Source organism: Strix aluco, chromosome 1 (genome assembly GCF_031877795.1).
Source record: "Strix aluco isolate bStrAlu1 chromosome 1, bStrAlu1.hap1, whole genome shotgun sequence".
Taxonomy (NCBI): Eukaryota; Metazoa; Chordata; class Aves; order Strigiformes; family Strigidae; genus Strix; species Strix aluco.
The window spans coordinates 162,055,786-162,344,143 of NC_133931.1; the positions used below are offsets into that span (position 1 = coordinate 162,055,786).

At 42.6% G+C, this 288,358-nt stretch overlaps 1 protein-coding gene and 1 long non-coding RNA gene across 2 annotated transcripts; one reads left to right on the forward strand and one right to left on the reverse strand.

Annotated features, from left to right (window-relative positions):
• Positions 1 to 13,960: 13,960 nt before the first annotated feature.
• LOC141931292 (uncharacterized) lies at positions 13,961 to 33,451 on the reverse strand. The gene is made up of 3 exons (XR_012625539.1): positions 33,265 to 33,451; positions 16,675 to 16,987; positions 13,961 to 14,523 (listed from the first exon to the last, which is right to left on the reverse strand). It is a non-coding gene; the product is annotated as an uncharacterized LOC141931292 (long non-coding RNA).
• On the forward strand, positions 32,550 to 241,348 carry GLI3 (GLI family zinc finger 3). Its single transcript, XM_074843243.1, has 15 exons — positions 32,550 to 32,631; positions 46,870 to 47,032; positions 99,274 to 99,516; positions 147,880 to 147,985; positions 171,588 to 171,793; positions 176,732 to 176,878; positions 184,896 to 185,097; positions 200,828 to 201,044; positions 202,506 to 202,619; positions 203,881 to 204,021; positions 229,559 to 229,708; positions 230,288 to 230,452; positions 233,255 to 233,545; positions 236,797 to 237,124; positions 238,267 to 241,348. The coding sequence occupies exons 2-15, from the start codon at positions 46,909 to 46,911 to the stop codon at positions 240,555 to 240,557; spliced, it is 4,725 nt and encodes a 1,574-aa protein (XP_074699344.1). The 5' UTR covers positions 32,550 to 32,631; positions 46,870 to 46,908; the 3' UTR covers positions 240,558 to 241,348.
• The last annotated feature ends 47,010 nt before the right edge of the window (positions 241,349 to 288,358 follow it).

Consider the following 288,358-nt stretch of genomic DNA (forward strand, 5'->3'; position numbering starts at 1 on the left):
TTCCTGGTTCCACGGGTCTCTGGAATGCTCTTCTGATTGTGCAGGCTCTCACATGGTTTGAAATCCTGTAGGCCCAAGCAAGAATGGACATTTTTTATCCCAATTTGCAAAGTTTCATACTGGTAAAAATGAGATAGGTAGATATGATAACAATTTTAGACTTTTAAGAACACTAAAGGGATTTAAGATGTGGGGGTTTTTAATGACATTCTTTACAGTATTTTATAAAAGAAGTATGTATTTCTAAAGCAAACAGTCCAAGAGCCTATTGTTTTTTGCATCACAAACTCCAATGACATAGAAACACTTCCTTGAGGTCAGTTGAGTTCCCAAAATGCTTGACAGCATCTGCAAGACAAAGTTGTCTGAATCTCAACTCAAATAAAAATGAGAAAGTGCCTGTGGGTCCAGAGAAGCTGCACCGAACATCACTGAAGGGGTTTAAGAGACAGGTCTGTGATATACATATTACTGCTGCCACTGCCCTGAAGATGACAGCCTTCTCTCACATAACTGTGACAACAGACATTCACACCTTTGTCACCATTATGCTGGATAATTAGGACTTCAAGCTAGGGTGCTACTGCAACAGTGAAACATGGATAGCCGGTTCTCTTTGGAATCAGAGCAGTGGATTCAACAATTTCTTTCCTCTAATATCAGTCCAGTTGATCAATAAGTCAAGATTAATTCAATGAAATGTCTGTAGCAGCTTGGCCATGCAGGCCCTGAGCAACAGCGCAGCCCCTCGAGGCAGCTGTCACGGGGCTGGCTGGCTCAGTCACCACTCTCTGCTCAGGTTTCCATCTGAATTCAGCGCTGCTCTGAGACACGGTGCTGTGAAATGAGGATGCTGAGTCTACCCAGTCAGTCTACGGTACGGACACCAGTCAGCTGGTGTGTACGCAGGGAGGCTGCTCTGGGATGGTACGCGGGGCCGCAGGCACCGAGACCAGAACTGAGACCAGTTCTAGCCTTGCCTGCATGACTCAGATCTTACTGTGTGGCTGACGCGGGTGTACCGCATGTGCCTGCACTCAGATGCCTGAGGTCATCTCGTCTGAGCTAGCTGGGCTGCAGGGCCACCTCTGTTGGCAAATCCTATTTTAGGGAGGCACTTTTGAAAGCATCCTTTGGAGATACTTGTCTCCATTATTTAAATTCATGCTTGACCATCTTATCCTTCTTCTCACATGCTCTTCCGTTTCTATTCCCTGTTTCCATTGCTGATGGGAGGACTGAGTCTTTTCATGCTGGCCATTTTGGCCCCACTCAATTTCATGAGTTTTGTAAGTGTACTGTGGTTAGAGCTACAGGAGCCAGTGAATGCTATTACATGATTATAATGCACAGAGTTACCAGTATCTAACGGAATGCTTTTTAAACTATTGGGATAAAATTTGGTTGCCAAAAGCGATATATTTACTATCAACTTCTCTTCCTTTTGTCAGTGGTATGGAACAAATGTAAAGACTGAACAGGGGAAAGTGTAGTAGCATCAATACCGATTCCAGATGTTCTGCTAAAAGGTGCTATTTATGAGAGGATATTATTGGGAACAGTCCTGACCTAATACCTAAAGGATTACACTAACTGTGCATTACACACACACACACACTCACATATATGCATATATATTCCCACCAGCAATGTGAGAATTCTACAAGTCTGGAGGGGAAAAAGTGAAAAACACGGGATCAGTGAAAATGGAACTGTAAACATATCTCAAGTTTCAAGCAGAAATGTAAAGGTTTAGATTCCCTAGGAAAGTGCCTCAAATTTCCAAAAGAACACTTGACTTTTCTTAGTTCTTACCAGAATTCATGGAGAGAAGATCTGAACCTCAACTTCAGTTCTGTTCAGTCTACAGATTAGAAAAGCTGAGGGTTTATCTGCAAAACCATGTTGGATATTACAAAACTTCTGAGGTTGCTTCTAGGGCTTGAAAGAGAATTATCTTGAGAACAGATGTGATGGTGCTTGAACACTCGAATTCTAATCTGAAGTTAAACACAGACCAAAAATGGAGAGGAAAAAAAAATGAAAGTGAAGATAAACATTTCCAAACCCTGAATGAGATTTGCTCAACTTCTAGGCAAGTTCAGGACTGACTGGAATCTGCAGAATTCAAATACAATTAAAACTGCATCATCCATTTTTAATAGATAAGGAGCAAATGAAAACTATTTAAAGATTATAGGTGAGAAAGTTAAAGAAAACCCTGACAAAACAGCCAGAGCCAGGTGGCCTCTTCACTTTCATATTACACACTTCCATCTCCTTATTAGATATATGAGAACAAAAGTGTGCCTGATGCCTTACAGCCATGTAGGAGGATGCTGAAGCTAACTAAAATTTCTCTTAGACTCCTCGAGGGTAACGGGACTCCATGTGTGTCTGGACTGCCTGCACAGTACTCATTAAAGATTGCATTTTTTCCTGAGCAGCTTGTACCTATTCACATGCCATAGGATAATCTTCCAATTACCCTGGAATGAAAGAGTGAAATCATGTTGGGAGATGCACAGTTTCAAACTAAATCACAGAGGATTTGGAGATTGGATAGAGAAACTGAGGGATATGTGTTTCAGATAAATCCTCATGTATTAAAGAGTGTGTTTGTTTTAATGGCAACTTGAATACTGCATCACCTTCTCTAATAGGGAAGCAATTAAACCTTCAGATATGTCAATTAGCTACTGATGGGCTGATTTCCTGTTTGTTAGTGTACCATTAGAGAGTCATATGGCTCTGGAAAGTTTCAAGACTGCTGTCTGGGGCTTTTTACACTTCAGGGATATTTCTTCCAGACATTAAAACCCTGCTTGATTCCTAATCATTAAATATCAGCTAAAGTCTGGGAGCAGAGGAGAACTTCAGGCTTGAAACCAGCAAAACTGCAGAAAGTGAGCTGCTACCTCATTATGATCATAGAGTCAATAAAGTCACCTGATGGCAGATTTAGAGGAACTCATTAGGAGATGGAATTTGGTTGTGCAGACAAGCTGCTGTGATTCTGGAACCAGGCCCTTTCATTAAGGTCTTCAAATAGGATACAAGGGAGAGGGAGGGGGAGCCTGCAGGGCATTGCAGCTTAAAAGCACAGCAATAAGGATTCTATATGCATACAGCACTCTGAGTTGCAAGGCAAAGGAGGTAAGATCTTAGGTGAAATTTAAAAGAAAATAAATGAAAAAGGAATTTAAGACACCTATATCCCCTTAAAAGTGATATTTTGTAATTCTGACTTGGAGTGCAAGCTATGACATCCAATGAGAATACAGTGCAACAGACCTTTTATTACCTAATCTCTATGTAAATTTACTTATTTCTCCTCCTTGGAACTTAACTTTTTTTAAGCATAATTGAATTAATCTAAGTCAAAACAAAACCAAAGCTTTTCATGTGGCCAATCCATTTTTCCTTTGTTTTTCCAGTCTGGTTGCTGCTAAAGGCGAACATCTAGCACCCAGCTTCATTCCTGCAGCACTTGGCCTTACCTCAGAAAGGTGAAAAGATGAAGATCCTACAAAGCAAGGGTCTAAGGTACAGAAGGCAGAGAGACATCCTATAAAGCCAGCCCAGAGCAGGAGAAATGCTGTCTTGTAAGCAGCGTGCACCCTGGTGAGCTGTGCGTACAGAAGTAGAAATAGGTGCTACAATTCTAAGCCAGAGAGAAAACCACCACTAACAATCCTCCTTTTGAGAATCACCAGTGTAGCGCAAATCTTGCTATAATGAAAGAGAATAAAGCTCCTGAATTCCTTCACTGTGGACACTGCAATTTTGGTTACAGCGAACTTAGAAAGAAAGTGAATGGAGGGGAGTGGTTTAATTATAAGAGGGCTTGCTGTGGTTACTTTAAGATCTTGGAAACGGTGTAGGGTACTTTTTCTCCCATCCATCTCTTTAAAATTAGGAAGGCCAGGAGTGTTCTGGACAGTTACCCAGAAAGCACACAGTTAGTGTAGTGTGTACTTGAGTTGCTATATTTTTCGCTATCTTATGTCTGCCTTCAAAAAATTTAGCATAAAACTTTGTTCAACAGCATTGAAATGGAAAGAAACACTGAACAATTTAGCTCTGCTAGTAAGATGGGTGCTTGAAAACAGCAGGCAAATAACAGATTATTACTGTACCACTGACTAGTTTGAAATAATTATCAATCTCAGCCCTGTTTGAAAAAATAAATGAGAAACTCGGAGAAAGAAAGTATGCATCTTTTTATGTGCTGGAAGCTCAAACCAACTTAAACTGTCTGATACTCTGTTTGCTGTAACTGACCTGGCTCTGTCAGCATTTCCAAAACCATGTTTCTAGAAAATACAGTCTGTGTTTAGCTTATAGGCATGAATATGTAAAGGGCTTTACTTGTGTGTTATTTGTCTGCCATGCTCCTGTGCCTGGCTTTTCAGACCAGAACAGGCAGTCTAGTCTTCCTTTCTGCACCGAGTGAAGCCAGCAGGAAGTTTCTTGCAAACGTTCGTACAAAATGTTAAAAGAAATCACTCTGCGCTGGTCGTTTGCTTCTCGGAGGTAGCCTTGCAAACGAGTCTGCCCCTTTTCTTTATACTGACTTTTTTTCTCATTTGTGTTACCACAGCACCTTGCAGTCCAAATTGTGGTCTAGAACCACTGTGCACTAAGTGCTGCAGAAACATAAACCAGCCAGCTTCTGTCCCAAAGGTCTTATAGTAAAATAATCAAAATATAAAACCAGTGACCACAGGTGGATAAGAATAAGGGAATAACGAGATCGTACCAGGGGATGCTTACCATGTGCCTGTGAGCTAACCATTTTCAAGTTTTTGGCAAAGGAGAATTTTAATAAGGGATTCAAAGGAGGATAACAGTTGGTTTTATGAATGCACATGCAGGCTCTTCTCAAGCCTGAGGGGCAGCAAGGGAGAAAGCACAAAAGATGCTTGTTGGAAAATTTAACAAATTGATCAATTGAAGCTGGCATCTGGGGCTGACTGATGCTGGGCATTTATATTTTGATAGTGAATAAAAAGTGACAAGTTGGGAGTAAGCCATGAAGGGCTTTGAAAGTTAAGAGAGTCACAATAAGCTTGATGTCCCAGAGGAAAAAGGAATCATTGAAAGGGTTCAAAGATAATGGGTATAGTCAGAACAACAGACCAGGAAAATGATTTATATAGCTGGGCTCTGAAATGAGCAGGGCAAGAGTGCTTTTGTGAAGGCCAGAGAAGAGGGCATTGCGCTAATCGAGATGAGTGGCAGGACAAGAACTTCAGCAGCAAGTAGAGACAATAAAGACAATTGTTTAGAGGGAGCGTGTGGAAACACGATGCGGACTGAATCAGAACACAGATGGGAGACTCAGCGAGAAGACAGGATCTTGTGTTTCTGCATGTGAACATCCATGGCTGGAAGTGGTGTTGCTCACCACGACCAAAGGTGAAGATAAGGGGAAGGACTTAGGAACATTCAGGGCCTTTAGTCACCCCAAGTGTGATATCCAGAGACTGGCCAAGACTCCCATTTGGATAGAAGGAGACATGCCTGGAATAAAGTGATATGGAACAGAGCTCTGAATCTGTGTTATGGAAATTGTGATTTGTTTGCATGGGTGTATGAGATTATCCACAGACAATGTATAGAAGAGAAGGGAAACTTGTGGAATGCCTACAGAAAGCAGGAGAAGGGAAGATACTTTGAGGAAAAGGAGAGGGGGAATATTTGGAATCAAGAAAGGAGAGGTGGTCAAGAGGACTCTGTTTGATAGTGTTAGTGATAGTGACAGGACCAGGAAGGTGAAGATGGAGTAGGAATGCTGAGATTTAGCTAAGAAATAGCATTATGGTTTCTGCAAGGTGAAAGGGGAAGAGAGCACATGGGGAATATAAGGTTGAACCAGAAAGGAGGAATTCAGGGAGTTATTGTAAAAAGCATCTTCAGTCTGCTTACAGGGAAAAGAGAGATGGGGTGGAAATTATAGAAGTGGGGTGAAAGGTGGGAGATTTTAGATAGGAGAAGAAACAAGGCATTTTTGTAGTGTGAGGAAAGAGAAGAACAAAATGAGAATGAGAGGTGAAGGAAAGAGGAAGGGAGCAGATAAGAGGAAACACTGAGACTTGGAAGAGAGGGTAGGATGAGGTCACTGTGACAAGCAAAAGGTCAGCTAGAAAGAATGTTAAACAAAATATCTGATTTTTAAATATATCTTACAGGCTATTTGTGGGAAATGCATTTGGGAATAGATATCCACAAGAATTTGCCCTGAAGATCTGCTTTGAAGACCTAAGCACATGCAGTCAAGAAACAGAAACACAGACAAATGCTAATTGAAGCAGCTCAGTTTTCAGTGCAGGTTTCCAAAGCAGGACATTTGTAAAGAAAAACACAACATCTTTTGACAGTGGAAGACTATAGGAAAAAAAAGTTTTGAAGGCATATGGGTTTCTGGGTTGGTATTGACCTATTTCAAAGGTAGAAGACCACTGGAGAGTACAGAACCAGGAATAAGTGGGTTCATTTTTCATCAGAATAGTACTGAAGACCACATTCTGTTCACGGCGATATTCTTCACTAATATATGTCTTCATGGTTTGGACTTTAAAATCTCAAGCACATCATGATCTCATCCTTGCTTAAAGTGACATCCCACTGAACTGCTTCTACAACTTGCTTTAGCAGAAAATTCCTCAAAATCCATCGTAAAAAGCTAATGTTTTTAAAATAGCATATTTTCCAGAAGCCTACCCATTTCAAAGACCTCTGACAAAGCGCTAATGACATCCTGATGAAATCTTGCTTGTTTTCCAAACATCTTGCCTGAGTGCCAGCTCAGGAAGCCCGGTCTCCAGGACCTCTTGCTCTGTGAGAGCAATTCTTTGCTGAAAGTGGGAGGCAGGAGACTCGGGGTTTAACCTTCCAAGTCTCATCTAGGTTTGAAGGCGACAGTTTAAAATACCTTCAAATAGTTTTCTTTTCCTTCTTTAGGAGACTTCTGATGTTTATTCAAAAGTGAAATTAATTATTTTTCCTCGGCACTTCTAAACATGCTGTGGAACGCAAATACCAGCTTTCGAACAGCATAAATGCTAAACACTGAACTGAAAAATCAACACATGCCTTTCAGTCATTAAGAAACAGTATGAAATGAGACAAGTCTTTCTTGCACATTGTCAAATGTGTGCATTTTGGGGAAAATTTCAGTAAATTAATGAATGTGTTGAATTCACATTAAAACTTCCATTGAATAGTGCCTGTATTGCGATACTTAACAAATGTTGCCTGTGTTATATGGAGCAGAAGAAAATTAGCTGCAGTTTGGGGTGAGGGGAATGTATAATTTGGTATTGGTAGTGCTTTTCAGGGAACGGCACAGACATCTGACTTCTTGATTTTATAGTTGGATTTGTGGATGAATCAACTGATCAGGACAAGTAGCCCTATTAAAATTGCAACTTAATATTTTTTATCTTTGCAGATTGCATTTTGTTACATACTCTTAGAAACACGTGATATTTTAAAGAGAATGCTTTCTGACTAAACTGCATGAGCTAGGTTATAGAAAGATATGGAGAAAAGGCTTACTGACAACAAAGTAAATTACACTGAAATAGGTGAATTAGGGGAATTTTAAGAACAGAGATTGAAATCAATCCTGTAAACAGGTAGGTCAGGCAGCTGTGTTGGGCTTCTAATGCAGGGTAACAGCTTCACGTGGCAGTCACTGTTCGTAAGTTGATCTGTATTTCAAGGGACAAAAGCACGCTGTAAGAATAAGCGATTGGGACAACATCCTACTGTTACTATAGTAAAGGTATCCTGCACTATACAAAATCATAATATTGTGTGTTTGCATATGAATGAAGTGCACACAGGACAAAAAGGTTGAGCGATCACAGTAACTTCTAGTTTAGAAACTGGAGTGGAACAAATAGATGACAATCATTGTACAAATTTCTATTAATTTTATTTATTTTAAGGTAAACTAATCCTAAAGTAAACTAATTTCAGAGTAGCCTGGAAAGGCTATTTTAGTTTTTGAAGTAAATTCTGAAGAAAGGAGGTCACTGGAAGGGCAACATCATGGAGATGGAAACAGCTTGAGAACCACTGAGAGCATGCAGCATCTCTTCCCAGCACCCCCATTTGCTGCATGGAAATCACAGTGTACTACCTATTATCCATCTGCAACCAACTTCGAATGAGTTGGCACCTAACGTAATAGGACCTTGCCCCAAATCCTCACTTCTGCTTCCTTCATGATAGTCTCTGCCATGGCTGAACATCTTTAAGTTCCCTCGTAAAGTCAGTGTGTATATTTGTGAAGGGATATATTCCTTAACGTTGAAACGAATTGGAAAGGGAACTGGGAAATGCTTCTAGTAGTTGGATGATTAGAATACTGTGATGTTTAGCATGGCATGTGTGTATTTTTGTGACATTGCTCAGCTTTTATTGAAGTGTATAATAATTATTTTGTATTTAAATAAAATAGCAGAACTGCACAAGCATAGTATTTATTGCAGGTTGATGCCACTGTGCAACAAAGGTCTTTTTCCTTTCTCGCACCACGTCAAATCTTCCAAAGTTGCAGTACAGACAATTTTCTTAATATACTTTGCTTCCTTTCACAAAAATCACAGCATTTGATTCTTCAGGAAATGTAAAGATAGAGCGTTTTTCTCAGATATACACACTGGGGTAAGGTTTGCTTATCTGTTTCTTTTCAGGTTGTTTTTTTCTGTATATTTGACATAATTAACTAACTCATTTTATTTCTCCAAATAGGATTGCAGTTTGTAAATGGATTCAGAAAGTCAGAAAAGAAGCCAAAAAAGATGAGGAAATGAAGTGGGGAAAAAAATCAAGATGGAAATATAGACGTGGAGTGGAAAAAAAAAAAAAAAAGGATCCTTCTTCTGGCATCAAAATCCCATCAGCTGATATATTTTTAATGGGGAAAATGGTAGGAATAATATACCTATATATAATGTTAAAGTAAATCATACATAAGTTAAATGAAAACAAAATTTACTGGGCAAAACTGCGTACTACACTGTGCCATCTAACTGTTCCCAATGATCTCAAAGAAATGTTGCCTCTTTAGTATGAGTTAAACTTATTTTTATTTCTAGGAAGTTGCTGCTAACCATTAAAACTGGTGGATGCTTCAAACAGCGTAAGGCCAAACATAAAATGGCATATTTGCATTTTGTAGTTGCAAGTGTAATGTAACCTATAGCAAAAGACCAAGTGCCAATATGTCGCAAAGTGATGCAGACTCTACAGAGTGAAATTGGTGAAATTCCATAACACCTGCAATAACACCTGAATAGCATAGTCATAGCGATTCATTACATTATATGTGCACATTTTTGGCTTTATGCAAAAGCTTCCATAATGTCAACAGTATTAAGCTGCTGCATGTATGGAATAAAATGTGAACTATTTAGTATGGACAGTTCTGACACTATGGAAAGAAAGATACCTTGATAAGAAGAGATAAGAGATTTGGCTTTCACAGTTTATGCAGACCTAAAGATTTCTTGGGACAGAAGGAAACACAGAAGTAAAACCTCCTTTGAGATCAGTATGACCACCTCTTCTGTTTGTTAATCTTCACCTTTTACTTCTAAGACTGACTGTGACAAACGCAGTTCTGTCTTCAACAGAAATAGCATTATTTTACTCTAGCTATATAAAAACTTCTAGTGGTTTCTGACATGTAGCTAGCAGAGTTCGTTGGCAGTCAGTGTGGGACCTTATTTAGTATTTTTCTTAATGAATGCCACAATTAGATTTGTATTAACGAAGTTTTCCAGACCTTCCAAATTGGAAGGCATTGCTGATATCTGGAAGGATCAGAACACCCTACAGAAAGAATTGCGTGAATGATTTTGAAAAGGGAGGTAGTAGTAATGGGATGATAGTTAACAGTAGAAAATGTTCATTTGGGGTCCAATAACTAGCATTTCTGCCCTAGGCCAGGAGCTCTTGACTTGCCAACAACTGTGGAAAAAGGCTGATGGCCACATCATGTAACACATGGCCACAGCAGTAACACACCATTCTAATTGCATTGGTGAGGCATTTCCAGTAGAGATAGGGAACTTGTAATAGTGTTGTGTAAGGTATGAGTAAGAGCCAGCTAGAATTACTGTGTGTGTAGTTGTGTCCTCACATATTAGGAAACATTAACTGAATCTAGAACAGATACAAAAAAGAACTGGTAGGATGATCTGGGAGTGGCAAGTTCGATGGTTGAGATGAAAGCAGGATGGCTTGGCAAAGCAAAGTCTGGGAGGAGAAGTATGTAATTCTCTGGAGGTAGGGAGGATAAAGAGCACGTAGGGAAAGCAGTATTTCAGCATTATTCAGGTCAATGTTGATACAAAACCAAAAGAACACTGCTGGCCACAAATATATCTGTATTTAAAACTAGAAGCTTTTGAACCATTAGAGTGGTGAAGATCTAGAGTAGCTCTCCTGCAAGATTTTTTGAAGGCAAGTAACCCAGCTAGTTTTACAGTAAGTTCAGGGTAAGTTCTGAGAAGTTTGGAAAGCGGGCTTAGGGAGAATACTCCGTTGGTTTTGTTTTGACGCTAATCAAAATGTTCTTAACATATCGCTGGTTGGTTGACACAACAAGGATTTGGACTTACATCACCAGGAGATGTCTGTCAATTTATGTTTCTATATAAAATGATATAAATGTTACGTTTGTGTAATGTCAACACAACCGTGAGGTATTCACTCCTCATGGGAAAAGACATGGTCCTGGAAACCTAGTCAGCATACCAGAAGCGAAGAATGATAGGAAAACACTATCTACACTGGGAGGAGTTACTTTTATGTTAGTGTTAGGAATTATTTTACCGTCCCAGACAATTCAGTAGGATAAAATTTGGCCCTCCAAGCACACATATATAAATGGGCACTTTTTTTTTTTTTTTTTCCCCCTTCATTATGATCTTACCCGGAAGACACCCTGAGTATCTCCCAAGGATTGCAACAGCAGAACACTAAACACTAAACTTAGGTGGTGGTATTTTGATCCCTCTCTTTCCTACAGTATTGCTGACAGGCCAGGTCATCAGATTATCCTAAAGAGCACGAGGCATCCTTTCCAAGGTGCTTCTGTATAATGTTCCTTGGTGCATCCATCTTGGACTGCCACAGGCCTCTTCCACTAGTATAATGTGTAATGAAAGCCAATATAGCAGTGTCTGTAAATTATAGTCTCTGGTGTGGGAATTGTAACAATGTGAGAGAAGTTGTTCAATTCCTTCTTTTTCTGCCCCCCTTAATGGTCACCGAAATGTGCTTAAAATTTGTAAAGCTGTTGCTGTTATGATAATATTTCATGAAACCTCTTTTCTTTTCCTTTTCTCTAAACCTAAATTTTGGGTCTATTCTAAATTAACAGTGTCCCTTTGACATTCATGGGATTTATGGGCATGCATGGAGGGAAAATACATCCCTTTGCTGGATTTGAGTCAGGAGGATCCCAGAGGCATATACTGTACTTCTGAATTTCCTTCCGCTTTTCATGACTGTAATTCTTGTGTCCTCTTTTGCATACATAATTGATTAATCTGTAGTTTTAAAGGTTTAATACATTTCCTCTTTTTAATCTGGAGGCACGTGATTTCATTTTCATTATACTCCCAAGGTATCTGACTTCGGTTTTTGCTTTCCTTACCCTGCCATCTGTGGGAACAAATTAGAGAGAAAATAACACTTTTGGATTATTGGGATAAGGAGAGAATAATACATCAGCAAAGGAAAAAGGAGTATTCAATGAAAAATCAAAGATACAGACATGGATTCCCTGAAACAGGAGCAGGGAAATTTAAATTACACGTTGTTGTGCCAGCATCTCTCTTGAACTGCGAGGGAAGACAATCCATATTACTGTTGGTGCCCTATTGTCACAATTCCCACTGGGACAGCTGAGTCCAGGATCCCACAAAATTCCCACTGATGGAAGTCACTTAATCAACAAATTCCTCAGATTCCCTGGCTCTACCTCCCTACCTTTTTAAAGCTTAAGAGAAGATCCATTAAGAGACTTAAGGGCTTTTCAGATGCCTAAGTGTTGCTGGGCCTGTGCTAATCTGTGTAGATGTTGTGGTGTCCTGAGCATCCTCTGCTTTCACCCCTAGGACACGTTTTGCAGGAAAGCATGACAACTTTGCCCTGGATCATGACCCACAAAGCCTCTCTCAGCAGGCTGCCTGACTTGTGTATTGTATGGCTGAGCACCAAAACCCAAAACATCTTTACAGAATATGCCCTTGGCAACTCCTGACACCCTCGGTATGGAGAAAAGCCTATTTTTGTGCCTTGACATGGCACACTCTCTTCTGGTGAATTCTCACTGGGCTTCTGCTCTTGCAAATCACCATGAACTCAGAGTGAGTCTAGCCTGTTCAACAGATCTGACCTAATATTCTCCCAGGTTTCAGCCCCACTATTCAAAGGAAAATAAATGGAATGAGGTGTAAGAGAGCAGAGACTGGTGAGGTTTCCTGTTTTCCCCGTGAGTGCACCCTGAGTCAGATTGCTAAGAATCAACTCCATCACTAGCCAAGATGCATTTTTACTTATAATTCAAAGTAAGAATTGAAAATGTCAATTTACAGTAATGTAAAATTACATTAATTTAAAAGAACAAAAATGGATTTAGCAGGACTACACGTAGTCTTAATAAACATCTAACAATAATGTTAAGTCATCACAACGTTTCAGCTGACTTACATGGCTGGCTATATGGACTCCATAACCCGTTCAAGGACTAGCCTGCCTCGGACAGTCCTTCAGCCTACATCTTTCCTCACCTCTTAAGAGCAGTAGCTGCTCCAAACAACTGCCCTGAAAGCTTCTCTAGCCAAAGGTGTAATGACCTCCTCCTTCCTCTCTTTTCCTGTTTACCTGCCCTCGGTCTCCATGACTGGGCACTGAGCATTTGGAAATTAGCTCACTTCCTTCCCCCACTGCTTAAGGTTGCTTGATTATTATTTCTATTGTATTTGCACCTTCCTTCTACCTTCTGAAAACATGCTGGTACGGCTTTATGTGGGATGTCATGAGGCATATTGAATACATGATCTTCTTACCAGAACTGTAACTATCCTCAGTCCATGAATGTCATATAAAAACTAGATGCAATACAGGAACGGTGATGGTGGAACAGGGAGCCTTGAACATCTGTTCCCAGTGGGAATTTGGAGCAGGGGTAGAGAGGGAAGGAGGGTGACTGTGGACTTGCCTGATTTGTTAAGGAGCTGATAGAGTAAATTTCTTTCCAATACCAAGTAGTAAACTGCTCTTATGGCTGATACCGTTGAGTCTGATTAGCATTTTTCAGGATTGAGATAGTAAAGGTGTTGGAGGGGACTTGCCTCAACACAGGAGTAGTGAATCCTGCTTCCTGCCCCAAGGATGAATTAAAGATTTTCCATTTGGATCATTGAATGATGTGACAGGGTTGGGAGCTGAAAGAGTCCCCCTTTTCCTGTTTCAGGGAGGAAATCCTTTTGTTTAGCTTTGTTCCTCTCCCTGTCCCTGTCCAACTCATATTCCTTCACCACCATGGCCCACCCTCAGCAGGAGAAAAGAGGGATCCACCTTTCACTGTTTCATAGTCTGAGCAATATTACTGTGTGTGAGGAGTGGTCATCCTCCCCTCCTGCCCCCGGTATCCTCAGCCAATGACTTCTAAATACAGATGTATTGGTAGTGCTTGGCAGATGAGCAGAGCAGGACATGGTATGATCAAGGATACCAAGGGGTCACACCAGTGTAAACACCTGTAGTGTGTCTGGTTTTATCTTATCTCCTTATCAAGGTGTGTGAAAGGAATTAGTCACTAATTTGTATTGTCAACGATGCTGTCTGGCCTGTTAGCCAAAAGGCTGAGCTTGAGAGGAGAGACAGGCTTTGTCTTATGCATCAAGCTCAACTAATGAAGACATTGGTGTTTTGCTGACACGAATTTATTTTAACTGTTCAGCTGCAAATACACATGCAGGCTCCAAGGCAGTTTAAAATAGTTCCAGGAACAACTTCTTCATCACATTTCTCAAGCAGATTATCAAGTTACAAATACTACATCTTCAACAAAAAGTCTCTTTGGCTGACCACTCTGTAAAACCCAGTCCTTTAGGTTTCGCTATGTAGGCATTTCAGAGTGTCATGCACACTCCGCTAGCTCATGTTCTCAGAGACTTTGTAATTCTCCATTGCACAACTGGAGGAGGGGGGTGAATTCTGGAAAAGCTCTTTTCAGTAGTTTTCCCAAGTCCACCTAAGCAAGTCTCCTTCAGTGCTGGCATCCGTCTGACTTCTGTGGTCTGCTGGAGGATGGCTAGTGTTTTTTGCTGGATGTGTTCCATTTCCTTTATCAAATGTAAAAGGAATATGATTCCTGCTTTACAAGAAAGACAAATGATTACCTAGTCACTTCAGAGGTGAAAGCAGGAGGTCATTTCCCCATCCATCTTTTAGCTGACTTGTTGTCTTCACCAGAAGGAGATGTCATTCCTGATGATTAAGAAAATTATTTTTTTGAAGGAGATACTATAACTCACACGATATAATAATAATAAATAATATATATAATAATATAATAATGTAATTAATAAGAACTGGCAACAGATCCTGCATTTCCTACATGCCCCTCCTTGGTGGCATCAGTGGGAGGTTTGGTCATGAATCATGAGACAGGCAGGGCCTGCCTTTTAAGCCATTTACAGCTTAAGGTTGAGCAGTGTCCACTGGAGAAATGCAGCATGAAAGGGGCTACACACTGGTTTTGTTCTGCGTGTCAGTCCCATAAGCCAGTATCAGTGGGATCCCGTGCACGCAGATGAATGGCGTATGACTCAAAGCCTTAACAAAGAACAGATTTTCCTGGGTTTGGGGGCTCCAGCAGGGACTGTATAAGCCTGCACTTAAAAAGAGACTGGTTTTGAACATGGCAAGTAGAGTTACTGTTTCTTGCTGGTTTCAGAGTAACGTTATCTCACTCCTAATGAGGAAGAGAGGATAATTTTTGGGTCCCATAAAACAGTGTTGCTGCTCTTGTAAACAATTAAAGTGGGTAGGGGCTTTAAAGCTGGGAGGTGTTAGTCCTGGGCTCTTCCAGACCTCAGAGTCCTCAGCTTGCACTGCCCAAGCTGGCTGGGTCTCCTCATGCTGGTCCTGATGTGAAGTCACTGTCCATCCTCACACACAAGAGGAGCAGTGCTTTTCCTGCTGTGTTTGCGGAGCAGGAGGGTGAGGAGGGATGTGAAAGGAGTGTCAGCATGACTGTCCAGTTACTGGTGGCAGTAGGTCACCTCGCATAGGTGCTGCCTATCTCAGATGGTCACTGGGCAGATTGGCAGCGTGTTATCGTCCCCCTACAACAAAGGAGGCCCTGAGGAACAAAACTTTGTAGGAAGGTGGCCTAACACTATTTTCTGTTCAAGGCATAATGCAGCCCTAAACATTTTATACTCCAGTCACATCAGTTCTCTATTGCAAGAATTCCTCTTGATTTTGCACCCTTAAAGAGTTCATCAGGTATTTTTTAGAAAAATGTTTTGTTTGCTGTTTTTGACAAAATTGGGGCTGCCTATGGGGGGAAAAAAGTGTCTTTATATTAAAATAAATAAAGTCTTTTAAAATTGCCATGGGAAATAAAATATTTTTGCAAACAGCTCAGCTCCAGAGTGATTCTACTAGGACCCGTTCTCATTTTATTGATGAAACTCAGCTGATTTAAAATGGGCTGCTTTGCTCTCACAGGGAAGTCACACAAGATCCTTCAACTAACTTTGAAAAACGTTTCTTCTGCATCTCACTATTTCCATTGAAAAGTTATCCTAATTGAATCAGTTTACCTTTTGAAACATTAATTAAATTAAAAAGATCTGGAGCTGCCAACAAAACAGAAAAATGCTTTTTTAATGTACAGCGGAAATCAATTAGTCAGTATCTGTGGATATAACTGAAAGAATATTATTGTAGTTTCATTTTGTTTTCTTGGAGGGAAGAAAGACTAATTGTTTTTTAAATGAAATGTTAAGTAGTATAGTTTACCAAGAAGTATAACCACAGACTGGTTTGATGTGTGTTGCACAGCTGGAATTAGAAACACACACAAAAAGAAAAAAAAAGTAGAAACCACAGAGCTATTAAGCTGAGACAGTAAAGAAGCAGCAAAATTGGCCTGGCTTTTCTTTTTCCACTTAAAGATACTATTCACTTGGATAAACAGTATAGTCTTTGCAAATAAATAAACCTAAATTTTTCAACAACAACAAAACAAAAAAAAGAAACAGAAGAAGGAAATAGGAAAAACCTAAACCAAACAAAAGAGTGAGAACATAGGGATCATTAAGTATGTGATTTCAAACAAAAATGCTGTTAATTAAGGGCAACGCCCAGCAGCAGGAATCTGGGAAAGAGGTTGAAACAAGAAACAAATATCATGTCCTTCAAGTTTAATTAATTTCTTTGGACAATCTCCAAACATGTAGGGGGAAAAAAAGGAACAGAAAATAGCCAAAGGAAGAAAAATATTAAAAGCGAGAGTTCCTGAAATTTGAAATTGTAGCATTTACAGAAATGAAGAAGTCATTATGCTTTCCTCCCAAGAAGCTGTAACTAGAACCTGAAAGGTTAGGAAAATTAAGTTTAAACTCTTACGTGTCTAAACAGACAGGGTCTTTCGAAGTGTTTGTAGCAGCTGGGTGCCACCGCAGCCTCTTCGTGCAGCACGAAGTTGTGGCAGAACACTCATAAAAGTGGTTCCTGCTTGTAGAAAATACATGCTTCTTCCGTGCATTTTAATTGCCTGGGTCATCACTGTCTGCAGTCCTGACCATACCCCCAGCAGAGCTCTTCCTGTTGGTTCAGCAATGCCCCCAAGTCAGTCCGTAGCTGGAAATGGGACCAGTGCAACCAGTGAGGAGTAGCACAGTGAAGTGCCCCTGGCAGAGCAAATCCCTGCCAGGTCTTACTGAAAAAAAAACAAAGGCAAAAGAAATGAGTCAAAGCAAAAGAATATGTATTCCTTTCCCACTGCATTTGCTTTTTTTTTTTTTTTCTTTAAATATCAAAGTCTTCCTGTTCTTCACCTATTAGCCAGCTCCTTCATCCCAAATTCATCCCACTGCTGTAACTAACTCATGTAAGCGTGCCAGTCATGGACTAATGTATTTCTAACCTCCTTTTTTTTTTTTTTTCTTTAACATTTCCTGAGTTTTCCAGTCAGATATCTGACTCCCTTCCACTCCTATGCCTTCTCTCCTCCTAACACTTCCCATCACTGCCTAAAGAATCCTTCCCATCACCAGTCACTTCCCCATCTCTGAGCTTGGAGCTGAATTTCCTTGCCTGGCCCCAGCTATTCCGCACAAGGTTTTAAGAGCCTTTCCCACTGTAAGTGATGGGGCAAAGCCTGCCAGGGCAGTAAGTACCCAGAGGGTGGAAAATAAATGGATTCAGAAGCTCCAGGTATATCAGTGGTGCTGCAAATTGCAGGAGGAAGGCAAGAGATAGGCAGTGTGAACAGATACAGTGAACTTGTTTATGGTAAGCACTCATGGGACTGACAAAGATCAGCTGCTTAATGGAAGTGGGTTTCCTATAAACACTGAACAGATTCCTACTGAGTGTCCTGTGTGGATATTTTGGGCAGAATTGCATTATGCCTATTAAAATATCCATAAATAAGCAAAAATCTTTTCAAAAGATGTCTTGTAAAGACGTAAAAAGAGTGACTTGGAGAATTTATGTCACTGTATTCCGTCTATTTGTGTACAACCCATCCCTTGGATAAATGATGGCTGAATCTGCAAATAGCTGAGGATGCTAAATGAGTGGCCAGCTTGGTCACCAGCCCTCCAAGGTGCTCCCTGTCTCCTGTGGGACTTGAGGATACTCAGCTTTGAGGATCATTTGACCAAAAATATAAAGTGTGTGGTAATGAAGAAGCGGGAATGCAAATAGAATTTCCTTGCCTTGAAAAAATAATAGTTTGATAAGCTCCTCTGAAGAATGTTAGCCAGATTTTTTTAAAAGTGTTTATCTGTATTTATTACTGTGCATTCTAAGAGGGGAATTAAACATCTGGATAATGGCGTGTTTATAGTTTAAAGAACATCCGAACGGTCATATTCCCTCCTCTGTAGAAATGCTTGTACACTTCTAAAGAAGATACTTGTTTATCTGTGTTGTTTATTGATCTACTGTCTGGCTAATACACCACTTGAAAAGATTCTGAGCCAAATGTACCGCTAATGTAAGCAGATGCAATGACATTGAAACTGGTTACAAGTCTGGCCCTCTGAGTTTGCTCATCAAAAACATTAACTTGACAATGACCACTAAAAAATACCTATTTGTTTTAGTTTGAGTCTGTCTCATTGAAACCAGATTTACACAGAGATAATTTCAATGAGTTCAGCAGAATTGCTCTGACGTGCTCGAGTATGATGAAAACCAAGCGTACTTGTTTTTAAAGAATCCCTTCCCAATGCCAACATTTTAGAGAATTAAAAATGTTCTTTTTTTATGTCACTCACGTTGGAAAGCAAAATGAGAGCAGCCTATTTATACTGAGGTTCTCCTGGTTTGTATGCAGTAACACAATTACTCAAGGAAAAGTTCTGAGCACTATAAAGGACTATAAAGAAGGAAATTTAGAAACTTATTCACAAAGAGATTAAGGCTGACATTCTCAAAGCCAGCTTGGGTATTTAGATACTCATCTTGCATTAAAATTAAAAAGATTTGTTTGTCTAAATAGTCTATCTTTGAAAATACTAACTTTTTAAGCACTCTCCCCCCACCAAATTTGGACCCTGGCTTAGCCACAAATAAATCTGGAGTCTTCCTAGTATTAGACTAGAAATACTGTATATCTGTGTGTGCGAAAATGTGAGTCTCTATACCGTTGTATGTTTGAATCTTCAGTAACAGATGTAACACTTCTATATGATAAGAAAAACCTTAGCAAATGATGTGAGAAGGTGGGTGTCAGTCAGGTGGTTTACTCTACCTGCATTTCAAAGGCAATCCATTTGAAATATGATGAAAGGTGGACCATGTCCAGCCTGACACTGTTTGAAAAGCTTTTCCCTACCCCCATCTTTAAATAGCATGAGGGAGATGATGCTTTCAAAGCAATCCTTGTCTCAGAGGTCAGTATTGTGGGGAAGGATAACGTTGTTTCAGAGAAATACATTTTTATTTTATTTTTCTTGGCAGGCCATTGGTTGTCATCAGGGGTGCCTTGGTGGAAATATTTTTTTTCTTTTAGTTAAGAAAAACAAATTGTGAAATCTTCAGCTTTTTGAAAGGTGAGGCAAAGTGAGAATAGTATTGAAATAGATTCAATGGTATAAGCTTCAGCTTCCTAAGTATTGTCTAGCAGAGTGGTACTCTGGTTTCAGTTGTACACTAAAGAACTCCAGAAGTAACAAAGATTGAGATTTTGTTGTATGAATCCCGTAATTCCTTCAACAGGAAAACGTTGCTGTTTAATATCTTTTATCCAGGATGATGAAAATCACTATGAGTCTGTCGTACAAACCAGAACATGTTTGGCCAACTTTGATGTTCTGGGGGAAAAAAAAAAAAGAAAAAGAAAAGAAAAGAAAAATAAAAGAAAAAGAAAAAATAAAAAGAAAAAAAAGAAGAGGCATATTATCCTCCATAGAAAGAAGGGATTTCTCAGCCCATGAAATGGAGTCAAAGTAGAATTAGCTTCACAACTGACCTGCCCTGGAAATAAGTGCAGAGGAACCTGCTCAAGGCAGAGCAGCCCACACGTGTGCCCATCAGCTCACCACAAGCTTCTCTGTGGGAAGGACCTTGAGGTCCTTTATCTGCCTGACCCTAAACTCAAGAGAGTTTCTCCTTCACTCACTGGAGCTGCCAGACCCACTTTAGGGAGCAGGTTGTTTTACGTGCAGATCAGGCAGGTAGTGAGGATGCACGGGTGGCTGTGTGTCTTTGGTTTTGCAGATAAAACGCGGCTCTGTTTTTTGTCTTTACTGATTTGGTTAGAAGGGCTGGTTGATTGTCTCCCCTGGCATGCAAGGTTGGGGCATGGGGAAGGGCCAGCTGGCTGCGGTGCCATCCAGATAAGAGCGCGTTGCTGTTAATAACACCGAGAAAACAATCAGGAGTTATGGTAGGGATAATATCTGCCCCTTTGGGAGGGTGTGTACCTGCCACTTACTATTACTCATGTTCCCAGTTCTGGTTAGCATTCAATTTCTTGCTGGGTAACTGGGATCCAAGACTAATTGAGAAGGACATTCTTCTTCGCATTTATCTCCAGTTACCTTTTCTCCAAAGCAGACCTCATTCCTGTGATTCATGCCTTTTCCACCTGCAAACTCACCACTGCCTCACCCACCCCCACCAAGGCCCCGTCTCAGGCATATTTGGAAGCTGGCTCAGAAGGCTTGTGGCTGGGCTGCCTTGCTCTGAGCATGTGGTGCTGGCATTGGCTTTGATTTGTAAAGCCCCACCACGTCCTGAGGCCGACCTACCTGCAAGGACGGCTCTCATCCTCTGCCAAGCGGCTGCTCAGCATCAGGAGCAGCATTCCTGCTGACACTCCCTCCCTGGAGGAGAGGGAACCTCTGGCAGAGCCCTAGGGAGGAAGGCATCTCAGTAACTCCCTTAGCTTCTTCCAGCCCTGAGGGGCTCATGTTTGCTGCTTGCAGGCCACGCTGCAAAGTTCATTTCTTTACATGGTCAGCAAGAGGCAGGGAGTCCTCGTCCTTCTCTGCAGAACAGGCTCCTGTATGGTTTTTTGCTATCTGGGACGTGGAAGGAGTTGCCGCTGATTTGGCTCTGTGTTTCAGTCTGTGCTGTGCAAAACTCAGGGTCTGGAGAAGCTACGGCCTCATTTTGTTACCACAAGTCTCAGCAGATTTTTCAAAAGATAGCAGACCAAATACAGGACCAGTTTTTGAAGTTTTTATTCAGCTGTTCTTGCTGAAGACAGCTTTCTCACTGATGTCTCCCAGACTGAGGCAGTAAAAAAACATGAGAGGCAACTGGATAAGGACTGCAGAATATGGCCCACTGACCTTAGCAGACAGAAGGAGCAGAGCACACCAATCAATCACAGTTTGATACCTGGGCTTATAAAAAGCTTACCGGAATAGTATGTATAAATGTATAATGCATCTGTGACGCTAAAGCCAACACATTTTCTCCCTGCTCCATGGAAATTGCCTGGCTTAGGCCATAAAGCTACGCTGCACGTTGTGTGGTGTATATATAGAATATCAATACCAAAAGAATTTATGCATGATCCAAGAATTTTTTAATAAAATCTGTGTTCTCTGGCCATTGCTTCTGTTCTTTATGAAGAGATAAAAGGAGTGATACAATTTCACCTAAGATTGTACACCAAAGGTAGATTGCTAGCTGTCTGTAACCTCCTTGAGTAGGCTGAGCTCTCAAAGAAGGAGTTGTAGTGGTTTGATATAGTGAGTGATATTAGACTGCTCATATATTAGGGCTCAGCACATCCTTTTACACAACCCAACATGGTAGAACAAATTCATCACGCTTTGGCCTGTTAAATGGGATTTGGGGGCTATAACTGTAAATTAAACTTGCTTCTACGCCACCTCAGAACGATTTGTCCCCCATATTGCTCACGAGTCGTACCTTTTCCAGGCTCCATGGAGCTGAGTAAACCCTGTTCATTGTCTTACTGCACACAGACTTTGGAGGTCTACCTTGACGGTTGGAGGTTTTCTATTTGTTTTTAATTGTTTGTGCTTCTCTTCCCTGTATGGAGATGGCAGGTAGAAGCTCGCAGATTTGTGTTGGAACAGAAGACAGGAGGGATTGTTTCTCAGGATTGCCTTACCCCAGTTTCCTATACAAACAAGGTTCACTCTAGTAGGCTCCAGTGTGTCTGAGGAATGATGTTATTATTGTGGTTATCACCTTGAAGCATTAGGCATGTTTTTAGCTACAGTAAGCTCAGGAATCTCACCTGCCTTGGGATTCTTTGGGAAGCCAGTACAGAGGACAAAGGACAGGCTTGATTTGCTAGCAGTAGTCTATGCTGTTGAGAAGGCTTCTTGAGCAGGGTTCTTTTTATGTTATTATAGTAGAAGCATTGTATGGGTCGCTTTTATCAGGCAAAGGTGAAGAAGGCAAATGCAGAAGTCGGAGGTGAGGTCACTGGCTGCCACGAAGGAACCACGGGTGGAAGAAGGCACTGCTCAGGGAGCTGGAAGGTCAGAGTCCAGGTGGGATTTGTCTCACCAGGCAGCGCTGGGGCAGCTGGATGCCTGTGCCTAACCTTCTCCTGTGACTTCCTTGCAGACGGCAAGATCAATTGGCCCTGGATTTCCAAAGACTGATTCATCCACCCTGTCTTAGTTGCCTGTTTTAGGAGGGATGAATCGCAACGCAGGGACTGTCAAGGATGTCCAAATGGGAAGTTCAAACTGGAGGATGAGCTTTTAGCCCATTAAAGTGGAGTTGACATGACGTTTGCTCACAAGTGTGAGTGAGGATTAACTCTTGTGAACAGTGGAGTGCACTGACCAAGTGCTTTTATATACATTCAGGTGAAGGAGACAGTATCATGGCTGCACGTTCTCCATAAAGCTCTTGTCTGCTCACCAGCATTGTTTCTATCTTGTTTCTTTACTTCTCTGTTTTCCATCCATTGGCTGATCTTATCTAAGTCTGGGCTATGGTATGAGTAGTCATGAAGTTGTATATGGTCAAGGACGAGTAGAGCCCTCTGTCATCTTTTGATCACATTACTGTCTTCTGCTTATGAATTTCCTGTGGTTTATCTCCTTAGGAAGATCAAAAATACCTTCCCTCGATTCCTGTCAGCCTTGTTAAATTCCCATGTGCAGTGTCCTCAGATTTCCATTTCTTAGCTCAGGTATCCAGCTATATCGTGTGGAGTTTTGTGAGTACTTATTTCTCTCTCTTCAAACTCCAGATCCCAGAATCATGTGAGCATCAGCTATCATTCTGCTTTAACTGTGTCTTCCCCACCTTCGTAGTTGCAAAGCAAAACTTGCAAGTCTAATGCAGTTTCAATTTTTACAGCGTACCCTTCACTAACTGAATAACCAGAGGAACTGAGGAGATTTCAGTAGTATTTCAGTTGTAGTTTAATCTTCTTTTTTAAGCACATCTCATGACGTATGAGAGCCAAATTCACTGATTTCAAATACTTTGATGTCTCTATTGTGATTATGTACTGTGTGGTACCATGTGCATCATTCACACAATATATTCAGAAAGCTATATAAAAATGAAAATGGTTTAGACCCTATTTGTGCTCCTATTAACTAATGTGTTGAAAGGTAAGAAGAATCTGATTTCTAAATCTAGTTTAATAGCTCAACAAGCTAAACAAAAAAAAACCCAAGGGCAGAATAAAATTGAGAGGGTAAAACAACTCCAGGAAAAAAGAAAGGACTCATCCATCTGCATGACGGCTATGCTTTTGGAAAGGGAGAAGTTGAAAGCTTACAATGAATAGAGGATAGATGCACATTTATGGTATTTGGCATTCTTCCTTTGGATTGTGCTTCACCCTAAATGCATGTAAAATGAATACCTAGTACGATTCTTTGTGGCTTGGGATTTTTTCTAGCTTGTCTTATTTTTAATAGCTTATTTTTTCACTTTGAGATATTCTGCAAGCTTGCTTTTTCTCTGTAGCTATTTGTGGTGGTTACTTGAACTGATGATGATAATCATAAAACCATGGTTGGTCTCCATTGTAAAATGTTCTAGTGCCTTTGATGAAGCATTGGTCTAGCTGTGCTGGGTAAATGTAAAGACCGTGAAGTGATATTTCCTGCCTAAAAACTCTGGTGATTTTTTTCAAAACTTGTGTTTGGTTTTGTCTTACTGGCTCAAAACGCAGGACTATATATTATAGCACCTCTCACATTGTTTTCCTTGTCTGGTGTTTTCTTGGTTGGCCAATTGCTGGGCTGTGTCAGTACCAATAACAAGTTAGCACCAGCCTGCAATGTTTATTCAAGTAAAATTTCACAGACTTTTTGTTTGCTTGAGCACTGCAGGACTGAAACCTTTTGGGTTCAAGCAAAATAACATGCAGCTCTTCCAATTTGTTAAGTATTTTTTAGATATTTCTGCCAGCTGTTGACAGATTTGAGGCATGTTGACAAAGGATCCTAATTTCATAAGGAAAAGGCTCTTCTATTCCTTATTTTCCAAATAGCTTCCTTAGGATGAAATCCTGCAAACATACAAAAAATTACCGTTTACTTTAAGTGTGCAGGTAACTCCAGGAAATTTAACGGAATTCACTGTTGAAATTATGTCCCTCATGCCCATCAAAGCCTATGGCAAAAATTCCACCGACTTCAGTCAAACCTGGGAGCCTTGATACTGAATTGGGAGGTAAGGTTCATATTTGACACAAATGGTCAAAATGTGACATCTGCTTTCACTTAAGACTTGCAGGTCCCTGGATGCCCGGGCTTGCTGAAGGACATTGAAAAAAGCCAGAAAGTTCAGTTACTGTTAGCTACCAGCTGGCATTGTATTCCACTTCAGACTGCTAGCGGGGGGGATTGCAGCCAGACCGGTGCTGGGGGTGGCTGGTTTTGATCCATGGGGCTCCTCCCCAAACTTCCACTTTGTCTAACTAACTAGGTGTAATTTTGAGAACTATTTGCTTAGTCTTTCAGTCCAGGACCTCAAATCTGGATGGAGGGACCTCAACTTTACTGTATTTTATCTTTCTCAGTTTTGCGACTGAGAAATTTAAAAAGTAGTACCAAAGAACTAAATATGAGGATATTTTCAGAAAAGAGGGGCATGCTGTGGGATCAGTTGTGATCCTGGGATCCCACGTTTGGTTGGCTTGTTTTGCCAAAGGTACTTAGGCAAGGGTGTATCATTAAGCCCCGGTAAAAGGAACAGGGCACATCAATGTATGTATTTTTTCATTTCTAAAGTGTCAGGTCTTTGCTTCCCTTTGAACAACACTGCATGAACTTAAGCTGCAGATTTCTTCTTGTCTCCCAGTGAGGCGTTACCCAAACCTCCAATCTGAGGAACAGAGAGGTGTAATTCAGGTTACTTCCTTGTGAAACAGTGCAAGTCTTCTGCTAATCAGTTCCTCCCAGGCTCTCGTGAATGTTCTTCATTACAGAAGCGGAGAAGGGAGAATTCAAATAGTCTGATATAAATGACATGCAAGGAAAAATAACTATAGGGAAAATGAAAGGCTGTGTTTTTGTATATGTGCGTGTATGCGTAGGTGTACATGGGACAGTTATCCTCTGTCGTTAATGAGAGCTGTGCATGCTGCTGGCTCACACCTGACCACCTTCCTGCTAAGTTAACCAGAGCGAGCTTGTGTTGGTTTTATGCTGGCTGCAGGGGAACAGAAAATATCACACCTGGTATAAATCCTGACTGTTCAAGCTCGTTAGTAATTTTTGATGTCCTGACTCTCTACCAACAGAATAGCTTTATATTGAAGTGGTGTGGCATTTGAGATCCAGTACTAGAAGCTATGAAGTGAGATTTAGTGTCTTTCTGAAATGTAGCCTGATACGGGGCATGATGCCAGGGGTAAAGGTGGGGGCAAAGTCACCACAGTCCCTTCAAAGTATCATCTGGTGAAGTATTTGCATTTTATTTGATCCATTTGGTGGGTGCACAGCTTAGTGTCCCATTCACAATGAGACTAAGCCAGCAACTGGTATAAACGGATAGATGCGAGACAGAGCTTGAGAGAGGTAGATATAGATAGATTTATCACATGAGATCTTGGTGGATGAGAAATTCATGCCTTAGATTCACTAATCTCAGATGTCTCCTGCCTAAATACCGTCAAATATGTTGCGCTGTATCTTTCTGTAAGGACAAATGTCCAGCAAGGACAGATTAAGGCCAGTAAACCGGCTGGATTCCTGACTAGATTGGAGTTTGCACCCAGGTGGCTGAAGGATAAACTAGCAGTTCTCAGGGGCTCCTTAATGCCCATGGAATGCTACCTGATTTACAAAGGTTATTGTCACACTTTACTGAGGACAACTTTAACTGGGGATGCTCTGCTAGTAGTGTAGTAGTAGAGCATTAACACTTCATGGATGAGACATTGGCAAATGCTCACTAAGCAGTCTCGTTAGAGATATGTAAGGCCAAGATGAAATTACTTAGATGCTGTTTACCTGGTTTTCCTTTTGCCATTAAAAAAAGTAAACAAAGCCCTTCTCTGTGCATTTGAACTATGACAATGGGCATCCACCAGCTATTGAAAAAATTATTTAAGAGGCTGACGAAAAGTCTGAAAACTGCAAGCTTTCCATGGTATTTGAGAATGCTTTAACTTTAAAATGTTGGCTAGTAGATTTAAGGCTTAGGGAAAAACCTAGTCATTTCCTAGGGGAGGGTCTGAATGCTGTGTTTCACCTCAGAATATGTGTTTCCAAATCACTGCATCAACAACTGAAAAAAAAAAAAGACATTTTGACGGATCCTTTATATATGCGATATTTCCCACCCATGACTGACACAACTGTACTAGGCAATGTTAAAGTAGGATTGGATATGCTAGGAAAAACTGTCTTTTTTCTGATAAAGATTATTTCATTCGAGGAACTGGTTTAAATTCTGCTAGAAGAGTCTATATAAAGTGCATCTCCTGGAGTAGGACTTGTGACTACCCACTGCAAAATACTGCTAAATCCTTTCACATGTAGTTTGACGGCTCAGTCGGGAGAGAAGCTGAGACAATTCTCTAGAGAGGGGTTGAAAGTATCCCAGATCATTTAAAGGGGATGTTAATGATGATCTATCTAATTATAATAACCTAAATATCAGCACCGTCAGCAATTCATTTCTTATTATAGCATGGCAAAAAGGAGATAAACAGATTATTTATGCTTATTCTGCATGGAATGTTATGATTTTGGTGTCTTTATTGGATGTAGCCTGTTAGAGAGACCGTGCTTTTCCCTGTATGCTCCCTGCCTGGTAATTAACATGTAGGGGTGCTTTTAAACAGCAAACAAAGGAAACTCCCTCTGCTTGTTTGTTTGGTATGTTTATGGTCATATACAAGAATATCTCACACCAAAGAGCAGCAGTTCAAATTTCTTGGAAGAAGAAAACATTCTTCTTATGAAAATGATGTTCATAATAATGAAGTGTCTTAATGCAACCATACACCTGAAGTCAAAGTGGGTAAAAGTATCTTGAAGAAAGGTTTATATTTAAGAGCTGGAGAGCTCAGACCTTCTACGTAGCCAGCCCAAAATACAGAAATTTCTGCAGAAACTAATGCTTTTTTTGTCCATGTGTAAAACCCAGCTCTTTGCCTTAGTTTCCCTCCAGCAATAACAGCAGAGTTAAAAAATATTTTTTTTTAAAAAATATATCCTTATATATTTAAGATGGAAGGAGATTAAAAAAAATATCACTGGGCCTTGACCCATTTAATTTTTTTGTACAGCATTCAAAAAACCTAGTGATGAATATGGTATAAATAGCTAGCTAGGTTAGTTAGATTAGACATTCAGAGAAAGACGATGGTGGATAAGAGATGATCTGCTAGAGTAGAAAGATAATCCTGATCACTAGGGATCAGTCCTTCTTCCACTGAAATCTAGCAAGATCCCCAGTGTTAACAGAAGAAGTAGAAAGACGCAGAGGCTCCTTGCTAAGGACCACCAGAAGAAATGATGTATGTCCAAGTCTGTGAAGGGCTACAGTGAGCATCCTTAGAAAATTCGGACTCTTGAATGAGGGTTGTTGTTTTGAAAAATCTGGATATTGGCTGACAATTTTCCATTCTTTCCAATGGCACTAATAACAATCAAAAATACAAATAATGAAAGAATCTAAAGCAAAACAAAAATTCTCTGTGAGGCTGGAAACTGAAATGTGTCTGCAAAATAAAACCTGAATGGCAAACCGATAGTGAAATTCATAAGACCATAAATGAAATGCAAAGAATTACAATACAGTAACAAAATTCCCTGACTAATAATTCAGGTCTGCAATATTTATCTAAGTTGAAGTATGTTCCACGACATGATAATGTTACGTTATATTGCCATTAATCAAGCAGACTGCAAGAAAAATCTTGATATTGGCTCCAAATTTTTATTAGAGCTCAGTAGCCCATTTCGCAGTCTTCCTCTGGGAATATAGCAGGTACTATACTGCCTTTCTCACAGAAAAGTAAAAGAAATTTGGCTTCTGCTGGAGACCTAAATTAGTCTAGTGTGCAGTGATACATCAGTATATAATTTCTTTCAAAACTAAGAGATTCCAACTAATTAGTTCTTTCCCTACTCAGGACGCATCCCATTTGCCTTCCCCACATCTTCCCTACAGTTAGTACTGCAGGTAAGATTTTTGCCCTGACCTTTACATCCCTCCCAACTGTGGTCACCTCCACACCCCACTTCTGCATCCCACCTTAGGCCATGCACCTTTCCCTGTACCCCCAGCTGCTCCTTCTGCAGACTGAAGATTTTGACGTGGTACCACCTCATATCCCTCATATCTGTACCAGGCAGCCAGGCATCAAGGGGGTTGCATGGGTGGGAGTAAGATGCACTGGCCAAGTTCTCTGGTGATGGATATTGCACAAATGATCAGAAATTGGTGCTATTGCTCTATATTCTAGCGCTCCAGCTGAGGCTGCCCCTGGGAAAGCACGGCAGATGTGCCCATTTCATAGAATTTATTCCAATAAGGTATTTGCCTCTTGGCAAAAACGTGACAATCTTGATAGCTTTGTCTGCTAGTGGGTGGCACCTGGATAACCAGCAACAGTTAAGGTCCTTGAATGCGTCCAGAGGAGTATTCACTGGGATTGGAGAGAAAGTGGAGGGTGGTGCAACTGGGAGTGGTGAGGAGACCAGCTCTTGGTGTGACTTAGTATCAGGTCTTTTGCATTGCAGCTTATGTCAGCAGAGCGCCTGGCTCCTTCTGATTGTGCTTTCCTGGAACAACGGGTGCAGCAAAAAGGGAATATAAGCCCACAGCCTGAAGGCCTGTAATTTTCAAGGCATAGGCTGAGAAGAAGTGGGGACATAAGGTAGGCTGAAGAAATGCAGAAGTATTGTGTGTGATATAACTTATGGTGGAAACGTCCTGTGGTTGTGGTATCTTCTGTCAGAGAAATGGGTTTTGGCACCGGTCAACAGGTCTTCTGCAAGAGCCAATTCCTATTTGCAGGGAAACATCACAGACAAGTCTCAGAGGTCAGCTTCTCTTGGAGGGGCTATCCAGATGTGTGGAAAAATCATTACATTATGTTAATATATAGTTTTTGTCTTGCGACTTTCAAGTATGATTCCTCTGAAGCAGACATGAAAGATGTTAAGAAAGGCACCTCCCTAAACAGAGCTGCCCATTTTCATTTTGTTTAGCTGAAGGGTCTTGGATGCTCTAAGCTTCTGTTATGCGCTTCATTGTCAAGGTGTTGAAACATTTACAATACATTTCAAATGGCAAATGTCACCCACTCTCCGTCGGTTTTTATTTTCTGCTTGGCCTGGCCATTCAGACAGGCACGGGCAGAAACCTTGGTTGTTGTTTCTGTGTTTCCCTTCTCTCAAGACTTTCACTGCTCAGAAATGCACCAGGAGTATTTTTTTTTTTTTTTTTTGTAAGCAGAGCTCAAAGCATTCTATCTGCTCTTTAGTTTTTAAAATTTCTTGAATGTCTTGATTTTGGTGTGAGTTGAGTGTAGTGAAAGGTTTGGGGTTTTTTCCTTAAATCAGAAATATGTGCCTTGAAAAGAGTTGGTGTGAATCACAATTGAAAAAAAAAAAAAAAAGGAGGATGAAATATAGTTTTATGATGTGACAAGATGTCCAAACTCTCAGGAAATAGGAATTCTTTTTTTCAAAAGTCTAAGAGGAATACTGATTTGAAGGGCCATGCTCAATTTAAAATGATGCCCCTGTTTGAACATCTTTTCTACCTATTTTTAAAAGCAGTATCTTAAGATCACCAATACTGAATTATAAATGGTTAGACAAACAGGATCTTCCACATTAATTTGTTTCTTTTATGAAGTAACACTTTGTATGTTGGTTGATTTCCCCTGTTACTTTTAAGGGCTTTAATTATGCAAAGACGAAAAAATAGTTTGAGGAAAAAATAGTTTAAGAAAAAAATTGATTGCAAAAATACAAAGGAATAGTCAATAGGCAGAAAAAGAGAGAAGGGAACGATGAGCTGAAGGTATCATATTGCTCTAAACGGATCTCTAAAGGGACCAGAGGTTTGCCTAAAAATTCGGTACACCCCCCCCCCCCCCCCCCCCCCAGTATATATACATCTATCTAAAACAAAACATCCGTAGTACCATAGTACTATTATCATAATATCATGAAACAGCCAACATCTTAGCAGAAAAATGGGACCGGAAAATGAAGTTCTATGAGACGAAAAAAGGTGGAAGAGAATATCAGCTCTTGATATCTGTGTTCAGATCCTGCTGTTGCACATGCCTCCTCCCCACGTAGCGCTACGCCTGTCAGCAGTATCGGTTGGGCAACCAAGGGCTGCTCCTTCTGCCTGTTGGCACAGGGTGAAATCGCCTGTTAGGCAGCCGTGGCACCAGGTCACAGCCTGCCGTCCTTCCCACCGTGTCCCTGTGCTGGCCTTTAACTCCCCGCGGCACACGGGAGTCTGGTGTTGGGGATCTTGCCGGCCCGGGCGCGAGTGGCAGGTTGGATGATGTGCGCCTCTTACTCGCCGTGAAAGCATCCGAGTACCGTGTCTGTTCGGAAAGTCAGGGTGGACGGGCCTGGTGCTGTGAAAGGTGCACACAAATCAGCATCCCTGGGATTGCCCGTGCCATTGGTCTGACCACGCCTGTGACATCCATAAATTAGAGGCATCTCTCCAAAGCTATCCTTTTGCACCCAGAGATTTCCCAGTCAGAAAAAAAACCCAACACTGAGTCCAAAGGAATTTGGATGTGCAGTGGTGTGATATAGTCAGATAAGACCGCTTTTCCTTGTTTTTAAAAAAACTCATGAACCAAGTCGCCCCAAACCACAGAATACCCGCAGCTTTATTTTGTTGTAAAATTATGAACACTTTCAGTGGCAAAATTAAGGGAAGGTTTACGAAATGCACAGCATCAAAGGCTAGTCTCTCATTTCCACCAGCAAACACGCCTTTCTTCAAAAACCATTGTTTTTTGTGGGACTTCCTCAACGCTCAGGGTAGCTCGAGCTTAGGTACCTTGTTAAATCATTTCCATCAGTAACAAATCTTTCTTTGGCTCTGTTGTGAGCCAGGTTAGGAACAAAGGTGCATATGAAGTATTTGACATTGTGATGGCAACAACTTAAATATAAATGCTTTTTCCAAGAGCCAGCCCCACCTTTGGACTTGATGGAAAATGCTTGTGATAACGTTCATTTATGGTTTCTCCGACTGTTTTAGTATCAGGGGAGCAATCTGCGGGACTAGGAAAAGGCAAGGTGTCTTGTGGGGATATATCATGTCCCCAAGGATGGACACGCTGGAACAAATAAGTTTTGGCATCCCGGCTGCTGCTATTTGTGACCTGCACTGCTGTGGGGGAGCACTGGGGGAGCCGGGGGGGGCTGGCCATGGGGCAGGGGCGATGGGCAGCCTGAGGTGAAGGCCGGAGGAGCCCGGCAGAGCGCCGGGGAGGGCTGGCACAGGAGGAGCAGGCGAAGGCGCCACTGGCACCCTTCCCCTCGCCCAAGCGCTTGCCTTTTTTCCCCGAAAGTGCTATTTTTCAGCGTCACATGGCTTAGGTGAAACTTTCCTTGAAGTCCGTCATTCAAGGCAGCCTGCGGCGCCAGAGCAAAGGCGAACCCAGAAGCCGCAGCGCACACTGAAAACCCACCCGGAGGACACGTTTTCCCCTCAAAAGCCCCGATTTTTTAGGGGGTGGGGAAGGCCCCGGCCCCTCAGGGCGGGAGAAAGCGGCGTCCAGCGCACCGGTGCGCGGGGAAACGGGGCTGCAGATGCAGGCTGAGCTGAAGGATGGAGCGGGAGAGGAGGACGAGGACGGGGGGGAGAGGGAGGAAGCAGACCCGCGGCGGAGGGGGGCCGCTCCGGGGGGGGCCGCCGTCGCCCCGCGCTGCCTCCCGGCTGTGGGCGGGGTGTCGCCGCCTTCGGGCCGCCGCCGGGGCGGGCCGGGCCGGGCCGGGGGGATGGCGAGGGGGGGGTGGGAGGAGGAGGAGGAAGGGGGGAGCGGGGGTGTCATGCCGAGAGCCCGCGTCGCAGCCCGCCAGGCCGCGGCCCGACCCGCACCCCGGGGCGCAGCCCTCCGCCGCTCCCCCAGGCAGGCGGCCCCGCTTCCCGCCGGGCCCGGGCAGCAGCGGCCGCGTCCCGAGCGGGCGGGGGGAAGGGGGGGAAGGAGAGCGGAGCCCTCTCCGCCGCTGAAAGGAAGGGGAGGGAGGGGGGAAAGTTTAGCGGAGGGTGTTTGAATTAGGAGTTATCCCTAAAGAGCCTTTCCCCTGCTCTGATCCAGAGGGCAGCGCCGGGAAGAGGGGGCGGCGGCGAGGAGCCCTGCAACATCTGTAAAACTTGCAGGAGGCGGCGGAGAGGAGTGTGCGAGAGGGAGGAAAGCAAAAGGGACAACTTTTCCGACACGTGAGTATCTCGGCGCGATGTGTTTATTCCCCTCCTTCGGTGGCCGCACCGGAGCAAAACAATGCCGGGCGGCGGCGGCGGGGCTGGCCGGGGACGGGACGGGACGGAGGGGTCCCCCCTTCCCTCCCAAAACTGCTTCATATCAGGCGGCGGACTCGTTTTTTTTTTTTTTTTTTTTTTCTTTTGCTCCCCCTCTTCTTGTTTTTCTCCTCCCCCCCGCTCTTTTTGTTGAACCAAATCAGAAATGTCAGTCAGTGCGAGTGAGTCAGAAGGGATCAGATTACAAGATCACTGAAACTGATGTCGGATCCGCGCACCCCCCCCCACTCCCCCCCCTCCCCACCGCGGCAGAGGCGCGGGCTGCTCCCCGCGGGAGGCGGGCAGGGATAAAGCAACCACCGCCAACACCCGCCGGCCCTCGCTGCCGCCCCCGTCCCGCCTGTGTCCCGTGTCGGGGTGTGTGTCCCCGTCCCCCCCCGCCTCCCCGCCCCGGAGCATGCCCGCCGGCCGCGGCGGGGGCCGGCCCCGCTAGCCGGGGGAGCGGCGCGGGGGCGAGCCGCGGCGGCCCCGGCCCTCGCCCATGGGCAGCGCGGGGGCTCGGCGGCGGCAGCGGCGGCGGCGGCAGGTACGTACCCACTTGGGCGAGAAGTTCTTTGTTCCCCGGGCTCTGCTCCGGGCCACTTTCTTCTCGTCTCCCAGCGCTCCTTCCCCGCTCCCGGCCCCCTGCCCGCTGCCTTAACTTGGAGGCGGGGTGGGGGGGGAGCGAGGTCTCTAACCCCCAAAATGGCTGTCACAGAGCGCGGGAGGGAGCGGGGGGTGCGGGCAGAGGCGGGGGCAGTCGCCGCTCCGGGCCGGGCCGCGCCGCCCGGGCTCGGCCGGTCACGTCCCGCGGCGGAGCTGCCGATTTGCGAGCGGCAGCTGTTTTTTTATTCCCCCCCCCGCCCGCTTCCCCGAGCAACTCCAGGCCGTTTTCACGCCCGTGAGGCGGGCGGGCGGGCGCAAACTTTGCAGGGGGAAAGGCGAGAGGCGCGGGGGAGAAGGCGCTGTCACCCCTGGAGGGGCGCCCGGGGCCGACCGCTCGCTCCCTGCTGGCCGCTCCCTGAGGGGAAAGTTGCGTCCGGGCCGGGGGTGGGTGCGAGGGGGCGCGGGCGCCTTTCGGTGTGGGGGGCGGGCGCGGTGTGGGGCGCCGCTGCTCGCCGCTGGCAGGGGGTCAGGCCGGGGCCGGGCGGGAGGAGCGGGGCGGCTGCCGCCGGGCGGGAGGGCGGGGGTGGGGTGGGGGGGCGCCCGGGGAAGCTCCTCGGAGCCGCCCCGGGCCGGCACCGCGGCCCGGCCCCTCGCATCGCGCAACTTCGAAGGGTTTTTGAGGAGAAAGGATCCTCCGCGGTTTTAATTAAGCCCGCGAAGCCGGGGCGCTGGCACGGCTCCTGCGCCTCCGGACGGGCTCGCCGGCGCTCCGGCGCCCGCTCCCAAATCCTCGCACCACGTGAAGAGAAAAGGTAAAAGGAAATACCCACCCCCCACCTCACCCCCGAGATTTTCTTTTTAACCCTCTGGTGCGTAGTTTTGATCCGGTCCTGTGGGTAGGGTGTCCGTGGCCTTCTGCCAGTTTGTATGTAGATATATTTATGTAAAACATTTTCTCTCAGCTCCTTGCCAGCTGTTCCACATTTTCCAGCTGCCACTTCAGTTTGAAATGATGGACTGTACGGATCTCAAAGAGCCTTTTAGTCCAAGGTACGGATAGCTGTCCGTTTGATATACAGTGTCACGTTTTAGAGGCTACTTCACTAAAGGAGTATTAGGTAGCAACCCACAGCAAAATACTCATCGCCGTCGCGCCCCTGCTACTTCCCGCTTGATTTTTCAAGGCTCAGTAGACGTGATTTTTTAAGCTTCAGTGTGCAGACTTCATGTCTTTTGTGTGGGCTACAGAAAAACTTGAAAGCGAAATTTTTTCAGAGGCCTTGAGATATGTGGCTGGTTAAATCAACAAACATTTTTAAGAGGGCACGGCTGCCCCTCTTTCTGTGCGTGATGTAGGTGTCTGTTTTGAAAACCGTTTAAAAGTCGGTGGAACAGTGAGAAGCCACGAAGTTTCTCAGTGTTACAAAATTGGTTTTGATGTGGTGTTCAGCGAGATACCTGCAAGAAATGGCCTTAAGTAGTTTGAATATTTGTGCAATTGCATTGTAATTTGGAAAGGTGCCTCACTGATTGATTCCTATAATTATTTCATTTACGTCCTTTATTAAAAATTAATAATGATCTGACAGTTTCTTAATTACATATGTCACGATTATTTTGAAGGAAGACAAATGCAGTGTTTTAAAAGTAAAGTAACCTTAAAATGTAAAAATTGCCGTGTCCACACCACTGTATTTCAGTTGAGGAAATATATATTAAAAGTAATGGTGAATGAGTTTAGCAATGTAAACTGTAGGCAGCCTCCTGAGAGTTTGTTTATATAATGAATGTTTGGGTTTAACTAGCTAGTATGTAAATACTTTCAGTTTGGTGTGTAGCCCAGTTCTAAAACCATAAATAATAGTAACTATGAGAGAAGGCTGTTTTAAGGGGGAGGATTATTTCTTTAAAAGCAGGATTATGTGATTTTGAATGAGTAAGAAGAATGAGTAAGAAAAGGACTCCCTCAGTGTATATATATTCTTTTAAGGAGCAGTGGAAGTAAAACTGTGGCTTAAGGTGCCTAAATGAATGCACTCTTGCATTCCGATGATTGCACATGGTTTTCAGCAGGACATGCTGTTTTACCAAAGCATTTCTGCGGAAGTACTACGAAACAAAGACATCACCTGCATTTTCCTGCTTAAGTGGAGTAATGTTTTTGTCTTTAGAAGGCGTGCAGTGGCCAAGACAGCATCTACTGCTATAAGTATTCTTCAGTTGTGAAAGATACATTGTGCATTTTCAAACACAAAAACGTTTTGTAACTAAGAAATTAAAGTATTGATGGTTATAAATCAGTTCTGTTTATTCTGGATTCGGGGTTGGAGAAACCAAAATACTCAAGTTTTGAGATATCATTATGGTTTGTTCATCTTGCAGGTTACTTAATTTTTTAACGAGATAAATGTGTGCATTTGATACTGACCCATAAAAGTTTCAGTTACACTTCCTGCCCCGTTTTGGGGAAAGCTGTTCCATTACCTGCACTCCGCAGCGTGTCTGAATTTCATCCTGCGCATTCAAGGAAGGAATGGCATATTTTTGTGCTGCAGAGTGTTAGAGAAAAGTTAGTCATCTTTGCCTGATAAATAAGGAATCTGATGGTTATTAAAGCAGGATTTATTTGGAGTTATGGAAGGAAGCAGTTTAATGATCAGTGTTGCATGCACTCAACTATATGGAGATAGTAATGTACAAAGAAAAAGCAGACTTGAAGGAAAAGTGAATCAATGAGTCATGAAATCCTCAGGAAAACCTTAGTAATGGAATGTTAATGCTTTTAGACTATAGTAGATTATCTTAAAAGTCAGACTTTTCTTCTTTATGCAATTGTTGTAAATCCCTAGCTAAAGAATACTTTGAAGAAGGCTTTAGTTTTTCTGGCACTCATATTCTGTAGTCACTCTGATTGTTTTGGAAGATTCAAGAAATTTTCTGCCAACTTGCAGTTAGGCAATTAAAATGCTAAAATGGCTACAGAGGAAGCTTTTTATTCAACAAAAGGTTCAGCTGTAATAATGATTTCAAGTTGTCTTTTAACCATAGGTTTTATAGACGTCCTCCCTTTAGACTTTGTCATTTTTATAAGGGAATTGATTTGTTATACTTTAAAATCAAATAAAATGAGACAGAATAAACAAAAATAGGGCATGGGTGCTGCTGCAAACTTTTCAAGTTCTTTCAGTGCATTTTTCATCTTTACTTTTATTTGATAGGTCTGTGAAATAGAGCTGTAGACTGGCAAAGACTTTAAATGAAATTTCACACTTTGATGATTTTTTTTAAACTTTGATATATTGACAGCAAAAGGAGCTGCAAAGCTTTTATATAACTTGAGCAGTAACGCCAAGCAGCAGTCAAACGTCTCTATGCATTTGTGTTTAACTGCAGAAGAAAAACATGTCCATGGGCAGTAGAGGGTTCTTATCAACTCCCTAATCCCAGATCCCAGCAAACCTTGAGGGCATGCCTCAGATCTTGCTGAAATCATTGTAGACTCTCACAGTTTGCAGATTAAATATGCTATGTGTTCCTGGCTCCAACAACAGTTTTATGAGCTCACTAAGCTTCCTGTTTTAAGATCCTTTTCTGAAGTTTTTAGGAGCTGCTAAAGGCGATGCTGTCTATGGCAAGTGGTACTTGTTAATTTAGAGACACTTTAGCTATTTCATTCTGTCTGTAAAAATGGCCAGAATTGCTATTTTCAAATTGGAAGTCGAGTTGCACTGAAAAAAAGAGCTCCTTTAAAGAGGGATTCTGTTGTTTTAATGTGTTTGTCAGTACACAAGGTTACAAAGTTTATAGGAGGCTTGATTTGTTTTATGGGGGCTTGACTTTGACCGGGCTCTTTAAAACGAGACTTTTTCAGTTGTAATTCTGAGCACAATGCAGCTTTTAGTACATAATTTCTGAGCCTCTTTTAACCAATTGTATTTGTAGCAGCTCATTAAACATACCTTTGAAGTTCTCATTCTCCTTTAAGTGTCAAAGAAGGGAAAATGTACTCTGTCAAGGGTGAATTTCAGTGAATCAGGTAGTTAACCCCGGGATTTGTTGACCCTTCTGAACGAATGGTGTTGCACCTCAAATTCAGGTCTTCTTTTCTAGCTGCTAAATAGTTAACTCTTATGTTTTATTCACTGTAATCATGTTTATGTATTTGGTGTAATAGTTTTAATTAAAAAGGAAAATACTTATTGTCCAACAACATGTGTCATGTTATTCCCGAGAGAACTTGAGCCAATTTTGTGCTTAAAGGTTATTCAATGAATGAAATTTTGAAAGCCCATTTGTCAAGGTACTGCATGGTTTCTGTTAGTTTTCAACCCCCAAATTCATTGTCTGCATGGCCCAGTCATTAGTCATCAGTGTATTAGTGCTGCCTTCAGGCAATGCTGCCCAGCACTTCTTCACACCATTATAGCTCTAAAAGTGTACTCTGCCGACTTGTAGAATTACTGCTCTGATTTCCGCTTGGCTGGGTTTGAGGTAAGTCCCCTCCCTACCTTCCAGCTCTCTCTAATCCCTGCTTTCTTTTAAGGCTGCTTTCTGCAGAGATTGAGGGGAAAACTTTCTTAAAGATTGTGCTGGCATCATACTGTGGTTTTGTTGTGGTATACGCTGTACATATTACCTTGAAAGTGTATTAAATTGGCTGCTGATCTGAGGAGTTGGTTTCTCTCTTTTTTAAGAACAAAACAAGAAACGAGAATACATAGATGTTAAAAATGCCTGCAAGATTATTTAGATTACAACAAGGGACGGACTAATTGGGATAGAATGCGTTTGTCTCTGAATAGTTGCTGGGTGTCAGAACTGATAATATCAGAATCCACTACCAAGAGATCTGATTGAATAATTTTCTTAGCTGAAGTTTCCACTCTAATGTCAAGTTATTTTTTGCACTGATTACCAAGCAAGACAATTAATTTTTTTTTTTTTTTTTTTTTTTTAACGATGCTGAAAATGCTGCTGTATTTTTTTGGCATCTGATATTTAGGTCAGGGCTAAAGGACCCAACTAACCATTTGGTGGTTTATAGCTGAACATCCCCCCCAACTATGTTTGCTGCTTTGTATGCCACTCTGTTTTCTTTACGTACAAATCTGTTAATGTCAAGAAAATCAACTGCATGTAAAGAATACTTCATCCAGCTGCCGGGAGAATGAAGCCTTCATTAGATAAGAAGTATGAATACCTGAAACCGAATAGTCAGAAACACAGATCAAGTTAGTGTCACTTCAGTACAATGTCTGCTGTTCTGAACCGCGTATATTAAAATGAAATCCTAGCACCACTGATTCTTAACTAACAGGACATGTGGTTTGGTGTGGTTTTGCTTGGCTCTTCAATTCACTGTGGATGTTTTTTCTGGGAAAATAAGACAGCTGTACAATTCTATGATTACACCATTTGAACAGGGGTAGTGGATTGCAAGGTAATTTATACGGCAGCAGTTCAGAGTTGTGCTGTTGTATTTTGTCAAGTTACAAAAACGTGAAGGAATCATGATGCAGTTTTACTGCTACTATGAGACAGGTGTAAAACCTAAAGTAAACTGTAAAAGCTGAAGATAAAGTTTTATAAAGTACCTTTCACACTTGAAGTTCTTCCTGGATATATGGAGCTCTTTTACGTGTTAAAACATCTGTGTTGGGTTAGAACGTGAAATTCTGGATGAGGGCATCCCTTAACCTGAGAGTATGCTGAGGAGATAAACAGGCTTCCAGGAACGGGACTGGTGATCAAAACATGGCACTTTCAGAAACATTATACTTGATTCCTTTAATCTTGTTTTAAAATGCTAATTGTAAAACATGGAATACAGTCTTTTCTTCTTTCATTTGCATATCATAAGTTGGAAACAGAAGGCACATCTTTGCAATGGATGTACATTAAATATATTCTTCCTTGAGCTCAGTTCCTGTATAGATTGACATTGATATATAGATCTAGTTTTGATTCTAAGGAAACTTTCATCTCTTGGGATTGATGAGATCAAGCAAAAAGTGTGAAGAAAATGTTCATGCCATTGGAATTCACATTTAGCTCTGATGCTCTAACTTAGAATATTTCTGCATTTTTCTGTGGCAGTTGTAGTGACTTCTTATTTGATGAACTAAATAAATCGTGATGCAAAGCACACCCGTTGCAGATGTTTGTAATTTGCTTTACCAAGCTGTTTGTCGACAAACTGGCAAGAAGGGAAAGAAGAAAACATCCTATATCGTCACCATAATTGTTCCTAGTGCTCATAACAGTATCAGCAGAGGAAGTCATAGGGTATGTTATCAACACAGCAAGTCTTGCTGGTTGTCCTCCTCTCTGCATATTCCCGTCCTTTCAAATCTTGAGCATGTATAGAATGCTCCAGGTTTCATAAAATAAGTGTTTTACAGAAGGAAGTCACTGTGCTATTATTGAAGTTTGTTTTGAATTTAGTGCTGCTGAATTCCTGAAGAAAGATAGGGGCAAAAACTGAGTGTAGGCTTGGTAGGGAAGTTTGAAGTGTCACCACTCATTTTTACCTATTGCTACAAGCAGTAAAGTCCACAGGAGATTTTTTTTTCCCCCTCCCTGTGCTAATTCTTTTACAGCTAATCTTACTTTGACATAATTATTAGAGTTTTTGCTGCTGCGGACTTGGAAGCACAAGGACATGTAGGATTGCAAAGCAAACAATAACGCACTGCTCTGAATTTTCTAGCAATATTAGGCAGTTTAACTGGCAGGAGTTCCGATTTCTGAAGGGTAAGTGCGTTACCGTTTTTAAACCCGCTCCCCTCCCCAAATATATTTACAGATTTGAAGACTGGAAAAATATGTGGCACTTTCTGTTTTTAAAGAAATAACCTTTGTTCTTTCCGTTGTCTGTATTTAGATAGTTTGTAAGAAGAGTCAAAATGAGGAATAAAGAAACCCAAGACCATGTGATTAAAATAGCAAATGCTTAGATGCAGAGTTAATGACCTGGTTTATTTATCTGGTTGTGGTTGTGGGGTTGAGGTTTTTTTGGTTTTTTTGGTTTGTTGTTTTTTTTTTTTTTTTCATTTTAAAGTTCAGTTGTTTAATCTAAAGACTTGGATGATGAATGGATTACGAATTTTTACCTCAGAGGATACATCATATCTGAAGTGTAAAGCCACTAAGATGTGTTGTAAGTTCTGGTTCTGTATCCCTCAGCTTTGTGTTGTGTGTCCCTAAACAGTAACTTCTGTGAGGGATGGACTGGTTGGATATAGACAGTTTGACCCAAATCCTTCAGTGTTTTTATCCATTACATTCTGTTTACTGGGTAAGAAACTACGAATCACTTCTTTCCTGGCGGAAAGCTGTGTTATTTAGGTACAGTTTAATCTGTTGAAGTAATAGTAAAAACATTTAATTGGGGTTATACTTAACAGCTTTCTAAATCCCGTAACAAAAGTAGAGATAATCTACTTGTAAGAGTATGTGGGTGATGTGTATTAAAAGCAACTGAGGTGCTGCCTCAGTAGAAAGTGTCACTTATTGATCCTACTGTATGTGTAGGTTTTAAATATTTTCAGAACTGTTGGTAATCCAGTTTATCTGTAGCAGAAAGATGTAAGCAAATGTAATTCCTCTGGAGTTGAGCAATTATTACAGTTGATCAGTAGTTCCGTGTATGCCATAGAATAGTTTCTTACTTAGGATCTTAATCACGAGGATGCTAATAGCACTGCTTCGCCTAGCTGATTGCCTTTGTGTTTGTGATCCTGCATTATTGTTGCCACAAGCTATTTAACCTATCAGGAACAGATCAGATCATCATTAACCAGGCTTTAGGTCTAGTTGTTTTTCAGTCTTTATGGGGGGAAGAAATCAAAGGAATGCAACACAGGAAAAGACAGCAGATAGTAATGAATTTGGAAAGATTGTATTAATAAATGTGGTGCGCTATAACTTGGGGTATTTTTTAATTTCAAGCAACAGATCCTCCTATCTGATTCTGTTGGGTTTTTTTTTTGTTTGTTTTTTCTTTCTAATTTTACTTTGCATTTCAAAACAGATTTAGGAGAAGTAAGCAATTAGCAACTAGTGCATTTGTAGTTTATGCTTGTAATTTAAACAGAGATAAGTACTGCAAAGTATAAGATACCTTTTTTCCCCAACTTACTAATGGTTTGTTGTGATTTTATATATAGAGGATATAAGACTATTATTTGTACTGTTTATGGCAGTGTTAGTCTTACTGTGCCCAGTTGTCTCAACAGGGAAGAATCCGAACAAAATTTGCCCAGGAGTAGTTAATGGGGGTTGCAGAATTCTGGTTTAGCATACAAAAAACTGGGAAAAGATAAAACTATTTAAAAGATGTATAGTAATTAGATTAGTTCCTATAGCTATTATAAAAATGGTGAAGGGTACCAAGAGGTTAATGTTGCAGCTAGAAGAGACTTCATAAAATGTCTGAGCGCTTGTGTATTTTTCAGCAAGTACTGTCAGGGGTAACTTTGTCAGTGCAGCTTTGCAAGCAGGTTTGATGGAAAGCACTGCTGAAATCTAGGTGGGTTTTGGAAGTTAAATGTACCTGAATCAAGCCTGTATAAATCAGTGTGAAATAGCTCTCATATAATAGCGTAAGATTGTCTCATGTAAAGTTTGCATTTGAATGTATCTGAACAAGACAGATTTTTTTTTTTATCCTTAAATAATCCCAAGGAACGGTGTAACTGGTTTTGATAAAACTGATAAAGGGTCCTTTATGGTTGAGAGAGACTGTAATTTCCTGATTGTTCTTCATGCCTCCCCTTGTGTTTTTCACTTTCATACAGTTGTGCTGTTCAAGATGTATTGTATCCCCAAAGACTGCTTCCAGTAGTGTGGATCAAAGTAGTACCTATGAGCACCCTAACTACCCAGTCATTTCTGAAAAATTAAACATGCTATGTTTGCTTGCACGCTGATTGGGGCACTCTGGTTGCTGATAGCAATCAGTATGAACTTCCCTACTGCTGATGTAATGATGATGAATGCTGTGACACTGCTATTTCAGACAGCTCTTCTCAGCGGATGCAAACCACTTGTTAATGAATTGAATACAACTACAGCAGCATCGAATAAAACAGGGAAACGATTTTTTTTTTTTAACCCAACACATTAAAGGATACCCCCTCAAAAAATATAACAAATAAAGGCAGAAGAAGGTTTAAGTTCGCAAGAAACATAAACCAATCTAACATGCAAATTCTAGATGCTGATTCCTGCCCAAGCACTTAGACTGAAGCAAGTAGTACTGTTGAAGTCAGTGAGCCTATTCCTATGAATAAAAATTTGCATGATCTGGTCTTTAAAACTAACATATGCAATATAAATGCAATGATTTAAAAAGTAATTCAGAGAGGAATTGGAAAATTGAAGTGTATGTTCAGAAGGGGTCACGTTTCCTGCTCTTCCAGGCGGAGGGCTGCTCCACTGGTTTCGGTTAGTTGGCACTGTGAGTAAATGAACAAAAAGATTTTTTTTTTCTCCCCAGTATATTAATATGATTATTTTTACTACTGTGAGGCAGTTTTATGACCAGCATACATAAGGACCGGAAATTATATCATTTCAAATTGCTTGAAAGATTTTTTTTGTTTGAAATGCATTTCCAACATACTGTTATTTGTTGACACTCCTTTTAAAAGAGACAGTTTTCCTCATTTAACTAGTTCATTGCAGTAGCTACTTCCTGAAATTCCTCCAATTTAATATGCAATTGGTGAAAGTTTACATTTATGGTTTAAAAAGAAGAGACACACCTGCAGGCAGGTTGCTGTTTTGAGAGGGATTAGGTTTAAAATGGGGATCTGGAATTAATTGTGCAGTGGGTTCAGGCTTTAGGAACATTACAAAAGGTTCAAGCATGGTTGAATGGGAAAAAGCCATGAATGTTTGCTTTCAAGAAGGAATGTTTATCCCCCTATTTACCTATGAAAGTTCAGGCTTTTGCCCATATACTGTTATAGCATTTTCTTGCCATTCATATGCACATGGAGATGCTGGGTAGCCACAGAAACTAGCTTTCTGGTGTTTTGAAAGCAGAGCTCCTTGCTGCAGAATTGATACATATTGTCTCAGGCCTGGGGGCAGGAACAGGGAAGTCACTGACCCCCACGCTGGGGAGAGCCGTGTACACCATAATATAAACCACTTCGTATTTTAATGTGAAGGTGATGTCAGGCTGGCTGATTTTCAGAATGCTTTTCGTTAGGGATTAGCAGCCAGTGGAAAGAAATCTTTACATCATCCTGGATGGGTGTTTTTTGGTAGACTGCAATTCTCCATCTTTCAGTATGATTTCTGAGAGAAAATAAAAATCACAGCCAAAATTAAGGAGAATGATTCTAGAAGACGTGTGTGTCTGGTTTGTGTTTTCAACTTGGGCTTAAGTTCGTCTTCAGGAAAAAAGTTTTGTGGGGCACCATATTGATTTCCAGTTGGCTGCTTCCCTATCGGGCATGCTTGGCAGAAGGTACCAAAACACATACCTCTGCTTGTTAGTCCTGCCACCTCTCCTGGCTTTCCGTGCTTTCCCAGCCATGCATACCACCATGTAGTTGATGAAGCACTGGGGTGTAACTGGAGCTGCTGGAATTCTTGCAGACACCCTTGCCACACGGGCGTGCGTGGGTTGGGAGTGGAGGAAAGAAGGCACGGGAGGAAGCGTCAGCAGCGCCGGGGCCATTGGCTCGTGGTGCAGGGTGTAGAGCTGAGTAAGAAAGTTTACTCTTGCGGTCTTCCTTCTTCCATGCTGAATAAAAGCATGAATAAAAGCAGCCTTCTGGATGTAAACTAAACAGACATGAACCAGAACAGGTACCAAGAGCAGGTGTTTATGTTAGCTTGTGGCCAGTTCTGCAATTTTCTGACCAAAAATTCACTTTAAGCTGCTACTTTAGGCCTCTGTTCTGTCCCATTGTCCACACTAGGTAGTGTAAAACAGGAAAGTGATAGAGAGTGGTGGGAAGCGTGGAATCATGTCTGCTAGTCTTCCCTCCATTACAGAAAACAACCCCAAAGCACCAGAAAAATCTCATTGGTAGGCTGCTGGGGAAAGAAAAAAATAGCCAAGAGAATGGATGGATGCCAGTCTGAGCAGCCACGTGTTGCTCTTGAATTGCAGATGATCCAGAGATGCTTTTTAGGAGATTAAAGCTGTGTTAACTCCTTACAGTACCTTCATCTCCAGATTGTAAGGGAGGTCCTGTCCTGCCATGGTGAAGAGGGGAAGGAAGTGGAGATAAATGAGGGCTCCTTGCTCATATCTGCGCAGACATCTCTGTGGCAGGAGGTGGTGGAACCACTGTAGATACCTGTCATCTTTTTTGTGACCTTTGCCCAAATGTTTCATGCCACTCCAGTGGCCTTTTGAAACTGGGGCCATGTGGCTTCTTCCTTTCTAGTGGAGTAGGGAGCGTAATTGTTTCCTTCCATGACTTTTAGCCAAAAGAAACAGGCTTGTGAACCAAGGACAGAAGAAAATGTTCTGCAGCTTCTCCCTCCAAGCTCTCAAAGTCAGACTCTTTGATGTAAATGAAGATGCTGCCTGAATGGCAGACTTGGCCCTTAGAAGGCAAAAGAGAAGAAACATAACCACAGCTGAAAATGTATTGCTTTTTAAATTCCTTCAGAGATAGTGTAGAATGTTATTCTTTTTAAAGACTGTTAAATAACTCAAAGCCTGATATATGTGATAAGTGACCAAAGTTGTGGACGCTCTTGCATGAGGTGCACAAGGGAAAAGGGGGAGAAAGCATATGAGAAATTTGGAAAGGGGCTGTTTAGCAAGCTTGTATGAGATCTCTTCTCAAGGAGATTTGTGCATTGCTGGCTACACGCGAGGGCTGTTGCAAGTTGAGTATTGTTAGATCTCTCCTGCATCCTGTTTGAAGACACCTGACGTTCCCCTTCATGTTCTGGTAGGAAGTTGTTTCACAGGTCATAATAATATTTATAGCACTTTCACGAGTAGATCTTGGAAGTACTCTGCCATGGCAGGCAGAGCTTTGTTATTCTTGTCTTTAGCAAGAAAGAAACTCAAGGGAGTTGGCCTTCCCAAAGGTTAGACCAGTAGGTCAGTGGCAGAGAGTCTCTGATATCTAATTCAGTTCCCTGGCTGTGCTGCCTAGCTAAATAATGATTCATTTAGTCATTGGGCTCTTCTTTGATCCTTACTGTATAACAATGAGGCTTTGGAGTGTTTTATTGTGCTATTAAAAAGAACTCCTACTAGGGAGGTGGGAAAGGGAAGGTTTACTAGACAGCTGTGTTTGTGATGAATTGGCTTTGTAGCCTTTTTTGGGGTTTGTTGTTTTGGTTGGTGGTTTTTTTTTGACTGTCAGAATTGGGGAAACAGGTTGCTGATGTAATTACACTTCATTATAGTTCACTTTGTGGCTTGTTTTGAAGCCTTTGGTTTTTTATTTCATTTAAATGATGTTTTAGAACAGTGTGACTTCCTTCCGTTTCAGACCCCTTTAGCTAATGACTGCAGTCCTGCTCAGAGCTGAAAACACTCTCTTTATTACAATTTTTTGTTGTTGCATAGGATCATGTTCAAACTACTGAAGTACCCAGGTACTTCAGTTCTAAGCATGGTGTGTGCTGAATATTGATGGTTAATGTAACGTTTACTTGGACAGACTGGCATGCATCAAGTTAAGCTGCAGACCAGTGCTTGGAAATGCTTGTGTTCTTCACAGCCCAGGATCCCAGCAGTCTTGGGGCCTGGTGGGGATATGCTGCTGCACAAGCAGTATTACCCTTTTGGAAGCTTATGGGCTTCTTGGGTTTATGTCAGGAATGTAAAAGCTCTGGGAATAAGGAGAAGTGATCCGCAGGGTATAAAAGTAATGTATCACTGGGGATGACACTGAGAACAGCCAGGAAAGGCAGAATAACCAGACACACACCTCTGCAGGGTTTTCCATTTTCAGTGTTTTCATGCAAAAGAAAGTGATCTCATTATCTGCCACTAGCAATAATATTTGCCTTTCCCTGTGGTTTTTAGGGTGTTGCTCCAATGCACTTTTGTTTGAGTTAGATTTCTGAACAAAGTGAGAGATGTTTACACGAGTAGGACAAGGTGTAGAGATAGACAGGATAATTCTTGCTGCAGTGTGTTCGGATAGTGTGAATGTTGGAATTTAAATATTTGACTTCTATAGTCAACATGAAGGTCTGTCTTGATTTCTTTAGTGTTGTTCCAAAGTGCTCTGGACATAGGAGGAAAATGCTGGCTTTTTTCCCCTGGGTCCATTAAAACCCTACAGGCTTGAAAAACATGGACCTACCTGTCAAGCAGCGTAGTGGTTTGTGATGCTGATTCTCTTTAAAGGCAAACATACTTATTTTTGGTGTTAGTGCTTCCTTAAGTCCTTCAGGAATTCATGCATGCACACATGATTTGATGGGCATCCAGAAGTGGCCTGTGGGACTGCTAATTCAGTTGTGCTGCGGGCTCTTCTTCAGGGTGAGAGGTGTGAGAGGTTTTAGTCTAAGCTTTCAAATAGTATTTCAAGTTTATGACTCTCTTGTTTCATTCAGGTATTAGTACAAGGAGAGCTGAAGTAATGAGAAGTCATCATGGAGGCGCAGTCCCATAGCTCTACCACGACGGAGAAGAAAAAAGTGGAGAATTCCATCGTGAAATGCTCCAGTCGAACAGATGTCAGTGAGAAAGCTGTTGCCTCCAGCACAACTTCCAATGGTGAGTAACAGCAGGGATTTACTAGCAGCCAAACCTACAGTAATTTTATGTTCACTGCATTCCTTGTGAATTGAGCGTTTGCACCTGGATCAGTGTTTGTTCTAAGGAAAGGCTAAAGAAAACGAACAAGGCGGGGGGGTGATGGTGATGGAAAGTGGTAGGATACAATAAGGCCTGTTTTGGCATCAGGCGTAGTCTTTTTCTTCCAGATGTTCTAATTTGAGATGTAAATGTGCTAAGTTATTTATTATAGGAAGTTCCTGTTTTTGGCGTTTTGGAAATTGTCTTGATTAGCCTGGCAGGGCTTGTGAGTGCTTTGCATTTGGCCATTGAAATCACTTACGCTAGTTAGATAATTAGTTATTACAAAAGAGACAGAAGTAGCTCTGTGGAAATTAATGGCAAAGTTTTCTTTTCTTCTCTTCTTTTACAAATAAACTTGCTCCTCCCAAAGGGCTGCCCCCACCTCCCCAAAGTTCTTTAATGGCCAGAGACAAAACATCAAGCTAAGAGTGTATCCTCCCATGAATTCATTTCAAAGTTGTGAATATACAGCTTGTAGATTTGCAAAACTGGAGTAGTTTGCTTAATTCTCCCCAGAGATTACCTCACTGACAATTTTACATATTCTCTGCCTCTCTGGAGAGTGTGTAATCCCAGCCCTGGCCCTTTCATTGTTCAGTGTAAGAGGGCTGAGTGTGTTGGTCCCTACTAATGCAAAACTCCCTTTGCATTAGGAAAGAAAATTGCTTGAAAAGGTGTGAACAGAGTTTAGACCTGTGGAATTTGGATAGCTGCAGATTAACTGTTGGTTTTTGCAAATCAGTGTAATAATGGCTAAAACCGGAAGATGTCTTTCTGCGTATTTTGGAGACCTGGTGTGTTTCTGGCAAAGCATTTTCTGTTCACCCTTTCTGCTTCCATCATGCTTACTCATGGGGGCTTGTGGTCCAGGTCAAGTTCTCACTTTGAAATCTTGAAGAACGGTTTCTGCTTTCTCAAAGAAACATGTATCTCCCACTAGACTAAAGCAGAAAATACATGAATCCCACAGCCGTACTAGAGGGGAATCTCTGTGGGTCAGTAAAAATTAGATGGCTCATATCCCAGTATCCTTCTGGACTTCAGATTCAAAGCAAACTCAGCACCTGCTGACCTACTAGTTGGAGTTGATCCTCACGGGAGTATAGAAACTCTTGAGCAGCTATGGAAAAAGTTGCATCAGTTTTCTAAAGCATATGAAATTAGATCCTCAGCTGGTGTAAGTCAGCACAGATCTGTTGCTGTCAATAGAATTACAGAGGTTCACATTAGCTGAAGAGCTCCCCATTGTATTTTTTTTGATAATAGGATTTTCCACTTTGGCCCAACTTTTCAAACAGATGCAGTCTCAAACACATATGTGTATTCTTTGATGTGTCAAGGGTTTGTACTCAAACTCGATAGTGGCGCATACCTCGGACTGTTTGGGCTAGCTCTAACATTATCGTTAAACATTTAGTTTGAGAGGGCTAAAAATAAAGCCTTCAAGACGTTTTTGGCTTATTCCGACATGATTTACTCCATGGTCAAATTCTCTCTCTATTCTACCGATCGGCTTTAACGGTAATATTAGTTCTTATCTACCTGCTTCATCTAGGTGGTGTATTAACTGCATGTCAGGGGCATCAAACTCCCAAGAGCTGGAATGATTCTAAGTCTAATGAATGACTAGACATTTTTGTCACTGGAATTGTCTCCTATTAATGGAATGAGATACTAATGCAGTACACATCCTGGGGCCTGAGGCTGCATTTGGTTGAGGTGATGACAGTTACCTTTGTTTTCAGTGAGTAAGGGTTGGTCTTGTTAATCTTTGTATTTAGGGAAATCACCAGGATCTCCAAGGTTTGGGTTTCTAACTACCTTCATGTATAACCAAGCAAACGACTTTCCAGAGATACAGGGTTGGGCTTCAGAGGGATAAAAAATTCCATTCCTTCCTGTATATGAAAAATTTTATCTTAGTGTGGAGACTCCATGAAGCATGTACCAAAACAAATACTAATATCAAAACTTTAGGAACTTACTTAAACATGACTTTTACTGTTGCAGTGTTTTAAAGTTTTGCTTCTTGCAGATGTGATTGTCATGATAATGAATTTTGGTTACAAGGACCAATTTGCATGAAAGCTGGAGCTTGCATTGCATTTGCATCTTTTCTTCTTTAATGCTGGAATGAGTATTACTACAGGAACATCATCAGTTGATATAAGACACCACTCCTACAAAACATGCAGCTTTTGTTGATTCAGTGCCGCTTTTTTTGCAGAGGGCTGTGGTAATGTTAAACGGTTGTGATTTGCATTTGAATGCTCTGTTAAACAAGGTAAGGTACCCTTAAAAATAACAAAAAGACAGAATGATCCTTGCTGCTTTTGTCAGAAGACTGCTGTCATTGCAGAGCAACATCTGCCTATCATACCAGTGTCACCTCGTAAGCATGTCTAATGTCACCGCTTCTCTCCTTCAGAACAACACATTAATTAGAAAAGTTTGCAGGGTAATGTGTACTTGAGTGACAGCTGTCTGAGGTGTGATGGAGAAACTAGTATTTTCTCAATAGCTCTCCTGTCTTCTGAAGGAGTCAGAACTTGGATCATAAATAGATTGAAAGCTGTTAGTTACAGGTTTTATGCAAAGCTTACAGTCATGAAGAAACAAAGAAAATGCCATTATTTCAACAGCTCCCAAAAGTGACTAACACCCAGTAGCAGAATCTATGTTAAAATGAGTATTGAGTGTAGAAAACTTTTAAACCATATGGTGTGCAAACTGTTTATTGAAAAGCCTGGTGTAAATCTAGGTGCAAGGGAAAGAAAGTGGGGAAGGTGACCTGGAAGGGCAGCTCTTGTGTTAACCCTAACTATGCCGTACAAGTTATGAGACCCAGACTTGTGGGCACCCCTTGGAAGGTACCAGCTGCACTGTAGACTTGAACAATAGACTTGAACACTGTAGTTTACACGTTAGCCACTTCTGCTGAGTTCCTGTCACTACTTAACACAAAAAAGATTTCTGCTGCACTCACCTAACTACAAACCCTGACTGTATTGCTAAGATGCTTGCACTGTGTTAGATAAGGGCCTGCCAGCGTTTCCATTATAAACCCCTAATTTCAGGGATTTATAACTAAGCCATTAAAATGTGCTCCAGGCCGAAACATGTGGGGAAGGTCTTAGGGCTGGAGAAAATTAAAACTTCTTTTAAAATACATGTGATCAAAAAAAGTAAAAAAAAAAAATCATAATTTGTAATAACTAACAAAAATCTTTGGTGTACTTTGATCCCCAGTGGGACTTTGTAATTTGGGACCTCTCTTGCTTTGTTTTGAATTCATTTTTGCAAGCTTTTGATTTTTTTCTTCTTTGTGTATCTCAACCAAACTGCATGCAGTTTACTAGGATACATTTCTTTTCAAATTGTTCCTTTTACTCCTTTGTTTGACTGCTGTATTTACTGCTAGGCTAATATCCAAGGAGGGGGAAACTGCTAAAGAAAACTGCCAACGGAAATGTTGATTTACAAAACGCTGTATGAATAAGAAGTTTGTGCTAGGGTGTAAAGTAAGCTTACTTTTGTGTATTGTGTGATTTGATAGCCTCTGACTGATCTGCTTTGGCAAAGTAATAACAGCAACAAATAAATACAGTGTTTATGTCATGACTATGGAGTCATGACATTGGAGTAATGAGGCCAGTGTCCCGGACCACCTTGCTACCACGGTGCCGTGTTGTCAAGCCTTGTCTTCTCACACATGCATCCCTGCCACTTTTCTGGAGACAAAGCAGTGAGACCCTATTCCCTACCATGTCCATGCATGGATTTAGGTCATCTCCTGAAAGTTGCTGCATGCAGACACAGATTTCTATCAAATTGTGCAAGGGACAGCTTTCTGAAGAGAGGTATCCATTGATAAGCTCATTAAAATTAGTTCTGTGCTCCCCTTGGAAAGCCTTTGCCTGGTATTGCAGGTCATGAAACCTGCCTTGCTAGACCGCCATTGGATAATATGGTACCTCCTGTAATTTCAAGTAATCCCAGGATTAAGAAGAAACCTTCAGGTGAAGGCTGTAAACGTTGCAGGCGTCGGCGTGGTGACGTGCCTTGCTGAAGTGTGACGAACACTGATGTGAAGGCTTGTTCTCGGCTACTCCTCCACGCCGCTCTGCGGGCCAGCGCCAGGGCTGGCAGGGCGAGCAGGGTGCCTGCTCCTGGGCTGCCATGCCTCGCAGCCTGGCATAGGAGCTGTCGCTGAGATCAGCAGCACGCCAAGTCGATATGTCAGGCTGAGCACTGCAGTGCCGGAGCAGAAAACTCGGCTCGCTCCCCTGCCTGCGCAGCTGTGCTGCCTGCGCTGGTGCAGTGCCCTCCTGCATGGGGAATCACCAGCCCTCCCGAGTCCCAGCATTGCAGTCAAGGCTTGAACGCCAGTCCAGCAAGTACTCAAGCGAACGCCTCGCTTTAGGCGCAGGAATAGCTCTGTTGGCCCTAACGTGGGTATTTGCATGCTTAAAATTAGGCAGTTGCTTTAATGCTTTACCAGGCTGGCCGCTTCGACTCTCCGTGCTGCTTTGTAGGTGAATCAGATTTATTGTTAGTGTACTTCCTGAGAGGTGTTGGCTAAAAAACCCCACGCTAACCTAACACAGCCCTCAGCTATATGCAGTTTATTTTTTACACTTAATGTGTAGCATGGATATAATTAATTTTTTGCTTTATTTTCGAAAAAGTACAGGGAATTTCTGTGAGGGCTGAATTAATACTTCTACAAGGCAAAGCTGCACTTTGCAGCGTTGCTTGGAGAACGTTAGGAGATTGTAATACTGCATTCAACCCTGATTTATTTACTATTTGGCTTGTGAATTTTGTCGGTGACTAAAATGCTTTCCTCTTTTGTACATTTTGGCTCTAAACCGACGTTTTTAACGTTGCTTTAAAACAATGCAGTTATTGTATAGGGACTCCTTCAGTGTCTGACAGGCAAGCACTTATTTTCAGTTTGATGTGTTTTGTCTAGTTTTTGACCCATGAGCTTGTTCCAGTGTAATTTGATATTTCTTATTAACCTATTACTCTGCCTTAAAAAAAAGCTAATTATAAACGTATGTAGGTTGTGGACTTGACTACCTTTATCAGAATCAGATAGTTATTGAGAACATACTTTAAAGTGATAGAAAGCAGAAATTATTATCTTAATGATGATGTAACTTAAAACCAAGCTTGATGGATGAATAAATGAGAGGAAGGGCATGCGTCCACTTTGAGTCTTTCAGAAGAAGAGCCAGCTTCATCTAGGTCTCCTTTTTTCTTTTTTTCTTCCTAGTAGTTCTTTCAGGGTTGAATGAGGGAAGTATTCAGCAGTCTGCAACCCCGTAAGAATCACATTTCCTGTTTAAACTTTCAGCTGGTTACTTGTCCTGCTGCTTGCTTTCAAGCTCACCATAAAATAAGTGTTAATCATAATACCCATTCTCGGCCCCCTCGTCGGACTGATGTGCTCAGGGTCCCATTGAGAGGTCGGGGTTCAAAAGAGGTTGTTAGGTATCGAGAAACATTGCCTGTACTATTTTAGTGGCCTGGAAATTGAGTCCCGAATTGATTATATGAGACCTGATTCTACAAAGTGATCAGGAGATGTCCTCCTCCTCTCCTGAAATCAAAGGGGATGGAGGGGCCCTCTTCACTTCTCATTTTCAGGTCAACGAGGAAACAGCATCCTGTAGTATTAGATATTGGAAGTGCTGACTTCAATGTATAGGTTTTTCTGAGGGTTTTGTTTTTCAGCAAGACAAATATTGCAAGTATTCCCTATCTGTAACGGTGGCATACAGCAGCATGAAAAGTAAGGGTAGAATGGTCATGTGTCGTAGCATAGAAAAGTAAGGGCAAAGACCTGAACTTGCAAGATTTTGTGTACCCTTCTGTTCTAATAATTGTGGCCAGGTCCTAAGAGGATAAACTAAAAGGAGGTACCTATCCTTGGGGAGGACAGGCTCTCCAGATGCTTGGAAATATTGGAAGCAAAAGTATTGGAGGTTGTAATTAGGTGGGGACTGCATGTCTTGGTATATTGTGATCTGATGCGAGTAGCTGATTAAATACGTGTTCATTCGGAGTAATGCACCCATGGTCCTTTATGCTTACTTATAAAATTCCAGTCATCAGGTTAGGGTTTATTGTAGACTGTAATAACTCATTCTGCCTGATACTATTTTCTAGTGTTGTCCCGCAGTGAGCCAGCCCTACCCTTACCCTGCTCTAAAGCCAATGATCTGCAAGTGCAATACAGTATTGCTTCATTAATTCTGCGGAGATTTCCCTGCTTTTTCCCCCCCTTCTCTCCCCTCCCTGCAGTGGTTAATAGCATAAGGGATATTAAATGTCAATCCTCCTGTATCCCTTTGCAAGTTCCAGAAAGAGATGATTGAGTGGCTTATCCCTGCAATCACTGTAATCAGTAAGTAATGACTTAACATCCTGCTGGATAACATGAGGTGGAATCGGGAGAAAACATTAGTTAGCAGCAGAAGCTTGCCACCTGGACAAGGTGGAGGTTAAATTTAGGGAATTATACACTAGGGATTCTTTTTTCCTGAAAAACAAATAAAAAAACCCACCCCACAAAACACTCAAGCAACCATATTACAGTTGTACCTGCGTGTTGAAATAGAGTAAGAAGTGATAATAATAAAAAGGTTTAAAGTGGGTCTCTACTGTACAACAACGGTACCGTGCTCTGTAGCTTGTGCTTTGCAGGAACCCAGTATCAATCAGAGCTCAAAAACTTCAGGCATTACAGCCCACAGTACTGGGGAGGGGGGAGCAACAAGAGGTTTGATTTTTAGTAGGAAAAAGGCTGTGGGCAGCTGAAGCTTCAGTGATATTGTTAGCCTTCCAGAAAAGGGCTCACTCACTGCTGCAAAGTGCTGGTCTCTGGGGAGGATACCCTAAAAGAGAAAGGGCCTCCTCATGACCTTGCACCGCAGCAGACTGCTGCTCCAAGCGATGGCACCTTTCTCCCAACTGCTGGAAACGGGTGTCAACAAACATATGGGTGCCAGGTAGCTGGGGAGAATTGGAAGGGCACTAAAAAATAAAGGTAGAAAGCTCCTGGGTCCTGAAAAGAGATCAGACTTGGGAATCTGCAAGTGAAGGAGCTACATGGAGCAGATCTTCTTCTTAAAGTAAATAAAAAGAATTTTTAAAAATCCTTCTAATTGACTTAAAACCAGGCAACCCCTCTGGCAGGCATAGTATTTGGCTTTAGAATTAGGGCTGTGTAAATTAAGGCAGTTGAAATAATTAAATTACTTAACAGGTTTTCAAATGCCATTCAGCTTTTCTCTTCTAGATGTTTCCTATTTCATGTCTGTCTCCAGTTAAAATGACATAATCAGGTATCAGTGTTGCATTTGATTATATCCCTGCTTTGTATGTTTCTATTTACTTTTTTCCTTTTTTTTTTTTTTTATTTTCTTATTCTTTTCTGGCAGATATAAAACCTCAGCTTCTGCTTACACAGAAATTTTACTAAATACATATGCCAATAAGTGAGAGAAGTGGGCTTAGGGTATGGTATGTGATTGTGTAAAGAATGTACTGTATTAAAACGACATTGTCTGTATTCTTTCCAAGCCATATCTCATTATTTTGGGGTGAGGGTGGGAGGGGAGGGAGGTGCATTCTTTTGCCATCCCAACTAAGAGGGAATGAGGTACATTTTATTCTATGTTATTATCGTATTTCCTATTAAAAGTCTTTGCCTTTGATGTATACTGCAAGGGGTCACAATTTAATTTGCAGATTCTATTTTTGTTCGTAAGGCTGACGATTCAGAAAAATGTTGATTTACTTGTAAATGTGATCTGGACCTCCTGATGAATGTGTATTTCAAGTGCGCAGATGCGCTTCGGAAATACACGGGAAATACTGGGTTTTGTTCAGATGATTTTAGAATTTGGGTTGTAAGGCTTTATGGGTCAGGTTATCAAAAGACAGTTCCTAATCTGGTGCCTGCAATCAGCTGGAGTCTTGCTACACGGGAGCTGTGTGTGCACATTCTTTGCACATGCCAACCGCTTAAAATACGCTGGTTTCCATTCATTTAGTACGACTTTCCGTGCAGGTTCCACATGCAGCCAAGTGGAAATGTGAAAACTTAAGTCCCACACGTGCAATAGCTTGCAAATACACCCAGATATCCCACACTAAGGGGATTCTTTTGTTCTGCTTAATAGAACAGATTTGTACTGATGGAGTTTTTCCTAAGATGTGATGATAAATTGCTGAAACTTAAGTTAGTAATTACAAACTGTGCTCTCTCTCTTGTTCTCTCCCTGTCCCCGTCGTACACTTGCTTTTCTCTTCTTTTCCAGCACAGGGGTTCATACATAACAACAGAGGATTTTGTAGAAGAGTTCTTTCTGGGCCTGACTGGTAGTGTTTTCCCCTCCTCCTAGTCTCTCTCTTTTCTTTCCCTCTTTCTCCCCTTTCTCTCTCTTTTCTTTTCCTTTTTTTTTTTTTTTTTTGGTTTTTGTTTTTTTTTTTTTTTTTGTTCTTCCTTTTAGTTTTCAGAAAGTTGAGTTCCATCCCAATTATTAAATCTTCGGAGACCATTCCCACATGGTTCTGTAAATGGTAGCTTCATCCTGAGTTCTTTCATCTCTTTTCCTGCTCTCCTGGCTTGACAGTTGAAAAGGTCTGACTGTGCCACACAATGGTTTGATTGGTTTCTCTAGGGGAGGCTTTACCCTGCCTCATCATTCGCCAGGCAGGTGGACCAGAAAGTCTCTTGATTCTTTTGTTGCCTCTCAAAGTCCGAGGTCTTTGACTGAATAAATCCTCCGTCATGGGATAATTTGCTAAAAGGAGACTGAAAGATGTGAGAGAAAAGCCTCACTACTTGGGTGCTGAATTAATGAAATAACTGGGCCTTGGAGTTTGCAATTGAAAAATCACCAGGAATGCAATGGGTGGAGACAGGCTTCAGAATGCAAGCCCGTTACTTCCTCGTAATAAACTATGAGAGCTTTAAATGATATTACTAAATACGCTGGCTCGCCTGGCCGCCTCCGGTTATTTGCATTTGCAGCCCCGTTCGGCGGGGGAAGCCCGAGCAGAATAAAAGCCGTTTTGGTGCAGCGCCTAGTTAGTCATTAGATTATTACGAGGGGCTGGAAAGAATTCCATATGACAGAACTAGGGTTGAGTTAACACAGGACGAAAAGTAATTTACAGATAGGCTGTCCTCAGCCATCTTCGTAGCCCCTGATAAGGTTTCATTTCAGAATGGATAGGCGACATTTCCACTTACGGGCCCATTCTGCGACACCTGTGATAACAGCTTCTGGATCCTAATTGAAATTGGTTTCAAAATGGATTTTCACTTTTCTCTGTCTGTGGAAAATATTGAATGGACTCAGAGCTGCCACAGAGAATCCCAGACCTTGGAAAATGGAGCAAGAAGCCAGGATCATCTTTCATAACTGTGTCGATGATATGACAGTTTTGTTATCTGTCTTATTAATGAAATCATTGATCACCTGATGAGGGAGATAATAAACTACATTTTTGCTGCTGTTCAGGAAGCTCAATTAGATTTTTTAAAAATACAGATGGGAGAAAACCAAGCCAAAACAATGAAGTGAACGTTTTCAGGTCTATTTTCAACTTTGCTTTTCTTGAAGATTTTTTGATGGAAGAAGTCTCTGAGACTGTAAAATGCTGACTGCATCTCGAGCTTATCGAAAGTAAAAAGGAAAAAAAAAAAAGCAAACCTGATGCTTGTGTTAAGACTTAGTTATTGGTTTTTGTTTTTAACAAACTGCACTAAGTAAATAACACTTAAGTCCTAGTAAGTGCCATGGAAACTCAGATGAACTGAGAAACAATGGGGCTCAATTTTAGCTGAAGTGGGATTAGTGATCCCAACTCTCTGAATGCCCTGACATGGACAAAGGCTGGTGCTAAGTGTAGCAAATGCTTGCCGTGATGCTGATTCTCCTGAAAATTATTTCTTTTTTAAAAATGGGCGTCAGCCTTTAGTTGTTAAAGCTGCTCAGGCATTTTTGAAAAATAAGTTCCTTTTTTTTTTTCTTTTTTTTGGTGTACTAATGGACTTGAGAAGATTTTTAAACGCAAGCAAACATAATAAATCGCTTGCTCAGGATAAAATGCGTGCGCAGGCTTTGAAAATAAAACCTGAAAGGATTTTGTGATGTGTTGTTTCCCTGGCTGTTTTCTAATTATTGGGGAAAGAGATAAATCTGTTGTTTGTGCTTGGTTGCTCTGGAATGCGTGCTGTATTCCTTGAGGAAGGTGGGAAGGGATAGTTTTTTCTGAAGAGGGATGCCGGTGACTTCTCATATTTCACTGTGAATTGTATCCTAGGTGTTTCTTCAGTCCCTCTGCTGGTGTGGGTCAATCTATCCCCCTTTTTAAGCTTGAAAGGGGAGCTCTGATCAAAGGCTTGAATGATGTCACTGATCTCTGGTGATTGATTAGGAACAGAAGTTCTGGAGCATTTTGCATGTCCGCCTTTTCCTTATCACTTCAAATCCATTAGTGCCTACCCATTAGGATAGCTTTCAATCAGGGGAAAAATAACCCATGCACATACACACATACATATATATATATATGCCCCCCATGTGTATGCATATATAAAGAAAAGGAATAGGAGAGTGTACAAAGCTTTGTGGTCTGAGTTATGTAAAATAAAGTAAATGTGTTTTTCTTTAATGTAAAAGAGAACAATTTTTATTGGTCTGCATTGATACAGAGGATATTTATTAATTGCTAAACTCTTGGGTGTAATTCTCCTCCGTTCTTCTGCAGCTGCTCTCACAGATGTAAATCCACGTAGGTCTCTGTTGTCCGTGGTTTTTGGCTGCTTTATCTTCATTTGCTGTAGTTTACTCAGAGAGGAACCATGCCCCACCTTGTTTCTTTGCTGTGCCTGTGATGCACGTTAAGATCCGCTGTGTGTGTCAGTGGCTTAGAGATATTTTTTAATTAGACATTGAAAAATCAGTATTTTAAATGTATGTCTCTTGGAAGTTCAGAGTTAGCCGGAATAAGCTGTTAAGAGAAAAGATATTTCGTTTGTAAAGGAGGAGCAGTCCTCTGACTCTCGGTGGTGTGGGAGCTGGGACAGCGGGGTTTAGTCGTGTACATAAGGGCAGTGTGCGTGAGCAAGTGGTACAGGACTCGAGTCTGGCTTCACTGTGGTATACATGAGGAAGCTGGGTGGTGTGAAGCTGGAGTCCATTCCTAAATATCCCCCTTGTAACAGCATATTGTGATTTAAATGAGGAATTAAAAAACTCTGTACAGGCTTTAAAAATCTTAAGTTAATTAATTATTCTGGTAAATGGAAGCTTTCAATATGTAGGATAATTCAAAAATGTTAATGTTATTTTTGTGTATCTCTTTTCCCCTTTCTTTTCAGTAGGTTGGCTCATTTCTCTCTTTCTCTCTCTCTCGAATCTCCTTCGCTCTCTCTTCTACTGTTGTGCATTTCACACCAGGAGATGACAAGTCTTGTGATTGCAGCAGAGGCAATTGAAAGAAAATAAAAAGAGAGTTCTTTTTCTCTGGTGCTGGCCCATGAACATACCGTAAAAATTGGATTAGACACACCTAGAGTTGGGATTGATTGCATCTTGAATGGGAAATTAGAACATCTGAAAAATTCCTTTTTGGATGGAACAGAAGCACAAGAAGGAAAAGTTGGATGGAAACCAGAGAAGAACTGTAAATCACTATTAAAGTTACTTCCTATGGTTTACCATTGGCTGTCAAAGAAAATTGCCTTGGGCTTGTTTATAGCTAATTCCCTCTATAGAAAACTTCAATTTGTGGACTGGCCTCTGAACGGGATTGATAACTCTGTTTATAGACCAGGATGGGTATCTAAAGATAACAGATAATGCAAATGAGCCTTTTTTTGATAAGCCAGGGAAGCAATTATGGATACAACTTGGTTGATGGATTTCAGAGTGCCTTTTCACAGATTATAGATTTTTTTTTTTTTTTGCATTATAGTTTTCTTAGTGTTGTTAGAAAAACAAAATCAAAGTCATTCGAATAGAACTAAAAAGATGGAGTGGCTGATATAACCAGCTTTTCTACCACTTGTAAACATAGCAAATCAGATTAAAAAAATAAACAGGCAGTCCTCAGCCTTCTCTGGGAGAAATATCATTTGATAAAAATGTGTGTTTAATATTCAATTTACAGTTTCATCCGAAGTGTGTAAACCTAGATGTCCCATGGGAGTTTACAGCCCGCTCCAACTTTAACTCAGATAAAATGCTCCTCATAAACTGTCTTCCTGCTTTTATTTTCAAATTTGTATTTCTGCTGGAGAGGAGGAGGGCAGAGGCTGGACCCCGCGAGTTGTTTGAGGCTCCCCGGGGTGCTCAGCACCTGTGATGCTTCAGCCCTCAACCCTGGGCTGATCTCAGTGCTGACCGCAAGGCGTAGCCATGCAGAGTGGGCTCAGGAGGTGTCTGGCACGTTTCTCTCTCGACTCCATGGATTTTCCCATTGGAAGTGCCCGGAAAGCTGCGGCTTCTCACGGCCAGGAGGAGACCTCGGTGGAGATGGTGGCTGCGGGTCGGGAGAGGGGAGGCTTGGCTTCCCCACCTCAGCTTAGCTTGCCTGTAGTCCAGCCCGCTGCTTACGGGCAGCGTCCCCACACAACGAGCGGAGCGCGTGCTTGCCGTACCCCGGGGTGTTTGTGGGGTTGCCCTGAGGAGGCAGAGCTGCCTGCTCCCTGGGGTTAGGGCTTGGAACAGGAGCACGACCTGCGGGATCCATAATGAGACAGGGATGAGACAAAATTAACCCCATAAAAGGTGTGTGGTAAAGTGCGTTCGTAGTCATAATTTCATATTGTTCTTTAGTGATAAGGCTGAGCTTTATTTCATTTAAGACCCCAGTCCGCAACTCATTGAAATACTGAAAGGATTTTTAGCAACTTGAACTATTCCAGGCTTTAAATATTTAATCTTACGTGTTGCTTTCCTGTCTCCTGACTCAAGCCATTGTCTTTTAGTTGGTTCCCCTCAGTGGGACATCTGGGCTCCTGACACCCTTGATCACTGAATTACAAGCTTCGTCTCAGAAACTTGAGATAACTTCTCATGAAGCTATCTCAGGACCTAATCCTGGAAGTGTGCTTTCTTTTGCAAATGTCCTATTTAAATGCTCTTCTGTAAGGTCAGAAAAAAAGAAAAAAAAAATTATGACCTAGTTCCCATGCAGTTGTAATAATTAGAGTGACTCTTTGTAGTTTGAACTACTCCAGGTTTCAGGGATTTGGTAAGACACAAACTTTGCTTCTGACATGAAGCCAGTGGCACAACTGCTGTTGACTTCCACAGCAGCTGCACGGGAATCCTTTTATTTTAATTGATATTTAAATATTTAGTCACAAACTGCAGAAAAACTCTTCCGTTTTTCACAGGTGTTTTCAGTGCCTTCACAACAGGTCACAGCTCTCCCTAGAAAGCAAAACTGAAAACGGCACAATTTTGCTTAGAGAAATGCCAGGCTTCTAAGCTGTTATCTGAACATTATTTTAAACTTCATTTTCTGAGTGTGTATATGATGAATTATTTCTTACCTTCAGAGACTTTTGGCTGAAGAGTTAGAGTGAATGGACATTGGCATCTTTCAGACACCAGGACGGGTACAGGTTCACAGTGCCTCTGCCAAAAAAAGCATGCATCTGGAACCCCTCAAGGGATTTCTCCCAACTTCACTCCCAACATTCATCCCAGTCTAAGTCATTGCCATGTTTTCTAAGTACTGGCTGAGGAAAAATATTTATGGTAGGTTGTATTTAATATTTTCAATTTGATATGCGTCAGCATCTTCTTCTGACAGTCTCCCTGAGCTTAAAGTATCTGTTCCAAGACACCTTTTTGTTTGCTGACATGGTAGAGGTTAATGTTGCATATATAAGAGCAGAAACAATCTCAGCTTTGAACACTTTCTTTTGATTGTTCAGAGGATAGGAAAAGACGTTTTTCTTCAGCCATCTAACTTAAAGCAGAATTAAAGCCTTGCATGCATTTTCTTTGGCACCACAAAATTATTTATTTTTTTTCTGAGAAATAACCTCAGTATGAAGGATACCGAAACATCTCAAGTAATAAAAATATTTCAAGGGACTGTGATTTATTGCTACATTTATCTTCAAGGCTCCAAACAGGTACTAAAAATAAGCCTACTCTTAAAAAAAATTAATAATTATATCTGTAAGTGAGTAAGAACCTTGAGCAAAGATATCAAAAATTCCACCAGGTATTTACAAGAGAGGGAGAGAGAGAGAAAGAGTGAAAGAAAGGAAGAAAGGCAGGACCTAAAGGAAAAGGAAGAAAAGGAAGAAGGGAAGGAAGGAAGGAAAGAAAAAAAGAGCCCTGTGCTCCTCTGTGGTTCTCACATTTAAACAGATTTTTTGGTTGCCATAGTTGGACTGAGAACCTGTCAAAAATCAGTATTTTAGCATTGTTAGGTGGAAGTCGTTGTTATGGGACCAGTACTTTAACTGCAGAGGTGTAAGAGCGTGCACGTAGGCACAGAGTAGTTGATATAGAATAACTTCACATGAATTTTCATAATAGGTGAAAATTGTATTTTGGACTCTGTAATTATGGGGAAGAATGTGTGTTAGACACAAAGGGAGAGTGACAGAAGTTTTTTGTTCGAGTGTCTGAACATACTTTGGGTGCTGGTTTTGTGTCTGCGTTTGGCCAGACGTACTATGTTGGATTTACATCGCTTACCCTCTGAGATGTGTAGGTTCTTTGGGAAGCGAAGGCAGAAACTCAGCCCAACGCAAGAGGAGAGCAGGATGTGGGCACAGTGTTGACTGCTGGCTTTTTGCAGTCCCAGATAAGTCAGACTTACTGGCCAGGCCTCTGTGTAAGTGGGGTTGCCTTGAGCATGTGCTCGGCAGGGATGTGACGGGCATCCCTTGTATCTGCAGGTCTCAGGTGTGGTCTGGCTGTATGCAGTGTTGCCTTGTACAGATGCTTCTGGATTTCCAGGAATCTTGGCTACTGTGGAAACCAAATCCTTGGCAGTCTGGTTGTGAGAGCCACCTCTCTTGCAGGATTAAACCTATTTTAACATGGAACATACCTAAACAGTGAGAAATTCAGAGGAATCTAAGGAAAAGCCTTTATTTTTATTTTATTTTAGCAATGAAGAGAGCAGTGAAATTGCTTTTCCTTGGTTCTGCTGGAGGAGTTGCAGAAGGCAACAGTGCGTATATCTCAGGCTATCAAACTGTAATTGAAATGGAGAACATTCAGAATTTAGCGACAGTTAATTCTTCTTCAAAATGTGAAGAGTCCTTGAGGCTAGGTGGATGTTAACTACAGTAAACACAACCTATGAAGAGGTATGAAATGATCTCACTGAAAATCTGTTTCCCAGCTTTCTGTCCCTTCAGGTTGTAGACTTTTCTTTCGCTCGTTCTGGAGGTCAGGCAGAATCAGTTTCCAACCCTAAAAGTGAGACGTAAAAATAAAAATGTGCAGATGTCGCGAACAGCATGGTAACATTGCTCCTTCGTCTGTTCCCTTCTCCTAGATGGGTCCATCCAGTCTAAACTTTCTCTTAAGAGGTCAGTAAAGAGTGTGAAGTTGGCTTATGTGACTACTACCAGCTGATCCCAGTGATCCCAGTTTATTTCAAGGAATGGAATTTAAAGGGAGGGATGGAAGGAGCTGGAAAGGGAAAAGGAGACCACTTGAGTTTACAGTGCTTTCGTTAAACTTTTTTTTTTTTTAATTGGTATCTGATACAACATTTTTTTTTAAAAAACACTCAGGCTTCTGTTCATAAACACTTTTTTTTTTTTTTTTTAATTTCCGTACTGAAGATGCCTACGAGTGACTTAAAACTAAAAGGGACTGTGTAGGCAAGGGAAAAGAGGAGGATGTTTTACATTTCAGCGTGTTAGGAAATAAAAATTAGCAAACACTAATAGGTGCCTGTTCTTTCCCATTCTTTATTAAAATGCATGGGATGTGGATCAAATGAGTTTATGCAGCGCTCAGCGTTTCAGCTACCTTGAAATGGGAGACTGCAGGCAGTTGGATAAATTTGCTGGAAAGTTGCCCAGTTTCACTGCTGCTTATATAAGCTTGCCTGTATCCTCTGGGGAATATGATTTTGTAACATGTTGTATCAGGATGAGTATCCCTATGTTCCCTTCAGCTCTGGATTGCCAGAAGTGGATGAATGGTGGTGATGATGATGGCTGTCTCTCCTTTCTGGGGTTAAGACAGTCATTAGGAACCTTTGCCAAATCAGGGTGCTACCTCTCTCTGCTTTGCTATCAGCTGAAAAGAACATGCAGTGTACATTACTCACAATAAGCGGTTATGGTTGAGGTATAAATTATTTTGCAATTGCCATGTTTTTGGAATTGCCTAAATGCTAGTTAAACTTGTGGAGCCAGCATAATTAAAGATGTGTAAGTGACTCCCTTATTAGACCGCCTTCTTGTTGGGTTTCAAGAAACAAGCCATCACAGCTTGTTTATATGCTGGTATTTGATCTCTGCAGATATATGTTCAGCTCTTGGCTGTGCTACATTTAAGATGGGATTTGAGGTCCTGTCCTTACCTCTGTTGGATAGCTGTTCATGTGAAAAGGAAATTCCTGAGAGTTTCACGCTTTTGAGACCAGTACTGTAAATTCACCGTTGGGGCAGATGAGATGGCTCTGAATCTGTAAGCACTGCAGACTGGACCTTCTTGTCTTGTCGTGGTGGTAGTGCTGGGAAACATCTGTTTGTGGAGACAGACCCTTTCTCTTATGAACGCACATGCACATTCCTCACTGGACCCTGCAAACAAGCACATGTCAGGTGCACCTACATGAGCTCCAGTTTACCACTCCATCCTTCTGCTTGGGTTACTTAATGCAGAACCATGAAGTCATGCCCTCAAAAGTCCGTACCAATAGGTAGCAGTCTAGCTTCGTTATCTACTGGCCTAATTTTATGTCAAGAATTGCCCTCAGCTTAGCAATAAACCCTTGCAATTGGGTACTAAGTCTGATGATGCTAGTTATTTGCATTTTACAGTGCTTGTTGAGGGTTGGAATGCCCTGAGGGCTCCTGTGAGGCTTGGAGTGGCAAGGACAATTCATCTTATGGTACATTTCAGAGTGAAAAAGTGGAGGAAATTTCATTGCATAGCACTTTCCAAACTGACACTAATCCAACCTTTTACTGTAAAATTAACTTGAAACAGTGGTTGGTCGAAGATAAGGACCTGACCTAAAAATCCCAGATCCGCACAGTGTAAAATGGTCTTTGGGTGCTGATGGGTGTTATTTACACAGGCTGCTACCCTGGAATCATTGTCAGGTACGTGCGTTGGCAGGACTGGGATGTTGTGTGTAAAATGCCCATTTAAGAGTAGAGTTATAGGTTGGATGAAATTAGAGGAGAATCTCTTGGCTTCTTTTCATCACAGATGTAAGAGGAGATTTCTCTCTCATGCTTTACATGGTTGAACGAGTAAGAATAAAGCGGCAGGCGTCGTTCTGAACGCGTGAGTCTGCACTGGCGGAAGCAATCGTTCATATGGCTTTGCATATGCTCTGGGAGTTGCTGTTAAGTCAATATTTACTTCTCGGGGAGTAAATGCCAGAGTTGCGTCTGAGAGCTGCTACTGCTGCATCAGTGAAAGAGTTATTTGCTATGTCATCAAGTATCCTATAGTGCAGATTCAGGGAGTTTTAGAAGTGCTGTGATTATGAGCTTGTGGTAAGTATCTGGAAACACAAAAGGTGTTTTTCAGCAACTCTGTAAAACTTTTCATATCATCTATTTACAAAACATTGCACTGTAGCTCTCTAATGCTTCACAAACAGTTTGTCGAGTGTTTCTCCTTTAGGATCTTCAGCACCATCAAGGAAGGCATATGTCGGTGGCATCACTGAACTTTTGGTTAGAAGTTTTATTTTGCTGCATGAGGACGATGGGGAGAGAATTTGGTTGGTGACTTCTGGAGCTGTTTTAATTAGTAGCCTTTACATATAGACTACATTTGGTCTGGGTAGGACTCCCTCCCAGCAGAAGAGCAGTGGGCTTCACTGAAAATAGCAAAGGTGTGATATGAGGTAGGATGTGTAAGACATTGCAACATGGTTTTAAAGTCAGAATGCTGAAGAATGCTTTATAAATGCTGTTTTTTTAACCAGATCACCATTACCTTCCGGGAGACCCACCTGTACAGCATTTATGTAGACAGTTTCTCTGTCAAGGGCAGGAGCAGGCAATCTGCAGGTGCAGACGTGTGCTGCAGTCGCACATCGATGCTGGGCATACCTGCCATGCCTTGGAGTTCAGGCATAATTGCATTACTCCTCCCTCCCTCGCTCGTTTTCTGCAGAAGGTGGCCACCACTTTTCAAGTCTGTGGGAGGTAAGCTGGCGGTAATGCAGTGTTTAACCTCTGCCTGTGTTTCATAGGAAGCTTAATAGTCTTCTGGGAAAGAGGCTGTAGTGTGAGGCTGCCCATGTCTTCTCTCTCTGACTATAAAGCCAGGTGGAGCATAACCTTCCTGGAAGCGGGAGTTCAGGGCCTGATCCACAGTGTGTTGAGGTCAGTGACTTCTGAAGGGGCTTTGGCTGAGTCCCTGTGGGAACAAGAGCAATTGGCCCACAGAAAGGTTGCTAACCAATTTTTCACACTTGCCTCCTCTCTACTGAAGGAATCAGTGGGGAGAAATGTGACTCTTAATGATTGCTGATTATAAATAATTAGGAGTCATTCAACATTTAGGCTAACATATTTAGGTTGTGATGTTTTGCATTTATTAAGTGTTGGCTGCTCTCTTGTGGCTTGGTGTCTTTGCTTAGTATCTCTCATTGGTTCCTTGTGTAAACACTGGGGGTTAGATGAGAAGATGGGTCCCCAGTTTGAATGCTTTGGCATCCCATGGAGGCTGGTTGCCGTGCAAGCCCCTTCTGTGCTGTGTTTTGCTATGGAACAACTGATTAGAAAGTGTTGAATTTTATCTTTTGTGTTTATGTTTAGCTTAGTTGGATTTTGCACAGAGTGAGAATTATTGGTCTATAGGTGATACACAGCAGAGAGCTTGGATAATTCAAACAACATTGCTTGTGTGAACACTTAACACACTGAAATGTAGTAAAGCCAAGGATTTTTCATTTGTGGTGTAGGGTCCAGTAAAGATCAACCAGTCTGTATTACAGTCATGGTGCACCAACTATGCTCTTTTGCATAACTGTGAGTATATTTTTTTCTTCTTTGCAGATCATGTAACAAAACGATAATTGATGAATCTAATAAATATTCCAGCAAGTGCTTTCATGTGCTGTTTATTGTAAAATAAAATTAAAACCTGTAGCATGTTAGTTTTTCAGGGAAATGGGTAAAAAAACAAAAAGAGAAATACCTCAAAGGCTGGATGTTAGCATTTATATGTGCTAAAGAGAATTTTTAACAGACAAAAAAAAAAAGTCTGGATTTGCACTTCAGAAATGGTATTGTCTTCATCCAGTTCATAAATGTGAAGCTGAGGTGAAACTACACAGTTAAACTGTGATGTGACAAAGGCAATGTATAACCTCTTTAAAGTCTATATAAATCAAACCTTTAACCTACTGCTTTTAAAAGGGAATGCCTAGAGGATGCTTTTGTATAACATTTTTTTTGTATTTCATTTAAATGTAGATTTTTAAGGCCTTTACTATAGTGGTGCATCTTTTGCAATGAAATGTTAATCAGGACTCTTTTGTAGCAATTTGGTTGGAAGATAAAATATTTAGTGCTGTTGTATATTGAGCCCACATTCCTTGCGTACACACACAGGCTCTCTCTTCCTCCCCCTTTCCCTCTCCTCCTTTTTTTTTTTCCTTCCCCTGCCCCCCAACCCTTCCGCCATCAGACTTGTAAGGAAATATTATGGTTAATATTTGAAGAGCTGATCTGTGCTTTCCGTTACTGATAACCTGACCCTCTTATATTTCTGGCAGACTGCTAGTAGAGAAGTGTAGTACTTGGGTGACTGAATGTAGTTAATGTCCAGGATCGGTCTCTTCCCCATTTGTCCTGTGTTTGTGAGTAGAAAAAAACAATTTTAGCTAGGTAAGTTTTGCTGAGCAAATTTGTGATATTATTGGAGATCTGGCCTTCTATTTCCGTTGACTACAGTAATTCTCAACCAGTAGATACAACTGCATTGTACAGTCAGATAGATTCCTTGGGTTTTGGTTTGTAATGCTATAACCAAAATGCTGTAACATTCAAGGTAACGTGTCCTGAAAAACACACACCTACTACTAGGAAATGTTAGGTTTTTAAGTGTGTAAATCTAAGTGTATGTATAGACTGCTCACAGGTTGAGGGCTTAAATAATCAGTTCAGTTACTTGCTAAATAGCTTTTTTCAAAGTTTATATCTTTTGAATAAAGAAGCATAGAAAGTAAATTTTGTTCTTACTAACATCCCATCATTATGAGCCTAAGCAGATTTCCTCTGGTGTAATGGGTCAGAGCTTGGTCCAAGATTAATACTTGTTTCACCAAAGTCCTATTTCATTTAAAGTACGCTTATTAATTTTTGTCAGATTTTTCTTGTTGAATTCTCGCCCTTTCTGGATTATTGTTATGTGTACTTTGATTTTGTGTGGCTTGGTAAAAGCCATAATGATAAGGATATTGTAACATTAGACTAGGTTAAACTGAGATTTCCAAAAACCCTTAGACTTCCCAGTACAGGAATGATCTTCTTTGACGTAAGATTTTACTTCAGCCGTGTCTCTTGTGTATTATTTTCATTTTTTAAAGAAACATGGTAATAAAAGAGGTCAGGAGTCAGTCTGTCACAGAATGGCCATGTGGGATTAAGGACGTAGGCGCTTTCAGTGAAGTCCAGAGCACAGATTTGGACTGTAAGGATGAGAGAAGCAAGGGAGGTTGTCCAGTATTCATGCATTGGCAGGCATTTAGTGTGGGATTATACTCTTCCTTGTCTAAACTCTGCTCCCACAGAAATCAGTGAGAGTTTTCCACAACACAAACAGAGCTGCATCAGTGGACTCAGCCTGATGATCATTCTCTTCAAACTTGGCAATGGCCACTGCCCTGGAAATACTCATCACGTGTTTATTTGTATCTCCTTTTTAACACAGGGGAAAAAAACCCCACCAAAACCCAAGGGGACTCAATAACGAACACTTTGACACCTCAAACTTTATGTTAGGCTCTTATCCTGAACACAGTGTGGTCTCCCGAACTTCCCTGAACTGTTTGCTGCTGGCGGATGGTACCATGCAAATGCAAACCAAGCTGAATGTTTGAAATCAGAAGGCAGATTGCATCATTATACTTCGTGTGTAACACACCCCAAACTACTCCAAGATACCTCCTGTGGGGATGGTGGTATTAAAGTATTTTGTTTCGGGAAACTGTGCCAGCCACGTTCAGCTGATCTCATAATATCACTATATTACACTGGCAAATTAAAAGCAAAATAATGCCAGGTGTTTCATTTTTGTATTTAACAGGAAGCTAGTATAAATATTTTCTGATCTTTTTTTTTTTTTTTTTCTTGCCGGTCTCTTCCAGTTCTGCAGGAATCACCAGAGCATCAGGAAAAACAAGTCCCTGGCTGTTGTATATGTGGACTATATTTCCCCCCAAAAAATCACTTTGGTGTGGAATGAACAGGCTGAACAGCCCATTGCTGTGTAGGCTTCAGATTTTATTTTGTCCTGATGAGTCCTGAGATTTTGGAAGAATCTGTGCTCCACAGCTCTCAGAGGAGGAGGTGTTGTTTCTTGCTCCATTTCACTGAGAATTTTACTGGGAAGCATGGACTGAACTTCTTCCGTCTGGTTTATTACAGTGCAGCTACAGCTCCATTTGTCAGTAACAGCATTTTTAATGATATTGTCTTAGTTTTGTAACAAGGAGTCTTGGATTCCAGACCTGAAAACAAAACAGGGAGCAGTAACCTGTGAAACTAAGCAGGCAGTGCTGTTATATCAGGGTACGGTAAGAGCCATTGTGCTGGAACACGGGCAAGGTCAGCTTGGATACCAATAGGGAGCTACTGGCATTAGCAGCCTAGCTAAGTTTGGCTTAGCATCTAAATAAGTGATAGCATGCCCTAGGAAGGCTTTATTATACAGAGGGTAATTTTGTTCATGAAACTTTGAGATAAGAGCCGCTGAAGTCACAAGTCAGCAGTGAGAACAATGACACTCATTGATCATGAGCCAGCCCAGGCAAGGGGGAAACTCTCCCAGGACCATGCTCCTTCAGATGCTTGGATCAGTTTTATCTCAGTGTTGCTTCACTGAGTGGCTCCTCTTGGTTTACATTGGTTTTGAGTGAGAGTGGAAACAAGTTTTCAATGTTTAGCTGATAGCACTTGGAGTCATGTGCCCTTTGGAAGTGCTTTCTGAGACCTTCCCCAGGGCTATTTGAGCATGAGGTGGGATCCTTAAATTTTTTAAAAGCAACTGGGATTTGCTCTGGCTGTAATCAGCTCCACCTGGCCTTTTAGTCACTGAGCACAGTGTTACAGAGCCTGTAAATGCTGTTCCTTAATTGCTTCTGAGGAATAAAAGGAATTCTTACACTAGCCAGATCTTTTTAAAAAAATCACTATTAAATATTAAGCTGTCTCTTATGGTTTAAATGAGGCAGCCTTGTTTTGTAGGGAGCAAGAGCTGGGGACCAAACCAATTGCAATCTGAGTCTGATCAACTTGCTGTGTGACTCAGGTCTTTAATCTTTCAAGGCGTGTTATTTTCCTCTGTAAATGGAAGATTATATATCTAACTCTAATCTTCTTTTGTTTAGGGAGACTTTGACATACAGAGGGTTGTTTGACATACATGTTTATGATGGTACCTTGATGGGCATGTGGCCTGTTGTCCTGCTTCCCAGAGGCCTTTGCTTTTACTCTGAAGCCAGGTATCACACTGCTTTCCTTCACCAGAAAAATGAGATCTTTTCGCTTTCCTTACCCACCCTCGCAAAAGGAGGAGAGGAGTTGGGACAATAAAACAATTTGCAGTGGTTTCCACTAGCTGCCTACAGGAGGGGGGATCTCTTTAGGCTCTCGCTCCTCCCTGCCTGGAAGTGGAGGAATGGGAAGCACAGGGTGGTGTGTGGGCTTCATTCCCAGCCGCTCTGAGCTCCTGCCACTCTCCCCTCCCAGGCCTTTTGCCTCCTTGGTGTGTTGTCTCTGTGGTAACGGGCAGCAGGTATTACAGCTGGAGGTGTTGGCAGAGGCAGCAGCGTAGGTCAAACGCCTTGTTCAGAGCAGGGCTAAGGCTGTAGATGTTCCTTCTGCTAGGGCAGGGGAGGAGAAATGAGGAGGGAGCTACTGTGTGGTAAGAGTGGTGCAGGAGGTAGATCCTGTGCTCTCCTAAGACAGCAAAAGTAGCAAGGGCTCCCAAGCTCAGGTGCCTTTGCAGCTGCTCCCCTGTTTCAGAAAAGGGAGAGGACTCCCACCAGCTGGTGGTGGCACCAGCCCAGTTCTGACCCGGGGGATTCGGGTCGGGGCTGTATTCGCTACCTATGTTGGTTCATCTTCCCCCGCCTGCACTTTGCAGTCCCTGCTGGAGGCATGGCTCAGTCCTGGACTGGGAGGACTGGGCTGAGGGGTGTTGGAAAATGAAGTGGTGGTGGAAGATGGCAGATGAAGAACCAAGGAGACTTTCCTGCAGGGTAAGGGAAATGACATCTGGATCCATAAAAAAAAAAAAAAAGAGGTAGAAATTAATTTAAAAATGGTGATGGGTAGAAGGTAAAACAGCCAAAAGAAAGCTAAAAATAAGTCATAGATGAGATGCCTAGGAGAAAGCGAGACAATGGGTGGAGGAAGACAGCCATAAGCTTACAAGGAATAGAAAGATGAGCACGTGAGCATTTTTTGGGAAAAAACATCTGTGATGAATCACAAGCAAAATAGAAAAGAGAACAGAGTAACAGAACTGAGGTTAGAGAGAAACAAACAGAAAATCCCCAAGTAGGTAAAAACATAGAGGAGAGACCTGTGTCTGAAGAAAAAAGGAGTCAATTTAATGAAAACCCAACATATTGTTGGTTTAACATACTGAACTCCAGCTTCTAGCCCTACTCGTCCTGCTTCTCAAACTCAGAGTTTCTTTCTGTCTGATTAATGAAGTAATTCAATACTGTGTGTGGAAAAGAGAGACAGCATTTTTACACCTATAGAAAGAGTGATGTCACATGTTTTGGTTAGGATGGTGAGAGTTACAAAAATAGTCTGTATGAGTGTTTTTAAATTGGAGAAGATGGTGAGATCACAGCTTGAGCTGAAATGCAGACATTCTGCTGAAGCAACTTCATGAATAAGAAGTGGCCTGTAGAAATTTTTTTTTTCCTTAAGGAAGCCAAACAAACCTAAATCAAAAATAACTTCTCCCACAGATTTCTTTTTTTTTTCATGGCAATCTTCAGGCAGGCCCCTGATGACTCTCATGACAGGAAACCTCAGTTTGCAAGTATTTTGAGAGTCACTAGAGTTCTCATTATCCTAAGTCTACAAGTGATGAGTGGTGTAAACCACTCATCCATGATGATGGTAAACAAGGATGTACAGCAGGATTTACAAAACCAGCATAAATCAACTGGCGTTGGCTTTTTGGTGGCAGAGGTCCCAGTAGAGTTGCCCAGCAGCGGATGACAGGCGCTGTTACTAGTACAGGATGATGCCCTGCTGCAGGGAGGGGAGATAGGGCTGCAGAAGTGGAAGAGAAGGAAAAAATAACACGAGGAGTTGCTGAATTTGCCAGAATTTGGAACCCTGACTTACTGAGGGGCATAATGTGGACTCTGTGCTGAAGATAATGTGCTGCTCTTCCCTCTTTTCTTAGTGTAGTTCTATAGATTTCTTTTTTTGCATTGCACTTCAGATCTGGTACTTCTGGTTCTTCTCGCTAGCCATTTCTGTTTGTGTATGCTGTGGTAAGTCTGGCCTTTTCTATTTCTTCTCCTGCCTTTACCTCCTCTTCCATTTTCTTCCCTTCCTTGCTCAGTTTTCTCAAGTTACTCTTCTGTTCATCATCTTCTGGTCTAGCGAAGTATTTCTCTTTGCCAGGTTCCTGTTGTTTCCACCTCTTGTTTGTTCTCTTAATTATTGGTGTTCTCATGTGCTCATTGTGATTTTTCCATTCCCTCTCATTTCCCTTTCCATTTCTTCAGTTTACCCTGTTTAAGATTACCCTGCACTTCTGAGGCCAGTGTCTGCTTTGCCTCCTTCCCTGTCTTCACTAGAGCCCTCCCCACTGTTCTCTTTCTCGTGGAGTTGTCCTGTGTGATTTTCCTTACATCTGTCAACTTGGTTGCTTATCTTGGGTTGTTGCTTTAGCAGCATAACCTTACTTGGTTTCAGTAGTACCTGTCTCTGATGTGTTACTCACTGCTTGATATAATTGGAGCAGAATTTCCTACCTTCTGTGTTCCTAGAGCTTTCCAGAGCTGTTCTTCAGCTACATCTTATTTATGGAAATAGCAATTCTAGTTTTCTTCAGGTGGGTTAGAGATCTATCAAAGATTCCCTTCTGCTACCTCAATAATGGTATTTTAGTTTCCAGTGAGAATATTGAGAACTGGATTAATGAAGTGACTCCAGTCACTGGGCAGGGTGGAGAGACAGAAATGGGCAACACTGCTATGATATTAAAAAAAAAGGTGGAAGTATGTATATCAGATTTTCCTTCTGTTCATTCACCATCCCGAAATCCTTTATGCAATTGGCAAAAGGAGAACTCCTTTATTATATGTCTCTGTTCAAAAATTGGTTGGGACAAGATAAGGTGATGAATGGATGCCTCAGGGCTCTGATGAAAAGCTATATTTATTTTTTTTAAAAAGTCTTCCCATTTAATGAAAAACAGGCACCACACTAGACTGAGCATGCCCTCAAGATATGCCAACGTACACAAAACACAGAAAAGTCTGTGAATCACGTTACATAAATGGTTGCGGATACTGGCACTGCAGTTCTTCATAGACACATGATGGTGATGTTTGCAAGCTGTAGGCACTGTGCGACTTCAAACTTGGTTTAGAAATGAATATGATATAGATTCTCTTGTTGCAAGGTTTGCAGTAAGCAAACAGTATGTGTTGGTGTTTTGTGTTCATTTATTGATAATGTGTATGCCCAAATAAAACTGTTTCTCTGTTACAAACATTTACTTCAATGCCAAATGTTGATATTAAGATAAGTGGAAGTTCTGCCAGGGCTTGTTAAACTTTGATTAGTCCTGTAAATACTGGTCAGCAGTTCTGAGGTATGGCTCTCATGACTGTGAAGGGGCTGCACTCTGATGTGTGGTAAAGATGCTACAAAGTTTGGCACATGCGCAGAATGTGTTTAAAGGTGCAATGAAAGATTATTTTGTGATTATCATTTCCCTCACCTGTACTCTGCCTGCTGCTCTGTTCTCATTGTCATATATTTTGATGTGCTAATCAGCTGCTATTTTGCAGATGAAGCTGACAGGCAGATTATTTCCTTTCCCAAAAGTGTAAGCATTGTGAAACCTGTTGTAAGCCTGTAAGCATTGTGAAAAGCTAACAGAAATAGTCCCCAAATAAAATAAGCGTATCCTTTAAGACCACATCCAGGTGTGGAACAGCTTTTCTCTCTTGTTCTGCTGCCGTCCTGGAGGCTGGTTTTGAGCTGAATCAGCAGGGAAGCTGTTAGCTCTGAGGATCTCGGATAGGAATATGACCTCTTGAACGGGTCATCTTATTGACGTGTCAGTATGGCAGGCGTTGTCTGCAGGTACAGCAGTGCTGCGGGGCACAGCAAAGAGCTACCTGAAAGCCAGAATGACTGAACTGCCTGCTGCCGAACAGGGCTGGTGGTGCCGAGCGCCTTCTGCGTGGGACCAGTAGCAATGATGGGGTCTGTGTGGTTTATAAGCAGAAATGATACAGAACAAATGTGTCATGGTTTATAAACTGTTACCACCAGATTCCTTGAACGTGATGATGAACACAGTATAATTAACTAAAATGTACATGAGTCTAAATGTGTTTTATTCTGTGGTATAAAGCTGCAAGAGAAAGTCCTCTATGATTTCTGTGTTCTCACATTTCTAGGAATGATACAACTCAGCAGTAAACGATCAGCCCTTACTCTGACATGCAAAACAAAACATGGAAACAGTTTCTCCAAACTGAAATTGGAATATTTTTGGAGAGGTCATGCTGTAGTGTCTGGACTAGTTTCAGAGGCAGAGCAGTTGTTCCTCTTTCAGCTTGCTGAGACTGATCATAAATTCAGGGAATAGCAGAGAAACCAGTTCCCTTTATTTTTAAATTTCAAGTTCTTCCCACAGCTACCCTCTGCAACCTGGATGAGGTGAGCGTGGGGAAGAGCAGCCTTGGGTTTTCATTGCAAAAAGGGGAGTAATGACATGTGTGTAGCACGATGAGTTACTAGTGAGGATTTGATATTTGGCTCCTTGTGCTTGTTAGTATGCCTTTGGGAGGCAGGGAAGCTGAAGACATGACTTCTGTGGAATCCATTGAAATCCTTTAACTTAATATTTCATAACATTTCATTAACTTGCATAGACAGAATCGTATTTATAGTTTGCATTGCGTATGCTGCCTACCTGTACTCATAACGTTATAATACAGATGCTAATGACTTTTTTCTGTGCTGAAGTCTGTAAAAGATGTGGGATTATTCACCGTCCTCTACGAACCTCTAATGGTCTGGAGAAAGTGGTACCTGTGTGTGTGTGTGGCAACTTGAGTGTGACTAGTCATCTGCATTTAAATGGATGGGTTCATAAATATTTTGTTAGTCCATACCAGATTATTTCCAGGAAAAACTGGTGCACTCCTGCTGATCAGCTGTGTCCTTGCTGCTGCTCTGCTAACTGCTCACATAATGACGGCTCCTTGTTTGCTTGAAGCTGCTAAAATGAGTTAGGCATGGCTAGAAGATGCATGTAGTTACTCTTTTTGTACAGGTAATTTTTGTAGTTGCTGTCACGATATTTTATGTAAATACTAAGAATGTTAGATTAAGCCAATCTAATGACTAAATTCTGAGCAACCTCCTAAGAAGTTTGAGGCACCCTGCTGTATTTTCCTTTGACATGAATGATTTCTGGGATGAATGATTTCTGGGCATGTGAGTACTTTTTTAATACTGAGGCAACTCTTTGGCCTGTATAAATCAAATATACATTCTTTGGCTGTCACGTAGATGGTGCTTACTGTATCAAGCACAAGACTTGCTGAAAACTTCCTCTTTTAAAGGATCAGGCTGCACATTTTGTCTTCACCTGAGAAGGTGGGAAAGTTCTGTAAGTGGAAGAATAACAGCACAGATGTTAAATGAAGAGGTATAATATTGAACAGATAAAGATATGTGTTTTCTTCTTGTCTTTCAATGTTTAAGATGTTCTTTCAAATGGAGATCTCACTGGATGATGCTGTTTTACCTTGGCATATGTTAATAGCTGCCCTGAACCCACTTATGCTCTTGTGCAAGAAGAGATTTAATGGTGCATAATCAACTTTTGCCAGATGCTTAACAGTGCAAAGCCTTTAACAATTTGTGCAGGAAAGGTATAAAACAAAACATTTGGATTTTGGATACAACAACTCCATCTGACTTGATAAAAATTGATGCAAGAGCAGTTGGCATAAAATGTAGACTGTTCTGAACTAATATTGACCCAGTATTTCAAGCTAGTCTGTGTTAGAGAATCACACAAGGTCACACAGAGTAAACGTTGATCTTAAAAGCATTGCATTTGGACCAGGGTTTCTTTTGCTTTTTAGCTTGCTGAAAGGTGTGGGACTTTGTGGCAGTAAAAATTGTTATTGAACTGAGAGGAGGATTTTTTTGACCGCATGGGCTCTAGTAGTTCAAAGATGATGTTGGGTGTTTCAAGTGGGGTTCTGACGAACTGCACCTGCCGGGGCGTGATTCCATCTCTGCCACTGATGGCACAGCCTCTCTGCCTTGGTGGGCACTGCTCCAAACTCTGGGCTCTGGGGACCGGCTGATGCTGCTGATGTCCTTCAAAGGCATCCCTGGAGCTGACTGTCACCGTCTTACTGGCAAGACCCAGAGGTCTTGCAGAACGTGGTGCTCTTGTTTGAGGGATCCTCAGTGCTGAGACTGCGGTAGAGAGGATGGAGCTTTATCCCTCACCATTAAAGTGAGCTTTAATAATATGAGAACTTTCTGTATCCATGACCAGGTGATTTATTGTCCCGAGAAGCTGGTCCTGGCAGTTGACGTGACACTAAAAGCATATTCTCTAGTTTGCTGTTTTGCTTTCCTTCTTTTCATGCTGGGAAGGAAAAGGACATAAAGGAGAAAGAAGAGGAAGTAAAAAGGGGGAGTTTATGGGGTAGTTAAAACTTCATCTCTAAGTCTTGTTCTTGTGTTGGTCCAGGTACTGCGGTATCATGAGCGGGAGTATATTTCTTCTAGCCTAGCTGTGTCTTTTTTGCTTATTGGCCTGCTTCAGGAATGTTAGGATTATTTTGCCTTTTTTCCTTGTGGCTCAGTTTCATTCACAAGAATCTCACATTTCTGCAGTTACTACTCATACTTCAAAGAAGCAACACTTCAAAGTTATGTCCTTATGGATACTGTGAAACCAAACTTGCTCTTCCTTTAGCCTCAAATTTTGTCTTTTTGATTCCAAGAAATGTTCATCTCTGCTAATGAGGGATAGCTGTCAGGCTTTAAAGCAGTCCTCTGTTGAACCCTGCCTCCCTCCTCTCTTGCCATCGGTGTTACAACTTCTTAGAAGAGTTTATAAGCAATGATGTGGTTTGGATCCTGAGAGCTAATGAAGGTCAGCAGCCTAGGAACTGCACAGATCTATCTTCTGTTACTGCATAGTCATGCCTTTATTTCAGTGGGCTGCTGTAACCGTCCTTCTAGATCTGATTTGGGCAGTTCTTCTCTCACCCCGTTTCTTGCAGTGGGATGTTGTAGTGTATGTTGTCACTGGTCTGCTTGCACTCTGCTTTCTGCTAATGACCTCAGGGGTAGCTGGCCAGATATTTCCAGAGATGAGTTCAAGAAAAACACAAGTCTTTTAACCAAGACCCTTGCAAATGGTGTGTGGATACAGCTCAGTTGCTCTTGTTACCATCACAGATACATTGGTGATCATTTATTTTGAAAGAAATATTAAATGGACAAGACCTCTAACTTAAAGGCCGGAAGTGAACTATCAATGATGATAATGTCTGTGGTATACAGTTGTGTGCAAGCCTTGTAAGACAGCGACCTTGTTTATTTGTATCTATTCTGAGAGGGAAGAAACATTGTTTGGTTTGTAGTTCTGCCAGGAGATGTGTGGTACCCATGAAAACAAGGATGCTGTTGTGACGCTTTTTTGTGCAGTGATGTCTGGGCCGCTTGGCCATGGGAAGAGGAAGTATGGGCAAATGTTGGAACAATGTGCTGCATGCTCTTATTTTGGATGGATGGACAGATGAAAAAGGTTGTTAATGAGAGAGCTTCAGGCTTGTCATTATTTAGTATGTGCCTTTTGCTGGGAAAATTGGATGCTTCAGAGAAAGTCATTGTGATTGGTATAGTAGCAGCTCTGGAAATACCAGAGTGAGAGGCTTTCAGAGGACAGTACAATATTGATGCCAAGCTGCGATAACAAAGGTCTATGTTAAGATTAGATAAATGACTGCTGTCCGTAGCCCCACAGTACAGCCTCTTCTTGCTGTGCTGTTAGCAGAGACCAATTAGTATCAAATAACTAGGCTGTCAGAGTTGGGTGGATACATCAGACTTTTTTGTTCAGAATTACTGGCTTGTAGTTGTTGTTTTGGCCACTTCCAAGCTTGTTGCGCTGTATGCAGTTGTCACCAAGATAATGCTGGATGCCATAACTGTGCCATATTTTTCGCTTGTGTACATAGTTTTTGGAGTTTATTTGTAGAGCATTTCAACATCAGCTCCTTTATAGACTTGTCGTCCCCAGTACCCTTCTCATTTTCCACCACAGGCTTGCGCTGCTGGCGAAGGCCAGTGCCACGTAGAGAGCTCGGTAGCCCGTGTGATTAGCTAGGATTTCCCCTTTGCTGTGTGTCACCCCACTCCCAGTGCACTGTTTTCATACAGCAGAGAGCATTTTTTTGCCTATATTTGCATAAGCTGCCCCCAGATCCTGTTATCTACATCTCTGTTACGCTTGTTCACTATTGGGTTTCTGCCAGCCGGGTTTATCCTTAATATTAGCAAGATGTAACTGCTGAACCAGTTTTTAGACATTTTTCTATGCAGATTTCTTGCCTTTTTTTCACCCTCTGTGTGCAAAATGGACAAATAGCATTACTAGTAATCTGAACTTTTGCATTGCGGCTTACATATGCGGTCAAAATCACTATTGTACTTGAAACCAAGCTGAGAAGGCTGGGGAGGAAATGAAATCCTTCCGAGCCAGTTGTCGGAGCGGGTGGATAGTGCCGTGTTATTTTGGAAGAGCGAAGCATGAAAACCTACAATATTTCATTTGTTAGCTTTGCCTGAAGTCGCTACCAACTTTTCTTTCTGAGTGACTGTATTGCCTTCAGGATGGCAGAGGAAGGGGTGATAGGGCAGAGGGAAGGAATTATTTGCTCACATACTAGCATTTTATATTTTACTCAGCAGTGACTTTTCGGTAAGGAAAAAGGGCAGATAAGAAAGGGGTGGCAAAAGAAAAAAGTGGAATAAGGAGAAAGGTGGGAAAATAAGCTTGGAGGGGAAAAGGTAACGCAGGTATTCTTGTCAAGTTGAATTCAGTCTTTGTCAAAGTACTTTTGTGCTAGACAGAGCTCCTCAAATGCTGGTTGTGTAAAAATGAACAAATTTTCACAGGTTTATGTAAGGCTATATCTTTACCTGTTAGTTAGCTCTTACGAAGCCATTCTGTTTATGCGTATAGTCAGAGAAATGGTTTCTTATTTAAAATACCCACATTCAATCCACTTTAAAAGCAGGAAAAGTTTTGTTGTTGTTAGTTCTCATAGAAGCCTTGATATGTTTACTAACAGGAAGAAATGTAACTCTGTTTTAAAGAAAAAATAGATGCAATCCATATGTACTGTGCACGGAAGGAAGCATCTAAAATCTGGTTTGAGTAAAGAACTGTTCTGTGATCTCTTTGTAGAGCTGAAGGGAGAAGTATTTTTCTTGTTAATAATTCCCTTGTCCCAATTTTGTTCTGTGGTTGATTTTCTCTCCAGATTTGTTAGCTGTTAAGAGATGGCAACAGTGTTTTAAAGCTTATTGTCTCTCCATGGTAAATACAGCCTCTCCCGAGTTTGAAACGAAACATTTTGGCAACGCAAGTTAAAATTCAGAAGATGAAATCTAAACCTATACCAGCTATGCACAAATGCTTGAGAATTTTTCATGAATTGCAAAGGTTTCTCTTTGCCTTATTGACAAACACCCATGCTTACTCACAACAGTTATTCCATGATTTTGTCTCCCAGCAGTGGGCTGTCTCAAAGCTGTCTTAAGTCAAGCTCTGCAAGTAAAGAAATCTAGAGTTTTTTCCTGCTTCTTATTTCTACCTGTGTTTCTTTAACATGGAGATTGTCTTGACTGTAAGAAGAAAGACGGGATGTGATTTAATTACTCCACAGCTTTAATAACTCATCTGGGAACAATGACAATTAATTGTACTGTACAGTTCATCAATCTTCACTGGATCCTGGATTGTTTTAAAAAAAGGCGTTCTCAGCAAGATAGGGTACATGTGCTTTTCCTTCTCCATGGGATCAGGAGACCAGTGGTACCAGGCAGCCCCCAACTCAAGTGATGTTCCCAAATCATTACTGGAGGTAACAGAGATGGAGGTAGAGGGGAACACTTCAAAGTTTGCAGCCTTTTCCTGTCCAGCCAAACTACCTCTGCAGCAGTGAGGGAAGGCACATTCAAATGAAAATCAGAAGGGAAGGGTGAGTATGCCAAGTGTTGCATTCAAGAGATTGCTTTGTTAAAACATTAGTGGTGCCAGTTAAAGACAACAACAAAGGGGGAATTTCTGGCACTTGCTTTGTGAGACTCAATCATGACTGAGACCTCTCCGTGTTTACACTTAGTGGGCAGCACACCATTTTTGCAAAGGTAACTGTATGCACATTGGGTAAACTGATGCTTAAATATAGCCTCTGAGAGACACAAATGGTGCAGCCTGAAAAACATTTCTGTGGTGCCCTTGAAGGACCCATTTTGAGAGGCATCACTTTGCTCAGTTGTGGATATGTATCTGATAACAGACAGTTCTTGCTGTGGGGAGTTTATACTCTGAACAGTCAAAACAGATACAGGCAGACCGATGGAGGAGTCAGAGAAGTAACTGGCTACGCAACACTCATGGAGATCTTGGTCTCTTGCATCTCCAGTCTTCTGTGCAGGCACAGACTGATACCAGATGTTCACTAGGACACACAGGGTTTTGAAATTGAGTTGCTAAAGACAGTGTAGATCAGTCAATCATGACTGCAATTGCTTAGCAATGCTACAGTCTGTATTGTTTTAGACCTTGACTTTCAGATGCCCAGTTTGAGGAGACTCTGAAAGTTTCTGAATGATTCACTGATGTAAATGGTCTTGTGAGCATTCATTACCTTTGTGTCTCAGGCACCCAGATGTCTGTAGTCTCTGAAGTGAGACATCTGACTCAGAGAATGTTTTTTGGGAATGGGGCCATCTACCAGTCTTAAAAAATGCCTATTGTAGTCTTACTGGTTGTAAGGCTGAAAGTGTTAGATGTTTTCTGTAGACTTCAGAAAAATATGACTGTGTTACCTTACTTTTGTGTTTGTAGCTGATAGCCCCTTATTACAAAATGGTAGACTCTATATTTGATTGAAATAAGCAATCGAGATGAGAAGGCATTATTCACGTGTAGGAGTGATACTGTTTGGTTGGTGTTTCAGTGTTGCTGTTCCAGTTTTGGTACTGTTTGGCCTGGCTTCCTTATCTAGCCAGTGAGAGGGTTAGATGAATCATTTGAAAGCGATAATTATTCACTGCTCCTTAAAAGTCCCCTGCAATATTTGGTTGCTGTAATGAAAATCGAGAATGAAATTTATTAGCTTCAGATCAACTGCTTATGTTATTGAAAGATTAAATCGGACTAAACAGTTGCAGAAGTAAATAGAAGATTGGATGCATGTATGACAAAACAGTACCTTCTACAAAAAACTATGAAAAAACTCTTTGCATTCCCCGTATTTCTGAAAGTTGGGAAGTGGATTCACCTTACCTGCCTTAATCTTTCTGAAGGGTAGATGTCTAACTGGCATTAATCAGCCGGGTGATCTGTAGTCAGTGATGTATGTCCAAAGGATAAGTCCTTCCATGTTGAGATAGGCCGAATCACTGTCTGGAGGTGTCTTTTTCTCAGCTAATGATAGAAGGAGCCAAGACAACTAGATTACATAAGATTAGGTGAGATGGATCCTATTTTATTGGTCTGATTGTATGAACTGGCATTTCTCAGCTTCCGTAGACTTAACTGCAACTGTGAAAGTTGCAGGGACAATTGTTCCTCAGGTATTATCTTCCTCCTGCAAAGCATGCAAGTGGACCTTAGGTCTGTGGTTTTTATCTGTCACTATGAGCCAGCTGCATCCGAGAAAAGTCAATGCTAACAATGTGAAGGAAGAATGAGAGGAAACTGAAGAAGATCGTACAGGATCTCCACTGTTCTGAATATCATGTGAAAGATACCCCCACCTCTGTTTTCCTGTGTTAGTTCAGGGTTTGATGCTGAGAATGGTGGGGGAAAGTTTAATTGAATGTGGGTTGGAGAGTGGGTGTCCTGTCAGAAGGGAGAAAGGGGCGAGAGAAAAGATCCTGTGAAAAGAAGCTGAAGAAAGGAGCCCAAGCTCAGCATGCTGAGATTGGATGGGGAACTGGAGGGAGAGGCAGGAGATCATCAGGAATGGGGCACACTTACTGGTATGCATGACTGAAGATGAAGAAAAAGACAGATGGAGACAGAAGATGGAAACAGCTGAGCAAGGAGATTCTTCCCACAAGGAACAGGACGAAAAGCTTAGATTTCACAGCTGACGTACATTGGCTGAAGAGAGTGGGTCTGAGATAAGAGGTTTGTGGAGAACAGGGTTGACACAGCAAATAGGACTGGGAGGAGGAGATAGTAGTGGGAAAGATGCAGCATTTTAAAAATAACAAGGTGAAAGATGGAACAGCAGAAGCACATGTCAGTGGAAGAAGCAGAAAGTTTGTTCTCACTAGAGCAACCTTCCTCTTCAAAGCCTGTGGTGGGATTCAACATGCAAAATTTGCCATTAGCAACTCTGTGAACCCTTGACAAGCTGTCCATCTTCTTCTGTCCAGGATGTCTTGGGGAACAATAACTTACTAAGGTTATAAGGTGATTTTGTTTGCTTGAGGTTTTGAAAGCATCAGTGGTTTGAATCAAAAGCATTGGTTTCTCATGGCTGTCATATTCGGCTTTCCATTCCGCTTTTTTCTTTTTTTTATACTATATGAAGCTACATGCAAGTCATTAAATTAAGGAACTATTATTTATATCACAATATCAGGAATGCCAACATGGAATTCTCTGTGCCTGTGCATTATAATGCAGTCTTTAATTATGTGATCACATGCATTCCTAGTGTGGTGGCCTCAAGAAACAGGGTATGTGCCTACTATTTCTCTCTCTCTCCCCCTCTTTCTCCTCTTATAATAGCCTGTCGCCCCCTTGGCCAACTTTTGCTGCATTAACAGTGAGGTGGAGTCTTGACGATATACATTCCTAGATTTTCATTAAAATACATAACCAAGTAGAAGAGAGAGTATCTCTCTGCTACCATAGGAGGTGTTACAGACTGAAATCACCTTTTAGACAATAAAATACCTGCTCAGGAGAGAAACTTTTCATAAATGCCCCAGAAGCAAGGAAATCTTCAGTCACTCCTGTCTTTTTAAACACTGCAAAGGTGCAAATATGTAGGAACTTTTATGGTGTCATTAATTAGAGCACACCTAGAACTCTCATTACTTGGGGTAAGTCAACACCACCAATATATGGTTTTCTTGGTTTTCTTGCAGCAGATTTTCAAAAAGGTGAGCAGTTGTGCATGCTAACAAATGCAGTCATAGATATAAAGTAGGTCTGATGGTAAATACTCTGAAAACTTGGGTTCTCAGACTCTTTAGATTGGGCACCTACAGCTAGGGATGCTTAAATAGGTAATCTCTATAGGTAGTGGATAATACATCTCTTCACCTTGCAGAACTGTTGTAAAATACATTTTGTTAATATTCATGAAGCACTCGGAAATTATTGTGATGAGTGCCAAGGAAAGCCCAGGAGGAAATGAATAATTCTGTCTGGAGAGCTGGGCTTCAGTGAAGCGCAGCACATGGATCAGAAGGGCCACACGTTGAACTTGGAGAGGAGAACCAGGTAGTCACAAGCTGCTTATTAGAGACACGCTGTCCACCCCATGCACTGGCTGAAGCAGGACAAAAATGGGATGTTACTTTGTACGCATCTTGAAGCAGATGGTAGTTACACGTGTGAGGTCATACTGGTGGTGCACAGGAAACCTTAATTTTGCCATGTCTTTCTTTTGGGGGCTTGATGTTACATTCAAATTATCCTCTTGTTGTCTTATTTATGTTCTAATAGCACTGTGCGTGTGCATAAATGTGTAATGCTTCATAAATGGTATATTACACGGGTGGCAAAAATGCACACCTGCTCTTAAGTCCTTAAGTAAAATGTTACAATTTGGGAAGAGGGAGGGTAAATTAATGACCTCTTGCTACAGAGTAGGCAGTTGCAATCAGACTTTCCCGACTGGTGCTGCTCAGATGGGTGGCTGCAGGATGGAGTACTAGGTGATTAAGCAGTGCTGGTTGATTTTTCTCTATCCCCTCGCCCCATTCAGCCATATTGTTGACACTCTTGTGTTCTGTTGCCTAATGATTTAGAAGCCTGCTCCGGTTCCATTAAAATTTTAATTACTGACTCCTTCTCAGTAATGAGACAGCTTGCTGGGCCATAGGTATTTTATTGGTTTAAGGTGCAGTTTGTTCCCAGCTTCCTTTGGGCCCACTCCTGCCATCGTTTCCTGCTTGTAACTCCTACTGAAGTGAATAGTGGTCTTGTCTTGTGGAGAAGTTGAGGAGAAGGCCCTTTTACCAGTAAATCCAGCTTCCGATATAAAAGTCTGACATTTCTACAACCATGCTCCTGTTCTGTGATGATGACTATGATCACTCCGGGGCCACACTTTTAATTGCTAGCCTTCATTAAGACTATGCATGTATAGTTTTCCTAATTTCCAGTTTGTGACAGGTTTTATGGTCAGCCTGGCAAAACAGACTCTATAGTCTCCATCTTCATGTCTGCATATAGTTTTGCAAGCGGTTGACAAGCCCATTGGGTATATGAAAGCATTCCTGTGTATTCTCTTCCTCAGTGGTTGAGGGGGACTGTGGAAGACAACTGCGTGCTCCTCAGCAGAATACTCAACAACTTGCAAACACTATGGACATCTTAGTCATCCGGATACTGCTGTAGCGCACAGAACTGCATGTGAATCTGTTGCATTATGATGCCGTAAGTTGTAAGAGTTATCCTGGAAACCTGCTCTGAGTCACATCCCTAATCAGCAGCTCTGTTCAAAACACAAAGCTGCTTGGAGTAGGAATGGACCTTCCTGAGAATTTCCTCCAGGGCATGGCTGCCTGACTTGATTCTCTCATGTCTAATAAGATGCTGGCTCTGATCAAAGATTTGGCTTATGGTGGGATGCTTATTGCACCTTGCTCCTTAAATACTTTCTTGTATGATAAAGAGAAATCACTCTGTGACCTTGGCATTAGAGGGACTGGTGATAGAGCCTCTCCTCCACCTGACTGCTTTTTTTTGGTAGAGATCTAGTATAGAAACTCCTGGCTCAGACAAAAATGATCAGTGGGTTTGAAAGCTATGGAGAGTAGATACCAGACACCTTTCTGCCTTCTGTTGATAGTTATTATTTAGCCTTGTTTCCTTTGGAAATGAGGTGAAAGAAGGATGTGGCATGGAAGGAGAGTAGTTCCTCTGATACAGTTATATACTACAGTGTGTTTCTCAAGTGTTTTACTGCTGCATCACAGCAGGCATCCTGGGTTTTGTCCTATTAATGTAAAACATTAATAGGGTACCAAAAATGTTAGGAATCCAGACTGGAGTGTCTCTTTTTTTTTTTTCTTTTTCCTTCTTACCATTTACCCTGAAGTTTATACTTGTAACTTGAGGTGCATAAGCTATGCTAGTTGTCCTATGTGTGGTCCTAGCTAAAGTTGTATGACATTTTATGAGGTAACATATTCTGAATCTTGCATAGATTTCAGTATGAATTAAGCTGGTAAGTTAAAACGTAAGGGAAAGTTAAAAATCAAAGTGTTGTCCAGCTGTCTACCTGCATGTTTTGCATTGCGTTTTCTGGAGGAGCCACACTGTCTTGAGTGTGTTAGCTAGCCTGCTGTAAGGTCATGTCTTTAAATTCAGGCCCAGACAAATCTGAATCCAAGTTAGGAAGATGGCATTGAACTGTCTTGAAGGGCAGGGGAGAGTGTGTGAGAATGCTGATGAAAATCTGGGTTTTCGTGGGAAATGGTGAAGTTTAGGAGAGAATAAATATTCTTTCTTACTAAACTTTTTTGGTGAGAGAATTTGAAGCTCTGTTGGAATATGCAGACTCAGACATAAAAGTGGTGGGTGTGGGGGGTTGTGTTTGATACGTTATCTGTTTACATAATTTCTTTATGCACTTGCATATTATTTTTTTTCCACTTAACTTGAGGTATACAGTATTTTTTATGTAAACAAAAGGGCAGTGATGTGATACAGGCCATGATTTGCCCCCGTGCGAGGGAATTGCTCTGGGATGTTAAAATTTTAAAAATGTATTAAAGGAAAAGAAACAAATAGAAGGCTTCACGTGTTCTGAAATGTGGAGAGATGAACTGTGAAGATGCCAAGAGGTGAATTTGGATTCCTGCTGCTTGCTTGACTGGCAGCTAGTTGTAAAAACATACAATGATACTGTGCTTTCAAAAGTTAGTGAGCAAATGCAGGCCACGGCGGAGAGCTCAGTTCAGCTGTTCCTGAAATTACATAGACACCCCTGATTTGTGCCAGTTAGATTGCTGGTTCAAGGCTTTGGTTAATATCAAAAGTAGTGCATATACTTTGATGTTAACACTCTTTAATGTCCAAGTTTACATCTTTGTTTCCGTGATTTTTGAAGATAAGACCCGAAAGAGATGGAAGTACGTAGTTCAGTGCAGCTGACAGTGGTAGCCTTACTGCTCTGGAAAAGGTTTTTTTTCTAGCCTTTAGAAAGGAGTTGCAACAAGCAAGCCCAATATGCATTCTGCTTTGAGAAGGCTGTGGACTGTCAGTCTTTTTGCCATGAAAAACCATCATTTTCTAATGGGAATTTCTTCTTTACATCTAGCTGGTTTTGATGTTACAATTCTGGTGCGTCTAAAAACGCTAATTGAATTTTATAGCACAAATGTGTTTAAATCTCATATCCTCTGCAAGAAGGACATGTTAATACAACAAATGATTGTGGCACAGTTGAAAATGTTGTCATGAATAACTGTAGAAGTACCTTAATGTGTTTAAGCTACAGGTTATCTTCTGCTCTTTTTCATGTTTACAAGACTCGTGGTAAAACTGGTCCAAACAATGAGATTAGCATAAAAGCATCTTAATCTGAAAGATTTAGCAGTATGATGTGAGAGATATCTGTATTATAGTTCCAAGAGACTATGCTTTCTCTCTAAAGGAAAAAGGTGAATTTGTGTTGGTGCTGGCAAGATGGACCTTCTGTCCTGCAGTGGGGAAGAAATAACATCACCACTATTTGGAAAAAAGCTTCTTCAACTATTTAGCAGTCTGTAGAGGAGACTGGTAAATCAAGTCCACTGCTATTATTCAGTTTGCTCAGGAAACTTATTAAAAGCCATCATTCAGAAGTTAAGGTAGTTTATTATGAAGGGGGGGAGGCAGTGTGTTTTGGGTGAGATTTCTCTGCTAATGATACAGTAGACAAGAGGGCTGGATGGAGTAGGCATCATAAATATCATAAATTCATAGAATTTAGGGCAATAACTTTAAAGGTTGATTTGTTTGTTTTCTTCTGATTTTATGGTTTTTATATTTTTTTTCCTTCCCTGTGGAGGGACATGGTATATAGTTATTAGTCAATAGTTATGTATTTGTAGACAAGTTGTGCAAGTTGTGGACAAATGTTTTATGTAATAGAAATGAGAGGCATGCTGCATTTCGCAGAATTGAAACATTTAATGTACAGGGTGATTTGTAGGGCAGCTTTGGGCTGACTGTTCAACAGATTCTGCCTTCAGATCTAGCTGGATGTTTCTGTATGTAAATCAAATGGACCTTGAATCCTTCCATCATTACTGTGCTTATTTGCTACATAAAAATACTTTTTCTCTTATGAAATCAGTTAGCAGTATCTTAACGATTTGGTGAGTGAAGAAGTTGTGAGAAGTGAAGCGGCTTTATGGAAGACCAGGGTGAGATTTGAGCAGCAGAAAGATCTTCAAGTCCAGAGTCCACTGTGAATTCTCCCTTAACAATTTTGCTTGTGCAAGAACTTGGAGGTTCAGTCCCTCGTGACAGCTGTATGTGAAATGCTTGTAGAGGTTGTGTTTTCCTTTAAAAAATGTTCTGATTATTTGTTTTTCAAGAGGAAGCATGCTTTCTGACATTAGTTTTCTTTTTGTCTGACTTTTGTTCAGTGCCACAGTGCTGCACCTTTTTATCACACAACTTCTTAACAATAATGGAGGAAAATGGTTTTTAGTTTTGATTCTGCCGTGATGGGAAAAAGTCTGTGGCATGCTTAGAAATAGTTAGAATTCTTACTGGTACATTTAAGAGGCAGTCCTACTTTCTTTTTTAAAAACAGGCTCTTTTCAGTAAAATTTGGTAACTCTCTTTTGTTGTTGGAATACTTTCTGGTTCAGAATGGATCCTTCTTTACTGGCTACAGTTTTATATTCTTTCTCAGCACACAGAAATGATTATACTCCTGGGCAATGTGCAGTAATTTTTTTTTTTTTTTTTTTATTTTGCTTGTCTGTATACAGCCAAGTGAACTTTTTGAGGTGGTTCCCTTTTTCTTCCCCAAACTCCTTCCCAATGCTTATTTAGCTTGGGGAGGGGTGGGGAGATGAGACTTAGTTTATTTTTCTATGAAATGGATGTTGCCTGAAAAATCTAGGTAGCCAAAAATAATAAGGAAAAAATAATAAGGAAACATTGAAATTTCCTTTTGCTAGATTGTGCATGGATGAAGCCACCAAAACACGATTAACAAGTTAAGAATGCTCTTTTTGAGCTGCCATGGCTAATGTAGTAGGAAGAGAAGGTGCTGTTTTAATAAAATTGTTCTGACACTTTCTTTTTGAATGTATGAGTGTTTTTCTAACTTGGCTGTCTTTATGATCTCAGGTGTCCATTGCGTAATGATAAATGGAAATATGTAATATTGCTTAAGACAGTTATAAGCACTTAAGTACCTGCATGTGGTTGGATTGTTAAAGGCTTGCAGTAATATTCCAGTGTCTTTTAAAATCTGTTATACAGCATTCACATTAGAAAGAGAAATGCAGAAGTAGTTAAAAAAGTAAAGTCTTGAAACCAGTTTTGCTCATCCCTAGAACTTAACAGAAAACATTAACCATTGACTTGTTTTGATCCATAAAAGTGGTCTGTTTGGTGTGCAGTTCCTCCTGGTGTGGGGTTGTGTTGAGAAGTTGGAAAAATGTGGTGTGTCTCAGGCTTTCTTGCCTCTTCTCAAATGTAGCAGGCAAGGCTGGCGGACCCAGCCAGAGGCTGGAAAGCCTGGCCAGAAATGTGCAGTGGAAGTGAAGAAGGGGGGAGAGAGGCACTGGCAAGGAAGGACCCACTGCCCTGGGAAGGGGACCCCACAAGCTAGTGAAATGTAGTCAGTTTTCTTAATTCTCCAACTCCATGCATCACAAGCCTTGTCTCCAAAGCTTTTTGGAGTATTCCTTCCCCTAGGCGAGGGGAGCAGAGACCATGGTATGAAGAATTTCCTCCTTCCTTTTCTTCCAGGCTCTCCACTCTCTATCCCTCTTTGCCCACCCACGTGCACCTGTCCTTGGACCCAGTCTGCTGCTTGCTTGTGTCTGGCAGTAGTATTGTTGATGATTAGAACGTGAAGACGGTAACTATGTGAGGTAGTATGGCAGTGTGCATCTCTGCCAGAGCTCATGCATCCTCCTTAGTGGAGAAAACTGAAAAGAAAGTGGACGGGGGGAGCGGGGGGGAAACAGGTTGCTTTTTGGGAAGGTTGAACACCTTTTAAGACCTAAGTAGAGATTTTTTATTTTCTTTTGTAAGGAGGTGTCTCCCATCAGGGAAGACAGCCTCTGAACTTCTAACACTTACTGTGTCTACTTGATAGGTAAACAGATGTCATCAGATTTGGGGCTCTCAGAAATCAAATTCTTGGGGGAGAAGCAGTGTTGCTAAAAGGAATATTTGACAATATCTGTGGATTAGTAGCTCTGCAGTTTTTAACTAAGACACTGATGTGCAGAAGATCATTCAAAGAATCAAACCATTTGGTGTACAGGACTTGAGTTTTCTGGGGAGGTTTTTTCTTTACTTGAAAACATCCTTTGTTGTAAGTCTTGCATTTGTTTTGCAGCATTCTTCTCCTGAATTATTTAGACTACCGATGAGGAATGTGAAAAGTCTTATTTCTGTGTTCAGGTATCCACCATGCCTGTGTGGACACTTACGCACAGACATCCATGTATCATGCAGAGCCTCATCTGCAGTTGTTTGGATTTTATATAATGTAAGGTGGAGCTGAATTTGTGAGTGCATGTGACCACACGTGTGTATACCTATGTGTACATCGAAATACATATACATCTGCACACAGAAAAATTATATGGAATTCAAATTTTGCCCTGAGACCTTGATGAAATCATTGTTTGCAACTGAGATTGCAGCCACCGTAAATTAGGGCAGAGTAACCCATAACATATTTTTAAACAACTGGTATGCTTCAGAGGCCAGAAGTACAGGGATATAATGGAAACACTGACTCTTACTGCAACTGTGCAAAAGGATGCAGCAATAAATAAATTTTGCAATTAAATAGGTGATATCTGCCATCTAAACTGAAGGGTCGCCATGGCTCTGGATTCTTGCTAACCACTTAGTGATTGACTAATGATTGCGTTTAGCAGTTTGAACCCACTAAAGGAAAAAGGGAAGAAATACCAACTCTGTATGCAGCACCAATTACAGTAACTTTTTTTTTATTCCGTCAAGACCAAGGTGTCTGGGCTGTAGATGTTACAAAGGGAGATGGTGCACCAAAGGGTTTATAACTCCTCTTTTGCTCTTTTGTGGCTTCTAAGCATGGCTAATCAAATTTATATCAGGCTACAAACAGCTTTGTAAAACAGCTTTAAGGCCTGGTGTTGCTGCTGGCTTGGTAGAAAGTGACAGTACCACAGAATATGTCCCCCAGTCTCTTAGTGAAATGAGGCAGTTACCCTCAGATAGGCATAAATGCGCTATTAGATGGTTGAGAAATATATTTTTTCCCCCCTAAAACCCTCCTGGGAATTTATTGTAGTGCCTTTGATGTAACTAATTAGCCGCTCAAAGTAAGCAGTGACTAACAGTCTAATAACTGGCTAATGGAAGGAACTTCATAGTGTTTTCAAATCAGGATTCTTTCGAGTGCTTTGCAAGAGGCTGAGGAGCTTTTCCCTTCTGAGAAATGACTGCCAGTAGCCAGATCCTGATGTCCGTAGTCTTTCTCTAAGTTACATTTGAGTTTTATGACTCTTTGAAGAGGCTAGATGTTGGAGAAGAGCAGTAATCCTGGAGATACTCTGAAAGTGCAAAGCTTGGGTTTTAGCCCTGATCAGCAGACTTGGAGCAAATGTTCCAGTTTGCTGGGGCTGTCATGCAGTAACTTGCAGTCTTTGCTGAATTTCGTAAGGTGGAACACTTTTTAAAAGGGGAAATGAAAAAGTAAGATTGTTTTTTTTGCAAGAGATTTTTTTCTCATGTGAATTTCCCAATCCTCGAGTAGCAAAATAAAAATAAATTTTAATATACCAAGAAAAGGAGATGTTTTTGTCTGCCTTCTAGTTCTGCAAGTTTAAAAGGAGAAATCACACACTACGTGTTAATTTTGCCAATTCTACCTTCAAAGGTCTTCTATTTCTCCATTAAGGCTTTCTTTTTTTCTTGTCCACTGGAACTACAGAGCACTTCTACTAAGAGTCCCTTTTTCATCAAACAAATGATACAGCATTTCCACATGCTAACAAACATCTCCAATACGTTTTCCAGGCACAGACCATTTGTGCCCAGTGGTCGGAGCATTTCTGATGCTGGATGTGAATCCCTCTTGCTCTGCTTGCACGAGTAGTTATACTGAATCCCCAGGATTACAGTGTGAGTAAAGCAAGCAGGATTTGGGCCTTGTAGGCCCCATGAAGGTAAACTTAAAAGCTCACCACCTGCCTAGTACCTGGGTGCAGGGTTTAGTCTCTCTCCTGCAGCAGTCAATGCTGTCACTAACACCTAAACCATAGCGCTGGGGGCTGTGCTTGCGAGTGGTGTTAAGTATCACTGCAATAATCCGCCGTCTGCCATGGGAGAAACATCGAGCCCTGAACTTGGAAAGGGAGAAAATGGTTTTCAGCTGTTTTGATTTAAATTGTTTGTTTTTGTTATTTTAAAGCCTGTGTGGAAACAAGCTGGGAGAGGGCTTGTTCAGAAGTGAGGCTCCCACTTCTTTGGAGTCTGTGCGAGTTGCTGAGAATTAGAGCCCCCGTTAGCTTCCCTGAGACTCGCAGCCCCGCGGGCTGGGGCTGGGCATGGCAGGGGCTCAGGCTCCTCCATGTATCGGCTGGTTGGCAGCTCTCGGCGGACTTGGCCAACAGGATACCACAGAAGCTGGTTCGCAGCAAGCGACTGCCGCGGCTTGACCCAGAGTCACTGAAATCAGTGGGATGGCTCGAGTGTGAGGTCAGTAACCTCAGGCATATAGCCAAATGTTACTCCTTTTCCCCATGTCCCGTGTGATCAGCGAGATGTAGGATCAGGTGTGAGGCAGCCCAGCCCAAGGAGCAACCTCCTTGTCTGCCTTCTGAGAGTCCCAGGACTGACAAGGAGGTTTCCACAGCACCCTGTACCTTTGTGTGTAGGTAGCTGTGTCTGCAGCTACCTCTTGTGTTCCCCACGTAGGATTTTTAAATTGGGTTTAAATGAGAGTTTTAGCATTTCCCTGTAGGTCTCATGCTGGGGTTTGTAGATGCAGACTCCCCGTTAAATCCAGTAGGTGTTTGCTTGTATGAAAATTTAAAAGGTGGTTTTATTTTACATAATTTCATGTGTCTGCATTCAGCCCCTTGGTTTTAGCTGGGAGCAGTTGGGGAGGCACCAAGCAGTGCAAATTCATCTGGATAATCAAGAAATTGAGGTAGAGACATCGCTACTAAGAAAGCTCTCTGATCAAAGTGTCTGAAAAAGTTTAGCTGAATTTTAAGCTGTTTCACACCATTAGCAGGTTCCCCAGCAGTCTTGGGGAAGAGTTACGTGCACAGCTGGAAAAGGCTGTGAGCCATGTTCTGCTGACAGCAATGTATCTCTGGCTTAGTGTTGGGGCAGTGTGAGCTCTGTACAGGCCCAGTTTTGTCTCCTGCAGGTCGGTGGGAGCTCTGCCATTGACCCAGAGGAGCGCAGGATCAGGCTCTGTTTCGAAAGTCATAGAAACTGTATTGATGCACTGTGTTCTGGCTTCCTCTGTTCTTTCAAAAACAGGACTGAATTGAGTTGTGCTGTAGATGCAGCAAGAATGAATGTATGTGTCATTTGTGGAAAACAACAAGGGGGTGGGGGGTATTGTGTAGATATTGTTGGGATTGGGTCTGCTTTCTGCCTTGTTGATAAATCCTTTTTCTTCCAGTGAAAGTTAAAGATGACAAACAAGAATATAACAGGTTTTCTCAAAACAAACAAAAAACCCCAGAGAAAAGAGATGTGTATTCATATTCCAAAGGTCACAAATCAGTTCCTGGAAAATACTATACATATGGTAATGGGAAAATAACTAAGCTGAAAATCCATTACAAATGGAAATAAAAATCTATACATTTTCAGTGGTGAGCTCAGATAATGTATGCTATTTATAAGCACAAAAGTCTTGTATAAGGTATGCTTAAGCACTGTAAATAAAGTGAGTACTGTACTTGTTATCTAACAGATTTTGTAGCCTCTCGTATGGTTGGAGTCTATTTTTAAAACCATTTATGAGCATTGTGCTTCATATCTGTGTTAGTATTTCCAGAGCATGTACTTCATGTGCAGTTGCTCCAAACGCAGGAAAATAACAAACTTGGGACCAAGAGTGCCTAATTTAAACTACCGTACCCACCCAAACCAAAACTTTGGTTACAACACACACTGTTTTTAAAGGCAGGCACAGTCCTACAGATGTATTTCCTCCTGCTTTCCTCTTAAGGTGGTCAGAGAGTAGCGATCAGCATGTGTATCCATGAAGGCACAGATGCACATGTCCTAACGAGCCTGGCAATTGCTCTATTGCATCACTTCAAGTAAGAAAATACCAAGTCTCAAAAACTTAGACCTTTTAAACGTGAGGGGAAACTGCTTTCTTACTTAGGTATCTATTCTATTAAGAATCGAAGTAGTCAATCTTTTTTACATTCCATCTCCCCCACCTTCCTTCTGTCTCACAGCAACCTAAAATGCTACTTTTCTGGGAAAGACTGATATTCTGACTTCAGTTTTGTAATTTAATGATGGAGAGTTTCCTTAGTAAACCAAATTTAGAGTACTAGAATGCTTATCTTATATCCAGACCTTGAACATAAAAGGCATTTTATACCAGCAATTGTTCATTTAATGAGCAATTGCAGAGTGCAGGACGGTTAAGGGATTGAGCTATATGCACCATTATTGCAAGAAGTATTCTGAAATACCAGAAATAGGACGTAAGCTCTGATCAGGGGGACTGTGAGCACAATTACCTTCTTTTCAAATCCTTCTGTGACACTGCGGGAGGAAAAAGGACTTTGAAACTTGAAAGGAAAGAGCTTGCTTTCAACCTCAAAAGCTAGGAGGAAAGGGCTCTGAAATTTGCTCAGTATTCCCAATTCACCATTAGCCTGTTTCTTCCTTTAGCCTCAAGGCATTCTCCGCTTTTTGAAAAGATGTTAAGAAATTCAGTCACAATAGAGAGCCTAGTTTTGAACATGTTTCACTCGGTCCATTGAGGTCTGGTCTTCAGCCTTTGTGTGGGGTGAATTGAGCTGAGCAGCAAGCTGGTTGGGGAGAGGTGAATGAGCAGTCTCTGTGCAGTCACAAATTCTGGCAAAGAAAAGATTACCCTTTCCTTTATTTTACAATATGCATTCCTGTACAATCCTGCTAGTGGCAATATGCGGAGCCGAGCTTGTGCTTAGGTCAATATGGAGCACTTGGTTTATAGCAACTCTTGTTAAGTTTGTCTTGTAATTGAAGCTGCTGTTGACCTTGCTTGGAGACCATTTGTAAAACCGTTTATTTAGCATAAACTGAAATAATAAACCCTCCTTCTCTTAGGCCGATTGTGATAGGGTGACATTAGTTTGATTTAATGATTAGCCGCCTGACCCCTCAGCTAGAGAGAGCCGCTTGAATAGGGAGAGTTCACTAGGAAGCACACAGGAAGAATACTAATGAGCTTGTTAAATTTAGCATGGCACCAACCACTTTTAATTCCTCTAATGGGAGAAGCACTGCCTCTGAGAGAGAGGGAGGGAGACGGGGCGGGGGGGATGGGGGGGGAAGGGAGAGAGAGGAAAAGAGAGGGAGGAATGCCCACATCCCGGTAGCCAGAGAATTTTGGTCAAGAGAAGAGCTTGGAGGGAGCGTCAGCCAGGGTCTCTTGGACTGAGTTGTAAGTACCTTGTCTCTTCTCTTACCCAGCCGAAGTGCATCGGCAGGTTGCTCATGAGACAGTAATGCTCTCTCTGCAAGTTGCATGCAGAAATGTGGTAATGAAACTTAATACATAAACAGGTTTAACTGGGCTGGTGTTGTCTTGTTTAAGCAGAGGTCTCTCTGAAGTGTGTTGAGGCTGATTTTTATTGTAGTGTATCAATAGATTTCAACTTTTTTTAGTTGCTGACTTTAAGAGGTTTAAAGTAAAAAAGCTTGTACTTTGTATTGGTCTACAATAAAAAAAGAACAAAAAAAGTTCAACAGGTAAAAAAAGTTTAATGGATTTTTGCATTAGGTTTTGGTTTGTCCTGATTTTTAATTTTCTGCGTAAATTAGCTGAGCAATTAAAAGTGTGTTTATGCAGGCATGCTGTCCAGTGTGAGTTTTTTTGAAAAAGCTTGTTGATTAAATGAGATGCTCCTTGGTGCTCAGCACTTCTAACAGAAACTGCTTCTGGTCAGGATAGCAGGACTAAATTGAGTATTTCTCAGGGGATGGGAGAATCTTGGATTAATGCGATTGTTCCAGGATGGGCACTTGTAACATGTGTCTCTGGCTACTGGCTTGTTAAGACAGAGTAGGGTATACCTGAAGAAAGAGAAGTTTATGCAGATTACTCTTGGGGCCTGATTACTTTTTTCTTTTTTCTTATTTAACCCCTCTCTCTTACACCTGCAAAAGGTAGGATGAATTATGCTGCAGTCAGTGGAGTCCCACCAGTGGGAAGCACGTACCAATGAGGGAGGATCAGTCCCTTTAACTTTGGCATTTGTCTCTCTGCAAGGTTTTAGTAAATTGAATGTTTCTTTTGACCCTAAAGCTGGCCACTTCTAAAATGTGAGAAGAGCAGTAACAGTTGTCCTGTATTTGGCTGTAAACCCCTTTGGCAGATGCTGCTGGAGAAGTGGGCTGTTTGCTTACATTTTTGCTATAGACTCCCACTTGTTGCCATGGTGGACAGTATGTTTCTGTCAATAATTTGGCCTGGCGCGGCTTGCCCGCACTTACTCTTAAAACTATTGAACGATTCAGCTGAAACAGAACAAGATTAGACAGCTTTCCGCCTTTTGGCACACTGGAGTGGCTCGCCTGCCGTTGCGAGAGTCGGTAGCGTTACTGCAAGAGGAGTTTCCCGCTCGGCGCCCGGGGAGCTCCTGCAAACCGCTCGCCTGTTCGTGTCCTGGAGCGCGGGTGCTGTCAAGTTTCTCATCTGCCCCCTATCAAAAGCAGCTCAGTGGTGCAGAGCGTGAAGTAAACGCTTAGCAAGATGTTTGGCTGCTGAATATGCCTTATTATTGCAAAAATGCCATCATGTTTACTTAAAAAAAAAAATACTTCTGGGGGAATTTTTATATGGCAGACAACGTACGGAAATGTTTGACTTCTAACAGCACGCGGCAGTAATTTCATAATGGGAAGAGAGGTGGTTGATGCAGAAGGAAAAATACTGCTTTTTTGTTTTCTTTTTTTCCTCGAGGAACCCAAAAAAAAAGAGGAAAGCTTATTAAAGCAAAACACATTTTTCCTTTAGTTTCAAAGTTACTGAAAGTAGGTTTTGAATTTCATTCAGCAATTTGGAAAATCAGCTTGTTCCATAGCAGTTGCTAGTACCTTGATTCATGACACATGCATGTTTTGAGAAGGAAAGAATAAAAGTGGAGCCTGCAGAGAGACGTCAGCTTCTTGTTGTATCCCAGGATGGCATTTTTAACAAATATTATCTTTATATGGAAGAGTAAAAGAATTGAAATCATATCTGATCCTCGGATTGATTATACAGCCCCACAAATCACTCCAGCTTGCTTCTTTCCATGCTGAGGTAGCACAGGTTAGCTTGCTCTTCTTAAGGGTCTGTCAGGATTTCAAATGGAGTGTAATCCCCTATTTTTACAAGAGTTTACATCTCATCAGTGAAAGTTCACTCTAGGTTGAAATTTAACATAAAAGACTTCAGCTAGAGAGAAATGTGATGGAAAATATGACTTTGGGGTGATATATTTTTTTATTTTTTAGTTATACAAGCAGCTTTCTAAAAACCTCATATAAGTTTTAAAGTTTTAGACTCCCTTTTGCAGTTCTCTAACTAAAACCAGCTTTGGTGTAAAAAGTTGAAACCTTAAACCCTGCTAATCCAGAGCAGGGACTGGTGCCTGTGCATATTAATAAAAAGTAGAAAAGGGCAAAGGGTTTAAACTCTGCAGTGTTGTTGTCCGTTTCTATTAACTCTTTCTTCTCAGTCCCAACCCTGGAAATGCTCTGTATGGAGAATTACTGCTGGCTGTAAAAAGAATTCAGTCCCTGGAAGATGCTGATAAGTCAGCAGACCCCGGTTGCTGTAATACTTGGAGATAGAAAAATAATTAAGCGCTCAATAGGCTATGCTGCTGGGTTTTCTTGTTGTTGCTGCTTGGAAGGAGAGGGGGCAGGGAGAAGCCTAGAGAGCACCCCATTCAAAGTACTGGTGTAGCTATTTTATGCATATAATGGCCAAAATTCAGATCCAGGTATGTATACGTATGTATGGCGCCTGTTTCTAATCTAGTTCATATGAAGGCAAATAGGTTGAGTTTTGCTGGTGCCAGGCTTGGTGAAAGTAGTCTCTTGGTGACTTGCTGGCTGGTGCTTTCGCTGTGTGAATGAATACACTCGGGCAAGGTACCAGTAAAAATTTAGCCCTGACAAATCTCTGACAACTGAGGTGCAATCTTGACACTGTTGTCAATGATCCTTCCTTGCATGTGGGTTGTAGAGTAAGTGTACCTCAGTTTTATTTCCTAGGGGTGTTTTAATTTCCTTTCTAGTTACCTTTTTTGTGCCTGGTGTTTAATAATCTGAAGTTCTTCATGTTCTGCTAGAACTGCTGAGCAACTTTTGAAGCTAAGCATATTTATCAGTACCTCTTCAAGATGTACTGGTGTACAGCCACGCGTGCAGCATGGCTGATTGAACAAGGCTGTACCTGGAGCATGGATATTGGCCAAGGATTACAGCCAGCAATGGTGCTTGTTTAGATAAATGTCTTTGTATTTTAAAGCAATAATGCCATGTAAGGAGAACATTTACAGTAGAGACCTGTGTAACTAACAAAACCCCTCCACCACATGTCCCGTGTGAAACATACCTGGGAACATGCATCTGGCTTTTGAGGAATGGAACCGTTAGGCCTGGTTTTTGAAGGGTGCACGTGGTCCCTGGGGGTTAAAATTCGCAAGGGAGCAGAGGGTTGGTTCAGCACCCGGTCCTAGGGCTGCCTGCAAGGGAGGCTGGTGGAGCTGTTGTCAGGAGGCCCTTGTCCCCTCACAAGTGGTACCACAGGCCTAGAGGTGTACTCCAGACTAGGGCTTGGGTTTGACCCTCCTAATGTACTTTCTTTTTCCCCTTGTTCATTAAGAATTTGTGGGTTTCTCTGTGTGGATATGGGGAAAAAGAAGGAGGGGAAGCGTGCTCCACCACCCTGCACACACATCCGTGCGGTGACACTGTTAGAGCGGGTGGCCTCACTTGTGCCTGCCTGGTGCTGCTGGTGCTCTATCTTGAGCAATTTTGCCCATTTTTTTGTTGCCCACCTTACTTCTGATGGCTAATGACCTTCCTGCAAGGCTCCAGCCTCTCACACAAGCAAACCTCCAGGGACTGGAGCCAGGCTGCAGAGCAGCAGTGGGTGGCTAGGTTTGATTTAGGCCCAGCCAGCGGGGTTCATCTTCTCCTCTTTGTGACAAATTGTTTTTTGCCTCCCCATCAGGCAGCCCAAACTCCCAGTCTCCTTGTCCCAGAGGCAAGAAAACAGCAAGCCTGTGTCTGTTCTCACAGGATTGATAGCCCTGCCGGTAGGAGCATCGGCGCATGGGTGACTATGATCTACCGCTCGGCAGCTGCCCGCTCCGAACGGTCGGGCTTCCCCAGACCATCTCTCATAGCCACGCATACACCTACTGTCACAAACTTACACCGTGAGGAGGAGGGCGGGGGGGAGAACTTTTCTTTATTGTGTTTGCTATAAATGGGCTAAAAGTGTGTGTCTCTCTTTCTCTTTCCCTTCTCTCTTTCTTCTCCCTCGTTTTTTTGCAGAGGATGAAAGTCCTGGGCAGACCTATCACAGAGAGAGAAGGAACGCGATCACAATGCAGCCGCAGGGTGGGCAAGGCCTCGGCAAGATCAGTGAAGAGCCTTCCACGTCGAGCGAGGAAAGGGCCTCATTAATCAAGAAGGAGATCCATGGATCTATATCGCACCTTCCCGAACCTTCTGTACCTTACCGCGGGACGCTCTTTACCATGGACCCCCGAAACGGTTACATGGACCCTCATTACCGTGAGTATCTACTGCCGGTTCATTTTGGGATGCAAACTTGGAAGGCTGTCAAGGCTGTCAAATTTAATGCAGTTTTATTTGTTGCCTTGCATCGTCCCCAGGGAGAACTGCTTTGTCTGGTGGGGGGTGGTTTGAGGGAATACAACCTTTCTTTCTGAAGTTAAAAACCAGGGGGCAGATGCACTGCAGCTCAAAATTATCACAGGCCTCTGCAAAGCAACTTCCACAGGACATCTCATCTGTTGCTAATCCTCCTCAGCTGTCCAGGGTTGCATTTGCTCCACCTTCTTAATACATGAAGAAAAAAGCCTCATTAAAGAAAGCACAGAAGGAAAATGAAACAGGCCTTAAAATCCCTCTTTCAAAACACTGTTAAAGTATGGTATTAAGAGGAGGAAGGACCGTGCCTTATACAATGAGAATTTTGGGGTGAGGGGGGTGGCGGGGGTGGGTGTGTGTGGATTGGAAGGTATATTACTGTGTTTTGGGGGTTTTTGCTTTGTTTTGGAGGTTTTTTAGGGATTCATGTGTGTGTTTGAGTATGCAGGCTGATGGAGTGGTTTTGCAATTTTCTTTCCCAGCTACAGTTCCCTGAAGTTGGGGGGCGGGGAGGGGTAGGGGGGAGAAGGCAAATGGTTTCAACTTCTGAATTCCTGCTCAGGCATTAATAAAAAAGTAAGAAATTAACTGACACTTGAACACAGATGTGGAATGGATTTCTCCACAGGCAAAATATGAGAGAGTTAAGCAATTTTTTTCATCTGCTTCTAGTTTACAAAAAAAGAAAGAGGGGGAAAAAAAACATTTAGTTGTGTAGTAATGAAGTACATCTTGAGGTGTCAAGGCTTGTGCCTTTTGATTATAGATTTATCACCCAGTCAGGATACAGATTTGCCATTTAACCTTCCAGTCTCCAGTTCCAGATGATAGGCTTAAGACCCACAAAGAGGGGCCAGTCTGTTTTGGGTTTTTTTTCCACATCATTCAGAAATTTTAGTGTTTTAAGGCAAAAGGTCATTAGCCAGACGACTGATTAGTGAGGACAGCTGATTAGTGCATGTTTTTTTGCTAAAGAAAGTGCCAGGGATAAAAGCTAATTTTATCCCTTCATTAGTTGGGCTAGCAGCAAAGGGGAATGTTCACTCATCAGGGTGCAGATCAAAGTATGTCTCACACAACCTTAAGTCTCACCAACCTCCTTTTTTTTTTTTAAAAAAAAAAAAGCCTGATTGTTAATAAGGATTGGAGGTATTATAAGAAAATGAACGCTTGTTGTCTTTATAGTTTAGATCAGTATTTAGGGGAAAAGTTTGTAGTTAAGCTTTTGAGCTCTCTTCCAGTGTAGGCAGTCGGTTTCTGTACACCCTCTTCCTCCTCTCTCGCACAGCCCCGCTCAAACCCTCTGGGGGAGTTACTCATCTTTCTGCTGAGGAGGATGTGCTGCAGCACACCAGTGGCAGACTCGTCTGCCAGAGAGGCGTGAATGTGCAGAGCAAACAACTGCTCACGAGCAGCAGCGTGTAGAAATAATAGCTTGTGGGTTGGAGACACTATTCGTAACTTATGGTTTGTTAATGCAACCCCCAAATTTTTTGACCGTCTGACCAGCTGCAAGCTCACACCTTAAATCTAGTTCAAAGTGTTATTGATACTACTGAAGATTCAAATGGGAGAAAATGGGACAGCTGGTCAGAATGAGTCTGAGTGGTTCGCATTTGTTTTATTTTATTTTATTGAATTTGCCTTTTGACAAGAGTTCTCAAGGTTTAGTGAAGCTACTATGTCTGCATTGTGGCCAGTAACGCTAGCTAGTTAGGATGTGTGGGCTACTGGAAAAACATTGATGTCAGAAGTTGAGAGAACAGCAGAAGTTACCCAGCATATAACAGTAGAGGAACAGGACTTGAGTTAATTTTGAATGAGCAACGTGATCTTAAAGCAGAGTCAAAGTCAGAAGACATCAGATGGGCAGACCTGCTTCACCACTGCTACAGCGAGTCGTACATTTGTACTCACTGATTTATAAAATCCCTCAAGCTATTAATGTCATATAAAGAGCCATCATGCTTTTATTTACCTTTAATAAACGTGATACAGAAGGACAACTAAAGAGACAAATGTCTAGTTAGATTTATAGGAAAGCAGACAGGCTTACTGAAACTTTCATAGTAGTTGTATCATTTATATGTCAGACATGCTTTCATCAAAGTGGTGACTGTATTCAGGCTGACACTTACAGTGGTCCATATGAAGAAGGCTAAATAATGTAAACATACCCCAGTCCAAATGTAGCAACAGGTGAAGAACCAGCAAGGCTATCATTCCCTTCCCTTAGTTTCTTAGCAGTTTTTTCTGGGCATATGGATAGAAAATGCTGTTTTAATTCAACATAGCTGGGTATGTAAACACTCACAGTAATTCCTTAGTTTCCCTGTGGTTGGAAAATACAGACTTTTCAAGATGCCTAATTTGTGCTTCTATTTATACCCACTTTGTATTTAAAAGTGTGGGCAGGCTTCCTGTAACACAGGAAAAGGGAAAATAATTTTTTTGAAGGACATCTGTATATTTTTATGGCAAGAAAAGAAAAAGAACATTTAAGTCAATTGTGTGTGGAACGCATGTCCCCTCCAGGAGCTGCAGTTATTAGAAACAACTTGAATGCTTTGCATTTCTACGTGTAAATATGCGTGTCTCTGTGTATGTGCGTTGCAGGCCTTTTTGTTGGTATAATTTTTTTCCTAATTAAAATGACTGATGTTGTAAATGTTGGAAATAATAGTTACCATATATGTGGAATAAATACCTCATTGAGGGGGAGTTTGCTCTCCTGCAGAGTGTGGGTGGGGATAATGGTTGTGTTTCAAGTGGACCGGCTTTTCAAACAGCTGGGATGAAACGTGCTATGGAGCTGGCGGCCCTTCTACACTGCCAGAGCCCCTCAACCATTTAGCAACAGAGAATGAGAGAGCGGCCTCGTGCTCAGCTTGCAGCCCTCTATCCTCCAAGAGATAAAAGGGAAAACATACAGGCCTAAACCAGAAATTTCTGTTTTCTGGCGCTTTTTTTGTGATGAATTTCTTAACCACAAAGTGTGGGGGGTTTGGTTTTGGTTTTTTAACTTCTTAAAGCTTTTTTTCTTTTTAAAAGCTTTAGGGCAGATGACAAAAATGCTGGAGTTTCCTTTCATGGATTGCACCTTTTTTTTGAGGAGAGCAGGGTTGCTGAGCATAATCGCAGTGTTTCTTAAATGAATTTAAAACCCTGTGTTCTCAAACACTGATTGCAGTGGTAGCTGGAGCCCCTTGTTAATGTAAATTCTGTCTCTAGAGGTGGGGCTGAGGCAGGGGAGGTGGGGATAGCAACTCCCCTTTGTTATTCTCTTCCCCAAATCTAATTCCCACGCAGATTTATGGTAGTGCTAAGACTGCCTGTCTCACAAGTCATTCCTCATGGAAAAAATGAATCATTCCTGATGTAAACACTTTGATTTAAAACATACTGCTGGTATTCTTCTCTTGGTTTCACAGCTCATCTGAAAGAATTGTTAGTACCTAATTAGTAAAGCCTGAAGAATTGTCTTAAGTAAAAAGGAGTGACAGTTCAGTTGGCTCTGATCTAAAAATCTGTATATACAGGAATGGCCCTGGCAGGGATTCTCCTTCTGGTACATCCCTTCATCTCGAAGAGGTTGCACTGAATGTAGCTGAAAGCAGGAACTCACTTCTTTTTCTCCCCCCCCTCCCCTTACCAGGGATTTATTCTGCTGGTTTTGAAGCTTCGGTATCTATCTGGGGAAGTGGAACTGCTTATTGCACATTTCATAGGATTAACCCTCCAAACGTATTGATTGCCCTCAGTTCCCACTGACTGTGCCTGGACTTGTGCTTTGTAAGGATTGGGCCCCACATAACTGCCCGGGTTAGATTACCCAGTGTTAGTGTCCTCTCAAAATCAATTTGCGCCATGAACAAAAGACCACAGCAAGGAAAATACAGTGCTGGTTCACGAGGTGCACTTGTTCATTTACTGCATTTTAATTTCTATTGACAAGAATTCCCCTTCCTTCATCTCCCCATAGAAGAAGAAAAAGGAGGGAGGAAAAAAAAGGAAATTAGATTTTCTTTCTGGAAATGCAAACTGGTAACTGGAAACACTGCCTTAAAATGCAACAATTAAAGCAATGACTTTTCATGGCAATGTGGCTTGAACCATGATGGCCAGCTATGTGCAGTGCATTGGACAGTGAGAGCAGTCTGAGTTGCCACCAGCAGAGGAACTCATGGAAGGGGGTCCCCATTTGCTTTGTAGAGGGGGGAGCCACTGGCCTCTCCTGTTGTCTCCCTGGCACATTTTCAAACTCTGGAGGGACAACCGAGGCACTTTTTGGATAGTCCCAAAGCGGGCACTTTTCTTAACTCACCGCTAGCTTCACAGCATCACTGAGTGGCAGGAGACTGGGACAGCTTTTTATGGAGGGCTTCCCCCCAGCCTTGTTGGAGAGCAGTCAGAGAGTGTCAGTGAGGAATCCTTGTAGAGATTTAGGGCCAGGGTCTTTAAAGATGTTTAGGGGCTCTTCAATTTCAAAGTGAGCTTGGCCTCTTAAATACCTCTGAAAATCTGGGTCCTACTTCTTCAGCTCTTTCTGCAGCATTTTGCAGGGGAGGGGCTTAAGTGCTCTAATAACAAAACTCTCCACTGACAGTGATTTATGGGGTGGTTTCCAAATGTTGTCAAGGAGAGTAGTTGAAAAAAGTAAAATCTAAAGCTTTTAATAAAACTCACAGGAAAAAAAGCCTTTAGTATAAAAGTGAATGTCAGATTACTGGTGTCAGGTGAGAAACTGAAATGGTGGTCTTTAAGAAAATTACCATGCTTGCAAAAATGTTTTGGGGATAAAAATCTAAAATGTAGTAGTATCTTTCAATAGGCTCCAACAAAAAATGTTACTGCTCTCAAAATCAAACTTAAGAGTTAGAGGCAACTTCAGTTTGAAATTTAGAAAGGTGCTGCAGACCTTGAAAGCTTAACAGCAGCTTATAAATGGAAATATATTCTCCAAGATGCCTCCCAAACCTCCTGGGTTGTGTTTGGGAAGTTCTGCTCGTTACAGGTACTCCTGCCCACTTCTCTGGAGCCTGTCTGTGGAATAAGCAGGGACTTTTGAGAGCCCTGGAGTTGCTGTCCCTGCGTGATGCTCTCATTTGGAAGTAACAATTGCACCCATAGATTTACAGCTAGAAGTGGCACACAGAGATGTCCTTTCTTCTACTGGATTGTTTCTGTGTTCAGCGTGAGACAGACTGCAGAACTGCTAATATCTGAAAGGCATTGAAATGTAATGTGGTTGAGAAGCTGAAAGGTGATCTTTCAGGGTTTTTTTTGCTTTAAGTTTAGGTGAATACACATCTTTGAATATTGACTTTTTCTTGTCATTACCAGTAGTATTAATTTCATCTGGAAACTATAGGCCATGATATGGAAAGAGGTGATCCTGTTTGTGTGGAGGGTAGAATAGGATATTTGAGATCTCTTATGGCCCTATAATTGTTGGATTTCAAAATTTTTAAAATGGCCTGAGGATCACATTTTAAAAAAAATTCCTCTATGGCACCTAAGAGAATTTACCTGCCAGGCACTACCGGGTATGGAACCTTCTGAGAAGCAGACGGGTTCTGTCAGTCTCTCTTTTTTGGTCTATTCGAGTGTATGTAAGCTGTGGGGTGAGGGTTTTTGTGGTTTGTTTGGTGGTTGGTTTTTTTTAAGGAATAGGGAAGATAAAGACAGAGGACTGATGCAAAAACACCTCTTTCACAGATTTGATTTGGTTTGTCAGCTAAAGCTTTTTTAGATGCTTTAGAGTGTGTATTTGTTGTATACTGTCTTCATGGAAGGAGACAGAATACATTGCTCGGAGCCATAGAATCATAGTTAAGAACTCTTGGGAAAAAAAGCCAAGAAATAATGTAATCCATCTCTTTATCCTCAAGGCAGATCAGCTGTCCCTAGATCAGGAGAGAATGAAAAGCTTTTCCAGAGTTGCTGTGTCCCTTGATACATGGACATTTCTATCTTTAAGAGCCTTGTGACAATATCTGTAGAGGGTTTGGACTGATCTTGTGTCCCTACATGGTAACTTCTGTAGCATCAGCAGCTGGAAGGTGGGGAAAAAAATTTAGAAGCCATAAAAGTCTGAGTTGAAAAGTTTTGATGAAGTTTCCTCTTGCCTCCTGGAGATCTGCTAGCATGCAGGAGATATGTTACTTCCCATTGCTGTGTTCTCTGAAAAAAAACCCAAACTGCAAAACCGTCCAAAAACCCCCCAAAGCCCCAAACGCCCCAGCCTGATGTATAGCTGTTGTGCTCATTACTGCCATTTGCACGGGCAAGATTTTCTCTTTTTAGTAGTTATCAGAGTGATCTTTGTGCTGTTGTTGAGACTGTAGTGCAAGGGGTTAGCCAAGTATGACAAGTATGTAGAGAACTAGTGGCCAAAGGAAGATAAGCATCATTTTTTGCAAATTTTGAATCATCCCATTATCCCTGAGGTTGCTGTGAGTCAGCTTTTTGAGTGCTTTGCCCTGCAAGCATTTCTTGGCCAAGGGGACATGGTTTGAAAAGCAGCCACTTTGACTTGGCTGCTTAGAGTTTTTAAAAAGGTTAGCCAGAACTTGGCCTCACCCAGCTTTTGGTGTCAGATGTGTAACCTGTTATCTGTAAGGATCTCTGTGGCTGCAACAACTCAAGTCATTGTGGCAAAGCATGGGGAACACGTGAACCACATGCTGGTTCAGTGATCATGATTTCCATCAAGAACTGACGCAGATTCTCCTGAGCTGGTGAGTACAAGCCAGGCACTTAACCACTGTGTGCAGTCCTTTACACTGCCAGGGAGATGGTTCTCTTGCATTGGTGGCCCTCCATCTGGTCAACACAATAGAGGGAATTCAGTTGCCTAAGCAGAGGTTTCAAGTGCCATTTTCATGCCTCAGAGGATCCCAGTTGGTCTGTCAGCTACCCTGGGAAGACTGGTCTTCATAGCCTGTGTCATATCTGTTAACTCTGTATGAACGTCTCGGATACCTTAGGGGTCTAAGATGGCACTATGTGTCTGTGTTTAGTCAGCTGAATCCTCGTCAGTGTTGTAACCGGGAGTTTAAATCAGTGTGTCCAAATGTAGAAAATAAACATTTAAGTTCAGTTCTTCTTTGACCCCATCTCTGCTGCCATCATCCAGTTCTTGTGAAGAAATCTGTGGCAATAATTGGATTGCAGGGTAGCCAGTGCCTACAGGGTGCTTCTCTTTCGTGGTTCCCTTGTGTGAATTTTCTTGCTTCCTGGGTGCTTGTCACCGAGATCTGGATGTGCACTATCCTTCCTTGCTGCTGTCCTTGGGGCCAGGGGGAAACCCAAAAGTGTGGGCGCTGAAGGGGAGGGTGTTGTGTCCCAGAGGATGCCTCGGGCTGGGCAGGGAGGGTAACGGACAGTGTGGGAGCACCATGGGCCCACTCTCCCTGGCACGGACGTGTCAAGGGATGTTTTGAAAGGCAGCGTTATTCCTGTTGACAAGGTGCAGTTTCAGGATTGTCCCGTGGAAGTCTCTCAGCACCAGCTTTGGCCTCCTGTTGGGAGTCCAGGGTTGAACAGGCCTTTACTTCTAAGACCATTTAAATGCTTTGGTTGCTGAACCATTTTCAGGATCACTAGCGGATACAGCTTTATCCCTATTGATTGAACTCAGTACTTAGGAGGAGAGCCTCTTAGCCATAGCTTCTTCTTCCTTTTATTATTATTATTCCTAGCAACCCAATTAGCTTCCTCTTAGCCTGGCTCTTGGGTAGTTTACACAGTACACTCTAAACTGTTACTAAAACACTGCTCAAATTTACTTATAACTGAGGCTCTTGAGCTTGCTCAGTGGGTCACATCTGAGTTTGGAGATCATGTCAGGAACGCTTCCCCTTTCAGTCAGTGTTACATAGGTTACCTTTTTCATTTGTGATCATACCACTTACAGCCGAGGCAACCACCAGTGTGGGGAACCAGTGCTGCACTGATATCACTGTACTGGTAGCTGTGTTTTAAAGTGTACAGCTGCTGTATTGCTGTGTGGTCATTGGCATGTGTGGTGGTGGTTGGTACACAGCAGCAGGAAAGGCAGTACGTGCATGGAAGTCTTTGCATGTATAGGTTTGTACATTGTCTTCATACTTAAAAATAAGAGTAATCACTTAAAAAAAAAAAGGCAAAAGAATGTTTTGTATTGTCTTTCAGAATTTGTCTTGCTGAGTTTTTGGAGTTCAGCGCAGAGAGCTTGCCAGATAACAGAATTGGTTTCTAATCTAAATTATGCGTGTTTCCTGCTTCACACTGAATAAGGTAGCAGAGAGGGTCCCCCATTGTTCATTCTGGTTTCCCTTTCACATTTCAGTGCTGCCCCAAGCCATCGTTTTTCCCAAACAGCCGAACGGCGCTGATCCAGAACCCAATGAATTCAATGAATCAACAGCTGCTGGCTTCAGTGAACTTTGTAATAATCCCCAGTTGCCTTATATTCTACCCTTTCATCTTACCTGCTCCCATGCTAGTTATGATTTAAAATTACAATTCCCAAGGATCCATGTTACCATTTCGCAAATGAAGAGCTGAACGTTGTTATTCCTCTATCTACAGTCCCCTGTTGAAGTAGCTTATGGTAACAAGCCAAAAGTAATGGCATATGACATACTTTCAAATAAACGGCTGATGATGGTAACAGCTGAGTGTAACACCAGACCAAGTGTTGAAGCAAATAACTAATGAGGTAGAATGTGTTGAAATAAATTTCATTCCAGCATGTCACACTCCTTAGTGTAAAAAGGTACTGCATTTGATTTGTATGTTTTTTCACCAACCTGCCTACAGATAGAACTGTTGAAAGCCTCCAGCTTTGGCCTTGACCTCTGTTAGATGTCGTGGTTGAAATGAAATTGGGTTATTTGGGTGAATAAGGTTTGTTGGATCAAGGCCCGTGTTATGTATAAACGGTGGTTGCTCACTTTACTGGGATGGACCAGCATGGTACGGTGATAGGAAGATGTTGGCACCAAAGCCATGTTTCATGCTGGATGCTATTTGAGTTGGCATCAACACCAGTGATCTACAGTGCTTTTAACAATAAAATTGGTGCCAGACATCAAGAACATTAATTGCTGCTATGATAGGAATGGAATTTTTTTTCTTTTTTAAATTAGAAGGGAGAAGAGGAGCACTAGTCATATATCACTGACTAATCACTGAGCTGCCCAGTACTTGGGATGTTTGATTTGGAAAGTCTGATGTATGGCCTGCTCATATATGCCCCTACTTTGCCTGAGACTGGCAGTGGCCATGGTCTATGTTTATTTTCACTCTTGCAGGTTTTCAGTTTTTCTTGATTTGTCAACTTGAGTACAGAAAATTTAAACAAGCTTATAGGCACATAAAGCCAACTGGAAGAAACCCCTTATAAATAAAGACCCAAAGGCCTGATCTGGCTTTGTCTGCTTCCATGGAAAAAATTACAAAACCTGAATGAAACCCAAAATGCTGGCCTGTGGAAGTGTTTTTGAGTTCTTGTGGGGAAATGGCACATGTCTTCAGAGACGGTAGTTATTTATCGTGTATGTCCCAGATTTAACACACATCCTACATTTAGTAGTGCCTTCCATCCTCTGCGCGTTGCAGACCAGAAAGGCAGGTGGAGGACATGGGCTGCTCTAGTGGTTCCTCGCACAGATGTTCGTTTTATGTGTGTACCGCTCTGAAAGGTGGTCTGTATGGGGAGGTTAAAGCATGCTGTGCCTCTGCATCCTGACCAGCCTCCCTCTCTGGGATTTTTTGGTAGACAGCCTGTGGGAGTGTTGCCTGTGTTGGGGTAACACGTGGCGCTTGCCTGGGCGTGCAGGGTCTTGCTGGACCAGAGGGCTCTAGGCCAGTTGCTGCTGAGGCCCAGCCTGAAGGCTGGCAAAGCACAAGGTTGCCATGCCCTATCTTAAGGGGGTGACCTCTGGGCTGCCTTTAAGAAATGATGTAGACATGGATACCGCTTGTTAAGCTGCACAAGGTATCGACAAAGCTGTCTGAGGAAGACAGTCATCTGATGCTGTGTGCTCTGCTGGCTGTTGAGAAGTGACTGTTGGATTTTCTTATGGGAGGCTGGTGCTAGCCTGACATTGCTCTGTGTTCCTGAAGCACAATACCTTCTTTTAGGAATTGTCATGTGGATGGGAAGAAGTCATCTTCAACTTCAAATTCCTTCTGAGCATGCCTCTAGGCCAGGTTAACTTGGCAACATGTGGCAATAGGTCTTGGCTCCAGAAAATGCTGTGGTCTGCTCAGAGTTTTCCGTGTAACGCCCTTTTTAATTAACATTCAGATCCTATATATTTGCTCCTTGTTTGCTTATCTGTGTGTAATCATGAGAGATCAAGTGTCCAGCTCGGCTGTTTGATGCAGAATCTCACCATTTATGTGGTTGGTTGAATTCTCCAGGCTGTGGTTTCCCAGCAAGCTTCAAAAGCAGAACGTGCTTTTTCTTTCCATCCAGCTGCATAATGCTTCCATGAGCCTCACCTAACTGCAACTAATGACACCCTCTTACTTTGTCAGTGACAGGGAACTGAGAGGGGCTGCTGGCAGCAACACCCTCTTCAGCCTATCTATACTTTGCTTCTTTTTCTGACAGTGCCATGCGCTTAGAAGAAAAGGACTTAAAAACTGGTCCAGAATCAACTGAGTGCAAGAGTGGGAAACCAGAGGTGGGAACTGTAGCAGCATTCCTCCTCAGCCTGGCCTTTTCAGGACCGTGGTCACTTGTATATTGTAGCTTGCAGCTCTCAGGATAAAATCTGATGACAAGTCCTTGAACCCATCTTCAGCTCTCTGCAACTTTGGGTGATACCTACTGTGGAAGCACATGTCACCAAGATGGTGGGAGCATGGTTGCCAGTGTATTTCTGTTTACAAACTGAAACCCTGACACGTGACATTCATGGTAAAGTCCTATCCCTTTGTGTGAGCTGGATGTATACTTTATGTCAGTGTATGCCTGCATCTCAAGTAGCAGAGTTGCTATTTTGTTTGAACTGGCCAACTCTTTGTTTTAACCTAGGATGAATTCAGCACCGTTACAGTATGCTGGACACTGGTATTATAGGATATTTGTGTGCAATATGGGATGCATGCATACACCACAGTAATTTGGTGTGTTCTCTGAGGTTTGTTGCTTCCTGGTTATTTTCCTGCTTATTTTTCATAATGTGATTTTTCATATACTTCTGTATTATGAACCTTTTTGTTTTTTAAGCTATCTCTGATATGCAGCTTTCATGTCTTGGCTCCCAGCAACGTTGAACCTCATTGTAAAGTCCCTTCGTGTAAAAGCCATCTAGTTATAACTCTCAAAAATAAGAGGCTTGTCTCCTGAGGACAGCTCCATATTGCGGGTGGAGTATAATCCTTAACATTGTTTTTTTGCTTTCAAATAGCTGGGGACAGTAAGTCAAGGAGTGAGAACTCCCTTTGTTTCATGTAGTGTGCGTTGCAGGGAAAGAATGTAACAGAGCAGAAAATGAAGAAAGACATAAAAGAATCTCAGCTCAAGGAGGTCAGATCCATCACAGGCTTAACGTTGCCTTCAAAGATGCCTGGGACAGGTGGCAGTTCAAGACAATCAGAGGAGAAGCATCCGCTAGCGCTGAGATAAGGGATTCTTGCAGAATCCTGCTATCTGGTCCCAGTTTGCTTTGATGTAACTCTGCTAGAGAAGACTTCTGGGAGCAGGCTACTGCTTCCCTCCGTGATAGGCTGCTGTTGTTCAGCCTTTTAAGGTCTCATTACAGTGGTCCTTGAGGATTAATCCTCTTTAAGGTTTACATGGGAATGGTTTTGTCTGAAGGCCCAGCCAGGGACCTTGGTACCACCTGTACAAAGCATTATTGCTTTCTTTCATTCTATTTTTTTTAAAGTGGCTCATATTTAACAGTATTTGACAGAAAGTAAAACCAAACATCTTGCCTTTTTTTGCTTCCCTCTTTGGCTATTACTGAGTTTTTGTTGAGCACAGCTTGAGCAGTCCTTTGCAGACACTGAACCATTAGCAGTAAATTGTACGCTTCCGGTTACTCTACTTAGCCTGCTGGTTTTGGCAGTCCTTCTTTTTCTTTTCTTCTTGTGCCCACCCCCCTTTCTCCTTCTTAAAGGAGGGGAGTGGTGATGTTTGGCTTCGGAATCAGAAATCATCCCATTGCCGGTTTATTCCCATCCCTGCACTAGTGGATTTTGCATTCATTCCATTCTGCTCAGGGAAGAGGGTTCAGGATACGGGAATGTCGTAAATTATCAGCATTAATTTATTAAAAAGACGCATCAGTACTTATAAGGATGTGTTTACGAAAAAAACATTTATTGCTTTCAAGAGGCAAGGCCTGCCCTTGCTGGAATGGCAGCAAGCAGAGTGCAGCAATGACGTGTGCAGGAATCATACCCGGGATTTGGTGACGCAATAGGAAGCAAGTGCCTTCCAGCTCCTCGACACATTCTGTTATTGGGACTGTTTCTGTGTAACTCTATTGTAGATCTGAGTCTTAGAGATGAGAAAAAAGGCATGCAGCCTTGATTCCAAGGAAAGGAACGTTTCTCTGAACTGGATTTTTTTTCCTTCAGTGTCATTCAGTATTTCCCTAATTGAACAAAGTGTTACAAAGCCATTTTGATACTACAACTTTAAGATGGTAGTTGAGGTGAAAGTAAGACAAAGGTTCATGTTGGATAAGTGAAAACAGTATCAGTGACCCTGACAGGTATAATTAAATTTACTGCTCTGAGGGTAATATATAGCTTAAGGGACTCATCTTTATCTTGCAGTAGAAGTTTAGCTCTTCTGAACCCATATTAAGCAGCTTGATGGTCCTAATTCAAATTACTATGAAAAGTGATAGCGTGTTTTATTTAAAAAAAACCCCTATTTCTACCTAGAAAACCCAGCACTAGCTGTAAGTTGAGTCCTTTTGGGGTAAAATAATGAGTTGTGTGTTGTTGCCTACACAGTACTTGGTCATTAGTTATGTAGTGATTTTACTTTATAAAAAAAAGCAAGCAAAAGAGCACCTTCACAAGCCTTCTGGGTAGTTTTTTGAGTGTTCTGTTTGGAAGTTATGTGGTGTGTTGAAAAGTATTCGTAATGGGTGTATAGCAGATTAGTTTTCTTTATATACTAAAGAAATTATTATAGGAAACCCTATAGCTAATGCTGGCTATATAAAACTGTATGGTGCCATTATTACCATAAATATGCCTGTGACCCTCATACACTTTTACATTTCCAAACGACACATAATTTAAGAGTAATGCACATATTTAATTTTTACTGTATTTGCAAAGACCATTAAATTCTGCCCATACGAATTTTTTCCCTAATAGCTAACTCTACAAGGGTGGGAGGATGGGAGAAGCAGAAACTAAGGAAAAAAAGATTAACTAAAATAAAGGTAATAAAATATGTCATGATGTGAGGTGCTGTAGATCCCTTCAAAAAGACCTGTCTTCTGAAGAAATACAGGCAAATTCTTGGCAACCTAACTTTATACACACAGACACACCTGTCTGATTTATATATACACATGCAATCAAGTGCTGTAGCCATCGTCTTGATGCATATATTGAATATATATAAATAGAATGACTTACTGTCTCTAAGATACAAATACTTTGAGTAATGTGATGTTAAATTTATGTCCCCTTCTTTAATTTCACATTAGAGTTAGTTGTCAGTAATTTAGACTTCTGTAGAACTGTTCTGAAGGTTGTTGTTACATTTCTGACTTAACGAAATACGTGGAATGTGTGATTTTTTTTCGCCTGATAACAAATGCATGAAAATTGCCAGTGCTAAGTATTTAATTGAATTTAATGGCTGTTTGTGTAATTTCAATGTAAGATGCCATTATAAAGCATCTTTGCAAACCAAAAGTCAACACCGCAGTTTAACAACAGTTCAGCACAGTTAAGTGTGTTTCAGGTGGAAAAATGTGCTTGGCTACACTGAGCCAGATTGTGACCTATTCTGTAGAAAGCCCTGGTTCCTTTCCCCTTTCATCCTAAACACAAGTGGTCTGGATGGGACAAAGGGGAGGCAGCTTGATGGGAATGTGATGCTGCAGTCCAAGGATTCAGCTGTGCAGCCTGCAGCGATGCAAGAAATGGGTAGGGTTGTCTTCTGGGCCCTGGGGCTGACTCCTGGGCTTGTCTTTACTCAGGCTCTAAGAAATAATGTCTCTTGGAGACAGGGAAGTAAAATGGCCAGCTCTTGCACTGTTTGTACATATACCATGGTAACATTTACTCATATTAGTATCAGTGTTTTCTAAATAACAGAAGTACCTAGTAATCAGTGGGGGTCAGCCATCCTGGGAGTTCAAATCATAAAGTTCAGCCATTCTTTCATTGTGAGAGGAAAACAGTATATGAAAATGAAAACCTGTTCTTTTTTTTCCTGCTGTGACATAAACGAAAAATATGGTACTTGATTTTGCTCAATAGAAAAACAAGCGTGGAAAATATAACTCCTGAAAAAGAAGTTTCCTGAAAGTTATAATTGGCTAAAAATAGGGTCTTGTCCTTATATAAATCTACTACAGTAGGGGCTACCCAAACCTCTCTCTCTCTCTCTAAGTATAAATATATAGATGTGTGTGTATATATATATATTTGTATTGCATATATTAAAAATTTCTTTGCAGCTTTGGGGCTTTATAGCTCTCATTAGACTAAAATTTTCCAATGGTAGTAAATTCTATATTTTGTATTAATAGCAGTAGAATCTTACCTTTTTTATTTAGGAAGGAACAAAATTGTAATTGAAATTGATCTCAGGCTAACAAGTGTGGAATGGACTAGGACTTGTTCAAAGTAAGTCTAATGATTGCACCAGATTGTCTTTATTTGCATTTAGAAAATGCTTATTAATCTGAAAGTAAAAAAAAAGCAACATAACGTGTGTGTGTGTATTAAGTACCTACATACATGCCATACATGAATGCTGGTGTTAACACGTATAAATTTCTTTCAGGAATGGCCATAGCAATGGTAGGTGCTAGCCCTGCAAGAAGAAATGTATACTCAAACAGTCTCTAAAATGCAATGTGATCTGTGAGAACTGTAGGTATTCACCTCAGTTAAATTGTTTCAGTGAATTTTAGTTGCCAGTTGTTGTGTTAAAACTCTGTTAATATGATTTGAATCTATAATAAGAGTTGGATTAGGAAAAAAAGCTGGATGGATTTCCCAATTGCTGTCCTCCAGAGTTTTTTAGGGATTCCTTGTGCACAACTCTTTCTTTGGTCTTCTCTTCCTATCAAGGTCATCCAAACTTTTTTCCTTATTTTCTGTGAAATCTTGTGCACATTCTCTTACCTTCCAAACTTAGTTTCATCCATGCTCGAATATCCACAGGATCATCCACTTTCCTAACCTCTCTGTATACTTTCTTCCTGGCCCCTGTCTCCCAAAGCTAGAGCCACATGGGATTTGCTTGTCTGCCTTCTGCTCATGCTGCAAGAAGAGAAAAATCTTCAAAACTGACCTGAGCTTACATGTCCTGCAAAGCTTTCCATCTTGGGAAAGGCAGTATAAGCGTAGCCAATAAGACATAGCAAGGACCTGAATACTGGGTGGCAGAGTAGCATCAAAGTGTCATTTAAGCAGCTTTGACAGAGTTTGGGCACTCAATAGGTGTCAGCTCAATTCCCCGGTATCTATCTGAGCACTGGCTGCAGCTTTGGAAGAACATACAGGTCTTGGATATAAGGTGGTAAACGGGTCTTCCTTGGTTTGGGTGGTACAGTATGAAATGGTGGGGTCTGGCCTTGGCTCTGTAGGTGGGCAAAGCTCATTCACCAAAGCTGAGGGTCTCATCCTGTAAAGCACACAGACTGATTTTGGACTTGTTAGGGATGAAACCCCTCCCCACCCCAAACAGCTGAAGGCTTGCAAGTATGTTCAGGATTAGATTTTATAATCTTCTAAAAACAGGAACACAGATGAAGTACTTCTAAAAATAGCTCAATTAGAAGTGATTCTTTTTTGATATTTTGGTCTATTGTCTGTTTTGTTGCTTCTTGGTACATACCCTATTTTTTACAAGATGTAATTTGGGGAGCAGGGGAAGGAAAGTAAATCTTTCCATCTGCTCAAGAAAGCAGTTTTCTAAGATAGTAAAGGGCTTGTTAAACATGATTCCTCATAAACAAAGTCAATATAGAGGAGCCAGTAGTGGATAATGTTTTCATCATTGACCCACATTATTTTTTCAAAAAATGAAACAAAACTCCAGGGGTTGATTAAGAGAGGCCCCATGTCATGTGTTCTGTATGAAGTGCTGTTTTTCTCTCAAAGCAGTGTGCACAGACCCATTTCCCATTTGTAGCGACTAACAGGCAGAGAGGTTGAGATTTGTTGGAGATCTCCAAGGAAGTTTGTGGCAAAACCACAAATAAAAATCTTTGTCTAATGTGCTAAGCCCATGCCTTACTAATTAACTAGAAAGACTTTCAAAGTGGATTCAAATCTCTGTTTCTAGCCTGGTTTTCAATTTGGGTATTTTTTTTAAACCTTTATTTTACAGATGTTCTTTCAAAGTGTTCTTATTGGCCACAATTTTTTTCACATGAAGCTGAGATTGGGTCAGTAATTTGATAGTTAATTACTATTTAAGATGTAAACTGCTTGAAGAACTTTGTGGAGTCAAACTACAGCTTGATGCAGCAATGTAAATGGCTGGATTTTCAGAAGTTCTTTGCATTGAAATTTTTTCAGAAGCTCTTAGATGCTTGGTAATTTGAAAAAGAAGAGTGTTTTCTCTACTTTAATCGGGCTTTGGATTAATAGGATTAAGACTCCGAATTCCTAGTAAGGTGAGAATTTTTGAAGATCACAGTCTTAAAGTCTAACTTAAGAGTTCTGATTTCTGCAAATCTTGGCCCTCATTTCTAGTCTTGAACTTGGACACCTTCTTCGCATATATTTTGCTAGTAACCAAGGTGAAAATAGGCTGTACTGTAATGTGTGTGGTTAATTTTGCCTCATAATGAACATGCAGGTGTTGTCAGGTGTGCAGTGAACGCAGCAGGTCTCAGAGGAGCAATTATCAGCCTGGCCAGCTCTAGTCACACCTAGAATTTTACATGATGTGCATGTTTTTTTCCCCCACTTACTGAAAGAGGTTTTTTTTAAAAAAGCTTAAGCTTATTGTTGTATTGCAGCATTTACTCATGTCCTTGTACTCCACAAACTGCAGATTGTTACAAAAAAGTCTCGAAGTTGAGCATCTGCTTCCTTGTTGTCCCTGATAAAGTGCTTTCATGCAACAAGACTGAAACTTTAGGTACCCCCGCAGAAGAAAAAAGGGAACTTGGATGGCAAAGGTAGTGCAGGGACCTCATGGAGAAATTCCCAAAAGAAAACACTCATTTTAATAGCCACTTACAGTTGCGAAGTGACAACAGTAGAGTTAACCTGTCTCATAGTTTATACAATCCCAGCACTTATAAATGTGAAAATTAATAGTTAAGGCTGTCATAAATCTTACACTACCCACATAGTAAATAAGCACATAATTCTTACCAACTTTAAACTACATGAACTCAACCCCAAGTAATCAGTAGTTGAAATTTTCATTTTGGAGTAGGAGACAGGCTAAATTCTGACTACTGGTTTGAAAATGTGCTGCTCTTGTAGCTGGAATGTCAAAATACTAAGAACTACACAAAAATCTTGCATGAATAATAAAACCGCTGTATAATGCTAAGTACTTATTAATGATATATTCTCTAAAACCCCCAGTACAAGTCACTAGCTATACATTAAATTTTTACCAAAAGTCTGTGTTATAAACATTTCCTTTTGAAGTCTGTACAGGATTGTACAGGAACATCTTTTTTGGACATTGTAAGTGCTCAACAGGAGTATTTGTTTTCAGATAAACCTATGAAACAGAGAATGTGCCCTCTTAAAACAGTTTGGTAATGTGATATAATACAATTGTAAAATCTCATCAGTTTAGGCTGCGATGTTGTAGGTTCAGGTACATGGGGAACGTATGTTCCCTGACCTGATGAGGATACAAGGACAGAGTCAAATTTATGTCCACAGCCACTCCTTTCTTTGCTTTTAAATTGCTAGGGTTTTGGAAGTGATGTGTTAGCTAGGTACGCTTCTGTCACCTAGCAACACTAAACAGACTTTTGAAACACGTTGTATTTGGAATAGGCAGTTTTAGACCATCACTGGATGGAATAAGTCTGGGTATCCCTCGCATTCTCCAAAATCAGATATTGCTATGACTTCTCCAGGTGTCCCCTTTGTTAGGAAACCTCTGGAAAGTGAATGGCTTCCAAAGTGATTTAAGTTCAGCTCAAACTTGAGCTTTGACAAAACTTTTGGAGAAGTAAATACCACGAAGGAAGATCCGAATCTTCTGAAAAACCCACCTGTGTTGCAGTTAAATGGGGGTGCCACCATGACAATGAAATGTGTTGATCTTTAACATCATATTCCTGCGCACTGAATGAAGTGATCTCCAAAGTAACTACTGCTCCGGCCCACTGAGGCTTTACTGGTGCTGGCTAAACCAACACTTCAAACCACAGCAGTAATTAAAGTGAATGTTGTGGCAAAACGTGTACCTGCAGAGTGTGTGGGCACTAATAAAATACATGGGTATTTCTGTACGTGGCAAGAAAACCAAAAGGTAGGTAATGGTAAGTTTGAGTACCTCACAGTTACTTTCCATAGGTGATGGTTAGTGAAGATGCATACTCTCCAGGAGATTTTTGTTCTTGATAAATAGAGCGGGTGGCAGTACTGTGTTTCCTGTCTGCTCATTGGCAGCAATTACAATATTCTATTTAATTACAGAGATAGGATTTATGTACATTATAACCTCCATAAACAGCATGCATCAATCAATAATCCTGATTTTCTTGCCCTCTTTTGTTAGCACTCTTGCTCTGAAAGAATAAAGGAAAAAAACCAAACCAAACCAAACCTTCATTACAACCTTGCAGGAAGAGACTGGGAAGGGTGTAATGAGCAGTACTGTGCTGATACGTTTTAATAAATATTAGTTTACAGCATACCACAACAGAAAGCAAATACATGCAATTACTTGCAAATTTCTTCAGTGTTTGTACTTATAAATCTCTGCCTAAACCTTCCCAGCTGGGAGTTAGGCTGGTCTTTCTGCTGTGGAAGCAGGGCTTTGTTCTCATGTTCAGCTTCAGCTCAGTCTGGAATAATTCAGAAACGTATTAGATAGATTGCTGCTCCCAAAAGGCATAATGAAATAACCTTCACTCCCAGCCTTAGGGAAATAAGCACACAATCAGGGTTTGGGCAGATTTCTCGATTAAACAAAGAACTAACTGTGCACAAATTGCTCCATAACAATTTGTAAAGAGTCCACTTTATAAATCTCTTGCAGATGTAAAGCTGATATTTTTTAATCAGAATGGCAGCGTTGTTAAAGTTGGGATGTCTTCAACATTTTCTCTTTGCTCCATACTTAGTATCAGAAATATTTAGATTTAAAATGGAATTGGTAACACATCTTAGGTTATTTTTGATTTCTTTTTGGGAGTCAGTGAAATGCAATGTCAAACCCAAGCTAAAATCTCCATTTAATACATACAGTGAACTTAATCCATCTGGAATAGATTCAGGATAACTTGGTGCTGTCAATTTTTATTTTGTTTAATTTCATACGGTGTTCAGCAATGGAATGAAAAGTTATTGCACTTAATGTTGTTGTGACTTAAGGTGTTCTCCAGTCAAATTATTCAATAAATCAAAATCAGGCTCTGGTTGTAGCTGCTAAGCGTTGTTTAGAATAGGATATTTAGGAGATTTTTAGCAGCTTTCCATTGATTGAACAAGACACACGTGTCATGCAAAAAGCATGCAGTATTTTGATGAATAGCTGTATTAGATGGCAAGTCTAGGGACCCAGTAAACACAACTTCTTATTCTACTGGCCTTTTTTTTTTAACTTGAGGGCTTCAGCGTAAAAGAAAATACCACTCGAGTATCATTTTGATGCCTTACTGCTTATCTATGACCCATGCTCTTAGCCTCTGAAATCTCCCCTGACGTTTAAAAATAATGTACCTGTTTTCTATATGTTAGCTTGCTGCCGATTACCTCATTCTTCAGCTAATTAGATGGTTCGAAGTCTTGCTCTCACGTAAATGTGCAAGGATATTACTGTGTTTTGTGGAGAGTGGTAGAGATTTTCAGACCGTCCTTTCCCTGAAGCAACATTCCTGCTCCTTAGGCCGGTGTCTGCGTGTATCTCTGGCTCTGGTTCTCGGTCTGCTAGGTCCAGATACCAGAGCTGAAGTCAGCAGACCTGCAGTCACGTAACAGAAAGCAGAATCCATTCCCCAGTTTCCTGTGTCACGCACTGAAGAGGAGCTGTGCTTTTATCAGCACAGCTGTCAGCAGATGCTGGTAGGTCCTGTTTCTACAAGCACAGTGTTCAATTTCAGTTTAAACAGACCTGATTTAAAAAAAAAAAAAAAGAAGTGAATTTTCCTCAAAATTGCATGCAGCTCCTTGCCATGAAGTTACGCTGCTTTCTAAACCAGCGCAGCTTGAGTAGTCCACGGCCAGCTGCTGCCTGGACCAGCGCTCGGAGACCAAAGGTGTCAGTGCAGCCTGGGGAGCAAAGCTCGGGCTGAGCCTGCGGCACGCTGGGTGTTCTCCCCCAGAACATCATCTGTCCACTGCTCTGCACTGACGGGAAGTTATCAGCGGGGAGGTTTTGACTTGGAGGCTCTCTGCAGCGTTTTACCCTTTGTGGGTAACATGGACCTCATGCAGGCCCAACTGGCCTGACACCACCTATCCCTTCCAAAGGAAATATGTGAGACATAAGCAAGAAGCCTGCTCCTGTACTCCATTAAATTAATGACAGAATTGGAGTTTCTAGTTGTGTAGGTTTAGTTGTGGTTTGGGCGTGTGTTATAAATGGGGAGATAAACAAAAATATCTAAATACATCCTCACTGAAGAATGGACTTGCCACGCTTCTACGTGAGTGCATAGCACCCATGCTCATCTTGTTTACTTCATGCACCTGGGTCAGTGTATGACCTTGTGTATAAAAAGAATGGAAAAATACTAAAATGGTTTCAGGAGGGATGAGCGCTAGGGCTGCTCACTGTGAAGGGAAACAGCGAAATGGTAACCAGCATCTTCAGCTAAAGAGAAAAAAGACACAACTGAATTTACTGGGAAATTCATCTTTTACTTTGTTTCATGTTTGACAGGACCTTCTGACAGCTTTTACCCATCAAGCAGATATGAAACACTGTTCAAACTACTTGTATTCTGATAGCTGAACCCAGGGTTAGGAAATGAACTTCACAGTTATAGTGGACATTTAATTAAATAGTGTCATTCTGTGAATAGAGACTGTAACAACTGCTTGAGGTGCTCTGCTTTTACGCTGGAGAATCTGCAGTGGCATGTTGAACAGGAAGGCTGCAGCTTGGTTTTCTTTTAAAATTGCATTTAAATGTACACTAGCTACACATTCATCACTTTAATCTAAACTCTACTGTAAATTAACATGTATAGCCTCTGAGATCATACACTTTCACAGAAGTACTCTAATGAAACTTGGCAGCTTTCACCCCGTAACATCATTTGTTCCATTCACTAGCAAAAGCAGACCTCAAACAAGTCAAAACTGTGCTCAGTAATGAGTTCCATTATTTTTCTTCATGTTTTTGGAGTCTCAAAAGCCTCCTGTCCTGTGTCTTTACTTTACAATAAGTCAAGAAAGCACGACAAGCCTGCAGATGTATCAAAGGAAAGCTTTCTCGTGTAAGATCCTGAGATGTTTGTCATTTATCATAACCAAGCGTGGGACTTCAATTAGCATGAGTGACTTGTTGTCAGTAAGGAAGCTTTCTTCTCAAAAACGGTACATTAGCTGCTTGATGTTCACAGATGCTGTTACATGTACAGTTGCCTGTCGCCTGGGTGATTCTGTCATAATCTTTTGCATCCTTATTGATACTCATATAATGCTGACATGAAAACCAGGTGCCAAAGTAAGCTCATAAATATAAAGGTTTTGTTTGGATTAACCACTTCTGTTGACCTCATGGAAAAGTACATGCTATTTATCACAGAAGCACCACTGAAGCTGGACTGGTCAACGACTTGGTTACAACCATACATTGAGGTGACTGTTGTTCAGCTTTGGGGTGGATGGGGAGGATGAAACTTGACATGCCATGTTTCTCTTCTATAAGGGGAAACCAGTGCAACCCAGTTGTGGCCATCTTAACCTACAGCGATGAGGAAAAAAAAAAAGCTATAGGAAAAACCCATTCATGTAGCCTGTGTATCTGGCGGAGATTGAAGCAGCATTTCCATGCTGTGTGTCTGTTGTGTGAGCTGTGATGTCTGGTCTGTCTTAGCTCAGAGCTCTCACCTGAGCTCACACCATCGTGGGGCAAGCTGGAGAGAGAATGGGCTGCTTCACTGCTCCTTGGGTCACTTAATTTAGTCTTAAGGTTTCTGCTAAAGAGGGCAGATGATAAACTTGCAAGTTTATCCTGTGCTTAACTGCTCTGATTAATTGTCTAGGTGCCACCAATAAGTAAGAGACATTAAAAAGCTCTGGACTTGCAGGTTTTCAAGCAGGTTTTTTTTTTCTTATATTCTCGTAGCTAAATCTAATAAATCTAATGTCATTCAACTTAAAGATAAAAATCATGGTAGCGGTCATTTCTGCATAGAAAAACTACTGGAATGCATTCAGTACAGATCTTTCACCTTTGCTAAGCAAGTGATTTTGCAGTCATTCACTAGTTGATAGGTTTTATTGCACTGAATTAACCTATATGTCAGCTAAGAATAACCACAAAGTCTTTGCTACATCCTTACCTATCTTCTTTTTTCCTAGATATACATGTATATATTTATTTTAAAAGCTATTAATAGATGTAAGTGTAGATCCTTCATGATCCTTCATGAGTTCTGTATTAAGTATTAGTAAACTGAAATAGAAGAATTCTAGCTACAAGGGGAAGAAAATCTTTTCTAGTATAAATGTTTTCCCCTTAAAAAGCCCGATTCAGCATATGGGCTGAAGTCTTTCACAGAAGTCAGTGTTGGTCTGCAAGCATCAACAGGTCAGTCGATGGCTTTCAGCATATCTGTATGGATGAACATGACTGGGTCTTCTGGGTCTATTCTGATGAGCTCTCTAGGTACATATTTTTGGAAGCAGGATCAGGTGCCCAAGAAGTCAGAAGAGAGAATTTGTCTTAATATAGTAATTCATCAAATACCTCTGTGTGTGTATATAAATTCTTAAGTAATTAAGAAGAAAAAACAGAAAATATAGTAGAGCCATGCTGATGTGACCTGGGATTTACAGCATGCTTGGGGTTCCCACCATTTGTGCCATGTTGCCTAATTGAGTCGTGTTACAGACCGACTAGAAGCGGGAGAAGAGGATACAAAGCCTCTCAGCAGAACTGAAAATGTCTTTCTGATAGCAGAAGTGAGGAATGTCCATTCCTGTTTCCAACTATTCCCAACTTGGGTTGCTTTTGTTCCTATTTGTTTTTTCTTGGCTTCTGGTCATTTTGTACTTTATTCCTGTCAGACCTTTTTCCTTCTCTTTTCATACAGAGTCTCTGCAGCATACTTAGATAGTGATTAATGGGAACCCTGACTCAGAACACCTGGCTACAGTGAGTCTTTTGTTTAATAGGGGATACTCCAGCAAACTTTAGGGCAAAGAGCTCATGTACCTCATTCTGGTGATCAAGTTTAAACAGAAATCTCTTATATTCAGATCCCACCATGCAGGGGAAAACTGCATATGTGCTTTTGTTGTGAGTTGCTTTCAAGCTTGGGTTTCTGTAGTGCCCCACAGGCTGTATCTGGTGTGTCATGTTGTTTTGTCTTTGCTCACCTATGGCTTTGGAAGCATGGAATCTCCCTCCTGTTTTTGTGAAAGAAACTGAAGATGCCTTTTGTGGTTCTGCCTGTGGTTAGTAATTTCCACATGGAAGTCAGAACCCACTTCCTGGTGTGGCAATACCTCTGTTGCCCGTTTCTGTTGCTCTGTACATATATGTATATGTCTTGTGTTGCAGAGCTTTTATATTGCAAAGCCTGTGTTCTGGTGGTTCCTTTTTTCCTTTGGTTTGTCCTTATTGAGAAAGGAGTGGTTGAAAGATGAAGGCCAGGAATTAACATGCACGTAATGAGGTGAGATAAAGGTTGGTGACTGCCATAAGATTTGGGTTTTCCATTAGCCAGTGTTGAGACTTGGAAACGTTCAGAGTAGCCTGTGGCATGTAGACACCTTCATTAAGATGGAGTGAATTGGTCCTGCAGGTACTTGGCCCTTGGATTTTTCTGGCAGGGTAGAAAAAATACCTTAGACTGAGCACTAAACTTTTGGACAGGTCAACTTAGCTGTCAGTCTTCTCTCTCATTCAAGTGAAAGTCTAAGACACGTGTAAAAGTGAATGTAAACAGCATTCAAGAAACAGAATACCCATCCTAGGGATGAAAACATGTCAGCACTCCAGATGGCAATTTTGTCGCCAAACTCTCAGATGTCCTATATATCTGTATCTATATCTATATCTATATAAAAGCTATTCTCCCACTCTGTGGTTCACATTTACATGACTCTTTCCAATTTACTTGTGAGTAAAAAGGGATCCATCTGTGTTCAGGGCTTTATTTCACTAAATATCCTTTAAACTCTTTTTACAGTGCAATTCTTCTGCATTATTTTGGACGTGTATTCTTTTTAGTCCTTTTTCTGTAGCTTTTACCAAAAATTTTAACAACTTCATTATTTCTGTCTACAGGCTGGACACTTCCTATGGCAGTGTTTTCTTCCACTATGTATATACAGCCATGAGTCCTGCTGCCTCTTGCAGGGTCACGTTGTGGCATTTTGCAAGCTCCTTCTTGGAGGATTGCTTCTGCTTGCCCCAACAGATCTGAGGCTTGTTACCCTCAGTACTTTGTGATTGTTTTGTTTTCCCTCTAGAACTTGAATTCTTATCTGGCCTGGTCTAGTCTGCAGACAGAATGGCAAATTCTCACTGGTTTTTGTAAGTATTAATCATAGGGTGGTTTTGGAGCTTCTGGTCCCTGCTGTAATCTGATCTCCAATTAAATATTCCACAGGCCCTCCAAACCTGCATGTTTTACTCCTCTGTCTCAAAAGAGTAAGAAATTAAAGACTTCCCTCTTAGGAAGCTTTTATAACAAGTGGTATCTCTCAGAAGTTTAAGTTTCAATAGTCCTTATGTTTCTGTAATACAGTTGTGTACTTGGGCTTCTTCATGAAACTGTCAGCTGTGAAACAAATCCAATTCTTCTGCCTACCAATAGTGAACTTCATTCACAAAGATATGTCTCTGTGCCTGTAGCATGCCTGCTAGTCACTGCTTAGGAGATGAGCCATTGGCATGATGCAGGATTCAGGTAAAATTAGTTTGCAGTTGGGAATTTGAACACAGGGCATATTCTCCAGCATGCCTTTGAAACAACAGGAACTGTCAGGAAGGGTTTTTGGAAAAAAACCCACTTGGCAGCAAAGTCAGAGTCGGCAGAAGTGATGCCTGCCTGATAAACTCTAGAGAGCAGAGAGGATCACTGATCCATAGATTAATTCAGAGAATCTGGCCTTTGCTTCCAGCAAGGATTGTGGTGCTACAGTGTTGGGAGAAACAATGGACAGAACAAAGAAGCAGGTGTGAAAAAACCAAGGTTAAAACCAGTCCTCTACATTGAGGATCCCAAGGACTTCTTGATGTCACTTAGACGTTTATCTATGTCCGGGAGACCAATAAGCAACAAAAGACAATAGGAAAGGGAGTGGCCTGATGTAAGCAGTAGCAAGATACAATTCATGTGAAGAAGCTGTAGGTTCATAATAATTAACAGGCAAAGAAGAAATTAGCTTTGTAGAAGGCTGTGCCACATCTTTATGCAAAGGAGAAAGAGGTCTAAGCAGAAAGCTCAGCAATTGGCCCTCCTGTTGTAGGAAGAGCAGAAGAAATCAGATATATCAGCAACACACATGAATAATATGAATTCTCCCAGAGTAGTGAAGATAGCCACAGAGTGGCAAAATCAACTAAAGGTATTAACACAGACAAAGAGGTGGGAAGACTAAGAGGATGTGATAGAAATGTGTAAAAGGCATATTACATGCCAATCCCAATAGGCCAACAAATTTTGGGGAAAAGATACAGGAGTAAGGAATTGATTTATTTAAAAAAAACCAAGCAAGCCATTAAACCATCACTAAACTTGAAGATGGGAGCAGAGGCTTTGGTTTGGTGAGGAACAGCTTGCTGGACACGCTGACATACCAGTCTGTAGGGACATGTCTAAAGTGATAGGTGTATCTGTACTCTGAGCTACCTTACAGATGTTTTCCTCAGTAAAACATCCATTTAACTTTAGAAGCATGGAGTCTTCTCAGACTGATGTCACCTTTTACAATATACCATGATACATCGTTCAGCATGGAATATCACATCCTGTTGGTTGAATGAACTTACACTGAATGAATTTACACTGAACTGAAAATAAGAATATTTTTATTGGTGAATGATGACAACATGTATGCTATACTCTAGGTAAGTGTACATAGCTTACCAGATCCATCTGTCATAATGATAATATTAAAAAAAAAAAAACCACAACAAAATAGTCTGTGTGAGAAACATCAGTAGCCCTCATGGACTGAACATATATTTCTTTTTAAATAATCTTGCCAAAGGAATTTCTTCTCTTTTTCCTTCTGTGTCTGTACTTTAATAAAAATTGAATTCATGCAAGGTGGCAGGGCAGCACCAAAATACATAACCTGTTCTGAAGGTAAGATAATGGAAGAGAAATAAATTGTTTGTAAGAAATTCAAACCCTGGGAGAGAGATTGAAGAGATGCAAGGAGAACTTCGTTTGCTCTGTGTGGCTGTTACACACTTCTGTCCGCCAAGCCCAAGGTGACAAGTTGTTGACTCAAAAGGCTCTGCAGGAATGTTAAATGGTTATCGTTATTTAAAACTTACGCTCTATTAAGTGACAGCCACTTCTTTACATCTTCAAAACACTTTCCAAGTTCACACTAGTTAGCAAGGCTGGAGGCTGCTCTTTTTTATAGGCAGGCCTCCAGGTCTTTAAATCCTGCGGTGGAGCTGAGCTAGGGAGGAGTTACAAACAGTTTCTGCTTTCACTGGTCCCTGCTTGCTCTTTGTGGCACAGAAACAGTCTCAAATGGGTTGGCTTACTCTGGGGGTCATGGCTAGTGAGCCCAAGTCCCCTTTTACCTGTGATTACTGAGGGCCGTTTATTTAGAAGCTCTTTTAAGAAGCACTTGGCACACAAACTAAACAAACAGCTCCTGGGGTCCCCACAGGGCAATTCCGCAACTTCCCTGCTGGTTAGGGGAAACCTAAAAGTCCTTCATTTCAGCAGTCCAGGGCGAAGTTATATCTCATTTTTGGTGTTCACCCTGAATAAATGCCATTCTCTTATTCTAAATCTCTTACTGGGAGCTTTACAGTTCTTATCAAGCACTGTAAACAACCTACTTTCTAAAAACCTGTATTAGAAAGTTTGGAAAATTAACTATCAATAATGGTGAAGTTTGGGTTTGATTAGTGTCTGAATAATAAATATATCTGAAAATTGGAGGTGAAAATTTACCCCTCTTGAAGTCAGACAGCCCTCTTCCCCACTTTCAAGCATGTTGACTTTAGGGAACCATAGCTTCAGGAAATCTGTGACTTGTGTACTTCAGTCTCTGCTGAGGAGCCTAATTTTAGGCCCTTCTCTTTCAGTCTTGGCTCTAATTATTGCATACTCCTTTCTCTTAGATTCGTTCTCTCTGAGTTCTGTGACGTATTCTAAACAGTTTTCCTTGCTTTGTTTTGCAGCTGACTTTCAAATTGCTGTAATCTGTTCAATGGTACATGATTATTTCAGCTTAGAATATCTCCACCACACAATTCATGTGCTTTATAATTAAGAAACATTTATAATGAAAAACTAGATCCAAACAATGAAAGAGAAAGACAAGACTTGAATCATACAGCCAGGGAAAAAACAGCAACACCCCAAACCTCACCATATTAGAGGTCTAATTTTTTTCATGTGTCTAGTTCAGTGTTTTCGTCATCAGATGTTCTTTCCTTCTTCATCTGGCCAGCAATACAGTACAATGCTTCAAATATACTTTGGAGCAACTGTAATTTTTGCAACACCTGTGAAATTGCCTCTTCTTGCAACACTCCTTGCTCTCCCTTTATGCTAGAAGAAGAAAATGTTAGCTCGGCAGAAATCAGCATGAGAATTTAAGACAGTTAAGGTACATTAAAGTCTTTTATACTCATAAATTCAGAATTTTTCACTTAAAGGGCTTGCATTTTTTATGAATAGACAGTGTGTAAAAGTTGAATACATTCAGCACACTGTGAAAAATACCTTTGTTAAGAAAGAAGTCAGGCTGCTAGAAAATACCCATAATACCAGGAAAATATCAAAATGTGTGACAGTAGATGCACATTTTTGAAGCATGACCAAATAACATATCACTCGAAGCATTTCCCTACCCTCTTGTTGTTTTTTCCCCCCTGGAACTGGGAGGAAATGGATACTACATACCCACCCATTCACAAAAATCCTGGCGGGAGGCCAGCTTCCCTCTCTCTCTTCATCCCTGAGCCAAGCTCCGGTCTCTTTTCCCCTTCTCCTTTCTTACTCTTTGCAGTTGCTGCCTGCCAGATTTGTACCTATTTCAGCAACAAATGAGCTCTGTGAGGCCTTCTCACAGAGTTTCCCTAGTATTGCTTATTATCCACACAGATCTCCTCCCATGCTTCCTAAAACCTGCAGTTATGCTGGAGTCTGCCTTGTTGGGGATTTTTTTTTCTCTTTAGATGTTACTTTATTTTCCGATCCTCCTTTAACTAACTTTGTGTTCTTTCTTGTCTGTAGTTTCAAAGTGTCTGTACTGGCATAGGCCGCTGCCAGCAAGGGAGGCGGTGAGGGGGGGGAAAGTTCAAAAGCACTTGCACACATCCGTACGCCAGATCTTTGCCAATACCTCTTCCCCAGCTGTTTTGGCAGCAAAAGTAATACCTGTTATGGCGGCAGTGGCTGCTGCAACCACTCCAGATGCTATTGCTGGAGCAGTGTGGCAGGATTGAAACGCACAGTTCAACATGCCAGTGCCTGGGGGTTTCAGTCTGAAGCTGTCACATGAAAAAAACACTGTGTTCTTAATTGTCCCCATAGTGATTCTCAGCTGCTTTGGGAATGTGGGTTTTGGATCATGTCCAAAGTCTGATTTTTTTTTTCCTTTTTTTCCCCCCTCTTTTCCATGGTAGGGTTAACACCCTATGAAGAGACACTGGGTTATTAAATAGAGAACATTGGCTGGAAAAGCTCTTCCCAGCAGACACCTCTATATTTTATTTGACAGGCTGGAAACTCCCTGGCCTGCTTTAGCCTTCAGTCTGCTAAGGGCTGGTAAGGTATGAGCCTCTATGGGGGGGTTAATGTGTCCGTATATGTCGAAGAGTGCCTAGTACAGCCGTGCCCCGCTCGAGGTGCTGGCTCTGCTCACCGCTGCCCTGGGAGCATAATTGGAGCATTAGTTTAGCATCCTGCCAGCTGTGGCTGGGCTTGTTCCCACTCACCCTCAGGCCAGGGAGTTAGCATGGACCCCGTGAGTCCATCACAGTCCCAGGCACGGCTGGTGCTGGTGCTGGTGCCCACCGGTGCCCCACCAGCTCAGGTGCTGATGCCGATGGGCACCGTGCAGGCTACCCCGGCTCTGGGCTCACTGTCTGAATCAACAGGCCAGGAGCACAGCTGTGATGCCAGGGTTTGTGTTACCACAGCTCCGCTCTTGCTGGGACCCTGTGAACCAGACTGGGCAGATACAGTGCAAGCATGGCTTCGCTCATGGGGGGTCAGCAGCTCCAGGCTTCTTGTCCCACTCCACTGTCCCTGCTGTACTAGCAGTGGCCGGGGGCTGTGCTGAGAGAACAGGAGAGGAGGGTTGCTAGGGCAGAGGAGAGAGGCTGTGGCCTCTTTCTGTGGCTGCAGGGGTAGTCCCAGAGACAGCTTAGTTGTCCTTGCCATTTCTGGGCTGTGGGAGCATACCAGATCATTGTATGGCTCGTGTGTGGGAGACGCAGCTCCTAGTCCTCGGGAGAGCTTCACTGTTCTCTGGTGTCTGCACGTGCTGGTCACATCTCTGGCATGCAGGCAAAGCCTCAGTGGGCTGCTCCATACATGTACCAAATGTCCCTGGTCCTGGTAGAAATGCCTTCCTTAAAGAACTGAATACACAACACAGCACTTGAGAAGGCTGCTTTGGGTTGGTTAAGTTTCTTCTTCTGCCAGGCCTCCGTCAGAGTTCCCAAAAATTGTTACATTCAGAGTATGCTGTATGCTTTGCTGGGTTTGTATAAGTGAGGCAAGTGAACTGGATTCTCAGTCAGGCTTATTTCAGTCTTACCGTGTACATAGCCAGCCATCGGTGCAAATCAGGACTTACGCAAGTCCCCTTAATGTAGCTCTCATTTCAGTGTGGTCTTCATGCTCTTTCTCACCCACCAGCTCAGCTCCAGGGAACAAGGAGTTTCCCTCTGCTCAAGGCACACAGCTTCAAGCCAGGGTTTTCTCTCTGCTGAGCTCACGTGTGCAGGAGAAACAGCATCTGCCCACGAGCCAAGTGCTTCAGTTAAGAACAAACTTAATTGGGGATTATTTACAGAGGGTTTGCTGCCCTCCTGACCCCCACCCTGTTACGTGCAGCTCAGGAGCAGGGAGAGGAAGGAGCATGAGGCTCTCTTTTTCTCTCTAAGCCCGTGTCTGAAAAAGAGACTCTTCCCTGAATTTTTTTTTTTCCAAAAGTAAATTCTACGCCAAATCTGTAATCAGATACAAATAGGAACGAATGCCAGAAGCAAAGGCAGCCAAAGGGAGCTTTTCATCTTGAAAACCGCTTTCCCACCTGGCCAAGAAGTCCCCACATGTGGCTGGCACGGTGGGTCAGCCCTCCCATAGTCACCCATGAGAGCCTGCCTGGTGCTCAAGTGTTGACTCTCAACTCCGTTGAATCCTCGTTGTTGCTTCCTCACTTTGACCTTCTCAAAATCTTTCAGGTGAGGGGGGAGGAAAGGCATGTACCTCTTGTCCTGAGAATTTACATGCCACATCTGCCTGGAATGGATCGTACAGCCTGGGTGCTTTAGGAAGCAGCGCCTTAGATTTCTGCTAGAACAGACCAGCCTTGTGTGTGAAGGAGAAGGTGGTAGTTGCTAGTCCTTTTGAATCATCTTCTCTTGGTCTCAGCTTCTACTGTACCTCATCATAGGATCATTCACTGCGTCCCAGTTCAAGGTTTGTTGTTGACGATTGTCTCTGTCCTTGGTTCCCTGCAAATTCTACCCATGATGTACTAATGAATCCGCAGGCCTATGAAAAATAGCTTTCCAACTCCTACCTGCTTTAACCATTTGGGACTGTTCAGCAAGTTCTGGAGATCCATTTTGGTGAACTGAAGAAAATACTAAATATACTTGTTGCTTCTTTATATGTTTGCACATAAGAAAGGGACAAGCCCCTCTTAGTTGCTTTTCATCTGCACTGAAGGGCAGCTTGTGCCACCATTATTGTAAACATCAGTGAAGTGTTGCCATCTTGTTTTGACTAATGAGAATATGTCACCAAGAGGAATCTAGGAGCACAGGCTATTGTTGATGCTGCTTGTTCACATTCCTCTATCAAGAAGGCTGCTGAACTCAAGCGTGATTGAGAGTCTCTTGAGGATGACCCTGGGCTTGGGCATCAAGTGAGAGGTCATTTTTTCCAAAGAGATGTCACCCGAAGTTAAACACTCGGAAAAGACAAGCCACGGTGATCTCTCGTGGAGCTAAAACAGAGACCTGTATTTCTTCAGTGAATGCTCATTATGTATTTCACTCTTTAAAGTACATTCATAAGATGCTTACATGAGTTGTTCTCTTTAGCTCATTTGAGGTTTTTATTGCTGCAGTATGGGTAGATGAAATGAAACTAATGGCAGACTGCTCAAGCAAAGAAAGGAGCAGAAATAACACTTGCAGAGAAAGACGGGATGATGTTTTTTCTGTGTTCCTAGGACTCTTCTCTGTGTTTGTGGGTCAGAGGATGCAGTATCTCCTTATCTCTGAACTGACTCTCCCATGGAGCTTGTCCATTTGTGGCAAGAGGGTGTACTGGATTTGGAAGGAAAACTGTAGTCTATTGACTGGTGCTTGTGATGGAGCTTAGATTAACTCTGGCACCTTGAACCACCAACTAACAAAACCATGTGCTGTTTGGGTACGCATAACATCTTGCAGAAGCTGAGTGAGATCACTCTGAGAAATAAAATTGAGGGGGTGTCTTTTAAATACCAGGGCGAGCTGGTGCATCTCCTCCTTGATTTGGATGATCAAACAGAAGGTAGAACTGGGACTTGTACATGCAAACTCTTCTTATTTTGCTATTAATAATATATGAAATAAATATGTGCAATAAAGGAATAGACAGTGTTGTTGTCTGTTAAGTCTTGTACTACTTAGTTATTCGTACCAAAGATGCTTTAAGGAGAATGGCCAGGCAAATTTCAGCTAGTAGCTCAATGTGCTAGGGAACAAAAAACTGCAACAGAGGAGTCACTGGAATGTTGTAAAAAACTTGTACGGAAGTGGTCTGTTTCAAGTTGAAGATTGGGGAATGGCATAATAAAAAATAAATTGTTTTTCCCCTTTTTGTATTGGAAAAGCCTCAGGCCATAAACATCTTGAAAGAAATTGATTTTTTTTTTTTTTTACCCTTCTGAATGGATCAGAGTTGCTTGAAAAACATCATATTGTTCGTACATAGCCCAGAAGAGCCAGCAGGGTTTAGAGTCCTATTTTTAGTGTCAGTAAGTCAACGAGCTTGGTACGCTGGGAAATCCCCAACTCCTGGCACCTAAAGGTTAATATTATCAGCTCTCCAAGAACTGCTTTAGAAGATATTGTAGTTCCATTAGCTCAGCTTGTGTTATCAATTGTAATAATAATAGTAAATTTATTGCTTGTATTATCGCAGCCACTCGAAGAGCTAAGACTGTTATTTTCTTCATGCTGAAACTTAGGGGCTTTTTTATTTCCACTTTAAACCTAAATTCAGCCTTTCCACTAAAATGCTCAGAAAGGATCTTTCTACCTCACGTTTTTTAGTAAATAATCCTCATAAACCCAGATTATGGTCTTAAAGCAGAATGTAGAAGAATCCTCAACTGTTAATAGAGAGGGCAAAAAAAAAAAAATAGCCTTTATACAGGAAACATCTATGTAGTCAAATAAAAAAATCATTGATACGTGATGTGCAGTTCTGGTATGGACCAAAACCTGTGCAAGCAACTTTAAAGATGATCACAGTTAAAAACCACAGATTTTAATGCCAACAGATACCATTTGTAACACAGATGCACTGTCCAGCCATCCCCACGTATCTAGGTGTTCAAAAGAATAATTTTGTGTATGTGAGTGTGCAAAATGCGTACATACCTATTGAAAGATCCTGTACTACATACCTGCTCATGTGTGGTTTTGTTGGATCTTTTTATTTGCTCACAGGTTATGAAACCTGGAAGTTTTACTTTTTCCAGCTTTTCTCTGCAACCATAACAGCTGGGAACATACGTGTGGGTTTTTTGGTTGTTTTACTTTTTTTTTTTTTTTAAATGAAAGCTGAGATTCTTGCTTAGTGACATGACTGAAAAGACCGGAGCTTAAAAAAACCCCCAAAACACTGAAAAGAAAAATAAGACTCATGATAAAATCACAAGAGCTGCCTACACTGCCTCCTCTGAAATTAATGATAAACCAGTCATTGACTTAGTGGGACTTAGTTTCACCCTGAGAATCAAAATAACTGAAAATTACGTTTTGAGTCACTGCAAGGTTAAAGCTGTGGTTGCGGAGGTGTCCTAACATTCATGTCCATATTTGACAATACTTGATTCCCCCTAATAAAAATGTTATCTGTTCCTCTCCTCTTTATATGCCAGCTGGAATAACTTCAGCACTCTCACAGCTTGTGAACCGTTAACCTACAGCCAGGTACGGTCTCTGCTCATGAACTTTTTGGAGGATTTTTAGATTTTTTGGTTGTTTCTTTTTGACTGAGAATGGATTTAAGAGCATATGGATAGTTGATAATACATTTTTTAATGCTGTGCTAAAGTGTTGGGCATACCATGGGTCTGTGCTTCATGACTGATGCCAAGAGATGCCGTCCCGGTAGCTTGCTGTGATCGCTCCAGTGATGATGGTAGTGATGGACATGGTGAGAGTGCCTTTGCTTATAATGAGCTGCCTTTCCCTCAAATATGCAAATGCCAGTATTTTGATTAAAACTTTTCAGTTGGCACAAAGCAGTAAAAACAGCAGGGAGTGTCAGCAAACTCTGTTTCTGAGCCGCTTTGCTCTCTTGAGGGTGTATTCCCTGCTCGGCGGCAAGTGTCCCGCGGAGCTGCAGGGGCGTGCGGTGGGGAGGGCAGGGGACAGGAGCCTCCTAGCACTGGCTGCCTTCCCTCACCTCTTCTCTCCGTGTCTGGTTGTCTTTTTATTTCCTCCTCCTTTCATAGTTGTTTCTGGGATTTGAGAGTATGCTCCTGGGGCATTCAAATCACCATGTGTATTTTGTCCAGAAAGAAATAGCTTAGGGCTTTATCTGGCGGTTTGTTGGCTGTGCAGCTTTCTTGCTCTTTTGTACAACTCTCTGCTGTGTGCCAATTTAAGGACTCGGTTAAATAACGATGGAGGTGCGGTAACCTTTCCATTGCTAAGGTAAAACTTGCTTCCCTTTGTGGAGCCTAGTACACCAAAGCAGGCTACCAAAGCAGCACTGCTTTTCCAGTTTAGCTGATGCTACTGGATCACCACTGAGTTTATTATGGTTTCATAACTCACCCAGGGCTGGCAGCGAAGGTTTTGGCTTTTCTTTTTTTGCCTATGCAGTGGTAGTGATAGTCATCGCTCTCAGCCCTGCAGATAATCTCTTCAGGGTTATCATTTACTTACAAACAGCCGTGTGAAGTATTTGTGAAAAGGCTTTTGAAGTGGCGTTGCAGGCGGATGCTGCCCGAGCTGCAGAGCACGCAGTGTTTACTCAGGGGCAGAGGATTTCTCTGCCCGGCGTGGTTCTCCTCAAGTGCTCGTATTCTGCGGCTACGCTGTTTGCCTTTCTAATGAAGTGAACTGTTTGTTTGAAATATGTGGTAGAAGGTATTTAAACAGAGACTAAAGTAAACTTTCGGGCTGTTCACATAAGCCGTGCATATCTGGTTTGTGAAGTGAAGGAAAACAATTTGGCTGCAGCTTACCTCTGGGAAGGGCAGTTAGGAGCTGTTTAAATAATGAACTGGGATGCGGCGGATGTTGCTGCAGCCTCTTACGGGCCTTCTGTGATGACTGCTGCTCATGTAGGCTTCCTTGGGATGCTGCCTCCATGGAGAGCTCAAAATTACTGTCGTTATTTAAAAAGGGGATTTATTCATTAGCTGCGAAAACTTGGGTACATTCATATTTGATTAAAACCATCCCAATTAGACAATGGACTGTTGAGAGCCAACATATGCTATTGCCTTTATAACGTCATTAGTAACCCAGAGTCCCCACTTTGAAATAAGATCGTGCCCGAGTGCGCAGACATCTGTTTCTGCCTAGCCAGCTGGAGGTCAGCAACATAACTTAAACTGCTAATCCTCATTGTGGAGAGGGGAACAGGAATCTGAGGAAGGTAGTAACAAATGAACTTGGATCCTGCTCCTGGCAAGGCACGAGGTATCGATGGCTGATACAATGCTTGGAACATGCACTGCAGAGCTCTGGTAATAAGTTTCTGCCTAACCGCAAGCAGAAGTTCAGAGAGCGAAGGAGGGCTGGGAGAAGTGATACTCTTTGTGGTTATGGCATTACAATTCGTCTCGGAGAACCTCACTGCTGTTCCCGGCTCCGCCACAGTTGTGCCTGATGGGAGTCTTAGTCGGCTGCAGCACAACGTTTCTCAACAATGACTGGCAAAACGGAGATCTTTGGTGGGGAGCGCTTTTCACCCCCTGCCATAGCACAAAACAATTAAAGCCGGTCATGTGGGGAGTTCAGGAGCAGAGATTTCCAGCCCTGTCCAATAGAGACCATATGTTTCCATCCATCATTTATATTTTTTGGTGGGGAAGAAAGCGCCAAGTTGGTTGGGATTACAATGCCGCATCCTCTGGCATTGTTTCCCCGTGCATTCTCTTCGGGAGCAAGGGGAGTCACAACACTTCAGACTCCTTGGGTTCAGCATAGAGATTAAAACAAACAAAAAGTCCTTATGCTCCTGGAGTGCAATAAATATGCTAGAATTTCAATAGGATCCAAACAAGCGACAATAGTAGCATTAAGAGCTGGCAAATCCTTTGATGTTATTGACCAGAAAAGGACTGCTGTCGTCTCTGTCACGAACATTTAAACTTTTGACCTCCAACCTTTGTGTCAAACGGCTTTTCCATATGGAGGGTTACTATACCTCTCTGAGGGCCGCTGCATTTAGTAGAGCATCAAACACTCCACTGGCGGGAAACTGATGCTTAATGCGTTGGAAAAGCTCCAAGATTGCCAGAGGGTGGGACTGAGGAGAGCTGTCTCCTCTTCTGTCGGAGGGTAAATGAAGTCCCCCGTGAAGTCCCCCGTTTTCCTATAGCCAGATTGCGTCTGAACTCTGCACAGAAATGCTGAAGGGAGGATTGTGTCTCGGTGGGCAGGGGATAGACATCTTGAGTTATTTTTATTTCCACCATGTGCTTGACATTAGCCGTAGACCAAAGCCCTCTTTTGTGCCGCGTGTTGTGCAAACATACAACTGAAAGATGGGCTTTTACAGGCTCAGGAAGTCTTCATGCTTGTGCCACAGAACTGTATGGGCTGAAGTCCCACAGCTCGGGCACTGCTCTTGGTGATGTGCTGGCTGAGTGTCAGGGGAAGGGGTTTGCAACCATCTCGGCCTTGGGGAACATGCCAGGAGTGCACAGAGCATGAGGGACCATTCTGGCCCACACCACAGGTCCATCTGGCCTGGTATCCTTTCCAAGCAGTGACCAAAAGCAGATGCCCAGGAGTTAATGTAAGAACGTGATTCTCCTCTCTTTTTGCCCCCAGGCACTCTCCCAACTTCCCAAAATTTGCAGACCAGGAATTTCCTGGTCCATAAGTGTTTTCTACACATTTGGACCCTTACTGCATTTCTTTTCTGTGACTTTCCCCTTGAGGCCATTTAAACTTTCGGTGTCTGTAGCCTCCCTGTGGCAGTTGGCCGTGTGTCAGGGAATGGTGGTCTGCGTGCCTCATACTAACTTGGCCATCTTTCCCCTCTTCTGTCTCCTGTTGTGTCCTCATAGCACCTTTGGCTTCTCCTCTAGGATGTAAAGAGAGGAATTAAAAGCAGTGGCCTCCTCTTCAGTGCCTCCTTGCCTACCCAGAGGTGCAGAAGAATGGTCCTTTCTCACTTCTCTCATATTTGTGTGATTGTGCTCCACGTTATTCTATGTTTTCTCCCATCTTGTCCCTTAATCACCAAACTGAAAAACATGGCCGTGCATAGGCAGGTAATGTAACTTTTCCTCTGGTCTGCCTGGACTGGAAGCTGGTGAAAGCGATGCTGTTGTACCATCTGTGGTAGTGCCAAAAGGTCAGTCAGAGACTGGGGGGCCCTGTTGTGGTAAGCACTGTAGACAGGTGATATAGAGATGGAAACTGCCCTGAAGAGTTTGCTTTTGTGCTGTTGCTATGCAGAAGAATTTTGCTAATGCCATGGGTTGCTTTGCCTGCTACTGCATTTGTATGCTCCTGCCTGTTCGTGTCTCCGTTCTTCCATTTTTCCTTTTCTCTCATTAATGGGAGTGGTTTTCCTCTCTGATGAGGCTGGACCTACCCACGGAGCCCGTGACACTGGAGTCCTAGCAGTGAGGCTTGTGCGAGTAGGAGGCGGTGTGGGCAGGAGAGCTCAGGAGATGCTGGAGCTGGTTCTGCAGCCAGTTGGTGCCCCTACTCCGCAGCTCTGATGCAACCAGGTGCAGCATCTGGATTTGACACAACATGCTGCTAACTTGGGGCTGCCCTCACGGGGTGTAAGGACCATGAGTGTTAATCAAGCTGAGGTGGTTGACTCCGATTTCTTGATTTGTCTTTTTAAACAAGTATGCTCGGACATACGTGCCCTTCATCCCATTTCTCAGCAGTGGTGTGAGCTGTAAGTGGGTGATGCAAAGGCTGGGCCGCTTTTGGTAAGCAGCACTTAGTTCCCTAAGCAAGAGAAGTGTAGACCAGATCCTGCCACTATGTCTGCTGAGAGGGGATGAAGGTGAAGGTGTTGATAGGACTTTGTGAGGAACTTCCCATATGCTGTAGAGAGAAAAGCTGCTTGGTGGGGAAGGGGAACTGGTGGGGATCCGAACAGTGATCCTAAAAACCCACAAAAAGCACGGTTATATCTAAAGCGGATACTCTCACCCTCTGAGTAATAGGAAACAAAGAAAAAGTTGTCTGTAAAGAAAAACAAACTTAAAAAAAGATCACGAGCAAAACCCGAGAGAGGTTTGTAAAGAATGAGCAGTTTTAGGCAATTGAACCTATCTTTTTAAAGAATTAAAGAAATAATGGGTAGTGGATAAAATACTGTTATTCTAGCTCTTTGTTGGGACTTTTCACTGAAGAGGGTCTGAGTGTCTCAGAAGGGATATCTCTGTGTTAACAGTGACCAGACTGAGGCACAGGGAAGTGGTGTAATTTGAGTATGGCCCTCTTCATTAAAAGTATTTGCCTCAAAGCTTGGCTTGAAAAAACTAACTCAGATTGAGTGAAATATCGACAAAATGACATTCTCAAAAATAAGCTGAATGAGCACTTAGGATGAATGTCAATAGGGCAAATTAAGGGAACTCGCCATACTTTCCATCTTCAGTAATGATCTGAAACAAAAAGATACCCAGCATAAAAATGAAATGTAGGGGAGAAACTCTCTAAGCAGCTGAGGGAGGATGAGGGAACAAAGAGGAAGGAAGCAACTTAAAGTCAAGAATTTAGAAATGTCAAGAAGTAATAATCAAGAGCCAGTTTGTGTTCCGTTGCTTGACTTGAGCAGTGCCCATTTCACCAGCAGTCCCCTAGAAATGGTAGGGTAGGTCAGTGCCACATGATGAAGGCACTGTCTCATAGTGGGAAAACGAAAAGTAATGGTATTTGAGACTGTGTACAAGAAACACATACTCCTACTGGAAAGAGAAATTCACAGAAATAGGTTATTTGTATTATAAATTTCTGAGGCTGCCTCCTCCTAAACAGTGTCATGTCAGCCTGCATGAAAACCTGATGCCCAAGAGTGGAAGGGTGACAACTATATATCTCTCCCAAGCTCGAAGAAACCCAGGGAGCAAAACCAAGTGACTGTGATTAATTTAGAATATGGACATAGAGATTAAAGGATGCAATAAATGTATATTATCAAGTGGCCTGACAGCACATGTGATAACTATCTGCTCATCTGCAAGAGCTTCAAAAGTGTAAACACCGCAGGAGGAGAGTAATTGCTAGGGATGCTACGGAGAGAAGTTAAATAAGTATGAATATTTGGATGAAATTTTAAAAAATCAGGTTGAACAGCAGGGAAAAAAAAAATCTCTCCGAGTGTTCATCTGATTGTGCATCCCATAGAATCTGAACTGGTTTAATATCTAAAAATAGACATAATTGAGCTAATTATACTTTCCCTCTCTAATTCCTATCATGCCATAAATTACTCATCAAAGCTGCTAAGTATAACCTATTTCTAAGTCTTTCACCCTGTGGTCCAGACCTTCAGCTGCTGGAAATCTGTTTAGCTACAGTGATTTTCATCATGCTATACTGATACCCAACTGTTTGAGGTTTGGCCTTTCAAATAGCTTTTAAACTTGATTCTGGTACACAGAAGATCACACAAGTCTCCAAAGCACCATTTAAACAAATAACATTTGCAGACTGACTCACGCTGCTGCTTTATAAACTTCTAAGGATGTTACCAAAGCTCGCTGAATTACCCAACTTGTCTTTATTTGTTCCCCCATCAAATCAGCAGCCATACAAGGTTGCTTTTGGATTTTTTTTTCTAGTTTCTAACTTTCTGTTACCTCTCTTTAGCCACATTTACCTTTGCATCTTACAGATATTTGTCATTGCTGAGTTAAGGCGTGCAGCTGATAGCAGGGCATTTGAATGCTTTCCTTGAGCTGTGTTGAGCCGTAGGGAATAACTAAGCTGTTGTGTGGCAGCTCCTTGTTCCCACTGGTCAGGAAGCCCACATTAAACCTCTGCTTAGTAGTTTGGAGTTGAGAGCCTTGCTGTGAGATTTCTCCTTTAGTTCTCTCCAGCGTGGATCAGGATTTATTTCTTTTATAATCTTTTCATTTCCTTAGTTTCCACTTTGTAGCTTATATTCAACCACTGGAATTTGCTGTGTGTTCCAGAAGTGCGTATGCACAGGTACATAGGTACCAATTATTTGTGTACATATTGTGGTTATGCATCCAGTTACTTGCTGCTCCTACAGAAGGAAACGCTGAGAATGTGCTCCTTCATACACATGTGTAATCAAAGGTGGGAAGCATTCCTGAGCAGCTGGGTGAAATCGTTTGTCTGGAGTTGTTGAGAGTTAAACATGGATGCTTGTTTTGTTCTCCATAATTGGGGCGGGCGATTTTTAAGCGTTGGAGGATGCACTGACACATGGTTCACAAGAAGTTAGGGGGAGCAACAACAAAACAGCAAGTGTGTTGCAAGGCAGAAGCTGAATTATTTTTTCACTGCAGAGTCCATCGGAGGTAGTGGAGGGAGGGATTTCTTTTGTCAGCTTCCTGGCAGAGGACAATTTGTCATTTTCTTGCGGAGACCACGTTATTAAGTTAGTTAAGAAATGCTGCGTGGGATCCAGAGGTTATGAAAAAGATGAGCTGTGCTGTACCAAGAGCCAGCTGCGTTAGATGAAACAATTTTCCCTCCAAGTAACATGGTGATGAGGCTGTCTCATCATCATCAGCTTTTCCTGAAAGCACTGGTCAATGTGCAGATGCTGACTATATGCAACTCTTGCTCATGTTCATGAGGGTTTTCTGAGGTTGCTTATAGGATGAAGTAGCCAGTGTTGTTTGGGTGGAAGAAGCCACTGGGGTGGGATATTCCTGGTGCATTTCTACCAATTTGCTGTTTGTTCTTGGGCATACTATGCTAGCGTTGTGCCTTGACTTTCCTCCTCTGAAAATGTGTGTCCTGGGGAGGCAGTGGGGTGGCAGTGCTGTGCCCACCCCGCTCCCCAGGCAAGTTGACGACTGCATGGTCGGGGCAGCACAAGGAGTCCTTCCTTTGCTAACCAGTGAGTCCAGCCCAGTGGAAAGTCACTTGTAAGTCATGGGGCTGTGATGAACCGCAAATTCTGTTCCTCAAGAATTTGAGACATTTCAGTCCAAGGTGTTTTGTACATGCATTATGTTTATTACCCTGCAAGTCTGTCTCTTACTGATTTGTTTTTTTTCTTTTTCTGTTTTGGATGGGCGAACGGCAGGGAACACTGGAATCAGCTGAATGGACTTGAAGTTTAGTTAGTATTCCAGAAGGCAGTCCTGCTCCTCAGACAGCAGAGTTGCAGTGACTGGGAGGAATAATAATACGTTCAAACTGAAATAAATCCAGTAGTTATTTAGCCAGTACCTGCAGCAAATTTGGCGTATTAAAGACCTCTCAGTGCCAGCTGATGAAATAATTTCCAGCCACTTTTCTTCCAGCACACCGATAACTGCTCCTCCTTCATGTGTTTGGCCTGATGGTTGTTGTGGAACTACTAAAAACAATAAAACATGTTCTCACAAGGTGTTTTAAGTTTACAAACTAAAAAGCAGCAAAATGGATGACAGGGATCTAAGATGCCCTGAAGTCTTAATTTTCAGTTTCACAAAGGTAGAAATTATTTTTCGGCTGTAACAAGAGGCACAGAGTTGGAGCTGGGCTCTAGTTTGTGAGGTTTGGCCTGGAACTCCTGTGGTTTATTTTTAAGATCAGTGTACAGGCTGTGCAAGCACAAGCAGAGGGTAGGGAGGGGAAGTCTGATCATCATTAATACACACAGACACATGGAAAGGATGTGATCTGATTGAAAATTGTGGTTTTTCTCTGAAAGTGTTACATCTACTGTATGTTACAACAATTAACTTTTAGTATTACCGAAACGGAGAGGACTTACCAATTAAAAATTCTTTTTCTCACTCTTCTTCTGTCCATTTCTTGGCTTTATCTGTTTATTTGCCTTTTTTTCTTGGTTTTGCTGTGGCTTTTTCTTCTTCCTACTTAAAATCTCCTCCTCTGTGAAGTCAGATAGTGAGTAGTCACGTCGCTGTCAATGCGACGGTTGCCACATCGGAAGCGTGCGTGTGTATGCACGCACACACGGACGGACCCCCACACGGAAAAGCCTCCTGAGATAACTGGCTGTAGCACATCTGTGGATCAGCCTGCAAAGAAGCAGTGCTTCAGATGGCAACCAGCCACACTTGAAGCAGCAACCCCCGTCACCGTAGGGAGACTCTTCAAAGTGCACAAAGTTAAGTGCATGCATTAACGTGTGGCTGTGGCTCAGTCATTTTTCTTCCTGATTAAAGCCTCTGTATAAGCATACGTGGAGAACATAACTCACCCCTTTCTGAAAGAGACCTAAAAAACCCCCCAAAGACAACATGTGCTCTTATTGAGCCCTAATGCAAGCTGTAATTAAACAGAAATCCAACATAGGATCTTTGCTTGGCAAAAAAGAACCTAATTCTTGCCATAAAACCTGGCAATACCATTAAGTTCAGATCAGTTGAAGTGAATGTACGTGAAGAAACAGTGGTGCCCTTAGGGACTCTGCAAACCTGAATATTAGAAAATTCCCATCTGGTGATCAGCTTAGGAACCAAAGGAAGTGTAGAAATTTGCTGGCAAACTCTTCAAAACTGTTCTGCGTATTGAAAAGACATTAGAGGGGAGGCTATATTTTGCCTGATACTGTTCCTGTTACATCTGTTGTGAAAGCTTGGTACCACCGAGTTCAGCGTCAAGACCATAATGAATTTAAGCAGGAAGGAGATTTCACCTCAAATGAGGTTATATCTGAGATAGAGGTTTGCACCTGCCTCAATTCTGACATTTAATTTGGTGAGCTGATTGTCCTGAGGACAAATCTGCTAAAACATACCAAGGGCTTCCTGTGTTGGGCTGGAGTCCTGTGTTGGCTTGGTCCTGATCGCACCACACAGGTGCAGGCATCGGGGCCACACTGGGTGCGTTCAAGCTGATGCAGGCGTTTTCTACAGTAGCAAATGTTTTCTTGATGTGCTGAAAAACACAGCCTGTCATTTCAGCAGCCGTCTTCCTCAAGGGTTTGGCAGGAATCACAAGGTTCTTGAGCAAGTCGGTTAGCTGAGGGCAGAGTTTTACTAGCCTTATTACCACAGCCAAGCTTTCCAAATGTAGTGATCCCATAACTGAGTAAGGCTTATTTGAGAGACTACAGAGTCTACAGAGAAGTTACCCTTAACTCCAGTGAGCTTCGGAGCAGCCCAACCTCTTTGCTGTTGTCTCAAGATGTTGCACAGCACCTTTGAGCCAGTTGGCATCATCTACCTTTCCACCAAGTCTTGCAGTGCATTGCTGCTGCCAGCTTCATCTCATCAGACTTCAGTTCAGGTTTGCAGTTCAGCAGCAAGGACCATACCTGTCATTTCTCCCAGTTTCTTTCCCTTGATGCTGCAGCGGAGCCCTAGGTTGCCGACCTTCAGAGAACAAGTGTAAGGTCTCTTCTTTTTTCCTGTATGGGAGTGATTGTAATTTGAGAGAGATTTTCCTATTCACTGTCTTTAAGAAGGCAGGAAAGATTCTTGAAGAAGAAATAAAAAGGCACGTTTTACACAACAAAAAGTCAGCATAAATTGACATATTTTCCAGAAAATCTCACAGTGCTAAAATTGATGAGTTTGTAGCATTTCAGGCCGTTGTATCTCCCATTTTGTTTTGAGGAGACCCTGTTAGCTATGCAAGAGACAGGAGAGCATCTGAAGGAATCTTACAGTAGTAGGCAGCAGAGAATTCAGAAGGTGGCAACAGCTACCAAATTCAGCAATGAGTGAGGAATGTGTTTAAGTGTATTTCCAGTGCCTTGGCATGTCCTTACAAGTTCTTGAAAATAGTGAAATTTAAGCACAGAATCAGATACTTCTGCTGAATTGGAGCTGAGGGCTCCAGATACACGGGCAGCATCTGTCTGTCTTGACTCCTGTACTGTACACTTACATCAGGGAGTCTCTGCAAGGATGTAATTGAAGGATTGGTCCAGGAGTTCATGGTTGCCTTTGCATGTCTGTAAGAAAACTGCGTGGCATATGCTGTGGTGGTTTGCATCTCAGTCAGAATTTTTAAGAAGTTGCAAATGCTAATAAATAATTTCCCTCGCAGAATAGGAATTTAGATTTTGTTGATTCGTTTTGGTGGGAGGAGTTCCTCTTTGCTAAGGTTAAGAGTTTTGTTCCTCACACTTTATAGTCAGAGCAGGTATTCTGTCTTTTACGCTAAGTTGCCCCCTGGTTTTCTAGATAGGTAGAGCATGTCTCACAAACAGCCAGGAGTCAGCTAGGTCCAGGCTCAGTTCTATGAGTAGTCTAACTCGTTTTTTACTCAGCTACAGCATAAATAATAGCGGCAGAATGCGCCTGTAATATTCTGATGGTGCCTTTAATGAAATAGTTACTGGAATGTGCCTGTAATATTCTGATGGTGCCTTTAATGAAATAGTTACTGGAATATGCCTGTAATATTCTGATGGTGCCTTTAATGAAATAGTTACTGGGTGTGATATGAAAAAGCAAAGTGAAACTGGCTACATCCCGAGTTACTGCTTTGCAAACTTCTTACTATGTATTTCCATATAAATACATGTCAACAGATTACATTTTTATGGAGTTTCAAGTGAATTCCAAGTGAAGCCCTGGACGATGGGTGCTTTGGCAGGTCTCTGTTTGATCTAAGAGTCTTTCCATATAAATATGCAATGTTTTTCAAAGTGGAGTGGTTTTGGACCCCCAAGCATGTAGAATTTACTGCCTACCTCTGTGCCAAGGGCTGACCCAAACATGGCAGAATTTGAATTCTCTCTGTAAAATTGACTCCACTAGTTCTGCACATTATTCTCCCTGTCTCCCATTTAGCATGTTAGTCTGGTGACAGTAGAGTACACAGCACTTAGCAGCTGGTTTGTGGAACCATCAGTCAGGAAATTATATGATAAATAGGAGGTAGCCAGGTTTAGTGGCACTTTATTCTGCTTCAGCAGTTTTAGCCTGACTTTGGAAAAGTCATCATGTGGTTTTTCTTAAGGGTTGGAACAGGAGATGGCTACAGTGTAGTAACTTATTACACATACACTTGAGTTATGATGTTCAGCAGCTGTATTGCTCATGTGTAAATAATAAACTGTGAGATGGATAATTATGTTGGGTTTTGATATGCAGCTCTGCTCCGGTCGGTGCAGGGCTGACGGAGACAGCTCCCTGTGCCGTGATGGAGTACGGCTGTTTCCCAGATGGAAACTGCAAACAAGATGCAACCAAGATACACAAAGGGCCTTAATGTGAGAGGACTCAAAAAGGTCCTTGAAGATTTATATCCTGTGTGTTAAATACAACTTGTTGGTGCTCTGCACTGCGCAGGCCCCACAAAGGGGATGCCCTTTTTGGGTCGTTTAATACTCATTTTCCATTTCCCAGATGGGGAAGATAGGTGATCGCATTCAGGAGGGTTAAATGGTGTTCTGCTGCATAAATATTGGGACTGCTTTAATGGGTAGGAGCTCAGGCTGGGCGAGGGTGGGACAGTGAGGAGGCTCCGTGTCCTGAGTGGGGTTGCTTGCCTTGGCCAGGTGGAGCCCGTCCTGTCTGTGGTCTCACCCATGCTTCACAGACTCACCCTTCAGAGACACAGAGGGCAGAGGATGCCTGTGCATCTACGAGGGCATGAGTGACTTACTTCTTTGCTGAAAAAATGGTGGCAGAGTTTTTATGGTAAAATGCCAGACATCTGCTTTAAAACCTCCTCCCTTTGGCTTACGCTGCTGTAGTCAAATACCAGCGAAGTAGGGAACAGGGCAGACAGGGAGCTGTGCTAAAATACACTTCTCATGCCCCTTTTCCCCTTCTCCACCTTGGCAGCTGGTGAGGAATGTGTTTTAGGAGGTGGCAGCCAGCATCTTCCACTCAGATGATGACAGTGTGTTCACGGGGGTACTTGGTCATCTGTGACCCACCTTTACTCCTTTACTCCTGCTGAAGCCCAGGAGTGCTTGCCATGGGGAGTGAAGCTTGCAACAGATTGCATGCCAAGGTCCAGTTGGTGCAGCAGAACCAGAATTAAAACTACCGCCAGTTTGACCTCCCAGCTCACAGTAGTAAGCCACAATTACTTTTCATTTATGGTGCCTAAGCCCTGAGTCAGTGAACGGCAGAAATATGCTGTGGCTGATCACATGCTGGCGATGTTTCGCAAAATCAAGCCATGAAATTGGACAGGCTGCGTCAGATGTTTCCAGATTTTCCTGAAATACTAGGAATATTTCCTCAGAATTTACACGATTTCCCCTTTGTTCCCTCCACTTAATCCCTCAGGGCCATGAGGTTTGTTCCTCTAGTTCTTTCTCTTGCTTCAAAACATGATAATAAACCAACGCAACTTTTGACAAACACAAAGGGGAAAAATCTTTTTTTTTTTTTTTTAACCATCTCCAGTTGGCATGAGGGAACTGCTTTCACAGATAATATAATCTAAGAGGAGGATTACATTTTGCTGAATAAGAAAGGCAGGAAATACAAAGAGAAGATACCTTCAAGAGTCAGCAGGCAAAACTGAAATAGGCTTAGTTTTACTTCCAGTGCATAATAAAAGTTTTCTTTCTTTCTAGAAGCATTTTAGTAAATCCATGTTTGGATTCTAATCTCGGTTTTTGGTGTCGGATAAACACATGACTTCATCCAAAGTGGCAAGTGGGTAATAACTGTGCAGGATGGGTTTGTTTCGTGCTGCTGGAGATGCTCAGCATCTCGTTTGGACTTTGAACATTTGGGAGACAACGGTGAGCAGCACGGTTGGCAATAACCTCCTCTAGGCACACAAATCACACCGGTGTGCTGGTGTAGAGACCTGTGGTCTGTGTGCATTGTGTGCATTGTGTGCAACCTGTGGTCTGTGTGCATTGTGTCCCCCAAAGCTGGGAGGCAAGGTGGGGAGCTGTGGGGTGGGCTTGCGCTTGACCCCTCAGGGCAGAGCCCTTGGGGGCAACGGGGGTGCATTCCCCCTTTTGTTGGTCTTGTTGCCCAGGCTCTCCGGAAACAGTGGGGAACAGGAGCCCTGGCAGCTGCAGAAACCCCCATCTTGTGAAAGCCTTGGAGGAGATGGGGCAGGGGAGCTTACTGCAGCCGTCGGTCCCCAGGTCTCCAGCTGTGGGGACAAAGAAAGCACCCTTCCTTTTTAAGAGTGGTGTATGAAATGAGTCCCCTTGTCCTCAGGCACATTTCTCCGGATGAGGCCATTGGTGTGATGCAGTTGTTAAGCATCTCCAGTACAGCCTTTCCCAGTTGCATTGCCCTTTTAACTCTGTTGTCTGATTTACTCCAGATAGTAATTTCTCCAGCATGCCTCTTCAGTTTTGCTTTCCATTGTAGAATTGTGTGTACGTCTCTGAGGATATCCTTTTTTTATTGTATTGTATTCTCTGCCTAGGCTTTTCGTCCTGGGATGATGGGTTTTTTTCCTTGTTTTAATAAAAAATAAATAAATCAGGAATGCTTATGAAAGGCTTGATGGTTCTTTTGATCTGACACTTCACATATGGGCACATAATTACTTATTAAAGACTTCTTTACGTCCCTTTCCATTTAAGCTAAAAAAAGAGAATATTAAAATTAGTAAATACATATTCATGCAAACACTGTGGGCCAAACTCTCCTCAAACAGACCTGACTGACTGCCACAGGGAAGGAGAATGTGACCCGTAAGTTGTAGTGCTGATGACACCTGCTTTTCAGTATCTGTTCCGTCTTTACGAATGTTGTTTTTAAAGAGTCGCTGGAGATACTCAGATCTGGGAACCTTGCTTGTTTTTTCAGATCCGCCTCACCTCTTTCCAGCATTCCACCCTCCTGTACCAATTGATGCGAGACATCATGAGGGACGCTACCATTATGAACCATCTCCCATTCCTCCTCTGCATGTGTGAGTATTCAGTATTTCCCCTCCCTTCAGCTGCCTGGAAGAACGGGCAAATATATGAACCTTTGCAGAGCTTAAAGCCATGCACCTGGAGCGCTTTGCCAGCCTTGCCGGAGAGCAAGATTTACTTTTGGAAAGCGTTGATGTTATCTGCTTGTGAAGCAAAACCCAGGCTGGTGCCTGAGGAATTCCTGTTAAAATAGGTGGCTGGCAAGTGTTACCTATATGTTCTGCTGATATTTATTCTGTGTGCTGTTGTTCTATAAATACTAAATTAAAAAGTGCTGAACCCTGTGAAATACAGCCAGACAAAACGTGTATTTTGTCTGTATTAGGCTTGGGATTCTTCATTGCTAAAATTTCCTCTCATGTGAAATATTTTTTTTCCAGTGACTGCTATGAAGCATAATGAAATTTTTGGTAAATTTTCATAGACCCTGTTGTGTGCATGCACAGGCAATCGTTTGATTGATGGGAATGTCACCCAAACAAAATGGCAAATGTGATAGAGCACATGGTTTACACAAAGATAAAAGAAATGAATACCAGTGATAACATGCATTAGAAAAGGGTGGTAGTGGTGAAATCCTGTAGAAATAAATTTTATCTTATTCTATATGGGGAGACTGATATCAGCATTGCAGAATAAAATAGTTGTTGTGTCCAGAAAACTGCTATATACCATTAAAAATGGAGCCAAAAAGCGGGGCTTGGTATAAAAGGCTTGATATATACATTTAATCATGTCTACTAATCACCTCTCATACTGAGAAAATACAGGAAGAAAAGCACAAGTAATACTTTGAAGAATAATGCTAGTTGTTTAGATGGCGGATTGCTTTGCTATGGCTATTAGTTACAGCTGTGTAATTACATATATGCAGAAGAAAAATGAAGTTGTTTTAAAACAAGTCCTCCTCTGTGAGCAGAATTAATTGATATTAACAATCCTAACTACATGCCCAAGTACACACGCAATATTTTACTAACAGGTTTTTTTGGGTCAGTCTTCTATTACTGAATTGTAATTTCAGAGCAAATTTGCCTGGAGGTAAGTAATAAATCTGTGTTGCAGTCTTCTTGGGCATTAGAGGAAAAGTGGGTATTTATAGGAGAGAGTACAGAAACTTGTGATTTATTCCTCAGAGTTCCTCTGATGCATCACTATTTACACCACAGTCAATCACATCATAAAATATACTCCAAATACACACTTAAATTTGCTGCTAAAAAACATTGTAAGCTGAAGGTGGCAGACTCAGTCATTACACAGTTATCCTAGATTTTGTAGTGGAGTGAATCTTCTGCCTGGATGTTTTGGGGAGCTGAGGGATGATCCTGCTCCTTCTGAAGCTAGTGGGGAATTTGCCTTTGTCTTCGGTGCGTGGCAGACGGGGTAGGGAGCCCCGGGAAGTGTGTTAACCTGCGTCAGCAGAGGACTGACATCCAAAACCTGGGTACCTGTGAGCTTTCGCGGAGGCTTCTGGAGCTGGTGCCGTGTGGGACCTCTCCTGGCTGTGCTTGCTGTGCTGAGCCCTCTCCAGAGCCTGAGCCCTGTGAACCCAGCCCATGCCGTGACACCCTGTACCCACTGCTTCGGGTGACAGTGGGAAATCGGGACTAGCAGACTGCACTGCTAAAAGTGCAAGGGTTTCTGTAAGAGCCCCAAAAGATGCTGAAAACGTCTGCTTCACGCCTCGTTTCGGTGTTCAGTAGTCCCTCCGATGCCGAAATCAACGCCCCTTCTGCGGAAAGGTGCCACGCGCTGCACGCCGGGCACCCCCACTCCCTGCCAAACCCCGCGGTGCGGCGGTGATTCAGCCGGGCCCTGCAAAGGCTTGTTAGAGACGAGGAGATCTTAGCATGATGTGATATGACTGCAGGCAGCTGCTTTAGAAAAACACTCTGATACCAGCGCAAGCTTTAAACTCAAAATTTCCTTGATACCGACCATTTATTTTTCCATTAACTTCTGTCGATTCTTCCGCTCATTTGGTTTGTGTCGCCATTGGAATGATGAGCTGTAGTGGACCCTTGGAGCCGCTGTGGTCAGTGTGATTAAATTTAAATATGCAATTAAGCAACTTAAAAAAAATTATCCATCAGACTCCAAGGTTTGTCATGCTTTTGCAGTTTTCAGGAATACGTTCTAATGTATGAGGTAGACACACAGAAGTTTTCTTGCAAGTCTTACAGAGCCTGGTGTATCACGTAGGAGTGTTAGATTTGGGATTATTTGGAGCCATTACTTGAACTGCTGTCCTAACACCCATTAAAAAAAAAGCAGAAGAAAGAACTGGGTCGGAGAAGTTTTTTGAGAAATGTGAGAAAATGGCAAGAACACCAGTCAGGATACAAATATTTACCCACAGCTTCATCAGTGACTTCATTGTATGAGTGGTTTTCTCCTCAGCTTCATAATACTCTCAAATGTGTGTGTGTGTAATATAAATAAAAAAAGGGCAAAAAATTGGCATCATTCCAATTATTGAAGCTCTTAGAAATGTGTTCCAGAACCTGTCAAGCCTTAGTGGGATTAGTTTAGGTATAATACAAATGCAAGAAAAAATGTGGAGAGGGCCTTGTCTGCATGATACCTACAGTGTGTGCATGTAATTCTGAACAATGGCCAAGTGAAAAAGGAAAAAGAAAGGAGGAATTTTTAAGGTGTTACAGCACTCTTATGTACTTGCAGCTTTAAAGATATATATGTATTTATATACATAATTCTTGTAGTTTAATTGCTGATGGGCAGAACTGTTGTATCCCAAATTTCAGCCTGGAGCTAAATTTTATCATTTGAGTTATAAACCCCTAAAATAAGGGTTTATGTTTATGATGGAATTGCTGACAGATGCTTATGTATGGTAGGACTAGCAGGCATTGCTGTAATTATGCTATCGTATCCTATCATTAAAGATTTCAATTGAAAGAGGTTTATAAATTGCTCTTCCTCTTAGATAAACCACCCTACATTAAGGCATCAACGATATGGTGCAGAATTAAATTAAAATCTCATAAAATGAAATATGTTCTGTATTAGCTGTTTGACACTTAATTTGCCTCTGAATGAGTAGAGGAAATCACAAATTAACCTGCCTTTGTTTTTCCAGCCATGGCTTATTAGGTGTTAGAACAACTGCAATTACAGCCCAATAATAACCCCCAACCCTTATGAATATGTACTGAAATGTGTCACTTTGTGTTACCAAAACCTGTTTGTTAGGACTGTATAGTTATCCTGGAATTTCTACAGTACATCTTCAGTTTATACTTCAGTAAAAACTTAGGTTGTTCTTTAGCCGCAACACATGAACAGTGTAATTGGAGGTGGAGCTTATGTTTTCCTTTTTTTTAAATTTTTTTTTTTATGTTTTCAAATTCGAGGCATGAATCTTAGTTTTAAAAAAATATTCCAGTAAACTGTAATTCAGTTTTGCCACTTTCATTGAACTACCAAGTTAAATTACTTGTTAAACATTGTATGATTTAAACATACCGAAAGAAGCATGGCTTTAATAATCTCACTTCTTGCTTTGTTCTTCTTTGTTGTTGTTTTCGTCTAGCTCTTTCTTAATTTCCAGAAATGATTGCTGAAGTAAGGTACTAAAGGAGAAACTGAAGCCAAACTATGTTTTGGTCCTTGACATTTGCTAGGCCATGCAATAGAGTCTGATGCCTTCTCTGGTTGGTTTGCAGTGATTCAAAATCATGCTCTTAATGAGGGTATTTATTTGAACATAAACTAATATATTGAGCACGCTATTTTTTTTTACTCCTCAAGAACCAAACCATAAATTTCCTATTGGCTAACTCTTCCGGTTGCCTGTGTTGACATTGGCTTTGTTGGAATGAGAGCTGTTAGCAGTGAGCAGGGGAAGAATAATGGTGTCTTGACTACTTTTATGACACTGCAAGTGTGAATAACTTTATACTCCCACAACTTCTAAAATCTGACTTAGCCAGGATGGAGTTTTTATTTATTAATTTAAAGATAAAAAAGCTCCTGAGGCAGAGGCAAACTTCTACTGACCAACTTAACTGCAGCGATTTAGGAAGCTACCATTCTTCATCATTCATTCATTCATTCATTCGTTCATTCCCAGACCGTTACCAAGTTGCGTTAATAGGCTGCTCCCAATCTGTTTTATTTCAAAGTTGGTTGGACAGCCTTTAAGGTGACCTAACCCAGTATTTCCAGGTGCTGTTAATGTGGCTGTGAAGGAAGCACACTCCTGCAGAGGTGGGGCAGGGGACAACTGCCAGGTGGCAATATCAGGAGTGGCTCCAGGGTGGTGGCCAGTCTGCATCTCAGAGTAGTTAACACACATGTCGTAGGAGTCCAGTAGAAAGTTAAAGTTTCAGGGCTGAATGTACTACAGGATACACCACGCATGTTTGGTGGAACATTCATCCATTTAGTCTCTGTGTCTCTTTCTGTTTCCATCACATTTTAGCTCTGGACTGTGAGTAAGGGAGTGTGAGCAGGTAAATCTAAGGGAAGGGGCGTTGATAGTTACCCATATGCTTACGGCCAGGGGAGGCTGCCCTTGCAAGGAGGAAGCTGCAGGGTAAAGCTGTAGCTTCCTAGGATCAACGATACTCCAAGCTCCCTTTTTACTACCTGACTGAGGCTAGCGGCATCCAAGTTTGGCAGACTTATGCCCTGGAATGATGCACATGCAGATAATTGTGCATGTGCCTAACATGAATGCCTTGAACAGATAATTTTGAACTGTGTGAATGCACCCATACTAAAGCAAAGCATGTGTTTTGCTTGCAGTCAGCTTCAAGTTGATAAAAAGAGAGTCTGATTCTTAGATATGTTATTTCATATCTAATTTATACAGACATCAGTTACACAAGGGTGAAAAGGAAAGGCAAGTCAGGCCCAGATGCTCAGCTTTCATCAGCTTCTGATTTGGACCATGCAGTATAATGGGGGATGTCCAAATACGAGAAGATTAAAGCATTGGCTCTGCAAAATATCCATGATTATGAGAGAAACTGCTTGCCATACGTTTGCTAGGGTGTTTAGGTTTTCCCAGCCCCATCACTGACATTTTAATTTTTCCTTTGCACTTTCATTCCTAAACTCTTATTTCTTTAAAAATCTTTGTGTTTAAACCTCTTAAATCTTTTACCTACTGCTTTACCTCAGCGTACCTCTAAGCTGGAGACTTGGCAAGGAGTCTGTCAGCTTGTCAGAGCATTCATTGATCCTTTCACAGTGGGAAGGAGAGCTCCACCCAGTGTGAAAAACATCACTCGCTGAATTGGCTTTAATTACTTTAAGACTTGGAAGGGGTTTTATGGTTTAGCCAGGAGCCATCAGAAGAAAAACTGGGAAGTTCTTGGGACATGAAAAGATGACACTAGTTACAGCTTTCCAAAATCATCCATGAAAGTATTTTCTGTAAGCAAGGAGAAACCTTGTATTAAATGGGAAGCACGTCAAGAAACCTGTCCCTGGAAGTGAAGTGCGGCATCGAGGATAAGCAGCTGCTAATAGACTGGAGGATTTCTATAGCAAGTCTCTGAGAAGGAACCAGCATGGTCTGGTGATTCATTAAGGTTATTCAGAGTTTGTTATATGCCATGGATATGTGTGTTGTAGGCTGTGCAAGCAGCATGTATGCCTCTTTTCTTAGAGCAGCGTGGCGATGGTGTTTCACAGAAGTAAAATAGCAGTGCCAGATGCCTGCACATAAACTCGAGCAGGTAGTTTTCATTCAGTGCCAGGCCTTTTATAAAGCGGGGAAGAGGAAGCCTGAGTCTAGACCAGAACTGCAATCTCTCAGTATATAGTGTTGCATCATTGGAAACAGCAAATTAGTGTTTTGTTTAGCTGTTGGTACTTGTTTAGTAATATTCACATTACGACTTGCAGACCATGAATTCTCCTTTGCAAGCAGTCTTGCAGGGTAGCTTCAGAAACAGACCATTTTTTAAAAACTATCTGAAACTGGGAAAAGTTTGGAAAACAAATTACTTGGGGCATATATTGAATTGCAGAAAAAAAAAAAAAAGATGTGATTCTCTTAAGTTTTTGACTGAGACACACTTAAAATTAGGAAAAAAGTAGATAATGTGGGTAAAAATAGGTAAATATTTTTGAATGTAGCTGTTTTACGTAAGTTCAGTTACATTGATTTGTTTAGGTAAGCTGAAGTCTGAAGTTTCTGAACACTCGATTCAACTCTCTTATATTTCTCACAGGTTTGCTCTCTTCCTACTAGGAAAAAGTGGTATTGACAAAAGAGGATTTTCTATAAAAGTTAATTTCTGCTGGCAAATAAATTCTAGATCAAATAAGGATTCACTGCTAAAAATCATCCCCACTTTTAGCAGGCGCATTTACATGAAAGTCAACAGAATTGCCTCTAAGCGCACCAGATTACATTTGGTTCACATCATTCATCTGTTTCTGTGGCGGATAATACTTTGTGACATAATCATTTTCTCTGGAGTAGCTAATTGTAATGCCAAGGAACTACAGATTTATAAAGGAGAAACAATAGCAGCAGATAAATATTGCGTTAACAGAGGCTCTTTGTTCTTCCCATACAGCCAACTTGATTTCGGGATGGCTGGGGAAGTTAGGGCAATTGAAATAAGAGGAAAATTTTGGTGAGATTTTTAATGTAGAAGGCAAAGCTTGTAAAACGCAATGGTTTGTTAAAAAATACTTTGGTATAAACTTCCCCCAAATCTTCCGTTCATTTTTTTTTATGTCAAGAAAAGCTCTGGAGAGCCAGCAGCCCCCAGCCTTAATGAGAAAGGCATGTTTCCACCAGCTGGCTGCTGGCTGACCACCTCTCATGATACGGTCACTCGGTAGCAGCAACAGCTCGCAGGGCAACTTCCCGGGGCAACACGGAGGGAGGAAAAAGAGAGGGAAGCCCTCAGTGGTCCTCGGGAATGCTCCTCTGCTGGCCTGAAGGGAACCAGTTGCCTGAGCCCCACCTGAGAGGCAGAATGGCACAGATTCGTCTGGTGGGGCCCAATCCAGTGAAAAGGATTCTTAAAGAGGTTTGTATGGATTATGTTGTTGCAGAGAAACAGTTTGTAGATTTATCAGCAGTTACGTATCTATCGGCACTGGACAGCACTGCCACTTAGCTGATTTACCCCATCTGGGCAGTTAACAGTGCTTAGACAAATTCTTGGCTGCCAGTGAGAAGTGGTTCCCTAAGGCAGGCTTTCAAACCAGCATGAATTAAGAGATGATGGAAGGAAAATGAATGGCCAGCAAAGTCATGCCTCAGGACACTGTGTTGTATGTAACATTTTTCTGTAGACTGAGGAATAACTAGGCATGACTTCAAGCTTTTGGGGCACTCCCTCTGTGTGGACGCGTATACAAGTGTGCATTTGTGTGTGTGTGTGCGTGCATCCTCTTTACATGATAGGGCGAATATCTTTGCTTGCATTTATCATGGACTGAATATTTCTAGATCTTTACAGTTAAAACTAATGGAATGAGCTACACAGAGCCTAAGAAAGATGGAAAATTAGAGGGAAAACATGACAAAACAAGCAGGAAAAATATTCGTGGGCAAAACCATTGAGAACGTGGATCATTACCTTAATTTAACATTTAACCAAAAATACATAGAATAGCTGCAATGCTGGAGTTCTGCTGCTTGAATTTTCTATTATCTCATTCTGTTATCAGCTGCAAAGAATGCAAGCTCTAAATATAGTCCACATTCAGAGGCTCTGAGCCTGTGGTTTCTTGGACAAAATTCCTGTGTTCTTTGTGCTGTAGTCAGCAGTATTAGTCGAGTGAGCAGATATTGACTGTGGTATTCACGTGCAGTGAACCAGAAGCAAGCCAACTCTATAGAGGCTGCTGTCAAACTTGTTGCAGTGGCCTGTGAGGTACTGGACTGTGACAGATTCCTTTTTTTTCAGTACAATTCTTCCACTCATGTTAAATCTTGCTTCAAAGAGAACTGAAATGTTACAGTCTTAGCGTTCTTTCTTTCTTTCCTTTTTCTGCTTTCTTTTTTTAAAGTGTACTGGTGAGATTTTGGTGTTGTGAATTGGAAGTCCCTAAAGTGAGAGTAGGTATAAACTGGGAGAACTGTGAGCAATGAATACATCTGCAGTGTAAGAGCACAGAGCATCTTCATCATACTCTCATGCAATCTTTCTCTGACTTAGACTCTCTCCTCCCCCAACACAGACATCATGTCCTATAATCTTGGAGTATGGATTGAATTTAGTTCAGACTTTTTTTACCAAAGGAACTAAAACCAGAAGTTAAATAAGACCTAGTTTCCCTTTTTGTCACCCCTTACTCAACCCACTATATTTTATATATATATATATGTCTATATATGTTTGCATATTTGTGACAAAGCAGGCTCTCGAGCTGGTGTTGGCTGTGCTGCTGAGATGTAGGAGACTGACTTGCATATTCTCTATTATATGATGCTAGGAACAAGAAAGACAAGACCCTAATTCCACCCAAAGGAATGTGCTCAATGGGTGTTTTATCTGTGTGCCTCGGTGTAGGCTGGGCCAACATTTGTGACTGATGTTATCGATTAATAGAGGAAACGATTTAAAGAAAAATGTTATGCTGTTTGATTTTTGCTCTTTGGATGCTTTACCTGACCAAGGAATGACTTGGGAACTTATTTTGGAAGAAGATTTTTATTGAAGCTGGGCCCTATGAAGTTGCCATTAAAGCCCAGGCGAGAATATTTTGCGTAGTCCTTTCCAGCACTGAATGTGTAGGTCTGAGCCTACAGTAGATTATGACTGGATTTATAGTCAACTTTATAGGGGTGTTGGTAATTTTCTGGAGACCCCACAGAGGTTAGACACAGAGGCAAAACATCCTGAAGCGTATAAGCCAGGAATACAAAGCTTCTGAAGGAACGAACTGACCTGTCATCGTCTTGAAAGCATTATTTATGAGGTGCTGTGACCACTGGTGTTAAGGATCAACAGAAAATTAGGGAGTATTTCGCATGAGGGAGAATTTCTAAACATATCAGATTTAAGTGGCTATCTCTTTAAAGATACACATCTTTCAGTCCTGTATCTCCTGTTGAAATTCAGCCTAGATTTATCATGCCTCTTCCTCTGGCCTGTGGAAGAAAAGATTGATAGTCTAGTCCAGTTTATAGAGGCCACCAACGCAAATAGCCCCATTTAACAACATTGTAGACAGATTTGGCGAGGAGGGCAGGAGCTGAATGACCAGAGGCAATCAGGTGTTCTCTGCATCACCCTGGAAGATCACTATCAGCGTACATCATCAAGACAGTACCAAGAAAGCTTGCGTAGCTTCCTCTGTCTTGGTTTGCTGTAGTTGTTCCTTGGATGTCAGGCTTCCATCCCACACATTTCTGGGAACCGTTTCTACTCAGGTGATTAGATGGAATTGCAGAGATGCTGAGGGAACAAATGTGTTGGTCGTCCTGATGGTGCAAGTGTGTCCTGAGTTGGCCAGCTTGTTCCCCTTGGGGTTTTCATCTGCACACATAGCTACCTACTCTGTTTAGGGAACTAATTTCAGCATATAGATAGTGCCTTTACCTAAAAGACTTCAAAACTTAATTTAATACTTCTCTAAAAATGTGCAGACAGAACATTCATTTGCTTTACACTGAGTGTTTTTCACATATTTCCCCCTACAGTCACATTAGAGGTGGTGTCCCCACCCATTTCTGGTTCTTGAGGTTGTTCGAAGTTACAGCTTTGCCCAAGAAATGTTTTTTTAACTCCATTTTTGCACACAAATAGAGCAACAGCAGTGTGAAGCCTTTATCTCTTGTTTCTTCTGATGGCTATGGTGTTCCAGTCATTTTATATTCACCATTTGTGAGAACTGACTTGTGCAGATTATGTAGCACCACAATGGCTTTCAGTGCCTGCAGGATCAAATAAAGAAGCTGGCCTGACTGAGACAAAACTTCTTAGCCCAACATGAGAACTGGGTGTTTTCTCACTCCGATTTGGTGGCACCCTAGCCAGCTCCCACACCTGGACCTTTGGTACTGGCAGAGAAAATACGAGAAGTGACTATTAGCAGAATATCTTTCTTTCCCCCCCTCCTAACATAGCAGCATTCACCTTTGATATAAATTGTGCTTCATATACCTGTGAATCTTACTGCCCCCATGGATGTTGGTGCTGATCTGTGGCTTGCCTGCTATTTGTGGTGGTGCTTGGAGGATGGGAGAAGCTCAGAAGCTGTTGTGTTTTCATAGGGTCACTCCTTGACTTGCAGTCCTGGGTACAGCATACACGTGTACCATACATCTGGTACTGTCACTGAGGTGCACTCTCAAAATGGCTTTTCTTTCCCAAATCGTGGCATTGCCTTGGAGGGGGGGGGGGGGGGGGATTTCAGAAAATAATCTGTGTATTTTATATAGAAATGTATGTACATAAAAATTTTATACAGAAATTTCTGTACATCTGTATGATTTTTTTTTTCTGCTGCAAGTGGTAGTGTTAGGTGAGGATTTCTAACTGGTACTCTCTCTGTTCAGTAACAGTCACTAATCCTTGCGAATATCAATTTTGGGCTGTCTGTTAATGTTAGTACAGAGATGTGAAGCAAATCCAGTCATACCTCCACAGAAATGATTAATGCTGAACCTTCACATCACTGTTTCTGTCAGGACTGTAGTCCTTTAAAGTTAGAATTTTAGTCAAATGTTCTTTTCAAAACCAAATTTAGATAGCAAGTGCAATAGGAGGGACATTCAGTCACTGAATTTGTCTTTTGTTATTACCAACTCGCTTTTGTTTTAAACAGTTAAAATCTTATTTAGCATATAAAATGAGAATTGAAGAAAAGTTTTCTCTCTTCCCCCAAATCTCAGTTTTGTAATATTGTGGATGTGACTTACAGTAGGCACTGGAAATGAAAGCGGAGGGGTTTGTTTTGCTGTGGTTTTGAATTCGGAAAAAGAGTGTTTCTTGGCACCACAGAACAGACATTGAGGAGAGTGTTCATTTGAGGTAACGTGAGAGGCTTTTCAGGAGCTTTGTCAGGACAAGGAATGCCTGCCTTAGCAGGAAGAAGGAGTTAAGGGAAGAAGAGAAGCTGAAATTTGCTGAAACAATGGTGAATGTGGCATTCTGGAGTGTGAGGTAGTGGGGGCTTACAAAAATCATCAGTGAGTGAATGACATGAGGAGAGAGGTGCTTAAGTACCAAAAGTGCTAAAAGCTTCATCCTCTAAAAATTTAAAAACACTAAATTATGGGAGTAAACACCCATTAGTGGAAAATACTGTTTTTTGAGAGAACAGAGTATTTGTGAAATTCATATATCAGTTGATTTCAAAGTTTGATTTTACTGTCATGGGTCATACCGGTCCCAAGAAAAACTTCCTGTGAATAGCACATGAGTTTTCTTGAGATTTAGGACCAGCCTCAAGCTCTTCTTTCTGGTCAGGTAATGCCCCCGGTGGTTGCAGTCAGCTGATCTTCACGCTGCAGGAGTGGATCCCAATTAGCAATGCCATTTTTCCACCGAGAGTATTGCTGCACATAGGCAGGAGTGCTCTCTGCATGCAGGCTGCATCCTCTTCTCATCTCTGAACGACAGAGAGAGAAATCAGGAGTAACCATTTCAACTCTTAGCTTTGTACCATTTGGATGTTTCTCTTCTCCCAGTCATGCATACACGTACCTATGTGCACTTTCTTGGTTGTGCATAACAACCTCAAGGTTATTTTTTAAAGACCTTCAGGCATTTTCTGAGTGTTTTTGAACCAGTGCACCATTCACCGGTGTATTGCTTGTATAGAGGTCGTCTTTGATGAGGTTTTTGTCATATGCACCCACTGAAGTTTCAGTGTACTCAAGCAGTAGAAAAGCCACTATTTGAGCGTCTTTGTTTTCTTTGTTGAGCTGTTTATTTTGCTTTCTTCCCACACAGTTCCCTGGCCTCACTCTGACAACTGCTTTTCTGCATGAATTACATTCCTCGGGGCCGCAAGTCTCCTAATTCTTCCAGTCGATTTGATTCCTGCCTGTGTGATTAGTCCTCTGCTCCAACACACAGTTGGTCTTTGCCAAGCAAACTGCTTGCTAAGTGCCTTTAACATGAAGACCTAACTACATTTTTTAACCTCATTAGTGTGTAGGGCACTGCTTCATTCCAGCTTAATAACATGGCCACTATTGAATCATCACTTGCTCTAAAACAGGTTACAAAAAGGTTACCTAAGTTGTCTGGTTTTCTTTTTGTACGGCTGTGCTTTTACTGGGTAACAGTTTCTTTCAGCACATGTCCAGTTTTAGCCTATAAGTTGCTTTTTGAAAGGAGGCCCATCGATTCTGCTCAGGTAGATTTGCCATGGTGAGAAATTTCATATTTGCATGTTCAAAAAGAAATTTAGCACCTATTTCGAAGTAGCAAATCTAAGAAAATGTGGTTTGGGGAGAAAAGGGGAAGCGGTCTTGGGGGAACTGATAAAATTTTCCTACTTGTTTCAGTTTTAGAGTTACAAAGATCTCATCCTCACCAGTTTAAATACAGCATTCCTCAGTGTGATGCTGGATTTACAGAAATGTGGCCACAGTCTGCATTGGTTCACTTTGTCTCGTGGGATCAATTTTTAACTGAATGTATCATCACTGAAATTTAGATTTCAGTTGCAATCGCACACAAACTCAAATGGAAAAGATATTACAGGACTTCCAAATGTTGTAAAGGCAGTAAAAAAAATAAAAGTTTCCTAAGAAGACAGCGTCACCAGGGAGCCGGGGGAAGAAAGGAGGCACTGGGTCACATGCCACTTGTGATGGTGCATTTGTTCAGTTGCATAGCACAGCCACTCAGAGGGTGAGACTTCATGATTAATGGTGTTTATTCTTGACAGAAGCCTCCTTTATTTATCTGCAATACAGTTTAGTGATTTTATCAGTCACCTGAATGAAAAATATTCAGTCATACCAATATTGCAGTGTAAATTGAGTAGAGTCACTTTTTATTATATCTTTCAGCCTTATCATCTGCACAGTAATTTTCTAGCAGGGGTTTGATATAGAAAGGCTGGATTTAGCTGTACTTGACACAAAGCCTCTTCAATTTCCCCTAAAAGTTCAGGCTACTCTTAGAAACGTGTATAAATATATATATAAAACCCTCTTATCCAAGCAATTTCAGGATTTGAAAGAATAAAGATAAAATGCGCAAACCTGGATGTGAGAAATGTTGTTCATATGAAAACATCTAATAGCTCTGAAGCCACTGGTGAAATGCTCTTTAGTGTTTAAGCTTGTGGCTTAGTGCAGTTCTTTTTGCATGGCTACGTAGTCTGACTTTCTTCTAATCAATCATCATCCAACTCCAATCAGCATACAGGCAGAGCCTATCGTTCATCCTGGGTGTAATTTCAGAGTTGAGAACTATAATGGCCACATACAGCACATTAGTCACTGCGATAACAGCTAGTGGCACTCCTGAGGAAGGGGGAGGACGGGGGAGAAGGGGAATAAAATTCTTCTCATTCTCACAGTGCATTAGTGAAATAGGAGCAAATGTTAAACAAATGTTTATTCAATTAGCTGACTTAACAGCATTAAGTGTGAGAAAGCTTCTGACACTCCTTTGACCCACTCTTTTGCAGGAGGAGAGGAAGCGGAAAGGGAAGGAAGAAAGGGGTGCATCAATGCTGTCAGGATTTATATATGCCCACATATTCATATGATGGTGCCGCTGTCGTTAAACACTTCAAGAGATGGCAGGGCCTGCCTGTAACCCAGAGGAGGCTAAAATTTGAATAGCAATGAGACCACCTCTAGAGCATCAGAAAAGAATTGCAGAGAGGGAAGTTTGCTGTAGGAATGCAGTTGGTAATTTCACTGTCCAGTCTGTTATTAATAACAACAGATAATGAGTATGCTGTAGACCTTTTAGATTTTCCTGCTGCACTTTGTGCTACAGCACAGTTTGAAGAGGGAATTGTGTGTGGAGCAGTCTCACGTCTGATGTGTAGCAACACTTTTCCAAGGCGTATTCAAATAACATTTGCTTGTCCAGTGCATCTGTTTTATATTTGTGATGATGAGTTCTGCATCAAATGCAGCATTAATACATTCTCTTCAATATATTAATGACCACAAGTCAACAGACGTGCAACCAGCTGAAGACAGGGGAGGAAAAATTTACCAGCACTGACACTGGGCTGTGCTATGCGGGTATGGGGTCTTAGCTTAGTTGTGGTTCACAGTCAGTGTGAACCGAGCAAAGTAAGGCAATGCCTTGGTAAGGCGATGGAAATCACAGCGTATCTTGTTAGCATTACTTTTATTTACTGTTTTCATTGCCTCAATGTCCAACAGCTCTGTACAGGACCAGAGTTCTGCTGAGTGTTGTGCAAATACAAGGAGCTCTGCCAGGAAGAGCTCGCGGTCGGACGGCTTTGGCAAATGAACTCTAGTGAGTCGGCTCTGACGGCCTAGGGGGTTACCAGCCCCAGCTGCTTTCCTCGCCCTGAAGATTATCCCTCGTTCCTCAGCAGGGTCAGACAGTGTGCCTTTGCCCCATATACAATCTGGCAACTTTGCTGTGGCTCACTGAAACTGGGCACTGGAGTGGTTAGAGGCAGAGTTGTGCTGCCTGTGTGGGGAGGGGCACCAGTTGGGGAGTTGAGGGCAGTAAAAGCTTACACAGCCACCACAAAATTTGCAAGAGGACATCTGCTAGAAGCCTAAAAGGCAAGTGGCATTTGGAGTGAGTAGTGACAGTTGGTGAGGTTTTTGTACGTTTGTACAAACAAATTGCCAAGTAAATCCACATAGTCCTCCCCTAGTCACCGATTTCTTTGCAGCAGTCCTGAGAAGGATTTGGAGGAAGGAGAGGCAAGGTGGGATGCTCTGTAGGCAAAGGCCAAGTGGACAGTGTTTCAGAGGAGTGTCGGGAGGCAGTGACGGTGGCTGGTGGCAGGGTAGAAGGAAGAGGAAAAGGAGAGGCAGGTTGTTTTGGGGAGATTACCATTGTGTGAGGAGGAGAACAAGAAGCCTGGGCTTGACTTGGAGAAATACTGGGAGACAGTACATGGTTTTATTTGTATTTTGCATAAAGAAGAAAAAAAAATCAGTCAAAACTGTATCTGCATACACATTTAAGGAATGCATGTCAAGACTCGTGTAATGAAATGAGTGTACCTTGACTTAGTGGCATCTGAAGCAGCAATTGCACACTGTAGTCAATACAGGTGGTTACTGTGGGCTGAAGGCCACTGGCGTTACAGCTGACCTTATGTAAACAAAATGTTAAATAATGGAATGATTATTCATTGCTTTTTACAGCATAAACTCTTGTAGAGGGAATCCACAAGCTGATGGTTGGATTATTTATGAAGTATTAGAAGTAGCAGAGGGTGTATGTAGAAAAGCTGGATTTGCGTTCAGGCAGTCCATCAGTTGAAAAATAGGAATACAGTCACTGGCTAAGGATTTAGTGCCTTGATTAACGTAGCCAATTTTTAACTGTAACTACATAATGTTAACCCTTCCCAAAGAAGGAAAGGGGAACCAGAGTAATATTCTTTTGCTGTGGGTCATCAGCTGATTGTTGTGCATGATTTCCAACATCTCTTGTGCAGTCATTTGTGTCTTTATTTTTTTCCTGCAGTGGTACCTTTTAACTTTATGAGGGAGAAACATTTTATTCTAACCCAAAGTGAGGTTATTTGTATATTTCAGGAATTTACATTCCAGAACTGCACACATTTTGTAAGGCATTGTCCTTGCCTCAATGAGAAGATATTAATAACATAGTACCTCTTGGTCTGACCTTTCCACTGTAGATACCGAACACTTTCTGGGTGTTTTACCACAGTTTATCGATGGGGAAACAGCAGATGAGGAAGTCAACAAATGTGTCCAAGGTGGCACAGCAGATAAGTGATGGAAACCAAACCAGACCCTGTGTACCTTAAACCCTGATATAGCTCCTTTTAGGCATAAACTACATAGGCACTGACCCATTCGTGGTTTATTTGTACATATATGTACTGAAGGGAAGGTTGCTACCAAATCCAATTCTGTGACTGACTTCTCCATACTGACTACAGTTCCAGTGTGACTTTTGGAGGAAAAGTGAGCAAAATATTGACTAGGTGTTGGAACATGGAAAGGAGTATAGGAAATCAATGTTCTTTCTCGTATTAGGATGTAAGCATGTTCTTGTTTTCCCTCTTCTTCATTTGCACCACTAAGAACATACAGTTACCAGTGCTTACCTTTTTGTAGCACTTCAGCTCTTTACGTGAAGAATGCGCTGACATTTCCGTGTATTCACTTAACTCTAATTCTTTAAATGTTCAAAATAATTTTCTTAGTTTTCCGAAGTCCAAGAATGCAATACAGTAGCTTTGGGGCAGCGAGTGATTTTAAGAGAATGTACTGCCTATTTTAAGACCCAATTTCTGAAAAAAAATTAAGTTTTAAAAGATGATACTATTGATCTCCCATATTACATATTTATGGGTTTGATTGTTTACAAGTTCAATTAGAAGTGCAAAGAGAAAAGGGATTGTGGAATTGCATTTTAAAAATAGTTGGTGCTGGCCTCACTCTCCTTGCACTGAAGTCAGTAGAAGCCTTACTGAGCGCTGTTGGGGAGAGCAGAATTGGGTCAGCACTTTGTGCTTACAAAGATCCTGTTTATGATCTCTTAAGGATTTTATCAATTAAATCAGTGGACACTTTCCCATTGATTGCTGTTTATACAAGGTTGAACCCTACAATAGCAGCTAAAGATTTTGAGAAGCAGGGTGATTATTTGACTCTTAATTTTTCCGTATCATTTAGGCGTATACTTAGTTGCTTGAGCCTGATGTATTGAGCACCTACAACCACGTATGTGCTTGTAGCAGTGAGGAGTAACTTGATCATTTGGGCTAATCACAACTATTAGAATTGTTCTCACTGGTATTTCCAGGATTGAGCCTTACTTCCTTAGAGCTCAGCTTTTTTAGTATAAAAACCTTTTATTAGCCAGTTGATGACTGCTGATGCCAAAGGTTCAGTCTGTACAAGCAACTATGGCATCAAACAAACAATAGTCATTTAACATGGGAGATACTACCAAAGGAATTGAGCCGTGTGCTTTAAAATAGGAGTCACTACATAGCAAGGGAGTCCTTACAGTTTGTTCATCCTCCAGGATCTACTAGAAATAAAAGTGTTAATGTTTTGGGGGCAGCCCTCAGAAGATTATTGCAGGAAAAAAAAAAAAAAAAAAACAAAAAAAAAACAAAAAAAAAGAAAAAGAAAAAAGAAAAGGATCATAGGCAGTTTAATGAGTTCAACATTTTTCAATTCTTCAGGCAGGGCTGAATTGAGCAGGTATCAGAGAAACAGTGTGGATATCATTGGTATGAGAGTTATGCCATCAGTGCTTGCTCCAGCATTGAATAACGTACTGTTAAATGATTAAATATCGAGGTTTGAACTTTGACACTTTCATAATATAACAAGATGGATGAAAAGGCAATAATAAATTAGGTTATGTTACAATATTTCATCCCACTTCGTTGACAAGCTTTGTTCTGTGAGATAGATTATTGTTCCATCTGTAACCTCAGCTCAGTGTCATATTTACAATGTTATAGTTAAGGATCACTTGCTGTTTTCAATATAAATGTATTTTTCAACACATTCATAAAAGAGCCATTTAAAAATTTATCAGGACAAAACTTGGCATTAAAATTTCCAGTCCTGGAGTTATAGTTTCCTTTAAAATCAGGAAATGCTTAAATCACCATGATTTTTTTTTTTTTTTTTTTAAGATAGGTTGTGCTTAGAAGAGGTTTTTGCCAAAGCACAGCTTAAAGCTATTTGGAGACCATTTGTGACAGATCACTTCTCTTAACACCAAACCAACCTCAAAATTTTCATCCAGATTTTCCTGTGACACAGACCTTTGTGGCTGTCCTGAGTGGCTTTGTGTCTGCTTCCAGAAAACATTGCTATTGAAGTGTGCTCTCTGGCAAGGGTGGAGGTTGCAGTATGTCCCAGGGCCTGCTGTACTTTCCATACTTTGCACAGTTGCAAGACAGTCAAGAACAGGGACAGTGTGCTCTGTGTTGATATTCTGGCATGTCTTAGAGCTGTTCAAGGACTCCAAAGCAAAGAAACCCAGTGTGAGGACCCTGAGGTCACTAACAGGCCATAATTGCCTTGAACAGCCTCACCAGGGAACTCAATCCACATCTCATGCATCCAGGAGCCCCTTTTAAGATCAGCTTGGGGCCTTTAGTCCCTGCCTGAGCTGTGTTGTAGGTAGAGCCCATCTCTGGTCCTGCTCCTGCCTGACCTTGGGACCTGCACTGTAGGTAGCTGTTCTCCTGGGCTGACCCCTCAGAGCCATGGTGTAGCTTTGGCCCTATCTCCTTCTGCACTTGACTGCTCTGCTGGGACCTGGGTTGTCACTTTGCCTTGTCTCAGACTGCTGATGGACCCTGTTATCAGCACCTGGCTCTGGTCACTCAGTTCAGATCTGGTGGCATGGCGTGCATGGCCTGTGCTGGAGTTAACCTTGGCTCCTGGCTTTGCTTCCCTTAGACAGCAGCTGGCCCTTGCTGCTCCCCAGCACCCTGAACTGAGTCTTTCTTCCCATCCCCTCCCCTCCTTCAATTCCTGGGCTAACCACCCTTACTCAGTTACAAGCATAAATCCACCTAAGATAGTTTCATGGTACTTTGGGCTGGTCCTCTGCCTGGCTCTTGACTAGGTCTACATGAAAACTGCGTGACTTAGGAAGGGGGTGAAAAAAGGAGAATGGGAAATTGGAGTTCAGTGTTCTCGTTTTGTTACGAAATTTCTGAACAGTTACAGGTCTACTAGCCTGGAGGATAAAACCCATTAATATTTTTGTCGGTCTTCATTTTTTAGAGGCTCAAAATCACCAAATATTTTGAATGTACAGAATTCAAGGAAGTTGTTTATTCCCACCTGTGGTTTCCTTCTGCCTTGTGCCACAGGAGCAGTTCAGGAAAGTAGGTGGGAAAAAAGGTGCAAGCTAGAATGGAAAAATGAGGTAAGGTAGGGAACACTCTGTGCCTTCTCTAGCCTAATATCCAGAGCACATTTGGCACCTGTCACACCTCACCCTGCCGCACCAGGGACATGGGCAGAGACTGGAAATTGTGCTCCTGAATCCTGTCGGTATGCACTGAGAAGAGAGGATGGCTGAAGGGCCACATAAGTCAGCAAGCTCTGTGCTTGCTTGGGGATTTTTACCCTTAGTTAGTCATAGCCAGGCAGCAGTATTTCACCTGCACGAGTTAGCCATGCCTTTACTACCAGAGAAAAGGATAGGATTTCCACTTGCATTTGGAGCCTCTGATCTTCTTCATTGTAAAACTGGATAATGCTTAGGTAGAAAAAACAACTCCTATCCCTGTTCTCTCTGCTGAAGGAAAAAATGTGTGATCTTACAAGATAATACTAGGTAATGATCTGTGCATGCACATCATTTTGAAATACGTATAACTCGCTCATGCTTGCCGCATCAACTCTCAGATTCCCATGATCTTCCTTCCCCAGTTAAAAGAAGGGCTGCATTGGCTGAAAAGGGAATTGCGCTTTGTTCAGTTTTTGTGGTGGCTAAAATCCAAATCTGCTGCTGGTCAGTCTTCTGGTGCAGAATTCATCTGTTGCAGCTGTAAGCAGCAAAACAAAATGACACACCGTTTTCATGAGTAATAACTGAAATCTTGCATACAGCTCACCTGTGGTTCAGCAGTGGTCAGAAAAAGCATCCAAAAAAAAAAAAAAAAAAGTGGCTTGGCGCATTTTGCGATTTCCATACGTCTGATGCTGCTCGCAGCTGCTGAACTGGTGTGGCCACATAAGTTTTTAAGACAGTGCGGACACCTCTGCAACATTCGTCAAAAAAACTGCCATGACTAATAAGAAAAAATACACGTGTCTGCCCATATCTCAATGCCTCGGCACATGTGTGTCATTCTCCTGCTGAGGAGTTTTGATTCTCCAGAGTCAGGACAGGGAGAAGTGGGCAGCCTGGAGGTGGGTGGGGAGTGGGAAGACCTGTGTTAGATGTGGAAGCTGTGTGTCTGTCACAGTGTTTTGGCACCTTAACAGTGAGTAGGAAGGCAGTCTGGACAGAAGGGAGGAGACGCCTTTACAGCCGGCCCCATTCTCTGCTGCTTCTCTTTAATGTCAGGGGTATAGATGTAACCAAGGTTACTGAGAAAATAATAAAATCAGCCTAATGTGCCAGGATAAAAATTGCAGTGATAAAACACAACCATAGGATCTCTTTTACTCCCAAACCTGGAGACCTCCAACTTCAAGTAAGTACTGAAAGTATGATAAGCTTGTATTAAATTTGAGTTGAGGTTGCAGGATCTCTGGGAGTAGATGCAAAGGTCCTGATTCAGAAAAAAGCATACACCTGCTTTGCTCCCTCTCTCTGAAGGAAGCCTAAGTGCTCCGAGTATGTCGTTGAACAGGAAAACCCCTGTGTAGGAGAGGATGCAGAGCAAGTTCTGCCTTCCCATGGTTTACAAGTGAGGCATAAACTTTCAAGCAGTATCACTGAAAATGTCTCTGCCTTTTCTCATGCTGAAGCCTCATTGCATCCCACAAAGCAGCCTCAGACCCAAGGCAGAACACCATTTGCCAAGGCTGGGGACAAAGTACACATGAAATAAAAATGATGGCGGTGGACTGCCACCCACATCTGGAGATTGGATTTGCTTCTCACTGAATTCAGTATCTGCAGAGCCACTCCTGGGCTGTAATGTTTGTTGTTTACAGGACAAAAGTCACTCTTTATTGGTGCGCAAAGAGGTTGCAAAGCAACAGCTAATAGTAAGTGTGTTTGGCTGCAGCCTTTCTAAAAGTCACGTTTTAGTTCGAAGAAGGGAGTTAAACAATACTTTTGAAAGATGTTCGTAGTGAAGTTTAATCATAGAGGGAAAGGAAGGGAAGAATGTGATGTTTACTGGAGTAAATCAGGAGGGCTCAAACAGTGGGAGGTGAGAGCAGATGGAGGCAGAAGGAAAAATGGGACTGTAGGGGAATGAGGGTCTGGAAACACAGAGGAGTGAGAAAAGTGCAGGCTGGAAGTGAGCGGGGAAGTTAGCGGCACGTTAAAATCAGATGTTGGAGAAAAATCAGTAAACATGAGAGTCCAGAGCTGGGAATTTTATGTGGAATCTGATGACTCCTTACTTCTGCCTCTGATAATACGGTTTATATGCCAGCTGTTGATTGATGTTACCCAGGTCGGCGTCCTTTCCCTAGCATCCTTAGAAAACTGAGGAGCTTAGAGGAGCGGAGAGAGGAAGAGGCAGGGCAGAGGAGGAGTAGAAGCGGTTGAGTCCCAGTGTCCTTGAATGGCTCCCACTGGATCTAGAGGGAGAAGCTGACAGCCTGGCTCTTAATCTTGCTCCTGCGGCAGCGTTTGGCCGATGGCCAGCTGGAGAGTGAATCACAGGCTGATACAGACTTTCAGCCTTCTTGCAAAAGCATTTAAACAGTTTTCTGTTTGATATGCACCAGATAAGGCCAGGGCTCCTGCTAGCCTGCATGCTCTTCGCGTTTCTAACTTTCAACTAACTGAGTTGAGATCACATTAGAAAAAATGACTTGTAAAATGACATCTAAACTTAGTTTCTTTGTTACTCTTGTATTAAATTTGCTATACTACTGTATTTTCCTCACTGCCAGGATGGAAAATTCACTCTGTAATGTGATAGCCAGCTGTGGTATTTTTGCTTCCTACATCACCATGACTTGTAAGCCTCCTGCCTTCCATACTCAGCCTGACAGTGAGCCATGAGACAGCAATGCTTCATGGCTGGTGGGGTTCCACAGTACCAACAAGAGTAAAGATGTGTTTCCAGCATAAAACAAAGGTGCTTCAAAACCATGCAGAGAAAAAGTGGTCTGGGGAAAGGAGATGCCTGTTTTGCACAGTGGTGGTTTCAGGTTCTTGGTGCATTTTAAAAACAGTGAAGGTGTACCAGCGAGTGGCTGGGCTTCATGTGACTCACTTGCTTGGGTGCCAGAGGAGTGATTATGCTGCTGGTACCTGCTGCTAGCGCACAACGAATGCAGCTCTCTAACAAACTTTGGAGCTGGGAGGCAATTTCATACGGGAAGGCTAAACAGGCTTACCTTGCAGAAAGCTGTAGGAGGGCAAGAAACACAAAAAAGCCAAATAGGGAAGGGAACAGAAAGGAAAAGAGGGAGAAAAGCACAACAGGAAAAATATTTATTCTCCAGATTTTATGAGTCCTCATGGATTTTGTGGCAGGGAAGCCGGCATCATGTTAGGAGTGAGTAACTTTGATCTTTGTCCCACTCCTAAGCTAGCATTTCCGAGCTGATGGCAGGGTAGAATTGGCTCCTGTAAGATTATCTTCTTTGGCCTTTTAGGCGATGACAGCTATCTCCACTGTTCATGGTATGTGTATGTTAAAGGAAAAAAAAATACATTTCTTGTTTTATTATTCTCTGTAAGCCAGCAGCATCAAAAGAAAAGGCTGCCCTCACTGCTCTCACAGCTGCTGCCTGTGTCTGTGCTGTATATATGCTAAATTAATTGGAAAAACAGGGACAAAAAGGCATTTAGTTCGGGTCAACCAGTTGGACTACAGCAAATGCATGACAGGCTTAATCATTGTCTTTTGCCAAAGAGCAGGTTGGCAAGGGCAGGCACTCCAACCCCTTCTGATGAAATTTGGACTTTTTCCAGTGCCTTTGGAGGCAGGATGCTGCTAGAGAAAGGTCTCCACACAGAGCCCGGACGCTGTCATACTGACAGGGTGGGATGATGGGGAGAGTTATGGCAAGTTATTTATCTTTTGGCAGCTCAGAACTCAGCTTTCAGCCTTGGTTCATCACAGCTTCATACATGTAGCCTGAAAAGGCACCACACCTCTCCCTTTGCAAGAATGAGGTAGTTAATTAATGTGGTCTTGTTAAAGGCATTAGTCTCTGGTACCATGCTAAAAACCAAACATATGCAGCAATCTTTCTTCCTTTGCCACCAAGTTTTCTGCATCCTTCATGGGAAGGGACATCAACAAAAAAATGCTCTAAAGGACCCAGCTATCTTAATGGCTTACAAAGTTTGGGTCTTCTGAAGTGACTTCTGTATAAACGTGCAATCTCGTAGTTTCAGGAAGAATAAGCTGGCAAGTGAAGGGAGTGGGCGCAGTGTAGTTCTCAAAACTCTTTTTCTAATAGCCACATGGTTTTGAAGATGTAGATGATTCAGCATCTCAGTATGTCTTCCGTATTGCAGCAAGAATTAATATGTGGTATACAGGGTGCATATTTCACACTAATTAAAGTGATTTTCTGCTGATCTCCATGGGGAAAGGGTATTGAGGGATGTAAAGATTAAACCAAATATAAACTCGTGTTAAAATTTGTCAGAGAAATGTTGCTAATAATGGGTATAGAGAAGAACTAATTTCCTATCCTTTTTGTTTCCAGGCAGTTGACTTTAGTGGAAGCTATTACATGTGCAACCCAGTTGTTATTCTTCAAGAAATGAATGTGTTACCTTTACAGTATTTTTCTTTATCATGTAGATAACCTGGATGGTTTTTGTTTGTCTTTCTTTTTTCTTCCAGGCCTTCTGCCTTATCTAGTAGCCCGACATACTCAGAGCTTCCGTTCCTTAGAATCTCCCCGCACCGAAATCCTGCTGCGACATCAGAATCTCCCTTCAGCACCCCTCACCCATACATTAACCCCTACATGGACTACATCAGGTCCCTGCACAGCAGCCCATCCCTCTCCATGATCTCAGCAGCCCGTGGACTCAGCCCAACAGACGGTGGGTTAAGACAGGCTTCCTGTTTTCTGTCATTGTAGCAACTTAAGTTATATTAATCTTGTCAACATTTTTCCCCCCTTGTTCAAAGCAGCTTCAGCAGGTTTGTCAGACATATTCATTATGTCATAAATGTTTCAATACTTCATCAGCCGATCATGGCTCATTTGTACATCTCACAAATGTTGAAACTTCAGGGAGAAGAAAAAAAAAAAAGCCCTGCTTCATTCAAAATTTAAGCTGGAAGGGTGGTATATGTCTTGTGATATCTTTTATTGGTGGAGCTGAGCTGGGGTGTGATTCTGATCTCCCAAGAAATCCACTGTATCTGCACTGAATTGAGCCAGATTCTTCATGAGTGCACATCAGTGTATAACCATGGAGTTCTTCAGGTGCAAAAGGCTTGTTAATTAAAATAGTATTTTTCAGTCATGTAAAGCATGCACTGTCTTGTCATATTTAGTCAATAGTTCTGTTAAAAGTTATGTAGAATTATTTCAGTTTATCCTAGCCAATGATATGGCCAAATGAAATGATGCTGGTGCAGGAGACGTGGCTGATGATCAGGACTGGCCGCTTTTGTTTAAATGGTGGGCAGTATACTTGAAATACCAGTGCTTTAGGTCTTGGTGTGACCATGGCTATTACTTTCCAGGTTATTTGTGTTGAAGTGAACTCCTGCAATCACTCTTGGCATTACTCTTGACACATTTCCTATTCATTTCAATGGGAATTTTGCCAAAGCGAGCAATGAACAGAATTGTAAAAAGGCTCAGTCTTGTTAGCAGTAGGTTTTTCAATAATAGAGTAAGCAGTTTGACATTTCAAAATTGTAGCATTTGCTGAAAAGAGATAAAATACAACATGATCGGAAACAAATATGTAGTGAAGATAATTAAACTTTTATTTTAACTATGGGAAAGATCTTCCCAGTATATGCAGAAACTCACCAAATGGAGCTAAACTGCCTTTAGCTGAATTTGAAAAATGAGCTGTGCACCCTATCCAAACGGATAACTAATTAATCCTCGCTTATAAGAACATATACCTTTACAGTTAATCCATTAGTTATGGGCACATATTCTTATGAGAATAAATTTTAATGACCTATTGTCAGTCAAGGTATATGGCATGCACATAGGGCTTTCCTAGCAGCACTTTGGATGTTGTATGAATCCTTGCTAATTCTACCCTTTTTATTTTAGCCAAAGTATTAAAAAAAATATTTTGAAGGAACAGTTTGAATGCTCAGAAATACATGTTTTGTCTCAGGGAGCTGAGTCAAAAATTGGGAAAACTCTTGCAGTTGTGTATTTGGGCTTTTCACAAAAGCTAGTATGCAGAACACTTTGCTATCTTTCCTTCAAGAATCTTCAGATCACATGCCTGCAGAATTTCATTTATGCTTAGGGTATGCTCTGGTTGCACATACATAGGCAGGAGGGAAGGAAACCACCTATCACAACCATGTGACATTAATCTGTGTATGTTCTTGGTCTTGGGTACACAACACTGAAGTCACTTGCATAGATGTAGGTAGATCGTGCTATCTGAGATAACACTGGGGTATCTAACCCAGTACCCAGCTGACACTCCAGAAAGGCAGAGGTCTTCTGGAGGTGCTTTGCCATATTCACCAGGCCACTGGTAACCTCTCTGAAACTCTAGGATGTCTCAGGGTAGAATTTGGTTCCAGATTCTGGCACCTGAATTTAGGTCTTTACAGTATAGAAATCTCTCTGTGATCTTGGTGCGCTGTCTTGCCGTTATAGTCCAGTGAGTTCTAGGTAGTGCAGTCAGTGGAGCCTTAGAGAACTATTCAGTTAACCCAAATACAGACACTTGCATGTTACCAGCTGAGTCTGGAGCTCCATCTTAACTGCACTGGTGCTAAGATTCATCTGTCTACAACGTAGGTGTTTGGTGTCAGTTCAGGTCTGAAATACCTTGCCTAAACTCCAACTGCTTACCTCGGAAAGGCAGTTTTCTCCTCTAAGGCCTGTCTCATACCTGCCATCCTCATGTAGGTGCCTTGGATACCCACGGGCTTTCAGATGGCACGAGACACTCAGGTGTGGACAATGCAGTTGAGTATGCTCTAACACTTGTCCCCTGAGCTTTGATTGCTGACTGTATACACAACCTTAGCTTTTCATAAGTACAAACTAAACTTACTAGCTTAAGCGTCTTTCTTTGGGTTTTAAACAAATACACGTTACTTCACGTTTCCTCTAGACTCACAGCTTATCTTTGATCAGTTACCACAGCCCAGGTGTTGTGCAGCACCTCGTGAAAATACAGTAACTTGATTGAAGCATTGGAGATCTTTCAGTAAAACAACGTGCTTATTGAACAGCTGTTAAATTTGTTCTCTGGAATCCATAGTTAGTTGTGTGATCAGTCAGGTATACAATGAAATGCTTTTTTCAGGTGTAGGTTCCTGGGATCACATAGTCCAGGTCATGGCTTGGGCACTACTAGAATGTAAATTAAAAACCCCTGTGATTTAAAGGGGTACGTGCACATAATGTACTAATAACATAATGGACACCATGGCTTAGGTCATATAGCATTTGAACTATGAAAACTTGAAAGTTGTAATTGTTCTTTTGAATGTCATAGCAAGATTTCTCTTCCTACCCTAATTGCTTTAGGCCAGTTAGATAATTAGGTCAGTGTACTACTGGGCTCAGTCTGTCGACTCACAGATCTGGGGATGGCCAGGAGCCAAAACAATCTGGAACATAACGAAGAGCAGAGTCTTGCCAGCTGTAATTAATGACTGCCACAGCAGCAGTAATGGTAGAGTGTCTTCTGTCTTGTCACTTCACCTTACCTGGCAGAATCGGTGGGCCGGGGGTGGCCAAGTAACACAGAGGGTTCAGGGCAGGGGTAAGGACTGAGTCAGTGGTGTGTGGAGAGCAGAGTGCTCAAACGAAGCTCAGCAGCACCCACAATGCAGAAGCAAATGCCTCCCCTGGTAAAAAAAGTAGGGGCAAAGCTGAAGCTACCCAGGAACAAACAGGAGAAAATTCAGGGCTGCGGACCTTGCCGTTTACCCTTCATTTACCCTTCATGCAAATACATCATTTAGTAGGCTAATTTTTTATGTTTGAAGATGGTAGTAAGGAATGATCTTTAAAGAGCACCAGAGCATTTCTCAGCATATGGAACATTTAGTAATGCAATTATATGCTCACTATGTTTTCTGCAGCAGTTCATTTTAAAGTTCGCAGCCAATGTTATTGTTAGTTAACCCAGACACTTATGTCAGAAAGCTTAGGAAGTATTTTCAGTGTGTCTGGAACGATATGTTGGTTGCCTACTACTGTAAAACTTTTTAAATCAGTGATTCAGTGTGAGTTACTGCTCTTTTAAAATTTGTTCTGAATATTTTTCTTGCCATTTCACAGAAAGTGGTGGAGGCTGAAGTAGATTATATTTAATCGATAAATCAATTTGTAATTTGGAAAAAATACCAGCAACCTTTAATTTATCTCAGCTTATTTTTATGCCATTCCTGTTCCTGTTTGATGTACTTTTATTTTTCTGAACCTTTCCTGAAAAGGATTATATTTAGCATTATAACATCAAAAGCACATTCTTCCATTTTCTTTGGTAAAAATAAAGACAGATTATACACTTTAGAAATCTGTTGCTGAATAAACTTTTCTCCAAACTCCAATGCCTTGTTTACCTCCCTTTAGTGCAAATGTTGATTCTTTGCTTCTAAGGTTTGCATTTCAGCTTAAAATTTTGCTTCCATTCAAGATTCAGTTCCTGGGATCAAAGAAAAATCTCATTAAATAATATGAAAGAATATAAAAATAATCTGTTGGGGTGTAGCCCAAGGAACTTGAAGTATTTTAGGCAAACTTGCATACCATCTTCTGGTGAGCAGAGCATAAGGAAATTTTAACTATTCTGTGAGTGCAACAAGTAGAGAGCAGAGAAGAAGGTTGGTCACCTCAGGTCACATAGCAAGTTACACTCAGGATCAGGGTGATGAAGCCCAGCTTATTTTATGAGTACTTCTCCCCCAAGCCCATGAAATGATCCTCTACTTACGGTACCCTCTGAAGCTTGCTGAGATGAGATGATATTAAAATTATGTGGATTTTTGTGTTGGTCCAGAGTTGCCCATTATTTGATGGCATGATTGAAAACTGCAGGGGAAAGAAAGCTTGCATATTATTTTTACAGGAGAGAAAGGCTAACATAAGTCATTATCAGAGGACTGCATCAGTCATAATCTCACTGAAGGGATGTGGAGCCTATCCAGTCTGTGGGTTTGACTCTGCAAATATGCTCGTGCGTCAAGTACGCTTATATATGAACTTTGAAGGATGGGATGGCCACATTCATTGACTTTATAGTCTGTCCTCCCAAAAACTGCCCTGATGTTGTTCATGGAAAACTAGTATTTATCTTGAAAACATTTGTCCTTGTTTACTCCTAAACTTATACACAAGCTGCCACTGTGAGTGAAAATCTTCTGGTCCTCTAAGCAGAGACTCCTGAAACTGGAATGCTTATGGAAGTTCAGTCACGTTGTTACCTTAGAGATGGAGTCCTTTGGGCCAGAGATGAGGTAAATGGGAATAAAGCTGTAGGAAGGTTTTCCTGCTTTTTTATGTCACTAAATAAATCATACTAGTTTCCATTGCTGTCAGCCTGTCACTTTTTGAGTCACTTAATAATAAATATAAAAGTATGAGATCACCGAGCTCATTAATATTTTATGCCTTGCTGTTTTTTGAATGGTGTCTTTACAGTATCATTGGTTGAAATATATTGACCGGTGGTGGCATACTGCAGACATTGCATTACATTAAAAAATAAACAAGCTGTTTTAATAGCCAGAGAAACCAGCAATGTGATAAAACTTTCCTTCTCGTTTATCTTACGTCATTAACGGTGCTTTTTATGTTGTGTTTTTAGCTCCACATGCTGGCGTCAGTCCAGCTGAATATTATCATCAGATGGCTCTGTTGGCAGGCCAGCGCAGCCCCTATGCAGACATCATCCCTTCAGCTGCCACTGCAGGAGCCGGTGCTCTTCACATGGAGTATCTTCACGCCATGGATAGTAAGTGATGTTTTCCAGAAATACAGACAGTCCCACAAAGGGAACCACGTGGGTTGTCCCTGGTCTGACCCAAAAGGCCTCCACGCAGACAGAGAAGTGGGAGTCAACGTAAGCCTCCTCATGAGGCTGGAGGGCCAAAGCATTGATTGCCAAATGTACAAGGGTTACGTCAAGTCTGAAAGTAGACTTTGAAAGTGAGGAGGGAGAGGAACAGGACTGCTCCTGAAAACAGGTTATAAATTTTATTTCCTGCAGGGCTTAGGTGCTTTTGGAAATGTCCTTTTCTATTCACAGTCAGAAACTCACTTTCATTGTTAGGCTGAGTAGTTCCCTGATGTGAGCTCTCTGTTAATAAAAGGTTTACATCTGATTTTCCAATAGGAGAGCATGTTCCCCTACTTTTTTAGAGAGTGGTAACCATGCTTACAAGTTGTGTATCATAGACTGATAGACTTTGAGACCACTTCTAAGGTGAAGCAGTTTGCTGAATTCTCAAGGATTCCTGACTTAGTTTTCCCTAACATTAAGATCTTTCTTTACCCACTTCAGCATCTTTCAGACTTCTAATCTGTCTCCCTTTCTCTGGTGAAGGAGGAAGTGAGAGCACCCTATTCCAAACTGCTCACTACTGCTGCTTGTGATCAGCCAGAAGGGATTATGCAGAGCTCTCCCCTCTAGTCATAAGATGCTTACATGCTGTTTGGGATGTACTCAGTCCCTTCCAACAAGCAAAATAAAAGGTGGTGACAAGAAAAGGTGGTGACTGTTGACTCTTGCTTGGTAGTACAGAGCAACACAATAGCCTTAGACCATTTCGTGTCCCACAGCTTTTTAAAATCTTTGTTAGCATGCAGTTTCTTGTTCCCTGCTGTTGGCTGCATGCCATAGCTGCTGATCTCAAGGAGTGTGGGAGCTGGGAGGTTCACCTCTGGAGCACGTGGGAATATCGATAGCTACCCCTGCAGAACACATGCCTGGGAGTGTGAAGTGGTTGACTGACCAACAATTTTTATAAGAACCGGGCAAGACAAATAGTTGTGAAACTGGGCAGGGAAACTACTTGTTTTGTTACCTTGATAGTGAAGGATTTTTTAATTCAGTTTCTGTTATCAGTCTCACTGCACTGGTAGCGTGCATAGTGATCTTACAGTAACGTAACATAACTTGAACCCACTTCAGAAACATAATAAAGCCACACAAGTAGCCTGGACCAGTAATTAATATGCAGATTTCAGTGCTTGAAAGCTTAAGGATATGATACTTCCTAATTTGGATTTTGAGAGGAATAGGGAGAGGCGAGGTACGCTGCTAATGCACTTGATGCATATTAATAATACCTTGCAGAATGGAAACTTATGCATGGTTCAGGTAATGTAAATCTGCTGCTATATTCCAGCTGCAAGGAAAATCCCCAGCTTGTATGAATGGACATGATTTCATTGACGTAAAGGGATCATCGAATCACAGAATGGTTTGGGTTGGAAGTGACCTTTAAAGGTCATCTAGTCCAACCACCCCTGCAGTGAGCAGGGATATTTTAAACTTTCAATGTTTTTGGTTCCTATTGAGAGAGAATTTCTTAATGCATGTACGTAGCAGTGCTAAACCACATATTTGGATGGTTCTATTCAGTCTATAGGAAGATAGATACCCAGATGTATGCCAGAAAACTTAAGAAAACCAGAAGATGTTGCAGTACTCACACAAATAATGGCATTTGCACAAAGGACCTTCACGTGTTAGAGACTGTGTTTGCTGTAATCTACATAGAATTTCAGCTGTTGCATCCCAGGAATGTTATCACTTCTTACTTAAGAGAAGATGTTTTGACCTTTGCCCATAACTTCAGCCCATTTATAAAAGGTGCCTAAACACTATCTCTAATAAGGATATTTGCTGTCACCAGCTTTAGGTACGATACATTCAAAATGCGTTTTTAATTTGTTTTGTGTTTGTTTTTAAAAATTAAGATCACACATTTGAGATTCATTATAGCAGCAACTTTTCAATTAGAGATTATTTCAGCATTAAAGACAAAAAAATGTGTAGCACTAATATGCAAATGGGTTATTTTTAAACAGTAAATAGAGAATTAAAATAAGAGTGAATCCTAGTAAGGTCACCCAGCTCACCTTCTGTATTTGATGAGAATGTGTTTAGTCAGGCAATGGCTGCTTTTATCTAAATTGAGTATGAAGTTACCCTTTTACTTTGTAAAAACTAATTAAAACTATCTTAACTTGCATGGGTATACAGTAAATTAATTGTCATTAAGTAGGAATCCGAATGTCCTATCATTCATCATGCTAAAGAAAACCCCTTTCTTCTTTGTCAGAATTTTAGATTAGAAACGAGAACAAAACAATTAGCAGGAAGCCGATATTAAGACTTTTTTCAAAAAAACAATGAGAATGCCCATGTTTGCATTTAGTAACAAAGTACAGTGATCAATGCAAAGCAATGCTATTTGTTTGGATCTTTCTTCTTAAGGGTTTGTATGACAATCTTAAAAGTACTCTTTCGCCTTTGCCCAGTCTTGTCAAAGGAAACAGAAGAGAGATTGGTAGTTTCCCTCATTATCTGCTATCAAATTCTGAGCAAGTTGACTCAACTCACTCAAAGGCTGCTACTCATTTATTCCACACAACAACCAAATAGATACAAGCAAGGCATTGTTCTTTTGTAAAGCAAGTCTGTCTCCTAATTATGTGTTTATGCGGCATCTAGCACAGTAATTTGGCATCTCTACCCTCTTCTGTAGTACAAATAATAATTCCAACACCAGCATGCACTCGGCACAAAAGCATATTACATACAGTTTGTGCAGTTTTGGGCCTTTTGTTTTGCTCTGTGGTGCTGGAAAACTGATTTCAAAATGAGGATGATAGGAGTGGGAGCAGTGTTAATCAGAAAGTGAAATCTTGCCTGAGGAGCAGTAGACTTCTTGAAGCTCTGAACTTCACTGTCCATGAACTGTCAAATATATTGTGGAAGAATAAAGTCAAGATTGTGTATGCTTGATTGTCATTTTTCCTCATCCTGTCCTGTGTGACATGAAAAGTGGACCAGAATTTTCTTTGCTGCTATAAAGCTTTTTTACACTTTTGGTGGCCAGAATCCCTGATGCAGTCTTCCCATCTTCTTGCTTGATCTAAAAGGATCACATGTGCTACCTTTAAGTAAAACATCAGAGTAACTAGGACGGGAGTAGATGGGGAAGGTATTGACAGTACCACAGCAGCAGCAACTGAAATTCCTTGTTGTGGCTGTAAAGATACTGTATGCCAAAAATACTGTCTTTTAAGCACTTACATAATTCCAAAAATCACAGCCTTTTGGGTTTGATAGCTGCATTTTTCACTTGTGGAATGTTTTGCTCTGCTTTTAACTGGTGTTCAGTGGAAGGCAAGCATGTTCCCTGAGGTTTCTAGATTAACCCTGAGAGTATTAATATCTTCACTCTGATTAACTTTTGCCTATGCTTACTCAGAATAGGAGGTTTTTCTTTTTCAAAGGTGTTCAGCATTGACCTACCCCTTTTGGCATTAGAGACAATTGACTTAAAGAGTTCTGCCAGCCTGAAGAGTTAAGCCAATGTGAGCAGCTTTGGACTGGGTTTGATTTCTGATTTTCAGACACAGTTGGAGAATGAGGGTGGAGTAACAAAGTCATTCATTTTCCTCTCATACTGATGACAGATTTACCATTTTGAAAGCTGCACCAAAATTTATGACAAAGTTTCATGAAGTGAAACAAAGTTTACACATCTGTGAGCAGAAACCAGAAGGAAAAGAAAGAAGAGAAAAAAGCTTTCATGTAAAAAAAAAAAAAAATCAAACTTCCCATGTTCACAGCCTTCAGCAAAAACTAGTGCCTGAGACAGGTTCAAAGAAGTTTGATTTAGAGGGATGGGAGAAAAAAGGTTGAAGAAGTTTGATTTAAAGGGATGGAATAAATGATACATGTCTGAAGATTGCCTTATAAATGATTAAGCAATGCTAAAAACTTCAACTCAGAAATCAAATTCATGGGCAAATTTGCTGGATGGCATATTCCATTTTTGAAATTTATGATGGAGATAGATATCTGTTATTTTAGAATTGATCTCCACCTCAGGAGTGAGATCTTTTCTTCTGACACCTGCTGGATTTTTTGTTGGTGCACTCAAGTCTTCACTATCAACTACTGACTTTTTATTACTGTAATGTCTACTCCAAAAAGGTGACATTCCTAAACAAATCTTCACTGTCAGCTTCCATTTGCATGCTTTGCCAAAACTGATGGGTTTTTTTCAGCACATGCACAGAGGTAAATGGATTTTTAGTGAATCAGTGCTCCTGCATTTTTTGATTTTAAAGCATTATTGAGTAGGGAATGTAATGCTTCGGTGGGAGAATACTGTGAGCGGATGAACATCTCAAATTGCTAAATAAATATTGAAGTATTTGTTTTTAAAATAAATGCCTGGGCAGGGCTGAAAGTTGGTTTAGTATTCAGAGGCACTGACAAATTGTGACCTATTCCTTTTTATAGTAACATACTAACTAAGACTGATGTTATGCTAAATGAATGGTTTAGCAAACGTCCTGTAGCGTAATGAGTGGTCAGCTCATGCTTAAGACTTTTTAGGCATGTGAAACCTAATTAAACCACGAAGATCTGAAAAAACAGTAATTCCATTTAATTGTATTTTCAATTTTGAAAGTTGTGGCCTCCCTTGAAGCGAATCCCCCTCTCCTCTGTACAGCTCATGCTGGGCCTCAGCTGTTGAGCTCCTGCTGCGAAGCAGAAATACTCCCTTTTTGCAGGAGGCTGTTGGCCCTTAGGAGGGTGTTCCTGTCCCAGGTAGATGGAGGGGGCTGCCGAATTCCCAGGTCTAGGTGGGGCTTGAAACAGGCGCTGCCTGGAGGAGAAGTGGAAGCCTGAGACTGCGGCGTGGTGTGGCTGAAGCCTGGGCTCTGCCCCTGGAATCTGGAAGGAGTATCTTTCTCCATCACTGGCTGCAGAACTGGTGCATCCCTCACAGAGCAGGGACAGGGATGCCCTGGCAGCAGCTGGCAGGCAAGGGGGAGGTTTAATGAGGAGTGGGCAGAGAGGGCCTCTTACAAGAGCCGTAGCATGACTTAGGCAATGGGTAAAGGAGATGGGCTCAAGTGCAGAATGGGTGAGGAGGAAGAGGGAAGTCGTTCAAGTTTTTGAGAGTCTGCAGAGCACCACAGGGAGTATAAATTCCCCTCCTCTGTGATCTGTCCAGGGTGACTGTGCTTCTCTCCAAGATGGTAAGAGCTTTGAACAGTTGTTGGTAATGCTTGTCTCTGAGATGCAGGCTGGAGTACCGGCGAGTCTGATTGGGAGGTTGTGGCATGGAAAATACATGGTGTCTGATCACAGAAGCAGCAAAACACAACTGTCGTCTCCTGCTTTTATTGCCCAGTCTAGCTTCAAAGGAGAGATGCTCAGGTGCTAGTATTCTTAACAACTTCTTCACTTTTTTGATCAAACCTATGCACCCCCTCTTTAGTTAGTATCAGTAGTCCACGTTTAGCAGGCTTGTAATGAATTTCTCAAATAAGTGGCAATCCCTCTGTGGTTGTACAGATTCAAAACTGGACTTCAGTTCCATAACAAGTAATTTTTTGAAAGTGTTTCTCATGGAAATCACATTTGAAACTGTTCATACATTGGCCATCAGTAGCACACAGTGACTCTCAGTTGTAAATACAGAAATTTAACTTGCTTATGAAAAGAAGGTGATCTGTGCTTGTCCCCTCTGAGCATCTCTGCTGCCTTCTTGCTGGCACGATGAGGTCTGTGCCCATCAGTTTGAGGGAAACAGAGGGTTCATAATTATGTTCACATGACTGCAAACTGTTGCTGTCGCACATAGCACACCATTAGGATGGCTGGTAGTAACGCATGATACTGTGGTAGCAGTGTTTGAGTAACGTCTCATTGTGCTGGTCAGCCAATGCATAGCAGGTCTTCGTGTCCCCTTCACTTGCTGTTTAACCATGAACACCTGTACTTAGCTATCCCCATGTAAAACCAGATAACAGAGTTTATTCACCTCTAAAGCACTCGAATTGTATCCTTAGCTGCAACAAGTTATGTTACCACTGCTGACTTCAGAGGCATTGTCCTCATTCATGCTGGCTGAACAGTCAGCAGTGGAGAGTTGTGGATGAAAGATCTAAGTGCAAAGTATTACTATTTTTGTTTTACCATGACATGTATCTTGTATTTCCTTACCAAATATGTTGCAGCTTCTTATAGCTGCTGATCAGTGTTGGTTTTTATTTTAGCACAAACAAAAGACAGGAGGCACAGCACTAATGAAATATCAAGCAGGCACAGTACAATAGCAAGCTCATAAAAAGGAGATAAAACAGATTACATAAAATAACGTGTAGTAGCCTTTAGGAAGAAATAAAAGGCTATGCCTAAGTTTTAAATGATGAATCAAGAGCGTGAATATTCATTGAAAGACTGAAGCAGTATGGGCTAAGGCCTGTTGCGGAAACTGCACGAAGGGAAAAAACCTCTGTGTTAGCCAGATGCCAAAGACAACTGACACTCATGTTGGCTAGTTGAGACAAATCTAAGCACAGATTAGGAGAAGGACTGTATACAGAGATCTGATCACACAGTCACAGCAGCAATAACATGGCAGCTTTTAATACCAGATGAAAATCTTGGATAGCACAAACAGAAAGAAGGGCAACCCACTCAAGTGTGTAAGGAAAACATAATGGCAGATTCTAATCCAGCTCTGTCCTTGAGGTGAGTCTGAGTGGAGTCAGTTGGGCTCTTCTCCTGATTACTCTTAGGCACCTAAGCTTAAATACCCTGTTGAAAAATGGTCCTGGGCACCAAGACATGAGAAAGAATTAGGAAAGGCAGACCTCTGATGGAGGCTTGTGACCAGCTGTGAATTATTAGCAAGTTACAGACAATGCCAGGGACTCTGGGACAAGTAGCTGTAAAGTAGGTAACAAACCCAAGACCTGCATGACCCTGCTGCCAAAATCATTAGGACTCAGTCCTTTACTACAGGTTAAAGGGATTAAAAAGGTAGAAGCGGCAGTACTGCTAAAGGAAATAATTCAGTATGCAGTGGGGAAGCTAATTCTCTCCTTGGTCTCAACTGAGATGGAAAATAATTAAAAAAATGGAAGAAATTTAAGGTGATATATCTTCCCTCAGGACTGCAGAGAGTTGGGATGACATGGTAAAATAGACCGGAAGAGGTAGAGATTTCCAGAGCAGCACAGAAAATTTAGAAATGTAATATATATTTATTTAAATGGTATCTATGTGGTTGCCTTCTCTTTGCTGCTTTGAAAAGCTTAATCTCTAGTCTTAAAGAAATCTGGCAATCATAGACCCCTGTACATCCCAGCACAAGAATATCACGGGATCCTGGACAAAGTCAAATAAAGCCCGTTTCTCAGTCTAATGCTGTGAATGTCAGTTTGACTTCTGCTGATAGATCTGGCATTTATAGTGTTTTTTCAGTCCTGATTTTTAGGTTTGCATCAATTATCAACCAGGCAGAATTATGGTCAACAAAGGAAAAGCTGCCTTTAATTTCTACGCTGTATTTTACAAGTTTAGCTTTGGCTGTATGTATTAAAGTGATGTGGGTTTGGGTTTGCTGGTAGCCCAGATCTGAACAACTGTCTCATTGCTCATGGTTGAATTAATGATGTGAATGTCTAAGAAGCCATCAGATTCATAAATCACCAGAAATGAGAGGGATAACTCATAAAAGTCTTTTCCTTTTGTTTAGCAATTTATCATTTTGCTTGCACATTAATAAACAGAGCTCCCCTGAGGTAAGCCACAGGAAGATAGATTTTTCTTCCTAATTTTCCTCAATCATAGCCAGTAGATCACAAGTGGAGAGAGTGGGCTTGTCACAGCGTGTTGGTGTCTTGCGACTCCCTCTACCCATCACTGATAACAAATAAATGCGATTAAGTACCCTGGTGGATAATTATTTGTGTTTACATAACAGGCGCCAGGTTTCCGAGTCCGAGATTGTCAGCTAGACCAAGCCGAAAGCGTACGTTGTCCATATCCCCCCTATCTGATCACAGCTTTGACCTTCAGACCATGATACGGACATCTCCAAATTCCTTGGTCACAATTCTCAATAATTCTCGTAGCAGTTCCTCAGCCAGTGGTTCTTATGGCCACTTATCTGCAAGTGCAATAAGGTAAGAATAGCATTTTCTACCTATATTGTATATTTTCATTTATGTGTCATACACCACATGCAAATGTGAATGTATACTCACATCTTTAAGGAACCACTTTGTTTTGTGAATACGTGTATTTTGCAGTTTCTATAATGTATGTTCACTGGAGCTTAATTTAAAGTACAAAATACTTTTCTTCTTGGCTCAGAAAGGTAACCACAAGGGACTTTTTGGCATATTACTGTCCAGTGCAGGTGATATTCCATCTGACCAGCATTAATGGTGTGTGTGTCTGTGTGCTTGGGAATCTGTTTTCAGAGAAGAAGCTCTAAAACAGGTTTGTGACTTAAGTCACTTGGGTTCTTCTGGCCATAGATAGGATGGACTGTGAAACGTTCCTACATTACAGTCATCAGAGAGTAAAGCACAGATGCGTGGTACTGTTCAGTTAAAATGTTTGGCTAGAACTTCTTGGTATTTATCTCCCAAGTTTTTCTTCATATTTTAGTTCATGTATTGAAAGATTAGACTTTCTGTGGCTAAATTATCTTCTTTTTGTACCAAGGAAGTACTGTTATCATCCAGTATCATCAGAAATGCTGTGATTTTCACTTGGCAGCTTCACTTGCATGTACAAGAAAGCAGGCAAAAATGGTAGTTCTGGAGGCAGAAGAGTAGAGTAGCGAGGGAAGAGGTGGGCAGAAGTTGTACAGGAAAGGGAAGCAAACAGGGCACAGGGACAAGGAACAAAAGCAAGAATGTCAAAAAAAAGAGAGTGGAAGAAAATTAAGAGAAGCAGCAGAAAAAATGGCGATGCAGCTGCAGAGTGTTCTTGTGTTTGATTGCTATATGTTAACTGAGAAAAGCTCCTTTGTTATTCCAAAAAAAATCCCCCACCTCTCCAAAGCCTCCAGAAAATACTGAGTTTGCATTTATGGCACTCAAAGAGTGCTGCTGGTCCCTGGCTTAAAAGCAGCCTCCACCTTCGATTTGCAATGAGGCAGAGGAGCAAGTCCCCATAGCAATTTCTTGATCTAAAAGACCCAGTTTTGGCAGGGCTCAAACATGCCTCTCCAGCAAAAATGACACACTTAGAACTTCAAAAACTGGCTATGGGGATTTGCACTTTTGGAGAAAAAGGGGCATGCAACTGGTGTGTTAGAAACCATCAGCCTGCCAGACTTTGAAGGTGACAGCACTGTAAATATTTGGTATTAGTATAAGTGCGGTTGGGGTTTTTTTAGCACTTCTTTTAAACAGGCATGCTTCGTAGCTCTGATGTACTTGAATAGCTGTATAGTATTTCACAGGTATGATATCATAACTCTGCAATACAACTCTGCAATCTGTGTAACCACGGTCACAGTTACGAAGCTCCATAATGTGGAATATGATTTATGTCAACAGCTGGCAGCAGTTTTGGACCACATCTGTTAAATACATGCATGGTGTGGAGGTGTACTATCCCCACTGTCGTTAAGACGGGATGGCACTTTAATTACTAACCTCCTTTTCCATTGCTTGTAACTTTGGTAAAGCAAATAGTCCATGAAAGTTGGCATAGCCTCTACAGTGGAGTAAGTCTTCCCTCCTTTTACTCTTCCTCCACAGATGGAAATGGTTGGTATATGTTTTTGAAACATAGAATCAGAAACCTAAGGGCCATCCCTGCAAAGCTGGAGTCAGATGAATAGTTTTGTTGAAGGCAGTTGTGGAACTGGAGTAAGTTATGGGCAGAGACTGAGTAAGGATGCTAAGGAGTAGAACAGTGAGTCTTGTGAACCGGTGTCACTGAAGAAAGCAAAGCTTGTGTGACTGAGCCTATGGCTGACCAAAGCTTTCAGCACTTCCTGGTCTTACTTTCTGGGAATGCATAATACAAAATATCACATGATTTTGAATTAATAATTTTTTAATTTTTGATAAGAGTATGCCTGTTCAACATGAAAAGTTAGAAATGTTCATCTCTACTCTTGCCAGTGGAAAGGAAGGAGAGGGGGAGAGCTAGCTCTTTTTCCAGCATTGCAGCTCACCTCTGTTGATGCCCTTTAACTTCTCCCATGTGAACCTGTCTATAAAAGACTTACACCAAAGTAAATAGTGACGTAAGGTTTTAAACCCAAACCACATTTCATTGCTTTAATAAATTCCGAGACTAAATAGCAACAAGACTATCAGTAAAACTGAATTTATTGCAACTCACTGTCTTGTAAATAATGTATTTAGCACCAGAACTGCTGTACTGAATCAAACCATAGGTTCATCCCATTTAATATCCTGTCGGCAACAGTGATCAAAGTCTAGAAAAAACTTTTCCTAGTGTAAAACTCTAACTTCTGGAAACTTGCAGGTAAATCTCATAGGAGTTGCTGCAAAAAAATGGCACAGTTGTGCAGGCCACTAGATGCAATTGTGAGACAGGAAGGATTTGTATTTGAGGCAACATCAGTAGCATTAACTATACTTAACATTACACAATCCTTCTACTTTTAGATCTTGTTTCCAGTCACTTTTAACTTAGCCCAAATAGTTTACACTTGGCAGTATTTTTCATGGCAGATACCTATCTAATGCTGAGTATTTCCAGGAAGCATCAACAAAGTTACTCATTTATCAGAATGAAGTTAGGGAAGAAGAGACTTTCCTGTACAGACTGTAAAAGACCTCTTGGTACCTTTTCACTGAGAAGCTCAAATTTGCCAGGAATGTTGCCTAGATGCTATAGATATGATCTTTGATGTTCTTGAGGAATTGTCTCATTCAGCCAAGAGATAAGCCTTTAAGAGTTTCTATTAGCATGTGTTAAATAGACTAAGTGTTCAGCATCTTCCAGTCCCGGGGCCCACAGAGGCGAAGGAGGACCTTTACCTGCAGCTGCAGCTCTGGTTAATCTGGTACCTCCTTGGGAAGCCTGTGGAGGCTAAACTGTCAGCCCAGCCATACCAGCCTTGTGAAAAGAAAGCAGTCTTCAGAGGAGCCGGGACTCAGACCAGGAACTGTCCAGGTTAAGCAAGCTGGGACAAAATGCTTTTCTATAACACAACATAGGATTATGCTAGAAGAGAGAAAAAGCTGCAAAATAAAGCATGCAGAAGCCGGTCATTAAGGAGAATGAAGGTACTGCCCCCTTGTGATTGTGCTTTGATACCATCTTTAATTTCAGGGTTGCACAGTATTTTTTCACCGGGCCCCTGCCTGCTGCAGTGTTTGGGCTGAACATCCTCTCCGGATCAGTCAGAGCCGCAGGACCCTGCCTCACCTGCCCCAGGCAGCTGTAAAAGAGGAGGGAGCCTCTTACCTGGTGGTTTGCTGCCTGGAGGGCAGACCCTGCTCTTGCAATGTAATCCCAGCCTGATGGTGGGCGAACGGAACTAGTCGGAAGGGACCACCAGGCTCATAATTTCTCTTCTAAAGTCCCAGCCTGGCACTCTTAATTATGCAGAGGAGCCGAATTGCTCATGTTAACTAACCTGCGAGATCTGGTCTCCATGTCTGAAATTGGGCAACCACAATGAGTGGCACTTTTAACCTTCATCTTTCTCTGATTCGTGTTCCTGTGCAAAATGAGTCCTTCCCCTTCACCTCAGAGGGGGGTTGAAAGCATTAATGTTTTGTGAAGCACTTAGATTATAGAGTGATGAGCACAGTAGAGGAGCTCAGGAGGGCATCAGTAATTATGTATTCACTGATGGCTTAAATACAATGGAAGAAAGGCCTCTGGGCAAGGAGAAGAAAAATACCAGAGGGTCTCTCACTGAAGACTATTGCGCATCTTGTGCACTGAACAAGTAATGAATTCTGCAGAGGCAAAAAGGGGTGTGTGGTCACGTAACTAAAAGCAGATGAGTCAGCGCATGAAGGTGCGGAAAGGTTTGATTCTGGTATGTTTGATTTGGCAGGCTCTATGCTCTTTTAACCTGTTTTTGCAAAGGTGCTACTTGTGTTAGGAAGATGTCTCCAAGACCTGACTGGTCATTGCATTGGCTAAAAAAAGTACATCCTCTGGCTAAAAGATTACATCCTGTGCTTCACACAGCTGCCCAGCGTAGGACCCTCTATATGAGCACTGTGGGATGTTGAGGATGAAATCAAATGAAAGGAGCCACGTTTCAGGCTCTGTTTTTACAGAGCCGAGCAAAGAAGGGCTCTGGTCCTTGACATGGGTACTACTGCAGTTAAAATAATAAATAATAAAAGTTTAGTACAATCCAGATAGGGCTTGACTAGGCGGGCGCTTTGTCATTGTCAGCTGGCAGTGTAATGCTGTATCCTGACTACTGGCTGAGTACTTGAAAAGAAGATGTCGCTCCTGCTGACAGCTAATAGTGGATCTCCTTTAGCACACTAGGTAGAGCTTCTACTTTGTGCATTTGAAAACACCTGGTTTAGGTCTCAGCTGGGAGAGATTATGCAGAAAGGAGGCGTATGAAATAGCATCAAATGAGGATAATCCTTCATTTGACATTTACTCATTTGGTTACCTGCCTCAGTCCTGCAGTGCAGCACCCCTGCTATTAATCTTTTGTCAGGATGTACTTAATGTTATATCTGCTACCTGTGACAATTATTAGACTTTGCACTTCAGCAGCACTTCTTTTTGAGAGACAGCATGGCCTAGAGTGAGTATAGAGGGAGTAATCACTTCCCATGATATTAAGAATACCGATACAAAAAATTAGCTGGTCTTAATAAACACAGGAGGTTGGGACTTCATGTTCTATATGATCTGAAATTCAGAACCTCTGTATTTTTCTAGTCCCTTAGCAGTGCTGCGAAACCAAATTTACAAAGTTAGTTTTCAGAAAATGAGCTGAATTCTCTGTCAGCTACAAGGTGTTTAAATCAGGAGTAGTTCCCCCTACTACAAGAGACTTTCTTTGGGTCTAGGCAGATGTAACTGTGAATACACCTTAGCCATCTCATAACATGTTAAAATTCAGCTTCATGTGAGCACGAGAGCCCTTTGGGATCTCCTCCAAGGTTTGAAAGAAATGGAGAAAGCACAGAAGCACTTCTTTTTTTTTTTTTTTCTCCACCCAGGCTCTGCTCCTGCTTCCCTGATGTCATCAGAACAGGAAGGAGCAATTAACATAGTGTGGTTAATTACAGACAGATCTTGGCTGTTCTGGGTCCTGTCACTTTGCTCTGGACTGATCTGAAGTTGAGCATCAGGGAATGGTGGTGAGGATACTTTCACAAAGAGCACTAGAAAGGGATAACCAGGTTTGTAGGGTGAGCTTAGGCAGCAGTGGATTAATATCAGTGAGGAAGACAAGAGTCTGTGTTTCTGCAAGCAGGTATTGTGTATTCTCAATGCTTTCCTCATCTCATATAAGCTCCTTGTATAGAGCGTTTGTTGTATAATTAGTCAGTGCCCTTCTCTCTGAACTGCTTTATATCTAGAGACAAGTCACCATGTATTAATTTCTCTCCAGTTCCCCTTGGCAAACGTGGAGAGAAAAGCAAAGAGAAAAATAAAAACAGAGTTAAGATATACAAATGAAGTATCAGGTTATCACAGAGAAAAGTGAAAGTATCTCCAGCAGAGAGCCCAACAGTCTAATTAGGCACTGTGTAAAAAAAGAAAAGAGTATCCTTTTATCAGGTTTAAATTATCCAGTTCTTGAATTTAACAGAATGTCTCATAGTTATAAGACAGGGAGCCCTCATGTTCTCAGTCTTCCTTCTTTATTCAATATTTTATATATTCTTATTATGTCTCATCTTATTCATCTCCTTTCTGAGGCAAATGGTTGTTTTCAGTGTGCTCTTTAGAGTTCTTGCATTGTCATTTCTGCCGATGCTGTCTGAAACAGTCTCCCTTTACTACATGCAATAATATTCCAGCAGAGGACCAGCAATTCAAATGCACAATAGTATTCTGTGTTCTGTCTCCCATTCCATTTATCTTAACATGTTTTTGCCATAGCTTCACGTTGATCAAATTTTCATTCCTCCATTGAATTCCGCATTGAGACAAGCAAGTGCTTCTCATGAGTTGGCTCAGCTAATGTAGAACCAGTGTATGAGTAGCTCAGACTCCCCTTCAGTATTGATACGCATCTTGCTATCAGTATTGCTCATTCATTTAACATACTTGGCTCTAAAGATAACCTCTTGGCTCTTCACCACGCTGCTCAAAATAATTTTGTCATATATGCAGATTTCATTTCTTCATTGCTTGACTCCGTGCCCAGATTGCTGACAATTGCACTAAAAAACAGAAGACCCCCATTTGAGAATTTGTATCTAACTTTTACTGAAAGCCAACTGCTTAATTCTTACTTTTGATTTCTGTTTTAGGCAGGTAACTTTCACGTTTGTATATTTATGTATTTAAATCTGTGTAAAAGGATACACTCAAATACTGCTTAATTAAATTAATCTTAAAAAGGATGTGTTTAGAGTAGAACAGGTAGAACACAATATATTCACCAATGTTTTGCAAGAAGCTCCTTATAAGATGTACAGGATAAAAAGTGTGTTCAGTATGTGAGCATTACAGGTGTTTTGCTGTTTTATTATCACTGTTGGGATCTGCCTAAGTGAGATGCAAAGCTGCCTTTGAATGGAAACTTGTTTTTACATTAAAAGGTCTCTAGTTAATTACATGTAATATGCTGTAAATGAAAGCTTAGTTGCAGTTCAGCCTGAGTCAAATTCAGACCAGGTGTAACCCCACTGAAACAGGTTCTATTCTAACTAGACACATCACATATGTGCAGCACAGGGATTTATTCTCCATGGTCTGGTACTGTGTATGGTTAATCTAAAGAAGGGAATATAATGCTCGATCGTGCTATAATAGCTTCATTTTATACCCTCTTTCAAGAAGTGTGAATGGCAGAGAAGTGCTACAAAGTGAGTAAAAATGAAATTCATCAGTATTACAGAGTTGTGTCTAATTCAGGCTCTGTCATTCTGCAGCTAGCCTCCTACAGAAAGCTCATATAGATTATAGGATGGTGACATTCGGGGAGAGTGTTTTGGAGCTCACCTGCATCTTGCATTAGAAAGTGATGGATGTTTTTCACCACAAATACACATGATTGGCAAGATTTTTACCTTCAGAAAGTGTATGTTATAAGAAGTCAAGCAACATAAAGAATATAGACCATGCAGGCACGTGTTGCATGCACATTTACATGCACAGATACATATCTATGCAAGTGTGATTATGTAGGTATGCCTGTAAATGTGTATGTCACAGATCTTGTAATTAAAAGTCAGGTTGAAGCAACTTGCTCCAGACTGGTTCAATGTTACTCAAAGAGTTTAAGGGCATTGGACCCAGAGCATTATTAGATCCAGGAAAGTTCTGGAGCTAAGAGAAGTGTGCTGGAGTTCAACACTTCATTACTTCATTTTCAGACCCTAAAAGCAAGTATTAATTAGCACTTTCCGTGTAATTAAGGATACCAGTTTTAGAAACCCAAAAATGCTTAGCCATTAATTTAATTCAAAATTATGTTTGCCAGGAGGGTCATGAGCTTGCATGGAGAGAGCACAGATGAATTACACAAGGTACTGTTAATACAAAGTCCAGTTAGGATACCAAGGATTCCTGAAGAGGAATATCCCAGTGAGAAGGACAAAGCTGTCAATGCTGTCTGAGCACATAAGGTTAATGAGCGTGGCTCTGTTGCTCTCAGTGAAACTATTCCATTTCACTCTGGCATACGGCAACGTATTCATGAAGAAAAATTTCACCTAACCTAGCAGATAAAACAGAATAGATAACATGGTAAGCTGAAGAGAAAGTACAAACCACAAGCTCTGTTAATTTTAAACTGGTAATAGAAAAGTGAAAAAAGAGGCAATGATGTATGTGAGTTAAATACAATTGTAAAATGATGACTATTATCTGATGAAAACTGGAAAAAAAGTATAATGTATGCTATACTTTATTAGATGCAGGTTATGTCTTTTTACAAATTCAGTTAGATGACTTGTCTCTTAAGTTAGTGATTTTTAATGAAGGGTGTCAAACTTACAAATGCAGAGGGACATTCATGAAACCTAGTCAGTTTTGAGAAGTTACTTCAAAGGATCTCAAGTCTCTTACCTGCCTTTAAGATAATGCCACGTGTCCGGTTTCATAGTCACAGTTTGATATTGTTTTCCCCTGTACTTAAGTGACAAGCCATAAAAGCAACTGATGACTTGTCTGCATTGTCTACTCAAAGATCAGTGTTGTCAGTTAGAAAGTAGAAGGAAAAGAACAGAATTTAAAACAAAACTCTTCTTTTGCATTACTGAAAATGTTACACATACTGTGGGTAAAATGCTCCAAACAGAAGTGCATTTGTAAAGTCTCCCTTCCTGTAACGCCGTTTGGTTTTCATTTTGCATCTCAGATACTTGAAGCACTAAGAATTTCACAGGTCTCTTCAGGGCTGCGAGGTGGCTGAGTGCATTGTCACTCCTGTGACCTGAGCAATTTGTCAACAGTCACTCCTGCAGGTTGTTTCCATCAGGAAGAGAAGTAGATGACAGTTGGAAACTTCTTTCTATTCACTCCTGTTCATTTACAAAGAACATGCACAAATTCCTGTCTCTGCCAACTCAAACAACAGGAGATAGTTTTCTTACATGATATTCCCGGCTGCTGCTTCTCTTCCGGGTCCTGTCCAAGCAGAACTCATGGGCTTTCTCTCCGCTACATCTCTGTTGGGATCAGACTACGAGTTGGTCCTGCTGGCTGTCCACAGCTTTCCACATCTGACTCTGCAATGTTCCTGGCTGCGTATTACACATATATATAGTTCCATCAAAGTGTATACATAAACTTCGGTGTATGAAGTCAGATTATGCAGCACCCGTGGCTCAACTCCCAGCCACCCTTACATACATCCCGTATTTTGGACAGTGGCTTTTACGTGTCAGTTTACCATGGGATGAATGAAGCTGTTTCTTACATTACTCCTTTTAAAACCAGAGCATCTGAGCGTGTGAAAAGCAGTATTTATCACTGTTAATTTAATTATGACTTTATGACTTAGTTAAGACTGCAGTGTCTGTAGGACCCAGGTTTTAGGACGGTACTTAAGGACTTGCTGAAGTCAGTCCCTCTTCAGAAGTATTTAAGTGTTATTAGGGACTTTCCTGAAGTGTAGCTGGATACATTTGTAAAACAGGAAAGGTGCTTGTTTGCCCCTTAACAACATTCCTAAACAATAAATAAGGACTTTGAAAATCCAGATAAAATAACTAAAGGTGAAATCCTGGCCTGGTGCAAGAAAAGGATACAAACTCCATTAAAATTCAGTGAGTCCAGCTATTCATCCAATGTTTATTAGTGGGTTTCTGCACCCTGGTTTCTCAGTTTCACTTGCCCACAGGCTTCATGCAACTCTTAAGGAAGACAAAGTAATGACATCTATACCTACTTGAGCATGAGGTAGAAGAAACCATGGTGTTATCCTAAGACCTGGTTATCAGCTTTATTGAACATGGAGCCAGTCCACCTACAAATTACCTCTCCTTTCATGAACTGGGGTCCTTTTTGGAGGGACTTGGATCATTTTGTCTGCCTAGCATCTGTAGCTGTCAGCAAGAACGAATAATGGAGGCTATGGAACAATCTGGGAGTGTTAAGGCTTTTTCACAAGTTGGGAAGGGCCTGTGTGCCCCCTTGCAGTGCAGGGTGTGCCCTCCCTCATGGAGTGAGCGCTTGGGCAGTGAGTGCACCATGTCAAAGACCCTTCAGGCCAAAGGGTCTGAAGCCTTCTCCTGCATGGTGGTGTAGATGGAGCCAGTGTGTCTCACCATGACACATTCCTGTACTGTGACCAGTTGTGTACATCTGATTTCAGGAAAGATGTTAGACCACTGAGGGGGCTACAAGGAAGAGCAGGGAAAATGATCAGAGTTCTGAAAAGTGATACCGATGAGATAAAATGGACTTGACCTATTTTGTCCAGATTAAAGATGAGAAGACTGGACAAGAAGAAGGTATAGTAATAATTTCAAATATGCAAAAGAGAAGAGAAACTAAGAGAATGCAAAGGGGAAGGTGCATGGTGAGTGCTGGATAGAATAACAAAGTGCTCATCTTGAATTGCTGCAGGAAAGATTCAGGATAGAGGATAGGAAAGAAAACTTTAATATGGTAAACACCATGTAGTTCTGTATGAATAAATAAAGATATCCCAAAGAAACAAATCTATCCTGTGAAATTTAAAAAAGAAAAGAGATTTTAAGACATAAGAAATGTCCCATGGGTCAAGGTATAGGTGTTAGATACTGTCTAGTCATGCAGTCTGTCTGATGGTGCAAACAGCGGATGCTATTTAAGAAGTAGATCTTGGTGTGACCAGCCAAGACTTTCTGACTTTTGTTCTCTCTGCGCTCTCCCAACATCAATAATCATTGGATTAGCGATTCCCAAAGCATATGCTTTTGTTTGTTCTTTTTAGTATTTATGGACCTGTTGTCTTTGGACTTGTCTAGTCCCATACGGACGTGCTGCCTATATGTGACTCTTGGGGCAGCTGTTCCAGAAGTCCACCAATGCTTTTTTAATCTAAGTTGTTCACCTGTGGCTTTCATTGAATGCCCTCTAGTTTACACACTTGAAAAGCTCTTTTCCTAAAACCTTGCAAAGCAGAACCAGAAAGGGAAAAGCACTGTGTTACTTTTGCAAGACTTATATGCGTCAGGTCTTGCAGAACTGCATGTGTGTTGTGATACATGGAAGGTATCTTCACATGTATCACATTCTTCTTTTTGTGAAGAAAACTATTGTGATATAACAAAACTGTCCTCACAATATTCACAAAATTGGGATCTCCTCAGCGTTTTTTGTGTCAGCCTGTCTCCTTAGGCACACCTATGCAATGTATAGGAAAGAAGGAATATTTCCTGACTTGAATTCACAGCTGTTTTGCGGTAAATTCTGCAGCTGTGACCAGAAACTGGATGACCTTGTTAGTAGGACAGCCACAAAGTAGCCACAAAGTTTGGTTTTGATTATAACGTCTGTTTTTCTTCTTCTTGAAGTCTGTTCCTTAAAATTTGATGTGCTCATGTAATTGCAATGTAGTTCACTGCCCTGCTTTACCTCCGGTGAAGGGAGTTTGAGACTTTGCAGAGGAGGAGAAGAGAAAGAGAGAGAGAGAGACAGACTGACAGACAGACACAGAAGCCCACAGTATGGAAAAATAAATGATATCACTGATGGGCTTTTCTGTCAGTGTATATGAGTTATTGAATGCTTAAGCAGGAGTATTACACGTTTTTTCTAACCCCTATCTCCCATAAAACTCAACAACTGAAAAGATAACCTGCATGTAGTTTATTAGTGGTCTTGCATGCATTCATCTTTTTCTTCTTTTCCTTTTCTACTTCGTTTAAAAAGAAAAAGTCTGTAACAGAAATACAAATCAGATTCCCTCCAGTGGTGTAGATTTTCATTTCTCGGTAGGTAGATGGAGGAAAAAGATTCATAATTCACTCGCACTTCCATGAATCCAGGCTTTTCTTGGAAGTGACTGGTGTTTTGGAAAATGTGAATGATTGGAACAGGCATCTTGCATTCATCTGGCATCCCCTTGCCTGAAATGCAGCCTCTTTAAGGTATCTTAAAAGAAGCATGAAGCAAATTGAGGCCTCAAACCACTCATAGCTTTTGAAAAAACTGGTTGTTGGTTTTAGTAGTTCTGGACTCTCAAAACGATTACTTCTAGGTCTTGTTTACCACCTCTGGGCATGGATTTTAGATGGTTACAGAGTGACACTTGGTGCCATCTTGGGCTGGATTGGCTGGGCAAGGCCAAGTGGTGCTGCTGCACACCCTTCCTGTTGATGCTGGCCTCCTAGCTAGAAAGCAATGTGAGCTTGGTGTGGCCAGCAAGAGGGCATACGGCTGCCAGACAAGGCAGATGGATCCCATGGGGTCTGAGGGGACTCTGGGCTATGGGGATCCTTCACGCATCCTGTATTCAAGAGTTACTGAACAAAGTGCGTTAAAAACTTTGGGAAGGAGGGCAGGAATCCAGGTCTCCCCTGCCCAAGAACTGTTTGCTTTTATTTCTTTTTCTTCTTTTTGGCCCACAACATCAATTTCATTGTCGAGCAGCCTGAATGGTTTCTGAAAGACAGAGAAAGACCTGCCACCTTCTGTTCTCTTCAGATCCTTCTGATCTTTTCAGATCAGAAAAATCATCCAGGCTGCCCTGTGACAGCATCTTGCATGCAGGTGATTTTAAACGCAGCCAGGTCATCTTGCCTTATGAAGAGCTCTTCAGAAACAGCTGGAGAGAATTATTTGAAGATAGCTATCTGAGCTATTTAAGAAATCACCGTGGTGGCTGAACTGTTGTCACCATTTCTGAGTACTCCCCTTAGCTGTGCTGGTTATTCCTCTGCTCCCTCATGGTCACCTTTTCGTTCCAGTCTGAGATGCTTGAAGTTTGGAGGTAGAGGGAATGAGGTGAAAGTTGCCAGGCTCCATAGGAAAATCCTAGTACCTCAGACTCAACTCTTGCTGCTGAGCATGGGGCAGAAGAAAGATACTAAAGGATTCCTCCTTTCCTTAGCACATCTGTCCAGTGGTGTCTTAATGCATCTGCTGCTGGTGTCATCGTTTTCCAGTAGGAGCCACTAGCTAAGATCGTGTCGTCTACTCTTCTGTACCCTACAAGTTTGCTTGCTTGCAAGTTGGACAAAAGTTGGCAATGCCTAGCTTAGCATCCTCCTCCTGGAGGCCCATATGGTGTTAGAGCAGATGTAGATAAAGAGGACATCTCTGTGAGGTAAAATCTGTCGTTTTGATGGAAGCCATTTTTATTTATATAGGGAGGGGAATAACAAATATACTTAAGTAACATTTAAACACTTGCACTGTACTAGTGTAAGGTGTGTCACTGCAGGCCAGTGAAACTAGCTTCTCTATTTGTTAAAGCAGAGCTGCTTTTGTCCTTTACTTAGAAAGGTATTTTGCCATTGGGGGGGCGTCATCACTTTTTGTGTTGCTCTGCGTGGGGTAGAGAAAGCAAAGGAGGGATGCTTGGTCAAAAATACCCTATGACACTGCAGTCTCTTCCCATCTTTGGAGGGACTGAGTGGAGAATATTGCCAAACTCCAGTAAATGTAAGTGAGCTGTGTTAAGTGCAAGCTGTATGTATACATCTTGGGGCTCCTACGGTCTGTTTTCTACCCGGGGCCAAAGGTTTCACTCCCAAGTTTCCGAGTGTCTAGTCAGTGGCACCTTAACAGCCTCCTACTGAGGTAAAAGTATATTCAGATCACAGCAGTTCCTCCTGCCCCTCCTGAACTGTTTGGGGGGGATCTCCTGTGCTTTCTCTTCGGGTAGGTTAAAAAATTAATGTTAGATGCAGGTGCTCAATGTAACTGTGGTCACAGAGCAGTGATGGGCCAGGTCTACATCTCTGAGCTGAGGTCTTAAGTCAGTCATGTCTTGCGGCTGAATTGTAGGTTTGTCTTTTTACCGTATAGGATCTGAAGAATATTACCAAAGTTTTGAACCTGGACTTGCAAAGCTAGGTATTGTTGTGCATGCTTAAACACCTAGAAAGGAAAAATCCCAACGTGTATTTCCAAGGGTGCTATGTGCTTGGAGCTCCTAATGAAATCAGTCCACTAATTTTTTTTCTTTTTAAACTGATTCAGCTGAAGGGTGAAGATGTCCCAGACGTTAACCACTCGCAGACAAATAAAATACTTCATCCAAATTGTTTTTATGTTGCGTTTGTTGATCACGGTGAATTTGATAGCATCTTCAGGATGGTGCCGTCTAGTGTTTGAAGGGTATGAGGTGAACTGCCACTGTATATATGGAAGCAAAAAATGCCAGGATATAGCAAGGAGGCATTGTTTCAGCCTCATGTATGACATTGTAATTGTATGTTTTTTAATGAACAGACCAGAGTAGTTACACTTAGTGATGTTTGTTCACTAAAATGGAAAAGGGGTGTTAAATCATTGTGCTCTTTGATGAATGGCTTGTACACTGAAGAATAAATTGAACAAACTGGCATAGAGCTCAGTGAACATGAAATCAGCTATTAGAAGAAAGCTTGTGAACAAATTCTGAGCCTGATATGCATCTTTTGATTAATGTCCTATCAATCATCCATAGTGGCTACCTTAGCTAAGTCGTGCTGTAATCATTCATGGTTGCTTACAGGAACACTAGCAGGGACTATAGAGCTGCAATAACTGAATATTATTACTGATTTCTCCCTAACTCTTGCTGTGAACAATTACTGTTTTCACTACATTTCTGCCTCCCTTTATTAAAAAGAATACAATGCAAAATGAAAAGAGAGTTCCTCAAAGACCAGTAAAATTCTCCCAGGGTATTCTTAATGATATTCTGTCCTAAATGGGCAAACTATTGTAATGCAGAGTTCTCACCAGGAATAATAGTAATGTAATCACATTGAAGCTGTCTCTTTATGGATTGTAGTCAAACAGACAAACTGTATAGTCAGATTAATGAACACAGAATTTCTGTAGAATTACTACTTAAAATGGTTGAAATGATTTTAGCTCTTTTTGTATCACAGTATTTTCAGTTAATGCATTTAACAGCAACAGCAATTAAGACTCCAGACTGTAAATTTGGATTAAATCCACCCTTTTGACATTAGAAAAAGCCTTGATTCTTAAAAGGTATTATGCTTACACCCTTCTCTTTTAAGACCTAATGTTTTAAGTTTGCATGGCTCTTTTGAACTGTGGTTGTTCGGTGGTTTTTTTAAGAAAAAAAAAATCAATGAATACGTGCTTTTTTTTTTTCCTTTTATGATTGTAAGTTATTGGCAAATGTTTACAGGAGAATCTCATATTCCTGTGTGTGAAGATTTAGTTCCACACCATTTATTTCTCGAGTGTGACACAAAGAATGCTTTGGCTCTACCCACAAAATAGGTCCTTAGATGGCAGTGTAATTTCCTCCAAAGTCACTGTAGTCTGGGAAATACGGTGAAGTAATGAAGTGATGACAGGTATTAACATGCATAATGGGCTTTAATAGACATTTAATGTTGTTTAACTGGAAGAAGGAGAAGTGCTTTCCCATTGGAATATTTCTACATTGAAACTCATTGATCACCAATTTCAGAGGGGAAAGGTTAATCCATCAGTTTCTGTAACCAAACGGCTCTGATGGAAATTCTTTAGGTGACATTCTGGATGAACTGAGCTTTCCATCTTTGCAAACAAATGAGTGATATGACAAGCATGGTGTTCAGAACACATTTAACCAATTGATTTTCTCTCCTCTTGTAATAAGATCTCGAGACATATGAAAGAGTGTAGCATGAGCCAAGATTAAAGGAACTGCTTCATACACGCGAACATAGGGGAACTGCATTATCAATAAAAGTACTATAAAGCATGTAGGCACCCATTCTTTTTCTTTATATAAAGTTTGTTATTGCAATAAATAGCTGTTATTGAACTGCTTGCCTTTTATTTCAGTTTTTCTGAATTTTATTTCAGCTGGCTTTCTGTGGTTTCCTGGTAAATGTTAGGAAAAAATGTTATGTTTTGTTATGGTTTCATTTTTGCACTCACTAGTAAATCCAGGCCAACTCTGGATTTAAAACCAGAATTTATCATCCTCTGGGGCACGAAGGAAGATATGAGAGAAAGGGACCTGACTTCAATTAATGTAAATATATCAAATATATTTTAAAGGCTTAATCTGTACAATTCCGTACTGTAATGATCCTCATCTTTTTCCTCTCTCTTCCCTCTTATTTTTCCTCCCAAATTCAGCCCTGCTCTGAGTTTCACGTACCCTCCTACACCGGTATCTCTCCAGCAAATGCATCAGCAAATTATAAGTCGTCAGCAAACCCTAGGTTCAGCCTTTGGACACAGCCCTCCACTCATCCATCCTGCTCCAACTTTTCCTACCCAGAGACCGATCCCCGGCATCCCCAGTGTCCTGAACCCTGTCCAGGTCAGCTCTGGACCTTCTGAGTCCACACAGGTGAGAGATGACAAAAGAAACCTTTGCACCCCGTTAATTTAAGAATTAAATAAATGACATTGTCTCGATGACAATTAATCACCACTGTCACTGAGACCCTTCGATAACAGTTTTCTTGCAGCTATAGCATTTGCAGTCCCTTTATTATAAATCACAGGAGTGTATGCGCAGTTCTGATTGGTAGCATGCTTTTTAGTCCTCATAAATATTTCAGCGTGCTGCAGCAGCTTCTTATTCCAAACTGTCTCTCCTGGATCTTACAGAGGAACTTAATAGAGGTGGTAAGTAAGAAAAAGGGGAAAAACACATCAAAACTCTAACAATTTAAAGATTAGCGGCTTCACCTCCAAATCAGGCTGACTAATATACACAGGGTCCTATTCTGCCCTCCTGACACAGGTGTGAATAACTCAAAGTGAGTAACAATCTGTGAGCAGCAGAGGAACTCAAAGATAGTGCACAGGTTTGAAAATTTTTTTCTGATTTGTGCAAAATTGGACTTACTGAATTTGAATTAATCATGTCAATAAACCAAGGTGTATTCTCAAAACCTGGGGATGTGCAGCAGTGAATCAGGCCCATAATGTAGAGTTTATCACAGTTTGTGGTTTGCCTGTTATTAACTAGTGCTGTTTGTTTCCAGATGACCTGGGATAGGTTATTTATCAGTCTGGGAGCTGTTTATCTCCTGGCTAGCTTTTACAAATGTAGAAGCAGAACATGCTGCTGTAAGAAGCATATTGATTTTTTGTGGGGTCCATGCAAGTTCAGATATCTCTAAAAGATCTCTGGATTCCTACAAGATCCATTTGCAGGTGTAGATAATGGTGTTCAGTCTAGCACAGAAAGAGAAAAACAAGATTCTGGCCTGTTTATGTTAGCAGTAGTTTTGCTGTTGACTTGGGAGAATCCAGGACTTCATCTAGGATTTTTCAACTGAGTCTCACACTAGTGTTGTTCAGTTTTTCTTTCTATCCACTGTTATAATGGGAAACGCAGTAAAAGAGCCAAGATCTTGTGTGTAGATGTTAAGTGCAAAACCTTTCCTCCAAGTGTGAAAAAATAAATCTTTCTCTTGTGTTTATTTGAATGAGCATACAGTGATTTTGCTTTTCAAAATTGCCTTTCTGAAGTCATCATTATGTGGAAAATTGAGTTCTTCCTACTCCTCCCTGGCCTGACAAAAACAGCATTGGTTTGTAGCAAAGAATTACATCAGATGCCCTCCTTCCTGTTCCCTCCCTGCTCCATTACAAGGTTGAGTGATGCAGCTCTTCCACAAGTTAATGCTATGTAATTGAAACACAATATAATTGCATATCCAATATAATTAACAGTGTAGCTTCTCCAAATAAAGTTGCTGAGCAGATGCTGCATATTTTTGTTTGGAGCTACATATTTATCACAGTCTAATTTTGTCTTCTTTTGGGGGAAAAAAAAAAAAAAATGTGCCTGCAGCAGAATAAACCCACAAGCGAATCTGCAGTGAGCAGCACTGGAGATCCCATGCACAACAAGCGCTCCAAGATAAAGCCCGACGAGGACCTCCCCAGCCCGGGAGCAGGAAGCGTGCAGGTATGGTGGTCAGGTCACAGCCACAAGCCTTTCGCCTCGCTGCCGGAGGGAAAACGCACCTTGCCTGTAGCACGTGCTTTCAGGCTTCCTGCACGCCTACGGCCCTTCATGGTAGCAAGGGTTAAATGTGAGCAGTGAGGGGCTGCTGGGGTGCAGGGTCGGTTGCAGAATGAGGGCAGAGAGGAAGGAGGCTGACAGAGATCAGTGTGCTCAACCCTCTGTTGGCCATGGGAAAGTGAACAAGGGACATTCAGGTCTTTATTGAGGACGTGTTTTTTGTTCAGCAAAAACACTTAACGCCAGCTTGACTTTTGCCAGGTCTTGGCACTGTACTGCATTGAGGCCTCTCAGTGTCAGACTCCAGTCCTGTTTGCTATACTTTCTATACCAGATAATGCCACTGGTTGTACTAGAGCGACTCCTGATTTACAGTGACTCGGGGGAGATGAGAATCGGAGCCTTGATCTTGTGAGTGGATCCATGAAAACAAAGCAGAGGTCTATCTAAATCCTTCAGCAGGTTTGAAATGGAAAAAATAGGCACGAGTGCATAATCTGAACCAAATGTTTATGCTAACATCTGACTCTCACCCTCAGCAAATAACAAGCTGGGGAGAATGAGGCACCTTGAAGAGCTGAAGGTGGAAAGTCACAAACCAAAATTAAATACTCGCTTCCCCCACTCACCCCTTTCATGCACATGTTATAGGCAAGAACAGACTAAAAAGTCACCTGAATGTTACCAGCCTGCTCTTGGAAAGGTTTCAATGTACAAAACTATCACTGGATTAACAATGAAAACACACTTCGGGTTACTGGTGATCCAGTTTGGGTCTAACCCCAGTACTAAAGTTAAATTGCAGTTAATTCAACTACATTGAATAGTGCCTTTTTCACTAGTGGTGCCCCTGAATAATAAGGGGCAAGTGTACAAATGACAAGCTGCTTAAATATAGGGATAGGGAAGCCAAGCCTTTATGATTTGCTTTTAATTGAAATGTAAAGAGATTTTTTTTTTTTTTTTTTAGAAATTCTCCGCAGTGAGTACTTATGGGGAGGAAAACTTTATTTTACATGTATAGTCTGCGAATGGCTTCTGGCTTACCAGGCCTGTTTTGGGCTTTTGTATTTTGTAGAACAGAGTAAAATAATCCCCCCCACGCCCCCATCATCTTTCTTTAAATGCTGAAGTAATTCACTTTTCTTCCTCCTCAGTTTCGGAATTTCCTTTCTCCTCACGCCTGTTTTTTCCCTCTCTCCAGGAACAGCCAGAAGGAATGACCCTGGTAAAAGAGGAAGGGGACAAAGATGAAAGCAAACAGGAGCCTGAAGTGGTCTATGAGACAAACTGCCACTGGGAAGGCTGTTCCCGGGAGTTTGACACGCAGGAACAGCTAGTGCATGTAAGTTAATGGTATTCAGGAACTGGGTTTTAAAACTACGTGACCTTTTTCATGGGGGTCGGGTTCTCTGACCCTGTGCTGAGTCAAGTTTCTTAGCTAACAGCGCTGCAAACTGGAGAGGGGTTTATGAGTTTCTGAGAATAAAGAAAACTCGGAGCCACAGTGCTTGACCTGTTCAGTCAGCTAAAGCTTAGTGTAAAATTCAATAAAGTCTTCAATAGAGATTGTAATGGCTCTGATCCTGTAAGCCAGCAAACGCTATTTTGAGTTAGAGACTTTGATAGTTATTGAGTAATAGTAAGCTGGACATGAATTATTATTAACCTTTAGCAAAGTTTGATTTTTTTTTCTCCCCAAAGGGACTGTAACAGTAGAAGAGGGTGAGTGGAATTCATCCCCTCCCCTAAGGGGGGTTTTGGTATCAATTTGCTGTTGTGTGTAAACTGAGGGGGGTTATTTGGCTAAATAGATGGAGACTGAGTTATTTCAGTCTTTTTAGCAAAAGCAAACTGTCTGGTCTTTTTTTATGCTACACCAAATATTAGTCGTATCTGTCTTGTTTTTCTTCGTGTCTGCCACCTCTCCAAAATAATTTTTGCTGTTTTGTAGTATTGTAAGCTAGAAATGAACAATCAAAATCTAGAATATAACCTGACAAGTACAGTCCCCCCCACACCTTCTTAGCTAGCAGCACCTCTCTTAATTAGCAGCATCATAAAGCATATCAAATACTCTGGAAAAAAAAGAAATTCCTAGTACAAAGTAGAGAGGAACATCTTCAGCAAATGATCAGTGTATCAGAATCATATTTACTGTAGAAAACTGTTTAATGCTTTCCTGGAGATCATGCAAAATCTATTGCAAAATGCGGCCAGTACTACTGAAATAGCCTGTTGAAAAGTGTACTTTTCCACCCAAAATAAATAAAAAACCCCCGCTATATATCTCCAAACACTATGCAAAACGGTAAACTGATGCCACAAAGCTGACTTTAGTAAAGCGATGCCAGCTTTCACTTGCTGGAGTGTGAGAGCCTCTTGGTGTTGCAGTTATTCATCAAGATGTATTTTCAGTTTCTTGTCATTATTATTAGGTAGTAGCAGTAATGGTAGCAACAATAATAATAAATGAAAGACTATAAAAAACTAAAATAATGGCAGAAATGTGACACTTCTAAAGAACTCTTTGGACACATTTTGCTCAAATAATTTCCTCACATTTTAACAGGCCAAAATGAAATATGAGGAGAGACTCTTTTGGCATCACAATATCTTTTTGGGAAGAAAAGCCATACGAATGGCTACTGCAAAGGGTTGGACATATTTAAAAGATAAAGCGTTGGTCTTGCAATTGATTCCATGCAAACAGACCAATTGACATCATCTGGGGCTCTGCACAGGCACAGTCTTTTCTATCTGCTAATAATTGTAAGGCTGAAGCTTTATGACGCCTGGCAAACCTTTCTCAATATTCAGAAATGATCCCAGTGATGATGATAAATGATTTACACCAAAATATATGAAATAAAAGAGAAATTCAGAATAAAGGTGCCCTTGGTAATGAAAAAAAGGAAGATGATTTTTTGATGTTTCAGATGTAAAATTTAATTGAATTTCTCTGTGCCTGTTAGTTAATAGCTAATGTTTTGTAGTTTAAGGTGAATTAAATTGACAGTGTGATAATTTGGTTGTTTTGGGTTTTTTTAAATGCATTTGTTGTTGCTGGTGTGATTTTTATAGTAGATCTGACTGTATTACAAGGGTCAACAACAAGACTCCTCTGAAAAAAGTGTGTTTCTTATGTTTCTGCACAATGGCAACATCTGAAATGGGTTTCTCTAGACATAAAAAAGGGATATAAAAAATGTTTCTGTGATACAAGGAGTTCTTTTTGGCAGGGCTCAGAATTCAGATATGTTATGATGGCATTTACGATTACGAGGTCCAAGTCCTGACTCGATACCCCGAAGACAATAAATTCATCATTGCAACCATCACATTCAAGTAGCACAAATCACACTGTAAGAGTCAGCGTGACTCAGTGATGGGGCCCTGGTTTGTGATTTCTTTTGCTGCTCTGACAGAGCCCTGCTGTGGGGACTTGAGCGAGTTATTTCTGTCCAGATTTGCAAAGAGCTTTAGACATCTAACTGTTTGAAAGTCTGGCCCTTCACCCGGGTCTATCTCTCCCACATTTTGTCTGCCCTTGATTGCCATAGCCCTCTAATGTACACCTGCAACAACCAGGGAAATGAAGTCTGAGTCTCGGTAGGGCTTTGTGGGAGGGCAGTCCTGGTTTTGCTTAGGTGTGTGACTCCAGCAGAAAGCATTCAGTCCCTTTGCAGCAGTTTGGTCCTTGAAAATCTCCCCACTGATGTGGCTCATATGTGCCTCCTACCCAAATACTGGTGGGTAAATCCAAGTAGATACCGATTGCTATAAGTGTGCTTACCTCAGTCTTTTTGCACTGGGTGAGTTCCTGACTTGGTGTGTGCACCTGAACTAGGCACACACATATGTGTCTCAATGGCATAAGTACATCCTTTACTCAGTAATATTTACACTGCAGTAGCAGCTGGAGGCTTTGTCAAGCCCAGAGTCCTGTGGTGCTAGGCGCTGCACAAATGCAATAGAAGGAATAGGGCTGATACAGGCGTGAGGCCTTCACCCTGCAGCTCCGGGGCCATGTACATCGGGCTGTTCAGTGCTGTCTGGAGGTACCTGAGCTTGTGTACAGGTAGGATCACACTATTAACCTTCAAATCTTGCAGCAGAGCTCTGCCACGTTGCCTCTCCTGGTTGCACACGCTGCGGCTCAGTGGGTGATTCCCAACCCGCTGTCAGAGTCAGCAGAGCTTTGGTTGCTCCAGCCAAGCTTGAAGGTGGTTTTGAAGTAAGACGGTGCACTGCCATCTGGGACATCAAAAGTATAGATAACCATCCTGTTTTGTTGACTCTGCTGTGGGGTAGTAATCATCCAGGCAGGGGCAACTGGCATAGATAAAGGCTTAAATTGCCCTAGCAAGACTCATCCAGATAACATCTGCTGTCTTCCCTATATTCCCTGACACTCAGAAAGGATGATTAGCACGAGCAGAGGGCCGCAGTCACATGTTCAGAAGTTGGGTGGGTGTGATATAGCACTACACATGTGATACTACATTATATTGTGTACACACACCTACTTGCCCATACTGTGGGTAGTCAAGTGAACTGTACAGTGAAGCTAAGAGTGAGCTATGCAGACCTTCACAAAGGATTGCAAGAAACCCCTTCCCTGTCACCCACTTCATTGGCTACGTGGTATGTAGCGTATATTCAGAAGAAAGGAAAATGCATTTGTATATTTGACTTGGGAATTCTTTCACCCGTACAAGTCTCTAAATCAGTTCCCTGGGCTTTGGAAGTTCAGCTGGGAAGAATAAATTTGTAAAATGCTCAGTTTCAGAAAAAAGACCTTAAAAGCATTCTTGTACATCCCGATAAGGCTAAATTTTCAGGATCTACACAGGCTAGCAGTAAGTCTTTTAATGAATGTGGGGTTTTTTGTCAAGGGAATAAAGCTACTGTTTGTAGCCATATGTAATAGTAAGATATCAGACCCAAAACATCCAATGGCACAGAACAGGCTGTTACCCAAGCCTTGCATCCCAAAGCAATTTAGAGGAACTGCAGTGTTTAGGGAAAAGGTGGAAGTATGTTTCTAGCTGTTTGCTTTGTTTCCTAAAGGATTAGGTACCTCAGTGTGAATTCTAGTTGTAACAGGTTGAGCAGAGCTAGGAGAGCTTTTCCACAATATACAACACACAGTTCACATTATAGATCTCATTACTCCCACCATGTATAGCGTGTATACACAAGCACATATGCATGTGTTTCGAAAGAGGTAAATACAAATTTGTTTATATTCTGGTCTTTCTGTCACGTGGGGATAGCCTTATTGTCTTTTTGGGAATGATGGAACCTGATTTACTTTGAAATCAACCGTAGGTGAATCATATTCTAGCAATATCTGCATGTATGATGTGTGATATAGCATGTATGAGATGGTAAATACAAACATAATCTGTGTCTGAATATGTGGTATAGTTTTGGAGCAGAAATTGCAGTCTTGGGCACAATGCTCAGCATTTGATGGCAGTTTTCTGCGTTATTTTCTGTAGCAAAGTCCTGCTGTTATTAGTGTAAAATGTGGGCGCTAGTGAAAGTGTGCTTAGGCCCCAAGAGACAATGTTTTCTGACTGAATTTATGAACAGAACCTGGGCTGCTATGAATAAATAACTGAAAAGCTACATAAAAGAATTGTTATTGACCCACCCAGAAGGGTTTGACACTGAAATGATTTTGGTGCGGGAGCTCTTATTTTCAAGCGATATGTGCCACTTAGAATTCAGCGTGGTTAAATTTTCATGATACATACACCAAAAGGCAAGGTGTTAAACCATTCAGACGCTCTGCCTTATTTATAGCACCTATCCATCCCTTTTTCCCCCCTCTCTTACAGTTAATAGAAAGATTCATGATTCTTCATGGTTGTCTATCTAGCGTCTGACAGTACCGACTGCCCTGCTAAAGCAAGTCACTATCTATAATTGATATCCTTCTATGGAATAGGGTACCGGCTGCAATTGAAGGGTTTTGCTGAAAGCTCTTAAATCCTGACAAGTTCTGCCCTTGTTCTGGTTCAGTCGCTGAGCTGCACTGCTGGGATCCCAGGGTTGTTTGAAGTTGGTGCAGAAGGGGTGCGCGTGTTGCACATTAGCAAATCACAAAGTTGGAGAGCCGCCGCGGCGTTCACCTGCCTGGTAGCCTTATTTACAGAGCGTTGCACTCTTGAAAAGACTGCTTACATTACTGCTTGAACATGTGTATGATAGGTTTCTTTCTTTCCCTTCTTCTTAAAAAAAAAAAAAAAAAATCTTATTTATTTTAAAGCCTCAGTTTGCTGCTGGGGTCTTTATCATTCAGCTGTTTAATTAATTTCTCTGCCCAGCGAGATATTATAATTGGGTTTAGCTGAGCTGAAGTTTGTTTTAAATATGTGATAAATGCACTTGAGCGCCCAGAAGCTAATAAGATATTGTATATTTTTATAAATCTGCTTTTTGTTGCGGTTTGTCTTTTTTTTTCCCCCAGAAATCAGTTTAAGAATAAAATATTGCAGAAGGGTTAGACACTAAAGATAAAAGTTTGTTTAAGAAAATTATCCTTCAAGGAAATGACTGAAGTTATTGTTAAATATTAATACAATGGCAATCAGAAAAACGCAGTGCTGCCTATTTCTCATCCCCCTTGCTGTGTAGCCTTGATGATAATTATTTTTTATTCAAAAACATGCTTGAAGAACCACAGAGCTATTTTTTGTTAGTGTTTTCTCCTTAATTGTACAGCAATAAAATTCTCTCATTGTTGTTACATTTGATTAGATGAGATCAAAAAGCCCTAAACTGACAGTAATGGCTTACACTCATGATTTCATTTGCTGAGGTCTTCCTGCCTATCTGCAAAGCCCCGATGACTGGAGCACTCCCCTGGCAATCCCCGGGGCAGCTGCTGTAATGCTCCACCAGGCTCCCTTATCGCACCGGGGGAAAGTTTCTTGTGTTTCTCAGGTGCCCACATGTTCCCAAGGTAATCACAGTGCACTGAGGATACCCAGAAGAACTATTTATGTGAAGTTCCCTGACTTGGGTTTCTTAATGTTTTTGTCCGTGGCTCCTACAGAAGAGGGTGGGTTCAGCTCTGACCAACAGAAGTTGGCCAGTGATCCATGGAGACCTACGTAACACCTGGGCTGTGCGCACAGCCTGCCTTGGCTCAGGGTTTGCAGCATCTCTCGTGATATGAGCTGCCTTAATCAACGAGGTGCACCTCAGAACACTTAAGGGCATGTCTGATCGGGAGGTGAAGAGCACAGCACTCTCTGAAGGACTAGACCTCTTTGGAGTGGGTCAGTTTGGATGCCCAGAAGTAGGGACACTCCAAGTCAATAGCCCTGAAAGTCTCACTCCGTGCTGCCTTTGGCCTGTGGCTTCTTCCTCAGCAACTCTCCTGTAGGAGAGTGGTAGGTAAGGACTTCACCTCTCTACTCTAAAAAAAGATCCAGCTGCAATAGGAGAATAAACCAGATTAGAGCAGTTTGCCTAACTAATAGCTGCAGTGGCAGAGCTGTAAATGACCCCGAGAGTCACACAGAAACTGCCCTGTGAGCAAACAGCCTCGAGCTGCCAAAGACTGGGTGCTGGGTGCTGGGTGCTGGGTGCTGGTAGCCATCTACACCTGAAAGGAGGAAATTACACACAGCTGCCCCAAAAGGCAGATTACCCTTTGTGTGTTACCTATTTCTTTTCTCTGCATGCTGGAGGTGTGCTTGCAAACTGGTGGTGAAAGTAGGTGAAGTCCCAGCTACGTGAAGCAAGTCCCTTCACAATCCCAAAGGGGTGTAATTACACATCCCAGTTTGCATACATCTCCAGATATATGCAGGGATTTATTTAATTTTTAATTCTTCTTTGCAGAGGCAGTTTTCAGTACATTTTCATTATAGTTTTATTTTTGCTCTAGCGCAGTAACACGGAGAGGCTTCAGCCCATTCGCAAGCTCATTGTGCGTGGCAGTGACAGCTACTGCCCTGAAAGGTTCAGAAATGTTTCCTTTAAATTGAAAAGAGTAAGGAATAGATAAGAACATGAAATCCATTATAGTAATCATTTTTTTCCTGACAAAAGGAGAATGTTTTACGTACAACAGCAAAGGGGATTTTGTTGGTGGTTTTATTCCGTTTCATCTTACTTTATTTTTTACTCACTGGGGTCTGGACCCTAATCCGTATTTGGAGAAGCAACGCTGTGGACAAAAGAAATTATTCTTTAAGTGAGACAAGCCCAGGGCTTGGGCTGAAGTTTGGGAAAACATGGAGAAGGCAAGGAGCTGTTTCAAAGGCAAGCAAGTGCTGTTGAAAGGTTTTTTTCCAGTTTGTGCATCCCCTCAGTATATTTGATCTTTGTAGCTGAGAGGGAACAAGGAGAGGAGAGAGAGGGAGGAGAGATTATAGCAAATAATCATGAGAAACATCTGTCCAGAGGTTTTTAGATTTTGAAATCTCTTCCTCACTGCCTGTTTAAAGGCTGAGTTATAATTGAGACACCACCTTACTGTGCTGGATTATAGGCTGCTGAACCCAGAGTTTTGAACTGTGCCGGAATGGCAGCATCGTTTGCAGGACAGCAATTCATTACACGGCATAGGAAAGCTGGTAAGCAGATCTGTGCCCCTAAATGCGTGTTCATTCTCTCTTGGTTTCAGTATGGGTACCTAATACAGACTTCTTTAAATGAAGCAAGTGTTTAACCCCTCATCAAAGGTAACTGTGTAAATGCTGTGGGGTTTTAAGGTTAAGTAACCGCAGACAGACCTCACTGCTGTTCTGTAGCCTCAGTAGCCCTCGGGGCCTGGCACGGCCCCTGTTTGCCTTCCCAGCACATCCTTGCTCTGCACCAGCCACCGTGATGCCCTCTGCCTTCCAGCAGTGTTAAAAGTCAGCACTGCTGTCTTGTGAAAAGATCTTATTCACTCTGGGCTTGACCCAAAGGCCAGCTGTGCTTTGGCTCAGGTCCTCTTAAGCACTCCACTACACAAGCGGATCGGCAGTTCCCCTACCTAGAGTCTGGCTTTTGATGAATCACAGAGGAGAAGAGAAAAAAAAAAAAAATAAAGTGGGGATTTCTTTTTTTGATAGAGAAAGGTTTACAAAAAAATAAATCCACCCTAATCTGTGAAGTATTAAGAGGGGATTTAGAGAGAGAAATGTAATCATTTTTTTTATTTTAATTCCTCTGTAATTAGCATTTCTTTCACAGCATTAGGAAAACTTGTTGTTAGTCTGCTGCTGCTACCACTACTGTTCATATGAGCTGCCAAAGTCAATGTCTTTGAATTGGTGTCCCTGAGAGAGGTTGCTAAACTATGATATGTCATTTAAATAGCACTTCTTTTTCTCTGTTGCGGGTGGGGATGAACAGTGCTCCTCCCGTGCTCCAAGAAGTTACCCTAGCCATTTAGATTAAAATCTTAGCAAGTGGGCACTTGAGTGGAAAGGGCGGTGTGTTGCAGAAAGCAAGGTTTGGCCTCTGTCCGTGGTTTTAATCACAAAGCATTGTTTTAGGTGGGTTTTGGATATATGTACTTATTTAAAGTGTTTATTTTGCCTGAGAGTTCAGCTAGTAAACTCTTCCAGGTTAGTGATGTTTCATAGAGGACTTCCAGTTTCGGATGAAAAGCTGCCAGCCAAGTCCCAGGGGAGCCCACGCTGACTGAGTGACAAACTCGAGGGCAAGAGTAAAACTGCAAACTGAGTTGGGTCTTTGGCTCCTGACTCTTGTTGGCATATCACGGAGAAGAGAGAAAAGGGAAGTCCCAGCCTGCTTTTTTTGCTGCCTCTGAGCTGCAAGGCAGGTTGGGCTTGTGCACTGACTCCAGGTACCTTTCAGTCCCGACCACGTGGCCAGGGCACGGCAGATTCTCCTGGACAGAGCTGTGGTTTCTGCGAAGCTTTTGCCTGCCTTGCTACTGCTGACTAAGTGATTTGCTGTTATGTAGCCTGTGTTGTTACAGTGAACCAGTGGAAGATCTACCTCGGACCTTCCGGAGTCCCCTGTTCAGTGTGATGTGTCTCTGCACTGCTTTTGTCATCTCCTTCCTGATGGAGAGGATTCCATCCATAGTACAGCCCATCTTCGTATCTTTGTCACAAGTACCATGTTCACCCTCATAGCTGCCCATATTCTACCCAGAAGATTTGCCTGTAGAAACCCAGTGACTGGAAGAATAGAAATCTATGAGTGCTGTCCAGCTATTGCATGTGGAACTGCTTTTTCTCAGACAGAACTGGCAGATCAGTGTGCACGAACGGAGGCAAGGACAGGCAAGCTAAATACAGGCATGAGTGCAGCTTCTGCATTTGATTCTGAGAGGGCTGGGCTGCATGGATTCATTTTTGCAGTCTCTTTTGTTTGTGTAAGCTTTTCATAGAAATAAAAAAAAAAAAAAAAAGCAGATGAGCCTTTTATCGTGGTGAAACAAATTTAGTGTTTTCCAGTGCTTAAACTTTTGTGTGAGCGTGACTTTTCTTCTTCACCTAATCTATAAAATGAATGGGTGGTGGTTTTGTCAGGAGTGGGTCCTCTGGTGGCTTGCACTGTAGGTATGAGGTCTGCATATACCATTCTTACGTGTATCACAGGGCTGAGATGCTGCAGTTCTCCATGAGATAAAGTAGTCAAGCTGAAAATGAAACAAAGCTCTAACTGTATCCCTCCTTGTGTTTAGTAGAGATAAACTACAGTGGAGTCTCAGTGCTGCTCCGTTTGGCTTCTGGCAGCAGCTTTAATTGGTAAAATGCAGATTTTTTTTTTTGATCAAGAGAGGATTATTCTTGTTATCAGTCTGGAGCATCTTATTTCAAGATGAAAAGGCTTCGCTGAATTACAGATGCCAACATTTTTACAAAGCACTTTGGCGATTGACATCTCAAAGAGAAAGTATGATTTATTAGCCTATAATGGCTAACACTGAGCACTGGGCTAGGTCCCACTGATTTGTGAAATTGCTTAATATGAATTGCCTTTTTGTGTAATTCAAGCCCCAGGTTTTTCAAATAAACTTAGAATATAAAGTGTATGAGACATTACATACCTGGAAAGGGAGAAGGGTAATGGGGTTGTGTAGCTAAAAAGAAAAGAAAGGTAAAGGAAGGAGGGGAGAAAGAAAAAGAGAGATATGGAAAGAAAGAGAAGGAGAAAAAAGAAAGAGAGACAGGAAAGAAAGAAAGAAAAAGACAGACCTACTTCTAAATCCATCCTGGTGGTGCTTTTTTACAGTAGTTTGGTTGATATGTTGGCAGGGTAAAGATTAATAACAAGCCTTGTCGCTATCAGTACCTGCTTGTCGATTCTCTGTAACAGGGCTGTCTGTTCAGCATGGAAATTATTGATTAAATAAAAATTGCTATTAGATTGTGATGTGATCCATAATCACAAACAATGGTGGACATTCCTCTTTCAGATCCCAAGCCATGCATCAAGTTTTTCCTTGCAGTAATTTATATTGTGCTGACACTCGTACCCATTAGGCTTTTATCCTCTCCTACATGTGTCAAGAAAGCACTAAAAGAAAGAACAGCAGCAACACAGCAGCAAGTAGGCACTCACTAAATTTTCGGAGAGAAGCACAACACAGCTAAGTCCATCCTTTGCTTCTAGTTAGCACAGTGATTTCTGCCAGATAAAGGCAACACCCCTTGAATTCAGGGATCTTTTTCAGAGTGTTTTCAGTGAGGGCAAGAGCTTGCTCCACAAGTATTCGTACCTCAGATGTTCACTGTCCTTTTTTCCTTCTGTTATTCCCTTGGCACTGGTTTTATTTATGATCCTTGTTTAAGGTATGCCCATGGGTAGGCCCTCCATGTCAGGACAATGTGGAAGGAGGGTGCACCCAGGGAGACCCTGGGTTTTGTGAGGTTTTTTCTAGCATTCTGGAGTGTGAAGAGCAAGGGCTTTCCTGTATTTATTTAGCTCTGATGCTTCCTAATTTTTGAGGAATCCAGGATTGGAGCGCTTCACTTAAGACTGCATCACTTTAGGCTGAGTTAATTAAAAAGATAGTATCTCACTCATCACAGCACATGTGAGCACGGTACCAACTTTCTTCCTCCTGTGACAGCCTTTGTCTAAAACTAAAGGAAACTTAGTCAAGATGTTTTTGAGAGTTTGGCTGCTTATAGAAATTATGCCCTTACAGTTTCTCTGTCCTTTCGTCTCAGAAGACCTTAAACAATATATATATATGTCAAAACTGATCAAGCCCACCTGGGCTGGCTGCTAGGGAGAGGCATCCATGTAGCTCTGGACTGTGCATTGTAGATTGTTTTGCCAGTTACCAGCACTAGGCAGGATTACTGCACAAGAGTTTTGTACCTCTGTACAAGAGCTGAGAATATAGAGGCTTGATATGCTATGGGTATGGAGAAATTTTTTTTTTTTTTTTTTGGTTAGTGTAATTCTTCTTAAAGTTAGTAAAATAAAGGCTTTATCCTTTAAACTTATCAGTGCTAATTATCATATGATGTATATTTCTGTATCTCACTAGGATAGTTTTTGCATATCTTTCGTGTGCCTAAACTATTTCTAATATTACCAGAGACAACCCTGCTTGCAGTATTTGACTATTCACCACATTACACTCAGCTTAAAGAGCGTTTAACAGTGAGCTTAGCTTACTTCATTATGCAGAGCAAATAAGTTTTCAGGCTTGGCTGTTGTCATTTATATCAAGAGACCACTTCATTTTGCAAAGCCAGAGCATGTGCCTTGCACACCTCCCTCCAGTGCAGCCACTTTCTCTGCGTGGATCAGAGCCAAGGGATTACCAGCCAGGAAATTAATTGCCAAGGGGATTCCGACATTTACGGTTAGTAAAAGAAGCCTGAACAAAGAAGTGTGGTTTATATCACATTCTGGAGGCGCCAGGCTCCAGCTCTGATAGTTTCTGGGTGAGGGAGAGTTACAGAGATACAGGACTGCCCTTTGGTTTACTCCTGTAAGACTGGGGTTGACTACCAGTGCAACTCTGTCCCCTTCAGATGGTGCAACAATGGTATATAGGAGAAGAGATGAATCTTTGAGATAAACCAGACGATTTAGGATTAATTTTTAGTTACCAGAAGCACCTGTAAGTTCACTGCAAGTCAGTTAAAGTTAGTGCATGGAATGCAAGGCAGAAAAGAATTGGGCTTGGCTCTTTTCTAAGTGTGTTAGGTGATACCCCATGTTCTACTAAGAGATCCTGCACAGTTTTCATTCCAACAGCTCAAACATATGTCTGTAGTCTAGCTACAGCGCAAGACTGTCTGGGGTATGTATGAGAGAATAGAAAATGTTATCCCATGGCTAGAGAGGGATGAAAGAAGGTATTTCTGCTGCCACTCCCTGGAGCATCAAGGGTGACTAACATCTAACATGTGACAGAGACCTTTGCTAACCCTGACTTTGCTAGGATGTGACAGGAAACACCAAGCCTAGCATGGATGTGAATGGTAAATTCTAAATGGATGTCCAGTGGAAGAAAGCTGCAAGAGATCTCAGAAGAGCAATAAACTGTTGCACGTGCTGAAGCTTGTTCGAAATGTTTCTTAGAGATCTTAAGAAGAAAGCGCCCCAAATATTTTCTCCAGTTCAGTTGTGATGTCGTGGCTTTAACACACTGCTGTTGCTGTTACCCACCGTTGCTGGATTAATTCTACCAGGATCTCCTCTGTGACGAAACAAACATTAAAACGTACGTCACCTAGTAAAGATTTCGGTAATGCTTATCACGACCAACATTTTTCTTTGTAGTTTCTGTGAGAAGAGTTGTGTGTTTTTAAGTCACTACATTCCCAGTTTTCTTAGGGTTTTTTGTGCATTTCATTGCAAAAAGTGGATCAAGTATTATCTCCAATCTGAACTGCATCTTTTGTAGATTATGTATAAGGAGACACTAAGTGCATTTATTGAAAAAAATCCTGCTATTCGACAGTCTCTTTCTGCAGATGAAGCATTGGTGTTTTTATCATACAGGCAATTTGAATGTGTCCATGTGGTAAGCATAGGACTCTCTTTAAAAAAATTAAAAGGATTTACTGATTGATTTACACAGGAAGATCCTGCTGAGGGATATCTTTTCTTTCATTTTAAGTGGATCGGTGTTAACTGTTCTGTAATCATTAACAGAGTACTAAAAGCAGAAGAAAGTGCATGGTTTTACAAAATCTGGTCCAAGGTTGAACTAAATGAAGTGCATGTTGTTCAGCAAGTCCCGTCTACATGCGTAGTGTTAGTGGCCATATGCTTAATACACCCTGAAGAGCAGATCCTGTTTAATTGTCTGACATTTACCTTGCTATTTCACCCCATTAGGAGCATAGGATTTTCAGTAAAAGAAGGCCATGGTTTAACTTTTTGGTAAGAGATCAAGTATTTTGCTAATCCTTCTGCGTAGATAGATGACCCATTGTACCAGTCCGGGAGCTTGGAAGACTTCAAAATCTTGTTAAAATGGATAGCTTTTCCTTATTCTATCTTGCTGTAGCCTTTCATAGATTTGTAAGTTGGCTCATGGGATTAAGCGGTTTGTCTCTGCTAATATAAAATGATATAAAGCTGTTGTAATATATGGTTACATTTTAACTTAAAGAGCCTGTTGGTACTAACCTGCTTGCAGTGTATTTCCAAACCCGTGCACTGAAAAGCAGTGTAAATTTTAACAGATTTTCATCATTAGAGCCATACAATTTTTATAAAACTGCTCTGGCTTTATATATTCATTTGGTGCACCACAGTTGTTGGGATATTTTGCTGGGTACTTTTTTTACTTCAATTTTTTTCTGCTCTAGGCATCTTTACTGTTGAGCATTTATTTCTTGGCTCCACCAGTCTGGTCTGTGCTGTGGAATGTAAAGATTAGAAATTTCTTCCCATTTTATTTTCTTGTGAACATGCCCTATTTTAAACGAAAATATTATTACTTTGAGCGTGGTTTGAACCCACAGCTCAATAACTAACTAGAAGAGCTGCTAAAGCCCTGCTCCTGCAGAGACCTCGGTGCGTTTGGACCCAGTCGAATTTAATGGGCTCCAGGCTGCCCTAAGAGCCTGTGCAAGCAGAGCAGCTCATAGAACCAAGGTCTGCGCATCTCGGCTAGGAGCCGCTTGGAATTTATGAAAGCTAAACAATATGGGGGGAGAACAGTTAATTTCAGGTTAATATGTACAGCGGGTCTGATTTCCATTGAAGTCAGATGAGTTATGGTGGCAGGAAGGAGGCCTCTAGATTTTTGTTTTCTGCAGCAATGTGGGAAAACATCCAAAGTATTTAGTTCTTCTGCTTCATGTGTGCTGGTGTGCTTCTTACAAAATCAGGATGGTATTTTCATTCTTCATGCTGTTTGCAAATAAGATGAAATACCTTATTGTAATGCCTCTTTATGATGACTTCCTTCTCAAGTGTTCTGGCAGGAGTCCTCTGTGGTCTTTTTTTGCTAGTGAGAAAAATCCAGAAATAGAATATATGCTTTTAAATGTGTTACGCTAACATCTGTAGCAGTGCTAAGTGCTAGGCTGTTCAGATTTTGGTGGGGTTTTTTTAAGGTAAGGACTGTTTTTCACGTATGTTTTTGTTAAAGATTGCACACAGCTGTATGTGAGTTCAGATTTGTAAAGAAGGAAGTCAGCCATTGCTCGTGTTCGGTACTGCCTGTGAGAGAGTTTTAATGGGTTTTAACTTGGTTTTCCTGGAAATCCTGTAGCTGTTGCATGTAAAATCAATTTTAATCCCTAAATGCAAAGATCACGAAGCAGAAAATTTTGAAGTTGAGCTTCAGGTGGTTTTCTCTCCTTCCATATTCAGTCACTCCTAGAAGATATCAGACAGTGCATTTTCTAGGCAACATTCACTGGTAATCTCAGACCTAGTGAAGGGCAGATGTTTGGTTTCAGGCCAGCCTTTACCCTCTTCCCATCCAACTGTAGGAAGAACTCTGCCCTTGTTTGTGCACTTTTGCTTTGACTAGGTTGAGAGAGGAATGTGTAACAGATTTGCGGAGAATGTGGAGCTCTTTGCAATGAAGGTCTCCTCCTCTCTTGTGAGTTTAGGGCAGGAACAGGCATTGCACCTCCTTGCAGTCGTGAGGTAGAGCTGTTTCCTGAAGGCAGGAATCCTTCCTGCATCTGAAGCTGTAACACTCCTGCCCCTAGCCAGCTCTCAGAAAGCCTGTGAGGAGAGCTCGTGTGCATGTGTGATGGAGAAAGAAGGAAGGAAAGCAGAGAACAGACCATCAGTGATCATCAGTGGTCATCAGTGCAGGCCTAGGGTATAGGATTTGGGAGAAGACCACCTTCAGTCTCTATTGTGTTGTAAAGACCAAGTTCCATCACTTAGTCAGCAAGCATCCTTTGTTCAGTCTCTTGTTCCAGCCCTGGCCTTTTGAGCCAAGTTTGAATTCCTCATCACTGGTCACACTTCACCTGGCTTCTTTCTCACTCTGCTTTTCTCCTTGCTAATCTGTCTTGGGTCTCTTGGTTTATGCTACAGGCATCAAATTACCCTAAATTTTTCTTGCACAACCTTCACACAGGAGACAGGTAAAATGTGGGTATAATTTGGGGAGCTAAATGTGAAGAGCATAAAACCCCACAAACTAAAAGTGAGCCAAACATGGATATGTAAGATTATTTTTCTTAAAGTCTTGGAGTCTTGGTGAAGATGAAAGTTGTATAGGGGTTCTACCTGTCAGGTTGCCTCTTCCAAAAGGGATTACCCTCCAGCAGAAGGCTTTCTTGCTGTCAGCGTAGCAGTTACATGCTCAGTGCAGCATCCGAACATGCACAGTTTGCACCAAGAAAGATGCTGGAGCGAGTGGAAGTTGGAGAAGAGTTTACCAGCATCCACACAGTGGTGTGGAGTGTGCGATACAACCCACAGGAGTTGTGCACAGGCGTGCGCTGCGGTGGAGGCAGCCGGGAGGGCAGCCAGAGCCGGGAAGTAATGCAGACGGCAGACAGGTAGGAGAAGGTGGTTGGGAGAAACGCCAGGAGCAGTCAGCTGGCAGTTGGCCCCTTGTACTCTTTCAGGAGCAGCGGGGGGGGGCACTTCTTCCCAATGGGCTCCTTCATTCCAGTGCCTGAAGATCTTAGTCATCCTCATGGGAACGCTGTTGCACCTTTCCCTGCTTCAGCAGTTCTCAGGAGAGCAGGGCGTACCCCTGGAGGGCAGGGACACCACCAAAATGTCCCCCTTTGAGAACCTGCGCATCTGGTTCATGGTTTCCACTTTCCTTCACAGGGATTCTCTGCTGCAGCTTCCTCACACAAATGCAATTAGCCCTGTCCTTGGGCAGGTCACAGATTCAGGTGGTTGAAGACAGAGGTGGAGCTTTTTTTTTCTTTTTTTTTTTTGTAACATCACAAAATATGGAAGCTGTGATACATTGCTTGAACTAAGGCAAACGCAATACAGAGCATCAGTGCTGGAGGAGCTGGCAAAGCCCAGTTATCACAGCATCACACATTAAAAAATTATTTCCATACATTTGGGAAGAAAAAAGAGTAAAGGAAGCTGGAATTCCTGTAACATACCAGCTTCATCTATTAACCTCCCAGCTAGTAATATAAGAATGCAACCTTCAAGAAAGAGATGGCACTTGATTGTAGTCAGAGTTATGGAAGAGAACATCAGAGAAGAAACAAAGCTGAGAGTCATCAAAGCATCGTTCCTACCACTGTAAAAGTGGAATGATTAATGTCCACAGCGTTTATGTTGATGTTCTGGCTGAATCTCATTTATTAAATTTTCAGGTTTAGGAAATAAAGATGCAATTTCTGCCTGTTGCTTTATAGCTGTATGCTCTCACACAGGAAATCAAGGGAGAGCTGTAAAACATTGCCCTTGATAGAGCTGCATTTTGCTGCTAACAGACTTAACTGTACTGTATACGTGAATATATGTATATTAAATGAAACAAGAACAAGATGTGATCTTATTGGGAAAGAATCCCCGCAATATCCCATAAGTTCCATTCCCTCCACAGAATATCCCAAAGCCTACCAAAAAGCTGTCCAAAACCTGGAAATGTAGATACAGGCTGAGGGAGTCAGTTCCCAGCCTGATGAGCAAGCTGTGTTTGCCCTGTTGGTATTATATCACATCCATACTGTATAACTACTATATCAGAGATTAAAAGAAGGTCATGCTGTATTATGAACTGCTGTCTTTATTTTTAGGATTAGATAACTTTCCTCTTTTTTTCCCCCCACTGATTCTCTTTATGTCCTAAGGGCAGATCCTTTCTCTTGGGTCAGGAATGTAATAAGGCAGGTTTTCCTCTCTCCAGGATATTGTGTCTGTCTCACTGTGTTTAAATTGCCACAGAAAGCTCTTCTGAGCAAAATACAGTATTTTCTTTGTACAAGAGCCAACGATTGACGTATCCTTGGGGACTTCTCTGTCTTTAGCATTTAAACATACAAGTTGGATATGTTTAACCTATTGATAGGCAACAAAGACAACTACAGAATTTATTCCAAGAGAACAAAAGGAGAAGCAGAAAGAAAACATCTTTTTTTTTTTAACTTGGGGATTGAGAACTTTTATTGCTGTTATTAGTGCAGAGAGATGAAAAAATTAATCAGACCTATATTTTTAACTGAAACAGGGAGGGGAGAGGAAAACAGTCCTGATGGGTTGTGTCCTTTGAATTACTGTATTCTTGTTCATTAGTAATACAGTTTCACACTTAGAGAGCAAGACTTCTCTGAGCCCATACATAGAAAATGATTTGCTTCGTCATGGCTTGGTTAAACCGTGTTTGGGGCAAAAAGATGACTCCTGCTTAGGCTTACAGTAAACTCCACAAAATGCAAATGTTCATTAACTATTATTAGTTTGGCTGCTCTCAGTCTTTGTGCATTCCTTCCTTCCAAACCTGTATGCCCTATGGGACAAGAACAGTCTCTTGCCGTGTGTTGCACTGACCCCAGATCTTTAATACATTTTAAAATGTGACTATAAACCTGGTCTTCTCCCAGTGACAGCTGTGCTGGTCCAAGGCGCTGTTGACCCCAACTGTTTCTTGCAGCATCTCTGAGGTTCCCCTCAGCCTGTCCTTCACATGGGAATTCTCCCTCGAATCCTGGAGTCAAAATAACCAGATTAACCCAAGCCCTTTGGACCAAGGCAGGTGAATAAACAGTTTATGAGCTATTGAAGTAGTGAAATTGGAGGTACAGCAACAGGTAAGAAAAGGTGATGAGCTGTTATGGGGCAGAACCATGCAGTGTCTCAGCATGGCCAGAACATGATGTGATCCCCGCCACCCGCCACTTTCCTCCTTTCTTACTGTTTCCATTCTCTCTTCCAGCCATTGGTTTCCATGCTGCCCTTCTGTGCCTGTCATCCCTGTCCATCTACTTCCAAGTTATAAATCATCATTATTTTTCAGTTGACTCGGGCTTCTAATTTTGATCCCTCCCTTTCTTCATTGACTGCTATTGCCAGTTCTCAAGGGACAGAGATGGGAATCCAGAATGGCACAGTAATAAATGAGCTTCAAGTATGAATTCAGCTAGAGTGCTGACTGAGGTCTAATTTTTTTCTTATAATTAAGTATTAACAGTCCTGGACACAGAGTTCATATATTATGTTTGTAAAATAGCCTAAGTTATATTTCCTATTTTCTACATACTTCACTCCTTTTTGAAATAACCATCTTTTTGACTGAAACTCTTTATTTAGTGATTTGATTTTTCTTAATGAGTAGAACCTTTTTAGACACACTAAGTTATAAACATTTGCAGTACATGTTTTTTTTATGCTGTTAAAAAAGTCACACTTCTCTCTGTGTGGTGTGCCGCTAGTCCTCATTTAGGTTTACAATCATGACCAAATCTAGGGGGAGCGGGGGGATTCATTTGTTAATAGTGAAAAACTTTGAAAATTAAGTATTGAGATTGAATGACAAGATCAAACACTGCGAGGTGAGGAGTGCAGTGTGCAAACAGAGTATTTAGTGCATTCATTATGCCCAGAGGAAATTACCGTGCAGTGCTTTGAAGATCCAGCTGATTTCAACTGCAAGTATTCTGTTTCAGCAAAGGTGTCAAGACTGTCGAGGCGCTGACCTGCTTTGGGCCAGATCATCGGATTGTATAAATTGTCATGTTGCTAATCAGCGTTAGCAGAGATCTGTCACAACATTTCTTAAATCTTCCATAAAGTATGCAAGACAGCCGCAAGAACTCTAATAGAATAACAATAAATGCATCCAAAGAAAAGGAAGGAGGACTGGAGATCATTATCTGAGCTTCTCCACAGGCTTGTGCCTATGCAGAAGTGCAGAGTTCTTCATGTATAGCTGTAGCTTCAACTTGGCTTTAGGAACTGCAGCCAGCTTAAGCATTTATGCCACCATAAAGGTTTAAAGCAGCTTAAGTGCTTCTTCCGTCTCAGGAACTAAAAATGGCTTAAGTACTTATGCCACCCTAAGGACATGAGGTCAACAGCATACTCTTGACTTGTGCAGCAGGGAAGAGACATTAGTCTCCTCTGGTTGTTTAGCCTGGTTGTGCCTGCAAATGATCTTTAGTAGGGAAAGGACAGACAGGATCCATACCTATTTTCCAGCAGATAAGAGGAAATTAAAATGCATGCATTGTTCTAACAGAGAGTCACAGAGGTTAGCAAGACACTCGATTGCAGTGATTGGAACGTGTCCAAAAAGTCTGCTGGGGATTTCACTCCATGGAGATGCCGTTTTTTTTCCTCTTCACAATGGGATTTCTATTGTCACAGGATATTTCCTGCCTCACCAGGACCTCCTTTATATCCTGACTTCTTTACAAAGCTTTTGTCTGTCCATCTTGTGTGGATCATGGAGTTAATCTTTATCGAGATGTTAATGAGATGGTAGGGAGGCCTGCCTGATGTCATCTTGTAGTTGTCTGACTACCTAAAATGGTAGCAAGGAGCAGTGATGAGCTGTGGATTCCCCGGGGAGCAGGCAAGCATTGGGTACTTGCTTAAGTGCCGCCCCGTCGCTTTTCTGAATGCTGATACTCTTTTTACAATCACTCAGATATCTCAAGAAGCTGTGTGGGTCAAGAACCTCAAAAGTAGTCACACCACTCATGAACAAGTGACTACTTTTAGTGGGAATCAGAGACGTAAATACTTCTATGCATGAGGGCTTTAGCTTTCCTGGGCCTTACATCTCCGCCTCTACTGTGGCCATAGAAGCAGATACTGTTTCCCAGGGTTTGTTGTTAGGAGGGGTACATTCACACACTGTGAGGTGTTCAGATGCTTTGGTAATGGTCTAAAGTCCAATGTGAAGGAGAGATCCGTACCTACACCTAAGCGAGGACAGGGAAGTTTGAATTCTGTCACTCTTAAGTCTGGCGAGCTCTGGTGTACTTCACAATATTCTGGTCGACAAGGTTGAAATCATATTAGAGCAGGTGAAGAGGAGGGGTGGGAGGACCACTGAGGAGGGATGGACTGACACAGTGCTGGAAGTAACAATGGGGAACCTGGGAACAAAATGACAGGCAGTACACAGGGACTTCCACACCTCAAGCCAAAGCAGGGTAAGAGGGGGAATGAGGACTTGGTCATCCTAGGGAAGACCAGAAGGAATCAGCTTCTTTAATCCAGCAAATGAAGGCAGAGAGGAGAGTGCTGTCAGTCAGTTAGTTAGGGTGGGGAAGGGAGAGAAATAAACACCATGTAGGGAAGGAGAGCTGTTTAAGCTAAAGGATAATGTTGGCACAAGAACAAATGGATATGAATTGGCTGTGAATAAATCGAAGCTAGAAATTAGTTGCTAACCAGCAGAGGAGTGAGTTCCTAGAAGAGCCTTCCGATGGGAGCAGAGGGAGCAGATCACCAGCGTACTTAGAAGATGAAGCTTGCTCCGTTCATGACCAGGATTATGTGTAGCAGGGCTTGCCGCAGCGAGGGATGGGCCTGATGACCAGGAACCCTCCTGCTGTTTCTAACCGTACGTGAATTTAAGGACAAATCTACATCCCCTATGCAAAACACATAAATAAGAGCGTTCCCTGCAGGGTGACAGGTCAAGGGCAGCTAATCCCCTTCCAAACCAGCCTCAGAGCTATCCAGTCTGTTCCTGCTGGACACAGTCTCTGCACATGTCCTCTCTGCAGACCGTGGGCTCTGCGACTCCCTCGTGTAGCTGCAGGGTGAGCTCTGTTTAGCAGCAGTTCCACTGCGATGCCTCTTCGCCGTTTGCACTTTGTCTCCTACGCAGCAAATGCAGCAGCTCTGCTGGTGTGAGGGACTTTCTGTGGCAGTACAGTCCAGGGGGAGATTTGTGCTAGGAGATGGCTTAAATGCTGCTTTTGCTCAATGGCAGTAGTGAGATCTAGTGAGAAGTTATTTAGCACCACCTTTTTAAATTTTTGAAATACAGGGAAATAACTGTGAGAAGATAAAAGTCTGAAATTGTCGTTGTATAATTGAAATTAAACCAATTTTTGGCAATGGTGATATGCCTTCCACTGTGCCACTAACTTCCCACATTATATCAATACAGCATAGTCTCTTCCCAGTTTTCTCCTAGCATACTCTAGGGTAGTGTGTCTAGGTTAGAAAGCAGAACCTATATTTTCTCAATGTTTTTTTCTCAGGTTTTCTCAATGTTTTCTGCTTTATCCGCCAAATAACACTTTGCTTTCAGATGCAATCTCAGTTGCAGGTGACAATCATTCTTTTTCTGTTGTTCCTAACTCATTCCACTGGTATGAAGAGGCTTTCCTCCTGCTGTTTGACTACTGTGAGAGCACATTTGTCCTTTGTTTATGTATTGAATAGCTAATGGGTACCAAGCAGTCAGCTAGGATATGCTTAGATACTCCTTTCTTCTAAAAAACACGTGGAGGAAGGAAATGGAACACTAAGATTATTGCAGATCCTTCCTCCAGTCTCACTTCACATCATCTGCTACAATATGGGGTAGCATGTACGGTGTGCATTGATTATATGAGAACATGTATGATTTAAGGTGTTGCTTTTTAAATAGTATTTCTTGCCGTGTAAGCATTTGTGCTTCCAGGACACTGCAGGTTGTGCTCCCTGTTACCTCTGGCTTTTGAGCCTCCCCAATAGAGATGACAGGCCAACTTCAGCCTTGATTTCAATGAATTTGGTGGCTTTTTTTTTTGTCTCTAGAATTGAAAACCATCTCAGAGCTTCCTCCTTCAAAGCCAGGGAATTTTGAGACCAAAATCAGTATTTAGGTCAGCTTCCTCTGTTCATTTTCAGGTATTTTGGAGTCGAATGATAATAGCAACATTTTTTAGAGAAAATGAGGCTGGACAGACTGAGGTTTGGTAATGAGCATTGAAGTGGCATGAAAGTGACTGGTATTCTGCAAATGACCCCTGTTTAGCAGGTTTTTGGAGCTGTGTGCAGTGGGAGATAGCTAGTAGAATTCCAGCTTTTAATGGGGGCTTTTTTTTCAGGTCAGAAATTCTTAATAATACAGAGCTGGTGCTTCAGAGCCTTATGTTAGCAAACCTGACACTAGGGAGTAATATCATTGGCTTTCATGCGCCTATTTACGGTAATAAGGATTACCAACGTAAGTAAAACTTGCAGGTTCGGGCCTACAAAATTAAAAGAAAAGCCTTTTCACACCCTGAAACTGCATCAAAATTCAATTTCACCAGGAAAAAAAAAATCCTTCTGATCTAGTCCCTGGAATGTGACATTTCATGAGTGTAATAAGGTTACAAACAGATTATAAATTGAAACCCTATAAATCCTTATTGTACTGTACCAAAGCTTCTACTTTGCATAATACTCTTATTCCTGACTGTTCTTTGTTTTACAAGCTCAAAACTATTCATTCCCTCTCATAATAGAGACCAGGGAGCCAAAAACACCGTGCAAAATCCAAAGGTAATTATCTGAGTCAAAGAACCTGAATGCCAGAGTTCACAAACTTCTGAACTTTCCTAATTGCCGTTGTTTGTGCAGTGAGACCTCCTTCCTTTAAACATGTTGTAAATATTAATATTGCACATTGTTTCTGCCAAATGATAAAAAATCCCAGTGTAGTTTTAGTTCCTGTTTTGAATTTGTCTAGTTCTGCCTACATGTCCATAGCAGATGACTGATGAGTTTTCACATCATGACTTGGGTGAGTGGGGGCATTTGAATCTGGCCCTACATGGTCAGAGTTACAAATGCTGTGAATCTCCTTACCTGAGAGCACCGCTGGTTTCTGCTGTTGGCCTCTTACTTGTACTGACTTAATGTCTAACAAGTGTCTTCTTCCCAACAAGCCTGCCAGTATTTGGGCACATTTATAGGTCTTCTAAAATATTCCCCCTCTGCAAAACGCAATTGAGCATCTCACTTGAGAGCTAAAGAAATTACCCAGATTAGCAGACAATGTCATGGGCTCGTTTCTTCTAGGCTTTACCTGAAGGTGAGGATCCTCAGAGAGATTGAATGAGAACGAGATGGCTTTGGAGGTGAGCTCTCAGAGGCTACTTGGAGCATCAGAGCGATGAGAGAAAACAGCGCAAATAGGGGTTTGAGTGTAGGAAGAGCAGAGGGAGTAGGAAAGGAGTGGCAGGGTAAGAGAGCAGGGCAGACGAGTATGGAGGGACACAGTTGTGCAGGGACCTGAGGGTGATCACAATTACTTGACAGGTGAGCCAGTGGAGTGGCAGAGAGAGGTGAGTGATCAATCCTGGGCAAGCTTTCACAGAATCCCAGAATCATTCAGGTTGGAAAAGACCCTTGGGATCATCGAGTCCAGCCATCAGCCCAAAGTTCTCCCCTACACCATATCCCCCAGCATCTCATCTAAACGACCCTTAAACACATCCAGGGATGGTGACTCCACCCCCTTCCTGGGCAGCCTATTGCACTGCCTGACCTTTGTCAGCTGCTGCAGTGAGCCTGGGCTGGGGAGGGAGTGAGGAAGGGAGGCTCTGTGCCCATGAGGAAGGCCAGTTTTAGAGGATGCTTGTGCTGATAAAGGCTAAAGGTCTAAAGGAGCAGAAGGCAAGGAGCAAGCTCATTTGCAGGGACAAATAGAAAAAGTGTCCTATGGAGTATTTCTCTGAGAGAGCATGCATGGTGCCTTGAGTGTCCACACAGCAGGAGGTAAAGGGAGGTGCTGTTGTGAACTGATTGAACCAGCCTTGAAGTTTTTGTATCAAATGGAAAGCTTGTGTCACACGCTTAATTTTCATTTCCCTCGTGGCTGTGTAGGTTTAATGAAATAACTCATAGTCTGTAACATCTACAGTAAGATTTGGCTAAGAATTACTTGAATGCATTGAGTTTTGTCCTGTTACTTCTTTCTTTTTCAGGAAAGAAGAGTGCACATTAACCTCATTGTACTCTTCCGATGCCATTTCACAGCGCAGGGCATTTGCTCACTTTTGGCACAGGCGTGTGTAGTACGAATGAACTGGAGATCTGCACTTAAAACATAAACTCCTGCAGATTTCATGTTGTCCATTGTCCAGCACATCTGCTCTGTTCATGTGCTCTGTGCCCCATCACAACCTTTAAAAAATGGCAATAAAGTTTCCGAAAGAGAAAAAGAGCGGTCATCTTTTATAGGCAGCGTACATCTGTTTGCCATGGTGATGCCGCGTAATTGTGAACATAAGTGATTTTATTTGGTTTTCTGATTGATTTCAGGACTTTAGAAAGGATCGGGATTATCTTCTTTGTGTTCCAGTATGAACTACTGAGTTTCTGTACAGCTGGCTTTTTCTGTGAGTTACTTAATGGAGTAGGTACAGATTTCATCCCTGTGCTGTGATCAAATATAAACTCTGGAAGGTTTTTGTCTAGTACCTTAATGGAAATAATCGCATTCGCTGAGAAATGCGGCCATCTAGTGGCACAGCTAGCAAGCTGTGGTAGAAAGTACAGCCAGGGGGAATCAAGTCTCTGAGACAGGGTTTCTCCAACAGAGTCCAGGAGGATGAGTCAGGTAGCTCCTGCTGAAATTCCAGCTTTCATAAACCTTCGAAAGTCCAGGTGTAGGGTGCTCTTGTTGTTTTCTGAAGCTGTGCAAAAAATTCAAACAGTTGAACCTTAAAAAAACCACAAACCAATCTTGAGGCTGGCCCTGATTCATCTGCCCATTTCTTCTCCGAAAGAATTAAATCCGTATTTAAATGCTCTGCTGAACTGGATCTTAGTAAAGGGAACAGAGCAAGCTACCTTTCTGGAAGAGTAAAAGGTACACAGCCCCAGCCTGTCTCTGGATGCACTCACGCAGATGACGCTGACCACAGCAAGGCACGTGCATGCGTCTCAGCAGGCCTGGGGCAGGTGTTGCTCCCAGAGACGTGCAGGCAGAGCCGTACTTGGCAATGGCAAAAGCTGGTTTGATGACTGCTTCAGTGCTCAGAGTTTTTCCTTACTGCAGTGTGCAGGGTTTTGTTTCCCCCGCCACAGCGTGTACACTAACCTAATACATTTACTGGAAGAAAATATGGGTAGCAGGGAGTTAAAAGTCTTGGTGGAAACTTGGTTTAGCAGTTCTGTTGATTTTTCAGGTTGGAGGATGTGTTTTTAAAGGCCTCATTTTGTAAACCTTGTTTGTGTTGAGTGGCACTTAAATAAGGCTTTCCTGGTCTGAGAAAGCATTACTCAGTGTGAATCACGCAAGTGGTGCTGTGCATGAGATTATCCAGGATCCATTTAACAGCCTGTATCCCCAAGGCCTGATCCAAAGCCTGTTGACGTCAGTAGAAACAAATTCATGGGCGTTAGTGGACTTCCAGTGAGATCTATAATTTGAACCCCGTGATCGCTTTGAAGCTCTGACAATCTTCTTACTCTTTTAGTACCGCAGGATCCTGGTTCACACCTGAGCCTCTGGTGCTGTTGCAGTAAGGCTGATGACGATGTTGCAGTTCTGTTAAACTGTAATCTCTCTTCTACCTGAACAGCATATAAACAATGACCATATACACGGTGAGAAGAAAGAGTTTGTGTGCCGATGGCTGGACTGTTCCCGGGAGCAGAAACCATTCAAAGCCCAGTATATGCTGGTGGTCCACATGAGGAGACATACAGGGGAAAAGCCACACAAATGCACTGTGAGTAAAGGGGGCTGAGCTCCAGGCTCCAACGGGGGAGCTGGGGATGTGCAGGGAACAGAGCAGCACAGATGCTGCATTCCCTGAACTCTTGTCCGTCGGACATTTGCTGGAGAAGAGGCTACCATGTCTGCTTTGTGATCCAGCTCGCCCAGATGAGAAGAGCTTTAGGAGTGGGGATTCACTGGATAACTTGGCCCACTTCCTCAAGTTTAAAGTGCAAAGAAACCCCAAAAGGCATTATTAAACAGGGCTCAGTTTGCTTAATTATTTAAAAGCACTTTCTCTTACAGAGCTGGGTATTATTGCTGGCCACCAGCCTCCTAACGGCTTTGCAATGAATTTCTGTCTTAGACAAATACTGCGCTCTCCTGTAAGACAAGATTTACATAATGCTGGAAGCATTTTAACTTGAGCTGTGATGGAGTTTACCTGGGTGAAATTAAAATCTAAAAAACAAAATTACATTGGGCAAGGTTATGAAGGCTTGGAAAGTTTCTAAACTTTTATAGGTCAGCTTTTACTGTTTCCTGCAAGTCCAAAGATTAAAATTAATCCAGACTTACTTCTTGTCTGCAGTTTGAAGGTTGTACAAAGGCCTACTCCAGACTAGAAAACTTGAAAACGCACTTGAGATCTCACACTGGAGAGAAACCATATGTGTGTGAACATGAAGGCTGCAACAAAGCTTTCTCCAACGCGTCCGACAGGGCCAAGCACCAAAACAGGACTCATTCCAATGAGGTAAGTAAGCACAGCTTCAAAAAAATAATAAAATTCGGCATCGAACAGACTTACAATGCAGTCATAGCGATTCATTACAGAGGACAGACACAGAAACCCTCAGCAACCTGAAAGGAATAGAATTTCTAGGTGTCTCTTACCAGCACAATCATTCCTGTGTTGTACACTAGAGAGGCTGCTGGTCTTTTTATTAAGCATAAGAAAGGTTTGAAGGAGGGGTGTAATGGAAACAGGTGTTAACGAGGGAGAGATCCTGGTTTCCCTGGAAGGCTGGGGTCATTCTTCCCTCTGGAGCTGGAGGGACTTGCCCAGTGCCCGGAGCACATCCCCTCGCCTGGGGCAGTGGTGGGGGCTGCCAGCCCACAGCTCCCACGGCGCCTTGCAGCATCCCTTTGGGCTCTTGCAGGTAGCTATGGAGAATTCTCCAGGGTTTAGAAAATTTGGGTTGCCCCGTGAGTTCTGAATTATGCCTTTTCCTCCTTCTCTGGGCTGTTTTGATCTTTCTTAAGCAAACCAGCTGTGGCAGCCACAGCTGTCTCCCAGACTCTGAGCGTAACACCTCTTTATTACTGTGTGTTTCCTGTTACTGCTGCCCCCTCTTTCAGGAATCACACTATCTTCATACCTTGTCCCTGTTCTATTGCCCCGTTTCAGGTTACACAGGGAGTCGCATCATCTCAGTCGTACGTCTTGGAGCCCAGTCTCTTCTCCTTGATCTCTCCCTATACTGTAGTCTACACCTGGAAGTACTGGTAGGGCAGGGCGTACCAGCATGCTGACTGTGTGGTGTGGAAACCATAGCAGCTATATCCCTTTCCACAAGGCTTGTGTCTTTTCTAGCTGTCTGTCAGGTCTGTCGCAGGCATTCACTAGAGCTGGCAGAATCTGCTGGTAGCATTCATCTTCTTCCAGTCCCTGCAGCATCTCTTGAGTCCCAAGGGGAGGAGAGAACATTGCACAAGTCTTGAGTTTGCCCCATCCCTACAGTGTGTGCTCTCAGCAGCCCAATTAACAACTGCACTGAAGCCCAGCAGCAATTTTGTGAATTGTCACCAAGGTAGAAGAAAGTTCACCAAGTCTCACTAATAGTTGACTGAGCTTTTTTTTTTTTATTCACTGTCTGAACCAATCTGTTGTCTAGTTGATGAGTAAGATCCTCTCAAAGTTAAAGACATGACCTGTACTGCATGTGTTTTAAGATCACGATTTCATGTCTAACAGTAAGTCACCAAGAAAAATCTTCTCCTGCGCATCATTTCTGGTAGGTGCAGCAGCAAGGGCAAATGAAAAATTCCCTCCTCCATTATTTCACAATGAAACAGGTGAATATTCTTAGGCAATGTATACTAATGGAGTGCCATGAATTCTGTGGAAAGCACAGACCCAATTCAGCACTTCCTCACAGTGCCATTTTGATTGTAAGGAGGTAACCTGTAGACAGATTTAAAAGCAGCTGACATATCATGATGCAGATATGCCTTACACATGTAGAAGAGAGCTGACTCGTACTTCCATAGCAATTTGAGAAAACCTGCCTCAGTAGCTCAGCATCAACTTTAAATTGCTCACAATCAACATTCTTGCTCCTATTAAAGTCAATGGGATTTTTTTCCCACTGACGTCAGTGGAATCAGGCTCAGGCCTTAGATAGCCATGAAGAAGCTGCATTTGTCAGAGGCTTCACAGTGCCATGTGTAAGCAGACAGAACCCCTTTGAGGAACTCTGCATGAAGGTCTCTTTTTTTTTTCTTGAGAGCTAGTATAAATAAGACTTTAAAATAGTAGTTTTTTGGAAACAATTCAGTCATAAAAGTGAGTGAATGATACTTTGTTTCCTGAGGCAATTGAAGTGTTTAGGGAGGGCTCAACTCTTTGTTTTAATCCTCTCGTAATACAAGAACAAAGTCTTTGTTATACTATAAGACAGTAATTCTACATTGCTTAGTGAACTAGAGAAATTCACAGACAAAGGAAGCAGGTTTTAAAAAAAATGAGTGATTAGTTATGCTAGTAGCACTAATAGCACTAGTGCATACATTGCTGCAACATGAAAATGTTTATGGTGCTGCATCCTGTGCTTTGACATTATACTGGTAATCTGAAGGAGCCAGGGAAAAAATGCTTCCTCAGATAATCCTGCCTGAACAAATGTCCCAACATGTTTTGAAGGGGGTTGTTTGCCTCTGAATGTCAAGGAGTAGGTACTGGGCACACTAGAAACAGGGTATCAGGCTGCTGAGGGCAATTGACAGGGTAGAAAATTAGGCCAGTCTTCATAAATTGCCATAGCTCTGTTGACTTTTCTGCTATAAATCAAAGCTGTGCCAGTTCGTATCATGAGAGCCTCTGCCCTCTGTAAACTCTGCAGCGTTAGTGGGTCCCTTCAAACCCAAGGGCAGTTAATAGGCTTGGCTGAGTGCTTGATGGGACATGGGGTAACAGTTTTAAACTGAAAGAGAGTAGATTCAGATTAGATCTAAGGAAGAAATTCTTCACTGTGGTGGTGGTGGTGAGGCCCTGGCACAGGTTGCCCAGAGAGGTTGTGGCTGCCCCCTCCCTGGCAGTGTTCAAGGCCAGGTTGGACGGGGCTTTGAGCAACCTGGTCTAGTGGAAGGTGTCCCTGCCCGTGGCAGGGGGTTGGGACTGGATGGTCTTTAAGGTCCCTTTCAACCCAAACCATTCTATGATTCACTGTAGAGACCATAAAAGTATATAACTGTAACACCAGCTGTGCTCCAAAGAGCTCTTCAAGAGTCCCACATGAAATGAAATCTAATTTAAGTGTTTTTCTTCTCTTGGCAGAAACCGTATGTTTGCAAGATACCGGGCTGCACAAAGCGCTACACAGACCCCAGTTCTCTCCGGAAACATGTGAAGACCGTGCACGGCCCAGAGGCACACGTCACCAAGAAGCAGCGGGGAGATATCCACCCAAGGCCTCCGCCACCGAGAGACCCAGGCAGCCACTCTCAGACCCGGTCACCAGGCCATCAGACTCAGGGTGCAATTGGTGAGCAGAAGGACCTCAGCAACACTACCTCAAAGCGTGAAGAATGCCTCCAAGTGAAAGCGGTCAAGTCAGAAAAACCAATGGTATGCAATACACCGTGCCACTCCCTTTGTCCTTTTTCTTCTTGCAACCAATTAATAATCCCTTTATGAAACGCTCAAGCACGTAAACTCTAGCTCACAAGGTTAGGTTTTCTGAGGTTTCCTTTTTTAGTTTACATTGTAAAACGTTTTTAAAGGCTAAGAAATAGCAAATAAAAAGTTTACATCTAGTCTGTGCAATATGCAGTAAGTGCAGTGTTGGCAACTCTCACAGTAGATGTTTCTCTTAAAGTTCCATCTTTTGGAATCAGCATATTATGAGAAAATCATAGTTTTCATTTTTAAAAAGGCATTTTTTTCCACTCTCCTGTTTACAGAAGAAAGTTAGCGAATGTGAATCCTGCAGGCTCAAAACCAGAACATGAAAAAGAAAAGTCCAAAAGACTAAAATGACAATATTGAAGATGATAATTTTTGGACAACCTGGGGAAACAGTCAGATTTTAGGGGCTTGAGGTTGTTGGGTCATGGATCAAACTGAAGCAGGATAAATTGACTTGCTTAAACAGCAGGAGGAGATCTTCCGATTACATTTGATCTCTGTTGTGATGTGACCTCTTATGTTAATCTGATACTTAATTTAACTTGACCAAGTTAGCCTAATTCCAATTTAACTAAATCGAGCTGAATTAAGAGTCTCTGAAGGTCTTTTCAGTGGTTTACTTTAATGTCTTTCATTAAACCAGTATAGCCTTGAACGTTGAAGGGACCTTATTCCATTTTTTGACATGCTATATTAAATAAAGAAGTTTTTTTGGTCATTTGCCTGCGTTTCATGTGCCATCCATCCTCTTCACAAGGGTTAAAACTAGCAAAGGCAGTCACTCCATCCTGTTCCACATCTGGGTCTACGATTCATCTGGACCAGACCCTTGGGGACTACAAATATGAGCCCTCCAAATTCTGCTCATATTGTTAATCACGCTGCAATTCAAAGTGATTACTCATTGAAATACGAGTTACTGCTATATTGTGCCTAAGGCTTGTGCCCAAACTGTGGAGTATTAATCCTGAATTCAGAAACTTCCAAGGGCCCAGTTAACTCCTGCTGAAGTCGAAAGGAGATCCTCTGCTGTCTTTGGTGATAACTGCCTTAGATTACAAAGGAACAAAACCCATTCCCCTCTTGCTTAGCTAAGTAAATCTGTAGCATTACTGAGGCATGTTGGGTGTAGATGGTTTTAACATTAAAATTTGCAGGAGAGGGGCGTTAATGCTGATTGCTTACGTAGTATTAAATATTTCTCACTGAAAAATACCTTCTAAAAATAATTCTGTATTTCCTGCTTCTTATTGCTTGTATGAATTAAGATTTCTTGTTTTTCAACTAATCCAATGTCTTTTCTGTCTAATGCTCTTAAATGTCTTGTTCTAACTTCCTAAGGACAGTGGGTAATAAGGTGAGGGCATTTTAACTTTTTCTGCTGTTTTTCTTATTGCCACATTATTTATGTCTTTATTTTAGCCTTCTGCCTGTTGTCCAATCATCCCTTTATTTAGTAATGTGCAATCCATCAAACTCATTCCCAAATGAATGTGCTGTGAGCATTTTGCAACACTTGACATGTGAAAAATCTGGCTTATATTGGTGAAATGTCTTCAGAAATGTGTTTGTACCTTCCCCTCTAGATGATACATCCATTTTTTTCTGTACTGCACATCTAGAAATGTATGTACTCCATAATACAGTTCTTATTTCTGTAACCTACCTCACTGTGATCTTGACACGTGGCTACAAGAATGGGCTTCTGACCATTATTCATCTTCTTCCATATAGCATGGGGCTATTGTCCAGAAGCACAAACTCTCTTTTGTATAATAACTGTTATTTCTATTCTTGTCACCAAATCTGCCATGGCCAGGATTTGGAAATGAACTTGCTCAGTGTGGCCTCATAAAATTCTAAGTATCATTGTTCAAGTTAGAAATAATAAAATAGTTATTGCATCTTAATGGACTCCTCAGGGGCATATGAAGCTACAGTACTGCCATGAATCTGTGTCTTCATTTGCTGATGTTAAAAGTGAGAGCCGTCGCTGCTACCTCAGAAATTCTAGCTAGCATCTGTCAGTAAAATGTGCGTAAAAATCCCAGGCTGGCAGAAAAAAATCAACACAGCAGAAACCCCAGAAGTGAAATACTTACATGAAACTGTTCTTGGGAGCAAAATGATACTGCATGCCCCACTGATTTGTGATCACACTGATACAACCTACAGTGAGATACCATGTCAAGAGACTTCTGTCTGTCTTGCTGTCTGTTTTGTCTGTCAGTCTGTCTGAGTGTTTAAGTTTGCCAGAGATATTTTCCCATTCTTTTATGAGAACTCTATGAGTATGAAAAATAAATCAAGCCCGTGTTTCCCCACAGCAAGAATTCTGCTAGAGCAGCAGGGAACACTGTCTGTTAAGAAAGAAGAAGCTATTGCAGTGGTTTTATATCCCCATAGATTAGCAGCCTGTACTGTGTACTTAAGTTCTTAAATTTAAAATCTTAAATTCTAATAAAACGAAGGATTTGTTTCAGTAGATCATAGCCTTCTTGATTCAGGGCAGAGGTGGTATAAGTTAGGTTTAAGAGGAAGTATAAGTTATACCCTAGTGCTGCTAGAGTCACAGGACACTGATAATACGATACAGTATTTTTTGCACTGATGCTTTGTCCCTGTTTTATTACGCGCCAACATTTCGGGCCAACCGCTGCTCGTAACAATGAGCCTTAAGCTTGGAAAATACTTACATCCTTTAGCCACAAGTCTAATTAAAAAAACCCAAATTCCATTGTTGGAGTCTTGTTTGTTTGTTTGCTTGCTGCAAGCCTAGCAGTGTAAATTAGACCTTGTAACATGGCTGAATTCTGATTTGGTTTATTGAGCTGCAACTTCAGTTGGGAACAGGGCATTACCCAGAGTATCCATACATACGTGCTCACAAATGACATGAAGTGATAGAAGCAATTATGGGAATAAAAGAAATAAATGTCTCATGTAGATATAATGTATATTATCAGCAAGATATTAAAGTGGATTTTAATCTCGAGTTTTGCAATGCCATTTACTGCAGTTAATATCTAGAAAGCCTCATAATGAATGATCACTGTCATCCTTTAATGCTAAACTTTTCTTTATGTTTGGTTTCCTTTGGCTCCATTTAGAGTTGCATTTGCTGCAAGTGCTCTTGCTAACGTTGTTTGCTTAATCCTCATGTTCTTTTGTTTCTTACTTCACTCCAGCAGACATCTCAGCCAAGCCCTGGTGGTCAGTCTACATGCAGCAGCGAACAGTCCCCCATCAGCAACTATTCCAACAATGGGATCGAGCTTACTCTGACTGGTGGTGGTAGTGTAGGAGACCTCAGTGTCATCGATGAAACCCCAATCATGGACTCTACCATTTCCACAGCCACCACAGCACTTGGCTTACAGGCCAGGAGGAATATGACAGGGACCAAATGGATGGAGCAAGTGAAATTAGAAAGGTTGAAACAAGTTAATGGAATGCTTCCAAGACTGAACCCCGTTCCACCTTCCAAAGCCCCGACCTTGCCGCCTCTCATAGGAAATGGTGAGATACACATGAAAGGAGTGGTAACACTTTTTGTTCTTAAATTTGTTGCTTATGAAACTCAGCAGCTGTGAGAATGGTTCGTAAATTGATCACTTTCTGTTTAGCCCTTCATTACAAGTCCTACTACGCACCCTGAGAGCAGTCTGATAGTCCCATGTTTCACAGAACAGGGGCCAGCAAGGGAGCCATGCATCACATTTTAAATATTGCTTACAGTTAAAGGTTTGGAGCCAAGATCATCATAATCCTATCTTGTTCTGAGGCAAGGCAGATGAAATAAATACCTGCCAGTTTATTGTATGCAAGTCTTTCAGATGAGGCCTTAGCAAGACACCCTTTGCATAGATGTGTCGGGCTGCCCTTTAAATAAACTGTTTCCACACATATAAGTAATCACACGTACAGATACTACTGCTACAAAGGGCAGATATGCCTGAACGGGAGCAAGGCAAGATTGAAATGAAGATCCATAGTTGTTTTTGTACAAGGAGCGGCTCAGTGCCAAAACATATGTCCCTGCTGCCTCCACATTGCCTACAACATGCCCGTAGGTTTCTGCACTCCACCCAGCAGTGACAGCCCAGGTTTTCTGAAACCCGTTCAGTTGAAGGGAACTATGTAAAATTAAGAAATGTGTTCTGTTTACTTAAAAACAAAACAAAACAAGGAAACCAGCAAAGATGTTTTGCAGTTGTTAGGAGTTATTTCAAGAATATTTCAAGAAGTCTTAGAAATGACCTTGAATAGCCTCCAATTTGTATATTTTGCCATTCCATGCAAATGCCTGTTCAATTATATTTTGCCTATAAAAAGCTCCCTCACGAATGTGTCCTTCTGGCACATCAGTCAGCATAGCTGCACTGCAGGCTGGAGCACTACACCAGCTGATGACAGTTTGTGGCTATGGCCTATAAATTTTGTGCTGGGATTCACACTGAAATGTTACCCTTGCGTCTCTGAATTAGCTTTTAACCTAAGGACACAGTTTTTATCCCTACTTCTTTCAAGAAAGAGCACTGCTATGAATTGCTGTGATGGTGCAGGCTCTTCCTCTGTATGCCCCTTACTTCTTTACCGGGTGTTTTCTGTACCAGTTTCTGGGTGATGCCCCTTTGTTTAACTGTGAATTTTACCTCCAGGTACCCAGTCGAACAGCAGCTGCAGTGTAGGAGGATCCATGACTATTCTGCCAAACAGGAACGAACTTTCAAGTACGGACATCACTGTGTTGAACATGCTGAACAGGAGAGACAGCAATACTAGCACAATCAGTTCAGCCTACTTGAGCAGCCGCAGGTCCTCTGGAATCTCACCTTGCTTCTCCAGCCGGAGGTCCAGCGACGCCTCCCAGGCGGAGGGAAGGCCGCAGAACATGAGTGTTGCAGACTCCTATGACCCCATCTCGACAGATGCCTCCCGGCGCTCCAGTGAAGCGAGCCAATGTGATGACCTGCCAAGTCTTCTCAGCCTCACCCCGGCCCAGCAATACAGGCTGAAAGCTAAATACGCAGCAGCTACTGGTGGACCCCCACCAACTCCACTGCCTAACATGGAGAGGATGAGCCTCAAAACAAGGATGGCACTCTTGGGTGACTGCAGGGACTCCGGAGTATCTCCACTGCCTCCAGTGAATGCCCCTCGAAGATGTAGTGACGGTGGGGCAAATGGTTACAGCAGGAGGCATTTTCTGTCTCACGATGCTCTAGGAAACGGGACGAGGAGAGCCAGTGATCCAGTAAGAATGGCCTCCGACAACCTCTCTGTCCCTAGAGTCCAGCGTTTCAACAGTCTTAATAGCTTTAACCCTCCTGCTTTGCCTCCGTCCATGGAAAAGCGCAACCTTGTTCTTCAGAACTATACCCGTTCTGAGGGTGGCGTCTTCCGCGGCTTCAGCTCCCCCTGTCCTCCGAGCATCAGTGAGAACGTTGCCCTGGAGGCTGCTACGATGGAAGCGGGTGGCAGCCTGAATGATGAGGATCTCCTGCCAGATGACGTCGTTCAGTATCTGAATTCCCAGAACCAGGGCATGTACGACCACTTGTTGAACAATGTCCTAGACAGCAACAAAATGCATCACAGCTCAGTGTTAGGAAACAACAACCCCAGCAACTTTGACCAAGCCCCTCCGCCAAGCAGTCAGCAGGCAGGTTCTGAGGCAAACAAGAGCGACTTGCCCATTCAGTGGAATGAAGTAAGCTCAGGAAGTTCTGACTTATCTCCTTCAAAACTGAAATGTGGTCAGCGCTCAACGGTGCAGCAGGCTCGGGCCTTCGGACTGTATAACAACATGATGATTCAGCAGCAGAACCTGGAGAGAAGCAACGTGGCCCAGCAGAACGGCTATCGGAACCTCATGGAGAACAACGGTTCCTACAGTTTACAGCAGAACACAGTTCTTGGCAGCGGAGCCGGTAATTCTTTCAGCATGCAGCCCAATAAGCCTTACAGCGAAAGCATCGTCAGGCAAGCAATGATGTCTGGGGCAATGGACAATTCCTGTGGCATGGCAGTTCAAGGGCAGAAGCTGAGAAGCAGCAACGTGCCAGTGAGTGGGAACCAGCAAAATTTTGGCCATCCCATGGCACCCAGCGATCAAGCCACCAGTATGGCAAATGGGATGCAGAACAGGAATATGATGGAACAGGAATATTTGCAAAACCAACCAGTCGGAGACGGCGTTCATTACCAGGGAGTCAATCAATCCGGTCAAATGATGCTAGGGCAGGTTAGTCCTACCTCACAAAGCAGCCTGTATCAAGGACCGCAGAGTTGTCCACCGGTATCTCACACCATTGGTAGCCAGCCTTCAGGTTTGTTGGCGGCCAAAAGTTACCAGCCGTGCTCTAATTACAGTGGCAACAGACGGCAAAACGTGTTGAGAAACAACCTGGCACAACAGCAAGGACACATAAGTGATGGCAACCAGACGTACAGGGTAAACACCGTTAAGATGGAGATGCAAGGTCAATCACAGCAGTTCTGCTCTAACGTGCAGAATTACTCTGGTCAGTTATATGACCAAACCACGGGCTTTAGCCACCAAGCTATGAAAACAGGTTCTTTCTTTGGTTCGGAAGCTAACTGCCTGCTGCAGGGGACTGCGAATGCAAATTCATCCGAGCTTCTTTCCCCGGGGGCTAACCAAGTGTCGAGCACAGTTGACAGCATTGACAGCAACAGCTTAGAGGGTGTGCAGATTGATTTCGATGCTATCATAGATGATGGGGACCATGTCAGCTTAATTTCGGGAGCCCTGAGCCCGAGTATCATTCAGAACCTCTCCCGCAACTCCTCACGCCTCACCACTCCCCGAGCGTCTCTTACATTCCCAGCTATGCCCGTAAGCACAACCAACATGGCTATTGGGGACATGAGCTCTTTGTTGACCTCACTTGCAGAAGAAAGCAAGTTTCTTGCTGTTATGCAATAGACATAAAAACAAAAAAAACAAAAAACCCTTAGGAGATAACAGATAAAAAAAGAAAGACTCATATTTTTTAGTTGTGTATGTATTTTAGCAATCTCATCTCACCTAAATGGGATGTGTTTCAAGTATATTCCTTTTATGGAATAAGGACTCTGAAAACCCTAAAGTGTTCTAGGGAGAAACTGTCTTCCATTTCAGTTTTGAATCAGTATTGCTACACCCATTTGCCCCCTCCCCTTCTCTCTCTCTCTCCCCTTTTTTGAATGTCTGTATGCTTCCCTTCCTTTTTCTTTTTTTTTTTTTTTTTAAATTGTAAACCAATGTAAACGTGTGAAGTGCATGTTTTTGTTTTGTTTTGTTTTTTTAAAGAAAGGTCTGATGAAATGACTTCGCAATTTTCTGTTACTCAAAAGAAACTAGACCTTGTAAAACTGTTGGAACTTTTCCCCCTAAATATATAGGCACAAAATAACCAGGCACAATGTGAAGTGAGCATACAGTGATGAAATTCTCTCTGGATGCATTGGATACATCGCACTGAGGTGGACAACCAGTTTAGAAATGCACTGCCATGGTACCCCTAGGCTGTCGTGTCAGAGTCATGGAGCACGAGAAATTAGGAGGTTCAAGCAAATAAGAAATGTAAAACCATCGGCCCTTTGATCCCTAGTGAATGTTTAAGGTTTTTGTAAACACACACACAGAAAACTGTCACTGCCTTGCATAATGATAGCGAGATTGTTTCATGTTTAATCCATTTCAGAGGAAGGAGAGGACCAGAAAGCTATTCTTAGTCCAGCTCTAATCTCTTGTGGTGTTTGGTATTCTGTTTTTCAGCCTTCTTTTTTTAAAAGACTGGATAGTAAAATTATGGGCATGTTTGGTGATTTGAGTAGTCTATAATTCCTTCATTGCATGCCACAGTTGTGGAGAGACGATTGGGGTCTTAGAGAGTATTTCATACAACAAAATAACAAAACTGCAGTATTCCATACTGGGGACTTTTTTTAAAAAATGCAAATTGTTGAGATGTGGTTTGCTGAGCCACTGGTTCTTATTCGCGGTAACAATTCCTTTGCCGGGAGAACTGTCCTGTACATCCCTTTTAGCACATACAGCTTTGTGGATTGATGGTATGTTTTAAAATAAGTAAATGCCCACTGACAGAACACACAATTACGGCTTCAGAAGCATGCTGGTCATGGCATGTAAAACAAGTAGAAAACAAATGGCCCAGTTCTCAGACTCGCCAAATAAATCAAAGTGATTGCAAGCAGTCTGATAATCTTAAATGCTTTTCCACTGTATCCAGGCTTTACAAAATTAAGAAATTTAAATTGCCATTAGAAATAGCAAAGAAATGAGCAGAACAGCGAGTGTGTCTGGTAACTAACTAATCAAAACTCAGAAAGACCAACCCAACCTCTCTCTTGGTGACACCAACATGCATTTCATTCCAAAGCAAACCAGTGGGTCAGTGCCCGAGCTCAGTTACACCAGCAAAAATGGGACCTAACGCGCTGTTCTTGTGAAGCTACTCACTGGTAGAGGTGAATGGCATTTGCTCCATAAGTGCTAGCTCTTCTAGCATGTTTTTTTGCTGTGCTGGGCTCCATGTCAGCACCCCTGAACACACAGTGCTCCTGGGTAACCAGGTTGGGATGGACAGCAGTTACAAGACCAAGGTTTAAGTTCACCCACTCCTAGAAACTGCATACAAGCCCAGTCCTTGCAGACTTCTCAGTTAAATCCCGATAGTAAAATGCTGCTATGGGATGTAAGTGTTGCAGGCACTTACAGCCGTGGATTTGATGCCTGTAAGGAGCTGCTGTTAGAGTAGACACACAGTGAGAAGGAGAAGTGTGGTCACTTTTGAAATACAGATAAACTTTAGCCCAGTCAAAATTAGGAGTAGCACCAGAAGGTGATTTCTATAGGCTAGAAGGCCATAGCACTCATCCGTTTTTACTGTTAAAAAAGGTGAAATACCAACTGATTCAGGACATGGTATTTGAGGAATATGTAGGAACGCAACCTCAGTGAAGCTGTCGGATTACATTGATCTATTAACAGCTGTTAGAATCAGAGGAAGAAGCTGTAAATCAGTAGGAAAACGTCATAGGACTCTGGTGCTGGGGCCGTATTTGGGTTTACCGCAGCACGTACCCAGTGATTTGCACTGTGAGCTGGAATGTCAGAAATGAAGACAAATGTAAATATCCTACAGTTTTTACCATCATCCAGCTCTTGTCTTTACCAAGCATATCTTTACCAAGCATTTCTTCCTTCCTCTGCCTCATGCAGAGATATTCCCCCATCCTGCTCTTTGCCCTTTGCTGGTTCCCCTCCCAACCTCCCTGCCCATGACCAACTATCGCAGCCCTGCTGCCGTGGTCCCTGGGCTGCACAGGGCATCGGGCACAGCTCACCGTGGCAAATAGTTGCTTTGCTGTTGCAACGTGGCAAAGCTTCTCCCTTCTGTGCTCTCATCACCCAGCAGCAGCCCCGTAGAGACCCGCTGCCTGTCCGCAGGCCTTGCCCCTCCCCTGCTGCCAGGGCGAGGAGGGATGCTTCGGTGGCCGCACTGTTGCAGTGTTAGGGTACAGCTCACACCCCTGTGGAAAAACAGCAGCGTATGCATGAGGAAAGGCTGTGCTGGACGTGTTTCAGATGGTTCTCGGTAACCAATCGCTGGCTGTTTATTAAGCCATCAATTACATGTTTATAAACAATTTCAACAGGGAGACTTATGACCAGCTTGGGAGTAGGTGGCTTGGGAGAGAAGCCTTTTATTGTTATAGAGCCAATACATTAAAAAAAACCCAACTGTTTTTTTAAACTCAATTTTCCAGTTCATAATTGTATTTGCTGGCCCAATTGAAGCTGGGAAGCTATTAGCAGATGTGATCCATCAGAGCTTAGAAGGAGCCATTCATACTGCTCAAGGCTAAAAGGGACTTGTTTGAGTAGCTAATTTGCCTTCCTGGATTCGACAAACCTTCGTCACTCATTTACCCCTGTCTTGGGCCAGCAATGTGTCTTGGCTGAAACCCCATGCTCCAGAAAGGCATCCCATTTTGATTTGGCAAAGTTGAAGAACCAGAGACTCCACCATGTCCCCGGGGAGTTTGTGCAAAGTGTTTATCCTTTTCACCATTAAGCGTATGTGCCACTTGCGTTCATGTGTCATTTTTCAGCTTTTAGTATTCTTTCTGGTTTATGCTAAAGAGCCTGATTTGGTACCTGTGAGGGTAGCAATATGTCGTAGCCCGGCTGTCTTGGGGTTTGGTTTTGTTTTGATAAGGTAAACTGGGCTCTCTGAGCATGGCACTGTTAGGCTGGACATCAGCTTTCACTTGCCAACCTCCTTCTCAACGTGTGGCAGTCTGGAGAAGGCCCCACCAACGTTGCTGCATGTTTCCCAGCACCCCTCTACGCCTGCTCTTCCAGTTACAGAGCCAAAGCTTGCTTTTGTCTATCTGGCATGTCAGTTGGTATTGCCATAGCAGTTGGAAACCCACTGCTCACCCGAGAGTACTAGAAAATGCAGGAAATATTGTGAATTTCCTATTTTTAAAGGTTGCAGCCTGAGTCTAAATCACCTTTTCTTCTAATGGCTCTGTGGCGGGGGGGAGGGGTCTTCCAGATTCGTCACCGTTGGCCTTGGGCACATCCGCCTCGCTCAGCCAGGCAGTTTTAATTCCCACAGAGTGGGAGTCGCCAGTGAGAGCTCATCTGCCAGGAACACCCAGGTGGAGGAAAAGTGTTTTTGCAAAGAAGTCAGTGAGCTTCCAGGGGGGCTTTGCTGGTGAGTACGATGGCCCCGTACATCCACACGGCAGATGATGTTATTCTCTCCTTGGAGAATGGCCCCAAATGGTACGTGCATTAAGGTGCTGGCTGGCTCGCTCGCTTCCAGTCATTGCTTCCCCCTCACCCCTCAATGAAATGGCCGGTCAGCTCACCCACGCCTGTTGCGCAATGGCTCGCCCTTCTGGACAGCAGTGTTTCTATTCTCACAATGTACGTGCCTTATTTTGTGTTGATCCTGTAAAAGAGAGGGACCAAGATGTGTTGCCAAATTTTCCTGATGAGGCTGTATTCGCCGTTCATCTAATAGCACATACCACTGTTAATAGTGTCCAAAACGTCTTGTAAACCTCTGGTATTCATGTGTTATTGTCCTTGGATTGGTGGAATGTCTCCTATGGAACAATTACTGTTGTCAGTCCTGCAGATGTGTAAGATAAAAATGTGTTCATTTTTGTTTTCGATTTTTTTTTTAGTTTTTTTTATAAAGCTTGTAATCCTTTTTTTAAAAAACAAAAAAAAGAAAATGTGTAAATACATTTATGTACGGTAGGAATAGTGTTCAACTGTAACAGGCCTTAGTGGTCTTCATTTGATAAACCTGCAGTTATGATCTGATGTTTCTCGAGCCTTAGGTTGATCTGAAGGGTCTGTAGCACTGTGTACATATAAACTGTACTTCTGCTTTCAGAACCACTTAGCTCTTTTGTAACAAAGAAAAAAAAATGTTTCTTACAATGTCAATAAAAACACAAAAGCCTTTGTACTTAAGTCTTAGCTTTCAGCTTTTAAAATATCTCCTTGGGGGAGGGAGTTATTTTTTCATTCAGCTGGAGAGCCTGGTTGCAATCAGCGCCTGTATCGCTTCTACTCCTGGCTGCTCCTTTGCTGTTTCTACTTCCCAGCCTGTTGCTTCACTTCATTCACATTTCACAAAACAGGGAAGCAAAACAGCATTTACCTTCTCTCTAAAGAAAAATGGCTTGAGAGGTGCCAGGTGGAGAAATAAATAAAAATGCAGTGTCACACAGATAAAATGTTTGAAAGGAGGAGAGAGCTGGTTGGCTCTGCTGCAAGAGCAGTCATTTCAGAGGTCAAAGCCAAGCTGCTCTGGGCTGTTATCTCTTGCAAAGGCTTGGCCACCCATGAAGAAACACGGGGAGGAAGAAGAGCAGCTCCTCTGGCTGGGTTAGTCTGTAGGTGTCTACTCTGGTGGGTTATTGCATGATCTGCAGAAGAACTAGATGCAGACTTCTTCAAAGCTGGACATAGCGAGTGTTGCTGTGGAGTATAGCTGTCGTGGGCGCTGTCAGGTTAGTTGGGGCAAAAAGTATAGAAGGAGTTGTAGTGTTGCTTAGTGTTAAGGCGACTGATCTGTTCTCATTTCAAGACCTCTTGTTTTCATTCCTCGTACCTCAGCAAGACCCAGATCACTCTGTTGAGCTGTCAGTGGCTCAGATTCTGTCGTAGGCCTTCCTTGGCCTTTTTATTTGCTCATCTTAACTTCTTCGTTTTGGTTTGGGGTTTTTTGTTCACTTTTCAGCCATTATTAAGCTTTTGTCATTTAGCACAGACAGAAGGTTTGTGAGGGATAAAGGGTGGAAGGGAGAGGTGTAGCAAGCCCAGCTGAGAAGCCAGTGAGACAGGAGGAGAGGCCTGGGGGTGGTCTGATAGGGGTGAAGGAGACCCTACAGTGGGACAGGGAACTTGATGGTGGCCATGGTGCCTTATCTCATGTGCTGAAAAATCCAGAGTCTGGCAGTGCTCCAGCACCAGCTCACTCTGAGGGGGGAGTGGGGATGTGTGTGACAGTGGCTCCCCCCAGCTTCCTCCACCAACAGGAGATCAGCAGCAGGGATGGGACAAGCCTTGGGCAAAGACACGACAGAGCGGGGGAAAACGCACAGGCCTACCTTTAACCATCCCCGTGCATGCTCGTTTTTTAGTTGATCTCCACCAGCCGGATATACCTGAGGATGAACGTCAAGAGGGCAGGAGACGCCCATGGTTGGTTGCTGTCTGGAGGATGCAGATGAAGATGCTGCCAGTCGGTGCGAGGTCAGGCACCAGGGACACAGCATTCTCAGAGGTGAGCAGAAGGGCTGGGGCTGCAGGACACATTTCTGGTCCTCCAGCTTGACTTGAGATTGGGCTGCTGAAGGGTTGCATGTGCAAAGCTGCAGCCTGGGGCAGGAGGACCTGTGTTTCCATGTGGTAAAGCTCAAAATAATGCCAAGTCCTCAGGAAAACAAAAAATAGCAGGGCATTCGTGGTTTGTACCATCCAAAATTAGCGGATGCTGTTGACCTTTAGTCTGTGCTTCAGTGCCAAGGCTGTAAATTAATTAATTGAATTCATTAAATCGGTTTGTTACTTCAGAAGGGCATGTACCCGAGAAAACTGCAGTTTGCAAAGCCTGAAAAAATACAACAGAGATAGCACGGATCAGCGAGGCAGGAAAAAACCCACCCCCACAGCCCCCCACTATCCTAAGCAGGTGATGTGATGTTACTATACCCGAACACAAAGGCAACAAAAAAATTGTCAATAATGCTGAGGCCAGACCTGCCGGGTTGGGGGATGAACCAGGGGAGCCACGGGGGAAGAGCGAGAGGCGTGGGCCCAAGGTGCTGATGGCGTTATCAGGAGGGGTGTAAGCATTGGCACTGTAGGACAGCCCAATGTCGTTTTTTTCCTTTCCCAATTTTTGTGGGCTCGACTGTGCAATCTTGATACTGTTTTTTCAAAGAGGGGGTAATGGGAAGATGACTCGCTCTCTGCAGGCTGAAACACAAGCTATTTGTGTTAGGAACACGGCTTTGTTACATGATTAGTGCAATGGGAGCCCCTAGGCACCACTTCCCAGTACAAACAACTAATGCTAATAACTCATGCTAAAATTGCCTGCTATTTAATAACCTGGGCCTCTTTCCACCCCGAGAAGCACATAACCGCTTTGTGTTTCTTTCCCTCGCGTTCCCACCGTCTCCGCCCATCTTCCTTTACTGGCTTCAGACAGGCCCCGTGCATTTCCCAGGAAAAAGGGAGTGGGTTTGGGCAAGGAAGAAGGAAGAACTGACGGTGTTTCATGGGACTCCCTGCACCCCGTGTCTGTCTGCACGTGTACCTCCTTGCCTGTCCCACGGTTACGGGGCACAGCCCCTGCATCTGACGTGAGGCTGCTCACAGCTGCCATGCCTTGCATGGTCCCCTGTTTCACCCATGTCCCGGGGACAGAGTGACCTATTTCATGCCTCGCCAGGGAAGCAGCCGCCCTCCCTCCGAGCAGGCTGAGACGTGATAGACCAACACTGTTACTCACGGGTGGGAGGACCGTGTGAGTCACGCTTCCCTTCGCAGCCACGCACCGGGCGGGTGCAGCAGGAGAGCGGGGAGTGAGCGGGCTGGACTGCATCTCCCCTCCCGGCTCGGCACGGCCAAGCACGGCGGCAGCACAGTTGAGCCCAGGCGGGAGTGAGAAGCAGTGGGTAGATCAGATGGTGATGAACCATAAACAGGATCGTTTCCCAGGGCCTGGCTGAGATGCTCCAGCCTTTGCCAGCAGCGCTAGGATGGCTGTCAGGTCTGCGAGGCGGTCTCTAAGCCACTCTGCTCTGCAGAAAAACATTGCTAATGTTCCCACGACCGGAGCAAGACAGAAGAGACAAATAACTTGGACAGTGTCGTGGTTTGAGCTCAGCAACATGAAACAGTGGCAAAAATCTGGAAGAGAGAGGAGGAGAGAGAAAGAAAACAACAGGGTAGAAAGCTCTGCAATGACTGAAAAGAGCCCCAGATGGATAAGAACTGAGAAAAGGCCAGAGACAGAAATAGTAGCACTAATTAGCTGAGCTGAACGACCCCACTCATGCTGTACCTGAGCATCCTCCACTGTCCTCAGAGCCCCCGGTGCTGCCAGCCCCATGCTTGTGAGGGGGACTGGGAGCAGGAAGCTGCTCAGATGTGGATGCACAGAAGTACTTAAGTTCCTATAGCAACCCCTAGTGAAAACCCCAAAGCAGAGGCACCTATAAGGCTGGCCAGAGAAAGGGTTCTGGCTCCAGGCAGCATCTCCTGAGGGGGGACCATGAGAAATGTGTGCTTACGCCTCCTGAGCATGGTTCCCGCTGCACCTTTGCTGCTGAAAGACTTCCCATTTCCATGACATGAGCAGCCAGCTCTCCCAAGCCATAGGAAAAACCCAATTTGCCCATCTTGCCTTGAGGCAGTTTTGTTCTGAAGACCTACAGCACATCCCGCAGTGCCAAAGGATTGTGGCAATGTTTTCACTAGACAAATTCTTTATCTGCCCAGAAGGCTTTTGCTGGGAAAAGGCAGATGTGTCTCATTCCTGGCATTTCTGACCACTTCAGCCCCCAGTTCATGGCTTTCGGTAAACTCCTTTGACTTTGGCTGTGAGACCACACACCATGGCATTGCCAGAATATGGCTTTTTTGGATGGAGCTTCAAAGAAAAAAAAATGGTCAGTGGCATCCCCATCCCCATCCCCATCCACTGTCCTGCTGCAGAAGCTGAACTTGAGCTCTCACCAGAGGGTTACAGAGGTAAAAGAGAGCTAAAAAACCAGCTCATACCTTGTGCAAAAGCAGTCAGCAGACACTGAACCCTCGGAGTTGTGGAGCTCAGTGACAAATAGGTACCTCTCAGAAGCTCCCCAAAAGATGTGGCTGCAGACCAGGCTCTTGCTTGCCTGAGCTGGAAGCCTCACCTGCACTGTCCCTTGCAGTCGTTGCTACCCAGTGGCACTGCATGAGCAGGAGGAGGTCCCAGTGCCCACAGTGAGGCCAGGGGCTGGGGCAGCAGAAGATGGAGGTCTGCAGGGCCGCAGTACATGGCGAAGCGTGCTGCAGCACGCGTGGGGATCGGGGTTGGTTCCCTTCCAGCAACAATAAATGTCAAGCTCTCCTTTGCCTCCATGCAGGCAGAAGCAGCGTGGCCAGTCCCCCGGGGCTGCTTTCTCCTCCTCACATTACCCCTGGAGCAGGGAAGTGCTCTCCTTTGGGCACATCACCTCACATCACCCCTGACCCAGCAGGCAAGTGCTCTCCTTTGGGCACCGTTACTGCAGACACGCCATGCCCCACCACGTGGCCACACTGCAGGCAGGCACAGCATGAGCAAGCTCCTACACCTGCCCCATGTCCAGTCCTTGCCCTGTCTTGGATGCCTCTTCCTGCCTTTTCCTTCTCTTCTCAAGGCTGGGTTGTGGCATACGGGAAAAACAAAAATATTGCATGCTATTTCTTACTCTCCTTGGCCAGTCCCTTGGAGATTGCTGCTGTTTTCTCCCAATTACAGAAAATGCTTGAAGCTGTGCAAAGGCTAGACACGCAATTAGGGAGGCAGCAATGCCTTTCTTAGCTCTGTGGAGTGCAGTCCAGTGCTTCTTACTGACTTTCGTGCTCTGAAACAGTTTGGGTTTCAGTCAGTTCTTCACCTGAGCCCTGCTTGGCACGGGCAGTTGGAAAGTGCACGGCTCTGGTTTATCTGGAGCATCAGCAGAGAAAGAGAGGGCTGGAGCATCAGCCAGCAAAATGCGATAGGGACTCCTCCTCCGCCCAGCAACCTCTCTGCTGGTGCTGAAGCCAGCACCTCTTTTGAGATGTGAGATGTCCACTTTGACTCAGACTTGTGATCACAGTCTTTGCATCTTCTGTTTGAAACATGGCTGGGGGCTGGGGTTGCCTGCTGCAGGCTCAGCTCTGCCTTTAGCAGCTCCTGTAGTTTCAGTAGTTTGTATGCAAACCTTCTCTGCCAGGCTTCACTTAGAAGCATGGGTGCAAAAAGGGCCCTGTTTTGCAGAAAGTCCAGGAAATTACAAAATCTCCTTGGACTTTTCATTGTGGAGGAGCTGCCAGTCACAAAAAAATCTACAGTCCCAAAGGAACTAGTAAAAGGCTTTGATTTATCCAGTTTAATATGAACACTGCTGAACTCGATCCTCCTTTCTTTGTGCATGTTCTCAGACAATGTATTTTCTTTCAGGAGAGCAGGCTGCAGAGTGACAGGCTCTCTTCTCCCTGCTCCTACACCAGGTGATGAGTTTTATGTCAACATTGTCCTGAAAACTTTAGGGTTTCCATCAGTTTTGGATGCAAATTTCCTCGCTTTAAGAGACATGTATGGGCACATGAAAGTCAGCCCACGCCTGGCTGACCCTGTGCTAAACTTAAAAATGGAGAGCCTCAAAAACCCAAATGCTGTTCCCAGTGTGCCCTAGACGGTGGCATTGCTTAGATTCGCTGGTGCCACTGTGGTGTGTTTGCTGAGCATCAGTATTTGGTCAAAGTCTTTTTGCTGGTAAATGCTGGTCCACTGCAACAAAAACATCAGATTTAGAGGAAGAAAAACAAAGAAGAAAGACAGCATTTAGTCATTTTAGAGCCACCACATGCCCTCAGCAAAACGGGGCGAGCCCAGTTTTGAATCAGGGGCATCCTTGAAGGCTGCAGCCTCAGGGCCGTGACAGCTGGCCTCCAGGACCACCTCTTCCTCCTCCACCCAGGGACCATTTCATGATTTTTGCAGTACAAGAAGGCTCCAAAAAGCACATCTGAGGCCCTCGGAAGGTGAACACCACAGCTGCCTCCCCACTGCTGTTGCTGGCATAGCTGGACCTCAGATCCTGGCTTTCAGGTCCTTCCCCAGGTGGTGCAGCCAGGGCAGGGAGCTGACCTGTGCCACCCTGCTCCCAGGCCTGGAAAACCCCAGCTCCAGCTTAGGTCAGGGGAGAAACGGAAAGAAAACCTTCCTGAAAGGCGAACAAATAGCAAAAGTGAAATGATGAGCCAGTTGCCTCCCAGGAAAGTCCCCCGTTCGCCATGTGGGTGCTGTGGCAGCGCAGCCCCGTCCCCATGGCTGCCGGGACGCTGGGAGCAGCTGGGCAGCCGGGGGCACGGCGGCGATGCCAGCCGAGGAGCACACATCCTGTGCGGCCTGGCCGTCCCCACAAGTTAAAGTCAGTGAAGGTCTGGGGCGCCTGTGCAGGAGGTTTTGTGTGGGCAGCCCTGCTCAATGTCAGGAGGGAAGGCTTTGCCTTGTCTCCATCCTTCCACCCAGGTGCCTGGTTCGCACTGCAGCACTGCTCGCTGTGGGGCCGTGTCGCGCTGGTTCACACACATCTCCATCACACGTTGGCTTTCTGGCTTCTAATTAATCCTCTTCCAGTATTTGATGCTCATCTCCAAGCGCTTGGCGGTGACCCTGTCTCCCCTCTGGACGTTTGTTGTTCCCCTGGGCCTCAGCGAAGCTCCCACTCTTCCAAGCAGCGGGGAAAAAGCCATCTTTGAGACCGAGGTCCCCAGCCCGTATCAGCAGTTCAGTGCTGCCACGCTGTGGGAGTCCTGGCTCACTGTGCGGTGCCGTCCTGGCTGCGCAGCCGTCCTGGCTGCCCACTGACCCCCAACCTGCCTGCGCATCTCGCCCCGCGGGCTCTGCTCAGGATCGCTCTCCCTGCATGAAGTGAGAGCCTTAATTAACTGTCTGGGGCTGTAATGCAGGGCAGTGATGTGCTTCTCACCCCCTCCCTGGCCTCGCATCTGGTCTGCACCCAAGACATAGACCCATCGCCTAGCAAGGCTTCAGCCGAACGTTCCCAGGGGTGACACCTCTCCAGCCACCACCGCCACCTTCCTGCCTTTTCACATGGTCAAACACCGGCCAGGGTGAATCCCACAGGAGCACAGGAGAAGGTGATGCATGGCTCTGGCTGGGGGACACGAATGTCATTTTGCCCTGCCATTGTCCTTTCTCCCTGGGAGCATCCAAGCAAGTGAATGAGGCATCCCCTGCAAACCTCCCCCTGCCTCGCAGTAGCAGGAGCAGCAGCGGCTCTGCCGCCAGGATGAATTTGGCAGCCACGTAGCAGCTTCTTGCAGATGCTCTAAACAGCATTTGGGGATGGCAAGTAAGGAAAAACACAGTTTTGCCCTGGAAGGGCCGGGGGTGGTAGTTAGGCTGAACACAACTACCTGAGCTGGCTGCTGGCCAGCAAGGCAGGTAATTAATAGCAACTGCTTTATGTAAAGTTCCAGGAGGAGCAGTCAGTCTGCTTTCCACCAGCTCCCAAACCAGCCCAGCAGTGGCATCGCTGCTGGGATGGAGGGCTCACAGCCAGCGGACCAGCTCCGCTCACAGGAATGCCCGCAGCACGGTTTGCAGCCTCTCACTGAGCCGTGCCGCGCTGCCCTCGAAGGCAAATCACCAGCCACGGCCAGCTCAGCTTGGGAAGGCTGATGGGCTGGCAGCCCAAAGCAGTGTGGAGTTTTCCATGGTCAGTTATTGTGCTGGCATGGCCGGGAGCTGCTATTATTAGATGGCATATGAATCACCCACACGACAGGAGTTAGTGGCCTCAGCCTGAGCTGGGCTGGGCACTTATCGGAAAGGCCCCGCTTACAGCCCAGCCAAGAGCTGAAAGTGAGCAGGGCTCAGAGAAACCATCTGCCCAACTCCCACTTTGGCCCTGCCTATCGCCTCTTCCAGCTGTGCGGGAAGCACCGCTGCTGGGGGTCTCACCTGGCCCTGATGGTGTGATGGGGGAAGGAAGAAGCAGGAAAGCTACAGCCCTGTTCATGCACTGCCAACCCCATGCAAAACGTCACAAGAGAAAAAACTACGGGGGATGCAAGCTTACCTGATGGTCTGACGGGCTTGGTTACAAGGTCACAGCCCGCCAAAATGTGTTTGAATGAAACGCAAAGGAGAACACTATGGGCTCACGTGCTGGCAGGGAGAGGGAGATCCCGTGCCTCAAAGCTGGGGGCGGGGGAAGCATTTTGGGCTGCATGGCTGAGGAACATGTGAAGCGAGGTCTGCCCCTGCCCTTCAGGCAGAGGGCTAATGGCTGCCATGCCTGTGCCATGGCCGGGTCTGCCGCAAAGCCACACCACTGCGCGACACGAGCGGATGTGGAGTGGGGTAACGGGCCTCTGCAGCTGTAGGGCCAAAACTGGCGGATTATCGGGAGCATGCTGGGTACAGAGCGAAAGAAAGAAAGAAGGGAGGGAGCTGGAAACACATTTGCTTTTCTGGATGGGAAAACACTGACGCCCTTTGATTCCTGTTTTGACTCATTTAAGCCTGGAACTGCAAAAAGACAGCCCAGTAAGTAACAGAACTTGTAGCAATTGCAGCTGCTAAAGTTTTTCCTCACTCTCCTCACTAGTAATTTCACCCATGTTGTTCCTCATTTACCCTGTTGCAGATGAGAGAAAGTCCAGTCTCCGGGTCCTCTCATACGATCGTGGATCAAATGCATCAACAATAAAGTGCAATCATCAGAGCTGTGCTAGGAGCTTTGCTTCACCCTGCGCTTTTCCTACTGAAATTAAAATAACCCACTATGTCATCTTTTCACAGGACATGAAATACAATTTTATATGCATTGCAAAGTCACACCAAGGCACATTGTGAAGAGCGGCGGAGTACACACCATTTCTTATAGCCTAACAAAGGAGCCTTTATTTAATAATGAACTATTACAGCACAGTACAAAGATTTGCTTTGTTCAGTGACTAGAAATTGTTTGCAGATTTTTCTAGCCACCGGGAGTTGACAGTTCACTTATTTAGGAAATCAATTCTTAAAGCGAGAGTGCCTACATGCCTGCTTGGCTCTGGAAGCCCTGCAAGCCCAGAGCTGCACGGGGTCCAGTCCAGCTCTCTTTTTCCGCAGACTGAAATAGTGAAACATATCTGGATATATTTCTCAGTGGAGGAAGTAGATCCATGGTTTCAGCTGTTGCCCCTCATTGCCTTTAGGAAAGCCTCAAGTTTCTTAGCCAAACTGCCAAAAGCAAGGGACAAGAGGATGCCCCTTGGAGCACATTCATAGGGGCTGGTCATCTTGGCGTGAGGCAAACACACTGCTTGGCTGCCACAGAGGGCTGAGCTGCGTGGGGTTGACTCTCGGGTCTCTGAAGCCAAAATACCCCATATCCTAGTATAGATGATAGATAGATAGATAGATAGATAGATAGATAGATAGATAGATAGATGTACAACAATGGGGGTGATGTGATGCAGTGAGCCAGCAGCACAGGCCAGGCTTTCTGCCCAAGCAGAACTAGACACTGTCGGGAAAGAGCTGTGGTTTTCTCCCCTCCTAATCCCTTCCTCTGTTTCTATTAATAGGTGTTGGTACCAATCCAGCCATGGGGCGCAGGCATGTGGGGTCCCTGGGGATCCCACCCCATGCGCTTGCACCTCCTGCGAGGGAGGTGATTATCTGGGACAGCTTGTTTCGATCGTTCAGGGCAGGTCAGATTGTGCCGCTTGGCTCCAACACAAATCCCACAGCCAGGGTGTTAATGAATGAGGAGCAAAGAGGTTATTTTCCAGAGAGGGACTGTGGCCCGGGGGAGAGGGAACAGGAACCTGCATTCACCCAGGGCTGTACCTCCTTACCAGCAACTGGCAGTCGCCCCACCCTGGGGGTAATGCAATTACCAGGCTGTGTTCTCATCGGGCACCTTTAACCATTTTGTTCATCCCAGTGAGCTTCTTGTAGCAGGGGGAAGAAGCAGGAGCTGCTTGGCCCTTTAACTCCAAGTGAGGGCACTTAATGAACATACCTCTCCTTACCTCCCAGCCGGCTTTCCCAGAAATATCCAAGCACAGAGCAATGAACTTCCTTGATACAAAAACCTCTGGCAGGCTTAAAGGCACCAGAACCCCAGTTCTGTGTAGCAGCTAGAGAAAGGGGAGCTCTGAAAAGTCCCAACACAAAATTGTCCATCAGCGTGCTACTGAGGCTGAGGAGCCCAAGTCTTGAGTTCAGGAGAGGTCCTAAATTCCCACATCATCTGAGGACTTCCACTTCTTAGGGCTTTCCAAAGTACACCACGTGCATGTGCAAACATGTACATATACACACATGGGGTATTTTGTTTGTTTGTCTGGTTTTAAGCAAATTAACTCACTTTTCTGATTTTGCTGGGAGGGAAACTAAAGGCCCCTACAGCACCAGCCCCTCTGTCAGTCAACGACCTACAGCAGGGAGTTGGAAATTTGGCACTTGAGCCATACGTTAGCTTCAGGTTAGCACTGAGTGGAACCAGTTCCAGTAGATCTGAAAAGCCTCATCTTTCCTCTGCGCCCTGCTTCATACTGCCAGGCTCTGCTGTAATTTCTGCATGTGCCACCTCTGGCACATTCCTACTTCTGGCGAATGCAAAGACAGTGTCAGTAGACAGGCTTGTCATGTACTGGGACACAGCAGCAAGAAACTTGCCAAACGCATTGCCCCATGACATCACTTGAGCTTTTGTTTGTCTCTCAATTGTGAGAAAGGAAAAGAAAAAAATGAGGGGAGGAATTTGACTTGGAGCAGCTCCCTCTAACCATTTATTTACCTTGTGTGCATGCTTCATGCTCTTACTCACGGATTACAGTCATGGGTGCACATAAGGTCTTGAGGGTCCTCAGCAGTAATCCCTCGACAGAGAAGCTGGCTTATGTCACGCTCGGAGCATTTTTGCTTCATTACTTTTCTCATCAGATAACAACATATACTAACTTTGTTGGTGCTTCTGGCAACTGCTGCACTTCCTTTCCCCACGCATGCCTGACGCACACGTAGCATGGGAAATGCTCCTCTGTTTCAACACAGAGCTCAGCGCTAGGCCAGGCAGCTGGGCAGAGGGAATGGGCAGAGCTGAGCTTCAGGAGCTGCGGCACAGGGCACAGCCAGCCAACGTCCCACTGGTGTCTGTGTCTGTGTCTGCGTGTCCGTGACACTTGGAAGTGCCCTAGACTCACAGCTCCATCATCAATGGTGAACGTCCTTTGCTCCAGGCCTGCCTAGGGGTCTGAGCACTCAGCAGCACCCCAATGATGCTCCACGGGGATGTGAAGATGGGTCCTCTGTGTTGACGTCTGGAAAGGAGAGGTGGGAAGGAAAGACAGACTGGCAGCAGGGAAGTGACTGGTCACGCAGAGACTTGCAGTGGTGTCAGGAAGAAAAGCAGAAGGTACCTGCTCTGGTTCAAAACAAACATAGCGTTGGCACTAGGGTGACATCCCATGGTGACTTTTCAGGCATTTTTCTTAGGCCATTTCCTCTCCAGCACTGCACTCCTTGCCTCTTCGCCTGAGCCAATTTAACCCACTCTGCTGTGGTTACTCAGCAGCACAGCTTGGCCCTTCGGTCCCAGATCGAATCATTTGGTTTGAACACCAGATGAAGGATGGGCTTCATCTAACTTTACAGACCTACACTTGGCCTCTTCGTTGCAGCTCCTTTTACAAGCAAAGAAGAGAAATGGGCAAGATTTGCCTGACCTGTTTTAGATACTGACCTGGGGAGGGGATGACTCATAGCTGTGCCTGTATTTCCCCATATTCTCCTCCATAAAGGGAGCCTAGCGTGACTAGCTCAGATGGAGACATCTATGTTTAGTCAGATGAATCCCACCCAAAGTGGCTGCAGCTGCTGGAGGAACATGAGCTTTCTCATAATCGCTTCCCTTCCCCATAGTTTTGGGGCAGAGAGAATTACTTGAGCTGATGAGTCCTTGAAGGATTCCTTGAAAATTGCATAAAATCTGCTTGGAAGGATGTGTGTCTGCTTACATCAGGCCTAAACATGGTTCAGCAGGCTGTGGAGGTCCCAGGCAATAGGGCATTCAGAGGGCAACACAATACTGGTGTTATCACGTTCTCTGCTAGCAGGCAGCCTGAAAATGGGAAAAGCAATGACAGTATCAAAAGGAGCATCCAAGACATCTCCTGGGTTTGGACAGCTACTAAGTTGGCCACATCCCAAGAGAAACAACTTCCGCTCTGTCCCCTGGCTCCTACCCTTACCTCCGCCTTCCTCCTTTCCCTCTTTCTCTCTTTCTTCAGTCATTTCCCTCCTGAATAGAAACTTTTGGGAGGCTTATTTCCTTGCACCTGTTTCAGCTGTGATGTAACTGTGGTAATAACTCAACCACTGTTGGATGGAAGGTTGCTGTTATTTCTTGGTTTCTTTTTTTATTTTATTTAATTGCATTATGGTTATATTTAGAGATGGGCCCAGATCAGAGCTGCGCAAGAGGAGCACTCCCACGGTTTGGGAAGGTCTGGAGTGGGAGTCAGAGGCCTTCGTCTCAGCTGGTCTTCCTCTTGCTAAAGCGCAAATCCAAAACCCAAGGTCCAAAGCTGGCAAAGTTCAAATATAAGTTGTAGTGCAAACTCTTCACTGTTTTGTGCTGGAGAAGAAAAGTGTCTGGCCTGTTGTGGCTCAAAACCTTAAAGCTGAAGGCTGGGCACTGTCACTGTCTCAGTGTGGAGCCGCACCAATGAGCAAGTTGAGGGAAATGCAGATTTTTTTTTTTTTTCCACTACCATGACAGAAAGAACAAGAATGAGAATTCAGAGATGATGATCCAAATCAAACTTTACATACTCATGCTGGAGAGTTTCTCTCTTACGGTGAAGTCAGGCATGCCTGAGGTGATTTTACCATCTCCTACCTGGTCAAAATTACCCACCGTTAGGAAGTAAGGCCTCATGTCACAGCTGACTTCAGTGTCCCCTCACTGCAGTGCTGTGATGCAGTGTCACAAAGGCACACCGAACCTTGCCTTAGAAAAGCTGGCTGGGTTGCACACTTTAACCCTTACGTGACAAAAAAGCTTTCATTTTCCCAGCCACCATGTCAGTGGTCCGCCCTGGTGTTTCTGTGTTCTCATTACGATGTGGACACCCAGTGAGACCACCACATGGTGCCGCAGCCCAGGGATGCTCCTGCTGATGCTTCTGCCATCCCTGAGTCCCATTATTTGCTGCTAGGTTCCCAGAGTCAGCTGAGCCCTCTTAGCCCCATTGAACCAGCAGCTATTGTGGAGGTAGTTACCACAATGACCCCATAATCCTGTTTTCCAAGGCAGAGTCTCCTGTCCTGTAGGTACTGCCTGAACTCTTTGTTCCCAGATGTATTACTTTTCATTTAGCTAAATTAAAACACATTTTCTTGGATTGTGACCATTCAGCCAGGCAATTCCGATCCCTCTGTAACAGTAAACTATCCTCACCATTATTTACTGGGCTGCAGGTGGACAGACTGAAACACTAGCTCTGCACGGGCTGCCCTCATTCAGCTCAATGGACTGTTGATGCTGTACAATAATGACAACAATTTTGGTGTCTGGGGAAAAGATTATTTCATAGCTGACTCTTTCAGCTGAAATATTCAGCTCTTCTGAGATTTGGGAGCACATTTGGGATCACTGAAGAAGTAGCATCTTCTTCTCCATAGCCTGTCTCATTGCTGCATGATAACAACCTTTCACTGCCTCCCCCTCTCCATTTCCTCTGTATGTGGAAAATCACAGATAAGAAAGGGAGAGAGAAGGAAACCAGATTTACTTCATTAGTTTATGCTCCGAGTCATGCAGTGACAGAGCTGCTGAACTGACATCAACCCCTTCCCTGTCCGCCTCGCCACAGCTGCATCCTACCCTGAGCCACCTAATGTAGCCAAATAGGGAAATTGAGGCACAGGAAAGATGAAAAATCAAACTGTCACCTTCCATGCTAACACACACAAACCGCTGTGGTGAGGTTTCCTTTGCAGTATAACAGCTCCTGGTACAATGCAGGCAGGTAGAGGCCTGGAAAACCTCTCCATGGCAATTTTAATGCCCTAAAGCAATTTCAAATAAATTACGTACATTTATTGGATTTTTTTTTTTTTTTTTTTGCCAGCCCTCTATATCACAGAATCACAGAATCACAGAATCATCTAGGTTGGAAAGGACCTTGAAGATCATCCAGTCCAACCATTAACCTAGCACTGACAGATCCCAACTACACCAGATCCCTCAGTGCTATGTCGACCCACAGCATATCCAGTATGACAACAGGATAAATACTCTTCCCATCCAGTAAGGTCAGTAAACTTATCCTAGGAATGAATTTGACTTCATTTGGGCCAGAGTTACCCTACAAAACCGTTACTTCTAACCACTCTGGCTCAAGTGTGCAGGCGCACCAGCCCTTTTACCCTCCCTGTGCTGCATGGCCTGAATGCATTGCAGCCTGCCGAAGAGATGACGTGGCTTTTCAGATCTTCTCCTGGGTTATGACATGGAGGAGCTGTACAAGTCAGGACAATAAAACAAACCTAGAGTGATCTACCAAAGGTCAGATCCCGTTTCTGTTCCCGGGGTAGGATGAGCCACCAGGTCAGGGAACTTGCCCTCTGTTTGTGACAGCATGTTAAGCAATTTTCCAGGAAAATCATTCTGCTATGACCACGTCTAAACCATAGCGTAAGAAACACGCAGCCTTATAGAATGGGCTTTAAAAACAGACCACACTGCATTCGCTCAGCTACAGAGATGCATCATAAACATGGTGTGTGTGGCTTACCACCTAGTCTCTTATCCCTCCGTTTATTGAATCAGAGGGTGGTGTCGTCATAGCACATGCTGCAAAGGCCACCGGGCCACACACACGTACCTTTCTTGTGCACGTTGCCTAAATCCCATTGATCAATGACTTCCTGCACGGTTACTGGAATGCTGTGGGAAGAGGCACATAAAATTCCCTGCTCTCATTTAGCCCTCCTGTCAAAGCTAGAGAAGTCCTGGCCCAGCTTCAGCTACAAAAACATATGAAATATATCAGCTGAAGCTGAACGGAATAGAAACCGATGGCCAGTCCGGATATTGCTGCTATTTCACTGAGAAGGTTTACTTCCGAAGCCAGTGCGGATGATTCATTTGAGAGCCCAGGTGCTCAGGCAATCGCCAGGTACTATGGTAAAGGGGGCCAAAGCCAGGCTAAAGATAAATCACTATAAATCCACTACCTATAGGCATTACTTGCCAATGGTTAAAACACCACAAGAACGATGAAAAGCACAATTCATTTTCTAGCATTTGTACTTTTGTCTTATTTTCACGACTTCATCTTGGGCACTCACAATAAAGTAACCAGAGAACTGCACGAAGAGTGGAAGCCCTATCTTGCAAAGGACTTCCAGATTTCGATATCTGGCTTCATTTCAAACAAGAATGGAAAACAAAAACATTCACATGCTTCTAATGGGGGCAAAGAACAAAAAAACAATGGAACGACTAATAGTTACTGATTGCTTCAGCTCTATGGGACTCAACTTGAAAAACTTTAAAAAACCCAAGTGCAAGAAGTTAGATGGTTAATGCCTTCGGAAAATCAGGTTCTTTATAACACACAAAACTGAGTGCACAACTGGAGACATGAAAAACCATTACTCACAAAAAAATGCAGCCCTTACTAGAAACAGAATTTTGAGAGGTGGCTGGTGAAACTTTCAGAGAATCAGACTCCACAAGAAACATACAGTCTCTTGTTTCCCTTTCTAGACAGTTTTAAGGTTGAGTTTTCCTATTCACATCAAGCATCATTTGCATGGAAACAACTGCAGGGAACTGCTAACTAGTAAAAGAAAGAATCAACAACAATCTCAGTTGTGATTGTAAAGTACAAATAGCTACAGAAATGCCTATGTAGATCTAAAAATCAGTAAAATAGTTGGTTATGCTATTTTTAAACAAAACATGTATGTATTTTTTCTTTCACTTATAAGCTCATGAAATTGAGTTACAGTCTTATTTAGCTAGAAATATTTGTTAAAAGATAAATGCAAGACAAAATCTTATTCTACAGCTGGATTAGTTTAATTGTATGTATTGCAGCAGCATGTGCATCACCATGCTAGGAAGAAGCCTAGTCTGAACCCCCAAGTCTGTAGGGCCAGATTTTTTTTTTTTTTTTGTTAAAATGTTGAAAGGTGGTGCTCACTGGGACTTTCATAACAGCTTAGAAGCTTGATGTACAAAGCTATTCATTCTGAAATACACTTTAATAAACCACTTAGCTGTTACCAGTCGATACCAAAGCTGATTATGTTCTTTAGGCAGGTCAAAAAAACAGAAGAAAAGCTTCAAAAAGTTTCATCCATGGTGTTTACTTTTTTATATAATAAAAGCATTGTAATTATTTGTGTCAAATACATCCTCTGCATAAAGAAGTGTGCAAGAATGGCAGAGTGGGGATGAAAAAAAAAAGTACTCAAGCAATAGTGACAGAGATTTTTGATTCTTTGAGCATGACACTAAAGATGGCAGAAAATAGTGGGGCTGTGTTGGCTGGTATGAAGCTGATGGTGTTTGTGTTGTCAAATACATGTTGCAGGAAAACCAGGTGGGGTGCCTCATATCTCAGACCTGATGGGACCAAGATCTTGGATCTTCCCAGTCATATTTTCTGGATGATTTTAAACTATCAAGTAGAGAGGAATCTCAAATTTGGCATAGCAAAAATGAATCAAACTGATCTGATAACAAACTCAAAGAACGAACCATTTTTTTCAGATGCTTACATATTAATTCTGGGAGTTGGGGTAACTGGCGAGGGGAAATGGGATAAAAAATGTCATTAGCCTGGATGTAAAACCTCCAACTCCAGAATGTTGTGATCTCATCAGGAATGGAAGAAGCAATAAGACTAACATATTCTGGGTGCCATCACCTTCCAGGGACTCAGTGAGAGCAGAGAATCTTGGATTTGGATAACTGCTCTCATAGAGAAAACCCAAGAGGAAATAAGGGAGCTCTCAGGATTGCTTGGCCAAAGAAAAGAGAAAGTTGATTTATTCCTTCGGCAGTTGTCTTTTACACAGGAAAGAAAAAAAGTGTGTTGGTTGTTATAGATGATTTGAGTTTGAGAAAACTATTTTCAAGGTTCCACAGATACAGTGGTGAAGCCGTTTAGAGTTTCTAAACCTATCAGATAATACTTACACAGCAACTGCACATAGAAGGAGATGACTTTACTATGGACCTCATTAAGGCAGATAACAGCTGATTGATTCCTGAGCTGGAAGTGGCTGGTTGCATCGGGACCATTAATTGTGGCGTGATTACATTCTGTATGGGCAAAGAGAGGAGATTTGCAAGTAGTGATTAATATACCCAATAGTTGCATCAAAGAGGTTTCCCAAAGTTTCTGAAAACTACAAGCCAAATTAGTTAGGATGCAAAATCTAAATAGAAGAAATATGAAGGAAAATTGTGCAGGCATAATAAAAATAAAAGAGAAATATTTAGTCAATCCCCTTTCCTCCACAGTCAAGCTTGGAGCTTAAGCTAAAAACTTATCCAAATTCAGCAACAACTGGAGATTACTAACTAAATAGGTAATAAAGCAGGAGGAAAAAGTAAAGAATATTGATGACATATTGTGAAATGCAGAAATGTAGTGAGGGAAGCTGTGGGCCTTGATGGAAACTGTCATTCAGTGGTGAACATATTTAGGTTCCCCATATTTAGGAAGAACAAGGAGTTTAAAAAATACATTAAGAACAAAAAGTAATCTAGCCATGATAGACAGAAATTGCAAAACTGGTAATGTTGATGCAGAAAAGGCTGAAGTGGTTACCTATTACTTCTGTATTGAAGTGGCAAGGTCTTAGATGAGAAAGCAGATTATCTTCCAGTCCATTAAAAATGGGTAACTTCTTAAATTCAGCAGCGTTTTCTTCTGCCTGAGGGCTGTGTCAAAGGGGTCTCAAGAGACATCCTGCAAAGATCTCTGCTTCAGAAACACCAGTCTGTAATACATGGTTGGGCTGTAGGAAAGCGGAAAACCCCCGGGACCATATCCTGCTCCCCTGGGCTGGGAGCAGGAGGTGCGATGGAGGAGAAGGAGGGCTGGAGGAGAAGCAGGTCACTGCAGCCTTGCTCTCTGGCCCTGGAGCACTGGCTGTGGCTGAAAGCCATGACTGCCAAAGGAGTGTTAAAAACCTGCCAAAAAGCCACACAATAAATGGCAAGACTGCATCCGAGTGGGAGACTTTCAGAGAGGAGTTTATTCCTGTCATCACAAGGAAGATTCAGAAGCTCCTCGATTTCTGCGTGAAGGATGGAAACAGTCCTTACTAAATCTTTCTCCACCTAACAGAGAAAGCCATTGCAACAGTTCAAGGAGGAGAACTCAAACCAGATCAAATGAGAGAGCTGGCACCAAGTGTTAAGAATGAGGGTGAATAAATTACTTTGAGAGGTCGTGGATGGCTGTTTCTTGATGTTTTCATTGGCTTCATCGAGGAGAGATTTCACACCACCAACTGCAGCCAGCCGAGTCACTCAGCCAGTCTCTCTAGCCTCTCCCTGGTTCATGGAGAAAGATAAAAACTCCTGCAGGGGATGATTCAGTCTACCTAAGTCAAGCATCTGGTTTGAATTGCCCTCCAGAGGGGCCCATCTCTCTCTCTCCCCCCCCTGCCATAACTACCGAGGGATCCTAGGGAGACCAGGTGTGTGTCAGGTAAGCCATCGGGTAGCACAGAAGTCCCACCTATCCTCTACAGAGAAATCAGTGCAACAGGGTCTCTCTTAAGGACAGGATTGAGGCACTGGTGCAAAAGATGCATGTGGCCGTTTGTGCAGATCCAGCAATGACCTCTAAAATTCAGACCCTGAATAGAGCACTTGCCCCAAACAGGTCACAAAAAAGCACAGGCTTGAATCCATTTACAAAGTATTTGTTCAGTATTACAGACAGGCAACTTCCACAGTTTGCTTCCAGCTCACAAATGGCTCATATCATACAGAAAGTGAAAAGTCATGAAGCAATCAGTACCCCCAGTAAATAGGTGAACTCAGCCTTGTAAGCGCTGTAGTGGGAAGAATTTTTGCACCAAAAATCTTGAGTTGGACAGAGCAAGGTCTAATTGCATTTATTTATATCCCAATGAGAAAATCTGGACCGTGGATTTGTCTGTTTTGCTTTGCTTTCAGAAGTGATGTGAAAAGACACTTCTTTTTCCCCTCTTATTAGCTCTCTACCAGGAGTGGTCATTTTTCTCCATCCCTGCAAACACCTATATTTCTTTCTTTGCAAGAGGGTTTGCCAGATGCCTTTTAATTAATTCCATCTGGCTCCTGGCTACAGTGCCATTTTTCAGCTGACTTCTTCAAAACTGCTTGCTAGGGATGGGTTGCAATCCAACACTGAAGCTGGTGAAGAAGTAACAAGCATGCAGCTTTCCACCTACCACCTGCCCAGGTAAAACCTGGAAACCTCAGTGGGCCCACGTGCAGTATGAACCACGTCAAGGAGCTTGGGGGGCAGGGGGAGGGGGGGCTGTGGGTCTCTGTGGCTCACAGGGAGTGGAAGTGAGCCCAGATACTCATACTTGTAGATTGTTCTCTGTAATGAACATCTGCACATCACAGGCAGTAGGCGCCCATTTTATGTGTAGCGCTTGGAAAGGTGGCCCCACTCTTTCTTTTCCTCCAGTCTACACTCACTGCTTGTAAATCTCCTTTTTCTTGAGTTGCAGTTTAGTAGCATGAAGCATACAGCTAGTCAAGGCTAAGGGCTTTGTCTCCATGCTAAAAATCTCAGTGGTTTTGCTGCGATCCATTTCTAAACTGGTTCAGTTAAACCACTGAGAACTCCAGTGGGAACACTTCTTCTGTGTCTGATTTTTGGTTAGCCTATCTGGATTCCCAGCCGATTAAAGCTACACTGAAATAAGCATGGTGTAAATCCGTGCTAAGAGGATGCAATTGGAAATTGCTCTCCTTCAACTAAAGTGGTTTACTAAGGCTGGAGTTGTTCATTCATGGGGAAAAAAAATGCAACATATTTCTACGTACACACAAAGTGGAGAGCTGCAAAAACATTTTGTCTCTCATTCTCAGTCTCTCATTAAGGGCCACACATTGATTATTTATTTATTTCTAATTTAGCAACAGCAGTAACACAGATTGCCTCCTTGACCTGAGGTAGTTGCCAAACGTTTAGTTCAGAACCAATTTCAGTGCTACTGTAATCCCCTGAACTGGAGAGCTGGAGCAGAAGTAAAGCTGAGCCAACCTGAAACTGTAGCCGCGTGAATGGCGCCAATCTAATTAAGTTATGAAAAACTGTCCCCCTGGAGATGAGTCTCCTGCAGCTCACAAGCAAAAAGGTAGAGAACATGTGAATCTGGCCACAAGCCCCAGCTGTTGACAACCCAACTTACAAAGCATCTGTACACATGCCCTTCGGGAAGAAAGATAAGTGGTACTCAGGGGAACCACACATTTGTTTAACTCTTTGTTCCGTACTCGTCCAGGCAAGGAGAAAATGTTTCATATTATGCTGAATACCATCTCAGATTCTGGCAGGATTACTTGTCAATATTATTACAGCCTCTTCAGTTACAGTGCTTCAGCAATAAAGTAGTTAGACTGGCTTTGAAATGCAGAAATTCAGGCAATACAATCGCACTATGAAAGAGCGCTCATTAGCCTTTGGCTGACCTTGAAAAATTGTGTTTCTCTCCAATTCTTCCACAAATTGCCTTTAAGGAGACCTCCTTAGTTCTACCAAGTCACAAGGTTCGACTGTGTGACTCATGTTTTTTAGCCACTCTCTCACGATCACAAGGCATGTTTGCCTTTTACACGCAGCCACAATTGCTACAAGGAGGATATGTAAAAATGCATTGACGGTCTTATTAATAGTGGCATGTTCTTATTTGTTTGGGATTTTTTTTCCAACCTCAAAAGTTTCATAATGAAACAGTTGGTCTTATAAAAAGTGTCACTCATCAAGTCAAATTTTATGGCTAGGTCACTGTAAGGACTTTGTCAGATTGTGACCGGGCACGATAAAATTTCATAGCTGTGGAAGCTGAATTAAGTGTAATCAGATACTTCTGGGGGCATGAGCTGTCTCTCAAAGGGATGTGTGTTCTTGTTTGAGACAAATAGCACCACTACATGTTTCCTGCAAGATCTGACTGCTGCTGGACACAGGCCACCAAATATGTTGAACTAGTAGGTCGACCCATATCCTGAATCTATGCCTCTGCTAACAACAGCCCTTGCAGCTGCGAAGGAGCCCTCCAGCAAAGCGCTTGGACGAAGGAGGAGAGCTCGGCTCAAGGTGCGCCTTGTCCCAACGTAACGAGCTTCGACACCTCCATGGTGAAGGTCTCAGACGTACTGTTTTCAGCAGAACTTGGCACCAGCGTGGGACACCTGAAATAATTACCTGCCTGTGGCAAGGCTGGAGCCAAAAGCTGCTCAGCCATTCTTTTGTTTCTCCTGCACGGCGGATGACGGGACAGAGCAGCACCAGAGATGGGGAGAAGCACTGCCTGAAGGAACCGTGGCTTCGGTGGCACGGCTCATCCAAGGATCTGGAGCCTGTCTGAGGAGCCTGCCACAGCTGGCAGACTGATGTGCCACATCTGTAACACCACACTGCTGTCAACCAGCACCCTTGCTGAGCAGAGCCTCCCCGTGCCGGCATCCCGCTGCTCAGCTCTCTCCATGGGAGGATGGATCACTGTCAGCATCGTTGCAGGAGGGGTTCCTCTTCCTTGCACCCAGGCGACGCGGGAGCGTGTGCTGACAGACGAAGCAGAGGCACAGGTCTAATTCCACCCAAAAGAGGGCAGTGGTGCTTGCGGACACACAGGCAAGACAGTAGTTCACTCTCCAGCTGCTCGACTTTCCCAACCAGCTGACAGAAACTCTCCCCGGCTCTTGGCACAGGCAGAGCAGTCCACAGAGCTCTCTCTTTCACACACTCTTAGTTAGCCTCTGCTCTCACTTCCTCCCTTTGACTCATTAGCTGTTTTACCATCATTTCTCTTGAAATTCAATGGAAGAAATCACATGGATCCATCCATGCCAGTGCTGAGTACCCCGTACCAGGTGCCTCTGTGTCACCCCCATCTACCAGTTATTCGGTGGCCAGCCGGTACATGTCTTCTGCAGAAGCAGCTTTTCAGATGAGCTGTGGTTTGGGCGTAGCCGGGAATGGAAAATTGGATGGACCGCAGTTTATGGCAATCAGGCAATGTTCAGAAGCTTGATGTCACAGGAAACCACTGATATTGCGAATAATTCAGGGCAATTAAAAAAATCCCCAATACACCAACTGTTTTTCCCCTGTTCTGGAGGCTATGTATTTTCAAGTAGCCTGTTTGTTCAACACCTACACTCTTACCTTCAGCAGGTGTGGTTTATGAAACAATATAATCAAACCCAAGTACCCGCTGTTAACACTTGTACTTGCCACAGTCGTCACTCAGCCACAGGGCTGTGTGGGTTTTCATGGTCGAAAGCCAACACAGGTCACAGCCTTGGAGTGGAGAGAGACGCCCGCTTTGTTTCCCAGCATCAGAGTGTTTCTCAACCTGGCAACCTCTGCTGTCTTGAGGTTGCTCAGTTAATGCTGTTTTCTTGGCTGCCACGCTAAAAACACCAGACATAATAGCAGCAGCCAAGGTATTAACAACAAAAACAGCAGCAAAGACAATAGCAACACAAGTGTAGCTCATGAGCTTAGCTTTGTTTAATGGTACAGATTCTGCACAGCCTCTGGGAGCTGGATCCAGAGCAAAAAACACAGCCAACTTCCCCTCCTCTACTGCTCTTGATGGTTGGGAATGACCTTGCTCCAGAGCAGCACAGCCTTTTACTCCTGGGTGGAATGAAACACGGTCCCAGCACACTGTGGCAAACACAGGCCTGTAGGTGTGATTTCTTACACAAACACGTTTGTACAGAATTTTGTGCTCTAGGTGTGATGCAGCCTTTATACATGCTGGGTTGATAGCATTGCACAGTCCCCCCAGTGATGCACTTCTGCCTCCACGTGGCACTATGCCCCCTCACCAGGTTTCCAAGCAGGAGATGAGTCTGCCACTGCCTGCACTCTGTGCTGAGAAGAAACTTTAAGTTCTCCTTCAGGTTAAATGCTGAGACCAGCCCTCCTGGGTGTGAGAATCCTGGTTAGGTGACAGGGCAAGCTTGAGTGTGGGTGGATGGGTAACACCTGTGCAGCTCCTGGTCACCCTCTGGTGAGACAACCCTTTCAGAAAGTCTCTTCTCAGTAGCAGTGTCACCCCTTCATTGACAAATGTCAGATGTTGTCCTTTAAGACTTTTTCTTGCACTGACAGAGAAACCAATAGAGCAGGGTCAGGTCCTTAAATCACAGGTTTACAAGCCCTGAAATGATCTGATCGTACCACATGTAACCGACTTGTTTCTTCAACCCCTAGGCAATGCCTTTGCAGCGTGAAATCCATGTAAGTAGATCTAGCTGCCTCAGCATGGTCCTGTGGCACTTCTGGGGTACCTGGCACGACCTCAGGCATCTGCTTGGGGCTTGGACATGGCCTTTACTGGCACTCAGGAAACCCTAGGGCATTTAAAATGTGATTCTATTCTTGAATTTGAGCTAGACTGTCATTTAAGCAAAAAGCAAAGTCTATCACACTTCCTGCACATCCCCTTCTTTCCTGAGGCTGCCTGGACCCACACCCTTCCAAGTAAAAAACTAAAAACTTACTGTCCCTTCTTTCCTGAGTCTGCCTGGACCCACACCCTTCTAAGTAAAAAACTAAAAACTTACTGTCTCTTCAAGGGGAAAACCCTACTTACACCCTCAGAGCAAGACCTACCGCCCTTTGTGATGCATGGTGCAGACAACTGCAGTGGTACATCTGCTTAGCATGGATCCACGTGGAGAGACTAGTGTGACTCTTAAAAGAAAAGCCAAGTTATTAGTACTGCACCTGAGACAAGAACTCCTGGTCTCCAGTGGCTCTGTAGTACTCCCAGCTTTGGAGCTGGTGGTGGAGTCAGTAACGGAGGCATCTATTGCATGATGCTGATATGCTCTCCAATGCCTGTTTTACTTGGTGGCACTTACCAATAGACAGCTGCAGGCAGAACTTCAGCTTGGCCTGCAGCTTTATGTGTGCCATAGTCAAAAACCTGTCTTTGCTTTTATTTCTGATTTTTAAGTGTGCATGGTTAGATGCGCCTACTCTCCGCTTCATCTCCACTTCACTGGAGAGGTGATAGAACCAGGATGAGGACCCTCACAGACAGTGCCATGCAACATGGAAAATCTGGGCCTTACTCTCCAGAGACAGAGAGAAAAGTTATTGCTATTGAGTGTTAGGAGAAGATGAGCAATGTCAGTATTACTGCATTTGGGAAAATGCAAATATGAAATTCTTTCCCAGTGAATAGTGACAGTACCGTGCTATGTAGAAATGCAGGGAATTAGGCAGTGTCATCCCATGTGATTTGTACATACTTAAGAAGGAATTAAATTCTTGTGAACCTATCCAGCTTTACAGATGTTGAGGCCTGATTTGGCTTGCTGATGTGCCAGTTTTACATGGAGGCAACTCCACTGAGACCTGTGGAGTCATTAAACACTGACAGAAGAAAGCGGAGACTCAGATGCTGCCATCCCACTTACCACGCCAAGAAACAGCATGCATTTCCCAAACACTTCATCCATTGAGAAATAGCAGCAGCACTGGCGAGGTCTTCCGTGATCTGCTTTGCCCATCGCCTTACCCATGAGTCCAGTGGGGACCACCTCCAGGAGTAAGAGGTCAACAGTTTATCTGGACCCATCCTGGTCTGGGCCTCCCTGCAGTATTATAAGGATGTCAGCATCTGCGTTCTGCCATTTGCACATCATCACAGCTCACAGGCTTTAAAGGGTCCTTTGCTGTACCATTTGGTGCCCAGATTTCCCTTCCCTTTTAAATTACTGTCATATACTGCAACCACTTTAATGCTGGAGCTAATGCAGCACGCTCTTTGCTGAAAGGCTTCGTTTCCGGTATCCTAATTGCAGTATACTCCATCGTAATCATTATCACCCCCATCAAGGGATTGCCTTTCCACCGCACACTGGTCCGTATGTTCTGGTTTACAGTGGCGCTACACCCCCTGACCTTCCTCCTCATTTACACTGGCAAGAGAAAAGTCAAGGTGAAAGCAACATTCTTTTAAGTAGGCCTTTCTGAATATGCAGGGACCAGTGACCCTCGGGCTGTGAGCCTTCCCACCTGTGTGCTGAAAGGATTGCTGCACCATGCAAAAGAAGCTAGGCACGTAAACTATGCTGCGCACAAACCATGTTGAACACCAAGAACAGCCTTCGAGCGAGTGTCAGTCTGAGCATCTACTTTCCGCCCCCATCCACAGAGGAAGGGCGGAGCAGGCTAGACTGGGATGGGAATGCGATCTGTATCGTGCTACTGTGGGATTTACATGCCTACTGATTTTACTCATGCAACCACGTCGGGTCTCCCCACCTCCTCGCCCTTGATTAACTTTTAGCAGAAGAGTGGGTGTAAGGATGTGAACGACACCGTCCGAATGCATAAAGCTGAGTGTGTGCACGTGGTGTGGAGGACCCAGGCTTCACTCATGATTCACGTTGTTCCCTGCAGCCATGCAGCCAGGTGTCCATGCTAGCCCCTGCAAATGCAGCCTTGCACTCTTCTCTTTTCTCGGCCCTGGAATCAAGCCATGGGTTCTGGGAGAAAGGATTGGGTTTCCTTTTTGGTTTTTTGATATTTTCCTATGAACCCACCCAATTTTGCAACATTGCAAAATGAAAGCTTTGCCCGTTGTTTTTTTTGTGTCCTGCTGAGGGGAGGGACAGAAAGAGCTGGGTGAGATAAAACAATGGAAATTAGAGTGGAATGGAGGAGTGTGAAAAACAAGAAGGTTGAGGTTGTGAAAGGCAGGACCGGGCTTGGGAGAGAAAAGTTCTTTTATGTAATTAGACGTTGTCTTATAGCCATGCTATGTACGCATCAAATACCAACCCAGTAGGTACAGAAAGCACAGACAGGTATAGAGTTGTTAACAGAGCTTTTGTAAGCTACTATTCAGCCTAAGGCACAAACTGGGTGACCTCGCCTTTAGCTAAAATCTATTAAATACGTATAGGCATATGTATAAATTGAATTGCCTTTAAAAAAAAAAAAAAGGAAAAATCAAGCCTTGGATTAAAAATGACAGCAAAATCACATCAGGTAATCCTACGGAGTCTGGCAAACTCTACAACTGCTTTGAGTTACTCCTGAGCCTGGCAGTTTCCCATTCAGTGTGTGGTCCTTGGCCGAGGCGGCTGTGCCACTGATCTCAGTGCTGCCAGGCCTCCGGCTCACTTGCCTGTTCTCCCCTGTTGCGCTCTCTTTCATTATAATGGGGTAATATGGACTAGTGGTTGGAGTTCAGCAAATAACAAAATCAGAGACTTTAATGTTTGACAGCCCTGCCTGGGACAGACCAGCAGGACCTGATTCTTGGGGGGTGATGAGTACCTTGTCGTTATGAATTCTGTGCATGAGGGGGTCCCGAGAAGCCCATGAGATGCCTATCTCCTTCACCACCAAAATCCATTTTAAAACACAGCATTCATTTTCGTGTTTTCATAACACCTCATTTGCAGGGATGTGATTAGACCTAATTAATGCTTGTAATCAATGAATGCTTAATTGCTGCTGGTGAAAAATGCTGGATAAATGCAGAGCACTGCTTGATTGAATGCTCTTTGATTGGCTAATGGATCACTCTATTACTCTTTCAGATTCTGCTTAAGCAGGCAAAATATCTGGGCTGGTGTAAAACAATCCTGCATTGATCTCTCCAGCCAAGTGGGGTCTTTCCAGTAATTAGAAGGGTGGTGACAGGAACAGACTTGGCTGTCTGGAGGACTAGGGGGACTGGAAAGAGGGTTTTTTTGTTGGTTTGGGGTTTTTTTTTCATTTTTAATTTGAAAGCTATGCAGCAAATAGCAAGGAAAAGACTGGTCAGATCTTTTGACTTTTAGCTGTAAAAAAATCATTTAACATTCCCTGATAAGCCCCTTGATTTAAACAGAGAAGCAATTTCTGCTCCCTGGGAGTTCCATTTGAGTAAGTCTGGCCCCAAAACTTCACAGGCTCAAATCTCTGGAACCAAATTCCAGGAAACATTCATATGTGAATGATGCATCTGTAACAGATACAGAGGGGAGAGGGGAAGCATTTGGCAATTAGGAGCTGGAATCATTTATAACTCCAGCTGGTACTTCTCTTTTTTCAGGTGAAATGTCTAGAGGGGAGGAAGAGAACCTGTCAGTGGCATGTTTTGCACTACGTCTTGCCTTTTCTCCATATTAAGGCTTTCCCTCATGAACTCTTCCAAACAAGGCCAGTTTCATGAGCACGGAGAAGCAGCACCAGATTGTGCTCTGCTCTCCAACGCCCGGCACAAAGGCTACTGAGGAGCATCCTCACTGCGTTTCTCTGGATTCACACTAGTGTGCATGAGAGCAAACTGTGAGCCGCTCTCCTAGCAGGCATTCAGAACAAGAGGGACCACGTACCAGATGGGGGTCCTAATTCCTTGTCTGACTGTGCCTTTCTGGATCCTGCACCCCATGCTAAGCACCCACAGGGCACAGATCCCAGCGGGTCTGGGGAGGGAGCAGAGGACCACAGGCATCCCCTGGCGTCCTGCAAGCTCACTTCCACCGTGATGATGTTGCTGACACTCCATCTTGATCAGTAGTGAATCTTTTCCATAGAAAGAAAAGGGTATTAAGAAAAGCAACAGAGATGTTAGCTAAGAGAAACTGATTTTCAGGTTCCTTATAAATCCAGGTGTGCTCTGTGGCACCTAGATCACAGATCATCCAGCACTTATTTGCAAGGCTGAGTACCTACAGAAGCACAAGCATCAGCACATACCAGCCTTGGAGTGCAAGTGAGGTTTTCACAGTCTAGCCCATTGTCTCTTTAACTTCATGCTCTGTTCAAATGCTCAGGCCTGTGCTCCAACATAAATACATTGCCTGAATTTCCCTCCCCCTACATTATTCCTTTTGAGCTGTGGAAGATTAGACGCAATAGATAAAAAAGTGCTTGTTTCTTTGACAAATGCAAGGCTTAAAGACCACCCTCTGTTCTTGAGCAAAATTAGCTTATCTTTGCCCCAAAAAATGTTGTTACTAAATATGAGCCATCATTTGTGTGTGGCCTGAATGAGACGCTCAATTCATCTTATTAGAGGTTATCCTTTGAGGAGCTTTAAAAGGAAATGCATTGTTCTTAATTATTCTTATCTCAACAGCTGTATAATTCCTGGTTTTGATTTAAAAAAAAAAATATCCAAAGAAAGATTATACTGAAAGCTGGAGATGGGTCTGAACCCAGATTGCAGAGCTGAACTGCAGCTCTTAGTCTGTGCTAAACTGTCTTCCTTTTTCCTTTGAGAAGGAAACTTTCTCCCGAAGTTAAAACATGAATCTGTGCAGAAAATGACAGAAAATCTTTGAGTAGGTTTCATCTCTCTTTCTGATTTTAAACTCGTCCTAATAATGTTCTTTTTGTTGTATCAGAAAACAGTAAACAAGACTTGGTGAGGAAACCCTACTTTCCTCTGTCATTCCTGCACCCCAAGCTACCCTGAAAAATTTTGTAAATATTTTCATCAGAAAGGCCCAAATCCAGTATTTCTTTTCCATTCAGTGAAAATTCTAAAAAAAAATCAAAGCGATTTGAAATTTGGGTGAAATTTACTACCACGCTAAAAAGCCGCTTTCTGTTGGTTAAATGTTTGCACAAAAAGTGACATTTGCTGTGATGCTGTACCGTTGTCACAAGCTGCTACCCACTTTGAAGTGGAGCAGCACATAATGGATCAAATTCTCCACAGAGCTCAATGCCAGAGTTTCAAGTGCTTGGCATCTCGCATTTGGTCCAGCTCCTCTGAAGTGGTCAGCATCCAGCAGCTTCTATTGTGACAATAAGTGGCAAGATGTTTTGCAAAAGGGCTTAGCTACCAAGCTGCTGAATTCTTCTGAAAAATCTGGTCCAGGATGGTATTGAAGGCAGTTTCAGCTGGTTTGATTGAACCAGCTGTTGAATCACAGTGGATTCCTTGAACTTCTTATTATAACATGCCTCCACCGTGAAATGCTGCCCCTTCTCCCAACAACTAGGTAGTTGGTACATCCTGCTTCCCACTGGTACCATTTTATCACCCCAGAAATACAGATGGGTCCTTCTTTTTCTTCCATCCATCTGCTCAGGCTCAGCCCCAATCCTTATGTCTACGTAGAGAAGGGTTTCTTCCCATGATTCAAGGCTGAACCCAGTAATGTTGAGAAGACAATTTGGCTTCTTACTAAATGACATGTTGGAAGATGAGCACTGTTTCAAGCTGTGGATGTTGGACTCCACTAGAAACATTAGTCCATGCACACATTTTGTACTGAGATGCATGTGGAATATGTGTCTGCTGTGCAAAGGCTATGGGAAGGACTAGAACTATGAACAAACAGGAACCTTACACGTACCAACCTTATATGTTGATATATAAACAGCCTCACGGAGAGGTTTTAGTTTCAACTGGGCTATTTAGTGCTCACCACATGTGAAAACCAGACTGCTTTGGTGCCACAATATGGAAGTAGGCTCTGATTTTCACAAGCATTTGAAATCAAAAGGAATTAAGACTCTCCTAACAGCATGGCTGTAGAAGCCTTATTTTATACAATTTAGCAAACATTGGCCTCACCTTCTTTACACTTCAAATACCAATTTAAAGGTGTAAGATAAGTTAAGAAGCTGCCACAACTGATAACCATGCTGCTTTTTTCTTGGTCATGATGTAGGAAGTTGGAGGATAAACTACTGTGTTTGGCTCACCAAGCAGCTGCACATACTGCAGGGGCTCCTTTCAACCAGGAAGAAGTGCAGCTCATGCATCCCTTTCTCCTACTTCCTCAGTATCTTATCCAGGAGGATTTGATTGGTTGGACATGGGCAGTCAGAGACCATCTTCCCACAACAAGATGTTTGAATGCTTCCAGGGATGGGGCATCTACAACCTTTCTGGGAAACCTCTTCTAATGTTTCACCACCCTCGTCATAAAAAATTTGTTCCGTATATCTAGTCTGAATCTACCTTCTTTTAGTTTAAAACTATTACCACTTGTACTATCGCTACAGGCCCTGATAAAAGTCTGTCCCCATCTTTCTTATAAGCCCCTTTTAAGTATTGAAAGGCTGCAATAAGATCTCCCCGGAGCCTTCTCTTGTCCAGGCTGAACAACCACAACTCTCTCAGCCTGTCCTCATGGGAGAGGTGTTCCAACACTCTGATCATTTTCCTGGCCCTCCTCTGGACCTGCTCCAACAGGTTCATGTCTTTCCTGTGCTGAGGGCACCAGAGCTGAACACGGTACTGCAGGTGGGGTCTCATGAGAGCGGAGTACAGGGGCAGGATCACCACATTCAGCCTGCTGGCCATGCTGCTTTTGATGCAGCTCAGGATACGGTTGGCTTTCTGGGTTGTGAGTGCACATTGCCAACTCGTGTCCAGCTTTCCATCCACCAGTACCCCCAAGTCCTTCTCCACAGGGCTGCTCTCAATCCCTTCATCCTCCAGCCTGTACTGATACCAGGGGTTGCCCCATCTCATGTGCAGGACCTTGCTCCTGACCTTTTTGAACCTCACAAGGTTCACATGGGCCCACTTCTTGAGCTTATCCAGGTCCCTCTGGATGATATCCTGTCCCTCAGGCATGTTGACCGCACCACTCAGCTTAGTGGCATCTGCAAATTTGCTGAGGGTGCACTTGATCCCACTGTCTATGTAATCGATGAAGATATTAAACAGTACTGGCCCCAGTACGGACCCCTGAAGGACACCCACTCGTCACTGATCTCCATCCAGACAATGAGCCACTGACCACTAGTCTCTGGATGTGACCATCCAACCAATTCCTTATCCACCAAACAGTCCATGAATCAAATCCATACCTCTCTGATTTAGAGAGAAGGATGTTGTGGAGGACTGTGTCAAAGGCCTTACAGAAGTCCGGATAGATGACATCTGTAGTGCTTGCCTTGTCCACTGATGTAGTCACTCCATCATAGAAGGCCTCTAGGTTGGTCTGTGTTTCCCATAGCACATTCAGGAGTTCACAGATGGGCTGAGAAAGATATGTGCAAAAGGTATCTTATCAAATGGGGCTGTCAAGAGGTCCCATAGGACAACTGGAGCACTGTGCATGTTACTTGACATGTGACATGGTCCAGTGGCTAGGAATCAGAACCTGTCTTAACCAGTTTCTCCCGAGGACCTCAGGGTGAAACAGCTGCCCAGTTTGCATGGTGTATCACCATTGCACACACAATAGGCTTGCTAAGCATCCAGGGCACTTGCTTTCCTCCCACAGAGCACATGGTAAATCACTAGAATATCCTGAATGCCTGCTGTCTTTCTTATGTGGCATTCCCCAAAGAGCTAATCTTGAACTGAACATGCTCTGAAGAACTTCTGTAGGTGTCCCTGTAGTTATATTGTCAGCTTAATCTCTGGCAGATAGGAGCAAGTGACTGCTATCCAAACATTGGTAGTACAGAGCAGCACAGAGCACATTGTTCATGTTTCTCATCTTTTTTTGGGTTTGGAAGCTATGTTTTTCTTTCCAGTAGATCTTAAAATTTCAAGCAAGTGTAAAACATCATGTTTGTAAGTATCTAAATCATATTGACTTTTTCATTGTAATCACTGCTCGGTGTACTAGCTGCATAGTGATAACAGACAGAATAATAAACCAGCTTGTGATGGGAGCTCTCTACAGGCATTCGTACAGTTCTGATCAGGCGATCAGGCTCTGGCTGCTGGTAGGTTCAGCAAGGGATGGTTATTTTGTACAAAAAACGAACAGTTAATATGAATGCACATGTGAAGGTCACCTCCTGTCCAAAACACAGCAACTAGTTAAGCACCTAGTCAGTATTCCTCTGCAAGAGATACTACTAGTTAAGCAGTGTTAGCTCAGAAGACCAGACTTCATCTGAAAAGATGCTCAGCTGCTAGCAGTAGTGGATTTTGGTCTTTCCTTCTGAATGGCACAGTCCCCATTTCTAATCCCCAAACAGCGATGTTCTTGCTTTTATTTCTCATTAGTGAAAGGCTACAGGAGGAGTACAAGATTAATGACTGCGGCACAGTCTCATTCAGTACCTACAGTAACGGCAGCTGTTACCTCATACAAAACAATATTTTTCTCCCGGGTACTCATTCTACCTACAGCAGAGATAAGGACATTTACAGTTTTCCAAATTCCTTATCTTTATTTCTAGACATTCTTCGTGAATGTATACAGCACCACTGCTAGGCATGAAACAGAGAGAGAAAAAAAACCCTCACACAAAGCTTAAAGATGCACTACAGCCAGATTTAAAAGAAACAGCAAGGGGGTATGGCAATAGGCCATCTCTCCCAAAACCAGCTCTGACTCCTATCCAGACATATGCTTCGCAAAGAGTGAAACTGCCAAAGAGGTATTGATAACAGAGCAATTATTTTAAAATACTTATTTTCATTTAAAAAGATCAATATCTGCTGCTGAGGAGAACCTGACCGTTAATAGGAACTTTCATGCACCGTCCACACAGAACTAACCATTCGCCAGCACCGCAGAGATCAGACATGACAAAAAATAGCTTGACTCATCCAGACAGTAATTCAAAGCAGCAAAATATATCCACTCCTACCCAAAAACCCCATCATGCATTTTCCACGTGGAAAGTAGACGGCTCCCACAGAGAATATCTTGTTGTCCTAAGCACTTCTGAAGTTGGACTAGAAAAATCTCTCTTCCACCAAGTCATGCAATATTAATGGACACATTGCTACTTATCACACATGCACATCATTTTGTACAGCTTTGTACATTTACGTTGTTGCTAGGGATAGAATTTAGTGAGGACTTGACCTGAGGAATGATTGAGCAATCACTGTACGTGCAATGATCCCAGCGCAAAGGGCTGGGGGTGCCCGGTACCTCTCATGAGCAAGCCTGTGCTGTACATAGTCATCCTACATCCTCCAAAGCACGCAGCTGATTTATAGCAATGGCTTGAGCACCACTTGATTTGGGTAAGGCTTGTTCCCATGGTGGAGTCCCAGCAGTGTCTGGTTCAGGCTTCATTGAAGATGTAATCCTGTTCCAGTATCGCTGGTCTCATTTTATGACCTTGGGTGAAGTACCAGGCTGACTCTAAATGTGTGCATGTAACTCTGACTATTGTCCATCACTCAGCATCCAGAAGAAAACAACTTACCCACTCTTCATTGGCTCCATGTTTCTAGAGGCTAACAGACTCTGCTAACTGGAAAGGAATGACTGTGCGTTTCTGAAGCAAGAGGATCTCTCACATCATAAACACAAAGTTGTGAATGTCATTTTACCAGAGGATACAGCTCCATTTTCTTTTAAATTAGAGATGGGTGAAATAGGTTGAACAAAATAAAACCTGATCCAGATTTCCTCTGAAGCCTTGAGATGGCCTTAGCAGAGAATTAGATATAATGGACATGTTAAAATAACTAGATCTCATTTGAAAACATCAAAGAAACAGAAACACCACAGGCCACATTTTAAAAACTGGCTGCCTGAACAGTCAAAGAAAACCTGTGTAAGCACCACCTCATATACCAAATATGCACTGATGTGTGCGAAAAAGGATACTCACGTATTCCACCACTATTTCTCCTCAGGCAGTTGTCCATTCCCTTACAAAAACCTGGTCTTGTACAGACAGAAAGTAATCAAATCCATTTGTAAGAACATTTGGTTTATCTAATTTTGAAAATATATCCCCAAATGATACATTCTGCCCGAAGAGGATTGGTATGCTCTACCAACATGCAGAGCTGTTGCCAATATTAGTATTCAGGCTGGTTCAAATTTCCGTACAAAGCTCGATTTTAAGTACATTCACTTCTGAGTGCCCAAATGGAAACACTGACTTTTGTAGGGCAGGTTTTCAGTACTTTCTTTTACAAAAGAGCCCTTCAGGATGTCTCCTGCTAGACCTCTCCCAGAGTCACTGTAGGCAGTTTTGGAAAGGTAAAGCATGTTCCTCAATCAAGCCTGTTCTCTTTACCTTTTGTGAAGGAATCCATAGTCACCCTTACAATGCTTCCTGTCAGGAATGTCGCAGCGGTTTCCAGGTATTGCACAGAGGGACTAAATAAAATCTCTTGGAAAAATTTCAGTCTGGCAGCACCCTGCTCTAGGCTACAGCTGTGTCTACTGCAAGAACAGAGGAGAGATGCAAAAGTTATTTTAGTGCATCTTTCAACCCTGTTATCTTTCCACCATCCTCAGCTGCCTCAGCATGAGGATAAACACGCTCCAGGGAGCCTGAGGTGGGCTGGCTGATGCCCACTGGCCCAGTCATCCCAGCCCACAGCCCTTGCAGGGCCCCTGGGGATCTGCTGCCTGCCCTGGGCACGCATCAAGGGAAAATGGGTCGGGAGGATGGCTGTGAAGCTGGCTGAGCAGCCCAGAGGCTCCGGCCCAAGATTTTGCCAGTCAGCTTTATTACAAACATTTGTGGTGTCCCAATGAGAACACTTCAAAACGCTGGAGCTCACACCGCAGGCAACAACTGCAGAGCGCAGTGCTTATTTATTTATTTACTGTTATTTATTAACTGAAAATGAATCTGTTTCTACACTTTTTTAATGGGGGTGTGTGTGTTATAAAAAACTGCTCCTTGCCCCGTGCAGTGGAAGGAGCTATTTTTCCACTGGAGGAAGAAAGGAGCATGCTGAACAAGGGCACTGTGCAGCCACGGCACCAGATCCTGCAGGCTGTGTCCATCAGAAGCTGACCTTTTTTAAAACTTGGGAGTCAGTCTTAGTGCTCAAGAAAGTGAGGAACAAGTATCACGGATGTGTTGTCCAAGCTTCCCTGCACAGCTCTGCCAGCACAGTGCATCTTAGCCACATCCTGCAATAACCTTGTTTTCCCAGTTCCTGGGAAGAGACTTTTGTAATTTTCCCATGATTTGATTTCTTGTATAGACTTTTCTATAGCCTGCCTCACTAAAGCACAGTCAGGGTCTCTAATCATTGAGCCTTTAATTCTCTCCATGGTGTACGGCAGATTGAGCAGTGGTATTATTTCCATTTTTCAGATACAGACAGAGGATCCAGCACAAGCTCCAGCGTCACCCCTGGAGCCTGGACAAAACTGGGAAGAAGTGGGGTCTAGGTGCAGGCAGGAGTGCAGGTGAGAGGATCCTAGCACTGTCAGGATGCATGAAGGTTGACCTAGACCTGCCAGCGCCATGACTCCACGAAAGCTGTGGGGGTAAAAGCTAGCACATCCCAAACCCTCACAAGTAGAAGGAGAGGCAGCTCCCTTCATTGGTCCATTTTCAAATCCTGTGGTCTTGAAATGTCTGAAAGGTCAGTGCTCTGTAGAGGGAACATCCGACAACATCAGCTTTCAGCAGCAGTGACACCTGACCGAACAATGATGTCTCAAAAGTACTAAACATCTGCAAAATTCTGAGGTTCGACTCTTGTGTTTGCTAAGCACAGGGAAAACATTCCACATTTGTCAAATTTCTGTTTTATTTGAACTATTGTAATTTTTAAATGCAGCAGTATCATCCATGAACATTCAGAAGAAAAGCTAAAAATAAATTTAAGAAAATAACCCAAGTATTGGGGTGTGTGTGAGTCTCTAAAAACCAAGACTCCAACCCTGATCTAAACCAGACTGTTTCTCTCCTTCCCCTCACCCCCCTCTTATTTAAAGAGAACTGGAAGGGAAAAGACTCCATCAGTCTCGGAGTCTGTAAACCTTTCCCCTCCCTAAAATCCGAGACAAGACTTAAAGAAGAACCAGTCTGGAACAGAACATGAAAAACCTTCTGAAAAATGACTAGAGGCCTAATGCTGTCACTGTCCCATGTTTATTTTTCTTTCTTTGATGTCTGATGTCAAAGAGAAAATAATGTCATCTGCTGGAAACTCAAACATGTTTGCATTTTGAGGTAATTAGAATTAATGTTGGAGGGCAAAACTAACACCGAGCCACTCCAGTCTTTCCCATGTGAGGAAAACATTCCGTAATGACTTACATTTAATCTAGGAGCTGGCAGGCGATCAGGAGCAGCCCGGATTCAGGCAACAGGGTAATATTTCAAAAATATTTTCTCAAAAAAAAAATTTAAATTAAATTAAATTAAATTAATATAAAATAAAATAAAATAAAATAAAATAAAATAAAATAAAATAAAATAAAATAAAATAAAATAAAATAAAATAAAATAAAATAAAATAAAATAAAATAAAAGCTATCTATATGTGCTCTGATTTCTAAATGATGGCAGCCTGGCTGTGTTACTCCAATTCCAGAAGGGTGTAACTCTGCTGAAAATCAATGGCTGACAAGGGTGTAAATCAGGGAGTAATGGCAGCCCTGGTTCAAGACCACCACTGCTTCCTAAGTACTCAGCACCCACAATTGCAGCCAGATTTTCTAAAGAGCTCAAGCCCCCATTCACTCCAAACAAGGGCCAGATTTTTGTAAGTGCTTAGCACGCAGTCTCTCCCCATTGTGACATTAATGGCAACATGCTGAGGTCTTTCGGAAAATTGGTCATACATGTTTGTTTTGGACCAGATCTTGTCACCCTTATACATGTTGAGTAGCATCTTACTCAGTGAAGAATCCTACTAAGCAGTGCCTCTCTGTGTGAGCACTGCTGCAGAAGGACGCTCTCTTAAAAGACAAATGCAAGCCATGTTGCTCAATGCCCTGCTGGATGAGTGTCAGATACTATCGTTATTACCAAGCTATGAAAACCTGACCTGAATATAATCAAACTGAACTGAGTAGGCATGGGTTAAAGTTTGGCTCATGACAAACTGGGTTTTGGTCCTCATAGGGTGAAAAGAAAAAAAAGGTTATTTCTGGACTGAGGACTTTCATTTGAACTACTCAGCTGTCTTCAGGGGTTAAAAATAGAAAAGCAACCTTTTCCAGTTCAAAGAAAATAAATGGCTACACTTATCTGTGCGGGTAATTAAAAACAGTTGAACTCCAAGAGCTGAAACCTTCTACACAGCCAGTCCTCACTGAGGACTAGCTCCCTTAGCAACATTTGACATATTAGAAAAAATTATGTTATTAAGGATTGCTCTGGGGTAAGTGTAATGCAGATTGTCACTACATTCAAAAGGAAGTTATTGGTGATAGAACTATGGAACAGATTAAAACATTTAAAAACCAAACCAAAAAAGCTTTTCCTTTCACATTGGTCAATTGTGACTCTATTGACATCAACTGCAGTTAAGAGCAGAACAAATGCTGTATTTTCCCTTCTGCAACTCTGCAGAGGTGTGTGCCCTGGCTCTTGGCATTGCCCAGCTGCTGTGGCAAACCAAACAACTGCAAGTATGGCTAATGCACTCACATGATGTGCCTTGTGCTGCAATTCCGCCTCATTGGTTCCCCAAGACCCACGGGGACTTCACTGGTTCAACAATCATTTTCCCCTTTTCATGCACTGTCAATGAGTTTCTCTTTTTCTGCTTTTTCTGACAGGTCATGTGGTCCAACAGACACACATGAAAGAGAAATGACGCAGGGGCGTTTCCGTTGGCTGGCCTGAGTCTGGCTCAGCGAACGTAAGCAGAATGACTGTGCATGCAAAGAGGAAGAGACGGAGTGGCGGAGAAGTCGCTCTCACGGTGCCTCTTGCTCTGCTGTCTGTGGTCATGTCACATCTCTCTTCAAACTTCCTGTCTGTGCAACTGAAGCCCTGGCCTTACACTAGTGTACCTCAGTGGAGTTACTCTTGCTCTGTACCACTACTGTGGCGTGGAGAGTTGTTGTGCAGGTAGGTAGGTGGGTGTCACATGCTGTCTTTCTCTGGGCTGCCTTTCCAGCCCCTCCACTATGCTGGCCGTAGCACAACCTTCTATTGGCTTCTACTTGACGACCAGCTAGCAATTGCAAAGGCAGTGGACCAGCTGAAAGAATCAGCAATGCCTTTCTGCACAAAGGACAACATTTAAATGGCAATATTTCTTCATGTTTCGTCAAAGCAGCCTACAGGAAAATGAAATCCCAAACTTCGATTATTATCCAGACCATCAGTCTTTTTAAGACTGCAAAGCTGAAAGTAGATACCTCTTATATTTGCAACATATTTTCTTTATTTAGCTGTGGCCAAAAAAAGTAAAACAATAGCATACTGCCCTTTTCAAATTTACATTGGCCCATACAGACAACTCCAAAGACAATTTCCCTAATCTGTGACTGCCTCCCAGGCCTGACTTAACCAGGCCGTTTCCCATGTTGACAAGACAAAAGCATCTCTAACAACTGTAGAAGGCACATTCCTGTGAATGTCAAGGCCATACAAATTCCTGGGCCCAGAGTGCTGCCTACACATCAGATGTGTTCCAGCCACAGCCAAGCAGGAGGCTAGAAGAGGAGGAGGGCCATGGGATGAATTTCTTGCTGTTTTCTTCAGCCCTGGCCCTCTCTGCTGCATCCCATCTCCCCTACCCTGTTCAGCTTCCCCCATTTTCCTCTCTGTCCTTCCAAATGGGGGGCAAGCAACCTGTTGCTCAATATCAATTTATGCAGCTATAGGAAGAACCAAGAGCTGATAAGGAGCTGAGGGGGAATTGTGTATACATGTTAAACCAAGATGGGAGCTCTTCTTTCAGAAAAGCATTTGCCCATTGACTCCAGCCACCCATTCTCAGGAAAAGCTGATGACTAGTGGTGGGGAATGGATTGTCAGGAAGCAAGTTTTCACACAGAGGAAAGGCAGCACAGCTCCAAATCTCTAGGTCTTTTTTATCTGCAAAGAAATGTTTGCCTCTGCTTGCTTCTTTTCTAAGAACAGCGCTGCTATCACAGCCTGCCTGCTGCTCAGTGCTCCTCTCTCCCTAGCTGGTTACCTTCCCATCTTCTCCGTTGCTTCTCTCCTTTGTCCCCTTTCTTCTATTCCTTGTGCTTTTGCTTCCTCTGGCTCCATTTCATTTACAGCAGCCTGGGTTTGCACAGCAAGGGTACGGTGAGATTAACCAGGTTTGGAAAGTTTGCCTTTGCTGTGCACACATGCTCTGTTTTCTTCCCTCCACTCCCAATGAAGAAAAATGTGTCCAAAACTGCTGTGAAGTTCCTGAGTGAAGAGCTGGCACAAAGCTCCCCAGCCAGAGCAGTGCCATGCCTTTGTCTTGCACAGGAACCCACACACAGTTTACAACAAACAGAATGGCAACTGTTAGTAAGAATGAAAAATCTCCCCACACAACATGCTAGCACTTCAGTTAAAGAAAAAAAAAAAAAAAAAGATAAATTAAAAAAGATATCTCACAAATCACAAGTCTTTCATTGCTTAATGTAGATATATTGTACCCAAAATTCGTTTCACTTCATTTGGTGTGAAGCTGTGGTAAGTCCATTAAAGCTGAAGGAGTTGCATCTGCCTAGAACTGGTGCAAGCCAGATCACAATCAGATCCATTACATCTATTGCTATAATATCATCACCTTCCATATGGTGCCGCAACCAGTCCGTATGCTGAACTGAGTGCTGCCTAAAATCTGTTCATCCCAAAATCTGCACTGATCTTAGCCTCTCTTATACCAAGAGAAGAACCTTCCCGCGACCCGCAAAGACACAGACGTTGTCATAAGGCTGTTTAAAAGTTTCAGTGCGTTATGGAGGATTCACCACTCATCCTCATCGACTTCTGAGCACAGATACTCACATCAGACTCTCTGGCAAAGAGCAGAGCTGAATTTCCTTAGTAGAGACTATGTGGCCTTGGCACTTTGTAAACTATACACTGCAACTATGGTCCTTCACTCTATTGCTAACTTGCTCCTCACTTTCCTGAGGATTCATGTGAAGCTTACCCCTTGAAGTAAAAGGTTTCCAGCTTCTTCCTCTGATCTACTACAAATAGTCATTGTGTGGACTTTCTAGTGCTGGTTAATAACAGCTATATCTAATTACTTGGAAAAACATATCTGTGCCAGTATCCCACCTATTATTTCACACTTCACTTACTTTGGATGAGTACTCTGGTATCCCATTACTTTACAGAATATGAGTTTCTTCCAAGTTCCTCCAGCACGAGAGTCTTCAACCCTAATCATACCTTAGATCTCTGCAAGTGGAGTGTTGGAAGTAGGAGTCTTTGAACAACGAAGGACCAACACACAAATATATTTATGGGCTCCAAAATCCTTTTTCATTGGCACGCAACTGTCAAACATGGTATCCAATAAGCAACATTTATCACTCTGGACTTATCCTCATGTCCTCTCCTACCTTTATCTACTGTGATGGCCCAGTTCATTTTCCATTTAAACCTTGCCTTCCTTGGGTGAGCTGCAGCAGATACCTCTTTAACCACACATCATAACTGACTTTTTATTTCTGCTTCACTTTACTTTCCAAATGAGATCATCTCACCTGATCTCTGATCTAAGGGGGAGAGGGATTTGCTGCTGTTTTCCTTGCACTTTTTGCCCCACTGGAATTTCCTCATATTTATTCTAATCAAGTTTCCCGCTTTTAAAATATCAAATCTAAATTGCCAGTGATCAATACTGTCCAGCAGAGCACGTACGCTTACTGTATTAACTCCTGCTTTTTCCTTAGGGGTAAACTGAACCTCCCCCAAACTACGCATCAAAACGAGTGGCTTTAAATAGCAGTCATCTGTGGTATTAATCAAGTTTCTTCTTAAAACCATCCCAGATGTGCCACTCAACCAGCTTATACTGGTTTCTGTAAGAACACCCACTGTTATTATTGTACCAACAGATTTTGCAACTTCCTTAATTTCTTTTAACACATGAAGGTCTTGAGCTGAGATCTTTTGCAGCAATGAGGGCATGCTAACAGCAGAGGGTTGCATAAATCTGTGCAGCAGGACAGCGGGCCGAGAGGGCTGTAGGTACAGTGTGGACAAGGGCAGGGTTACTTTAAATAGCTTGCAAGCTCTGTGATGTAGCTGACCGTTTTCTTCAGTCTGGAAGCTACTGGAAATCGGACAGAGGAGCAGGATATAAGCTTGGCCTTACACAGCTACATAGGCACGTGAACACAGATTGTGTGAACCCAACTGCACTTGCCTGATTCCTTTTGTTAATTGTCTGAGGGACAGGGAGTGTGTCAGGAAACCTGTTAGAAAAGGCAAGCAGATAGGCATGAATCCACAGCCACTCCATACCAAAGCGGTGAGGAAAAATGGTGTTTGGCAGAGGGTAAGGATCCTATAAAAGAGCTCTCCGTCTGGGCCTGGGACGCTTGGGACATTCTGAGCATTTTTCTTTCCACCACCCTGAGGCAGTGGGAAATTACTACCTCTTGTGTGAGCAGAGACAAAACAACTAGGCAGTCTCCATTATAACATGCAGGAGATAGGTGGGTTGCCTTGCCAAAGGGGTGCCTTTTATTTATATCAATGGACAGGTACCTCCATTCTGGCAACACTCTGGGGCTGGGCTGTGTACTCAATTTCTACCCTGCATGGTCCAAGGAACATTAGGGCAGTACTTCCCTCTGTTACAAGTCCCCCACATTATCTTGTGGATTCTTTGATGAAAGCAGTCCCCAGACTGCTCTCTGTAAGATGGCCTGATGTTCCCCGGATGCGAAAGTCTAGACATATATTATCATGCATTTTGGGTCTGGTTTTTAGTGGATTTGCCACAATGAAAATTTGAGATTAACACACTAAAATCAAAATTGTAAGAGAAAATCTGAGGAAGGCCCAGTGAAATGACAGCATACATAGCTGAAATGTATTTGTACTGCTGGCCTTTTTCAGTCATATCCCTAATACAAACATCAAACTCAGCCCTACGACATTAGAGTAATCCAATAACAGTTTCTCATGCAATGGAAACATTTTTGTAGAGACTTACATTTTATTTGGGAACTGGCTATCTGTTACAACCAGCAATTCAAGTCGAAGCAATAGAGTAATATTTCAAAAATGATTAGAGCAAAACAAATAATCACATGAATGGTATTATTTTGCAAAACATGCGATCCTCAGTAATTTGTGGTTTTTGGTCCCTGGTGCTAAAATTGTGCTGTGTCTTTAATCAAGCTAATTATGCAAAACTCTCTGAAGGTCACAAAAGGTTCAGGCAGAGGCTTTTTGATGCTGAAATGCAGACCAAACACCCATAGTACATTGTTCTGATTAGAAACGAAGCAGTGCTTTCTTCAGAGTAATACTGTGTTTGAAATTCCACGGTGAAATACCAGCATTTATACCTTACCCTCAGACTGCTTTGCACACTGCTGCAAAAAACAAGTTACCCCCTCCTGCTCTCTAATGTGGATATGGAAACGAGCCTTCTCTTTCCATCACCATGCCCTCTAAAAACATTACATTATACTTACAACATTTATTTATTTTTGGCAGCTAGCCAGAAAAAAAATATAATCCTCTTTCAAAAATACCCCTCCCTGTGAATTGGATTATGTTGTAATCCATTCTGGATCTACCCCAGGCCTGCTTGCCTTCTGGGGTAAAATGACAACGTTTTGGACCGTCTGCAGGGCTGGGCGGAGGGGGTGGACCACCGGGATACTGTGATACAGCCCAGGTTTCTCTCCTACTCCTTAATTTTACAGCCACAAGGAAAAAAACCTGTACACAGAGTGGGCTTTGTCCATCTGCAAAACACACGCTCACCCAGGTTGCTGCTGCTCATGAGGTCATGGCGCGGGACACTGCAAAATGGTTAGCAATGCTGGCAAAGCGGTGACGCCAGCCTTGCCTGGCATGACCGGTGTGGGGTGGGTGCAGAGTGATTTGGGGGCATTTCTACCCCACCGGCACTACTTGGGCCTGCCAGCCAGGGTGTAAGCCATTGGTGCTATACCCCACTGCCATGGGGCAATGCAGCTCCCAGCGTTCCTGCAAGGGTTTGCTGAGGCTCTTCTTCCGCCGTGGCCACTGCTTATGCTGTTTTGCGGGCATTTTACGTTGCTCCTTCCCTGAACACTGCCACTCTCCTTTATTTTCTTCTTCTTCCTGAGTGGTCTCTGTGGCCACTCTTCTCCATCTGACTTTGTGGTGAGTTGGGGATTGCTGGTGTGCTGGAAACCCAATCGCCGCGTCTCCGACTGCAGTGTAGGGACCAGAACTCTCCTCAACTTAAATTGAGGGCAACTCGATGACAAACTGAAAGGACTTCAGAGAAGGGAAAAAATGATCCGAGGCTTAGATGTGGGCTGAAGGAAAATGAAGGGAATGGGCTTTTCACATATCTTGGCTGAATGATATCTAATTGGGGTATGATAATTCCCCAT

Bases quoted from the DNA above. Each gene is read 5' to 3' on its own strand.
- GLI3 (XM_074843243.1), top strand. From the start codon at position 46,909: ATGGAGGCGCAGTCCCATAGCTCTACCACGACGGAGAAGAAAAAAGTG. The intron at 176,879-184,895 runs GTAAGTGATGTT...TTTACATAACAG, and splicing joins GTATCTTCACGCCATGGATA to GCGCCAGGTTTCCGAGTCCG. The intron at 233,546-236,796 runs GTATGCAATACA...TCACTCCAGCAG, and splicing joins TCAAGTCAGAAAAACCAATG to ACATCTCAGCCAAGCCCTGG.